The 269,400-nt window shown below is 36.6% G+C and overlaps 30 protein-coding genes, 3 long non-coding RNA genes and 6 pseudogenes across 48 annotated transcripts; 16 read left to right on the top strand and 23 right to left on the bottom strand.

The window, feature by feature from the left end:
* Nucleotides 1-9,641: 9,641 nt before the first annotated feature.
* On the bottom strand, nt 9,642-16,520 carry LOC125202257 (uncharacterized). Of its 5 annotated transcripts, XM_089066185.1 has the most exons (11): nt 16,143-16,513; nt 15,598-15,740; nt 15,336-15,518; nt 15,166-15,256; nt 14,951-15,083; nt 11,935-12,005; nt 10,629-10,997; nt 10,342-10,439; nt 10,172-10,258; nt 10,044-10,104; nt 9,642-9,932 (listed from the first exon to the last, which is right to left on the bottom strand). In XM_089066185.1, exons 1-7 carry the CDS (start codon nt 16,203-16,205, stop codon nt 10,941-10,943), a joined length of 741 nt encoding a protein of 246 aa, XP_088922311.1. In that variant the 5' UTR covers nt 16,206-16,513; the 3' UTR covers nt 9,642-9,932; nt 10,044-10,104; nt 10,172-10,258; nt 10,342-10,439; nt 10,629-10,940. The 5 variants fall into 5 exon arrangements, with proteins under 5 accessions (XP_088922311.1, XP_088922310.1, XP_088922312.1 ...); XM_089066184.1 differs by having other exon boundaries at nt 10,629-12,005; nt 16,143-16,520; XM_089066186.1 differs by lacking the exon at nt 11,935-12,005.
* Nucleotides 16,521-18,974: 2,454 nt separating this feature from the next.
* On the bottom strand, nt 18,975-24,889 carry LOC125186813 (ultraviolet-B receptor UVR8-like; annotated as a pseudogene).
* Nucleotides 24,890-33,168: 8,279 nt separating this feature from the next.
* Nucleotides 33,169-36,450, top strand: ALDH3F1 (aldehyde dehydrogenase 3F1). The gene is made up of 10 exons (XM_048109497.2): nt 33,169-33,607; nt 33,980-34,048; nt 34,467-34,563; nt 34,645-34,851; nt 34,922-35,043; nt 35,185-35,289; nt 35,370-35,542; nt 35,608-35,698; nt 35,785-35,934; nt 36,012-36,450. Exons 1-10 carry the CDS (start codon nt 33,320-33,322, stop codon nt 36,270-36,272), a joined length of 1,563 nt encoding a protein of 520 aa, XP_047965454.1. The 5' UTR covers nt 33,169-33,319; the 3' UTR covers nt 36,273-36,450.
* A 1,292-nt stretch (nt 36,451-37,742) lies between these two features.
* LOC125193897 (uncharacterized) lies at nt 37,743-43,453 on the bottom strand. The gene is made up of 13 exons (XM_048091868.2): nt 43,289-43,453; nt 43,068-43,226; nt 42,523-42,774; nt 42,283-42,402; nt 41,825-41,905; nt 41,505-41,600; nt 41,199-41,294; nt 40,740-40,793; nt 40,435-40,638; nt 39,912-40,037; nt 39,466-39,531; nt 38,689-38,988; nt 37,743-38,491 (listed from the first exon to the last, which is right to left on the bottom strand). The coding sequence occupies exons 1-13, from the start codon at nt 43,349-43,351 to the stop codon at nt 38,018-38,020; spliced, it is 2,091 nt and encodes a 696-aa protein (XP_047947825.1). The 5' UTR covers nt 43,352-43,453; the 3' UTR covers nt 37,743-38,017.
* An 853-nt stretch (nt 43,454-44,306) lies between these two features.
* LOC125205210 (thioredoxin H1) lies at nt 44,307-45,102 on the top strand. The gene is made up of 3 exons (XM_048104036.1): nt 44,307-44,406; nt 44,674-44,796; nt 44,870-45,102. The coding sequence occupies exons 1-3, from the start codon at nt 44,311-44,313 to the stop codon at nt 45,011-45,013; spliced, it is 363 nt and encodes a 120-aa protein (XP_047959993.1). The 5' UTR covers nt 44,307-44,310; the 3' UTR covers nt 45,014-45,102.
* Nucleotides 45,022-50,270, bottom strand: LOC125205182 (beta-galactosidase 3). The gene is made up of 19 exons (XM_048104011.2): nt 49,745-50,270; nt 49,524-49,619; nt 49,307-49,419; nt 49,027-49,093; nt 48,839-48,931; nt 48,587-48,730; nt 48,332-48,420; nt 48,123-48,228; nt 47,926-48,013; nt 47,649-47,767; nt 47,404-47,568; nt 47,144-47,322; nt 46,945-47,054; nt 46,743-46,852; nt 46,463-46,573; nt 46,266-46,379; nt 45,979-46,181; nt 45,572-45,908; nt 45,022-45,435 (listed from the first exon to the last, which is right to left on the bottom strand). Exons 1-19 carry the CDS (start codon nt 49,907-49,909, stop codon nt 45,316-45,318), a joined length of 2,529 nt encoding a protein of 842 aa, XP_047959968.2. The 5' UTR covers nt 49,910-50,270; the 3' UTR covers nt 45,022-45,315.
* A 2,771-nt stretch (nt 50,271-53,041) lies between these two features.
* LOC125205199 (uncharacterized) lies at nt 53,042-53,728 on the bottom strand. Its single transcript, XR_016135472.1, has 2 exons — nt 53,395-53,728; nt 53,042-53,311 (listed from the first exon to the last, which is right to left on the bottom strand). It is a non-coding gene; the product is annotated as an uncharacterized LOC125205199 (long non-coding RNA).
* Nucleotides 53,729-63,583: 9,855 nt separating this feature from the next.
* On the top strand, nt 63,584-65,769 carry LOC125201989 (uncharacterized). Its single transcript, XM_048100332.1, has 3 exons — nt 63,584-63,925; nt 64,010-64,131; nt 65,344-65,769. Exons 1-3 carry the CDS (start codon nt 63,667-63,669, stop codon nt 65,512-65,514), a joined length of 552 nt encoding a protein of 183 aa, XP_047956289.1. The 5' UTR covers nt 63,584-63,666; the 3' UTR covers nt 65,515-65,769.
* A 2,202-nt stretch (nt 65,770-67,971) lies between these two features.
* Nucleotides 67,972-72,088, bottom strand: LOC148931572 (CDK5RAP1-like protein). Of its 6 annotated transcripts, none has more exons than XM_089065762.1 (5): nt 71,739-72,088; nt 70,268-71,322; nt 69,335-69,953; nt 68,816-68,924; nt 67,972-68,293 (listed from the first exon to the last, which is right to left on the bottom strand). In XM_089065762.1, the coding sequence occupies exons 1-3, from the start codon at nt 72,071-72,073 to the stop codon at nt 69,445-69,447; spliced, it is 1,899 nt and encodes a 632-aa protein (XP_088921888.1). In that variant the 5' UTR covers nt 72,074-72,088; the 3' UTR covers nt 67,972-68,293; nt 68,816-68,924; nt 69,335-69,444. The 6 variants fall into 6 exon arrangements, with proteins under 6 accessions (XP_088921888.1, XP_088921890.1, XP_088921886.1 ...); XM_089065764.1 differs by having other exon boundaries at nt 67,972-68,261; XM_089065760.1 differs by having other exon boundaries at nt 68,816-69,953.
* Nucleotides 72,089-76,938: 4,850 nt separating this feature from the next.
* On the top strand, nt 76,939-82,943 carry D2HGDH (FAD-linked oxidases family protein). The gene is made up of 15 exons (XM_048099130.2): nt 76,939-77,110; nt 77,430-77,791; nt 78,459-78,560; nt 78,701-78,748; nt 78,920-78,990; nt 79,322-79,440; nt 79,861-79,956; nt 80,052-80,161; nt 80,437-80,517; nt 81,151-81,251; nt 81,706-81,814; nt 81,895-82,000; nt 82,078-82,163; nt 82,240-82,365; nt 82,710-82,943. The coding sequence occupies exons 1-15, from the start codon at nt 77,014-77,016 to the stop codon at nt 82,803-82,805; spliced, it is 1,710 nt and encodes a 569-aa protein (XP_047955087.1). The 5' UTR covers nt 76,939-77,013; the 3' UTR covers nt 82,806-82,943.
* On the bottom strand, nt 82,818-86,318 carry FOLT1 (folate transporter 1). Of its 2 annotated transcripts, none has more exons than XM_089065550.1 (11): nt 86,054-86,318; nt 85,887-85,963; nt 85,721-85,797; nt 85,024-85,114; nt 84,545-84,635; nt 84,287-84,360; nt 84,040-84,153; nt 83,635-83,706; nt 83,505-83,525; nt 83,314-83,381; nt 82,818-83,060 (listed from the first exon to the last, which is right to left on the bottom strand). In XM_089065550.1, exons 1-11 carry the CDS (start codon nt 86,157-86,159, stop codon nt 82,925-82,927), a joined length of 927 nt encoding a protein of 308 aa, XP_088921676.1. In that variant the 5' UTR covers nt 86,160-86,318; the 3' UTR covers nt 82,818-82,924. The 2 variants fall into 2 exon arrangements, with proteins under 2 accessions (XP_088921676.1, XP_047955091.1); XM_048099134.2 differs by having other exon boundaries at nt 84,040-84,150; nt 86,054-86,317.
* Nucleotides 86,319-87,644: 1,326 nt separating this feature from the next.
* On the bottom strand, nt 87,645-89,305 carry LOC125195093 (uncharacterized). The gene is given in 3 exon segments (XM_048093314.2): nt 87,645-87,921; nt 88,536-88,777; nt 88,779-89,305. Coding segments are annotated over 2 exon segments (552 nt in total). The 5' UTR covers nt 89,090-89,305; the 3' UTR covers nt 87,645-87,921; nt 88,536.
* Nucleotides 89,306-91,007: 1,702 nt separating this feature from the next.
* LOC125195027 (Peroxidase superfamily protein) lies at nt 91,008-92,881 on the bottom strand. The gene is made up of 4 exons (XM_048093254.2): nt 92,622-92,881; nt 92,138-92,329; nt 91,879-92,044; nt 91,008-91,544 (listed from the first exon to the last, which is right to left on the bottom strand). The coding sequence occupies exons 1-4, from the start codon at nt 92,847-92,849 to the stop codon at nt 91,129-91,131; spliced, it is 1,002 nt and encodes a 333-aa protein (XP_047949211.1). The 5' UTR covers nt 92,850-92,881; the 3' UTR covers nt 91,008-91,128.
* A 1,352-nt stretch (nt 92,882-94,233) lies between these two features.
* Nucleotides 94,234-96,862, top strand: LOC125200910 (Pentatricopeptide repeat (PPR) superfamily protein). Its single transcript, XM_048098736.2, has one exon. The coding sequence runs from the start codon at nt 94,306-94,308 to the stop codon at nt 96,265-96,267; it is 1,962 nt and encodes a 653-aa protein (XP_047954693.1). The 5' UTR covers nt 94,234-94,305; the 3' UTR covers nt 96,268-96,862.
* A 115-nt stretch (nt 96,863-96,977) lies between these two features.
* On the bottom strand, nt 96,978-98,253 carry LOC125200911 (uncharacterized). The gene is made up of 2 exons (XM_048098738.2): nt 97,654-98,253; nt 96,978-97,350 (listed from the first exon to the last, which is right to left on the bottom strand). The coding sequence occupies exons 1-2, from the start codon at nt 98,167-98,169 to the stop codon at nt 97,141-97,143; spliced, it is 726 nt and encodes a 241-aa protein (XP_047954695.1). The 5' UTR covers nt 98,170-98,253; the 3' UTR covers nt 96,978-97,140.
* Nucleotides 98,254-109,636: 11,383 nt separating this feature from the next.
* LOC125200654 (AAA-ATPase At3g50940-like) lies at nt 109,637-111,557 on the top strand. Its single transcript, XM_048098358.2, has 2 exons — nt 109,637-110,841; nt 110,932-111,557. The coding sequence occupies exons 1-2, from the start codon at nt 109,762-109,764 to the stop codon at nt 111,436-111,438; spliced, it is 1,587 nt and encodes a 528-aa protein (XP_047954315.1). The 5' UTR covers nt 109,637-109,761; the 3' UTR covers nt 111,439-111,557.
* Nucleotides 111,558-115,494: 3,937 nt separating this feature from the next.
* On the bottom strand, nt 115,495-118,336 carry LOC125218022 (protein HYPER-SENSITIVITY-RELATED 4-like). The gene is made up of 2 exons (XM_048119618.2): nt 117,255-118,336; nt 115,495-116,302 (listed from the first exon to the last, which is right to left on the bottom strand). Exons 1-2 carry the CDS (start codon nt 118,284-118,286, stop codon nt 115,904-115,906), a joined length of 1,431 nt encoding a protein of 476 aa, XP_047975575.1. The 5' UTR covers nt 118,287-118,336; the 3' UTR covers nt 115,495-115,903.
* Nucleotides 118,337-119,596: 1,260 nt separating this feature from the next.
* LOC148931571 (uncharacterized) lies at nt 119,597-121,700 on the bottom strand. The gene is made up of 3 exons (XR_016135075.1): nt 121,601-121,700; nt 121,393-121,469; nt 119,597-120,060 (listed from the first exon to the last, which is right to left on the bottom strand). It is a non-coding gene; the product is annotated as an uncharacterized LOC148931571 (long non-coding RNA).
* Nucleotides 121,701-127,414: 5,714 nt separating this feature from the next.
* Nucleotides 127,415-129,932, top strand: LOC125214051 (lipid phosphate phosphatase epsilon 2, chloroplastic-like). Of its 2 annotated transcripts, XM_048114923.2 has the most exons (5): nt 127,418-127,735; nt 127,848-128,035; nt 129,031-129,256; nt 129,383-129,456; nt 129,608-129,932. In XM_048114923.2, the coding sequence occupies exons 2-5, from the start codon at nt 127,907-127,909 to the stop codon at nt 129,827-129,829; spliced, it is 651 nt and encodes a 216-aa protein (XP_047970880.1). In that variant the 5' UTR covers nt 127,418-127,735; nt 127,848-127,906; the 3' UTR covers nt 129,830-129,932. The 2 variants fall into 2 exon arrangements, with proteins under 2 accessions (XP_047970870.1, XP_047970880.1); XM_048114913.2 differs by having other exon boundaries at nt 127,415-128,035.
* A 2,881-nt stretch (nt 129,933-132,813) lies between these two features.
* LOC125201816 (26S proteasome non-ATPase regulatory subunit 11 homolog) lies at nt 132,814-134,867 on the top strand. 2 transcript variants are annotated; one of them, XM_048100109.2, is made up of 2 exons: nt 132,814-132,940; nt 133,349-134,867. In XM_048100109.2, the coding sequence occupies exon 2, from the start codon at nt 133,375-133,377 to the stop codon at nt 134,641-134,643; it is 1,269 nt and encodes a 422-aa protein (XP_047956066.1). In that variant the 5' UTR covers nt 132,814-132,940; nt 133,349-133,374; the 3' UTR covers nt 134,644-134,867. The 2 variants fall into 2 exon arrangements, with proteins under 2 accessions (XP_047956066.1, XP_088920752.1); XM_089064626.1 differs by lacking the exon at nt 132,814-132,940 and having other exon boundaries at nt 132,963-134,867.
* Nucleotides 134,868-135,015: 148 nt separating this feature from the next.
* On the bottom strand, nt 135,016-138,688 carry LOC125201674 (uncharacterized). 2 transcript variants are annotated; one of them, XM_048100000.2, is made up of 4 exons: nt 138,374-138,688; nt 136,892-137,883; nt 136,092-136,523; nt 135,016-135,424 (listed from the first exon to the last, which is right to left on the bottom strand). In XM_048100000.2, the coding sequence occupies exons 2-4, from the start codon at nt 137,859-137,861 to the stop codon at nt 135,249-135,251; spliced, it is 1,578 nt and encodes a 525-aa protein (XP_047955957.2). In that variant the 5' UTR covers nt 137,862-137,883; nt 138,374-138,688; the 3' UTR covers nt 135,016-135,248. The 2 variants fall into 2 exon arrangements, with proteins under 2 accessions (XP_047955957.2, XP_047955881.2); XM_048099924.2 differs by having other exon boundaries at nt 135,016-135,430; nt 138,374-138,685.
* Nucleotides 138,689-140,118: 1,430 nt separating this feature from the next.
* LOC148931570 (uncharacterized) lies at nt 140,119-140,668 on the bottom strand. The gene has a single exon (XM_089063637.1). The coding sequence runs from the start codon at nt 140,574-140,576 to the stop codon at nt 140,256-140,258; it is 321 nt and encodes a 106-aa protein (XP_088919763.1). The 5' UTR covers nt 140,577-140,668; the 3' UTR covers nt 140,119-140,255.
* Nucleotides 140,669-142,252: 1,584 nt separating this feature from the next.
* Nucleotides 142,253-145,189, bottom strand: LOC125204385 (gamma carbonic anhydrase 1, mitochondrial-like). The gene is made up of 5 exons (XM_048103043.2): nt 144,951-145,189; nt 144,134-144,277; nt 143,356-143,481; nt 143,116-143,267; nt 142,253-142,838 (listed from the first exon to the last, which is right to left on the bottom strand). The coding sequence occupies exons 1-5, from the start codon at nt 145,063-145,065 to the stop codon at nt 142,623-142,625; spliced, it is 753 nt and encodes a 250-aa protein (XP_047959000.1). The 5' UTR covers nt 145,066-145,189; the 3' UTR covers nt 142,253-142,622.
* A 2,619-nt stretch (nt 145,190-147,808) lies between these two features.
* Nucleotides 147,809-149,574, bottom strand: LOC125202007 (soluble inorganic pyrophosphatase 4-like). Of its 2 annotated transcripts, none has more exons than XM_048100316.2 (9): nt 149,446-149,574; nt 149,133-149,238; nt 149,026-149,054; nt 148,882-148,947; nt 148,706-148,813; nt 148,566-148,631; nt 148,373-148,493; nt 148,208-148,289; nt 147,809-148,081 (listed from the first exon to the last, which is right to left on the bottom strand). In XM_048100316.2, the coding sequence occupies exons 1-9, from the start codon at nt 149,515-149,517 to the stop codon at nt 148,039-148,041; spliced, it is 693 nt and encodes a 230-aa protein (XP_047956273.2). In that variant the 5' UTR covers nt 149,518-149,574; the 3' UTR covers nt 147,809-148,038. The 2 variants fall into 2 exon arrangements, with proteins under 2 accessions (XP_047956273.2, XP_047956274.1); XM_048100317.2 differs by having other exon boundaries at nt 149,133-149,260; nt 149,446-149,557.
* A 771-nt stretch (nt 149,575-150,345) lies between these two features.
* Nucleotides 150,346-151,032, top strand: LOC148931569 (uncharacterized). Its single transcript, XR_016135913.1, has 2 exons — nt 150,346-150,389; nt 150,579-151,032. It is a non-coding gene; the product is annotated as an uncharacterized LOC148931569 (long non-coding RNA).
* Nucleotides 151,033-156,504: 5,472 nt separating this feature from the next.
* LOC125186781 (protein SAR DEFICIENT 4 pseudogene) lies at nt 156,505-158,123 on the top strand (annotated as a pseudogene).
* An 823-nt stretch (nt 158,124-158,946) lies between these two features.
* Nucleotides 158,947-161,070, top strand: LOC125186771 (heat shock cognate 70 kDa protein-like). Its single transcript, XM_048083220.2, has 2 exons — nt 158,947-159,160; nt 159,303-161,070. The coding sequence occupies exons 1-2, from the start codon at nt 158,947-158,949 to the stop codon at nt 160,994-160,996; spliced, it is 1,908 nt and encodes a 635-aa protein (XP_047939177.1). The 3' UTR covers nt 160,997-161,070.
* Nucleotides 161,071-162,663: 1,593 nt separating this feature from the next.
* LOC125202345 (heat shock cognate 70 kDa protein-like) lies at nt 162,664-166,813 on the top strand (annotated as a pseudogene). The gene is made up of 2 exons (XR_016135339.1): nt 162,664-164,183; nt 165,032-166,813. The product of XR_016135339.1 is annotated as a heat shock cognate 70 kDa protein-like (transcript).
* Nucleotides 166,814-170,096: 3,283 nt separating this feature from the next.
* LOC125202346 (heat shock cognate 70 kDa protein-like) lies at nt 170,097-171,559 on the top strand. Its single transcript, XM_089064831.1, has 3 exons — nt 170,097-170,310; nt 170,882-171,481; nt 171,552-171,559. The coding sequence occupies exons 1-3, from the start codon at nt 170,097-170,099 to the stop codon at nt 171,557-171,559; spliced, it is 822 nt and encodes a 273-aa protein (XP_088920957.1).
* Nucleotides 171,560-171,587: 28 nt separating this feature from the next.
* Nucleotides 171,588-172,520, top strand: LOC148931568 (heat shock 70 kDa protein 4-like). The gene has a single exon (XM_089064830.1). The coding sequence runs from the start codon at nt 171,603-171,605 to the stop codon at nt 172,518-172,520; it is 918 nt and encodes a 305-aa protein (XP_088920956.1). The 5' UTR covers nt 171,588-171,602.
* Nucleotides 172,521-175,018: 2,498 nt separating this feature from the next.
* On the bottom strand, nt 175,019-176,457 carry LOC148931567 (uncharacterized; annotated as a pseudogene).
* A 2,377-nt stretch (nt 176,458-178,834) lies between these two features.
* On the top strand, nt 178,835-180,488 carry LOC125202347 (AAA-ATPase ASD, mitochondrial pseudogene; annotated as a pseudogene).
* A 20,545-nt stretch (nt 180,489-201,033) lies between these two features.
* Nucleotides 201,034-202,449, bottom strand: LOC148931566 (protein FAR1-RELATED SEQUENCE 5-like). Its single transcript, XM_089064829.1, has one exon. It carries the CDS (start codon nt 202,447-202,449, stop codon nt 201,034-201,036), a length of 1,416 nt encoding a protein of 471 aa, XP_088920955.1.
* A 724-nt stretch (nt 202,450-203,173) lies between these two features.
* Nucleotides 203,174-203,902, bottom strand: LOC125199118 (protein FAR1-RELATED SEQUENCE 5-like). Its single transcript, XM_089064828.1, has one exon. The coding sequence runs from the start codon at nt 203,900-203,902 to the stop codon at nt 203,174-203,176; it is 729 nt and encodes a 242-aa protein (XP_088920954.1).
* A 5,211-nt stretch (nt 203,903-209,113) lies between these two features.
* On the bottom strand, nt 209,114-210,753 carry LOC125203240 (AAA-ATPase ASD, mitochondrial pseudogene; annotated as a pseudogene).
* A 1,908-nt stretch (nt 210,754-212,661) lies between these two features.
* On the bottom strand, nt 212,662-213,368 carry LOC148931565 (uncharacterized). Its single transcript, XM_089064548.1, has one exon. The coding sequence runs from the start codon at nt 213,266-213,268 to the stop codon at nt 212,807-212,809; it is 462 nt and encodes a 153-aa protein (XP_088920674.1). The 5' UTR covers nt 213,269-213,368; the 3' UTR covers nt 212,662-212,806.
* A 1,799-nt stretch (nt 213,369-215,167) lies between these two features.
* Nucleotides 215,168-216,994, bottom strand: LOC125202814 (uncharacterized). Its single transcript, XM_048101286.2, has 5 exons — nt 216,666-216,994; nt 216,337-216,576; nt 216,143-216,226; nt 215,785-215,914; nt 215,168-215,649 (listed from the first exon to the last, which is right to left on the bottom strand). The coding sequence occupies exons 1-5, from the start codon at nt 216,902-216,904 to the stop codon at nt 215,431-215,433; spliced, it is 912 nt and encodes a 303-aa protein (XP_047957243.1). The 5' UTR covers nt 216,905-216,994; the 3' UTR covers nt 215,168-215,430.
* A 3,596-nt stretch (nt 216,995-220,590) lies between these two features.
* LOC125202172 (uncharacterized) lies at nt 220,591-225,440 on the bottom strand. The gene is made up of 12 exons (XM_048100530.2): nt 225,060-225,440; nt 223,930-224,076; nt 223,714-223,828; nt 223,521-223,615; nt 223,254-223,357; nt 223,042-223,079; nt 222,398-222,633; nt 222,155-222,248; nt 221,882-222,072; nt 221,550-221,769; nt 221,171-221,338; nt 220,591-220,934 (listed from the first exon to the last, which is right to left on the bottom strand). The coding sequence occupies exons 1-12, from the start codon at nt 225,267-225,269 to the stop codon at nt 220,780-220,782; spliced, it is 1,773 nt and encodes a 590-aa protein (XP_047956487.1). The 5' UTR covers nt 225,270-225,440; the 3' UTR covers nt 220,591-220,779.
* Nucleotides 225,441-241,938: 16,498 nt separating this feature from the next.
* On the top strand, nt 241,939-243,180 carry LOC148931564 (putative F-box protein At5g15660). The gene has a single exon (XM_089063900.1). The coding sequence runs from the start codon at nt 241,939-241,941 to the stop codon at nt 243,100-243,102; it is 1,164 nt and encodes a 387-aa protein (XP_088920026.1). The 3' UTR covers nt 243,103-243,180.
* The last annotated feature ends 26,220 nt before the right edge of the window (nt 243,181-269,400 follow it).

The following is a 269,400-nucleotide window of genomic DNA, read 5'->3' as shown; positions in this document are numbered from 1 at the left end:
AATCGTAGAGCTCGTAGCACCCTCCACAAAAGGTCTCAGCAAACTAACATGGAAAACGTCATGTATGCGGGATCCTTCTGGTGGCTTTAAGCGGTACGTCACTGGTCCCACCTTCTCCGTTACCTCAAATGGACTGAAAAAATGCCTAGCTAGTTTTGCCGAAAGAGGCTTCGCCACTAAGTGTTGGCGATATTGCTGTAGCTTCAAAAGTACCTTATCGCCTACCTCAAACGATACATCCCTGCGGCGGTTTGCCACATCGGCCATCCTCTGCTGAGCCTTCTCCAAATTTCGACGCAGCTCGACCAAAAGCGCTCCACGCTGCTCAATCAAGTCAGCAACTGCTGGTGGAGTCGTTGCTGTGGGCTTAGCAGCCACCAAAGATGGCAGATGTCTGCCATACAATGCTCGAAATGGGGAGGTACCCAATGCCGAATTATGGAAATAGTTTAGAGCGAGTTTCGAACACGGCAAAAAATTCGCCCATTTAGCAAAAGGTCTTTGGCATTGTTCACCTGAGCAGTCATTTCTATCGTAGTATTAGCCACCACGGTCAGATTTGACTTTTTTAATGCCTTTGTTGAGTTGGAGCTCAACATCAGCCCTGAATATTTTGAACTTGTTTAAAGCCACGGACTTTTAATAGATTAAATGTAGGTGCCCAAATAAGAATATTCGCCTATGAATGATATAAAATATTGTTGATCATTCCAAGAAACCGAAGGGAATGAACCACAAATGTCCGTATATATCAATTCTAAAATGTATAGCTTTATTGACACCTAATTTCTTATGCTTGATCTGCTTTTCTTCGATACATTGAACACACAAATCAAGTTCTGAAAAGACAAGTGTATTCAATATAACATCTGACACAAGTCTCACAATCCTTTATTTTGAGATATAACCAAAACACTTTTGTCATAAATTAATCAAATTTTCATTATTTAATTTGCTTAGTCCCTTTTGATTCAACATGTAAAGTTTCTGAATATGAAGTAACATAATTGAGCATGCAAAGATTGTTATATGCACTTAAGGAAACAGTGCCCACAATACTAGAATTATTTGAAGGAATAAGTTTACTATTTCTGAACAAGAGAAACCAAATTTGTTCAAAGCAGAAATAAAAATCAAATTTTGTCTAAAAAACAGTACAATAAAGTATCATTCAAAACCAAAAATTATAGTCTTTAATAACAATCTACAATGCCCAATAGTCTATACTTCTACCTTGCATTGATAACCTTATGTGAGCAGTAGCACCAAAAACTACCCACCAAAATATCATTAGGGACTGAAGCCAAATTAACTTCAGAACAGACCAAAACAAGAATTGTAACTTCCTTTGCACGCCATGCGTGATATCTACAATTCTTTTTTTTATATATCCATGTTTATCACAAAAGAAACAACTATCGTTATCCTTATGTTGTTACTTTTGTGATTAACGTGTACCCATAGCAGCATTCTCAATATACTTTTTCTTAACGCCCTTTACTTTATTTCTTGAGATACTGACCAGATGTGCAACACCAAATGCACAAACAATTCTTTAGAATTCAAGCTTAAGTGAAGCTACGTGAGACATTTTCATAATGTGCTCCCTTATGTTACCCTTGCCCTTATATACTTTATTGAGATCAAGCATGCTTGTCTCAACCTTATCGTTTTTCGCAAAACGTTCCTTAATTTTAGCAAGGTATTCACTGGCCGTAATGATATACTTTGATGCAGTGCCTCGAAAGGCTTCTGGGATGTTACACCTAATGATCAGTAGACTTACACGATTAGAGTATTCGCACTTCTCATAGTTTCTCCTTTGATAAGAAATACTATAGTCCGTAGGAGAAGTAGGTTGCTCAATCCTTAGCGCGTAATCTAGATCCATGCAACCCTGAGCAATCAAAATATAATCTTTGTAATCCTTAAAATTTGACCCATTCAACACTAACATATTGTTCATGTTGGAAGAAACTGCAGAAGCAGACATCACAATTGAATAGAGAACAAAACCAAATTAATTGTCGTGCTCACATCATAAAATTCAAATAAAATGGTAGCATCTCGAGGTACCGGCACAATATTCAAATCAAGTCTGTGGACAGTAATATGAACTTGCAAGTGGTAACCTTTTGCAGTGATCAAACACTGACAATAAGATCATGTCAAGCAATGTCCACATGTGGGCATCACATTTACTCACATAAAAACTGGATAATCATCACGTATTTATCACCAAGGTATGTGTGTATCTCGTGCCAAACATTAATCTTCCCGTGGGTCGACTAATATCCGCATTAAAATACACACACACTTGCCGTCCTAACATTCGCAGTAAAGAAGTCTAGACAAGAGAGGTTACTGTTGCAACGTCTTATTTCGACTAATCTATTTGAACATTAGTAAACCATATCGAGGTACCGAGCACAATATTCACAATAAGTAATTTGACAATAATGTGAATTTGTAAGTGGTATTCTCTATATAATGATCAAACACTGACAATAAGATCATGTTAAATAGTCCACCTGTGGGCATCCCACATTACTTACACGAAAGCTGAATAATTGTCACGTAATTATCACTAAAGGTATGTGTGTATCTCGTGCCAAATATTAATCTTCTTGTGGGCCGACTAATATACGCTTTACAATACACACATCAATAAAAGGAACATGAGATGCACCAAAAAATTTGAAATTAAAATTTTTAAAACCGAATACAAACACTTGCAAGCAAGTCGTTGTTAACTTTTCGGAATATAGTGGCTAGCCAACGAGCCACTGGGTTCGCATACCTTAGACGTGGCCACGGTTCGTAAAACCGGCGGTTCCGGTTCGGAACCGGCGGTTCCGGTTCATGACATGCTTGAACCGTAACCGGCCCGGCTACGACGGTTCCGGTTCCGGTTTAACCGGCGGTTCCGGTTCCGGTTCCGGTTAATAACCGCCGGTTTTTCGCCGGTTCCGGTTCATCCGGGCCGGTTCCGGTTCAGTTCCGGTTTGTTTTTTTTTTTTTAAATCTTATAGTTATTACTTCTAAATTCTATAGTACAATCCAAAGAGAAATTGATAACGATAAAGAATTGCAATTTTATTGATTTGAAACTTTGAATGTAAATTTCTACCATACAATTACAAGTTACAACTTACAAGTTACAAAATACAACAATACAAGTATACAACTATACACTTGAATTTAAAATATAGATACAAAATTACAATTTTAAAAAAATATATTAAAAGTAAAGTTGAAACAATTAGAAAAAAAAAGAAAAAAAAGGAAAAGGACTTGAGCTCAACTTAAATTTAAATTTTGAAATTCAAATTTTGAAAACGGTCGGAACCGCCGGTTTTTGGTCAGAAACCGGCGGTTTCCGACACCTTTTCAGGCCTACGCTGCAACCCTACGCCCTACGCCTGCAACCCTACCCCCCAACCGGCGGTTTTGTGTCAGAAACCGCCGGTTTTCCGACACGAACCGCCGGTTTCTGACCGAAAACCGGCGGTTAACCGTCCTTTTCCGACCCTACCCCTGCAACCCTACGAACCTACCGGCGATGACCATTTATTTCCGGTTAACCGGCGAACCGGCGGTTAACCGCCGGTTACGGTTTCGAATTTTGTTGAACCGTAACCGAACCGTATGTCGAACCGTAACCGGATTTCGAACCGGAACCATCGTCCGGTTCCGGTTCCGGTTCCGAACCGCCGGTTTAAAACCGGCGGTTAACCGGTGGGCCGGTTTGGTTTGGCCATGTCTAGCATACCTTGTAAACTCAGCAAGTCGTTAAATCCTGACAGCCAACAAACAATTGCTGACTCTAATGGGATTCCATATAATTTTTCCAAATCTGATCTTCGCTAAAATCGACAAAATCCAAAATTTTTATGTTCCCAAGATCGTAACTAACGAACATAAACATCTCCAAAAGTAACATCAACACAACCAAGGAAACTATAATCCTTTATTTTATGAATTCACCAAAATATGCCAGATCGAAAAACATAATCGCTAAACAAGAATATGCAGTTATATTCTCAATGTATGCATAATTAACATCATACATTATCAAACACATGTAATCATGAATGTCAATTCATTAAAAGAATTATAATTGACCAAAACAAACGACACAAGCATGAATGAGAAACAATAAAAAATTAAAAATTAATCATTCTCCGAACTGAAGCCCCGTTTACATACCCCGTTTACATACAATCATTAAACTTGATTAACCCATCAACTAAAAACTATAGGTATCACTAAAAACATGAATTATATAATCATACCCAAATATATATTCATTTAGTTGCGACGGCCGTATATACATGCATTCCACCAGAATATTTATAAACCTAATTATTCATGAACTCACCGTGACCAAATCCAACATGAATTTCTCCGACATGCGATAATCAACAATATACTTCGAATTGAATTATCAATTCGTCATCCAAATAGTTATACAAACCCATAAAATACAAACCCTAGATTTTATGAATTTAGATAACAAATAAGAACAAGGAACCCGAATTCTCCTTTTCCAAATTCTCAGATAATCATCAATAGAGTGGCTCTGATACCACTTGTTGGATTGAATGAATAATTACATAAAGCTCTCTATGATGATTAACCGAGAACGATGGAGAAGGAGCATAAACTGTAGAGCGAAAGCATACCTTGATCCATAATCAAATTAAACGGTGGAATTGTTGGAGTTGCTTTGCAGCGGCTATGGATCTTCCAAACGATCAGAGACATTCTTTGCAATAGTCTGTCGAGAGAATACAGAGATATCAAATGTTCTTTTGACGTCTGGAGACCCTAGCTTATATTTATATTGTTAGCTTTGTGCGTCTCACAACATCAATTAAACAAGTGAGGTGTATGTGAGGGCGCGTTGCATCTGATTATAGCTCATGATTTTTTCTATTTTGGGGGTGGGTATAAATACCCATTCTAGAAGAGTGACGAAAAGTTAAGAGAGAAATTACACACATTCAGTGAGCGATACACCTTCGAGAGCTGGTTCAAGATTCAGTCGGAGAAGAAGGCTGTGGGGTGATCTTAGTGATCGGAAAGTGCAGCTCGGTTCTAGGTGTTCTCACATCGCATTGGTTAGTTGATTCTCTGTCGAGTTTCAATTGTGGTCAGCTTGTGTTTGTGAAAAGTTCTGTGTGAAATTTCAGTTCTTGTACATCTGTAATCCTCATTTCAATATCAATACAAAGTGCTCGAGTTCTCCCGTGGATGTAGGCTTCATTGGCCGAACCACGTATGTGCTGTGTCTTTTGATTCTTGCGCTTGATTTCCGTTTGTGTTCGTTGCAATTGGTGATCCGTGTTTCACAAATTGGCGTCGTATGTGGGAAATTGAGTGCGCAAGATTGACGATGGCTGCTACTCGATTTGATTTCGAGAAGTTTACGGGTAAGAATGATTTTGGGCTTTGGAAGGTGAAAATGAGAGCTACGTTGATACAGCAAGGGCTCTGGGAAGCCATGAAGTATGAGGAGCCGGATAAAACGGCTAATCTTGAAGATAAAGCCGTGATCAAGAAGGTGGATATGATGGACAGAGCGCATAGCGCGCTGATGCTAAGTCTTGGAGATCGAGTTTTAAGAGAGGGGTGTGTAAAGAAAAGACACCATCTGCCGTTTGGAAAAAGCTCGAGTCGATCTACATGACGAAATCACTTGCCAACAGATTATTCTTGAAATAGAGACTGTATTCTATCAAGTTTCTTGAAGGGAAAGGAATTATGGAGAAACTTGATGATTTTATGAAAGCTGTGGATGATTTAGAAAGTGTAGATGGGGAGATATAGGATGAAGATAAGGCTATCATGCTCCTTAATGCCCTTCCCAAGAGTTTTGATCAACTACTCAAGGATGCCATCCTATATGGAAGAGATAGTTCTCTCACCTATGAAGAAGTTCTAACAACCTTGAAAGCAAAGGAATTTCAGAAGGTCTCTGTTGCGAAACCGCTGGATCAAGCAGGTGAAGTTCTCAATGTAAAAGCCGGGGACAAGAAAGCTGGGAAGAAGAAGTGGCAGAAGAAAGGAAAACCTGAGAAAAAGGAAGAAAAGGAAACTAGATTATGTCACTATTGTAAAAAAACCGGGGCACCTAAAGAAGAACTGCTATGCATTCAAAAGAAAGAAAGAAGAGGAAGCTGCTGGGGTGTGCAATGCGGATGTTGTTCAAGAAATTGAGACTGCTCAAGTTCTTAATGTTGCAGATTTGGACATTACTGAGTCTTGGATTATGGACAACCGTTGTAGCTTCCACATGTGTCCAAAGCTAGAATGGTTTGATAATCTGAAGCAGTCTTTAGGATCTGTGTTCCTAGGCAATGATCATATGTGTACAATCAAAGGCATAGGAGACATTAAACTAAGAATGAAAGATGGATCTCTGAAAATTCTCACTGAGGTCAGGTTCATTCCAGAGATAAAACGCAACTTGGTCTCCTTAGGAGCTCTTGAAAGGAAAGGATGTTCTTTTATGTCTGTTGATGGAATTATGAAGGTGATGAAAGGGTCAGAGGTGGTTATGTAGGCTAAGCGCATACATAGTCTGTACTACTTAGAAGCTGCTGTAATATTGGGAGAAACTAATGCTGTTGAGAAGCTAGACTCAGACTCTTGGCACCTAAGGCTCGGTCATGTATCTACAGATGGTGTGAATCGCTTGATTAAAGATGGGATCATCAAAGCAGATTCAAGGATGGTGTCTAGAGATTGTGAAGTCTGCATACTTGGTAAAAGTAAAAAGTTGGTGTATCCTACTGGAAAGCACACATCATCATCAGTTTTAGATTATGTTCACAGCGACATCTGGGGCCAGCTTAGACTACATCAGTTGGTGGAGGCAGATACTTTCTATCTATAGTTGATGACTATTCGAGAAAGATATGGTTGTATATCATGAAAGAAAAATCTGAGGCATTCAGTAAATTCAGAGAATGGTGTACAGAGGTTGAGGTGGAGAAAGGATCAGGTTTGAAGTGTCTTAGAACGGATAACGGGTTGGAGTTCATTTCTCATGAATTTAATGATTTCTGCAAGCTTAAAGGAATCAGACGACACAGAACGGTTCCTAAAAACCCTCAACAGGATGGAGTAGCTGAAATAGCAAATAGAACTATTCTAGAAAGAGTCAGGTGCATGTAAATTTCATCTGGGATGCCTTCAAAATTATGGGGGGAAGCCGCTGCTACAGTTGTGGTGTTAATGAACAAATGTCCTGCAGCAGCAATTAATCATCAGACTCCTGATTTCAGCTGAGACCTTTTGGGTGCAGAGCCTACTCACACATAAAGCAAGGGAAGTTACAGCCGAGGGCTTTGAGGTGTGTCATGCTCGGATATCAGAGGGGTGTCAAAGGATATAGGCTCTGGTCAATGGAGCCAGGGAATCAAAAGATAGCCATACACATTAAATTAGTTATGTGGATGCATAGTTTTTTTGCAGTGAACTTTGAAGATGAGGATATGAATCATGAGGGATTTTAAAAACATGTTTCTGACATGCAATAAAAAACTATGCATCCACTATTTGATACTATTCAAACTATTCACGGCACTATGCATACTATTGACGACACTATTTGTCTGTACCTTTTTACCATGTACAAATTACCACGTATTGACGGGTCGTTTCATTTGCAGGAGCAAGTTTCGAGAATTGTAGTTTCCCGAAAATGGCGCACCTAGTCTTTGTAATAACATAGATATACTTGGAGCGTTTTCATCTATTTTGTAAATGGACATTTAATTACCATTTCAGCTATAGTTGTACACGTACAACTGTTTGCTAATTTGAATTTCATTAGACGTCAAACTCGTTGAGCATAATTTCTCACGTTGGCACTTGATTAGTAAAAACCCAAAAGGATTAAAAATAACAAAAAAGAGTAGTTTAAATTACTACTCACTTTGATATAAGCATTTACGTGATATACGTGCGGGGTACAATAGCTAACTATAAATAAATGGTGACCATTAGATATTCACATCAAGGTCCAAGATAATTCAATTTTGGTGTAGAAATTTGATTTTTCAAGGTCCAAGATCATTCTGCGCCGAGTATTATATTGTGCAAAAAAATGTCAATTAGGGTATTAATGTTATTTAACAACAAATTAGTTATAAATATTTTTTTCAAAAATTATCTCAAAACTTTATATGCATATAATTATCTCGATTTAAATTATATGTTTGCATGACATATACTCCCTTTGTATTATTCTCTTTCTTACTTTACTTTATCTCCACTTTAACTATTTATTATTATTTTTTCAAAACGAGTGCGAAAAAGAAGTGACTCGAGTAACGTGGGACGGAGGGAATATCAAATTAAAGATAATTTTATAAGGATTCCAACAAGATCTTACTTTCATATGTTTTGATGTCAAAATTTGGAAAAAAAAATACATGAATTTTCATATTCTTCAAGAATCAGATAATATCATTACAGCTTACATAATATGTGTAACAACCCGAATTTTCGTGCACATATTTTGGAGCAAAAAAAAAATTGGACTAAGAGACCTTGCACGTGTTAAGTTGGAGTTAATCTTGAGTGAAGGGCTTAAATTATGTATGTGTCCATGTGCCTTATGAATTTAAAGTGGAAGAAATTTCAAATTTTGTGAACTAAGAAAGTAGAGAATGCCAAGAATTTGGTTTCTAACTAGAAACCTCAAAGTCTATGATTTGGTTTCTAACTAGAAATAGTTATAAGACAAATATCCTATACAGCAAGGTCTTCCTCCTCTTTCCCTCTTGGTTCTTGTGCTCCACAAAAAGGCCAATTTCACCTTGCAACCTGCCAAAGAATTTAACCTAAATAGTTAGATTTCTCTGTATACAAAAATCAAAGAAAAATACAATTCCTTAAGCAAAACAAAGAGGATGACCTAACTGCCAACAAGCATCAAATAGATAACAGTAGTGACTTAGCCAAGCTATGAATGGATTTTAATTGATAACTCATTCTAGTGAGCTTCCAAGTACTAAATTCACAATACCAACAAGTCCAAAGAGTTTGAAAGAATTCTTAGAATTTGAGAAGGGGCATGCTAGTGAGAGAATAAAAGAAATAAACTTATAATAGGTAATATATACATGTGTTGGAAAATATGAGGTGGGACATTCGCACCTCCTTTGCTCAAGGTAGATCCGCCCATGGACAAAGGGAGTACATATTTTATGTTCGCTCTAAATGAGAAAAAAGCCAGGTGCGGGTATCCATTTTACCAGCCTTAGCTCCCTACCTCATGTTTCAACGACAATGCCATTGCCAACATCTCTTAATAGGTGCAGTGGCTATAGTGGCTTGAAACTCTCTATTGTTGCTAATTCTCTCTCATCTACGGTTTAAGATTGGAGGGAACTGATTAACAAGTTTCGCTATAGCCTCTTGCGATTAGAGATTTTTCTATTTTATCTTTTGTTTTTTTTCTGTCCAACACCAATTACATGTAATCTATCACTCTCTAGCGTTCTACATATATAGGGGGTTGGTTCCATAGTGAGAATTACATTTTATGTAAGAATGGGAGAACACCACCTAGAGCAAATAATATTTTAATGATATAAATCACCACATTCGTCGTGATATTAACTGCATTACAAAAAATGAAATTTTCATCCATGGGATTCAATCCCGGAGTGATGCATTTGTCATCGATCTCCATGCTCATGTTCTCAATTTAAATATGTATTCTCACTTGAATCTCTTCAACACACACACAAACACGGACCCGTATTTAACAATAAAAAGTAGTATAAATATTACAGAAATTATCAAGTCAACACAATTTGAATGTTTGGCTAGTTTCATTCTCTTCGAAGAGGTATTATCATCTACATCCAAACTTTCCTTCCCTTTCTTCCTTTCTTTCTACCAGATAATACATCCTGTTAATTTTCAGAAGCACAACATTAGATAAAAAATAATGCAGCACATCACAAAATCAGCAACTGTTATCTTTAAGCATTCTCCAGAGACCCATTCATGGCATTACCAACCTTTCCAGTCGCTTTTGCTGCCCTGTTAAGTACACCCAAGGGTTGAAGGCCCCTTCTCTTCCTGAATGACACGGATGTTAAACAGTAAAACACCAGATGATCATGGATAAATAAGTCAGAAAACTCACATGCACACACTGCAGTTGCAAATGCCCCTGCATTTCGGGCACTTCCAATTCTCCAACTTAGCTACTTCCTCCACCTTTTCACCGTACCTAGATCCAAGAACTTCAGTTCACTTGCCAGTTTGAGTACCTAAATCAAGAGCTAATCCTAGTAAAAAGAAAACGTTTAGAACCTGTTCCATAGGCATCTGCAACACATCTTTACTGAACAGGGTTTCTTCTTCGTAAGATTCTTGCATGCTGCTGCGGGAGCCCTGGTTTTTTGACGACACTGCAGCAATGAGTTTACATGTGAGAAAAAGAAACGAAAACCAGTTTAGGCACATTCATGTCCACAGCTATATGATTTTAAGATTGAAGTCAAATTTTGCAGCTCAATGATTAGATCCATCCAAGCTTAAATGAAATACTATAAATAAATAAAAATGAATGAGGAGTTTTCGGTATGAATAGGACTTACCTGATGGCAATATACTCCGTCACCAGAATTACTAACTTGGCTACCGGCAGCCGATTTTCTGGTTGATTTAACGTTCTTTGCCGATGGAGACGCCACAGAATTACTTAGGGATGCTTCAACCGCCATTTCTGTGTAGTATTCAGATATCCAGGACCGGAAATTTTCCTTCATTCTGTTTTCCTTCTTCTGAAATCTGAACTTGCCGGCGCTGTGGTTTTGATGGTTTCATAATGTGCAGCGGCGACAGTTCTCAATATTTATATTGGCAGAATTGGGAAATTTTGCCCTAGAATCTTTTGAAGTCATCTGCATTTAATTTTCTTTGCCGATTCCTTTTCCCGCCTTCAAAAGAAATGGTTGTCTTTCTATCTGTGGGTAAGAATGATTTGTAAACAGAGGCGTACAGTAATAATATATCACACTGAATTTATTCATTCAAAATTAACTATTAACAAAATAAAAATAATAATTTCTATATTGACTTCATTATTTATACGCATATTTTTAAATTTTATTAGTAGTAATATTTTAGTGAATAATGGCTCTAATGATACTAATTAAACTTAAATCTTATAATTCTCATTCACTAACCCAATTTAATTAGTACTATTTCCATAATTGAGTCTAAAAATTAAGGGTATTGGCAGTGACAATCGAAGAACAGTTTAAGCAATTTATCAGTCATAACAGCCACAACTGAGTAACTCCTATAACTTCCATCACTACAAAAAAAAAACATATCTTTTAAGGACACAAAAATTGAAACGCAGCTACTATCGTTTGAAATTTTTTAAAAATAATCATAATTTAGAACCCAAAAGGAAGCATGTCTAAGTTGAGGGCAAATTATCTTAATCTTTTGTTTTCTAGGACTTTTCTATTTGTGTCTCTTAATTTTAGTTTGGACACCCAAATTAGCGTCCTTCTTTGTATTAAAAATGTCCTTAGCCGTTCTTTTTGTTGTAGTGCATACTAATTTCTATGAGTGCATATTCTCCCCAGGCATCTTTAAGATTCACAACTGTCAGAATTCATCTTGTGTACTTATAAGTTTTCCGATAGTGTTCTGTGGTGCTGACCATAATTTTAAAAATGCAACTAGGAAAAACCCACAAAATTTGAATGAGAATATAGTTCATCTTGTAGTAATATTCTTCTCAATTTCTTTTTTTTCTTCAGCACTGAGAGCAAACCATTTTTCATGTAAGGTAAGAGTATCCTCTTTCCCAGCATCTAGCGGTAGGAGATTATAGTTAGCCATGCTCAACAGCAAATAACACAATAAAACATTTGCCGTGTTACTTACCTTGATGCCGTACATCAGATTCATCAGCACAATAGTGGGCTCTACTCTTGTAGTATCAGCTGTCTGATGAACTGATTTAAATGATAGATAGCATCAAAAGGTTTGACAAGTTTTTGTTCCCGCATAGATTTGATAAACTGTGTTATCAAAAGTTGAAGCTACAATTGTAATTTATTATGCCAGAATCATACTTTGCTGACAAGTTGGAGAGGTTATGCGATAATCAAAGCAAAGTAAATATTAGTTACAAGTTACACAACACAATACTAAAGTGGTTTTGACTCCCACTCAGCATTGAAATTTATAGAAAGGTCAAAAGATTGATTAATAGGCATGCTGAAAAATCAAGGTTGAGGATACAAGCAATAGGAGACCAAACTTTCTGGAGAGCTATTATGTAAAGACAATTCTCATGAAATTGACCTGTAATTTTCAAGACTAATCGTCCCAATAATGATAGAAGGGTTATTTCAAGAAAAATTGTGGGTGTGGTACCCACATCCATCGGGCATGGGTACCCGCTACTGGTATTCGAGGCATTAGATGAGGGAAGGGGAAATCTCAACTTTTTGGTAATTTAGGGCAAAAATATAATATGGATTTATGAAAGGGGAATATTTTTATTACTTATAAATATGGAAAAAACGCATTTGGAAAATGCGATTACTTCTAGCGAGACGCATTCTTTAAATGCGTATTCCAGATTCGCAGTACTCCAAATACGCATTCAAGGAACGCTTAATTAGTGCTCCCTCAGCTGAACGCCATATTCCAAATAAACATTCAAGGACGCATTTCCGGGTGCAGGTACCCGCGGCTTGTTTGTAATTTAGGGCGAAAATAAAATATAGATTTCTGAAAGGGGAATATTTTTGACTTGTAAATATGGAAAAAAATGCATTTGGCAAATGTGTATTTACTTCTAGTGAGACGCATTCTTGAAATGCATATTCCAAATACGCCGTATTCCGAATACGCATTCAAGGAACGTGTAAATAGTGCTCCCTTGAAATGCCTCTTGTAGCCTCATGGGTTTTAGAAATCATCATGAGTTTGAGTGTTCATGTCATCATCCTATCCATTTCTAGTCATGGAGTATTTTAGTAGGATATATAATTAAATTATTACATGGAACAAAAATTTTAAGATGGATCTAAGTTGTAACATGAATATTTAATTTAAAATTTTAATTTTTATATTTTATTTTTTACATTCTAAAAATGTTTATTATATCAAGAAAAATTTAAAAAAACATTCTTAATATTTTATTATAATATAAAGATAATTTAGTTATGTATATTATAATAAGAGATTAGTTGTATCAAATCTATTTAAATATATGAAACTTCATCTAATTTTAATATTTATTTATTCATTATTACGATACAACAAAATTTTTGCAATCAATTGTCCCCTAAAATTAGGTACTTCGGAACGGCACGGTTTTTAATACAAAATTGTTTAAGTATAAAAGAGATACAAAGAAAAAGTGATTGAAGTAATATTAGTGAAGAATGAACACCCATAAGAGTGAAAAAGTTGCCATACAGGGTAATGGGCTAATTTTGTAGGACTAACCAAAATAGAAAAAGGAGACTACTGTTTAGTGACAACGGGAATAGAGTAAAAACTTAATTTAGTGATTGAAATTTGCTTACACCCTCGTCACTATTTTCTCTCGCTTAGGTAATAAATATATAATACTATATACACTGATAAGGTCACCATGATTTATAACTCTCTCCATCACCTTTCTCCAAAAGCCTACAACTTCAATTCTAAGAAAGAATAAATGACTTACGAATTTGAAAAACTAGTTACGCTTTCCATGTATGCGTTTTTGAAAAACGTTTTATTGATTGCATCAATCAAAATTAAATTATACATGCATTAAGTTACGGTGTATTTCTCAAGTGCGACATATACACTGGGATGAAGGCAGGAATTTGTAGTAGCGAGGGGAACTTTACATATGAAAGAACTTTAAGAGTTTAAGAAGGGGCATGCAAGTGAGAGAATAAAAGATATAAACTTATAGTAGGTAATATATACATGTGTTGGAGGTGGGACATTTGCCCCTCCTTTGCTCAAGGTAGATCTGCCCATGGACAGAGGGAGTACATATTTTATGTTCGTGCGGGTATCCATTTTACCTGCGCGTATCCATTTTATCAGCCTACCTCCCTACCTCCTATTTCAACCACAATGCCATTGCAAACATCTCTTAATATGTGCAGTGGTTGTAGTGGCTTGAAACTCTCTATTGTTGCTAATTCTCTCTCAGCTACGGTTTAAGATTGGAGGGAACTGATTAACAAGTTTTTCAAGTTTATAATATGACTGTGGCAAATTTGGTTCGTTTCTAATATTTTTTCCACCTTTGTGTACATGCCTGTTTTGACATAGTGTCGCAGTTAATAGAGATGCAGTAGATTAGATAGAGATCTTATGTTTATATTCTGTAATGTTTGTCATCTGATATTTAGTTGATTAGGTTAAACTATTGTTCGGTTAATATGGTCTAGGCTTTTATTAAGGTTTGTTAGTATTTTATTTATAAGGCTATGTTTCCTACGTTGCATTGATCAAAAATATAATTTAAGAGATCAGCATCTTTGATATGGCCTATTGCGATTAGAGATTTTTCTATTCTATCTTTTGTTTTTTCTTCTGTTTTTTTTTCCGTCGCCAATCACATGTACTCTATCACTCTCTAGCTCTCTACACATATAGGGGTGGGGTCCGTAGTGAGAATTACTTATGTAAGAATGGAAGAACACACCCGGAGCATATAATGATATAGATAACCACATTCGCCTTGAAATTAACGGCATTACAAAAAATGGAATTTTCATCTATGGGATTCAATTCCCGAGTGATGCATTTGTCGTAGATCTCCATACTCATGTTCCCAATTTAAATAGGGATTCTCATTTAGATCTCTTCACACACACACACACACAAACACGGACCTGTGTTTAACAATAAAAAATAGTAAAAATATTACAGAACTTACTCTTCAAAAGCATTGCCTCTGACTCAAGCAGCTTTCCATGAGCTTGCTCTGCAGTAGATCTATTAAGAGAAACAATTGCTTCCAGCTCCCCATCCCTAGCATAAATAGCTTTGGCAGTGTCCTCTTTTATTTTCTGCTTCAAAGAGAAGAGGAAGAAATCTGATATAAGTCTAATTTCACAGCTGGTGTGTATACTGATGACAATGTTTAATTACCTCGCCTCTTGCTTCGAAAACCTTATGTATAGCTTCTTCTGCCTTCTGGTCAAATTGTGTTTTTTGGTGTTTTATCCAATGTCTTAGCTTTCTGTGAATAAAGGAAAATCAATCTAGGTGAGAAATGAAAAGTGAGTGGCATGTATAACTTAAAACAGAATGATCCTTACTTTGTGCCAAGAGCATGAATGCATAGCAGATTTAAGACCCTAAGCATTTCTGAAGCATTTAAAGCATCATAGGCGGCAGCCTTCTCTAAATAACGCATCCCCAACATTTTAAGAACACGTTCAGATTCAGCAAAGCATTTCTTTAGCACACTGAACCACGATCTCGGATGCGGCTTCACACACCTATACAGAAAAAGGAAAAGCATTTATTCCAGCAGAATAGATTCTGACTTGTCAATTGTTACTAAATTAAGGGTCATACTTCTCTCCTTCTTCCTCTTTAATTATTGATAGCAGGCGTACACGAAACAGGACAACCGGACATGATCTTCCATGCTTTGCAGTTCGCCCATGAAATATATCTTGGAGGACACATAATGCTTCCCCATCTTTCAATTTTAGGATCTGTTGCTCATTAGACGAAGCAAACCATAAAGATAAGTAAAGCCACAGCGATAAAGGTATTTGTAACTATAGAATACCAGAGATGCTAATTGGAAATAGTGATTACTAACGAGAAAACATTTCAAACAAAAGAACGGACTAATCATGAAAAACTAGATGATTTCAAAGCAATATGAAAAAGTAAATCAGAAATCACTATCTTACATGAATACAATAAGCATTGAGAATGTTTATGAATACCTAGATAAGGACAGCAACCTAAAAAGATTGCAAATGGGAGATGCAGCGCATTTTTAATAGGAAAATCCATATGCATGATAACAGCTTGCTTTCAAATAACCATCAGTAGCTTATCTTTAAGCTGCCTACATTTTCCAGAGACCAATTCATAACATTACCAACCTTTCCATTATCTGAACCCTCAGCAGTTGGCATCTCGGCAGTCGCTTTTGCTGCATTGGTCATGGGTTGAAGGCCTCTTCCCTTCCTGAGTGACACGGATGATGTTAATTATGTTTTCCTTCTTTTGAATCGCCGGCGCTGTGGGTGGAGAATTTTGATGGTTTCGGAATGAGCAGCGGCGACAGTTTTCTATACTTATATTGGCAAATTTGGGTAATTTTGCCCTAGAATCTTTCGAAGTCATCTGCATTAAATTTTCTTCGCCGATTCCTTTTTCCGCATTCATGAGAAATTGTTGTCTTTCTATCTTAGCTTTGTTGGAATGATCTGTAAACAGAGGCGTACAGTCACAATCTACTCACACAGTCACAATAAAAATACTCCTAATTTCTATATTGACTTCATTCTCATTTCACGATATTAATAACTTTATTAGTAGTATTACAGTATTATAGTGACATAATGGCTCTAATGATACTTATGAAGCTTAAAATTTAAATCCTATAATTCCCATTCCTAACCCAATTTAAATTAGTACAATTTTCATCGTTGGGTGTAAAAATGATAAAGGGCATCGGCAGTGATAATCGAAGAACAACTCAAGCAATTTTCAGCTGATAAATGTACTGACTGACTCTATATCGATTTTTAAACAAAAAAACTATCTATAATTCCACCAACGATAATGGATCACCACTGCTAAATTCATTTTTTCAATTTTTTTATTTTATCATTCATGTTTCACTTAATTTGCAGTTGTACTATGTAGTTAAATTATACTCCCTCCGTCCTCACATAAAAGTCCTAATTAGTTATGGCAAGGGTTTTAAGAAATGTAAAAAAAAATGGGTTGAATAAGTTAGCGGAATATGAGTCTCACTTGTATATAATCTTTTTATAATAAAATGTTAGTGAAATAAGTTGGTGGAATATGGAGCCTACTTACCATTTATTGTAAAAGTAAAATATGACTATTTTGGACAGACAGAAATAGCAAAAATGGACTCTTAAGTTGGGACGTAGGGAGTATAATTAAAATAAAATTACATTAAAATTCTAAGATCACGTAAAATAAAAAATATACGTAATTAAAATCTTAAAATTATAAATCACGTGAACAAAATTTTAAAATTAAATAACTAAAATTAAAATGAACCATTCTTCGTTAAGTAGTTGTTAAGGTTATTTGACAAAAAAAAATTTAAACGGCTAGAAACACACTGGATAAAGTACATGACATGTAAATCTATATTTTTACAATGTGTTGCACGATGTGTACGCGAGTTGTGCAATAACACATATGATGATTGTTGTTATAACTATGGTCGGCATTGTCATAAAAGCAACAACGAATTGTCATAACTGCAACTGGTAATGCTCTTCCTTTTCAAATAAGCAAAAAAAACTAGTATAGAATTGCGAGAGATATAAATAAGAAAAGATACACATGGCAACTATTGTTATAACTAGTGTCGCCATTGTCTATAAAAGTATTGTCATAATTGCAACCGGTAATACTCTTCATTTTTGAATAAGCGAAAAATTACTTGGATTGCGAGAGATAACTAGGAAATGATACATATGGTAATTGTCATTATAACTAGTGCCCGCATTGTTAGTAATGCAACAATGTAAATACCACCGGTAATACTCTTCCTTTTTTAATATGCAAAAAAACTATATAAATTCTTCAATTTTCCCATATTATATTAACGATTCAAAATTTTATACTACTACTATTTTGGTAATTCTTCTATGCTTCTTCAACCAAAAAAAATTCATGATGAAATTAAATTATAACTGAAATAATTATGCAAACATTCATTTTTAAAAAGGGATATTGGCACCTAATATCATGAAACTTTCAAAAAGTTGGGTTTTTTCCACGAACTTTAAAACTAGCAAATAATATCACGAACTTTACCATGAGTTTGTTATTTCCCACCAATGAAAAAATTTAGGCTACATTAATAGATTGAAGAACAATTCTGGAGGATATGCTTCAAGAAAAACTATCTTCAAAGATTGAAAAACTTGAAGCTCTTGAAGTTGTTATCGAGAAATTACGAAAAAATATTCGTAAAATAAAATTATTTGTTGGAATTTTTTCATTGGTGGGAAATAACAAACTCATGGTAAAGTTCGTGATATTATTTGTCAATTTCAAAGTTCGTGGGAAAAACCCAATTTTTTGAAAGTTCTATGATATTAAGTGCCAATATCCTTTTTAAAAAGTATAATATTTTAAAATTTTAGTAATACATAAGTCATGATACTACATATTATAAACCTATAATATAGAATTTTTTAAATAATAAATTTAAAAAGTATAATTCACGTAAAAATGTAAACAAAGCAAAAATGATAAACCTGCAATATATAATTTGGTAAATATATATTTCATCCATTCACGAAAAATAGTCTCATTTGCTATTTTTATGTGTCCATGAACATAGTCTTATTTCAAAGTGGAAATATTTTCTTATACTTTATTCATTTTTTCATTTCCTTTCTTATTACTCCCTGTGATCTATAGTAATGGAGGTATTTCTTTACTGCACATAGATTTAAGAAAAATATGTGTAGTGTAATTAATAAAAAAATGTAATAAAGTACAAGGGAGAAAAATGGAGATAGAAGAAAGTAAGTGAGAATCTAAATCGATATGGGTTATTGGGTTGAGAACACAAAATCTCCTTAGTCGGTTATAGGAAGTACCAAAAGTCCTAACGTCCTAAAATTCATGGTAAATAAAGAAGGCAGATTTCACATTTTTTTCTAATTAATGTATCATAAAATCGTTTAATTTGTAGCCAAACTATATATCCTCATATTATATAGTCATATATAGTTGGCTATGCCTTGTTTTGTTTGGATGAACAGGTAGACTCTCACGATTATTCTATCGATATTTAGAGTTCATAGATAGGTAATTAAGTTAGTTGGACTCCTGAAGTAGTACAATAAAAGTCTAGCTATATTTTTCTCATAAGCATGAAAAGCTTGCTTTAGAGGAGCTGCTGCTCATGATCACGCCATTCTACGAGAGCCAGCGTGTGGCGGCCACCACAAACGACAAGGGTCGCACACCAACTGCCTTCTTCCGCACTCAGATCCTTAGGAGGAGGGATGTTTATAGGCACTTCAGCTGGATGCCCGGTAGTTGCTTTCCGTCCATAACCTAAACGCCCATGGTCTCCTCGTCCAAACTGAAGTGATTTAGAATTCGTTGTCATTATGTGTGATAAAGATTATTTATATATGTCTAGAATGTTTGTTTTTTAAGTGTAGTCTGCAAAAACTCACCGAGTACATGCGGCCATCCCGTGTTAACGCAACAGAATGCGTACCTCCACAAGACACCTGCACTCCATAAGCATGTGGTTGAATAAAACATCTTGATTTGTTTCTCATCAAGACTTGGAACTCAAAACTAGTGATTTAGTGTAAAGGACAGGATATATGGGAAAACCTGCACTGTTTCGTCGGCTACTTGAAGTTGAACCCTTTGAGGAACCATTTTGCTGCTCTTGTCATCTCCAAAACCCAGTCTCCCATGCTCCCCTCTTCCCCACCCATGCACCTATATCAAAGACGAGATGGTCATCTACGTATTCACGGCGTATAAACAAATTAAGGGTAATCCAATGAGGATTTTCACTACAAAAAAAACGCTATTTACCGAGCACCGTTACCAAGCACAGTTAAATGTGCTCGGAAAATAGCGAGCACCATCAATTATGCTCGGAAAATAGCGAGCACAATCAACTATGCTCGGCAACATACCGAGCACAATTGAAGGTGTTCGGCAAGAAACGGGAATGTTAACTCCGAGCAATTTCGGAGCAGGTCAACGTGCTCGGCCTGGCAATCAATCAACAATGACAAGCACCATTTATGTGCTCGGAGAATGGCGAGCACAAAAGATGTGCTCGGGATATATTAAAATAAAGACTTGTAGAATTATTCATGGAATATATACATTTTTCACTTATTTAACAACAAGAAGTATTTAAAACATGTCAATATTACATATCAATATTATGAAGGTTTACAATATCTCTTAAAATTTGCATTCCTTCACCGTAAATGTGTATGAAAATATTAAAATTTATTTTAAACATATATTTTTAAGAAAATCTGAACACCACATATGTGCTCGGAATATGCCGAGCACCACATATGTGCTCGGAAAATATACAAATTAAATAATCAATATTTATTCAAGAAAAAGAAGAATTTAAAACATTATAAATGTTACATATCAATATTTTGGAGTAATACAATATCTGGGAAAATTTGCATATGGATCCTTAACCATAAATATGTATGAAAATATTAAAATTTATTTTAAACATATAATATGCTAGGATTATATTTTTAAGAAATGCCGAGCACCACATATGTGCTCGGAAAATATACAAATTAAATAATCAATATTTATTCAAGAACAAGAAGAATTTAAAACATTATAAATGTTTCATATCAATATTTTGGAGTAATATATAAAACATGTCAATATTTTTTATTAGTGCATAGAAATATTCAAAAAATTTGCATACATAATTTTTTGCAGATCATTCACAATAAATATTAAAATTTATTTTAAACATAAAATATAAATATTTTTAAACAATAATATGCCGAGCACACTAGAAGTGCTCGGAAAATGCCGAGCACATTACAAGTGCTTGGAAATATTAAAAAATATATAATAAATAATATTCAACAACAACAATAATGGTTTAAAACATGTCAATATTTTTTATTAGTGCATAGATATATCTGAAAAATTAGCATATATAAAAATTCGCAGATCATTCACAATAAATATTTAAATTTATTTTGAACATAAAATATTAACATTTTTAAGCAATAGTTCCGAGCAGCATATATTTCCTTGGAAAATGCCGAGCACACTATCATCTCTCATGGAGTATATTATTTTAATTTACTTTGTACTTTACGACAAAATTATTTATAGATAATATTTGAAGGAAAAGGAAAATACGAACAGAAAACAAATTGATCCATAATACATGCGAGTGTGTGTGTGAAAGTGTGTACCCATTGTCATTATCAATTTAATTTATCTATTTTGGGGTTACCTTCTTTCTACGAAATCACGGCTTCAAAATGATTACACCAGGATAGCAAGTTTTTTTTTTTTTCCTTTTCAGAAAAAAGGGAGTATTAATCTTGGATTATAGTATCACTTAGCCTTGTTTTTTGACAATATTAATTTTGAATAATTTTTGGGTCAATTTAGATTTATGCAATTTTAAGTCACTAAAAACCTTGTATTAGTATATTATATGATATCCCAACCCAATTTCTTAATTTCTATACAAGGTCATTTGAAAATTAAAAGTTCACATATATTAGTATTTTCATCGGCTCTTATTATAAGTGGACTCTAATTTATCGCCATGGCATATAGAGCTATTATGTGGAAAATGAAGTTACATACTTACATGTAAAGCAATAGATAAAGGTATATACATTAGCAAAGATTGCCTTTAGATTCATCCAAGACATGGTTGGACAAAAGATTAAGTTCCAAAGCTCAAATAAATGGACGTAAATATAGACAGGGCTCGGAAATCTTACTTCTCCATCATCAGTCAATGCAGTAGAATGCCATCCTCCTGCAGCAGTAAAATGAACCTGCAAAACCAGGTGATGAACAAAATCAGGATAATTATTCATCTATTAGTTTTCTTTTTTCTTTTCTTTGGGCGAGGAATGTTCTACAAATTATCAGTGAAGTGATTAAACAGAACAGAAAATAGCCAACGATTCTTAAATTCGCTGGTATATCTGACAAATTATGAATCTAAATGACTTCAACCACTGGAAATGCACCATCCTCTTGTTGGTTAAACCGTTGCAATATCAATGGTGATCTAATCATCTAGAAAAAGAAACAAAAATTAAAGGATCTTGATGATCTTTTTTTCATGTATAAAAGCAAACATCTTGAGCAGTGAAGTTAATGTGCTCGCAAGATGTAAGAAAAAGCTTCTAGGAGATATATCAAGGTCGGGACACAAACCAAATTGAGATCGGATAGTCCATTATCAAGCCACTACAGTTCCATTATCAAGAAGGGCCAACTTATGAAATGCTTCAAGCCTTCAACTGCAATAACTCTCACGCTGGCTAGGCCTTGCACTCGGACTGGGGTGAAAATTTGTTTTCTACAAACAAAGTAAACCCATGGAAAACATACGAATATCGCAATTAGATAACAAACAAGATGACGAAATTTCTGTAAACTCTAAGCACCTGCTATCAACAAAAGGATCAAACAGCACTAAAATAGAAATATTATTGTTGTAACAGCCCGCTTTCCTAGGGTACAATAAATGCGGCGACTGCTACCAAAACGGACTCAAAGAAATGAACGAAGGCTAGGGTTTCAATTAAAGAGTGTTGACCAAAAGATTAGAAAGAACTATCACAGTGTTTAAAGCAATAACTTAACCTCGAAACTCGAATAAGAAAAGGAAAGAGTATGACATAGTTTTCCAAGATAAAAACCACAAGATAGTCTAAAGCCTCTAACTCGAAAGGAGAGTGCAACATATTCGAAATAAACATAAGTGTATCAAAACTCAGCGGAAAACGACCAAGAGAAAGAATAGCTATGTATGAAGACACAACTACGCTTGAAGTTTCAAATATCCATCTTAATTAATTATCATGCTCAACACCCGCCACCGCTTGTCATCGTTCAACCTGCACATAAGGAAAACACATGCAGGGCTGAGTATTTTGAAATACTCAATGAACTCGTTGCCAAAACATTTTATAAGTTATGCCACCCTTACCAAGTGAACTCGAGTTTTAAGCAGTTTAAAGAGAATTTCATGAGTATCACAAAAATATTTAAGATAGATTGGCCAATCAAACAACTCTCCATTTTCTCATCAATTCATATATCACAATCTTTCCATAGTGCGACGAAAGTGTGGCCACACTTTTCGCCCACGAGACCGGCCGACTAGCAAGGACGGCTCTCGATCCCCTCGTGTACACAGCCTGGTAGGGTTTGCGGCCCATACTCAGACCTGAATTCGTATAAACATATCCATAGCCCTATTGCCCAATGGAGAGAACTCACAAACTAGGCATCAGGCGCACAATATCACAATAAAACAGACATAGACATGGCATAACAGTTAAACCACCCTTATAACACCAATCAATATTTTCGACAAAATAAAAGAGAGTTTTAAGAGTAAAGCCCACCTCGACTGCTTAGATTTCAAGTAGTTTTGCCTTTCCGTTATCCGGCTTCGCAACCGAGGTTTCACCTTTTTGAGAAAAATGATCGGTAGAAAGTAAGTAAAGACTTGGTTCTTCGAAAATTCTTGGATCAAACTTCAATTTCTTCTCAAAGGATGAAGGATTAATGGAGTAAAGTAGAAGAAAATTGAAGGAGAGAGTTGAGAGGGAGGGGGGACGAAAATATGGGGGCTAGGGTTTAGGAGTCCTCTTATTTATAGTGCTCAACAAGATCTTAGGATAGAATATTTGGTAAGATTTCATTCTCCACAATTAAATAAATAAATATTGTGAAGTAGGGAAGAAGAATTAACAAAAATAGACTAGGGTATCAAGACATGAAATTTTCGAAATATATGGCTCCTAATTAGCCAAGATTATGTTTTGGTATATTTTATGGAGTAGAATAAAATATCACGAAGCAAAATAAAATAAAAAAAATTCTCCCATTGGAGAAAGGGGAAATAGGCGTGTAGTAGCCTTTTTAAATAAGGCATGGATTTTTAATATCAACTAAAATAAGATATGGCAAGATCTCTTGAAGTATGGAAAATTTGGTAGAATATTTAAATTCTAGGTATGGAAGGAAATCAAATAAGGGATCAACTAAAATAAAGTAAATTCCTCCTTCCCAAAGCTAGGTGATTTTCGAAAATAACCTTAATATCAATAAGGCTCGATTTTTCCATTAAGAAATAGGGAAATAATTGGGTCTTGGATTTAATTTGGATAATTATCCCAAGAATTAAATTAAATCCGGAAAAATAGAATTCCTCCTTCAAAAAAACAAGGGGGTTCGAAAATCTCAAGAATTGGGTGGCTAATATTTATGGAAATTTTCTCTAATATTCTCACTCACCCTTAAACAATTAAATCTCCTCATAATTTAATAAATCACATGCCACATCGCATAATCAACAAGTTTGACTTTTCAAACTTCCAACGCGAACCCTAGACTCGACTCAGTCATAGCAACTCATGCGATAAATGCATTCACAAATTAATTTACGTCTCCACGTCATCAATAATAAATTCTAGGGTTCTAAAATTAGGGTTCGGAAATTCGGGATGTTACAATTGTAAACTTCAATGCATCGGAACGTACATATCACCGGGAGGCCATGGTTGACCCCATGTGCAAACATGTCTTTCCCGTGTTAGGACTACTGAATACATCCCACCAGCAGCTAGCTACCTGAGGTGTGAGAAAGTTAGACATGTTGACATTAGGTAAAATCAAGCATAAAGCCAGCATATCTATGAGGCGGGACATGCTAGCGAGAGATTAAAAGAAATAAACTTATATACTATATACATGTTTTGGAAATTATGAGGCGGGACATTTGCCCCTCCTTTGCTAAAGGATGTTCGCCCTAAATAAGAAAAAAAGCCAGGTACATGTACCTGCAGCTATCCAGCCCTACCTCCTGTTTCAACGACAATGCAACTGCCAACATCTCTTAATAGGTGCAGTGGTTGTAGTGGTTTGAAACTCTCTATTGTTGCTAATTCTCTTTCAGCTACGGTTTAAGATTGGAGGGAACTGATTAACAAGTTTTGTTATAGCCTCTTGCGATTAGAGATTTTTCTATTTTATCTTTTGTTTTTATAGTCCAGCGCCAATCACATGTAATCTATCACTCTCTAACTTTCTACATATATAGGGGTTGGTTCCATAGTGAGATTACATTTTATGTAAGAATGGGAGAACACCACCCGGAGCATATTAGAACTGCCATAAATTTGATCAATTGGAAGCCTCAGATTGGTAAGGCTTGGAAGAAATATTGTCATCAAAACAAAATAAGGTAAACAAATTTTTCAATTGATGTGTCTATTAGATGGAACTCCACATATGATTGTTTGAACTCTACTTTGGAACATATAGATTATTTGATTGATTTTTTTAGGACTTATCCCGTTGCTGATTTATATCTATCGCATGCATATTGAGAGCAAAGCATGAGTTTGTTTAAATTGTTCAAAGATTTCAAAAATGCGACTGTTGAGTTATCGGGTGTTTATTATTGCACATATGTTCGTGTTTTAGAGCATTGCATGTATATATCACTTGGTTTTAAGACGGCTATGAAAAATTCCGTTACAAATCCTGAGTTGATGTGTGTTTTATATTATATGATTGACAAATGGCTTAAGTATTTCAGTGAGATTCCAACGTTGTTTTTTATTGCAAAGGTTTTGGATTCGAAATGGAAATTAGTCGGTACCTTGAAGATTTTAGAATTTTATTACAACAATTTGAGTTTTATTGATCATCAACCACTTCGGTCTTTGCAATCGGACACTAATGACAATGAAGACAACAACATACGTTTGTCCGACACATTCCAAATAAACCTCCCCAATCTCTCCGTCATCAAACATGCATTTGAGTTTGAGTTGCGAACTCTCTTTGCCGAATACGAAGCCAAGTACAACAGTACCCACCAAGTGAGACAACGACCCACCCCTCAACAACCACAGAGTTTTGGATTCTTTCAAGTTGATGACCTCGACGCACAATCCCAATTGGCCGACCTATACGGTTACACCACCAGCAGCAGTTCGTCGGCAAGGACGGTAAGTGAGTTAGATTTATATTTTGACTCACGCTTTTCTTTGAATGAAGATGAAGGTCCCGCTACCAACCAAATCGACGCCCTCGATTGGTGGGGAACACATGAGAAAGATTTTCCCATACTTGCATCAATGGCCAAGGAGATTTTTTCAATTTCGGCTTCCACTGTCGTCGTCGAGTCTGCTTTTAATATTGGAGGCAACGTCTTGGACGATAGAAGAAGTAGACTATCCGGCCAAAATATGGAAGCCACCATGTTACTTGACGATTGGTGTTCGGCTGACATTAGAGACCAAGAGCTAGATTGGAACACCCAAGTACAAACCGACCAAGACTACTACCCCGACGAAGAACAACAACAACAACAAGAATTAGGTGGAGTGGTAGGTCTACCACCGATTGCCGAATAGGTAAGTAAGGTAAGAGAACTACGTAGACTTTGATTCCATAATGTAATTGAGCATTAAGGATACGTAGGCAACCCAACTTAAATTTTAAATTTAAGTTGGGCTCAAGTCCTTTTCCTTTATTTCATTTTTTTTCAATTGTTTTAACTTTAAAATATACGAATACAATTATATAATTATATTTGTTTATACTCTAATCGGTGAAGAAGACTTCTCTACAAGACTAAATCCGGGAGACTTTTGACAATTCTACCATAATTGTAGATGATTAAATTAAACTCAACAATTAAGGTTGAATTGCTAAAGGTATCCTCAATTTAGTTATCTAGAAACATCTCCTTCGCCTACTAAGAGTATATATATATATATATATACTATCTATTTACATTTTTTATTCTTTACTTCAAGTTTTTTTATTTAAATTGTTATACAAGCTAACAAGCATGTATTATTGATGCATTTTTTATTAGCACTAAATAAACCTGCAAGTATACAGAGTATATATAGTATAGCTAAAGGTTAGTACCGGATATCGAACACGGGGAAGGCAAATACAAAGTATCTATCCTCTACTAAGACTCAATTACTATCTGGAAAAGCAAGTAGGTTTTGGAAAACTTTTGAAAAACTAAAAACAATAAAAAGCATAAAACAACTAAGAGCAAATAAAACATGGAGATAGACGATAGAGATAAGGGAATCCTAGGGATGTGCGTTCACAGTTATGGTTATACAAATTCCAACTACAATACCCTAGCACAGTTTATACTTTGAAAGGACAAGTCACCTAGCTTATGCTCATGCGATACAAACGTTGATTACAACATTAGGGTTGTCAATCCTAACACGTAACTCCAAAAAGCTCCTAAGACCCTTGAAAAGTCCTCACTCTCAATTAACAGTGTCGTTTTAAGGGAAGCTAACTGTAGTGTCTACTAAGTGAATCTAACTCGCTAGAACTCTGTCACAATTATGAAGCAAGTTATATTAAATCATACACGATTGTGTCACTAAATCATGCAGCATAAGAACTACTTAGGGAAGAAACAAAGTAAAAACAAAACGGATATTAAATAGAAAAAGGAATTTGTATAACCAAAGTCGTTACTAACACATCCCTAGAATCCTATGAGTTTAATTACACATAATTGAATAAGCTAAAAACATAGATTGAAGGGAAGACAATTTTAACATAAAACTAAAGCAAATAAAACCCGTAGGTTGAATCCTTGTCGTTCTTGATGTTCTTGAGATCCTTCTTCAACTCCTTGCACAAGTGAAGTACTCTAGCCCTTGATCTCTATGAATTATTTTACAAGTAGAAGCTCTCTCTTTTGATGAAGCTTGAGGTCTTATTTATAGGGAAAAGCCAATCCTTGTTGTAGAAGGAAAAGTTCTCCAAAATATGGTAAATTTAGGCGCAAATCTAGGGCTTCTCGGATTCGCTGCCTTTCTCCGGCGGGCCGCCGCACCTTGGCCGGCGGTCGCCGCGTTGGACTCCAGAGAGTCTGTTCCCTCGGCGGCGGACTGCAGCACGAATTCCGGCGGTCGCCGGACGAGACTTCTCTTCCAAACGTATTTTTCCGAGGCGGACCGCTGCATTGATCTGCCCGCCGGGCGCCGGCGGTCGCCGCACACATCCGCGCCGGTCGCCGTCTGACTCCATATTTCCATACTTTGCGTTTTGGCTCCCTTTTTCGGCTCAATTATGCACATTTCTCACAAAACACGTCAAAATACCAAAATAGACAAAATATGCAAATAATGGACGTGTAGAGTGACTTTGACATAAAAATCGGACCAAATAATGGCCTTAAAATAGTGCAAAATCCGAGCGTATCAATTATGTATATTTACATTCATCATTCATTTATTAATTATTATTGTTTAAGTCTTTTGACTCTTTTGTAATTTCAATTTTCAACATTTGTATTTGTAATATCGACATATCGTTCAAACTTGTATCAATAAAATTTCAATTGTCCAATGTCATCCACTTGACCACTTCTACTCCATTTGTCAATTGTTATTCTCGTTTTATTTTATTCAATAGTACAAGACTACAAGGTGTAATTTGTAATTAGTACTATAAATGAATAAATTTTAAAAAAAATGAAAATTGAACCGGCGGTCCAACCGGAACCGGCCCGGAACAGCCCGAAACCGACTGAAAACCACCGGGTCTTGAACCGCCGGTGAACCGTGTTTGTCCGGTTCAAGAACCGGAACCGCCGGAAGGTATGGCGGGCCGGTTAAGGTTCGTCATTTTTTCGAACCTGAACCGCCGGTTCCGAACCGGGAACCGACGGTTCTTGAACCGTGGTGACCTCTACCTTTTTGTTCTCTCTATTACTTTTTCTCATATCTCTCTTACTGTACTAATTGCACATTAAAACCTGTGTTATTTACAAGTTTGCCAAATTTTGTTTGGGGACGGATGGAGTATTTCACAAGTTATAAGTTCAGTCAGAGGCGGACCTAGAGAGGGGGACATGGGGGACCCATGGAACCCCCAACTATTTTGTGAGTGAGTATATATAATACTCCCTCTGTCCCAAGATAAGAGACTTGTATTCCTTTTTAGGGTGTCCCACTATAAGTGACCTATTTCTATTTTTAGCAAAAAGTCATCTCTCTTACTTTATTCTCCACCTACTTTATTCTCTCTTCTCTCATCTACTTTTCCCTCTCTCATACTTTACTCTTTCCACTATAACTTATTTAAATATCATTCTTTAAATCCCGTGCCCAAAAGAAGTAGGTCACTTATCTTGGGACGGAAGGAGTACGTATTAATGATAATGCTAATTAGTTCAGTAGCACAGTTGGCTTCCTTCACAGCCATCACAATGATAAGTGCGAGTTCGATTCCTAGCAACACCATAGTTTGTGTTTATTTACTTTTTCTTACTGATTCTTCTTACGACTTTGTTTTTCCCTATTTTTATTATTTACAGTTAGACTTGAGTTTTATTTTATTTTTTAATTATACTTTACTATAACAGAAATTACTAAATTTTTTCTTACATTTTACATTGAATTTTATATTTTATATTTTATGTGCTCATATTTATAATATCACTTTTTTGTTCTATATGTTACATTGCTACGGTCTAAAATTCAATTAAGTCTTTCTTTCTTTTTTTAATAATTTATGTTTATTTTATTTATTTTTTAAACTCACTTTTCCGACAATGTTTTTTTTACGTTGGCGTTGCATCTATTAACAATAACCTTACACATATCTCTATCTTTTATAATTGATGCTCTAATTCGTCAGCTCTAAAAATTACCGCAGTACTAGGAACACTGATTTGGACCCCCCACCATCAAATTCCTGCGTCCGCCACTGAGTTCAGTAGTGTTTTGGACTTGCAACATCAAAATGTTAGTAACTCCGTTACTTTTCTCTTACCCGTCTGTACCGCCGTAACAGTCGGTAGTGATCACCTAAACCATCTCCTAATACATTTTCTACTGCACCAAAAAAGAAAGACATGTGGATATTCTTTATAAATATAAAAAAATTGATTTGAAATTCCAACTTTTATCTACATCTCTGCGACACTAAATATATAGGAATAAATTTGAACCTTACAATTTTTTATATGAACGGGGACATACACAAACCAAACTGAACCGGCGGTTAATCGTCGTCTCGTAACCCGGAACTGGAATCTGCGCAGCGGTTCGGACCGCCAAACGGTTCGGCGGTTCGGTTTAGGTTCAAGAATTTGAGAAACCAGAACCGCCGATTCGAACTGGAGGTTTTCCGGCTAGGTCCTAGGCTTTTTTGGGTGTAGTGTTGTACAAAAGTGGTCATAAACCGCCGGTTTTCCGTCAGAAACCAGCAGTTTTGGTCAGAAACCGTGGATTGAATTTCTGGTTCATCCCTAAACCGCCAATTCCATCGGTTTCAATTTTTTTTTAAATCTGATTTTTCCAAAATTTCTCCTATAAATACCCCCTTTCCCTATCATTTCTATTCACCTCATTCTTGTGTTAACAATGATTTCTCTTCTCAATCTCTATTCTTCTACTCTCATTCTCATACTTCAATTTCAATGTCTTCTTCTTGTGATGAGGACATGCATCCCCTCCTCCACCCGTACCACAAAGTAGTTAAAGGTCTAAGTTATCATCAACTATGTCTATATTTGTTAAACATTACAAGGTCTCAATAGTGCCTAGTAGTGTTGATCAGTTATCTCACGAGATGACATCAGAGTTTAATGCATGTTGTAACTACTGCAACAAAGCCTACAAATTTAATGATGGTGGGGGTTATCGTACTCTCATCCGTCATATGAAGACAATTCATCCGATCGAATATGGGCATGCCACTACTGGCAACTAGGTAAGTCAGGTAAAAGAACTACGTGGGCTTTGATTCACAATGCAATTGAGCATTGAGGATACGTAGACACCTCAACTTAAATTTTAAATTTAAGTTGAGATCAAATCATTTTTCCTTAATTTCTTTTTTTCCTTTATTAAAAATATGCAATACAATTAAATAATTGTATATACTGAGACTTCTCTATAAGACTAAATCCGAGAAACTTTTGGCAATTCTACCATGACTGTTGATTGTTAGACTAAACTCAACATTTAAGGTTGAATTGCTAAAGATATCCTCAATTTAGTTATGTAGAAATATCTCATTCGCCGACTAAGAGTATATACTTATAAATTTGTTGTTCAAAACTTCAAGTCTTTTTTGCAATTTGTAAATAGCTTTGTTGTAGTCTCGTTGAAATTTACAAGTATTTAAATTTATTGTTTAGGACTTTAAGCCTTTTGTACATTGTAATCGTTGTAACTTGTAGTCTCGTTTAAATTTATATCAATAAAATTGCAACTTTCATCCTTATTGTTTGAATTTTATTTACGCACATTTCATAGACAAAAAAAATGAACCGCAGCCGGAACTGGAACCGCCAAAAACTATCTAGGCTGGTTCAGGTTCAAGGAATTTCTGTCGGAACCAGCGATTTTTGAACCGTGTGCATCTCTAAAGGGGTCTAATACTTTTCTTTTAAGTTTAAAATTTTCAAATTGGAACAAATTTTTACACGAAGGGTGTAAAATTGCAAATTGATTTTTCTCTTTACTATTTCCTATATTGTTCATAATTATAAATTACTCCCTTCGTCCCAGATAATTTGACCCAGTATTCCATTTCAGGGCATCCCCACATAATTTGTCTCATTTCACTTTTACCATTTTAAGTAGTGGACCTCATATTTCACTAACTCATTCCTACTCACATTTTATTATAAAACTAATACTTTAAAAATATGACCCACATCCCACCAACTTTTTCAACTCATTTTGCATTAGATTTCTTAAAACTCATGCCGGATCAAAGTGTCCCAAATTATCTGGGACGGTGGGAGTATTTATTAGTATGATTTTATTCAATATTTTTTATTACTTCTATTTTATTTATTTTTATTTTTAAGTTAGTTCAAAAACGTCTTGCATATTTTTTTTTCTAAAAATAATTATTAGCTTTAACTTTAGATAAATTGTTAAAGTATGTTTAACTAAAAATAAATTTTTAAAAATATGTTAATTTTAAAAAATGATTAAATCACGACTGAGAGATGTAAAGAACTTTATCTTTTTGTAAAAAATGATTAAAAATGAGATGTATTAGAAATGTTAAAATTAGTTTTTTTTAATTAAATATTATTTACTCCCTCCGTCCCTATAATTTGTCACCATTTGATCCGGCACGGGTTTTAAGAAATATAGTAGAAAGTGAGTTGAAAAAGTTAGTAGCATGTGAGTCCTACTTTTATATTATTAGTTTTATAATAAAATGTGCGTGATAATGAGTTAGTGGAATATGAGGTCCACTACCAAAAATGGTAAAAGTGAAAGGTGACAAATTTTTAGGGACGGACGAAAATGAAAATAAGTGACAAATTTTCAGGGACGGAGGAGGGAGTATATTTTTTTTAAAGTGTAGTAGGAGATGTATTATGAAAGTTGAAATTTTAGTCTTTATTTTTATATATAAAGAATATCTATGTCATTTTTTTATATCCATATGTCTTTATTTGTGTAGTAAAACATGTATTAGGATATGTTTTAGACCATCTAAATCCATACTTTAAAAATGAGTTTTGGTGTCAAAATCTTCTGCAATCATACACCAAACTCAAATCTATTTTTGGTATTTTTTTGTAAAACTACACTAAATATGGTGTTATTGTAAAAATTTTGTAAAACAAAAACTCGAAAATTATGTAAATTTTGAATTTAATACAAACAGTTGGAATAAAACTATTTATTAGTGTGATACATATACTCAAAAATGAATTTGTGTTTGGTGTAAATGGTTGGAGACAAATACCGACGTATAACACCTAATTTTCCATTCAAGTTTTTGGGTGGCCTGATACGATATTCATTACGTATTGAATGTATCAAGGTACTATTACCTAAATACCTAAATGATTCATTATTGCAATTACCTAAATACCTAAATCCTAATGATGTCGATGATAATATAAAGTTCAATATTATACTCCTTCCTTCCAAATTCAAATGGAATGTTTACTAAGTACTACTCAGACATAAACTGTAATTTATTTTATGAATTAAATGAATATATAATAAAATAAAATATATAATGATGCTTCCAATTTAAAAAATATGCAAAATAGAATCGGATATGGGTAGTCTCCTAAAATGTAAGCTAAACTCCATAAACTTGCTCATAAAGTTATATTCCAATCGTTGAAGCCTAAATTTCGAAATAATACGATTAAACTAAGAAAACAGTCCCAAGAAAAGATGCAAGATCATACAGTGGATAATTTAAAAAACCTGCAGTCGCTCGGATCAGCTGAAAATTTTGGACAAGTTGGTTGGAGGTTTCCGTCAATTAAATGCGTGATCAATCAATTCCAGCAAACAAAAATAAAAATTGTGCATTTATAACCAAGTGTAGCATCACCAAATCTGGAACAATCTCGCTTTCTTTCTTCTCAGCTTCGGAAATGGAGGATTTCCTCGGGCTGCGACGGGCTTTCCGGGCCGGCAAAACTAGGGGGATCGAGTGGAGAATGGGCCAGCTTCGGGCCCTTTTGAAGCTCGTTGCAGAAAATGAGGCCCGATTTTTTGAAGCTCTTGAGCAAGATCTTGGAAAACACCCAGTTGAAGCTTATCGAGATGAGGTTTTTGTTCTTAATCTTTTATCAAGATTGAGTTTTTTTCTTATTGATATATAGGTGTGTGGTGTTAATTTGAGTTTTTTTATTTGTTTATGTGGAAATGAATTTGGTGTGAGGTTTGATTTGAATACTTTTGCCTATTTTAGTATATATCAAGATTGGATTTTGTGTATATAGCCACGTGAAGAAAATTTCAATTTCTGATTTGTTTATGTAGAAATGAATTTAATATAAAGGTTTGTTTGCTCAACTATGCTAAGATTTGGTGGTTTTTTATTCATTTGTGTGTCTTTTGAAAGATCTGATTTTTTTGCTTCAGTCATTAATACGGAGTAGTAATTTTTTCTTATTTTGTTTCTTGATTTTGTGGGACAGATTGGTGTGATTAAGAAATCAGCAGACCACGCTTTGCTTAACATCAAGAAATGGATGGCTCCAAAAAAGGTTGGAATTTTTTTACAATTATAGTGTGTTAAGGCTAAGGCGTTGCTACTGGTCTCATGTTTCGTTTCATCAGTGCATGTTAGACTTTCTAGTACCGAATCATCGTTGAGCATGAGATTGAGACGATACTCGAAGATGTGATTTGATCTCTAAGATGATTTGATTTTCTATGTTATGAACTAGGGCTAGGTAGAAAGAGATAACAATCTATGTCATTTCTTGAATAAAGATTTGTCTTTTAAGATTATGATTATGTTGACATAAATGAATTGTTGAGCCAGGGCTAGAAAGTGATGAATCTAATCATCTACTGTAACATTTCTTGATACTAGAAGGATTAGTAAAAGAGAAACTGTCTGGGATAAATAGGATGCCTATATTTACAGACATGTGATTGTGGATGGCGTATCGTGTCCAGGGAAATCTTCCATTGCTTTTGTTTCCTGCAAGAGCAGAAGTGCTGCCTGAGCCACTCGGGACTGTGCTCATATTTGGGTCGTGGAATTTTCCAATCAGTAAGTTTCCCTATCCGAATAGCAGAAAGTATGAATGAACACTCAGTGCTCAAGTTTATGCTGTCGATATTTGATATTTAGGTCTTACGCTGGATCCTTTAGTCGGAGCTATATCTGCTGGAAACACGGTGGTAGTGAAGCCCTCTGAGCTAGCTCCAGCGTGCTCATCTCTGATTTGTCAAACGATCCCTTTATACTTGGACAGGGAAGCCATCCGAGTCGTTGAAGGTGGAAGTGATGTTGCTGATAAATTGCTGCAACAACAATGGGATAAGATATTCTTCACAGGTATCTTAAAATCGCGATGTAGATTTTGTTTGGTTCGACTATTATGATTTTCTTTTGATCGCTTCTGCAGGGAGTCCACGAGTAGGCAGGATAATCATGGCTGCAGCAGCAAAGCATTTGACACCGGTGACTCTAGAGCTCGGAGGGAAATGCCCGGTCATTCTTGACTCCTTCACCGAGTCAGACTTAAAGGTTTGTCTCACCTCTCTAACCTTAAACAAATGTAAGTTGAACACAAAGCAAGAAAAACACACGAGGATTCGTTCGTTATCCAATTCGTCTAAACAGGATGTTTTACTTCTAGCTCGTGCTGTGTTTGTTTGATTGATGTAGGTGGTCATGAAGAGAATAGTCGGAGGGAAGTGGGGTCCCTGCGCTGGACAGGCCTGCATCGGGATTGATTATCTGCTCGTGCAACAGAAGCAAGCTCCGCATCTGGTAACTAGGCGAACTCTGCTCTCAGTTCTTGAATTTTCACGACGACTGATCAGTTCTAACTCGATGACAATGTGCTCCAGATCGAATCACTCAAGGCGTGCATCAAGAAATTCTACGGTGACAATGTGAAGAGCTTGCAAAGCATCTGCAGGATCGTGAACAAGAATCATTTCGATAGGTTATGCAGCCTTCTCGAGGAGCCCAGCGTGGCAGCCTCCGTCGTATATGGTGGCTCACTCGACAGAGAGAATCTGTAAGTTGGTGGCGTCTCTGTCTTTCTTGCATGTAGGGAGATATCTAACTCGTTTAACGTGTCAGGGTTATCGAGCCCACGATTCTGCTGGATCCCCCGGTCGATTCTCCAATCATGACAGATGAAATCTTCGGCCCACTGCTTCCCATCATCACAGTATAAGATCAAATCTCATACAACAAAGGCTTCTGTGTCTTTGTTGATCACTTGATTTGATAAGAAACCTTTGTTCTTAATTGCAGCTGGATAAGATCGAAGACAGCATCGATTTCATCAATGCTCGACCGAAGCCTCTTGCGCTCTATGCATTCACTCACAACAACAAGCTGAAAGATCAGATTCTGCAGGAAACTTCATCAGGAAGTGTAACATTCAATGATACCATGATTCAGGTAAATGCTAACTTCATCCCCGATCGATGCTGGAGGAGAAAAGGGATCATGTTTTGGTGTTTTTTTCGTTGTTGCAGTTCATATGTGATTCACTGCCGTTTGGAGGGGTGGGGCAGAGCGGATTCGGGAGGTACCACGGGAAGTACTCATTCGACACGTTCAGCCACGAGAAGGCGGTGTTGCACCGGAGTTTCTACTTGGAGCTCGAGCCGAGGTACCCTCCTTGGAATGACTTCAAGCTGGAGTTCATAAGATTGGCTTACAACTTTGAGTATGTTGGGCTGTTGCTTCTCCTGCTGGGGCTGAGGAGAAGATACACTTCTAGCCGAGGCCATTGATTGGTAATGGTGGAAAAAATGTGTGCCAACTTAGAAACACTATAATTAATCAGCAATCAAATAGTAGTATTGTCTAATTCTAGTAATGATTGTTCATTTTTTTTTCTTGTTGTAATAACCAGTGTCTTAAAGAATTATTAATCATATTATATGATATTATTTCTAATGGTTTTGACCTTGTGGATTTGATTTCCAAATAGGAGTATTTTATAGCCCGAGTGTGATAAATTGCTAACTCAATCTAGTTGCTAATTGCAATTAATTTAAGATCATAAGATTTTAGAGATCTAATGATCTACTCCCTCCGTTCCATTAGAAATGAAACATTTTCCTTTTTTAGTTTGTTCCATTAAAAATGAAACGTTTCCCAAAATGGAAACATCTCTATCTCTACTTTTTAATCTCTCTTACTTTACTCTCTCTTTATTAACTCACAAAACAACACTACATAAAACTTTGTGCCGAATTCCAATTGTTGCATATTTATTGGGACAGAGGAGTATTAATTATCATGTAATTTCATTTTTATTTTTTAATATTAAAAATATAAGAATAATTATCAAATTAGGATTTTGGATCACGATGTCAATATAATATGTCAAATATATCAACACAATGTCTTGAGTTTGTCATACAATTTAATATTAACATTATACACATGTTACGTTGACATATTATGACAGTTATATTGACATTAAACTGCTTGTCAAAAATCCAAAACTCACAAAAAAAAATTCAAATTTTGACATCGGAACATATGCAATTGGTATCTCGTTAGAATTCTTATGAAATTACATTTTTTTAATATGTTGTGTGAAAACATAGTTTAACTTGAGATAGTAATATGAATTTAATGTTTTGAGATAATTTTTAAAAGTTAGTCATAACTAATTTATTGTTAAATAATATTAATATCCTAATTAACATTGGGACTGAATGATATGCCCTTAGTTGATGATCTAATGCTTGATACCGTTGGTAATTTAAGGGTGAGTTAGCAATATAACATACTCATTTATCCAATATATACCGATGATGTGCCCTATCAGAATAAATAAAGTTAAAGTGGTTGTTTTTAGTCTATTAGTGAAATTAATATTAGTAATAAATTTGAAATAAAATTAGAAAATTAAGGATATTGATTTAATGTCTATTATAATTTTTAATTGTTCATTTGTGAGTGTTAGCTTTTAATTTTTTTTGAATCAATGAGATTTAAAAATAATTATGTAATGGGATTTTATACTCGCATAATTATGTGTCTTGAGTTTTTTGTTGGCTTCTAAACTCACATATTTCAAAAAAATTGCAGAATGTAATAAAAGAGCATTTTGAATTGGATCATGATAACAACGAAAAATAAGAAAGTATAATGACCTTGCTTTTAAATTTAAAATAAGAAAAAAAAATTCAAGTTCAACTATGAAATTATAAACTAATTGCCAATAAAGAAGAGCATAACAACAGAGATGATGATTAAACGTAGTTCATTAATTAGTAAGCAATCGCCTCGAAAATCTGTTTCAAAAGAACAACAGTTGCATAACCGTTGCAGACGCATTTAAACTCCAAAAAACAGATTTATACATATAGATATCGATTTTTCTATCATTCATGGGCAATTTTGTAAAAGCTCACCAGTCCAAGAATGCCGAATCTGAACTCAGGCGTCTCTGTTAGTGAGGTTAGCTACCTAGTCAGGGAGAAGTTGGAAAATCCATCTTCTGTGTTGCTAGTGAGGTTTGCTAGAGTGGCTGTGACGACATACGAGGCTTTCCCTTGCCGGAATTTAGGTATTGGGAGACAAATAGCACTCCCATCACGACGATGAGGCAGCCCACGAGCGTGCTGAAGAATAAAGCCCCTGGTTGTCTTGTCTGGACAAAACCATACACCCCGCTAGAGGTTACGAGAATGAGATCTGTCAGTCCATCGTTTGAGAAGTCATCACAAACCAAAGAGTGTGTCGGAGGTGCAGGGAGATCCACAGAAGTCAGCAAAGCTCCACCGGGCGATAGCACAACCGCTTCTTGATCCCCTGCTGCAAGAATCAAAACTTGGCTGTCTTGTTGGCGTAGTGGAAATGGCTTTAGCGTGGGAATGACGGTAGATTCTGTCATCCCAGATGGAGATGGAAGGTTCGACCATGTAGCGCCTGTCAGGAGTTGCCAATTCCAAATGGCATCATGCCCGTGCAAGCCTGGAGAGTATGATGTGACCTGAAACATATGTAATTTATTTTTAATCCGAGTAATATTTGGAAGTTTCTTGCATATTTAGTAGAAGTAGAACAGGTGAATTCGAGGTTCCAAACTTTTTACGACCGTAGACATGTTGATGACATGAACAGAAACTTCATCCGTGGGAGCATGTAAGTTGAAAGGAGAATTAAATACATAGAGACAGCTCCGCATACCTCGCCTCGATTTGTTAGGAAGATAACATCACCATGGCTTCCCTTCCGATGCTTGTGGCCATCATTTGTTGGGATCATAATGGGTGCTGCAACCTCCAAAGAACTCAAATCTGGGTGTCGACCAAAACCTCTAGAGAACTCCCCATGTTGGAATAGATTAAAAGGGCCATGATGACATATAGAGGCATTGAAAAGTTGTTCCCGAACTGAGACGCCTGATGTAGCAACTGCCCAACAGGGGCGCAGCACTTCAATGGATCCACTCACAACAGTCTGCTCAGCACCATTTGCCCCAACCGCCTTATGGGTGAGACCAAACGCAGAAAGAGTCATCAATAACATGAAAAAACCACTTTGATTAGTCTAAATTCTATATTAAATTATTAATGCACTGGTAATCATAAAATCCTATTAGTTATTTTCATAATCCTTTAGCCATCACGAAAAAGAATTAGGCACCACCCTCAACTAGGGTTGAAATGATGAAAACAGCTTATAGCTAAGAAGTAATGTGGCCGAACTGAATATAGCTGTTTCATATGTATCGGTTCCTAATTATAATTACTTAATCAACTTTAAAAAAGCTAAAACTCTTTGGAAGTTAAGATGAAAAGAAGGCAACATGAGATGTAACAACTATTTTCCTAAAAAATATCAGATGAAAAAATTATTTGCTATCATTTAAAACAGAAGTCCATCTATTCAGGGTGTCAAGCATCACATTCTTTGCTATCATGGAAAACATAAAGGCAATGGAAATTGAGGCAAAAAGATCACCTGGATATGATCTAGAACACCATCTCCATTAATATCAGCATGAAGTCCACCTTCTTGAAGATGCAGCTGATTACAAAATCAATACATGAAGTCATGAGGTACAAAGAAAACAAGGCATACAAGAAAAGCTTGAGTTAAGTAATCTCTATCTACTCTAGGAAATGAATTTTTAGAAATAGTTGTGATGCTACAGTTGAATCACAACAAAATCACTTGAACCTTCACCGATAATTATAGTTTCTCCTATAAACAGTGAACATCAAAATATACCCCAGAACATTATGTTACCCACCCATACATAAAAAAAGCTTCAATAATATACTCAGCACTAGCAGTTAGCACACAAAAGCTTTAATTTCCAAATTATCGTACTCTTCATGCATGTGCGTATTATGAGATTTTATAGAAATCTAAGAACGAATCTTTCTCCATCTCTGATTTTTCACCTTACATAGTGTGCGCCCAGATGCCAGATGAACAGCTTCAATCCCTTCCTTTTCATGAGCAACAACAACATTAGGTACCCACCATAACTGAGTATAATTTGTTATGGTAGGTATGTAAGGCATATTCTGCAGAGTCAAATCAAGTGATCAGAAAATATGAAAATGAGTACAGTCAAAAGGCCAATGTAACATGAAATGATTATCAGCAACTGCAACTGTGCACATTCAAGGGATTTCAATATTCCATATCAAACCCATTAAATCCCCAACCTCTTTGCTAGCAACTAAATGATCATAGCAAACACCTTCCTTAAAATGTACTATTATTTGGAACCCGAAACATTAACAAAACCTTTTACTTAATGATTATAGGATTATGCATCATGTGTAAAGAAAAAAGTTTCTCAACAACACAGTGTACTCTAAGGTCTACATACTACAAGCATCTTACTGTTACCTGTGGGTAAATGAGAAGAAAAAGGAAATTAAAAAATAAATACTAAAAGAAATATTGAAATCTCACTTTCTTTGTTTTTGCTGATTTAGCCATGTTAACTGTCTTGTCAATGACAGTAGAGATCTTTTTTGTCACATCCTTTCCAGGAGATTGCTTTTCTTCAGGCTTGTGCAAAGGGTAGTTAGTTGTCTTGCCAGGTAATTTCTTCAGTGTTTTCCTCTTGTGACGCCTGAAATGTGCCAGCTTTAGCATAGTGTCTTCCCGACGTTCCTGATAAGATACAATCCACAGTTGTCAGGATCATGAATGGACTTTATCATACAGTAATATATTTTGCATTGGGAATGAGAGAACAAAAAGACCCAACTTACCCAACGGTGTGGCATGACCCCCAGAATAGATTCTCTAAATTCCCTGCACTCAAACTACAGCAGATAACAATGAAATAAATTATCCATCAATTACGCCAATAGAACTGAAAGAATATCTTACAGATAATGACATTTCTCTTACACAGGCCATACATATAAAATCTCAATGTACTTGAAATGATTATTACTCCACGAGAATGTGAATTTATGCAATAAGACTTTGTCCATACTTCTGATGTGTCACAATCACAAATAGCAATACCGAGTAAATAAAGTGGTATAAGCAGAGAATAATTAACTTCTCCTCATCCCCCAAAACCTTCCCAAAAAAAATCAACTTTCATACTCTCTCCAAAATACACTTGACAACAAGTTTGAAGTCATGGGAGCAATTAATCATCTTCACCGAAAAATGTATCAATCATCAGCATCTTAGTCAAATTTTAAATAGTGTCTAACCTCTCCAGGATGGCGGGTATTTAACGCATGGACGTCGAGTTTGTAGTTGTGCTGTGGAATCAATTGTGCTGCATCAGATGCTTGAGTCTCGATGTTCTGCAAGACAGGAAATTTTATATCAGCCTGAGGACGCATTACAAATAAGAGGTGGGAGGGAAAAACGGATAGCGCATTTTGTTACACATGCTACTATTATGATCTTTGTAACTGTTAGTCAGAATGAAATTAATGAATCACAAAAAACTTGTATTAGGAAATGGAATCGATCAATCAAAAGAATGTATATTGGTTAAAATAAACGCTTACCTCTTTTTTCCTGGTCCATCGCAGTTCACCACTCCGACCAGAAAAGGCATAAAAAGCGAAATGCCGTAAATCTACTGTTCCTGCACTTTCAGACTCCTGAAAACACAAAGAATAAGTATACATAATCCATGCAAAGTAATAAATTGATCAGAAACAAAACATGCAAACTGAGAGACAACTAATTATGGGGTACCTAGAAAAAACATACAGATATTGTATCTCTTGTAGCTAGAGCCTAGATCAACTGTTTTGGGTTCTTCATCCATTCAACAAAATAAAAAACATAATTTCTTAAGTATCAACATCATGACTGTTCTTACATCCTTTTCTGTGGCACTTCTTCTGTGTTCCTCAGCCTTTTTCTCAGCCATCTCAATCTCCTCAAAAGGATCAATATGCATCTGGGATTACAAATAGAGATAGAAGCAATTAGAAATTTCGAATAAAGTACCAAGTAAAGAGATAGTAGTCACCTAAAACCAAGCATTCATAAAACATCCTAACATTAAAATTGCATGTTTAGACAATATAAAATTTCAAAGGGGAGTAATGATAGAACTTTTCAGTAAATAAAAGAAATGCTGATGATTAACAGATTAAGTAAGCTCAACTTTATCATAATAAGAACTAAAAGAACCAGGAAATTCTCAAGAGTGATTACATATGCTATAAAAACATTACACAGATTGCCTTCAAAATTCTGGTAGGGAAAAAAGAATTCCAATTAGAGCTCTATGCATAAACAATTTAAATATACTCAAAAGGATAAGAAACAAACATGAGGCTGCATCTCCATTCTCCCACCAACAATCACCAAGCCAGCATCTCCATGCCTCAATGTATAATTACTAACCGAGATAGCAATCTCTCTGTGATGAGCATTATGGGGAAAATCTTTCTGCCAGAAGAAAAGAAAATTGTAATCAGTGCACAATGGGAAGCAGAACTTCATATAATTAAAATACTAGTACATTTGATGGTTATCCATCATGAGAGCAATGCAAATCTTCTGATGCACCTGTAGATTTTCTTCCCATAGCTTCTTGAGGTTGTGGTCAAAGCACATAACAGACCACCCCGATGTCACAACAACTAACACCTGCTTCCTTGCTTCCCTTTTATCGTAGGTTTTTTCAATAACTCCAGTAGCCATTGCCACAGCACGCCTCCCTGTAGCTATGCGGGTTTTGTCAGGCAAAAGAGAGACCTCTGCCAGCACTCGTGCTTCACTAAACCCTTCATCCACACGTCTTGAATGGGGTTCCAAAACCTAATTGCATAATCAGCATACAGTTAATTCTCAAACCGGACGCCAATTAGCCTTTAACGAGTAAAACTGAAATTCATTTTTGATGTTAGCTAAAGCTGGTTTGTTTAGCAACACATCATGGTGGACATCTGTCTCTAGCAAATTCTAAACCACATTTTAGTATAGCTGCTGCTCATTCTTTTGAATAAAAAATTTCTATATAACACTATCATCTCATCGACGTTAATACGCACAGCTGCACAAGCAGGAGGACAGTTTGCAGAGAAAAATCAATACTGAGTACCAAATAATACCTGAATTTTTGCATCGTGCGTAGCTATAAGAACCTCCTTCTTCCCGTCGCCGTTCAAATCGGTGACTATCGGCGGCGGTAGGCGGTCTCCCTCGTATTTGACAGGATACTCATCGGAGAGATGGAACCACGCCTCTTTGAAGGAGAAATCACCCTCGTGCTACATTCATCAATCAACATTGAGTAACACACTAACCAGCTCCATGGAAATTGAGAGCATACCTGGAGAGAGAAGAAAATCGCGAAAGCCGATAGCATCAGGATTGCTAAATCTCGCTTCCTCATTTTTAATCAAAAATTGTTCCTGATTATTGGTAAATAATTATGAATATTTAATGGATCAATTGCAAAGCAGCAACGTTTGAATCGTCTTCCTTTCAAAGGCTCACTGCTTCTTCAGTATATAACCGGGTCGCGATATCAACTCGACTTCGGATTGCAAATTCATACCCGGTTCACGTAGTAAATGGCTTAACCCGCCCCGATTATATATATTTGCATGGAAATTAAATAGCTAGAAAATTTCTAACTATCTACTCGAAATTATAGGACAGCTATCATCGTAATCCCATATAAATTTGCTTCAACAATTCATAATAATATTAAGACATGATTCTACTACATCCAATATCAATTGTAATTGTAAGTACATAATCAAACTTTTTTTAAAATATTTTATATTAAAAATTGATCTATAAATATTAATTAATAAAATAAATTCCACACTAATGATTTTGTAATACTATAAAAAAAATTAAAATTTTAACTTAAATATTTGTAATTTAAGAAAAATAGTATTAATACTATTATTTTTACTAATACTGTATAATTAATTCGTATCAAGCTCGAATTCATGTTATAATTTTGCATAAATTTTCTATATCACTTATTTCTTATTGCTACATACTTATAATACAATAAATAAATAAAAAATTAATTAAATTCAATTAAATTTAAATTTTTTAAGATATTTAAAGTTACTGTTATTTTTGTTCTATCTCCGTTCTTGAAAAACATAAATATTTGAAATAACACGGATTTTAATGTACAATTATGAGAAAAAGTATGCGAAGTAAGTTTCACATTCAAAAATAGAAAGTTTAGATTTTAAGGATTCAAAAATAGAAAGTTTAGATTTTTAGGGAGGTAATAGGAAAGAAATTAAAAATAAAAGAAAGGAAATCCAGGTGGAATATATGCGTTTATATAATGCATTAAATCTAAGTGATCAGAACGTTGGAGAAATGTCTACGTCGGAATCTGAAGGACAAGTGATCGGTTGCCACACTGATGCTACCTGGACCGACCAGCTTCAGAAGGCAATCGACAATAAGAAGTTGGTGCGTTTATTTCTCTGTTTTTCTTCAAATTCGATTTTTTTTTTTCAATCTATTGCTTTTGCATGATTTGATTATATCTGGACTGTTCGACGATTGGAGATCTGTTAACTTATTTTTTGATTTTTAAGATCTGGTTCAGTTTCAGTTTTTCCGATTTATGTGTGAATTCTAGGTTTGATTTTGTTGCATGTCGAAGTTCTATGTTTATTTTTATGCATGTTTCCAAATTAGTTGATCTATGTTCATCTCATTTACCTCTGAATGCAGGTAGTTGTGGATTTCACTGCTTCCTGGTGCGGACCGTGCCGCTTCATAGCTCCTTTCTTCGCGGAGTTGGCTAAAAAGTTTCCTCAAGTGATGTTCCTCAAGGTGGATATTGATGAGTTGAAGGTAAATTTTGACCAACACTTACTATTCATTCCTCTTCAATGTTTATAATGTTGTGGTTTTCATGTTTCCGCAGTCGGTTGCTAGTGACTGGGCAGTGGAGGCGATGCCGACCTTCATCTTCCTCAAAGAAGGGAAGATCTTGGACACCATTGTAGGAGCAAAGAAAGAAGAGCTGCAGCAGACTATTGCTAAGCACCTCAATGCTACTACTGCCTAGAAATATGCTAGTACTAATCAGTTATTTTTATTTCTCTTGCATACTAATGTTGATATTTTATTCAATAAATGCATATGCTTTTTATTCAAGCTACATAGTTGCCTAGAATTTTATTTCTCCTACTACACTTAGATAACAAATAGCAAATTTCCTGGTTAACATTCCCATTACTACAAACTAATTTTTTTTTTTTTAAAAACCTACCTAGAGCTATGCAATCTGAATCAGGTATGCAATAACACCAGCTTCACACAGCAGAACTGGATCCCTTTTATCCACCTTTTGCTTCCGCGATAGATGCATTATTTTCGAGGGGCACATATTGCTTCGACTGAGAGGCGCTTCAAAATGTTGGGGCAGGGATCTTTCCCGAAGTTATAGATTGATATTGTCACTGAGCATCTTTGCTTCCCTATGCAATTCTGCAAGATTGGGAGAGATAAAATCGTTTAGATTTAGAACGAGACTCTGTTTAAGCTTTTTTTGATGTTTTAGCATGTTTGGTAGAGTAGATAACTCATCTAGGGATGAAATTCTATGAGCAAAATTTAAGTGCACCTTCTCTAAGATGTCATATGATGTTGGAGCATGGCATGTTCCTTGCTGAAAGCTTCCGCAGGTTCCCAAAGGAGTTCCGAAGCTGGCAAACTTTATGGAAGATATGGACTGCCCCAGACCACAGTGAAGGTGAATTTTTGGTTGGTGGAACACTTGTGTTCTGTCATTGCTTTCGATTTGCCATCTCTTACTGTTTGGATGATACTCAGCGACATCTGCACAAACTGTCGTCACTGACCTCTTGACGAGAGTGATCCCTTTCGGGTCACCTCCAAGTTCTTCAAAAAGCACGAGGAGATTCTGCGTTGGTTTTAGCCATGACCGTGGTAGATGATACCTGAACGCATTTCTGATTAGTAAAGTTCAACAGAAAACAGATCACAGTGCTCTAAAAATTGGTCAGTTACCATCTTTGAGTTGGTTTTCCACAACCAATTTGACACTTGGGAGGCTTATAGACGCCCGCGTAACTACAGCCGTTGCAGTCACCAGCTGCGTATTCTGTCCAGTATCTTCCGAGGCTCTCGCCATTGACCCACAGTTCACCTTTTCCCATGCTACTCATATCCAAAGCAAGTGGCTCGTCTCCATCAGGTGTGTCGAAGTACGTCTGCAAAGTAGTAGAGTTTGAGATTTGAAAACATAATTTTTACCTTTTGGATACTTTTTTGTGAATTCTTTGTGGGGGATTTACCTTATGCCATGCTAAAGGTTGATCTTTCTGTGCACTAAGTGAACCCTTTGTCCAGTCAACAGAAGAAATGCTATTTGGAGAGATGAGATTCATCGTTTCTCCCTTTAGTCCAACCTGTTCGAAAGGAATAGAGTTCACGAGAATGTTTTTTACGACGAAATCTCTACTTGCAAGAATCTGAGATGCTAGATGTAAACCTTGTATGTCCATTTTACCCACGACAAGTCCAATTTTCCCCGGTCGAGTCCATGCAATACAACGGGAGGCTGGACTCCGGTCATATAGTTTTCAAAGTGTCCACCAACATTCTGCAATGGAGAATAATGCAGTCATGAGGAGAAGTGATGTATCCAGAGATCAATTGAAAATTTGGACACTCAATACAATTTCTGAACTAAAAAAACTCTTAGTAATGTCACAACCACGGACCAAATTAAAATGAAATTGGTAATTATAAAGGGAGAATTCGGAACTAACTGGAAGTCCAACTGCGACACTGAGGAGACTAATTTTATTCGATCCAGCACGAAGATTGATTTCCCCTCGAAAGGTGAATCTCCTCTTCTCCCTCGTCCCAAAGGCAGAACCTTTTGTGGCAGCCAACATTAGCTATTAATAACAGAAAAAACAAGCTATCGTAATCTCTATAGAATCAGAAAGACTGCCATATATGGCCTACCGGAAAGCTCTCCATTCACAAAAACATGCAGAGTATGACCAGCTGACTGAACGATAAGAGTTGGGAGATCTCCACTGCGAAGAAAGGACTCTGACGAGTCAACGTCAACGCTGTAGAAAGAGACTTAACACGTTAACTACATCACGAGGCAGTAAATCTTAGAAAGGTGAGACTCAATCAGCCAAGATTTTCAGCTCACCTAGTTGTGTACCAAAGATAATCACTAGCATCTCTAGTAACATTTATCTGTTCCAAGAGACCGACAGCAGAAAATGCTGAGCCGTCGTCAGAAGAATATAAATCTTCATTATACGTTTCCCAGGAAGACATTTTGCTGTTGCTTGGCAGCATGTCCAATTGCGATGTTTGGGCTCCAACCTGGTTCATAATTATTTTCCAGTTTTTTTATGTAGGTTAGTATTTCCTCCAAATTTTGAGTAATTCGCTGAGATTACATACTTTGGCTGTGTTGAAGGCGACGGTCTTGCAGTCGGGAAGGATGCTGATCGACCAAGGAGGCAGGCTATAATGAACGTTATTGAACATCACTTTTGCCGCAGAATTAGTATCATAATTTGCAAGAAAGGCTGCACAATCTCCAGATTCTGAAGAGTATACGTGAGCCTGAAAAAGATGTTGAGTTTTCAGGGAAATTTATCAAAAAATGAAAACGCAACAACAAACCGTGGAATATAGGTAAAAACCTGCTGAAGGTTTCCTAGTGAAGTCACAGTGGGGTCAGCTGAAACCAAAGCTTTCTCACATAGTTTAACAGCTTTGTGCAGCTCTTTAAGATGACCATACTTAGGTTGCCTGATCAAACCTAAAACGTTGAAGAATCACGGATCGAGTTCAGCTATCATAAAACATTGAGTCTTATGGCATCCATTAGTCACCTGCTAGAAACTAGTGCTGCAAAATGGTTTGGCAGCTTATAATGTTCTTAGGATGACATAGAGTTTCAAATCAATGAATGGTTACCATATTCGTCAAGTGGAGCATCATAGTCGTAGCTTGTCGTTACAAAAGGGCCTCCAGCAGAGCGCCCAAAATTCGTGCCACCGTGATACTGTTCAGACAGCGTAATGAACTCAAATGTTGCAACGAAGACATTTTTCAAGATAATACGAACAATTTAGTTTGGTGATTATTAAAAGATGGTAACCATCAAAGCATACCATGTAGTAATTGACAAATGAACCCCCATTTTGGATGAATTTAGCTACAGAAAATGCCAAATCTTTAACTGGTCGCTGGTAAATTGGTCCACCGAATTCCGTAAACCTAATTATTGGTTCAAGACAGTGATTAAAAAGGTGAAATGCATTGATAGCTGGGTTACTTAAGTAATAGAGAAAGATAAAAAAAAAAATAGGAAACTACCCACCAGCCACTCCAAGCCTCAGTCCAGATAGACGGTTTGTAAGGCTTGTTTGGGGAGAAAGTATCGCAATAGAACCCGTTGCACGAATTGATCTACCAAAAGCATAACATAGCTTCAAAATATAAATGTGTACTTCATTTCGAACTCTTGCACACAAGTAATAATGTTATGCCTCGTCTAAGTATGCCCAGTCAAATTCTTGTAAATAGTATAACAAGAATGTCAAACAAAAAGCTGATCCTCATTTTTTGTTCTTACCACAGGATCGGGTGCGTCATCTTCCTTGCACATCACCCAAGGAACACCGGTATTGAGTCCAACAGCCATCTTTGCAGCCCAAGTCACATATTGATGACCAGGCTCGCCAAGTTGCTTCGCTTGTGAACCATACTCATTCTCAATCTGTGCAAACAGTCTAATTAGAACTTGAAAACATAACTAATTAAAAATCCATGCTATAGCAGATTAATACGTGGAAGAGTGACACTTTGAAGAGGTGAAAAGACGGACCTGGGAGAGAATAATGGGGCCACCCTGAGATTCATACAGATCTTCGGCCTTCATCATGTCGACTATCTTCTTAGTAAAACCTTCCATTGCCATCTACCACAATAGAAGCCATCAAATAAGTTTTATACACAGATTCTGACCAATAACAGAAATCACTCCCGTTTCTGTAATAGACAGGGAACTCAAACCTTGAATGGCTCATTATCTGTCCTGAAGCTAATCCCCGGCACATATTTCAGCCAAACAGGAAATCCTCTGTCAACATAAGACATTGTCAGTGAAAAATCAACAGTTCTGCAACTAAGACCTGTTAAAAACACTGCTAAAACTTTGAAATTGTGTGTATTTGCATGATTAAAGACAGTGGTAAATTGAATGTTAAAACTTTGAAACTGTGTGTGTGTGTGAGTGAATATAGTGATTGGATCTCCACTGCCTGTCTAAGCAAAGAAAAACTTCAGTTCTTACCCAAAATTCCACTCTGCACAAACATAAGGCCCAATTCTAAGATGAGCATATAATCCTGCTTTTTGAATGGCTTTCACAAACCTCACCAAATCATATCTTCCTTCAAAGTTATACTGAAACACACAAATAGCATTCACCAAACACAAATTTAAGCCCAAGTTCAGCAAAATAAAGCAGAAAACCAACATTCTTTAGAGATAGAGAGAGAGAGAGGTACATGGCCAGGACTAGGCTCATGAGCATTCCAAAACACATAAGTCTCAATCACATCAAGACCTCCATCTTTAGCCTTGTTTATCAGATCTTCCCACATCTAAAACACAAGAAAAAATTAACGCATTGCACCAAACACAAACTTCCCTGAAACTATGCACCAAGATCTTCCATTTCACATAAAAATTCAAGAATGTTGTAGAAAAGAGATCAGATATCTAGTACCTCAGGAGTGCTTCTGGGATAATGTATGGAACCAGAAATGAGAATTCTTCTCTGCCCATTGATTATCAGGGCCTTCCTATCATAAGTAACACTGCATTTCACCACCCCACAAACAAGAATCCCCAAAATGCACAACCCAAAAACCCACTTAGAAGATGAACTCATTCTCACATCTAACTCTCCAATCAACCTCAAAACTGGATCTTTTTTCCCCTCTCTCTATCTAAGTTGCATGTATACATGTACTATCAGAGAATTACAGTAGAAATCAAGAATCTTGGAAAAATAATGAGTGTGTGTGTGTGTGAGTGGTGAGCATAGGAGTGTCACAAAACCACAGAATTGAGCATATGCTGCATTTCTACTTCAGGTCAGGACACGAAGCAATAATAGAATGAATGTGTGTGGTGGTGTGAATCTTACTACTAATACATAAAATCTGTATATACAGTTCTTGTCTTGAAGCTGTGACTGAGCAAGCGAGCTGCCTCAAGTGCTCAACACTAAAAAAAGGTAAATTTTTGTGGTATGAAAAGTGCCAAAAAAATAGAGAAAGTGGGAACAGAAGAAAAGGGAGGGACACCGACAGCTCGAATGAATCTAAAAATTGGATTAAAATTTAAAATAATTAATAATGGTAATGGAAAGATTTGTCATAAACCAGATTTGCTTTTGGTTAGTGTGTAGTTCTTGAATGTATACTATAATCCCTTTGTGTGTAGGTTTCATTTTTAAAAGGGTTAATTGTAATTTTATTAACATATCAACTAGTACTACAATTTTATCGACTTAATTAACTAGCCATTCGAGAAGTGTTGCTTTAATGTCAAGAAAGCTAGATATGATAGAATTCAAACTTACATGAAACGTTTTGTAACTAAATTATGTGTTGGAAATAAAAAAAAATATGGATAATTAATCTTTGCATCTATTAACTAATAACGATATGCTTTTTGTAAGTGGCAAGTGTATTGAATCACATAGTTATATGATAGATTCGTTTGAGAAGTTTTCTTCATTTAAATGAGGTCGAATGCACTGTTTTCGGTTGCATCATTTTGTTAAGTTCAATGTTTATAGATCTGGGATTTATTTTGGGACTATTAGCAACGAATAGATCGATGCAATTAACGAAAAAAGTAGGTGTTTTATGAAGAGAAAAGTTGACAAGCAACAGGAGCTTTTTTCCAAAGCACTTTTCACTAGTGTTAAACTATCCGTTGGAAATTGACTATTAGTTGGAAAATTTCTTTGCCATGTTGATCATATTTACATCTGTTTCCAATTTATTTGAAATGAAGGCGAGAAAATTTTTAATTATAGGATAACTTCCTAGAAAATTATACGATCGGAGCTAAATTTTACGCGAGCGTACGTAGAATAAGAGGAGAAAGCAAGATATCTTATAATTTCAGAAAGATAAGAGCAGTGGCAGATCCAAGATTCAAAAACGGAAGGTCGGAATATATATTAATGGTTTAGTTTAGGGCAAACATGGGTAATTTTTTTATATTCGGGGTGGTTGGAAGCAAACAGTGGGGGTGGACAGGTTAATTAATTAAAGTCAATAGCAAAATTTAATTAATTAATGGATATTTATATCTTAAGCACCAAAATTATAAAAATAAGAGGAAAGCCTAGATTACTAGTAGTTTTGGATAAGACGGTCAGTTAATATTATTCTATTGTAGTGACTGATTATAATACTCCCTCCGTCCACGAAAAGAAGTTTCATTTTGTCATTTTAGTATTCCAAAAAAAAATAGTACTGTCATTTCTAAAATTGCTAAATTTCCCTCTCATACTTTACCCACTTTTTTACCTATCTCCCATATTCTACCTTTTTTTTATCTCCATCTCTTTTACTAAACCTATTTTTTCTCATTCTCTCTTATTTTACCAATTTCTCATTAAAACCAATATCGTCCACAAATGGAACTACTTTTTGTGGACCCTCGAGTACAAAAATTTATGTTATACTAGACTACTGATGGTCCCATAACACAGAATCGACTCACACATAGTACACGCTTTAAATATTGAAACGCAAAAGATAATTGTCACTCCACGGTCGCCACTTCTCTCCGTCGTCTCCACCACTGGGCTGCTGGGCACCATCGTCTGTTGACGCCGAGAAGCTCGTGGTGAGCTTCGTGAGTTGTTAATTTTTTGTATTCTGAAGATGTTTTGTTATCTCATTTTTGAACTAGTTTTAAAGTGGATAATATGATAGATTAGTACAAATACTAAATATCACATGAATCATTGGATGATTTAAAATGAATTATCTTATTTGATTGGAGAATCATTAATTATCTCAAGATTAATATTGCTAATTTACTGGCACAACAACTCAATTATGTGGATTTACATGTAAAATATGACGTCGAATCTCTTGGCATCGTTGCATTAGATTAGCCATATATTTTGCCGTGTTTGCTATTACACTTTCCGTGCCCAACTTCGCATCGGTGAATGAACCGAATTCTCGTCCATCCGAAGTTAAGAATATTGTAACAAATATATGTCACATGAAACATTGGATGACTTAAGCTACACTTATAGTCAACACGCACCTGGCTTTAGAAAAATTGTCTAATTAAGGAAGATTCATTAATTCCCTCAAAGGATAGATATTGGTTACTTAATGGCATGACAACTGGATTCTATGGATTTACTTGTGGAAATACGACGTTGAATCTCTTGGTATCGCTGGATTAGATTAGCCATATATTTTGTTGTTTTCGTGCCCAACTTTGCACTAGTGAATGAAGGAATTCTCATCCCTTCGAAGTTAAGAATATAGTAACAATTATATGTCACATGAACCATTGGATGACTTTAGTTGCACTTATAGTGAACACACACCTTGCTTTAGAAGAATTATCTAATTATATGAGCGGAGATTCATTAATTCCCTCAAAGGATCGATATTGCTTACTTAATGGCTCGACAACTCAATTTTATGTGGATTTACTTGTAAAAATATTACGTCGAATGTCTTGGTATCGTTGTTTTTGATTAGCGATATATTTTGTCGTTTATGTTGTTACCCTTTTTGTTGTGAATGAACCGAATACTCGCGTGTATATAATATAGTAATAAATATATGCCACATTAACCATTTGATTACTTTTTTTTAATACAAAAAATCATTATGCATACTGCTTGTAGGTACTTGAATAGCTCTACCAGTATTTTGAATGGAAAAGACAAGCTACTTGGATCAAGTATACACACAGAAAGGGCCACAACCTTTCGAAACAGCTAAATTGAACAAAAAAAACTCACAAAATATTGGTCATGACACGGGCACACAAAGATTAGAACTACCAGTATCCAAAACAGTTTTGTGAAGAATAAAACTCCACATTGTGGACTACAAAATTGGTATTCTCTAAGCCTCAACAAAACCTTCCATTATCATCTCTGAGAGCTCTCAAAAATGTGCACACAGCGGCTTAGGGATGATCCACCCGGACATCCACCTTCATGGGACCAAGGAGCCCTTCGGTCAAGGCATTCTCTGATGTCAGAGCAGACCTCAAAATGCTTATAACCTCTTCCCTGCCAATGTTCAATGTGAACTCCTCGATATCAAAAGTCAAAATGCCGTTGCGGAGTACGGAAGACATATAATAGGGTTGTACCGTCAAATCATCCAATATTAGGAACTTTTCGGGTCCCTTAAGAAAGATTTCGGGTTCCTCAGGAAAATTAGTAGAATTGCTCGTCAATTCTCTAGAAAAACCTTCTTCGACTAGGATGTGGTTTTTTGTCAGATATCCGTTAGCAAAGGTTGATTCCATCAGCTTCTTTTTCATATCATCATAGTTGAACAGCAAACTTCTCACCAAGTTTCCAGCTCCTTTTAATGGAGAGTCCATCCCCACATGCACTGCTCCCAACGGAATATCAATAAAACTAGACATGTAACACTCCTACCCGATTGGCCGCCAACCGAATAGATTTTGTTGGTTTTGAATTGTAAGTTAAGCTCCCCCATCTTGTGAGAGAACTCATTATATATAAAAGATGTCTTAACTTAATATTTTATTATATGGCTCTCTATGTGGACATTTGGCACTTTTTTGTTTAAAACACAAGTTTTCATGGTCTCTAGATTTTTCTACTACATTCCAATAATTAAAAGACCACTCTAGACAAGAGAAATCGGCACTTTATTTATTTATTTAATTATCATTCTATACAAATGCCTTTAATTTAAATTTAAGCATGTGCCATATTTGTTTCTAGATACATCTACTAATTTAAAAATCCCAATTACCACTGATAAATGTAACCATGCATCTGAGTCGTCCATTGTTATTAAGCAAGACCAATGGCTGAGCTTCAAAGGCAATGGTAAAATGAATTGGGTGTTATTTCTGTTGGAGTGAGTCACCAGCTGGGACCACGAGCTGGATGAGTGAGCTGCCACGTCGGCATATAAAGGTAGAACTCAAAGCGTCTCTCATAACAGAAACGAGAAGCATTCCATTCCAGATCGAAGAATCGTTTTTGAGTTTATCACTTGATTAGCTTTGGAGAGAAAAGTTAGATTAGAAGTGAGGAATTGTCTTCCGATTTATGAGATCTTTGTTTGTAATCTCTGTACCATTTCCATCAATAAAGTTACTCTCTTCCCCACCCGTTGACGTAGATCTTCCGATTGAACCACGTAAAATCCAGTGTTTAGTTAAAATTTTTGTTCTTGAGTTTACAATCGGTCGCCAATCATAACAAGTGGCGCCGTCTGCGGGAAACGAGATCGACGAAATTGGCGATGGCGACGATGAGGTTTGAAGCCGAAAAATTCTCGGGGAAGAATGATTTTGGTCTGTGGCAGATCAAAATGAGAGCTCTGTTGATTCAACAAGGCCTCGACGATGCAATTGTGCCGATCGATCCAAAGGGAAAGGAGAATGAAATCTTGATGAGAAAGAAGTGAAGAAAAGGGCGGATATGGCCAAGAAAGCTCACAGCGCCATTGTTCTCAATCTCACTGACAAGGTATTGCGAGAGGTTTCGAAAGAGACCACAACACATGGAGTTTGGACGAAATTAGAGAGTCTATATTTGACTAAATCGCTGGCGAATCGCTTGTACATGAAGCAGCGATTGTTCTCATACAAGATTCTTGAAGATCGATCATTTGCAGAGCAGATTGATGATTTTAGTAAAAATCTTGATGATCTGGAGAATGTTGATGGCCCTATGAAGAACGAAGATAAGGCAATCCTCCTCCTGAATGCTCTGCCGAAATCGTATCAGCATCTAAAAGATGCTATATTGTTTGGCCGGAATGCAGAATCTGGAATCACCTATGAAGAGGATCAATGTGCTCTTCGATCAAAGGAGCTTGAGAAGAACTCCTCTGCCCCCAGTGAGAATGGCAGCAGTCAGGCTTTGAATGTAAAAGGATTCAAAGGGAAAAAGAAGAAGGGGACTAATGGTTCTAAGCCTCATCAACGTCAAAAACAATCTGATGGAGGTGGGAAAGAAACCAGGAGCTGCCACTATTGTAAAAAACCCAAGCATTTGAAGAAGGATTGCTTCTCTTAGAAGAAGAAGCAAAGCGAGGGGCCTCAGAATCAGGCTGATCTGACTTTAGAAGGGGAGCCATCTCAGGTAATGAATGTGATTGGCAGAGAGATTGAAAAGGCTTGCATAATGGATTTTGGATGCAGCTTTCACATCAGTTCTTGCAGGGAATGGTTTGAGAGTTTTCTTGAAGCAACTGGATTAGTGATGCTTGGGAATGATCAAGTGTGCACAGTCAAGGGGATAGGAGATATACAGCTCAAAACCAACACTGGTGCAGTCAAGATCATCACATAAGTCAGGAACATTCCTGACATCAAAAGAAATCTCATATCTGTAGGCGTTTTGGAATCAAAGAGTTTTAAGAACACTTCTGAGAAAGGGCAGATGGTAGTATCCAAAGATGGTATTGATGTGTTGACAGCTAAGAGGAAAAATAGCCTATATTACTTAGAGGAAAAATCTATTGTTGGTTCTTTGAATATTGTGGAGAAAGTAGGTTATGAAAGGTGGCATAAGAGGCTTGGGCATATTGGTGAAACTGGGTTGAAGGAATTGGTCAGAAAAGGGATTATTCAGGTTGATGTTCCATCAAACTCGAGTGTGTGTGAACACTGCATTTTGGGGAAAAGCAAGAAACTCCCTTTTGAAGCAGGCATACACTAATCAAAGGAGATTCTGGACTATGCCCACTCAGATTTATGGGGCCCTACTCAGCCTCTTACCATGGGTGGAGGGAAATATTTCCTATCCATCGTCGATGACTATTCAAGGAAGGTATGGGTCTACATCTTGAAAGAGAAATCACAGGCCTTTGAGAAGTTTAGGGAGTGGAGTTTGGAGTTGAAGCAAAAGACTGGAAAGACTCTCAAGTGCTTGAGAATAGATAATGGCCTAGAGTTTCTATCTGCGGAATTTGAAGGTTTTTGCAAGAATAATGGGATCCAGAGGCATAGGACAGTTCCAGCCAACCCGCAACAAAATGGGGTGGCTGAATGCATGAACAAGATTCTCTTGGAGAGAGTGAGGTGTATGTTGTTATCCTCTGGGCTACCTAAAAGTTTCTGGGGAGAAGCAGTCAGCACTGCTGCCACACTAATCAACAACCTTCTTCTGCAATAGGCGATGAGATACCTAACACTAGATGGTATGGAAAAAATAGCAACTACAGAAGCTTAAGAGTATTTGGTTGCAGAGCTTATGCTCATTGTAAGCAAGGCAAACTCGATCCCAGGGCCTTAAAGTGCATAATGGTTGGTTATCAGTCTGGAGTCAAAGGTTATAGGCTTTGGTGTACTGAGAAAGGAAATCAAAAGATCATTATCAGCTGGGATGTGGTTTTTGATGAGGAGAAGATGCCATATTTGAGTAATGCTAATTCCATGGATTATGGGAAAGGAAAAACAAGTCTATATGAAGCTGAGAGCAGGTTAACTAGTGAAGATAAAGAAGCTATTATTGAGGATGGAGCTAATGATGGAGGTGGAGCTGATGCTCAGACACTTGATGCAGCTCCACCACCAACTAATAACAGTGGATGGAAACTTACCAGAGATAGAGTCAGAAGGGAAGGAAAGAGACCATCTAAATTCAGTGATTATGAGATGAGTTTTTTTGCTTTATGTGTGGCTGAGATCATTGAACATGCTGAACAATCCAGTTATTCAGAAGCCATCAAGAGCAAAGGAAAGGAAAATTGGCTTAGAGCCATGAGGGAGGAAATTGAAAGTTTGTTAAAGAACTATACTTGGATCTTAGTGAAGAATCCACTGACTAAGAAAATAATCAGTTGTAAGTGGATTTTCAAAAGGAAGATCGAGGTGGGAAAGACAGAAAACATAAGATTTAAAGCCCGGCTAGTGGCTAGGGGATTCACTCAAGAAGAGGGGGTGGACTTCAATGAATTTTTCTCACCGATTGTGAAGCACACTTCAAAAAGGATCTTGTTGGCTTTGGTGGCAAAGCATGATTGGGTTTTGCATCAGCTGGATGTCAAAACAGCTTTTCTTCATGGAGATTTGGAAGAAACGATATACATGCATCAACCAAAAGGTTTTGAAGTGCCAAACAGTGAAGGAATGGTCTGCCTTTTAAAAAAGAGCCTATATGGGTTGAAACAAAGTAGTAGACAGTGGTGGTATATGAAGTTTGATGAGCACATTACTGCCATGGGTTTCAGGAAATCAGATTTTGACAGCTGTGTATATATAAGAGAAAGAAAGGGTATTGGCGTATTGCAGTTGCTTTTCTTCTCTTGTATGTAGATGATATGTTAGTAGCAGCTTCAAATGATGATGAGGTAATGTTGGTAAAGTCAGAATTGGAAGCCAAGTTCGAAATGAAGGACCTAGGAGAGGCTAGGAGGATACTCGGGATGGATATAATCAGAAATAGATAGCAAAGGGAATTGAAGTTGGTGCAATCTGATTACATTCTGCTTTTGAAATTCCAGATGCATGATGCAAAGGCAGTGAGCACCCCATTGTCTGCTCATTTCAAGCTTAGCATGGACCAGAGGCCAAAGGATGATGGAGAAAGGAGGGATCTAAGTAAAATTCCCTATACAAACATCATAGGAAGCATTATGTACACTATGCTTTGCACTAGACCTGATTTGGCACAGGCCATTAGTGTCACAAGTCGCTTCAGGTCTGATCATGGGAGAGAGCACTGGATTGCACTCAAATGGCTGTTGAGATACCTCAAAGGGGCAGCTAAGTATGGCTTGGTTTACAGAGCAGGGATTGATCAGCAAGGTGAAGCTCTCATTGGCTTTTGTGATTCGGATTATGCCTCAAACAGGAACAACCGAAGGTCACAAACTGGTTATATTTTCAACTTGTATGGAACTGCCATAAGTTGGAAATCTGGTCTGCAGCATGTAGTGGCTTTATCTACAACGGAAGCTGAGTATATTGTCATTACAGAGGCAGTAAAGGAAGGAAAATGGCTCAAAGGGATCTTGGAAGATTTTGGTGAGAAACAGAGCACTTTGGATATTTTTTGTGATAGTAGCAGTGCCTTGGCTCTAACAAAACATCAAGTTTTTCACGAGAGAAGTAAGCAAATCGACGCGAAGCTTCATTTGGATGAAGTGCAGAAGGGAGAGGTCAGAATGCTGAAGATATCCACTGATCACAATGCTGCGGACATGTTAACTAAACCATTACCGACTGTGAAGTTTAAGTACTGTCAAGAGCTGGTTGGGCTCCGAGAGTAAGAAAGGTGTGACAAGATATGGAAGTGAGTGATCTTGATGGCATGGTTAAGGTGGAGATTGATAAATGTAACCATGCATCTGAGTCGTCCATTGTTATTAAGCAAGATCAATGGCTGAGCTTCAAAGGCAATGGTAAAATGAATTGGGTGTTATTTCTGTTGGAGTGAGTCACCAGCTGGGACCACAAGCTGGATGAGTGAGGCTGCCACGTTGGCATATAAAGGTAGAACTCAAAGCGTCTCTCATAACTGAACGAGAAGCATTCCATTCCAGATCGAAGAATCGTTTTTGAGTTCATCACTTGATTAGCTTTGGAGAGAAAAGTTAGATTAGAAGTGAGGAATTGTCTTCCGATTTGTGAGATCTTTGTTTGTAATCTCTGTACCATTTCCATCAATAAAGTTACTCTCTTCCCCGCCCGTGGACGTAGATCTTCGGATCGAACCACGTAAAATCCAGTGTGTAGTTTATAAGACACATTATCTATCACATAGAAGAAGAAAGGCTGAGACAATCGAAGCTCCTTGAATAGTGGGATGCAAATGTGAACATGAGACAGAGTATTGTGGGTCGTCTTTATCAGATGTCGACTGTGTTTTCCTTTTATTAAATGTTTAATTTATTTGTATTTAAGAATTATTTATTTTATCATATGATTCTGATATTTTCTTATGTGTTTACTTGAATTTTGATTTTTAGTTGGCTAAATGTTAGTATCATCCGTGATTTAAGGTTTCAAAATAAATTTTAAATCTAATATCTTCCTCATTACTAATTCAAATCTAATTTTTGTGTGTATGATGTATCTATTGACCTTAAAAGCACGAACTTTATAATTTTGGAATAGTTAAACAACATATTACTCATACACATTATTTTATTTACAACTTATATCATTGCATTACACTACTAATGATGTAAAGTCAACTCTCTCTCTCTTACTTTACCGATTATACATTAAAACCTTCGCCAAACCAAATTTTCACACTCCCTCCGTCCACCATTTAAAAAGCTCTTTTAACTTAACACGAGTTTTAAGAAATTATTTGACTTTGTGAAGAAAATTAAAAAGAGAAAGTGAGTGGAATATGAGATTCACTTTTAGTATTAATTTTATACTTGTGAGTATAAAAAGTTAATGTAATAATAAATGGTTCTCTATATCGTGGAACCCAAAATGACAAAATGATTCTTTAAATGCTAGACAAAGAGATTACTTTTTAGGGACAGAAAAAATTTGATATTTTTGTGAGACAAACTAAAATAAAGTATAGAGAAAATATTATATCGATGGATATATATTTTTATTGAGAGACAATGATAAAAGGACATATTTTTCATGTACTTGTATCGCTTTCAACAAAACATTCTAATTCTCATCTCGTACAAAACGAATATGTTATTCCTTCATCAAATACTACATAGTTTGGACTTGAAGTAAATTGAAGCTCAATTTAATTAGTAATAGTCCATTAGGTTTGACCCTGTTAGGTTTGGTATACTGAAAAGCATGTTTCGAGCAAGTTTCGCTCGAATAGAATCTTGCTTGTATACGTAAAACTCTATAATCCACTTTTAACTCGATTCAGTATTATTCGAGCAGTTTTGCACGAATAGAATCAGTATATTATTACATTGTGTTTGCTTGTGCATTTATAAGATGTTTTATAAACATTTAAATGCATAAGAAGTAAACAAAGTCTAAGTCTTTTGCTTAGTAGACCGGTTGTGGGCGTCATCCACTTTAAGGTAACACGGTCAGATCTATGCAATGCTTTGCAAAAGAAAAAGAAGAATTTCACAACCTAGATAGGCTTTGGCTACCTATCGTGAAAGGTTGCAATGTCAGTCCGCATATTTCTAAGCCTTATTGAAATAAGATGACATTGGTGTGCTATAGCACTGAACGGATCTAACAGCAAGACGTGTCTTTATGCTATCTACTGAAAGACTAGGTCTTGATAAAATACTATTTCTTAATCTACATATGTTAGCATTGAGCATACGGTATTGATTATGCACTACTTTGACTTATCAAATGGTGCGGGTTTTTCGCAACCCAATGATCCTGATATATTGGGTAGTGGTGATTAATATCTAGCGGTGTTAGGATTGCTATTATGTTGAATCGTGCACGAGGTGAGTCTTGTTTGATAATGTCCTCAAGAGGAGCTTGAACAAGGTTTTATTATTCGGAAAACTGGTCAGTTGGAGTTTTATTACTCTATGAATAATAAATAAATGTTTCTTGCTAAGTCCACTCTTGGAATTAATAAGATGTTAATTAATTAAGTCCATAGCAAACATTAATTAATTAATGAACATTTATATCTTAAGCGCGGGAAATAAATAATAAACAAAGTGGAAACCCGGATTACTTGTAATTTCGGATTTGGATGGGGAGAGTTTAATATTACTTTTGTAGTGACTGGTCATATTGTTCCAATATAAGCTTGTATTAAATTGTGGGTTCAATTTAATTAGTAAAAAGCTAATTGGGGGAGCCCATATCCAAAACCTTCCATAGATCCCTGTCTGGGTCCAAAAGGAACTTAATATAAATAGGAGAATAAAGAGACAGAAATCATAATTTTTATTACTCATATTTTTCGTCTCCCTCTACCTAGAAGAGTTCGAATTTCTCTCCTAATTGGAGAAGGATTTCTTCTGTCTTCTTTATTCGAGTCCTAGTATTTTGATAAGATCAGCCCACCTTGATATCGAGATACAGTTCGGGAACCAGAGAGAAGATCTGTGGTTTAGTATCAAAGATCATCACGTGGAGAAGGCGCGAGCAATCGACGATTCTTTGGATAATCAAATCGGTAACCCTAAACTGTAGAACTCATGTTTTAGGATTTACTTTCTTAGAGCATGAATTATTTGCGTTCTAGCATGCAATTATCTGTTTAACATGTGAATTGATTAATCGCATAATCGGTCAAATAGATCTGTGTCTGATTTATTTGTTTTGTACAAGTCTTTCGTTGTGCAAGGGGCTCCTAACCCCATCAGACCCAAGTGTAATCTTCATGAATTCCTCATCTGACCCATCATAAATTTGTATAAGGGAGACTAGACATAAGACAAAGTAAATCAGTGTCATTATTTTTTGGGATTTTCCAAATTCTCAAAGGTGAGAATTCGAAATCTTCATCTTTCCTTCTAATGGGAATATTGTCTTCTTTCTAACACAGTCCTTTCCTGTTCGATATGTTTTGCCCATACAAAAATCAAACTTTGTGTTTTGGAAAAAATCATAAGATCGAGTTTTGAAGATCATAAATTCGGTAATTCTAAATCGTAGAATTCATGATTTAGGATTTATATTGTTATACACAAATTATTTGTGTTCAATCATATAATTACGTGTTTAACATGAAAAATGATTAATCCCTTAAACGTTCAAATAGATTTTGTGCCTGGTTTATTTGGTTAAGCAAGTCTTCCACTGTGCTTGGTCACCATAACCCTAACACGAACTACATAGGGTCAATCTGGATAACTATAGGGTCAATCTGTATACCTTTATTATTAAAGAAATACTCATTCCGTCCCATAATACTTTCTTTTTTGGTTCGTGCCACAAAATATGTGTATTTTATTTTTGGAAAGTTATCCCAATTTATTACCCGTATACATCAATTTTAGCTACAAGATCTGCCCCTCCATTGCCATCAAGCACTCATATTTTTATGGGTCGGAAGGAGTACAATATTAAGTTGTCAATTTGTTTTCCCCTTTCAGTTTTGGTTCTATAAGCATATTTTTCTCTCAACACCCTAGCCGCCCTAATCTATACGCGTCGCCGCTACCAGTGGCGTATGCAGCTAAGGACAAGGGGGTATAACTGTACCCCCAAAATAATGTATTCTTACTGTATTATTTGTATTGAAGTTACTAAGTGTCAAGTGCTCTAGTGGCTGATGAAGCACTTTCGCATTACAGCCGAGCTGAGTTCGATTCCCCATCGTTGCACTATGGCCTTTTCTCAGCCCTTATGTTTAAGTAGTTTAGGTTTTTATGCTTTTATATAGTACTTAGTACTCCCTCCGTTCCATAGTAATGGAGGCAAAACTTTTCGGCACGGAGATTAAGAAAAATTGTGTTATGTGAGTTAAGTAAAGAGAGAATAAAGTGAAAAATGAAAAAGGTAGAGAGATGAAGATAGAAAAAAGTAAGAGAGAGTAAAGTAGGTGTGGAAAAATGTATTGACTTTTACTAAAAAAAGAAATGACTCTATTACTATGGAACGGACGGAAATGGAAAAACGCCCCTATTACTATGGAACGGAGGGAGTATAATTTAGGTGAAATTCAATTAGTTACACTTTTTATTCTTTATGGTTATATTAATTGTTTGTTATGGGATACAATCTCTAAGTTTAATTATGTTGTAAAATGACTTTAAAATGGAAGATTATTGTAAGATGTTATTTTAAATATTATTTTATTTTTACTATGTTACACTCTCTCTGTTCCATAATAGAAGTCATACTTTTCTTTTTAGTTTGTGCCACAAAAATGTTACGTTTTCTTTTTTAAAAAAATTCTCTCTAATATTAATATAAATATATTATTTTCTCTCCCTTAACACATAAAATAACGTCCCCCAAAATCCCGAACCATTACTCACGTGTGCCATCTATTATGGGACGAAAAGAGTATATTACATAAAATTCGCACCTCCAATCCAAAAAGTCTGGATCTGCCACTGGCCGCTGCCACTCCGGCGCTACTATATCTATCCCCATCGTCGCGCCATTCAATCATTCTATTGTCGTTTCCCATCACGCTACGAGCTCCTTTCGTATCACATGTGTATGAGAAGATTTGGGGAAACTGATAAATTTGAAAATTTTATCCGCAAAATGTTGCTTTAAACAACTTCACATCAAGTCCCCGTAAAAATGACGTTGTTTTACTTACACTATAATTCCTTAATTTAAGGAATAATTTAAAATTTGGATGAAAAAGTTAGATTTTGCTCAAAGTTGATTTCTAAATTTTAAAGGCCTTATTGAATATCTGAAACCAAGCCCATAATAAATTTAGCCCAAGTAGCTTCCAACGTCGTCGTCTTGATCGCTTTCATTCTCCACATTCCCAATTCGATTTCTCTCTCTAAACACAGCTCACTCTACCAATCCGCCATAGCCATGGGTTTCGGATCCCTAAGGTCCCTGATCCGACCCGCATCCAGAATCCTTTCACCCGCATCCTTTTTCTCTCCAGCTACAAGAACATTCTCCACCTCCTCTCCGCCGCAGCAGCTCCACCGCCTCTTCGCTCCCCTCCGCCGCGACAATCCTTGGATTCCTCCTCGCAGCGCCTTCCACAGTCTCACCGACACCAGGTACCCAAAGCGTAGGCCCGTCGACAAGCCGCGCCGCAAGAGAGCAAGCTTGAAACCCCCAGGTTCGGCTGAATTTAGGGTTTTGTGTTGCTTATTGATTGGAATTGATGATTGATAACGTTATCGTGGGAAATGTGCTTAATTAGGTCCGTATGCGTGGGTAAAATGCGTTCCTGGGGAGACTATTCTTCCTAACCAGCCGAATCAGGGAAGTGTGAAGAGAAGGAATGAGAAGAAGAGGATTAAACAGCATCGCGCATTCATAAAGGTGGATTTATATGTCAAATTGTCTTTATGGTTTATTCATGCCATTCATTGCCATGTTTTGGTCTTTTCATTTCAATATATTTTGAGCTAGATCGTGTTAGTTCGGATTGTTGCTGTCTTTGGGTTAATTCAGTGCCTTCTAGGGTAGAGTTTTGGTTCACATTGAGCTTGATCGTGCTAAGTGAGACTTGTTGATATGAAATGTTAATTGCCCGATAGGAGGTTTAGCACTCGAGCTCGTAGTTATAAAAATGAAAACTATGTTGCCAAATGCATTTTTATGTGGGATGTATGTCAAGTTTGATTCCCATTGAGCTTGGCTGTCGTGAACTGAACTTCTAGTCTAGTATGAGGTTTAGGAATTGAACTTGTAGTAGTAGAAATGAGAATTATGTTATCAAATGCATTTTGGTGACTGACGTGTGCTTCTAGTTGATTTATCTACTATACTTTAGTTAGGCACCTCATCATCGGATGGGTTCTATAACTTCGCATTGAGTTGGAGACACCTTCTTTCTAAATCATAATTGCATGTCACAGCAGCATAAGTTTTGGTCAGCTGAGGATTTAAACTAGAATTGAGTCCATCAGGATAGAATATAAATTATAAATTTGATTGAAATTAACTTTTGATATGGTTACTCAATGTCATTCTTCCCCACTCTATGTTTTAGCTGTTGTATGTATGGTACTAAAAAATGTTATCTTGTCACCGGCCTACTAACATTGCCTCAAGTTTTCGTAATACGTTGAGCTGATTATGAATCAAACTTTTAGTTAGAAGTTTAAGATTTTATATTGAGCTCAACTCACTAGCATGTTGTAATATATGAACTTAAGCTTATGGAGTAAAGGTTTTTAGCAAGGCAAGTGCTTTTGATTGTGCATGCGCTGCTTTCAACTTACTCTGTGTGAAGGAGGGGTATAGGAAATACATTAGTTCATATTTGTTTTTCAGCTTTGAAACAAAGACTCGTGTTGACATCCTGTAAGTGATTGAGGATCTAAGTAGTTCTGTTATTGTAGCTCACTGTCTTCATTAAAGAAGTTTAAGACAGATTTTGTGATATTTCAGATTCTCATTCGAACTGCCAATGGTCTATAATTTTTGTTTTGGTGCGTGTTCTTGTTGGCTGTTGGTAGTTTGGAAGGACATTTTATTTCATATTTGTACATTGCTACCTTTGAATGTCTGTATCATTTCCTGTATTAGTTGGAAAGAAAGATACGCAGAGGTCAGGTGCAGGAGGCCAAGAAGAAGAAGCTCACCCTACGGGTGGAGCGTAAGATGGCTGCCGTTGCGAGAGACAGAGCCTGGGCAGAAAGATTAGTTGAGCTCAAACGGATTGAAGAGGAGAAGAAGGCAAGCAGCTATGTGAGCTGATTCTCTCTCTGCATCTCTAGATTTGGCTTCTTTTCAAGTTAGATGCCAAAGCTGCTGGTTTTCCTTTGCATATGGAAGCATCACTCTCTTTTGAGAGATGAAAATTCAATGCTTTAACTGATTTTAGCTTCTTTTAGAAAATTTTCCTTAACTACAAGTATATTTTGAGGACTACCATTTGTAATTTGTATGCAAATGGAATGGAATACAAGCTACGTGCAGAATGTTTCAATAAAGAAGCTGTGAAATTCCTTACTTGTATGGTGCAAGATTTTTCATTACATTCAACGGTGATAAATATTGATATGCGCATTATATATTGATAGAAAAGTATATCGAATGTAATCAGAAAAATCAGATACCAATTTTAATACTAATATTCAAGTATTCCATCCGTCCCATTATATGTTAAACATTTCTTTTGGGCACAAGTTTTTAGATGGTGTTGTTTAGTGATTAAATGAAAAGAAAATAAAGTAAAAGTGAGAAAAAAAAAGTAGAGAGAAAATGTAGGAAATAGGATAAAGTAAGAGTGAGATAGATGATTGTTGTTTTGTCATAAAAAAAAAATATAACTTATAATAGAACTGATCCAAAAAGGAATACGTCTAACTTGACTAGTATTATCAACCCCCTAATGTAAATAATTGAAAAACACTACATTTAGGTACAATGCAACATAAAAATAATATAAAATTGAGTAGTATTATCAACCCCCCTAATGTAAATAATTGAAAAACACTACATTTAGGTACAATGCAACATAAAAATAATATATAAAATGGACTATCCTCCTGTAAGGTTGTAACGAACATAATGCAATATTGTTCATTATATGGGATAGTTCTTTATATATACATAAAATATGGGTTGTGATAAAATGTAAACTCTATATATTGTACAAACTTCGAACTCCTCAACACAATGTCAACGCATTGTAAAATTTCAAGATTTTAATGTCAACACATTTTCAACCGTTGACACTCTGTTGACATTTTTCTGTTGATATTATTTTGTTATCTGTTAATATTTTTTAACGGTCCATGTCATAGTTTAGAGCTTGTACAATATTTAGAGTTTGCATTTTATTATATTTCCATAAAATATTCATGATTGCATTAAATATCATATCTCACTGAAAGCTATTTCTAGTTAAACATGTTTAATTGTATTTCAATGTGATATGAGTAAAAGTAAGAGTAACTTTTATTCGTTGAGCGACAGTGCTTCCACTCGGCACCGTTTGATCACTAAGGCCGACTTTCGTCCCTGTTCGACGGATTGGTCTTGCAGTCAAGATCCCTTTTGCATTTGCACTCGAGGGCCAATCTTCGTCAACGTATGCTTGCATATTCGTCCATAGGTCAAATTGAATATGTAATTATTGAAATAATTGTTGGAGACTCAAATAATGGATATGCAAGCATGATAACTTATATGTTGTTCTAGTCCAGAGCCTTTGTCCTAGCGGCAAGGAGCTTAGACATCAATGTATGAGGTGCCGAATTCGAGCCCTCTCGACGTCAGTTGTAATTTATGGAATTTCAGCAGTAACATATTGTTCCATGGAGGTAAGGTCCAAAATATGGAATTTCAGCAATAACGTATTGTTCCATGGAGGTAAGGTCCAAAATATGGAAGAAAGAAGCGTTTCCACCACTCTACCACCCAGTACGGTCATGGAATAGATTAAATCAATCCAAAAATGGATTTCGTTGTTCAAGAATTTTGTTTGGGCAGTTCATACCATCCATACATATAGTGCTTTGATCTAAGATTTCAATTCTTCCGTTTTTCAGTAGTAACATATTGTTCCATGGAGATAAGGTCCAAAATATGGAAGAAAGAAGCGTTTCCACCACGCTACCACCCAGTACGGTCATGGAATAGATGAAATCAATCCAAAAATGAATTTTTGTTCAAGAATGAAATCTTATTGGAACTATCCATATCCGGTTCATCCTTTAGAACCCTATCACACCCCAGATCTAGTGAAATATGATGAATTGAGACGATATTTTGAAATACGTAATTATCTTGAATAGATTAACCAGTTCTTTATTTTCTGATCGTCTGGAAGGAATCGCAGAAGGTGAGATGTTCTTGCACTTTTAATGTTTGGTTGCTGATTTTATCTCTTAAATATGAAATCAGCCGTTTATAATTTCAATTAATCAATGATCCTAGAGTTGTTTTGCATTTCCGTTCATTTTTCTCCATTATTTCAAGGTGTCGTCATCAAAATGTATTGCTACGTCATGTGTTACCAATTACCAGTACCAAATTGCACTGTTATTTATTAAATATCGCATTTGAAAGGGCATTTGCAGTTCAATATTTAATTGCATTTCAATTTGATATTTGTCACATGCTTATGTTTTGTTTTTTATTTTAACCAGTTTCATATGCAACATTTAGCGTATCAACAAAATCGCTAATTGCTAGTGCCATAGCAACTTCAGACGAATATAGCTCTTTCAATGCTTTATTTGGCGCTTCACCATTGCTCATGTTCTCTGTTCCATCTAGGCCTAGCGATACATCTGGTATATTGCTACTTTCTTCTTGGATTACCTGCTCTACCCTTCTCAACAGTGCTATGTCTCTATCTATGCCTTCTTTTATCATACGATCAACGTAAAACCACGTCCAAACCACCCAGCTTTTTGTTCAAACTGTTGATTTGTCTTTAACAATTCCATTATCCAAGTGCTCTGATAGTTGAGAAACGACGTTCCACAACCCTCCTGCCAATGATCATCCAATCAACATAACAATCCTGATAAAAAAAAAACACACATAAACTAATGACTGTGGAGATATAAAGTAATTGACCCTACCACAAGGAAAACAATGGGTCATGTGACTACACACATAAACTAATGACTGTGGAGATATAAAGTAATTGACCCTACCACAAGGAAAACAATGGGTCATGTGACTCAACAAGAAGATATTACACAGGACCCACTGTTTTCCTTGTGACAAGGTCAAGTACTTTATATCTCCAAATTCATTACTTACTCATAGTTGATGTAAGCTTCTATGTGTGTTCTTTATCAGGGTTGTTAACTTGATCAGATGATCATGCAGGAGGTTTGTGGAACGTCATTTCCCAACTACCAGAGACTTGGACAATGGAATTATTGAAGAAAAGCCAGGAGTTTGAAAAAAAAGCTGGGGGATTTAGACGTGATTTTACGTTGATCGTATGATAAAAGAAGACGTACACAGAGACAAAGCAAAGCATTAAGAAGGGTAGAGTAGGTAATCCTATCTGATGAAGAAAAGAGTAACATACCAGATGTATCGCACGATGGAACGGAGAACATGAGCAGCGCTAAAGTGCCAAATAAAGCATTGAAAGAGCTATAGCGACTATTCATCTAGCAAAATGTCCTGTTCAAATTCTGCTGGCAAGTAAACCTTCTTGTTTTAATCATAATTTGAGTTAGTTATTAAGATTCAAATCCAAAATCAAATTTCAATAATATATTTGTAATTTATAAGAATTTATAATTACAAATATGGCATCTGATATAGTAAAGTAATAGATTGATTGAATCTGGACTCAACTTACCATTAGACTGCCTCAAACATGTTATTGTCAAGATCCTCACGGTTAGCTACTAGAAAAATAAGTTCAAACTTTGCAGTATTTATTAGTAGTAATTCAGAATGCCTAATGAGATACAATCCATCTACAAAATTATAAAACGAGTAGCGTAAGATGCAAATCTAACTGCCTAAGACAGCAAAGAAGCATTGAGAAATGTACTAGTAAATGCATATATAGGCAAAGCAGAAAATGAAAGAATACCGATGTATGTTTAGCTGCTGCCTGAATGTGGACTCTTAAGACGAAGATCGACTGGAGTTCCACTTTGCGGGAGATAATGTGGAGGCGAGGGCGGCTCACTGACAGCAAGTCTAGGCTGCATTGAGACAGGCAAGAGGTTCTTCAAGTGTATCAGCATGAAACGAACTCAATGTGGTGATGGCAAGTGCTTGTCCATGAAGTGATGCCCTTGTAGATTTTAGTATGTGAACTTCCACGAAGTCACCAACTTTTGGGTTCCTTATAACATCACTGTCAACTTTATCTGGAACTGGAATAATAGCAAATGATACCCTGTGGCCTTTATCACTCTTCCCTATGAGCTCTGTGTCGGGAGCTCTCTTGTTCGGCCCTTCGACTAACACAAGTTGGACTGACCCGACTTGGGTGTCAAAACACTGACCTGTACTCTCCCGGAAAACTGCGATAAGCTCTGTCAATCTTCTCTGCTTTACATCATCAGGAACATCGTCAACGTAGTTTCTGTGGGCGTGTGTTTTCTCCCTCATACTGTAAGCAAACATGTAAGCCATATCGTAGCCAACAGCCCTAACAAGGCGTAAAGTATCCTTGTGATCCTCCTCTGTTTCCCCACAAAACCCTACAAATGTTATCAAGAAGAGTTAGCAAAGAAGCGGTCTAATACAAGTAGACAAATTAGTATGCAATCCAACACAAGAATCTTTGGGATAAGTTCAATATTCGACAAGTTAGATGAATTAGAACTCAGAATTTTCCTAGATGATGCTTGATTTATTCCTTAGTTTGGAACCAAATATAATTGCATGTTATAACTCAAACTTTGACCCCTCCTCAGAAGTCAGAACAAAGCCACATAGTAGAGAGAAATCTCATTCGACATAAACAATACAGCTAAGAGTTGAGGAAAACAAACTAAAAGGTAAAACGACTTACCACATATGAAGTCACTGCTTATCCCAATATCAGGAATTATAGTGCGTATCTTTTTAACAAGATCCAAGTATGCTTCCGAGGTATATCCCCTGCGCATGCTTTCCAGTACGGTACTACTGCCTGATTGTGCAGGCAAATGGATGCTTTTGCAGACATTGTATCTTTCCCGCATAACATACAATAGTTCATCAGGAAAATCTTTTGGGTGAGGGGAAGTGTATCTGAATCGCATATCTGGAAATTCAGTTGCAAGAGTGTCAAGAAGATCAGCAAAGCGTAAACCCATATTCTTCACTTTGCACCTGCTAGAAAAACCTTCGCTGTACTTCCAGTTCACACCGGATTCAACCTCTTCAACACCAGATGTGTCATTGTAACTATTCACATTCTGCCCAAGAAGAGTTACTTCTTTGACTCCTTCCTTCCAAAGTTCTGCAACCTCCCTGACAATAGATTCCACAGGACGTGATCTCTCTCGGCCTCTAGTGAAAGGAACAATGCAAAATGAGCACATATTATTGCAGCCCCTCATTACAGAGACAAATGCACTTATTGAATTCTTCGAGATACGCACTGGATTGATATCAGCATAAGTTTCTTCAAGTGAGAGAAGTGTGTTGATCCCTTTCTGGCCCGAGTCCACTTCTTCTAACAGCCGTGGCAAGTCCCGATAAGCATCAGGCCCACATACAACATCAACCATCTTATCTGAATCCAATATTTTATCCTTGAGCCTTTCGGCCATACATCCCAAGACAACAACTTTTGGAGGATGCAGGGATTGTGATCTTCCTGTAGCAACATTAATTTTCCATTGCCTCTTAAGAAACCAAAAATAATTAAGTCTCTGCCACACCTTCTGTTCAGCATTGTCTCTTATCGCACACGTATTTATGAATATAACCTCTGCACTCTCAGGAACTTCCGCAACTTCACTATACCCAGCTTGCTTCATGATAGATAGGACAATCTCCATATCATTCACATTCATCTGACATCCATAAGTTTCATGGTATATACGACCTTTTGGCAGAATACCAGACTCAATGTTTGAGCTGGATAAATGAAGACAATTAAGCACATAAGCTCCTGAATTATATGATGCAATGCAAGAAAAAATAGAATCACAGCTACGATTAATGAGCAGCGAGGTTCCTTTCATCAACTGCGCTAATGTAGCCAAATCTACATGGAAACCAATGAAGTTCAGCTCATGAAATTAGGTCAATTTGAAACGATGAACATAAATAGCATGCATAAAGTGGAGAAATCTACATGGAAAATTACTGATTATCTCTTCTTTTTTTCCACATTTCTTCAATTTATATGCATGCTATTTATGTTCATCGTTTCAAATTGACCTAATTTCATGAGCTGAACTTCACTGGTAAAAATCGCAGTTTTTTTCTCAGCTCAATCGCATTTTTGCACAGAGAAAAATAAAACGAAACACGCATAGGCAAACACTTACTTGAGCTGGGGATCGGAAACGCCAGAATCGGTGACCGTCGCGGCGGCGTTGGCCATGAATTGATGAAGACTCGGAATCTCAGAAAACCTAGCGCCGCCTGAAACTGGAGAATGAGACTGCGAGAAACTTCTGGAAATGCTGCGAGATAGAGCGGAGGCGGAGCTCCGTGCAGATGCACGGCGGCGGGATAAGATTCGAGGGTCGTACATCGACGGAGAACGATATGAATGCAGAGAAAAGAACCTGAGGGTGAGAGTTGAGCATTGTTTAGGGAGGTTGATACAGTGGTGTTGATTCAGAGCGGATGAGAGAGAGTAAAAAGAGGAAGACGCCATTAGAGATGAAGTTTGATAATACAGAAAAGATAAAGAGGATTTTGGAGGTATTTGGATTGGGCTCAAGATTCAACTATTTGGTGGCCCAACTCTTTTGCTATTAATAAATCATCTGTTTCAGGAGGAATTTGGGCTCAAACTTCAACTTTTGCTATTAATAAATGGGCAAATTGCCTATAAGATTGACACACTTTTTGGTGGACAATTTTTCTTTTTTGTCCATAGCCACTTTTTATTTGTCCATAGGCAAAAAAAAAAAAAAATTCGCAGTAATAGTGGACACTTTTGTTAGCCACATTTCACTTTATTTTTATTCTTTGTATATTTTAATTCAATTAGATTTAAAATTATCGGACTAAAAATAATTAGAAAACGAGATAATAATAAAATTAAAAAGTGCGATGAGACCAAATATTCGTTGTATTAATGGATACCGGAAAATTATACAACGAACATTTTATAAAAAAAAACATATAAAAACAAATAAAAACACCGCCACCATCTACTCGGTGGCGGAGTCGGAATCCTCTGCCTCTTCTTCGTCGCCCACTCCCCCCGGCGCCGCCGCCCCTGCCCCTGGCGCACCCAGCGCTGCTGGACCAGCCCCAGATCCTCTCTGATCCTACACATGAGCTCATAGTATATCGCCTTGGTGATCGGGTCGGTGGCCGACTCGTAGAAACGGCAGTTCTCTTGCAGTTGTTTCATCAACTGCACATTCAGGTTCCTGTTCAAGACCACATGGGCACCATGGTCCACGGACTGAGCTCCAGAAGGCGCCTGCGCGCTGCGCGATCCAGACGCGGGCGCCGAGTAGCGGAAGGAACCTGCAGACATTCGGGCGCTGCGGATACTGGCCTTCTGCCCCGGAGGGCGTGAGCGCCTAGTGTGTGTATCAAAGGGCTCCTCCGTTTGGGCGTCGTTGAGGTCGATTGATTGTCCGCCGCTGCTGCTGCTGTAGTTCTCGGCTCTGTTGCGTCTATTGCGCTTCCCCCGTGACCTTCAGTCTCCTCTGCACAGATGGACTTGAATTTCGGGCAGTTCTCGAGAACGAGAAACTCCTCCCAGTGGGTGAACTTAGGCTTCCATAGCGCGTTGTATTGGGACACAGACAGAGCCTTCACGTCGGCTTCGTTGCGGCCACTCTCAGCGTTGAGAAGGTTGTTGCTGTAGATGCCCGCGAACTTCCTGGTGGGTATCAGAATCCTCCCAAACTTTTTCCGGATCTGTTCCGCGTCACGCGGTTTGGCGCCTCTCGGCTTGAACTCATTGTAGGTCAACAAAACGCGCTTCCAAAAGCCCATCTCGGTCTGATCGGTGCCAACACAGGGGTCTGATGTGACGGCATCCCATGCCCTCGCCACAGCAATCGACTCGTCTTTGGTGTAGTGCCCGCCCCGACTTGCTACCGCCGACTCGCTGCCGCTGCCATCCGCGTCGCCGTCGCCGCCGGCCCTCCCCCCACCGCCGTCGCCGGAACATCTCGTCGGCGGGGTCTCCGGTAGGCCCGGACTCATCAGCCCCATCATCTGCTCCAGTGTGAACCTATCGAAATCAGACAAAGGAGTTTGGGTGCGCTGGAAAGAGTGAGAGGGGGTATCCGGACGCGGATGGTTGGGCGAGTCCATAGTGGGTCGATAATCTCCGAATGCCGAACGACCCAAATTCCTCTGATGAGATGACTGACCCTGATATTGGGTTTGTTGCCACGACGGGGATGTCGGTGACCACGACTGGAATGGAGGAGGACTGGGACTCGATCCCCGGGGGGTGGGACTCGATACCCACAGCTGAGATGGCTGGGAAGAAGGATAGTATCCGTATCCTGATTCTTCTGTGCCGGGTGAATCTTCGTCTCTCCCGTGCATTTGGTATAAAATTCTGAAGAGTGAAATTGGAGGTGGAGTGAAAATGGGTGTGGAGTGAAAAACAAATTGGTGGGGTATTTAAATAAGCCAAAAATTAATTACAAATTCGAAATAAAAAAATAAATAAAAATACAAAGCGGCGACCGCCGCGCAGTAGATAGGCGCGGCGGCGGGCGCGCTTCTCTCTCCTCTGGCTCGTCCACGCCGCATTCGGGGCGAATGCCCGTCCGCCCCAACAAAATCGTCCGCCTCCGGGGCGGACGCGTCCTCCGCAGTAGGCAGCCGCGGCTAAGCCGCGATGGGGGCGGCCAGCGCGCCACCCCTATAGTGGATGCTCTAAAGTCACAAAATTTGGGAAAAGTTTGGTTTTTCCCACAAACTATAAAAGTTGCGCCTAAAGTCACGAACTTTATCGGATCGTGCAAATTTCTCAAACTACCCGACCTGACGACATATTTCCGTTAAAAACTTATCCCACGTGGCATGCCGGAGGCGTGACTTGACAAAATTTCTGACTGGGCACAACACGACGTCGTTTTATGCTTTTTATTTTTATTGAATCTTCTTTACACATTGCCGATTTCATCCCTAAACCGTTTGTCGACGATTTCACTTTTGTCGATTCCGTCGGTTGAATTGGGGTTGCGCTTTCGAAATCAGCCAAAAAGAGGTTATATTACCCGAGTTTAGAAATTTTGCCAAGTCACGTGGGAAAAGTTTTTAACGAAAATATGTCGTCAGGTTAGTTTGAAAAAATTGCACGATTCGATAAAGTTTGTGACTTTAAGCGCAACTTTTATAGTTTATGAAAAAAAATAAACTTTCCCCAAAATATGACTTTTTAGACAGTTTACCCTTAATAAATCATCTGTTTCGCTAATAACCTAATATCATATACTCCTCAGTCAATTTTAAAATTTTCATGATGTTTTAAATATTATACATATTTTAATTTGTTGTAAATTTAAAACTCTAATCTTGTTTGGCTAATCTTGGAAAAGATGCAGTTTGATCAATTGACAATTATAAGACTCATTTTGTGGGTAAAAAGTGTAAAATAAACATAAAGACGTGAAGTTTTCGATATCTAAGATTAAATAAGAATTACTTCTATTCAAATGTTTCTCCGCACAATTTTATATTCTTAAATTTTTATTTTTTATGTGTATTTTTTAGATATTTTCATGCAATTTCGTTTTACGGTTCAAATTTGATTTCATAATTTAAATTTAAGTTTTTTGGGTTAGGTTTTTCGGTTAATTCAGTTGGATTGGTTCAATTTAAAAAATTTTGACGGTTCCATTCTCGAAATATCTTTTTTATTTTCATTTTATTTCTCAAAACCAAGCTTGTCAAATATATTTTATTAAAATTTATAATATCTCATTCATATACTAGTTACGACTAAAAATTGTTTATTTTTTTACGGTCCGTCAAAATTAGACTCTATCTATTTATAGTAAGTAAATTTTTCTCTCTAACAAGGTGAGTCTAATTTTATAGTGATAAACACTTCAACTAATTTTTTCTATCTATCTCTTTCTTACTTACCAATTTTGCATTAAAACTCATGGCGTGCACAACCAAAACTATTTTTTGGGAGTAATACTAAGAGCATCGCAACGCCAATTAAAAAACACGTCCCGCTCGTCCCAGCGAGACAAGATGGAGGGAGATGCGTTGCAACCCCCCAACAGGACTGATGGAGAAGGGAGGGTGTGTGCGGCTGTCTAACTACAAACACACACACCCCTTCCCCCCAACTGGTTTCTGGATGGGCGGTGAAGCTTACTCTCCCCCAGCGAGTGGAATTTATTTTATGACTGTTTAAAATAACTTTTTAACTAATAATAGGAATTTATATAATATAAAATTATCACTCTTTCTCAAATATAATCGTTATATTAGCATTTCCTTTTAACTTTTTTTTATTTTTGTCATTCAATTCATTATATTAACTTCTATAAATACCTCATTCATTACATAATTTTTTTCACACAAAAAAACTTTCTCAATCAAATTTATTCTAAATTTTCATTCTCAATAATGAAAAAAAATGTCTAGCGGAAGAACTTGGGACCATATCAATCTCAACCATCCGGAATCTGGATCACTCGACTTTGGCAACCGCCGGCTCGGTGACACATGCTACACCAGCTGATGATGTGTACATCTCCCACATGTCCAACATGCCCTACACGCCCTATAGTCCGATGCCCTATATGCCCTACAACCCGATGTAGTCTTTGTCCCAAATTCCAACGTCCAATGAGCGAATTTCGACGTCCTACGAAGACGTTGAGCCCGACGTCCGTCATCCTTACTCTCCGACTGAGATGAAGAAATTGTTCGAAGTGTTGGCCACCACTTCGAAATGTGGGTAGCCAAGAGCCCCCACCTCCCCCATTGATAAGAATATTTCATGTCTATTAGAAGAGAGCTATAATCGCCAACACTATCCATTTCACGCTAGGTGGAACAATTGATTTCACATTGTCTTTTTAAATGGCCTCTCGAGATGATTTGAGCATTCTGTTGTACTCCCTCCGTCCCAAGAAAGTTGATACAAAACTTTTGGGCACGAAGATTAAGAGTTTATATTAAATAAATAGGAGAGATGGAAAAAGTAGGAAAGATAAGAGAGAGTAAAGTAAATGATGGAATAAAGTAATAGTGATTAGATGTTTTGTCTTTTGCTAAAAAAGGAAATGACTCAACTTTGTTGGGACGGACTAAAAAGGAATACGACTCAACTTTCTTGGGACGGAGGGAGTATTATGGAACAGATGAAGTAGTACTAATTTTTCAGACTTTTAATTATGTGTATTTTAGTATTTTTTGATTAATTGTATTTCTAAATTGAAGAAATAAAATAGTAATATCCATTAATTTGAAATTCGAACTAATTAAGAAAGAAAGTGGATGAATTTAAAATTGTATGGAAATTTTGAATAAGCTTATCTGAACACGTCAGTATATTGACTAACCAAACAGAGAAAGGCCACATTATGAATTTAAATCGATCATCGCTATTGCACTGATTTCATATCGCGACGGCAATTTCAAGAATCAATGAAGTATTTTACAGCAGCTACTCGTCTACTCAGACATTCATCCAATCGTCGCTCCAACCTTCAGTTGCTCTCTTCCATCCGCCCTTCGAGCTCAGGTACCTGTGCTACTATACTCAGATTCTGCTCATATTCATGTAATTGTGCCTAATTTGTGATACATAGGAGTACATATTATAGAATGAGTTTTTGGGAGATTTTAGCAAGTCTATTTTGTCATATCAAAAAGTAGTTTTACTTCACTCATTTACATCAAATTCAAATTTCACACCATTTTTGAGCATAGAACTTTTGTGCAGTATTTTAAGCAAATCAGGAGTTGGTCTCTCATTATAAGCAGTTACTAGAAGGAACAGTGAACAGTTTTTTTTTTTTTTTTGGGTATAATCTGATGATTTGCATTGTCTTTGGTGTCAGGTCATAGTTATACATCTCTCCGGAGTTATGAGAAGTTCATGCAAGATGATTGTTTTCACAGAAAAATTATGGTGAAAAATAGCTTGAGAGGTTCTGGTGTTGGTATCCTGAATTGCTTAGCTAAATTTGGGAGTGATGGCATCCGAACACATCGTAGAAATCTTGCTTCCACTACCTCAATACCAGAGAGAAACAAGTCCTTTGCTACAATAAATTCTGATGATATAAGCTATTTCAATAAAGTACTGGGTGGGAGAGGTGTGGTTCAGGATGAGGAAAAGCTGGATGATGCAAACACGGATTGGATGCGGAAGTACAAAGGCTCAAGTAAGCTTATGTTACAACCTCGGACAACCCAGGAGGTTAATGTCTTCTTTTGACTACCAAACTTACATCCTTCATTCAATGATTAGTTTTAGTCTGTAGTCACATCCACATACTTAGTAGTCTATAGAACTTAGAGATAACTATATGCCGAATCAGTGGAACTAAAGGGTTTTCCTATTGTATAAACGAGATAAGATTGAGTCTCAACTCAGAGAAGAGTCAGAAGACTATTCTGAGATAACTACCACCAAACATCTTAATTCTTAACTCTGAAGAGCATTTTCTTGTGTTTGTAATGCACGGCACTTGGCAGCAAATCTATAGTCCTCAGGCACGGAGTTGTTATTAGGCTTGACTCTAGCGATTGGGTGCATTCTTTTGTTCTTAGTTCTGCCCGCTGCTAAGTTTAATTTTATGCTGTAAAATAGAGAATAATTATATCTTAGTCAGAAGATCTTTATCCGTAATACTGCTGAGCAGACACTCATGCGTCCTTTGATGGCAAATAGAAAGGAAATTTGTCTTTTAACGCCCAAAATATTTTAGTGTAAGCTTTAGTTTCTTTCTGTAGCAAACGCAATTTTTAGATGTACAAAGGTTCCTTTTGTGCACTCTGTTTCTCCTCTTTGCTTTCTGATTGACAGGCTAAGTTAACTTTTATTTCTTTACAGCTATAACTGTTGATCTTCCTCCCCTGTATAGGTTTCTCAGATTCTTGATTACTGTAATTCCAGATGCTTAGCTGTTGTACCGCAAGGTGGAAATACAAGTCTTGTGGGAGGAAGTATTCCTGTGTATGATGAGGTATTAACATATCTCTTTCTCTTCTAATTGGGAGATGAGAAAATGTGTTCTCTCTGTGACATTTAAAATTAGATTTTTTATGGTTATTTCATCTTTTAACTATTTTGCATAAACCTCTCTTTATGTCTATCTCCTTTCAGGTGATCATCAACATTGGCTCCATGAATAATATCCTTTCCTTTGACAAGGTAACAGTTTTTCATTTCAACATCCATACGTTTTTCTCTTATCTTCCAGAAGTAAGTTGGGGACCAGGAAAAGAACAAAGGAAGAATACAACCAGAAGCATCAATGTTGTAGATTAGCTCTGATATCAATGCTAGCACTTGCATTGATGACTCGTTTTTAGTTGTAAATAGGTTAGCGGTATACTGGTATGCGAGGCTGGATGCATTCTGGAGAACTTGATGTCGTTTCTCGATAATGAAGGGTAATGCATTCTTCAACATTTCTGTTATTAAAGACTGGCACCTTGTATAACATAATGATGATATCCAATTCTTCTCAATTGAATATAACTTTGAAGTTCTAAGTCCTTTTTATTTCCAAAAATGAGAAGTATTTCTAGTGTATTGTTTGCAGGGGTGGATGCTATCACTAACATATGTTTAATTAATCTTGAATTTGGGCGTCTCCTCCTTTCTATTTTGGGGGGATTGGGCAGGATTGCTACATTAATTCCTAATTACCGTTTAAACTTTCTGAAGGCTTTTTAATGATTTTTCCCATATCCATGTTACTGTAAGTGTTTTCTTCTTCAGATATATTATGCCACTTGATTTGGGTGCTAAAGGAAGCTGCCAAATTGGGGGAAACATCTCAACCAATGCTGGGGGCTTGCGCCTTATCCGATATGGTTCGCTTCATGGAAGTGTTCTTGGTGAGTTGTCTTCTGTGTTTTCTGTCTCCTTTGTACAAACAACAAAGTAACATCTACGTTGAATCTGATCAAGCACTTTAATTGAGAGAAAATGTATTTTAAAGAATTATAATAGATTTGGAAGCCTTGCTGGTGGTGTATGCTAGAGGTTGGTTAGAGGATGTTGAGTTCAACTATATTTTGACCTTGCTCATGAGAGACATTGTGAAGGTTTTTCAACATAATAAGGAATTTAAGAAGATCTCTTTCAGAATGTTTTTATATATCTGTACATCTTACTAAGGCTATTCACAACTAGAGAAGTGCATAGTTCTTTCTAGGTCGTATGTGCCTGTGTGGATTCTACTATTTTGTTCTGTTAATGGCACTCCCTGTTTTTTTATTTTTCTTGAGAATACAATTTATGGGTTGATATTTCAGGTCTTGAAGTTGTTTTAGCTAATGGTACTGTGCTTGATATGCTTGGTACTTTACGCAAAGACAACACAGGATATGACTTGAAGCATTTGTTTATAGGTGAAGTCGTGAAGACTATATTGTTGGATTTACCGTAATATCAAGATCTACCAAATGATCGTGTTTAAACTATAGTTATTTGTTGGTATATGTAGGGAGTGAGGGATCATTAGGAATTGTCACAAAGGTTTCGATACTCACCCCTCCAAAGTTACCTTCAGTAAATCTAGCTTTTCTTGCTTGTGAGGATTATCTAAGCTGTCAGGTAAAGCTGAATACATAGCCACTACCAGTTAAAACTTCAGTTTTTCAGATAAAAATAGTTCTGGATCCTACTCTGTTTCTAAATACATGTGATAAATTATAATGAAAACTAATGTTAACCATTCTTAATCATTCATATTTGGATGCTTCTATGCTATAGTATCATTTCATTATTCTCCAAAGTATGAGTATTAGGAGTGGGCAAGTTTAATCTACTATGTTACACTGGAGAGTGATGATGAGAACATGCCTTACATAATTCTCTGATCATTACAGAAAATCTTGGTCGAAGCTAAGACGAAGCTTGGAGAAATTCTTTCTGCATTCGAGTTTTTGGATATCAATGCTATGGATCTGGTAAGGTTTCATTAGATTAAACTAATACTCTCATAGAGTTATGTAAATCCTGTGTAAAATTCTACATGTTCTGATTGTCAGACTCTGATTACCATCGCCACATTTGCTTTTCATAATATATGTGGCTAAATTTCCTTCTATATATTGCTAGTAAAACGAGCTGGTTAATTCATGGCTTAAGATTGCATTATTTGATGTAGTCCTTACTAGGGGAGAGGAACGAAGGATCACTGCATGAGAACCTCTTTACTTTTTGAATATTCATGTTATTTTTCGACGATGGTTCTATGCAAAGAAATTTTATTGGTAGTTCTCTTTGTGAAACCATATTCATGATGCAGTCCCCAGACTAAGGGAAAAAGGAATGTAATGTATTGCGAGGTAAAAAACCTGAATGGATTGAGCAAGATCATGTGCTTCTTCTGTCAAGTATGATGCGGAGACATTATCTATATATCTAACCTTACGCATGGATGAATATCTAGTTTGTTTTCTAATGTATCACCAGGCGCCTGATTACATCTATATCTTAATAATAATGCCAAAGTTAAGAAAAAATTCCAATTGCAGCGAAAATATCATTTTTATAGTTTGCATCATGTATAACTTCTATTTGCGGGTTTTGTTTGACAGGTTTTGACACAATTAGATGGTCTTCGTGATCCTTTACCTTCCTCTAAGCACAACTTCTATGTTCTGATTGAGACTACTGGCAGCATGGAATCTCATGACAAGTAAGCTTTAAAATCTTCAATCATCCGCAGGATTCAAATTGACTTAATTTTACTTTTATGAACCTTAGCGTTTATTCAACTAATTCATTGTTGTAAAACTGATTATGAATCCTGGCAACATGGAATCTCACCGTTTCTCTGTCTGATACTTGACCAAACTTAATTTTACAATTTGTTTGATATTCAGTACTAACAACTGATGACCACAAAGTTTCTCTTTGTAATGCTGTCACAATATCATCACTAAGAACTATAGTCTTGCACTCTTGCTAGAACTGAATTGGTCTCACCATTGCGACTGGATATCACCATTTTTTTTAGTCTGTCTAAATAATTCTTCTGCCATGATTACTCATTTTAAGACGCAACTGGTTATACTAGTTTATAGATATGTGCGAGTATTTAGTTTTCGTTGATGAACTGGAATACCTGCTATTTGACCCAATATCACTAGGGAGAAGCTTGAAGCCTTCCTTGCTCAGGCTATAGAAAGTGGATTGTTAACTGATGGAGTTGTAGCGCAAGACATAAATCAAGCATCATCATTTTGGCGCATACGTGAGGTAATAATTTAGACTTCTGTCAACTTTTTTATTAGCATAATTTTAAAATGCTCAGTTGGGTGACATTTTTACATTTACAGGGAGTACCTGAAGCTCTGCTGAAAGCAGGGGCTACTTACAAGTATGACTTGTCTTTGCCCCCAGAAAAGATGTACAATCTTGTAGAGGAAATGCGTCAACGTCTTGGTAAATAACAAACTATAATCTCGCTGGAGTTTTTGCTTCTCCGTGAGCTCACCTTGGTCCTTAATTTAAAATTCTAGGCACTGCAGCAAATGTCGTGGCATATGGTCACCTGGGAGATGGAAATCTACATCTGAACATTTCAACCAAACAATATGACGACAATGTAACACTGCATTCCTTTTCCATCTGTAGATTATCTATTTCTGAGCTGCATTTACAAGGATTTGCATTCATTCCAGATACTAGCTAAAATTGAGCCTTTTGTATACGAGTGGACATCTAAGCAACGAGGAAGCATCAGTGCTGAGCATGGCATTGGACTGATGAAAGCAAATAAACTTCATTACAGCAATTCAGCTGAAACTGTAAGTCTCATCTCATTTCTTCTCATGTGTTATAGTAATGAAAGGTCAATTTTGCTGCCTGTTGCTTCTTCAAAGGTTCAAAACCCTCTTTAGCTGTCAGCACTCTAGCATAGACTCCATGGCCATCTATGTTTATGCTGTCTTTTTAGAAATACCCTCCATCCTTGTTTATAATTCAAATTCTTTAATTGTTTGGGTAAAAAGAGTAAATCTACCTCCGTTTTGGGTAAGATACTTGATAGCAGATGACACTTATTCGAGGACAGGAATGGGAACAAGAATGCGCATAACAAGAACTTGTGTGTATTTCTTTGCTTTTGAATGGATTTTTTTTTGGTATGCAGGTGCAAGTAATGGCAGCCATCAAGAAAGTTCTAGATCCCAGTGGAATACTCAACCCGTATAAAGTTCTTCCAAATTCCGTATTATCACAGAGTTGATTCAAACAGAAATCCAAAAATGTGTAATAGTTTTATTAAATATCATTGAAATGCAATCCGTTGTGACTGACACTAACAATTGTTATCTCAGTTATAAAAAGAATGAATAAATGATGAAATCAGATATCTTTCCTCCTAGTCAGTTTCAACATATTCAGCACATTCTCATACACGATAAATGTAACCGAGGCAGCAGGAGCGTTTTTCAGCACGTTTGCAGTTATGCCCTTGTAGAAACCTCGATAACCCTCAAATCTGCACATCAAAGAGGATAAGAAGCTAGTAAAGGGTGCCATGGCATAATTGAACATTGAAGATATGGGCTGAGGTGACCACGAATATGGTACTAGAGTATGACTAATAGAAAGGTCCTGTGCTTGAATTACAGAGCTGTTTGTAAAAATGTTTGCACATGCAGCAGTGCTTTTAGAGAAGGTGGCCATTTTAACACAAAATATTTAAACGGAACGTTTGAGACGAAATTATTGAACAGTAGAGTTCTCATTACCTTAGAGTTTCTTTGGCGACATGCCAGCTATCTATATATCTTGGGATGCCCTTAATAGTTGGGCGTTGCTGCAGGAAAAGATCATTGGTTTGAAGAGATTAGAATTTAAGTTCTGGTCTACTTGTGTTCTCGCCCTCTTAAGAGCAGTTTGAAGAAGTAATGACGGATTACAAATGGTAAGATACTTTTACCTGTAATCGAGCTCGAATAACCTGCCAGACATAAGACAACAACATTCAGCAAACAAGAAAAAGTATCATCTGATAATGAGTAAGGAGAAGGGTTAGCAAAGATTATGAATCCCTTCAAAAGGGTGCGTACTTGAAATGGATACGTCATGCTAATGGCAGCCAGCTTTGAAGAAGCACCTAATACGGCATAATCAATTGAGTCCTGTAACCACAATGCCAGAAAATTCGAGTCTTATAAACCAATTGCAAGTCAAAACTAACCTTTCTAGTTTCATATTGTTTTATGGTAACAAAAAAAGAAAGAAGTGTAATCAATGCACATATAAAAGAGCGCAGAAATTTTGCTACTTTATAAGACTACAATATTCTACAAAGGAAATGATGACACATGTTGTTTTGATTGATAACATAATATACAAAGGCATAAGAATATGCACTTAGCTTGGAGAAAGAAGCAAAACCAATAAATGCCTGTTTGTCTGCAGTTAAATTCAATATATCTCCCCAAGTTAACGAACTGTAATCAGATACTCACCAATGAATTAACACCAGAATTAAAACTTTGTTCACTTTCTGTAGTTCTGAATCTGATAACCATTTTCCGAAGTTCCTCATATGTTGTGAACTGAATAGCACCATGTGTAATCTGCTGAACAGCACCAAAGTCATTAAGTTATTCAGGCCTAACTTGTTCATCGAGATTTTAAACGATAAGTGTCATATCAGTAGACAATTACATACAAGAAAACATATCAAAAACAGAAAGGGAAAAAAGGCCTTACCAGAAACAGACCAGGACCGAGTCCTTTGTAGAGTGCTTTCCATCCCTCTTCTCTCAATATGGTTCTCAAAGCATCTGAAATTCAGTAGATGAAGAAGTTAAATATTACCTAGAGAAAACTATCAACCAAGAAAGCTGAAGATCCCTAACAATCTCTGATTATATTAAAAATAACGATACCAGAATTTAGGACTAAATAAAGAAAGACCTTGCTTTGCCAAAAACGCGATATACATATCATTATAAGATCAAAGCTAACCATGAAAGCCAGAATATGGTCGAGCTTGCTGTGGAGTCTGAAGCTGTAACCTTGTCTTCACCAGCCATATAGGATTAGTACAACAACTGACCTGGAAGAGTCAACAAAACTTCATTAAGCAAGAGAAGAAATTGAGGAGAGTTGAGGAACCATTCAGCTAACTCACTTTACAAAATGGAGACAACTGGAAAGATGACAAGAAGAAATCAAAGTGAGTCTTACAGAATATTACTTGTCTACGAATCTCATCATGAAAATGATTTTTATACTTATTGGCCACAATAAGTCACCTTTTATAAAAAAGTCTTGAATGGAACTACTTTCTGAGCTTCAGTTTACACATAACAGTAACATAATAGCCTAACCAATATAGAAGATAGAACAACATATTCATTGAGGGACTTCCTCTGGTAAGCATTTAGTTCCATATATAGCTGTTCTAACTTTTTCAAAAAAAGAAAAAGAAAATCAATACGGACCAAGGCTCCAGCTTCAGCAGCTGATGCAAGATGAAGACCAGGGGTCAGTTCTGCTCTGCTTCTCAGATAGCGCTCTTTGGCATTGTTGTAGCTGCAAATGAATAAGACAGCAATGGTTATTGATCAAATAAAAGGTTGCGATTGTTCAAACAGCACTATGTCAGCAGACAAATTAGTGAAAAAGCTGTTTGCTAAAATTAATACTAGACGAAAAATATAAGCAGCACCTTTAGATAAGCACACAATATTTTGTTTCGTAGTCCAGCAAAAAAACCAAGAGACAGACTCAAACATATATAAACTAGAAAGATAGTATAAGATTACATCAACCCTAGAAGGAAGACATAATACCATAGATAAGAACTTAAGCATTTGATCCTCAAGTTATCTCTAGAAAAAAGATAAACAACATCCCTTGCACAATGAGAGCATGTATGCATAGACATGGAAAATGGAACACTCAGAAAAAAAGAGTCCAGGATTCAATTGGCCTTATAGAGAACATTTTGACCATTGCTTCTGCAAGTTTTCCTCATGTACATGGACACTCTTAAGCACAAAAAAGTTGATAAAACATAGGATTGCATATTTGAAGGATAAGATTGTCAAAATTAATCGTATCACTCAAAGTAAATGTCCCCAATAAGTTAACCTAACCAGCAAGATGAAATTTTTACAATATGGGCATGAGGCTTACAAGAAGAAATATAAACCCCAGGAAATGGTTGAGCCAAGGACGGCAGGATAAAATCCAGCATACAGCCCTCTGAGACCCTGAACCATAATACAATGCAATGCCTATTAACTTTATGAATGAAATGAGTAAGTGTTTGAAGTGGATTATGCAAATATGGAAAACAAACCTCGGTGCGAGCAATGGTGAATAGAGCGTGAGGAGTGTTCTTATAGGTAGGGAGGTGCAGTAAGCGACCGTCGTTCACTGAAAAATAGTAATTGAAATTGAAAAAAAAACAAGGTTTATTATTGGAGACCTAATCGATGAAATTGAAATTGATAGTAATTGCGAGACCTTGGAATCGAGTGCGGACGACGTCGAGCGGGTGAGTGAAGCTGACAGTGGCGAGGCCGGCGGCGGATCCGGCGGCCGCGTTCTCCCACTGCCAGTCCGCCGCCATGGATCTCAGCTGCTTAATAGTTTCAGCGCCAATCACTAATCAAATTAACCGTCGATTAATTAAACATGCAATTTAGGAATTGCACTAATTTTTCAGACCTCAAAGTTCAAATCTTTACGCACATATGTACTGTTTCTCTGTGTGGGACGCTAAGAATAACTACTTAACTTGCTCACCAAAAAATACTCCAATTTTAGTTGTTCAATTTTAATAAAAAAAATTGAAATAGTTGAAGTATTGAGATTGGCATTTTCATCGACATATATAAATTACAATTCCACCAAGAGGTGCCCACGATTCCGGTTTTGGAAATTGCCGAACCGGAACTGAACCGTGAGGGTGTTTCGCAGTTACGGTTCCGGTTCTAAAACTGCCGGTTTCGGTTCCCAACCGACGGTTTTCCGGTGGTTTTTTTTTTATTATGGCTTGGTTTCACGGTTTTCCGACGATTTTTCGCGGTTCCGGTATGGTTTCGATTCGAAAATTTTTGAACCTGAACCGAATCACGGTTCAAAAATCGACTGTTTCGATTTGAATAAATTCTCACAGTTTCGGTTTTAATCGCCGGTTCGATAAATCTTGGGCAGGTCTACTTCCACCCCAGCCTAAGTGATGTGTATTTCTGAAATGTCATAGCTTAAAGTGAGACATTATCTCTTTTAACAATAATTATCCCTCTTACACTTTATAATTTTATTTCCTTGCTTATTTTTTTCTTAATTTATTATCTTTCATACTTTAGTATTTATAATTTAACTTATTAAATACCACTATATAAATTCTTGTGCTAAAGTGAAAATGTCTTATCTAAGTTGGAATGACTATTTTTAAAGGACAAATATACTATAGGAGTATTTTGATTGAATTCTCATACATTATTCGTTAGATAAAATCACGATTAATTAGAATTCTTTATTAAGTTGGTGGAATCCAAATTCTTAACATTGATTTTTATTTACTTTTAATAATCTTTCAAATGCTCTTGACAATTGAAAATTTATACTCCTAGAAATTACTAGCAGTTATTGGTGTATGTGTTACCGTGAACTATAAGAAATCCTGTTCAAAAATGTTAGAATGCATACTCTCCAGTCTTCATTAACACATTGCACATTTTTGTGTATGGAGAAAATATGATTTACAAACCAAGTTCTTTTCATTTTTGTATATATGCTCATAACATATTCTTACGTAGGAATATTATGAAAGACTTTATAATCTTAATTTAAGAACTTCAAATATATGCACGCAATTCAAAAAATACGAAGACAAAGATGAGTTCAAATACACTCATTTGAGAAACTAATTAGCTCTGGACCTTAACCTTAATTTATTATTGAGCAAATAGATCGGGAGTTCGAGTCATCTCGGGAGTAGATATTGATTGATCCTCTTTGAAAAAAATTATTACCTTCAACTATTTCCAGATGCTATCCTTATTGTGAGTAAGGTAAGTTCATTAGCACAAAAAATCTTCAAAGCACCTCAAGAAAAATTCCTCAGAGATCAACTTAAACTTAACGCAATATCAATGAGGGTGGATTGCAAATATCAACATGAGGTATGAACACTAATATCTTGAAATGGCACGAGAACTTAGCACCTCCCATCCTCTATAATATATTGAACCAGTATTATTCTGGATTCACACGATTCCACAATGAGGTCGGTCCTTTATAAACATCAACGCATGGGACACGGCCTCTGTATCAACCAGTTTCCACTTTTGTAACTAGTGATATCCTCTAGTTTACAGCACAAACTACACAAATGTCAAACGAAAATTAGAGAAACATCCAAAATCACATTCAAAACATTGCACATTTGTGTTTTCTCCTAAAATTTTTACCTATCTCATGTTCATCACATGTATAATCCCACAGATACCTATCCTTGCCTCCAAGCATACAAATCAATCAAATCAACTACTCCTATAACCCAAAAAATGTATAGAAATAAAATTAAGCCACATTTTCAAGTAGAACAACAGAAAACAATGACTATGATCAACCACCTTACCTCACTCTGTTCCAATTTCCAACCAGTTTATACCATTATTTTTGTAACTAGTTAAAATGATTTGGACATGAACTAGTTTATAGCACACACTAAACAAATGCCAAACACAAATTGGAAAATATCACATTGAAAATACTGCAATTTTGTGTTTTACCCTCAAAATTTTACCTATTTCAAGTTCAATGTATGGATATTCCCACAGAAATCTATCATTGCTTCCATCACATTTCAGCATGTATCCATAGGAACCATCACATTGTGGAATCAATTAAATCTAAATTATTAAAAAAAAAAAAAAAATCAACTGCATTTTGAAGTAGAACATGAGAAAACAATGACTATGATCGACCACTTTACCTCACTCCATGATCACTTTAGCTCCGATCTCCTTCATCTTCCCGATAATCTTCTCGGCCTCATCCTTGGTCACGCCTTTCTTCAGCAAAGTCGGCGCTTTCTCCACCAAATCCTTGGCCTCCTTCAAGCCTAGATCCGTGCACGCCCTCACTTCCTTAATAATCTTAATCTTCGCACCCGCATCGAAGCCGCCCTCGAGCTTCAAATCGAAGGACGTCTTCACCTTCTTCTCCTCCTCCTTCGCCGCCTTTCCCCTTCGCCCCCGAAATTCCCGGTCCGAATCCCATCCCTGGCATCATAACCGCCATCATCGGCATATCCTCAATCTCCAATTTCTGCCTCAGGACCTCGGCTAGGTCAGATATTTCGAGTAATGTGAGAGCAGAAAGCTCGTCAACGATCTCATCTACTCGTTGTGATTGGGCAGGCTTCGACACCTGAGCTGTATCCGAGAATTTTCGAATCAGATTATGGCATTTCAGAGGGGTTTCAATTCGGGATTGGGGGATGCCGGTGAGGGATTGAGTAATGAATCGGGTAAAATAGTGTCTCATTGCGGGAGAAATGCTAGATTTTATTGGGAATTTACGGAGGTTGAGATGAAGTTGAAGGAATCGGAAATTAGGGGTTTGGCTGAAACCGAATGTTAAGCAGGGTTTAAGGATCCGGGTGGGTTGGCTTGAATATGGATCCTAATTTCAACCCGTATTTACATTCTGCCTAAGCTCAGAAGCTAATCACTCACTCACAAGTCACAGGTGCCTAAGCTTATAAAGCTAAACTAGAGTAGCATGAAGCAAAATACTAAATCATCACGTAATTTAGCTGCTTATTAGCGGAAAGAAAAATTGCCAACTACTACTTCATTTCTTAATAAGCTTAATTATCAAATGTCTTTTTCTTTAAGCTATTGTATTTGTATATGTTAATCATTAGCTACGAATTGCAGATCTTAAATATCAAATTCACGTATTGCTATTCAAACATTGTTTTGATGTTTCAGCAGTATTTACCTAATCTCTTTAGCTCTTTGTTAGAGGAAGAAAAATAGCCAACTCTACATAATAAGCTTAAGTACTCCATTTGTGAGATTTCGCTCTGAATAGACTTAAATCGTCAGATGTATTTTTCTTTGTTAGTGGAGTAGTATTATGTTTGTACGTATGTGGGATGTGACAAATATTTTGTTGAGTAGGATAAATAGAAAAATTTTACGTGGAATATTTATTGCCAAATGAAATTAAAATTAAGTGAAAAATAAATTAAATCTCAAATAATGTAAAATAAAAATACAAAATTGTATTATGTTAAAATAAATCAATATATAAACTATTTATGAAATTAGTCTTGCGAAACTATAAGTAAGCTAATAAATAGGCCTGCTTATTCGTCCGGTTCCGGTTCTAACCGGACCAGTTGGCCGATTAACCGGTTTTAAATTTTCATAAATCTTAGAATCGGAATCGGAACCGGCCAGTTAAAAACCGGTCGATTCCGGTTCGGAACCGGAACCGATGTATAATTTTAATCCGAATTTGTTTTATAATTTTAAATAATTCAATACCAATAAAATAATAATCAAACATTTGAAAATATAACAAATAATACCAAAAAATTCAAATAAAAAAAAATGCAAACCAACAATACAATAATATTCATTAATGGGTAAGAGGATGCTAAGTGTAGTAGGTTGGACTAGTTTATGTTGGCAATTCTTTTATAAAATAAAGAGTTCTAAAATTTAGCATTTTTTAAAAATTGAATTCCATTTCCCTTTTTTTTGCTAAATAAATATTCGATAGAATTTCCAATACTAATTGATCTTGTTGTGACTTTTTCATTTAATACGGAATAGTTAATAAATCATGCACAAACAAGTTAAAATCGTATATTACATAAATTTATTGTAAAGTTACATTTCTATCATATGAAATGATATTGTATTTTTATAGTTCTTTTGGAAATTAAAAACAAACTTACGATGTTCTACTCATAGAAGTTAGTTCATAAAAAATGGATAGGGGAAATAATTATAGATTTAAAGTATCACGGTTTAAATATTTTAAATACTTCAGAAAACAGTATCTCACTCAATGTTTCAAATTATTTTATTGTAATTCAATATTAATTCAATTAAGTTAGATTTATTAGTATATTAAATTATTTAAAAAATTGAATTGTAATCCGGTTCTTGGTTAGGAACCGGAATTGACCGGTTCCTAACCGGAACCGGTTTTATACAAAAAGATGGAACCGGAACCTGGGTTCGGAACCTGGGTTCGGTTCCCGGTTCCCGGTTCCTCAATTAATAATCGGTCGGTTCCGGTTAACTGAGAACCGTTTAAGCCCCTACTAAGAAATGTAAAATAATCAAATATATACCCATGAAATAAACTATTTATGAAATTAGCCAATGCATAAACATAAATTTGACTGAAAAATGTGGATTGTACACAAGCACACAACAATACATGAAAAAGATCAAAGTATTATAAATTTACTGACAAATATAGAACATATCAACGTAGGAAAAGGGCAATAATTAATGGAAAGCAAAGTTGAAAAACACAGCAACAACTTAGTTGAATCTTGATTATGAAGAAGACATCTTCCTGCAGTTGGTCCTGATCTCTCCTCTGCGGCCCGTCAATGGCGAAATGTTCCCCATTTTCACCATCGACTTTGCAAACTGGTCGAAGAAGAGTTCCTCGCTCTCCGCATATCTCTTCACCAGCTCCAGCGATTCTTCACTCTTGGTCACCAGCACTTGATCCGAGCTCAACAGCCCCTTGAAGCTCAGCAGATTCTTGAAGTAGCTGTTGTCGAAGCTTGTCGGAGATACAAAGTCGAGGAAGAAGAGGTTCTGGTCGCCCCCCGACTGCGGGCACCTCGTGCGCAGCTGGGCTGCGTACGACCGATCCAAGCTCGAATCCGGCTTCCCCTTCCCTGTCTGGTTGTACAGCCTCTGCCTGAAGCTTGTGCACCTTGCATTCCCTATGGTGTGGCTTCCTGCATATACCATCGTGTTAGAACTACCGCATGACTAATTTAATGTGTGTGACGCCAAATTATTAAATGTCATATATAGACTAACAGTGTAGATGTCATATTGTGATTTTTAGTTTGTTGAGGAACCGAATTGAAAACAAACTTTCTTATTTTCTATATAAGATATAATTCCACATGGATTCTGGTACGCTTCCGCTTTAGGTTTCTATTATGCTAGCTCTTTGTCTCGGTTTATCATCGTAGAGTTAAGGTTATGTGTTTCCGATCCAAAACATAGTAGTATTAATTTGAGAGAATAAATACTTAATAATTGCACTGAACGTATAAAGTTTACCGGATAATGCTACAAGATCAACAATGTTCAATCCTTTTAGCTTGAATTTGGTGAGGATTGTTTGGAAGGTGTTGTTTGGAGCTGGGATGTTGTTGTTCGAACCACTCAAACTTGCATCTCTCGAGTCCCTTCTCCCCAACGGAACCACCCAGCTCGGTCCACCAGCCTGCACGTGTTACATTTTCATGTTACATCTCGTATTTCGTTAGTGAGTATATAATATCAGCACATGGCCGGTCTAGACCACATTTTTACTCACTAGAACGGTGGAGTCTCTAGCTACGACAGCCAAAATATCTGCACATGAAACGGTTCGAGGGCAGGCTTTCTCGAGGGCTGATTTGATCTCATCAATCACATCGAATCCACGAACCGAATTCCTGTTTGGGATTGAGTTTTTCTCACTGGTTAAGCCTCCAGCGCTGTCCAAAAGTATCGATGCATCACATCCCTTCAAAACACATTCAATCAAGATTATTACACATATGTATGTGACCAAATGAGAGCCACATCAAAATAAGAATAGTGAACCATATAAGTTCATTGATTCATTAATATCAGTTTGGCATCACAAAACATATTAGTTGCTGACTTTCAGTATCACAAAAACCCTACTGATATTCATGAATCAGTGAACTGATATGTTTTGTGATGTCAACTGATATTAATGAATCAACGATTTGATATATAGGTTTAGGATTACGTTGGTTCATGTGTTTGTGGGCATATATAGTTGTGAGTACCTTCACGAAGCAGTCGTGGAAATGGAGCCGTAGGAGTGAGGCAGCCATGCGAGGCTCTTTAGCGACGGCTTTGGCCACGATGGATTTGACTATATGTAGAGCTTGTGGGCATGTTCGGTCGTAGAATTGTGGGTAGAGATAGCCTCCATTTGTGCTGTGGCACAAGCAGAGAGGAGCAATTGCTACAAAAGTGGTTATAATCAACAACATGTTGATGGAGTTTGCCATGTTTGTGTTGCTTGAGGAAAGGCTTGTTTGATGATATGGGAGATGGAAATGTTGAGTATTTATAGAGTTTACTTTTGTGTGTGAGAGAGAGTAGCAATTGGAGTTGGTAGGATTTTGAGTTGAATTGGTTACTGCCTCCATGATAGACATTAATCATCTTATTTAATTTTAATTTCGTATTTTTTAAGTTTGAGCAACGAAATATTAAATACGATGTTTTTGGATTTGAGTTAAGTAAAAGACCAAGTCTATGAAATATGGTGATAAATATGATAGAAAAAGTACATCACCTGCTCTGTTGACAAAAGGGGATTCACTCAAATAATCATGTAGTAGTTTATACAATATGCATCTAGCTAATATACAAGCTGCATAAGACATTAAAAAAACAATTTCTATTTGTTTACTTATTCTTTTTTTTCTTCAATCAAAGAAAAAGGAAAAGACTAACATAATATAGTAGGGCAACTGCTCCTCTGATTTTGTCAAAAGATATAGTACTACCATTCTCTATATCATACAAATTCTTATTAATAGTATTATTATATCGTAACGTGACAATTCGATTCATTTTGACTATTTTCTGTTCATCAATTGAATCGCGACCTTTTCAGCAAATTTACGTACAAATTATACAAAAGAATGTAATGCTTCGTTATAGTAGTTTTTACTGGTTAGGTAAAGATGCTTGCAGTTATTTTCTAATTCAGAAATTGACCAAACATTGAAATGATTTTGATTTAAAAGGACTAAAGAGTAGAACAACGCCATTAAAATTGTAGTATAAACATGGATCAGGCGAATAGAGATCTTAATTTTTTTGTTAGAAAATTAGCACAAACAAATCACAAACACAAAAGTGATGAATACACGAATTATTTCTCAATTCGATCCAATATGTGGGGGTAATGTCACGCTATAAATTCACTGTATAATTTTTCGTATACTACTATTTTACTAGCATAAGAGAACTACAAGTCATAAATAGAGTAGAAAACATCTTTGGTCTAAGTTACTTAGTTACACATAGAAAAGATCTTGGATTCATTTACTTTATTTTACTCAATATATAACCTTAATCTCATTCATGCATTATCATCTCCTAACCTTTTCTACAAGTTCCAAGTAGCTATTAAAGCTATTTTTTTGTTTCTTTTTTTGTTTTTCTTTTACATTTTTTTGTCATTGATCAAATTTAATTTGAATTTTAAAATTGAACAAATTTTAAGATTCAATTAATTGCACATTTAATTTTAAATTTTAATTATATGGTAATTTTAAAAAACTTTGTTTTAAGTAATTTATATAATAATAATAATACGAGTCTTATTATTTATTAGCATGATTTGAATTACTCTTTTATTAATTTTATATGAACGGAACAACTAAACGATAGCAGTTTGAATTTTGGAGCTGCTAAAGAAAGCTTCAAACTAACTTTTTTGAGTGTTGTGTAATGGTTTCACTCTCGAAGAAGCTGATTGCGCCCATACTCAAATCTTCATCCTTCATCTCCACAGTCGCCAAGCTTCACGACGACCACCACCTCCCATTCATCCCCTTCTCCCACCTTCAAAAAATCAAACACTTGGAATGCCAACTCGTCTCCACACTCGAACATTGCAGAAGCCCCGCCCAAATCAAGCAAACCCACGCTTACATAATCCGAAAATGCCTCCATCAATCCTCCTACATAATCGCCAAACTCATCCGAATGCTATCCAAATTCAATGTCTCCACAAAATCATACGCCGCCTCTGTTTTCTCCGAGGTCAGACACCCCAATGCGTTTCTCTACACTGCTTTAATCAGGGGTTATTTGGTCGATGGAATGCTAAAAGAGTCGATTCTCGTATACAATTCGATGCGCGGACGAGGCTTGATTCCCTTGTCCTTCACTCTCGCGGCGCTGCTGAAGGGATCTGCGAGCGAATCGGATGCCAATTTAGGGCGGCAGATTCACGGAGAGAGTGTGAAATTGGGCGGATTTGGTGCGGATTTGTTTGTGGTGAATGCTTTGATCGATATGTATGTGAAATGCGGGGATTTGGATTGCGGGCGGAAGGTGTTTGACGAAATGCCTGAACGAGACTTGATCTCTTGGACTACGCTTATCGATGCTTATGCGAAGGCAGGGGAGATGGACTGCGCGGATGAGATTTTTAGCGCCATGCCGGAGAAGGATATGGTGGCGTGGACCGCGATGGTGACCGGCTTCGTTCAGAATGCCAGGCCTAGGGAGGCGTTGGAGTGCTTCAAGAGAATGCAGAGCGCCGGTGTCCAGACAGACGAGGTCACGTTGGTCGGAGTTATAAACGCGTGCGCTCAATTGGGCGCGGTTAAGTACGCGTATTGGGTTAGAGACGTAGCTGTGAGATGTGGCTTCGACCCTGCACACGACGCTCATGTAGGTTCTGCGTTGATCGACATGTATTCGAAATGCGGATGTCTGGAAGAAGCATATGATGTTTTCAACTCATTGCAAAGGAAGAATGTCTACTCCTATAGCTGCATGATCATTGGTTTCGCAATGCACGGCCGCGCCACCTCAGCAATTGAGCTTTTTCACGAGATGACGACGAGGACAGATGTAAAGCCAAATTCGGTGACATTCTTGGGAGTTATGACTGCTTGTAGCCATGGAGGTATGGTGGAGCAGGGGAAGCTCTTTTTCGACGAGATGAAGGAGAAACACGGCATCTCTCCCTCTGTGGATCACTACAACGCCATGGTGGATATGCTGGGAAGAAGGGGTAGGTTGAAGGAAGCGCTTCGCCTCATCAAAGCCATGCCTATGGAGGCGAATGGCGGCGTTTGGGGGGCTCTCCTAGGAGCAAGCCGTGTACACGGAGATGCCAGCATTGCAGAGGAAGCAGCAGGGCATCTCTTCAAGCTCGAGCCAGGGAACATAGGGAACTATATACTGTTATGCGAGGCTTATGCAAAAGCGGGGAGGTGGGAGGACGTGGCGAGGGTGAGGAGGGAGATGAGGGCGAAGGGGCTGAGGAAGAAGGCGGCGGTGGCGTGTAGCTGGGTGGAAGGGGAGAGGGGGGAGGTGCAGGAGTTCTACGCGGGGGAGTGGACGCATCCGAGGAGTGGGGAGGTGAAGGGGGTGCTGGAGGAGGTGGCGGAGAGGGCGGGGTACGAGGCGAGGGTGGGGGGAGTGGTGTATGATGTGGATGAGGAGGAGAAGAGGAGGATATTGATGGGGCATAGTGAGAAGATGGCGTTGGCGTATGCGGTGTTGGTGGGGGGAGAGGGGAGTGTGAGGATTGTGAAGAATTTGAGGATATGTGAGGATTGTCATGTGTTTATGTGTGGGGTGTCAAGGGTGATTGGGAGGGATATTTTGGTTAGGGATAATTTCAGATTTCATCACTTCCGTCATGGGGTTTGTTCCTGTTCGGATTTTTGGTGATACAAAATGGATTTCACTATTTATAGTTGATGAAAATGTTTTTTCTTCTTTTTCACCCTCTTCATCTTCATTTCAATGGTCGAAATAGAAGATGAATTTTTGACAATACTATGATGAATAAAATGCTTTTTCCCCTTCTAACCTCAGGGTTTTTAATTAAAGAAATGCACATTAGCCTAATACTAATACATAGAATGGTTACCAAGAGTCTCCTATTCATTTTTTACTCAATACAGTCATTAGTTCGAGCCACATTATAATGTGCATTCCAATTTTAGTTCATATATGGTCAAACTCAATTATTTACTTGTGTACAGGTATCCCGGAAATCTAACTGAGCAAAGCACATGTTTTCGCCTCAGGATTTGGGATAAAAGAGATTACCAAAATCAATTGGACACTTGCCACAATTTCATTTGTTGGCGTTGACATGGTAAAAAAGTCAATTGTCAAAAGTTACATTTATAAGAGATTCTAAACTGGTAAATGTTTCGTATGTGAGAGTTATAATTATATGGAGGCACATACTTGGTTTAAAGATGGATCGGAAAATTCATTATTTGCATTAAATTTCGTATGTCATTCAAACTTTATTGAGTGGCTAGGCCAACTCAAAATTAGTGCCGAACTCTTGATGTTTCCTTTTGGATTAGGAATCAATTATAGTTGTAACTTGCAAGAACTTGCAATTAGATTAAAGTAGAAAGGGATTTGGAAAGTAAAAGGTGATAATACTCCAGTATATATGTCACACAAAAGAAGACTTGTCCAAATAGAAATTACACACACAGAGGCCACTCCTCGAGAAATGGCTTATTATGGCTACTACGCATACACTGCATTATTCATGTATATATATATGTATATATATGTTCAATGGTGGCCGGGAAGCTTCTCCTTGATCTTGTCCATGATTCCCTTCTTCTCATGATGCTCTTGCTCGTACCCCACTCCAGTGGTGCCTGTTCCAGTGCCGGTTGTGCCGTAGCCATGCTGCTGCTCCGTGGTCTTGCCGCCAGGAAGCTTCTCCTTGATCTTCTCCTTAATCCCCTTCTTCCTTCTCCCACCTTGCCCATCATCCTCCTGCACACGCAAACGAATCCTAATTTACTCAACTTAATTTCCTCAGTTGCAAATATTTAAAGAACTTAATAAAACTTTTGTTAGGGAAAAAGCCTCGGTTCCAATTAAATAGAAAGTGGTGAATGATGAATAAGAAGAGAAATAAAGTACTTTAGAAAATATTTTTACTAAATATAAAAATGACTTAATTATATTAAAAAAAAATTAACTTCTCAGAATAAAAAATACATATATATTGACTCAAATAATTTTTTAAAATTGGAAAAAAAAAAAGATGGGGAGTTGAAAAAGCTATGATCATACCGAGCTACTGGAGCTGTCGGAGCGGCGGTGGTGGGCGCCGCCTGTGGCCATACCAGTACCAAGGCCTGCACCACCATGAGTGGGATAAGCTCCGGTGGTCCCCGGAGCTCCTACACCGTGAGTGCCAAAAGCCCCAGTGGTGCCGGTGGCGCCGTACTGATCAGTCTTATACGCTCCGGTGGTGCCCGTGGTACCATGAGTCATCCCTCCACCTGTGCCAGTGGTCCCATGAGTCAGCCCTACGCCGGTTCCGTGAGTGCCGTACTGTCCGCCAGTGCCGGTGCCATGGGTAATCCCACCGCCGTGAGTGCCGTACTCTCCGGCAGTAGTTCCATAGCCAGTGTGAGTGCCGTACTCACCGGCGGTGGTTCCATGGCCGGTGTGAGTGCCGTACTCTCCGGCGGTGGCTCCGTAAGGGTCAGTGCCTCCGCCGGGGCGTTGGACGGGGTTGCCGTACTCGTCAGTGTGGCGGATGGGGTTGCCGTACTCGTCGGTCTGCCTTCCGTATTGCGCCATCTTTCCTCTTTGAATTGAAACTTGATTGGATTTATGTTAGTAAACACAGTAGAGCTTGTGTTTGTAGCAATGGTGAAATGAGGGAATGAAGGGCATAAATATATATAGAGAAGAAGGATATGGTCGGAGAGAGAGGTGTTGAATGAGAGAGAGAGACACGTAGGTTGGTTTAAGTGAGTTGTTCTTCGGAGAGGAGCTTTTCGACATGTGTCGCATTTCCGCGTAGCAGCGGTTGCGGATAAGCACACACATTTTTTTTATTTTTGTAAACCTAATCCTCTTCCTTGTGTTTTTAACTTCGCTTTTATGACAAAAAACATCATTCATGCAAATGATAAGCATCGCAATCAAGTAACAACGAAGAAAAAGCACCATTCTACATTTTATTTTATCCAAAATTATTATCGTACATTTACCTAACAATATTTTTAAATAATTTTAATCGAACGCATTTACATGTTTAACAAGATAAACTGAAACAGAAAACGAGATATTTTTTATAAGACAAGACAGTATCATTTAGGAGTAGAGCGAACACAATTCATACTCCGTATGAGATCAAAAAGTGTTTTTTTCTAAAAGACTAATTTAACCTTAAGTCCTTATATACATAAATAAGTCTTGTAACCTTTTTTTTCGTACAAATAAAAAATTATGACACACTCGTTATAAAATGCATACTCTCTCTCTGCTCTATTTAAAATATCCATCTTTTTCGTCCTATATAATAAATCCATTTTTATATTTAAAAATAAATTTATCTTCTTATTTTATTCATTGTCTCATTTAATAAATCCATTTTTTATATTTAAAAATAAATTCAGTCTTTTTTTTATTTATTAAAACACTGAACTAACTTTTATCACTCTATTATTAATTTTTTCTAAAATTTCGTATCATTCAAAATGGTGGACTCTTAGTGAAACGGATGTAGTATCTTTTGATTAAAGATTGAAAACTAGTGTCATTTAATGAATGTTTTGAGATAAACTAAATTTGCATTTATTATTACAAAAATCGGTGACTAAGCATAGAGTTGTTTCATTAGAAATGAGATTAGGATGAGTAGCAGGAAAGCAACAAGTGATAGTAGTAGGCAAGGATTAGGTATTCAGTTAGCAGATTTCCTTGTCGGTGATACGATAAGTGATTGAATTTTAATTATGAAACAAATAAAGGTGAATATAGAGATTTACATGTGTCACCGACTTTGACTGAGTATTATCATAGGCCCATACGTCCAGGCCCAAGTGTCATCACCTCCGGCCTTGTAGATTTGCGTGGCCCTACTACTCCTATATTTTTAATTTTTGAGACTTACATATGAAGATATCATCCTTCAGTTTTACTATATGCACTAATATTACATTCATTAAAGCTGGATCTCTGAGTCTATCATCATTTTTTCTGCAATTCAGTTTACTGATAGACTTTCATCCACCAATACAACAAATACATTATACAAACATGCAAAATAAAGTAGATAAATTACCTGCGCTTTTGATTTCATATAAAGACCAATCTTGTCACATTTTGTGCATAAAGCAACAGATGTTGAATTCAAAAATATGCATAAACATAGATGGAACACACAAGTATAGGATTTTGCATATTCCGCAACTAGCTTCTCTATTACACCTCCAAATGTCTAACAAAAATGTCCAAACCAATTGTCAGCAACTTCTATCGAGTTAGCTGAATGCATTTCCTTCTCAAACTTCTGCAACATAATTGGACCATCAATAAAGTAAGTTCTATTTTAACAAATATCGGTATCTTATAGTTTAATAGTTATAGTTATGAATTGAAAGGTCTGCAGCTCCACAACCATTAAGTACTCTCTCCGTTCACTCCTAGCTTAGTGACTTGAGTCACTTTTTCAAAAGTATTTAGAAAATTTATACTAATAAATAATTAAAATAGAGAAAAAATAAAATAAAATAAAATAAATAACGTGGCAAACGAGAAATATTATGTAGGTATACAACTTTTTGAAATGGCCCTTTGGTATGTGGACCTACACATCAAATAGCCAAAATAAAATTTCATGGCTATCAAGACATAATTTTACACAAGGTAAGAACTAAGAAGCATATAGTTGAATAATTGAATGTTTATATGGATAAACAGATGCTGAAAATGAAGCAGCACATTCCGAAATTGAGGGTAAATTTTTTTAATAAACCTAATCAACAAATAAAGAAATGAAAGAACTGCATAAGCATAGGGAAAACGAATCTACGCCGGAGATTCTTTTTCAACTTAAACGAGCAATTTTTTCACTAGAAATGCGATACAAGAGATTCTAGCTTCTTTCAATCTGAAATCCAAAGCAGAGATTTTTGCTTGAGGTGTCTGCACTTAGCTGAGGGCTTCGTGTTTGCTTTGGATAGGAAAACTGCCAGAATCTGGTTGGGGAATTTGGCGGGTATTACATTTTTTCACAATTGGGCTTAGCGGCCCATTTGATATTGGCCCATAACTATCTTAATTTTTCAAAAGAAATGAGAATTAGTATAAATTAACAATTTTGAGAGATCATATCTAAACGAATTACATGGTATTTTTGTTAACTTTATAATAAAATGAGTCTAACTTCTTTTTTCTAAAATGAACAAAAGTACTTACGCCACCTTATTAATTTGGGCATGTTATAACTCTAGAAAGGATCTAGATATTGGTATTTCCTACGTGCACAAGAAATAGACAAGTTTTACTATTTTGATCATCTATTAGAATTAGATCAATTTCTAAACATGAAAAATTTTAAACATTTAAATACTGTTCCATCTGTCCTACAATAGAAGTCATATTTTGTGTGGACACGAGTTTTAAAAAATATAAATAATAGTGGATTAATAAAGTTAGTGGAATATGTGGTCTAATTTTTTTTTAGTGAGACCTACTTACTATTAGTAACTCTTTTTTGGAACGGACCGAAATGACAAAATATTACTCTAATTGTGAGACGGAGGGAGTACTATTAATTTGGAATCCACAATCAACTAACACTACCTTTCTCTTACTTTACTTTATTCTCTCTTATTTTACCAATTTCACATTAAAACTCGTGCCATATACAACTGTCTATTTTTGGTAGACAAGAGAGTAGATTTTTATCCACTTAAATGTCTAAAAATAGATCTTTGCTCAACCTCCCAAACTGGGGCTCCTTTTAGCTTGATTTGTTTCGATATTTAAAATACTCTAAGTTCATTAATCAAATTTGCTGATAGCTCGAGACAATTAATTTATTTTCTAAGAGTATTAGAGTTCTGAAACCGTTATTTAATAAGTAAAATAATATTCCCTCCATCCATAAAAAATAGAACACAATCATTTATGGAAAGTTTTCAACAAATAATAACCCTACATATCATTCCACTAACATTATTCTCTCTTATTTTTTTCTCTTTTCTCCTATTTTACCAATTCTACATTAAAACTTATAGCATACACCAATTGCTCTATTTTTTATGGACGGATGAAGTATCCAACTAGATAGGTTTTTATACTATAAAACTTACCGAGAGCCTCTCTTTATGGACAATGTCATCTCCGGCATAACAAGGCATGAGTAGGGTTATGGAAGACCACACGGAAGATGATCACATTGGTGGGGGTACTTGTCTCTTCTCTCGCTCATTGCTTGGTGTTTGTCTCGGCTTCATAGCTGTTAGGTGATGATCCTGATGGCTAGTTGCGTGATTTGTTCAGCTAGTTCTGTTTTATGTTTCTCTGGGTTTGAGCTTTTGTTTCCTTCTTCTTCTTGGGTTCTCTTAGCTCTTGTTTTGTAGATGTTGTTACTTTGCTCTTCTTCTTGTTGTGGTTGGTCTGTTTTCATTATGTTGTTATTCTGCACTCTACCTCACCAATACTTGGTGGTTTGAGATTTTTGAATTATAAAAAAAAAACATGAGTATACAAAATAAAATTACTAGCTCTTCTCCTATTCAAGTCACTTTTACGGTTTTACCCAATATGTTGTGATGGTTGGGTTAAAAAAAGCTATGTTAGAAATTCAAAGTAGTGCGAGATCTAATAATGTATGTTGAATGTTACTTTTATAGATATAAAAATAAATAATCACTAAGATCTCGTACTTGGATTTAAATAAAACAGTAGTATTTATCTCTTCGTGATCCATTCAGCGTTAAAATGCACTTTAATATTTTTAGTCACTAAAAATAGGAAGTGACTTTAGATCGACATTACGAACTTTTTTTTCACGATAGATTAATTAAATTTAGTTGTCACGCGGCATTCATAGTCGTTTGATATTGCGATCCTAATATTGATATTTGAACTTAGTTATTCAATAAGATGCAAATTAAATTCAAAATCAAATTTTAAATTTTCATTTGATTCTACATGAATATTCAGATTTCATATATTTTGCTCACCTTTAATTTGGCGTGTTCAAATAAAGCCTAGTCGAGCACTTTGATACCTATAACTCCACCAAACCACAAACATGTCTTGATCACTTGTCCTAATCTCACAATTACACATCCTCGAAGACGATGAAGGACAAGTAATATGTACTTTAGCTTGCTATAAAGACGGCAATAGAAATGCAGCCTTGGACCCCTATCTAAAGAGACCCCTTTTGCTATCTTGGATTAAGTGAAATTCCCCATATCCATCATATGCTTTGAAAGATAAAAATGTGCATTTCCTTTTTTACAAAAGACCCCCCATTGGCTTATCAATCTTTTTTGGCAAAAGAAGTGAATCAGATAATGGGACTGTCCCTCACTACTGTTTATAGTAATAAAAGTAATAGAAAAAGTAATCCACAAAATCATTGATTGATGATTCTAATTGCACAAAACTTTACTACACTCCAAATCCCAATTTTGGACCACAATGTTTAACTAGGTGGCGTAGGACAAGTGTCTCCCTCACATTGCAGCTTACAGACCACAAAGATCCAACGGCCCAGAGTCATCCAGCACACCTATTGTCTAAAGTCAATTTTTACTCTTTTCAGAAAATTTCTTAGCTTTCCTTGAATGGATTTATGTTGCTTGAACTTGTCATCTAAAGGTTGAGGAAAAGAGGGAAATTGCTGGCTGTATTTTCCACACACAAGTTTGTTAAAATAATGGAGGACAAAAAATAAAACCTTGTGCTCAATTTTATTGTTTCTTTTGAGAATTGCCAACATTGGAATTTCGATTAGGACATACATAAGCACTCCCCATGAATCAATCTTTATCAAACATGCACTTGCGCGTGTAACTTTGGTCCATGTCCTTTTATTGATGCTATTTGTTTTTTCATGCCCTTTTTTTGAAGCAAATATTTAAGTGGCACCCTTGCTTTCCAATGTAATAGCATTCGTTATATAATCCAATTAAATACTCTCTACGTCCACGAAAAATAGTCGCATTTTACAATTTTGGGATATCCATAAAAAATAATCCATTTCTAAAAATAGAAATTTTCTCTCTCATACTTTACCCATCTTTTCTCCTCTCTTCCATACTTTACTTACTTTTTCTCCATATCTTATTTTACTATTTTTTTCTTTCACCTCTCTTACTTTATCGATTTCTGATTAAAACTTGTATCGTCCACGAATTGAACTATTTTTTGTGAAATGAGGGTGTATGTTGTTTCAATTTTTTACTTTTAGGACTTTTTTTGTGTGTATGATGTTGTTTGTGGAATAGCATTCCGTCTTCTTCTTTTTCTCTTCTATCTCTTGGTCATTTTTAGGTGATTGGGGGCTGAAAATCTGATTAGCATCGTACCCTAGCTCCCATTTATAATTAAGCTTAAAATGGAAAGTTTCCTGTAATGGTCGGCTTGTACTCGACCGAGTAGCCATTTAGGTTGAAATTGCCTTTGTCGTGTAGAGATCTCTAGATTTGGATGTTCGGCATGGACTTGGCCGAGTGGCGTCACACGCCAAATATGACACGGCCAGGTAGGATCTTCTGCATCAACTAGGGTCGACATGACTCGGTTGAGCGGCTTTAGATGCCAAATGTGACTCAATCGAGTAGGATCTTCTGGATTGATGTGCATTGGCAAGATTCGGCCAGTGAGTTTAATGGTTGAAATCAACTCAGCCGAGTAAAATGTTCTGAATTGGCGGAGATAGAAAGAAAAAGTAACTATAGGAGTATTATTAGGGGAGAATGGAGTCCACTTTATTAAAGAGAAAGAAGTTATCAAAAATAGAAGAAGATATAGTTTTATGGGACATCCCAAAATAGAAACTTATTTATGGGACGGAGGAAGTATTATAAATGAAATCACTCTTTGTCCATCTACTTTAATTATTAGTTTAATTTCCTCATTAATGCTTTCAATTTTAAATGCGCATTTGCATTTTATTTGATAACAAAAAAAATAAAAAATAAAAATCAAATGAAGTACTCCTATTAAAAAAAGAGACATGAGGACATGTGTATGTGACTATGTGGTAGGAAGAGTGGTATGACGCAGAAATTGAGAAGAATAATTATGTGGAAGTGGCTAGCGGTATGATGAGAGGTAGCCGTTGTGAATGATCTTACCACATTCGGCATCCCCCACTTTGCATAAACCTCCTCTCTCAATATTCCCAGTTTAATAAACATGATGAAATGTCATTCCAATTTCCAATTTATTTGGTTAGCGGTATGATGAGAGTCGAATTGGATTAATAGAGTCTAGTGGGGTGTTAATGAATGACTAAGACATCTTATATCTTCGTATCAAAAAAAAAAAAAAATCTTATATCCCAGTTCTTTTTTTTATTTCCTTTTTTCTTGTGTTTAGTTTGTTTTTGCTAATGTTATGTTTAAATATTTAGGTTAAGAATTGATCATTTCTTAATTATGATTTATAATATTTTTAATTGGGTTAGTTTCCCATAAAGTTAATAATTCTAGTTTGTCCCGACTTTTAAAATTTGAATGATAAATCACAAAATATCAAAAATTTCTTAATTATCCCATGATAACTTTTTTAGAGACAAATTTGATAATGAACTAGTGCATGCGCGTAAAAGTTTTGGTATTTTCAATGAATAGTGGCGTAAATATGTATTAATGTGACGACGTGGATGATTAAATGAGATAATTTTGAGCTTAAAAAATTAAAAATAATAGCAAAATGTGATCCAATAGGACAATAATTTTTTTTACACGATTTGTCATTCAAATTTTGAAATAAACTAGAATTTATTCAAACTTTATGATTTTATATGGACAATTAATCATTTTCAGTTTTTAATTTAAGTTAGTAGCATTGACTACTGACTAGTTTGGTTTATTATAATATAGTACTATACTTACTATTACTAAATTTGTGTATAGAGGATAGTAGGTCAAATATAATTGTAATGTATGTTTTCGGACACTATTCAATGAATCTAGTTTCATGGAAGAGTGCCCTTCAGCTTGAATGCAAGTTCGGGAGAAAATGCATTGAAGATTCATATATGATTTCAAATTCATATTTCATGATTTTCCCATTTTCCTTTTGCTACGTAATTTCAGTGAAATGTGAAGATATTTCATATCAAATGATAATGTTAAGCTGTGTGTACTCATTTGGCATCCAAACCTTGGAAGTTTTGTCTCAAACTTGTTGCCGAGGGAGTTTATCATCGTGTGAGCAGTCGAGGGTCGCAAAAGAGCACTCATTGATTACAACAGACAAGTTGAAAAATCACACATCCTTAGATGAACAATACAAATATTAATTTTTTGAGTATCAATCTTTTATGATGTTGAAACATTCGCTTTTATTCACATGCACAAAACTAACATATTAATTATCATTTTGAATGAACTGTCTTGATTTGAAGATGGTGTTGATCACTACTATAATGGGACAATTTTGCTCGACTCTTGAAAGTTTACACTTTTGTTGCAAGATATTGTTCTAATTCAATGATTTTATAGGATAAAATCGAGTAAACACCCACAGTAATGGAACAAAATGGAGTAAACCAATAGTTTTGAAAATTACACCTCATATATCATCATCGCGTAGATAATCGATATGTAATTAAGCTTTCACATCGATATTTCAATTGCCAAATTTTTTTTGTGATATTTTATTTCCCAAAATAAAGTAATGAATACTAAATGGTAATTATCTAGACTAGACATTTTCAAATACTGCCCCAAATGATGAAATAAAATCAGTCATTTTAATTCCATGATTGTAGATCGATTTAAAAAAAAAACACCCGCAAATAATTAATTGCAAAATATCTTCATATCGATTATTAGTACTTAATATCAATATAGTACTTAATGATTTAATCTGAATGAATATCACCTCCAACTTTTTTGTTAAATCTTTCAAATCGAGACCTAATTTGAGGGACCAAATTAACATTTAGCCTAAAAAATCTTGATCTCATAAAGCTCATCCAAATAGTGGAGCACTAACAATTAAATTGAGTTTGGCTATCATCACAATCAAATCAACATGAAGGCAAATTTAGAAAAATTTGAAGCATGAAAAAATAGGGAAAATCTTATAGATTTTGTGGTTTGAACTTTCGTCACAACATCAACTTCTTTTACTTTTTGACTTGTTATCCACTTTCCTTTTTTTATAAGTTCATGAGTGAGTTAGTGAAAAGTTTCACTAATTAAACCACATTTCCACCAATTATAGTAGTATGATATTAGGTCGTTCCACCTTATAACAGTGTGCTCAAGTTATTGTATTCATCCATTCCACTAGAATGGGATTATTCCTTTATTAAAAGAGGAAATATTTTTTTTGTCCGTCAATTTTACTAAACTATTAGTTTAAAATATTATATTAAAATATTAAAACTGGGAATGTATTATTATAGTAATTTCGCAATTGTGGTAACATTGTCAAAATTAAAACTAATGTGGCGATATCAACTATAAGGTTACAAAATAAAATGATGTATTTTGGACAAAACAACGTGGTTTTATTTGGTACATCAATTTTTTTTTGCCATATAATTTTGATTGTGACTATCTTGCGACGATTGTGAAAAATTGAGAATTATGGTTTTATGTTCTGATTTTAAAAATTATGGAGTGTAAAATTGATCGAAAGCAAAAGATGCAATAAATTTTTTAGATTTTGATTTTATAAATGACAATCATCCCTATATTTTTCGTTGAACGAATCATAACTGTCGAAACAAAGGTCTTTTCTGAAAAATATTTAGTGCACTTTAAATAAAGACTACCAAAAAAAATAAAATTGATCAAACTTATTATTATTATTATTATTATTATTATTATTATTATTATTATTATTATTATTATTATTATTATTATTATTATTATTATTATTATTTGGCGCTGCGAACTAACTTAACGTGTTACTACTGTTAAAGAAAGGAACTACGTACATTCGTGTAACATTCGTATTTATTTTAATATGTATATCCTCCGTCCTAAGAAAAATGATCCTTTTTTTAAAGGAGTAAGATTAATTTTATATGTTAAATAGAAAGAATAAAGTAAAAGATGAGGAATAAAGTAGAAATAAATGTGTTTCTATTTTTAATAATGAGTAATCTTAGTTGGAATAAATTAAATGGAAAAGTGAGGACGGATGGGGACTAAATTCAAGTCGTGAGACATGAGGATAAGGAATTGATCTCTTTCCATTTCACCAACTTAATGACTTATCAACAATCCACTTAGATTCGGGAATTTGGTTCTTTTCTCTTAATCTCCGTCAGATTAATAAATAGAGGAGTATAATGTTAGATATGAAATTTTCACTAATTGTTGGATTAACTTTGTTTTAGTGCAATGAATAATATAGTACTACTATTATTTTTGTCCCACGTTTTATGTCATTTCTCTTTATAATTAAAGAACAATACATATAATTTCTTTATATTATTTCTTTTCAATTTTATTCTCTCTTTTTTCTTCTTCATTCATTCTCCTATTTTAATTATTTGCTTTTCATTTAACCATTAAAAATCATTTTCTTAAATTTTATGTTCAAAATAAGCTACTAGTAGTATTTAATTACGTTGAATGAAGAAGTAGTAATAATTTCTACTACTACTTCAGTCCATAAAAGATAGACTAGTTTAATCATTTTGAATCATCAACTAAAATTAAACCAACTTTTAAATATGAAAGTTTTAAATATTAAATTACTATTAATAATATGAATTTCACATTCCACAATTCCACACTAACAGTACATCTTTATTATTTTTACTTTCTTTCTCTTACTTTATTAATTACATATTAAAATTCACATCATACATAATTTATTTATTTTTAATGGATGGAGTTAGTTTTACGGCTACAATAGTTCGTACACACATACTCGGTTGATTGTTTTACTTGAAATGATTTACCAACTAATCGATTATATTTGATGAGCTTAAACCATTTTAGGCCAAACATTCATAAAGTGGAAAATGACTTGAGAAGAATTTTCCGCGTGTCTCACAATGAATTTCCACATGACACAAATCTAATTGAATGACATCCAAGTCATACAAAAATGATTAAAAATTGACATTTAAAAACCATCAAACTCTCAGAAGATTCCCTCCTCCCTTCACATGAATTGATAGAGACTTTTTTTTCTCATACAAAGTGATCACTTTGAAATATACTCCCTCCATTCCTAAAAAACATGAATTTTTTGAGTTTGACACGAATTTTAATATAAAATTGATAAAATAAGATAGAGATAGAGATAAAAAGTAACTAAAGTATTGTTAGTGGAAAATGAGTTCCACCTTATTAGAAAAAAAAAACTTTTTAAAATTAGAAAGTACATAAAAAATATTTTTATGGGACGAACTTAAAAGGAAAAGGTGTGTATTCTTGTAGGACAGAGATAATATAATATTTTAATTAGATGAAATTATTAATTATTTCCTCTCTTTTCTATCAGGTGTTACACGTTGAATTGATAAGAGCTTTACAAAGAAAAAGTAGATGTAGAAAAGTACGGAATGTGAATTCTTCATACTTTTATATAATAATTTAATATTATAACAAAATATGAATGAAGTAGTTAGTGAAATATATAATCTATTAATCAAAATAGTAAAATGAGCAAATTGATAAGAGACATGTTCTGTTTAAGACACTTTCCCCATACCTGATACTACTAGTTTCATTTTTAAAGTTTTAGTATATCTCACAAATGTAGTTAACCTTTACTTTTAATAAAAAAAAATTCTTATTAGGTGGACTTCTTTCTTCATTAACAACACTTTGGACAAATTTTTCCTTCTAACTCTTTTATTTTAATAATTTTACATTAAAATTTGTGTTATTCTCAAATTCATTATACGTAGGAGACAAAGATTGCACTATTTTCTTGAATATACGTTATTTGTGTAGAATATAAGAATGCGGATATTTATGGAAATATGGAATCGGAAAAAAGAGAAAGCCGCAAGGTAAACAATAGAAATATTTAGACGATAAGCGTGATAGCCAAGCCCAGTTTATATCCCCTACATTAATCAGCTCTATCTAAGAATACTCTCATTAGTTTCTAACAAATTACACACTTCCACGTGTCAAAGCAACACGGGTTTGACACCCCAACATCTCCTTCCCCTCCAAGCTTTGCTAACAAACTCATGTTTATATAAATCTCATGGAAAGAAACCCAATATTCGCAGCAGAGAAACCTCAATTCGACAAAAAAATGAATCCTCTCTGGGAAATGAAGTCGATGGCGGGGAACGTCTTCTCCGCCTACGCCTCGGTGGCGACGTCGGTGATGCTGCTCCGATCCCTCGCAAACGACATCGTTCCGGAGCCGGTGAAGTCCTTCTTCTACGAGGCGTTCAGTCGTTTCTTCAAACACCTGGTGGACAGACTCCTCGGGAGGAAGCCGTCGCAGATGACGATGGTGGTGGACGAGCAGACCGGCATCGCGCGCAACCAAATCTACGACGCCGCCGAGGTCTACCTCCGCACGCGGATCAACCCCGACGCCGAGCGCCTCAAGGTCAACAAATCGCCTAAGCAGAAGAGCATCACGCTCAGCATGGTCAAGGACCAGGCCGTCGAGGACGAATTCCACGGCGTCGATCTCCAATGGCAGTTCGTCCTCGTCGAGGCGGACGGCCAGAAAGGCGATTTCCAGCCGGAGAAGCGCTGGTTCGAGCTCACTTTTGAGAAATCGAAGAAGAATGTCGTTGTGGATGAGTATCTCCCCTTTGTTCTCGCCAAGGCGCAGGAAATTAGGGACGACGACAGGGAGGTGAAGCTATTTACTCGCGATTGCCCCTTCGATGACGACGACGACGGCTGGAACGGCGGCGGCGGATATTGGGGATGCGTTAACCTAGATCATCCGGCGACGTTTGAGAAGCTGGCGATGGATCCAATTTTGAAGCAATCGGTGATGGATGATTTGGATAGGTTTGTGAGGAGGAAGGATTATTATAAGAAAGTCGGAAAAGCGTGGAAAAGGGGATACCTCTTGTACGGACCGCCGGGAACTGGGAAATCGAGCTTGGTCGCCGCCATGGCTAATTATTTGAAGTTCAATGTTTATGATTTGGAGCTCAGCAATCTCTACTCCAATTCCGAATTGAGGCGAATGCTGCTCTGCACCAATAGCCGCTCAATCATCGTGATCGAGGACATCGATTGCAGCGTGCAGTTCCACGATAGGGACGGGGACAAGGAAGGGGAGGCCGACAGCAACGAACAGTCCAACACGAAGGTGGATTTTGAAATACGAAACTCGAAATGACTTAAAATGTGTGAGCTTATTATGTTCTGTTTGATTGATTTAAAATATTGGGTCTTGCAGTTGACGTTGTCGGGGCTATTGAATTTTATAGATGGATTGTGGTCGACATGTGGAGACGAGAGGATAATCATCTTCACGACCAACCACAGGGAGAAACTGGACCCGGCCTTGTTGAGGCCGGGCAGAATGGATATGCATATCCACATGGGGTACTGCACGCCAGCGGGATTTGATGTGTTGGCACTCAATTATTTGGATATCAATGATCACCCGGTGTATTTCCCGGTGATCAAAGAAATGATTGAACAATTCGAGATCACTCCGGCCGAGATTGCCGAGCACTTGATGAGGAGCGAGGATGTCGAGCTTGCTCTTCAAGGAGTGGTTGATTTGCTCAAGGAGAAGAAGGCAAAACAAGAAGAGTTAAATATGGTGGAGAGTGATGCTAAGGAAATGAAATTAGGTAAAAATGTGGTTAAGAGTGGTAAGGAGAAGGGGAAAAAAGGGAATTTCTGGAAATCTGTGATCAAATTTCCGAGACAACAAGGGAAAGAAAATAACAAGTGAAAACTTGATGATGATATAAAAATTAGTATCCCATTTTCAATCATTCATTTCTACTCGAAGAAAATTATGTACATTCTGAAAGCCACGGCCAATTAATGAGTTTGAGGATATTTATGTTATATACTTTGCGTATCTCTGAGTTAATAGTGTGACAAACATATAAATAATTTTGTTCACGTGATGGACCCAAAAAATAGTAGGGTGTATTTTTGAACCAAACATATGGTCCACTTAGCAAATAAGCTATCAAATTTGTTTGTTTATTTTTGAATCATTTTTTCGAGTTAATATTGTTGTTGTAAATAGAAAGGGCAGAAAAGACAAAGGAGGTGGTGCGGTGTATTTTAGAATTTTAATCACTGTATTTTAAAATTTTAATTAAATTATTTATGTTTTATAGTTAAAATATGTAATAGATAAAAATGAAGAAAAAATTACTAAATCATAAGATTTGATTGTGTAAAATTACAAGATTATTTCAGTTCGAAGGTAATTAATTTGATGAAGGTGTGACGACCAAAATTTCATTATTATTTTATTTGCTTATGATTTCACTGATAATACGACTAGGGTATGATGTTGTATTTACGTAGGCAAGCGAATGAAAAGGTACTTTAATTGAAACAAAGATCCAAAATTTGTGATGGCGTCGCGTCAATCACACATTTTCAAGTGTTGTTATCTTTATTCTAGCAATTAAATGAAAGAAGCTTTACTTTAGATTATGGTATCCAACAAGGAAAGTAAAACTATTTGACAAAAAAAGGCAGATCATATTATTTCTTAATCAGGTTTACGTGTCTTTCTAGCGGGACAACATGAAAATGACGGCATCTAATCTAATGTCCTAATCATATTATAATGCCAATTAAATCTGGAGTGAATTGCCTCATTAATTCTTAACATTTTGGGTCGTGACTCTACATACCTCTATCAAAATAGCCCTAGAAGATTTTAACACTTCATATAATCACGAATGATGTTTTTTCGGATGAAAACATCCTCAGGTCCTATAAGGACATTTTTATCGCTTCATTATATTGCTGACATATAATTTCTGGCGCCCCATTTCTATCAGTAACTTCTTATGTCATTTCCTAATGAGTTCTAGTGCTTCATACATAATTAAAATTTTGTCATTATTTACACATTTTTTTTTATAATATGCAGATTTATCATTATCTGCATCAATTAATATGAAAATAATAAAATGAGACTATTTTTTTCTTATAAAACTCATTTCTAGTATTTTTTTCGTGTTTCTATTTTCTCTAATTTTTTCTTTGTCTTTTACCTTGATTTATGAATCAATTTTATTTATTATGAAAATATCCTAATTTTACGGTATTAATTTATAAATTTACATTCTCTTAATTTCAAATACTATTATTAAAAATAAAAAAAAGTTCTCAAAGGACAAAATAGCTAATATCGCATGCTTGAATATTTTCAAGATATTACTCATGTTTCAAATTTTAAAGATTGAATGTTCATATGATGTTAAAAATTTCAGTTGAGCTAAATTAAAATTTCCAATAAAATATCAATCATAAAAATCGTCTTAAAGTTAGACTTAGAGTAATAAATTAGTTCGATGATATATGATGAAATAATATTTTAAATGTTAGCGTTTTCAAAAAAATAATTACTGTATCTTTTAATTAAGTGTGAAATATTTTTTACCCTGCATACTCCCTCCATCCCACTCTAATTAAACCATTTTCCTTTTTGGGTGTCCTACTCTAAATAACACATTTCCAAAAAAAAAAACACCACTCTCTCTACTTTTTCCTATATCTTACATTATTCTATTCACTTAACTTACAAAACAACACTGTATAAAATTTCGTGCCGGAATAGAAATGCTCCACTTAGAGTGGGTCAGAGGGAGTATTATTGATTCAGATTTTATTGCATAAATAACTTTACTTTCCATATTTTTTGTTGTTTCTCAATGAATTTCCTATATGATATAAGTTACCATTAACTAGAAATAAAGGGATATGAGAAGTTTTTTTTGTGTGTGCAAATAATGACAAAACTTTAATTATGTAGTATGATTGTAAGTACCAGAACTTATTAGGAAATCACATAATAAGTTTGTGACAGAAATGTGACAGAATTCATATATCAGCGAATTTAGGGATTGTCAAAAGTTCCCTTCAAGTTATTTGGGTTTTTTCATGCGAAAAGTGGCTAAAAAACATTACATTCATGATTATACTAAATGTTAGGGTCCTCTTCACTATTTTTTTTATTAGGGGTATATGGTGCCATCCCAAAATATTAGTAGGAACCAACGAGGCAGTTTACTTTAGTACTGCGTTCATTTGTTTGGTTTCTTTGTTAGTACTTTAGAGTTTTGGGTTGGTTTGTTTTAGTTGGAAATTGGAATATTCTTTCGCCGAAATCCTCTGGTTTGAGCCGATGATGATACATTCACAAGATCTGGTCAGATTTCTTTCCAAGTAATTTGTGTATTTGAAATGTCTTTTCTTTAGTATCTTTGATTTACTTATCTTTCTGCAAAAAATTGGTGTGTTTCAGGCTATTATAAATTTGTTTTTGTAGGATTCCGTTGTTATTTGTCGCAAAAATTAGTGTGTTAGGGTTTCATTTTTTTTCGTTTCATTCCTCAAATTTCCCTACTATAGATAAAATGATGACATCTTTATTAAGTTTAACTAAAACAAAATTGAAACATTTTTTTATGGGACGGATGGGGATTAATTTAGGATTTAATATCATATCCATTGAAAATTAGGTAAAATCAGAAAGTAAGGCTATAATTAAATTTACTTTATGATAATATATGTTTATTGGCTGAAATATAAGAACAAAAAATAATGTGAATCTTCATAGGGAGATTCATAGTTGGGTTTCTACAACTCAAATTGATATAAAAAGGATAGGAGTTATCGCACAAAAAGTTATAGAGTACTACTAAATTTAAATCGATGGAAAAAAAGAGATAAAAAATGTGTATTAAGTAGAAATTCTGTTTAGGACCAATGGACATTTTCCTAAAAGAAATTAGATATTCCATCCATCCACGAAAATGGTCAAATTTTGCTAGGTGGATAGTCCAAAAAAAATAATTTTATTTCTTAAAACTAAAAATTTTCTCTATCATACTTTATCATTTTTTCTCTTCTTTCCCACACTTTATTTTTTCTTAATATCTCTCTTATTTTACCTATTTTTTTTCTCATTCTCTCTTACTATTTTACTCCCTCCGTCCCATAAAAGATGTCACGCTTGTGGGACGGCACGAAATTTTAAGAGGTTTTATTTTGTGTGTTAAATGAAGAGAGAAAATATTACTCCATGTTCATGTGAGAGTGAACTTTTTCTAAAAATGGAAATGTGCCCTCTTTTGTGGGAACAAATTAAAAAGGAAAGTGTGATATCTTTTATTGGATGAAGGGAGTTCTAAGTACTGAGTATTTTATATGAACACAGAGAGTACCTATATTGACTCCACAAATCTAGCTATAGTATCTTACATGCATAATTAATTCGACAATTGAATAAGCAACCTTGATAAATATGTTATTCCACAAAGAACTTTTAACATTATCAAAGGAGTTATCTTGATGCCAAAGAGTATTGGTTATGGATCAGACAAGAAAACTCGCCATTATCTTCCTAATGGATTCAAGAAGTTTCTCATGATGCACACAATGTCCCAGATAAGAAAGGAAATTGTTTAGCGTGCTGCTTAGTTGGAAGGGGTGGACTTTTTTTGATCGGACAACCCGTATACTATTGGATCAGTCATTTTTTTCGATTCCCCAAATATACTACTGGGTCAGTTAATTTTAGCCCACACTCGGTTACCCGCTCTGATACCATGATAGAAATTTATGGGTTCTATCCTAAAATTAATTGGGAAAAGGAGTAGCCATGAGATTTATATACTAGTTTTAGTTTTTCTCTTGACACGATGTATGATAGTTATATGTTATTTTCAAGTTTCAATTGCAACACTGGATGAAACATCATTTAAGCACATATTTCTTTTTTTGATTAAAATTAGTGTTCGTTTCATAAGCATAAAAAAAACATCATCAAAATTCTATATTGATCACTATTTTAAATCCTCTATAAAAAAATCAGAAGAGCAGTTAACTACAGGGTGGCCAGTTGTCATAGTAAAAAATTTAATTTATGAAGATTAAGTCAATAGCCGCGACAAAATAATGAAAGATGATTTATCACAATTTCACAACCCACCAAAAGTCAACGAAATAGTCACCTCTATCATTGAATATTACTAATTGATATTCCTTGGAACTCATCCCAAACTAATTCAAATTTTGAACATCAAGTCCATCCCAACATGCAAAACAGAGAAATAGATTTCTGAGTTGCAATTATGTTTTGGATGAGTTGCAAAGTGCTATACATGATTCCATTATATATATATATATATATATATATATATATATTAGTAAAATGTTGTCTACACCTCCTCTTGCTGCTGAGCTGATTCGGCTTCCACTTCCTCGTTTTGTCTCGTCTTCTCGTGCAGGAAATCAACCAGGCCCTGCAGAGCATCATGAGGCTCATCATCCTTGAGCAGCTGCTCGGCTACTTCAGCCGGGGTTGCTCTAGCATTTGGCAACAAATCTTCGATCTCTTCAAACATAGGGTGATCCTTAATGTCAAGATAGTTAGAGGCCAGCAGCTTGAATCCACAAGGGGTGCAGTATGACATGTTGATGTGCACGTCCATCCGGCCTGGTCGCAGCAGGGCTGGGTCGAGCCTCTCGATGTAGTTTGTTGTGAAGATTATGATTCTCTCGTCCCCACAGCTCGACCACAAGCCATCCACAAAGTTGAGCAAACCAGAAAGTGTCACCTGTTTCATATTTTGAATGCTAACATCAGATTCTTGAACATGTCTCAATCTGAATCTACCTTTTCCATCAATTTTCAAATCTTACTACCTCTGTCCCTAAAAATTTGATACATATTATCATTTTGGTCCGTCCCTGAAAATTTGATACACTTCATTTTTACCATTTTTGGTAGTGGACCCTATATTCCACTAACTCATTCCTACTCACATTTTATTATAAAACTAATACTTTAAAAGTAGGACCCACATCCCACCAACCTTTTCAACTCACTTTCCATTACATTTCTTAAAACTCGTGTCGGGTCAAAGTGTAGCAAATTTTGGGGGACGGAGGTAGTATCATTTACCTCTTCCTATTTTATCAACCACTAGAAAAGTTAATCAATAGGTGTTCACACTAATCCTTATTCAATGTTCGTTCACTCTACACATACATGCACATATACTCTAGATTAAGATAAAATTGCAAAACTAATTACAAAAAAATAGTCAAATTCTAGTTTGTCCCATATTTTTCAAAACTGAAATGATAAATCACCGAGATTTACAATTTCGCAATTAACCCATGTGGTGAAATTTTGCAATTCGATTAATTCCAGTACAGATTTCAGAATTCTTGTTCATCATTCATCCCTTCTTAGTTGGTGAAGAAAGTAAATACACAATTTCCCCCCTAATTTATTCACCTAAAATGACATCGTGACGTCATTATGTGCCACCACCGTTGTGTCCACTTAGAAAATTCTAGTTTCCACATGATCTAAATGACGTATGAGATAATTGCAAAATTCTGAAACTTAGTAATTTATCATTCTAGTTTCGAATAATTTAAGATAAACAAGAATTTGACTTTTATATGGCAATTTGCAATCAAAGGGTATCATAAATATTAAAAATCACAACCAATAAATGAAGCAATATAATGAAGTGATTGATGCAGGGGAAACCAAACCTTATTTTCTTCCCGCGCTTGGTAGTGCGGTGTGGAAACGGCGGCGGCCCTCGTAGCGAGCTTCTCTTTGAAATCAATGGTGCAATCGATGTCCTCCACCACCAAAATCGACTGATTGGCCGTCGTGAGCAGCAGCTTCTTCAAATCGGAGTTGCGCCGCAGCTCCGTCAGCTCCAAATCATACACATCGAATTTCAAGTAATTGGCGATCGCCGCAATCAAGCTCGATTTCCCCGTCCCCGGCGGCCCATACAGCAAGTACCCTCTCTTCCACGCCTTCCCCACCCTCCGATAGTACTCCCTCCGCCGCAGAAACCTCTCCAAATCCCCCAAAATCATCTCCTTCTGCCGGCTGTCCATCGCCAGCGTCTCGAACTTCGCCGGGTGGTCGAGCGTCACCGGATGCCACATATCGTTGAGGTGGTACAGGTTCTCGTAATCCACCGTGAAAATCTTGATCGTTTTCTTCTCCTGCTTCTTCAGTTTCGCCTCCTGCGTGATGAACGGGAGGTACGAATCCAGGGCTAATCCCCTGTTTTTCTTGTGGAATGTGAGCTCGAACGACCTCACCTCCGATCGGAGAGTCGAATTCATGTCTCGGGGGTTGTAGAAATTGTGGGAGGAGGTTTCGATTTTGCGGCAAATCCAGACCCATTTGAATTCGTGGCCGCGGAAGGAGTCGGTGATCTCCTCGCCGCGCTCCATGGTGATGTTGATGTGGTTCTCCCGCTCGGGCTTGCTGACCTTGAGGCGGCGGGTGTTGGGGGTGATTTTGGGGCCGAGGTAGGCGGCGGCGGCGGTGTAGAATTCGTTGGCGCCGAGGCCGTCGAACTCGTCGATGACGATGGTGAGGTGGCTGGAGAAGCGGGCGGCGAAGGAGCGGAGGCCGGAGAAGAGGTAGTCTTGGAATTCGCGGGGGATCAGGTCTTGGGCCACGCCGCGGACGACCATGATGCTGGCGGCGAGGGACCCCGCGGCGGAGAGGACGGTGGCGAGGTGGTTGGATTTGGAGTCCGAAGATGATGATGCCATTTTCGGATTTGGAAGGAGAAAGAGGAAAAATGGGTATTTTCTTGAAATTGATTTGAAGTGATTTGAGTTAAATAGAGATGACGATAGGTCAAGTGGGCCTACATTTTCAAATAGGCGGGAATCATGCGTCTAAATTCGAGACTTTTTATTCAAATACAATATCCATTTACATGTAACGTCAATAAATTTACACGCTTAGCGTATGCCAACAATTTTTCCCACAACATAATTAGAAAAATGTTACTCTCTCCGTCCCACTAAAGATGTCACACTTTCCTTTTTAGTTTGTCTAACAAAAGATGTCACATTTCTCTTTTAACACACAACATAATTAGAAAAAAGTTTCCTCTCACATAAATATAAAAGTTATATTTTCTCTCTCCATTTAACACACACAACAAAACCTCCTAAAATCCCGTACCGTCCCACAAGTGTGACATCTTTTGTGGGACGGAGGGAGTACTACAATTACTACTTTAGCCCCTTTAAAAGTTGTAGGTTTAATCAAAATTAAAACTTTTAAAAACAATTTGTCATATAAAATGACTGTTTATTTAATCAATTTGTCATATAAAATGATTGGTAGTGCATGCTAGGGCTCCAAGATTTAAATTTAAGCAAATTTAGAGAATATTTTAGCAATCTGCCATATAAAATGACTACAAGAGCATACATGGCCCCAAAATAAGGGGCAGCAGTCAGCACTATTGTAACGTAGCCAATAAAAATGTGTACCCCAAACTTAGAAACTTTCCCACCAACACCCATTCACAATTAATGGTCTAATAGTATTTCTCATTAAGATGGTGGAAGGAGTCAGAAGAACGTAGTCACCAAGGAAGATTTTTTAAGGTTAGACTGATCAAAGTTGGAATTTTCGGACTTTGCATGTCATCGGCAATTCCTTCGAAGTTTCTTGGAAATTTTATATTGGCCCACTAAATCATTTCTGCAAACAAAAGTCACAAATTGGTCGGCAATTATACCTGCCTTAATAATAATAATGGAGTAGTAATTAACCATCCCTTAGAGGCATAGGGAAATTTTTTAGAAAAAAATGAAAGTCAAACTCATTCATGCTAAAAATAAGATGTGATATTATTAACTGATGGATGAAAAAAAAATGAAACGTATAATTACATAGACGTTCATTTTAATAACTAGAATCAAACCAGTGTGATGGACATTTAAGATACATTCAAGCATTGATCTGAGGTTTATAAAAATAATTAAATGTGGAGTATAATTATTTACAAGAAAAAGGGAAATATCAAGAATCACCAAATCCTACACATATAATTGTGTGTGTATACGTATGTTGATGTGGCTTATATGAACGGGAGTACACACTGTATATGTACATGTATGAAAGTGCTAAATAGTAGTGAACTTCTTCTACGAAAAGGACTTTGCTAGAGGACTAAGGTAGAAGTTGGAGAGCACTCTTTTCACAAAGAAGGAACTCTACGTTAGAAAGAGGACAAATAAATTGATAGTCCATTCTTTACAAATGTTCACCCCACACCATGGGACTAAAAAGGATAAAGGAACAAGCTCTTGAGATTTGCTGAATTTGCTTGATATCACCCTCCACTCTTCTCGATCATTGCATTACCTCATGCCAAAGGAGATATCTTGTACTAAAATGACCTCTTTCTTGGGGGTATGAGATTTTATGTAGCTTTATTCTGTGTGTTAATGGAAAGAAAGTGGATCATTTTCAGTGGGACGGAGAGAGTAGCTAGTATGGACAGCAAGCAAGTCGTCCTTAAGCCTGCCAAGATTAACACCAAAGTGGTCAAGTTTTCTTTAGCAAATCTTAAAGCAAGTACAAGATTAAAACCAAGTTAAATACCTCTTGTGCTTTTCATAAAAATAGGAATCGAAACAAACTGACAAAGAGTTAATGAGCTCAGCATAGAGGCTTTAGTCACTCTATTTAGAATCAAACAAACAATGCCCGTTCGGTAAGCCATATCAGCGCCATCGAGATCAACAACGTTACAAGCACCAGTGCCACACAGGATGTAATCACATTCAACTACAGCCAAGCCATGCCAACAAGCCAGGATCGAAACCATTAATCTCAAATACATAAGCAAAAAGTCAGCGCCAACTACCAAATGCAAAAATATTAAGCCAATGTTCTTCGCCATGCAGAATCCCCCGTCTGCTCCGACCATTCCAATTCAGCTTATCTTAGTTAGCCAAATTTATTACCTCTTTCTGGATAATTATCATCTAGCGTTTCTTTTTTCATTCTATATTCAGTTGATTTATTTAATCTTATTGATACATTGACAGAAAGACACAATTGTTAAATAATATAGAATGACAAGTTAGGCGCTAGATATTAATTATTCACAAATAGCTAATAAATTTGGGTAGCTAAAGATAAGACGAATTGAAGGGTCGGAGCTGACGGAGATTCTGCGTGATATTTTCACATTTAGTAGTAGTGGGCACCAATCCTGACTAGCTGGCAGGGCTTGACTGCAGTTGAACGGGACGACATCCTGCATGACCCTGGTGACTGTGACATTGTTAATCTCGACATCGTTGATATGTATTAGAGACAACTTACTCAAAGAGCATTTTTTGTTATTCCAAAGAGAGGGAAACATGCTCCTCTTTAAGCCTCTATGCTGACTGAGCTCATTAGCTCTTTGTAATTTTGTTTTTATTCCTTACTTAGAACGAGCCAGTAGCTCAACGTCAGCCTTTTAGCCTCGACCATCTACTGATAGACTAATCATAAAACAAATTATGGTAAGACAAACATTTTATTAAATAAAAAAATAATAATAGTAAGACAAACATTTTATTTCCATAAAGCATAAAATACATCAACCTTAACTCGCTCGTGGAAAACCTTTTCATATAATTCCAAAATCAGTACATACACAACACGACATGCGTCATTATTATCTTTCGATTCTCGGCGAAACTCACTTCCTTTGTCCCTTCATAATTTTCAAATTAATTAAACTCGACTTGAAATAATTAATTGCATTATGCATCTATATGATTAAACTTAAGTTGATTATTCCGAAAAGAGAATAATTTTAGAACTAATTCATAGTTCGGGAAATAAATTAATAATTACCCGTCGCTTCGCCACCACCACCATCGTTGCTGAGCAGCCGCCACCGCGCTGCTGTCCGTCCGACCACGCCCAGTTCACTGCCCAGATCGGGAAGTCTCGTTAAGTTTGATAAAAATTTCATTCTTGGTTCGGTTATATTTACATGATATGCAAAATGAAGAATGCAAAACAAGATAGAAGTTTGAATTGAGTTGGGAAAGACATATACCCTTTGCAAACTTGGTAGAACAATTGGGATGGGCGGTTGGCTACTTGATTCCCGTCGAGTTTCTTGAGAAATTTGGGAATTTGAATATGAATGTGATTTGTGGGTGTGTAGAGAATGAAAGGAATTCATGCATTTATAGAAGTAGGGTTTGATTCTTGATGACCAAGTTTGTGGAATTATTTGGTGATCTTCTTGCCATATTTTGGGGAGTCTAATTTTGGTGTATAATTTAAGAAATAAAGAAGGAAATTTGGAGTGGGGAAAACCATGTAGGCGTGTAGTATGGAGAAAGGAAGAAGATCTTTTCTTAATTTGAATTTATTTGGATTTGAGCTCAAGAAAGATAAAAAGAAACTTAAATAAAAGGGTCATGTATCTTTGTGGTCAAATAAATTGGGTAAAGCCCAATTCACGTGTTTTAATAAAAAATTAACCATGGATTTTAATTATTTTGATGGACTAAAGATGTTATATTGTTAACTCAATGCTTAATTGCTAACTATAATTAAATAATAGTTATAGATATTTAAATTAATGGCCTAAATCATAACCCCGAAATGTGAATACGATCATTAAATAACACCAATAAAGTATTAAGATCAATTTACAACAAATTAGTTGTAACTAATTTTTGAAAAATATCTCATAACTTTAAAACACATATAACTTTCTCGATTTAAATTATTCTTTCGCACAACATATATCTAATTAAAGATTATTTCATGAGGATTCTAACGAGTTCTCACTTGCACATGTTCCGACTCAAAATTTGAAAAAAAAAATGAAATTTTATAATTTTTTTCGTACAGCACAAATGTCAACATATTATATAAAATATATCAATATAATACATGTAGAATGTCAATATAAGCATTGTGTTAACATTCTCAAAGCATTGTGTTGATATTTTCGAAGCACTATATGGACATTTTCATCAAAAAGACCAAAACCCTAATTTGGTACTTAGGTTTTTTTTTTTTTTTATCTTTTTCGATTTAATTAATACAAACGAAAATTACACGTGGCAAATTGTAGACTATAAGTTTTCTAAAATTCTATGGTCTTAAATTAGTTGTAGTTAGCAATTAAATGATGAGTTAACAATTGATCACTCCCCCCTAAGATAGTATTTATATTTGATTTAATTATTGTCCTTTTGAAAGTCCAAAGACTTAGAAAATACTCGAGGTCATGCTAAAATGTACTCAATTTAGTATCTAATCCACGACTAAGATCAATCCTATACCATTAGATCTTAAAATGACTGGATGAGATTAAAGCTCACGTATTTCAATAAATAGTAAATAAAATATCAACAAAAAGATAAAATAGTCAATCTATTATAACATAATAATTTTTACGGTTTTTTATATCAACATAGTGTATTACAAATATCAACACAGTGACATGAGAATCTCAACACAAGTACCAGAAAATTTTAATACTGTTTTATTAATATTGTACATGCATTATATTGAGATTGTTTGGTGCCTTTATTGATATAAAATTTGATTATCAACATATACGAAAATTGAAATAAAAATTATACCCTCCGTCCCATAGAAATATGTTATATTTCCTTTTTGGTACGTCCCATACAAACAGTCCATATCCATTTATGGTAACCTTTAGTCTCTTTCTCTTTTACTTTATCATTTGTGGGCTTCACCACCCACTACACAATTTCAACTATTTCTTCTCTTTCTTTCTTACTTTACCAATTACACATTAAAACCCGTGTCAAACCCAAATGACCTATTTCTATGGGACGAAGGGAGTATAAAATTTCATCATCCGATCATCGTCGAAACATATGCAATTGAGATCTCTTTAGAATCCTTATGAATTTACCTTTAATTTGATATATTTTTTAAGAATTTTTTTTTTTAATCGAGTGAGTTACTTAAATTCAAAATCTTAAGATGATTTTGAGGAGATATAAAGCGGTTAATATTAACTACCAATGATAAGAATTGACATTAATACTCTTTAAGTTTATTTGAGTAATTTTTTTAATTTAAAATATAATCCACTTGACATTATTTCAACCACTAGATCACATAATCTAATGCTTAAGATTTGGTCATAATTTGTGATTGGTAATTAGTTAGCAATTGATCATCACCCTACTAATATGTTGTCATTTCCTGAATAATGTCAACTCATGATATTTTTGTTATTTTTAATACATGATCATTTTTGTGATTCTCACGATATCAACACGGTATATTAATAATGTCAACTCAATGTCTTGAATATGTGAACTATATTTCTTTACATTGGACATGCATATGATTAACATTATATGTATAGTTGTTAACAAGAATCTAATTGTCAAAAATATTGAAAATTCAAATAAGATAATTAAATTTTATCATCAAAACATATGCAATTAGGATTGTTAGTTTCTTTATAAAATTATCTTTAATTTGATATTACAATACACCTTCCGTCCCACTCTAAGTGAAGTATTTATATTCCTGTACGAGATTTTGGATAGTGTTGTTATGTGAGTTAAGTTGAAATAATAAAGTAAGAGAATTGAAAAAATAGAGAAAGTAATGTTTCTATTTTTAGAAACGTGTTATTTACAGTGGACATCCAAAAAGAAAAATGATTCACTTAGAGTAGGAGGGAGGGAGTATAAGACAAGTAAACATTGAATCATGACAAAAAAAATTGTTTAGTTGAAAAGATAACTTTAATATACTTCTCTCTTCATCCGCCGTTTATAGTCTCATTTTGAATTGGCACAGATTTGAAGAAATTGTTTGATTTTATGAAGAAAAATGGAGAAATGAATTAGTGGAATGTAGACCTACTTTCATATATTAATTGAGGGAACATCTTTTTAGGTTCACGAACTTTGTCAAAGTATCATTTTAGGTCTATGAACTTTAAAAATATCATTTGAAGTCCGTTAACTACAAGTTAATATCATTTGAGGTACTTTTAAATATTTTCAAATTTTTTTGACCGAAAATGCCCTCAAGGCTTTGAGGGGCAATTATGTTAATTTAGTTTGATGGGTGGTCTGACGCTGCTGCAATGAGATCAACCTTTTAAGTGATTTGACGTATTTTTGCACTTTGTCATACCGATGAAAGAAGAGAGAGAGGTACTTCATGTATTTACTAAAATAATTTATCTATGTCTCTTTCTTTCTCACATTTCCCCTCATTCCTTCTCCTCCCCTCTTTCTCTCTAATTCGAAATTATCTTCTAAAATTTCTACATGTCGACCACTTCTACAAACGGATGTCACTTGTTACGCTTTGAATATGGTAAAATTGTTTGTGCCGTGAACGGGCAGCCCTTAAAATCGTTGCAGATTCGAGGAGGCATTCGCATGCAATATTATACTATTTTATTTGCGAGAAGAAAGAGAAGAATGGTGGGTGCTCATTTTTCCGTTGGTGCTACCCTATTACTAGCGATTATGCAAGAAAACCGTCGAACGAAGAAGGAAGAGAAGCTGCAATTTCAGGAGTCAGTGAAAATGGAAATCTTCACGAAGTTAGCAGCGGTTTGAAAGAAAAATTTGTTGTCGTTGTTGTTCTTTTGTTTTCTCAACTATGAAAATTTTGGTTAGTTTATGCAAAAAGATCACTCAAATCCTACACATGCAGAGAAGTGACGTCTCTAACGCAGAGATGCAGCAGCGAAGAATTGTCGAAATTGCCCTTTGAAGGCCTTAAGGGCAGTTTTCCCCAGAATAAAATCCAAAATACCTCACATGATATTAACTTATAGTTGACGGATCTAAAATGATATTTTCAAAGTTCACAGACCTAAAATAATGCTTTGGCAAAGTTCGTGGACTTAAAAAGATGTTTCCTCTTTTTTTTATAATAGAATGTGAGTGTAATGAGTTAGGTGAATGGTGAGGTCCATTTATTTATAATGGAAAAAAGCTAAATGAGACTATAAATCCCGAACAATCCAAAGTGGCAAAATGAGACATTATTTCACGGATGGATGGAGGGAGTATATGAACACTATCTACTAATTTACTTAAATACCCTTCATTTTTTCTCTTTTATTAGTTCGAAGCCAAGACTATTTTAGTTGGAGGGGATGAGTATAACTCATTATTATGAGATTATCAATTTAGTATTATGTTGTGTTATTTATATATTTAATTACATGGGTGAAAATAAAATAAGTTTGTTAGCTATAAATTTTTTTTATAAGTAGGTGATAAAATTAATAAAGTACTCCTCCCATCCGTCATTAAATGTCTCATATTTCCTTTTTCGTCCATCGCCAATAAATGTGTCATTTCACTTTTACTATGTTTGTTAAGTGGACCCTACATTCCACCAACTCATTTTACTCACATTTTATTATAAAACCAATATATAAAGTAGACCACATATTCCGCCAACTTACTATCCATTTATTTTATAAAGTTAAACAATTTCTTAAAACTCATGCCGGTCAAATATGAGATATTTAATGGTGGGCGGAAGGAGTAAAAAAAAGGAATAAAGTAAGAAAATACAAAAGGGATGAGATATTATAAAAATAAGAGTAATTTTGGTAAAAGTAACAAAAAGAAAAATAAACTTCTACTACTACTCCCTCCCAGGGACGAAGCCACTATGGGGCTTGGGGGGCCACTAGGCCCCCCAGCTTATGTTATTATTAGTATATATATTCTAAACAAATACATAAAATCTCACCTAGTGCAGTTGGTTTGGGCCCAAGCCTCTAATCTTAGTGTCCCAAGTTTGAATCCTGGTATGTACAAATCCCTATATTTTTCTTTTTTTATGTCCCACTTTTTATTTTCCTTGTTTTGTGTCCCAAGTTCGAGTTCCCTCTTGAACAAATCGATTTATTCTCCTTGTTTTATGTCCAATTATATTGTCTAACACTCTTTTTTCTATAATCTAAAATAAATGCATTTGTACATTATATGCCAATAATCATTTGAATTGATTAAAATTTTACAAATCTTAGTAAATTAAAACTAATTATAGAAAAATAATTTACCTAATTAGATAAACTAACATATCAAATAAAATGAATTTATCGACCGCTTTATTTGACGATTGTATGCTTGTAACCCCATTTGGTTATTTGTAATTTAATACATAATCTTTGGAATCATTTACAGCTAGCTCTAGCAATCATTGCAATTTATTAGATCCCTTCAATTTTTCTATGTGAAATTGCATTTGAGATTTGACATGAGTTATATTCATAAGAGTCTTTATTTTATTTTTTACACTTTTATGTCGAAGAGTTTTACTCGAACTGCTATTTATTTTCATATATATCCGATTTTTGTCTTATTTTCTAATTTACTTACACTTTATTTTCTAACAATGACCAACATATCTATATCTAGGTTCTACTACGTATCTCTAATTTTTTTTCCTCTAATTATTCATCTATATCGCTTGCAACTATCTATTTATTGAAACAACTTTTGGCCATACCGACACTAAAAAATACCTAAAATTCGGGTCCTTCAATAAAAAATTTCTGGCTTCGCCTCTGCTCCCTCTGTCCCGACTAAGATAACACATTTCTTGGTCGGTATGAGATTTTAGGAGTTATTGGTTATTATGTTTAATTGGAGAGATAAGAGATGAGTGTAAGTATTAAAATTGAGAGAGAAAGAAACATGAATACATTTTTTAATAAGAGTGAAAAAAAATGATTGCGTATATTAAATGAAGAAAAGATATTTCTAAAAAAACAAATGTATCAGCTTTGAATGGAAAACGTGTCATTAAGTGGAAGCGAGTAGTATTTTCAATGGACGAACCCCGTTTTAATGTATGTGTTCAATATGCATAGGTTTTATGATGACTGAATTTTTGGATACGAGGCTAGGTTTTTTGCGATTCTCAAAATTATGGCACAGATTCCAGTTTTGTTCGTTTCTAATTTATTCATAAATAAAAGGAAAAAGTCCGCCTATTACTTTTGTTTCACTGTTCTTATCTTCTTTTACATTTCTTGATTTCATTTTTGTGGAATTAAGTAAATTGTGTATAGTCCACGCGTCCATTTCTGACCTGTACTGATTTATTCATCTGTAAATTTCTTGATTTTGAATTAACTTCCAAATTCGTTGGTGGTGAAGCTCCGCAAAACGCCACCAAAATCCGAGTAAAGAAGGTCAGAATGTCTGCGATTTTCACTCCCATTTCAGCTACTTCCTTTTCTGTCTCTGAATTGAGAAATTCTCGAGAGCCCGCCAAGAGTTTCTCAGAAAGACTGAGTTTTTCAGGGGAATCCAGCTGCAGAAAGTCTGTTTCTTGGGACATTAGGAGAAGGAATCTCTGTAAAATGATGGGTTTGAAGTGGGGTCGTGCGAGCACGACCGATGATGGAGTTCAAGCCTTTGAGCAGGAAGCTTTTGTGGATGTGTCCTTGACTTTTGAAGATGGTGGAATTGAAGCTACTATGAATAATTTGGTTGGTATACCCTCAAATTCTTGTTTAACATCTAAATTTGGAGTTACTTCAACAGACTAAAATGGAGTTATGTGCTATATTTTCTGTTGACATAATAAAGCATTATATTTGTTGAAGAATTTTAAACTCGGTGCTAATTTGTAGTATAAAATTTATGTGGTATTGTTGCTTGTATACATGGTTTTTCCGGTTTGTTGCTTATCTATGTAGGCATGTGTTCATGCTAATGGATGTGAAACTGATGATTATTCAAGAACTAGGAGCTGCAATTTTTGTGTATTTAGCAGTTAATGTTTTTGCAAATTTTGTAAGGCTCTTGATCATGATCTAGTATTGGAACTTTTATTGTTAGTGATATGGTTTGAGGCATTGGTTTGAGTATAAAATGTACTTGAAGTGGAAGGTAGATGATTTATAATGGAAAGCTAATGATGCTAAATGAATCTGTTGTGTAATTGTATAGTGGTTAATCACAGAAATGTGCCTGTTCAAAGATTGTGTTTAAAGCAGACGTCAATGTTGCGAGACAGAGTTTAGCTACTAAATTGCTTTCGACAAATCATAATTTGATAGGAGTTCAGTTCTGTTGTTGAATTAGAAGTTTTGTTTTGTTGTAGGTCTTCTTGATGTTTATTGTTAATATGTTATGGCGTTTGCTCCGGTAATGGACTCAATTTGTATGTTTAGTAAACAGATCATGTTGTTATTCATGTAATTTTTTTTTGAAGTTTCATTCTAAAGCTCTTTCAGCTCAACGCTCATACATTGTCTAATTGTTTTTTCCTCTTGAATTCTTCACTTGTCTTTTGTCTACCGAAGGTCCAATGTGTAGCTTGATTACGAGATCAACATGAGTAATCTTGGAGAATTATGCATATACATACATACATAAATCGGGTTGAAAACAACAATTTTCCTGGACTTGATTGTACTTGAAGAATATTTTCTGGTCTTTAAGAATTTACTAATTGCATTGGCTTCTTACACTTGACCAGAGCAAGTGGCTTATCTCAGCGATTTTTATCGTATTTGTTCTCTGGAGGCATGACGCACTAGCTTTATGGGCTTCTCTGGGTTCTGCACTCAATGCTTTACTCTCAGTTGTACTCAAGCATTCACTAAACCAAGAAAGGCCCTTTTCTACGTCAAGATCAGACCCCGGGATGCCTTCTTCTCATGCACAGGCTATAGCTTATACCATCATATTTCTCGCTGTTACATGTAAGTTTTATGCTGCAAGTGGAAATTTTGTGAAACTAGGAAGCCAATTGTATGAGTTTCAAGCACGCATTCCTCTGCACGATATGATCATCTTCTCACAAATTTACTGTGTATCCTTCTCTGCAGTGGTGGAGATGTTCGGAGTCAATGCTTTTACAGTCGCTCTAAGCGGAGTTTTTGCTGTAATTGGTTCTTACTTTGTAAGTATATAACGCTTAAATTGGATTCTCCGAATTCGGTATTCTCCTTGCATCATAATCGCCATTGAGAGTACATTACTGTGATTTAGTAAATTATCATGAAATAGTAGAATCATTTGGTTGTTGAATTTTTCATACCATATCGTTACAGGCATGGCTTCGGGTCTCCCAACGTCTTCATACAGTTAGCCAAGTGGTCGTGGGAGCAGTCGTGGGATTCACATTCGGATTCCTCTGGTTCTGGTCGTGGAACAGTTTCGTGCTCAGCTTGTTCACATCCTTCTTGTGGGCAAGGATTGTGATCACTTTGGGTGCTGTTGTTTTTGTTGCTTTTTTTCTTCTTCACAGTTACCGGTCCCAGCTTAAAGTATAACAAAATTTACATCTCTTTCCACATCTTTTTTGTAGCTCTGAATGATCTTGATTGGATTATTGTCCAACTCAATGCTCATAGTGAATGAAAATCCGTAGCTATATCTTGTTAGTCCCTTCAATAGATATGTTCCATGATGCGAGTTACTAAGGTTCGCATCATTCCTCTATGCTTGTGAAGATTTTGTCCTCAAATCTGGAACATCACCTCAAAAGTCAAAATGGCTTGAAACAGAGACACTGAAAGTGTTGTTATTCTGATACATATGCATAATTTTTTCACTTTCTCAAGCACTTGGAAGAGACCATGTCCTATACAGCCTGTAGGATCGAGCTTAGACTAGGTTTGGTTGGAAAATTGGATCTTTCGAAAGTTTACCCAAACCAATTACTCGGTTGGAAGATCACCTCACTCTTGGTTTTGTTAGAGATTAGGCATGGTGCTTATTCTTCTTCTAGATGTTCTCTTACACATTGATATGGAGATCTTAGATAAATTTGGCATTTTAGACACTATCTACATGACACAAATGAGGCAAATCCGACGTGGAGAGACTAAAACCATAAACAACCTCAAAAGAAGAAAAAGTTTGCGGTATAGTGGATAGTGCGACTATAACCAAATTCGGTAATGAGAATGCACAACTCCCATGACTTCCTATTCTTGGCCACTAAAGCTCTAAGAAGGGCTATTAGGGTACAATTAACTACCTCGGTTTGTCCATCTATTTTGGCTGGGGCGGCGGTTGAGAATTAGAATTGGGTACCTCGATTTCCCAAAGGGTCTATCAAAAGTAGCTAAGAACCTTGACATCCCTATCACCCACTAGAGTTCATGGTATCCGGCATGGACAACCTTCCTAAAGAAAAGATTAGCTATATGTTTAGCATCATTGGTCGTTTTGCAAGTTATGAAGTGTGTCATATTTGAGAACCTATCTACCACCAAATACTATCATTCCCCTTTCGAGATGTAAGCAAATCTAGCACAAAGTTCATTGGCAAATCTACATAAGGCTGTGTTGGAGTAAGCAAAGATGTCTATTGGCTAAAATTATTTTGTTTTGATTTAGCTTGCCTACACTCAATGCATAACGGACAAAAATTTTCAATATCATTTTTCGTTTTAAGCCAATAGAAATGCTCACAGAAAATGTCAAAAGTTTTGTGAGTAGCATACTTCCTAAAGATGTCCGTTGTCCCTCCAGTTCCCAATCACATACCCAGTGTCATTCAAGACTTAGAATTTCAAATGTCTAGGATTCACACAATATCAACAAGGCATTCCAATTCTCAACGGTACCACTAGTCAATTCAAGTTCAAGTATGTCAACCAAGTAATTGAGAACTAGCAAATAGAACCAAGTGAAAGTAGGTCTAAGGCTTATGTGAGAAACCAGCATGAATAAAATAATACAGTAATAATAAGCTTCAAAATTGAAAAGCAATTTTCAAGCAATAGGAAAAAAGATTTTTTTGTTTTGCAAAAGTTACCCAACTTCAATGGAAGGTCTAGAATATGGAATAAATAATCCCAAGAAACAAGATTATAAATTGAATCCCAAATTTTGTATTTCTGCCAAATTTACTGATAACAAGGCAACGTGGACCTATCAGACAGTGGAATGCTTGGATGAAAATTTGTAGATATAATAATAATATACCCAAGAATATATGTTTAATATTTTAGCTCAATCCAATAGCTATATACAATAATGACATGAACATATGCACAAATCATACCACCTCAATTTCTTAAAAATAGGGACATTTAATACAGCACGAGTTCTAATGCAAAATTTGAAAAAAGTAAGAGAGGGGGAGAAAAAAAATGGTAAAATAAGAGAGAGGAAGAGAATAAAGTAATAGAATTAATGTTAGTGGATTATGATGTCCACTTTATTACGGATGTGTATAAAGGTGTAAAGATTTCCAAAAATGGAAGTTTGAAAGTTGTTATTTTTATTTTAAGAAACGAACTAAAAAGGAAATAGTTGCTATTTTTAAAAAACGGAAGGAGTAACAAAGAAAAGGTTTATCCAATCACTTATAAAAAGAAGAATCAATAACTCTTGATACCAAATTAATGATGTGAATCATTGCACATGAACCCAAGACCTGGATCGGCCTTTCTAACTCTGCCACTTCCTTACTTGGTTGGGTGGTTTGAGTGCTTGGCTCCCACTCGGCCGGGTTCAAAACCCTGGTTCATTTTTGTTAACACCCGTTCGGGTGGCTCAAGGCCTTCATAGCCAACGAGCAAAGTGGTCATAGCTCAAACACTGAAATTAGCGTAGTCCTTGGTGCTAGAGAAACAGGTACCATACTTGGATTTAACCGGCAGAATGCACTTATTTATTTATAATTTAATTTATTGTTATGCCATACTTTGTCATCGGTCATCTAGAAATGAGAATTTTTTTTCCTTTCATTTTACTATTTTAGGCCTTCTTCCCGTTCATAGTCAAAATTTGATACACATTCTATCGCTAGTCAACAAATTTGAAGTCGAGAGCATGCACCAATGTCGTTTCGACGAAAGGCATTCTCGGCTAGAGGTGCCCACAGTTCCAGTTCCAAAATCGCTGGTTTTGGTTCCGAACCGACGGTATTTCGCGGTTCTGAACCGCCGGTCTTTTGCGGTTCCGGCTTGGTTTCACGTTTTTCTGGCGATTTTTCGCGGTTCTGGTTTGAAACTACCCGGAATTGGCGGTTCTGGCACGGTTTCAGTTCGAAAATTTTTGAACCTGAACCGAATCACGGTTCAAAAATCAATGGTTTTGGTTCAGATAAATTCTCACGTTACGGTTCGGATAAATTCTCACGGTTTCGGTTCGAAACCGTAACCGGCGATTACAGTTTCGATTTTAACCAACCGGTTCGATAAACCTTGGGCAGGTCTATTCCCGGCATTCCACATATCATTTGGCCCATTAAAATTTTAATGGGCCTGGGCCGAAATATGCACGATCCAAAATCAGGGGTTGCCCCTCTCGACAAGAAATGGTTTGATTTATTTCGAATTATTTATCGGAATATCAGTTTTCGAGCTTCTCATTTTCTTTCTCTCCTCGCGTCGGCGCCGGAGCTGGATTTGATCTGAGAGTTACTGGTAAGTGTTGCTCGTTTACCATTTCGACTTTGTGATTATTGAATTGTGCTCTTATTTATCTCTGTGTTCTGCGTGTGTGTTACGGATTCGTGATTTTCAGTTTCTGTTTCGTTTACCTTGCCCTAATTCCCTGCTTGGAATTGTGAAATTATATAACTTGATTGATATATTTGGGGGATGTATCTGTGAAATTGAAGTTTGATTGCTTGAAGCAGTAATTTGACTAACCGTGAGAGAATGCTCCACCGCCTTTATGTTGAATTTAATTTGATTTGCTGCTAAACTAGATTGTTATTGTTTCTGATTTTTTGTTTAGCATTGGAGTCTCATTGAACAATGAGTTTCATTTAGTTGTTGGAAATTTAGTGGTGGCTTTGTTGGTAACTATGAGTTTAAATCTGGTGGCAGAAACCTCCCATCTGAAAGGAATAACTATGTCATCTCAACATGTTCCTGCAACTGAGGATTCGATTAGTGCTGCTAAAGAGAAAACTGCGGCTGAGGCTATCCCTCTCCTTTATGGGATCCTTGAAGATCCTTCATCTTCTTCGGAAGCCTTAAAGATCAAAGAATTGGCTATTACCGACCTATCAGATCGGCTGAGGGAAGTTGGGCGAGCAGAGGAACTGCAGAGCCTGCTGACTAAATTGCGGCCTTTCTTTTCCTTGATCCCAAAGGCGAAAACTGCAAAGCTCGTTCGTGGTATTATTGATTCAGTGGCTAAAATTCCTGGGACCTCTGATCTCCAAATATCTCTCTGCAAGGAGATAGTGCAATGGACAAGGGCTGAAAAGCGAACTTTTCTCCGTCAAAGAATTGAGGCTAGGCTTGCAGCTCTTCTGATGGAAAGTAAGGAATACTCGGAAGCACTGAATCTCCTTTCAGGTCTCATTAAGGAGGTTAGAAGGTTAGATGACAAGCTGCTGCTTGTGGAGATCGACTTGCTTGAGAGCAAACTCCATTTTGCTTTGAGAAACCTGCCCAAAGCCAAGGCTGCACTCACTGCAGCAAGAACAGCAGCAAATGCGGTGTATGTGCCCCCAGCGCAGCAGGGAACCATAGATTTGCAGAGTGGAATTCTCCATGCGGAAGAGAAGGACTACAAAACGGCATACAGCTACTTCTTTGAAGCATTTGAAGCTTTCAACACTCTTGGAGATCCCCAGGCAATTTACGGCCTTAAGTACATGCTTCTGTGCAAAATTATGGTGAACCAGGCTGAGGATGTGGCCGGAATTATATCATCGCCCAAGGTTGGTCTGCAATATAAAGGACCAGAACTAGATGCGATGAAGGCCATTGCTGATGCTCACTCAAAGCGCTCTCTGAAGCTCTTTGAGACTGCGCTGCAAAATTTCAAGAATGAGTTGGATGAAGACCCAATTGTCCACAGGCACCTTTCCGCCCTCTACGACACCCTGCAGGAGCAGAATCTTTGCAGATTGATCGAGCCATTCTCAAGAGTGGAGATTGCCCACATTGCTGAATTAATCGAATTGCCATCTCATCAAGTTGAGAAGAAATTATCTCAGATGATTTTGGATAAGAAGTTTGCAGGGACTCTAGACCAAGGAGCTGGATGCCTAATCATATTTGATGATCCCAAGACTGACGCTATCTACCCAGCGACTTTGGAGACTATATCAAACATGGAGAAGGTTGTTGACAGCCTCTATGCAAGGTCAGCCAAAATAATGGCATGAGGATCACTGGCAGCATAGAACTTTTCTTTTTTGCAATTTATGTAGGTTCCAAGAATTATGGCCCATATTACTATCTTGACGTTCATCTAATCTTTGTACTCTTCTTCTCTCACGCAATGTCACATTTGAGCACTTGATTGTTGCAACTTATTTGAATTTCTAGCTTTTTATGTGCTCCACATACGCATGGTTTCTTTTGTGTATATAGATCATTTCTGGCTTCATTTTGCTTGTAGATTATTCTGTGTTGAATGGAAGGGAATTTTATTTGTTAACCCCCAAGGAATTTTTCAGGACTGCCCCATGAAAATGTTCTCTTCAATTAAAATAATGATTTAAAAACTAGCCATGAAAATGATGAACATTCTCCAATGGAACACACTCAAAAAAGATGCATACTTTGGCATTTTAATTGCTTCTGTATAGCTACTAAGTAGCTATGTTTTTATTACATGTATAAAACCTGCAATAGCAGAGATTGCGCAACAAACAGGAAGAATGCAGTTGGTATTCACAAGATGGTGTTTAACCCCTTGTTTTTCTATTATTATGACTACTATAATTCCTTTAGTGTGGCCTCGACTTACACTATATCCTCTTGGAGTTCACTTGTTTGAGCCACGGTCAGTCTCCGAAGATTGTGCTGAGCTTTGGGAAGATGACCCCTTTCCACCGTGTAAGTAAGAGTACAATAAGACGCCCGATCCAAGCGTCAATGCAGCAGAAATCGAACCCCAGATCCATCTTTGTCGTCTTTTCCTTCTTTGCCTGAGGCGCCTTGCTGTTTCTACACAAGGTTACGAGAGATGAGATGAGAATCTCACTAATATCAATGCCGAAAAGAGGAAAAAATAACTTTCTTGAGAGATTGAAGTGTGCTCGACTAAGTTAATTCTATCAACAAAACCATCATATTAACAGGACTTACTATCAAGCTTATCAATTTAAGAACCAATTCAATAACATTAACATACATCACAAAACCATGAGACTTAATGAGGTGTTAGAGATTATTTGGAACAGGTATACGATGATCAGTAAGTGCAATATAAATAGCAAGCTTTTTCTTCCTTGATCTCTAAGGCCAGCAGTTACAATTATTCAAAAAGAATGGAAACCAAAAATTCGAGTCCTCAATGAAGTATAATAGGGTTAGGCTTAAATGTGGCACTTAGTTCTATGCATGGAAGGCTAGAAAGATAGACCCCCTAAAGGATATCTATAGGTAAATAAATCAAAACAGGGAATACAAATATCAAATGTAAGACATCTTTAAGGCAAAAATAAGTCCTAGAGAATTTATCTAGGGTCTCTCTATGTTCTGTTAGTTCCATTTTGCATAATAACAAAATTTAGATAACCAGGTATTGCTATGGCTGCATATGCATAAAAACTGAAATAGAATAAAACCTAAGCTCACAGCAAATAGTATGGCTTCAGAAACTAACCTACGACTTCTTGGTTTCTATAAGACATCTCTTGGTTCACAGCTTCAAAGTAATGAAGCCTGTCCAACAAGCGAGCAATTTCAGAGTTCTTTAGCTCTATCTGCGCTTCCATCTCCATCTCAACTTCAGCCTTTGCAATTCCTCTACCAATTGAATTAGACACGAATTGGGTAAGATAAACTTGTTGGCATATCTCAGCTGCTGGATCAACAGGTTCTTCACCCTCTCCCAAAGCGGTTGGATCAGCAGGAAGATTCAGTCCTACAAGAGACGATTGTTCACAGATCCTCTGCCATTGACTTTGCAGAATATTTAGGTTTTCCTCTGCTTCCTTCCTCTTTTCAATCTCCATCAGCAAAGTCAGTTTAATTTCTCGCAGTTCTGTTTCAAAATCAGGTGGTGGATGCTGGTGTCCACTTTCAGACGACAATTCTAAGGCACGACACACATCCAAGTCATAAACAGATTAGTCCAAGTTAGTGAAACAGTCATTTAAAAGTTAATAACTCCTAATAAAAAGAGAACTCTATTTTTCACTCAACCCTCCCATAATCCCATCAGAACTAACACCAGAATCGGGGGAAAATAAGCTTTCCTCTATTAAATAATAATGAATAACATGTTCTAATTCAATTCACAGATCATCTATGTGACAATGCCTTCACGTATTGTTAAATTGAAGTAAAGAAAAGATGCCACATGAACACGAACTGACATAATCAGTGAAAATGAGATATTCTCTATTTTACCTTAATAGTCAGGTAAATAAAAATGAAGAGTAAAGGGTAAAAAGAAGGCACCTTCCCAAGCATCATAGAACTCTGTGATTGGAGTCGCCTGACTCAGATATGACCGTTCAGCTCCACCGTTACCCTCACTTTCACCAACGGTCTCAAGACTCACTGATTCCTGTGGATCAACTGGACTACCAACCACTCCATCCTGCTGCAAATTGAAGTTGACAGATTTAGTCGCACCATTTTTCCCCACTGGACTATTCGCTATTTTACTGCTTCCATATTTTTCGTTTAAGACACAAGTTAGATTCTTCTGGATGGCATTTCCAGTACCAGAGCGACTAGCATAGTCATCCATGGCAGGATCGATAACCTCTGTAGGAATACTAGAGTCATCTTTACATCCACTTGGTACACCTTTTTCAGCCCTACTCTCATTCTTATCCACCTTGATCTCATCAGATTTATTCTTCCAAGTTGCAACGTCATATTCAGAGAAACTCTTCATGAGCCGTGGGCCCCGTCGCTTGTAATTAATAATGTAAGGTGATGGGGGAAATGAAGATGGGGAATCAGGAAGTGGAGTTGATTCAGGAGTGGCATAGAGGGCTGGCGAGATCTGAGTCCAATGGTGCTCTCTATCTACAACTGTTGTAGTTGGTGCATGAGAAGACATAGCAACACCCCTCTCTAGTTTCGTATTAGGAGGCACACTAACTCCCCTCTCGAGCTTCGAATTAGGATGTATACCAACGCCTCCTTTCAGCTTCGTGCGAGGAGGAACACTAACACCTCTCTCCAGCTTGGGGTTCGGAGGATCATTAACTCCCCTCTCCGACTTAGGATTTGGAGGAATGCCGTATCCCCTTTCCACCATTGAGCTAGGAGCATCCATTGCCCTAATTTCTATAGTGTTCGCAGTGCTACGCCTCCTCTCAAGCTTTGAGTCGGGAGAATTTCTTGCTTGCACCATGGACTTTGCAGCTCCCGGTTCGATCAGCCTATCCAATGCTATAGCTGTAATTGTTGGCATGGCTTTCCAGCATTCAAACAATCTGCACACACAATGAAAGAGACATCCATGACTTCAAAGAACATCAAACCACCAATGAAGTCCTTCTCATTAAAAACATAGTAACATTGAAGTCACAAATGAGGCATAGAAAAATAACAACTTTTTCATTGTTTCTAAAAGGTTCCACAACAACAATAAAGGAAATGCAAAGCACATATACCAGAAACTTCATCTAACCAATTCCAACCTAAATTTCACATTCTTAATTGACAGCGAAGCATTTCTTCAGTTAAAAAAATCATTTCTACATTGTTAATTTTGTCCCTCACCCAATCCAAGAACCATAAGAGCTGCATCTTCAAATCCCCTAAAAAAATCCCCAAAATAAAAACAGCAACAATCCACCCTTCAATACACCTAATAAACAACAACACTCCGCCAATAAAGCCATGAAAAATCGAATTGAGAGAAAAAATCCCTCGAAACGATCGATTCATGATATGGAAAGAAGAAAGGGAAATGAAACTCACCGGCGGAGAAGAAAATAGAAGGAACCCTGGAGGAAGGGAACAAGAAAGAAGCGTTCATATAAATAAAAATTGTGCAGGCTTAATGGCGTAGGGCACCAAGAATGGATCCATGAGGTGCGAGAGAAAGATGAGAGAGTCGGTTACGATATCTGAGGAAACAACACTCTTTTCTTTCTCTCTATAAATTTCTTCTTCTTCTTCCTCAAGAAAAGTTTTGATTTTGTTGAATTATGATATGTGGAATTTGAAATTAGTCTGCGGGTGGTGCCGAATTTTCTGCTCTTATTTTTCATCAAGGCATTGCCTCTTTTTCCCCACCACCGTTTGCCATTTGGAAGTAATGATATGATAGTTACATTTTCTTTTTATTTTATAATTATTGATGATTTTGTCAGAAAAAATGTGTTTATCTATTATCGAAATGGCTCAAATAAATAAATGTATTTTATTTGTTCGATAAAATTGCAGGGATCATGTTTAGCTGTGGTTCGGCTATATTTTTTCTCTGTTAATGATTTATTATGATTGAATTTGTAAAATTTAATCATGCTGTAATTGAGGAATTAAGCTATTGTTTGGCTCAACAGCGATTTAATGATTCAAGCATATTGAAGAAGTCAAGTCGACCACCCAATAACAGTTGATTTGAAAGTCAACTAATTTCTATGTTTTCAAACTATGTAACAATTGTTATAATGAAGGTCAAACACATGTATTTGGATGTATCGTTAACGTGTGAAAACTAATTAGCTCTTTGTACTCTTCCACACACTAAAATGCAAGGGCCAATTAAAATAGCCCACCAAACTATAGCAAATATGTCGGTCGTATCATTAAAGAATAAGAATTAGGTCATTCCATCTATTTTTGCCTTTTCAATTTAAATTATACACCCCTTTGACAATAGTGCAAGTGAAGCCTTCACCCATTAAACGGCCGGGTCATTCAATGTGAATTATTGTAGTAATAACTTAATATGGTTAAATAGAATTGTCTAAAGTTTATATATATATTCCCTCCGTTCATTTATAGTTCAGTCATTTTTCCATTTCAAGAAATTTTTTCATAGATCATTTCTATATATGATAATCTTTTTCTCTTTCTTACTTTATTCTCTCTACTTTATTCACTTTATACTTTATTCTCTCTATCTTTTCCTCTTTCTTACTTTTTTTTATCTATTTATTTAACACACCCAATATTCCTTTCCAAAACTCCGTGCCGAAAAATTTCGCCTCAACTATGGCGAAACGGAGGGAGTATTATGATTATTTATTGAATAACTCAATTACATAATTTACCAAATTGAAATAATTTATAGGGTTAAACAACCATCTATAAAAAATAATTGTGCAAATACTACTATTTTAGTTCATTTTTAATTTGTTGTAGGTGAAATTACAATTATAATAAAGTTAGGAACTATATTCTCTAATTACGGGTTTATGATCTCCAAATGCAATAGATAGATACTTTGACAAAATCTCATTCATATACGTTACGGAAACAACATACATATTTTATGTGAGAGCATCAACATTTATAACACCAAATTCACACTTCAAATCATAAAAAAACAACCAACTTCATGAATCTGGATCTATATATGTTTTCGCTTTATATTTATCAATCATATTCAACATGTAAACTATAATTTATATGAATCATTAATTTAATTCCAACAATATTCGATCTCTATAAAGCCAATAATCTAGGAAAACATGATGGAATAAACGATTGATAACCACTCTTCACAAGGTCTTAAAACTTGAACATGTAACCCCAAAGAAATGGCTTCATTTATGAGAGAATACATGTGTTTCGCATACACAAATTTATGAGAGACTCCAAAACTAATAAAGCATTAACAAAAAAAAAAGTTTCATTTATAATACATAACAGGCCTATCTGCAGCCATGTCCCATGCTCCTCCTTCCCTGAGATAATTCAAATACCGGGAAAATTCCGGCTTGGCCGTCGCCTTCTTCCTCCGTCTCGACTCGAAAATACTAAAAAAGGGATGAATTTTGCTTGCCTTCTTTGCTTCTTTCGGCATTTTTGGTGGGTTGACCATTTTTGTTGGCAAACTTTTTGATCGGCTCAGCTTCGGCACCAAAGCTGCCGAGGGCGACAGCTTCTCGCCTTTGTTGCCGAGCTGCTCATAGCCGCGCCACTTCCGCCGTATGCTCAGAGCTCCAAACATGGATGTGTTTTTTTATGAGAGAGCGAGAAAGAAGATAGAGAGGTTGTGTTGTTGTATAGACGATGGAATTGGCATATCATGTGTATTTTCTTATGTTTGTTTGAGTTGTGATGTTTTGACATTTTCTTTGGATTTTGAAATAAATAACGTAAGTATCGACCAATTCCTTGCTAGTATAGTTTAAAATCTTCATCCATTGTGTTTTTTTATTTGCAGAAATTAGAAATTTAAAGACGGTCGCCTCATTCTGTCTCATCCATTGTTCAATTCTAAATTAGTAAATTACTATGCCGATCAGAATGTGTTGGATATTCTAACAGAGAATTCGAGTTTCATATATTGGATTCAATACATATAATTTATCATCTTGTATGTAATATATATGCATTATATATTGTAAATTGTAATACATTGGATCATGACAGAGTGCTCAGCCATTTACCGAATTAGCAACGCGCTCTATAATTTAAAGAATAAAATAATTGTCCAATACATCGAACAATCTCTCTGCTCAGCAAATTGTGGATAATTTATCACATTATTTCTAAATCTCTACTTATATGGTTCCGAAAATCTCTTTAGTAAAAATAACAAATTTTCATTTATATAATTAATGTAACAGATAAATACTCCGGATAAAAGAAGATAAAGAATCCAGTTATTAGAAAAAATACCTTAAACTTAAAATAAACTAAGTAGTTAATTTTGAATAAATACAGAATAATGTTAATTTCTTGAGTGTATAATAATAAAAAGTAGTAGTAAAAGTTTTTATTTATAAAATTAATGTAAAAATAAAATAATTTTTTAAAAAAAGATAGTAAGTAATTATCAAAATGTTAGATTAGAATATTGCGGAACAAGGAATTGATCCACACTCGTGGAAGCCAGGATCATTCCTCGAACATTTGGACAAACATTTCAATTTAGTACTCCTCCATGCGTTCACTATTTAAAGAGCCATTTTAATTCGGCACGGGTTTAAGAAATTGTTTGACGTTGTGGAAAAAAAGTAAAAGGAGAATGTACGTAGAATGAGAGACCCTTTTTCATACTATTAGTTTTATAATAAATTGTAAGTGTAAAAAATTAGTAGGATGTGAAATCTACATATCAAAAGTGAAAAAAAAAACTGAATGGCTCTTTTAATTGTGAAAAAAATCCAAAATGACAAAATGGTTCTTTAAATAGTGGACAAAAAGAATACTACCGCCTCTAGTCCATTAAAAATAAAACGTTTTCTTTTTCTAGGTTATCACATTAAAAATATATTAGAACCCATAGGTTGTCCAAATGTATCATACAACGGTCATAATGAAATCTCCAATCATATTAATTTCACATAAACCCATTTCTCGGTAGGGGCCCCTTCACCGTTTTCGTACTCGTTATTATCATACTCCCTCCGTCCCGCTTTAACAGTTTCAGTTATTTTTCTGCACTCGTTTTGTACAAGGACACACTAATTTTTGAACCATCCATTTTAGAGTGATGTTGCATAACAAATTTAATAAACAGATCCAATCAAAATTTCCAGGTTATATTCTCATGTGGAAATCTTCTCATATATACATACACTCTCTGTCCATTACTCATTTCACTAACCTTATATCATTCGAAAATTAAATAAATTAATTAAAATACAACATAAACTAAAGCATGTTTACAGGGGAAAAAAATAAACAGATACCTTATACTTTATAGAAATATCAAATTCTTAGATATGGTAACTCAGCTTTCTGATGCCTTCCCCGGGATATCAAAACAAGGGCATCTAATAAAGTTGAAACAGATAATCATGAAAAGAGCAAGCAATATCCAAGCGTTTAATTAATTGAAGCTCCTCATAAGAAACACTTTGTACCAGGATTGATCCTTTGAAACTTTAGCCTGGCCACTGAATTTATTGGAGGCGAAACTCAGCCATCTTCTTGGAACTCATCAGAAACAAAAAACAAGGAAAAAAACAAAAACAAAAACAAAGCTGAAACGTGTTCCGTATTAGGAAACTCTTGAGTATTTTTGTTTTGGAGTTATGGTGATGCGTCACCCAACAACACCTGATTTTAAGTCATATCCTCCGTCCTGTCCAGTAAATTTCTTCTGAAGTACCTTTTCAAGCTCTGCCTTGTCAAAGTCCTTTGCATTTTCGGCAGCATGAGCTTCCGCTAGGTTTGCATAATTGGTAGCTGACTGAGATATGAATGCGATTTCATCATCTGTGAGATTCCTCAGGAATTTGGCTGGATTCCCTCCCCATATCTGATATTGAAAAATCACATATTCAGAAAAGACTCTTTAATTGGTCTGTATTGTTAAACGAATTGAATCCGAATTAGGTATTTAAGTCACTGATTTGAAGCCAGCAGGACAAGATGCTGAAGGTCCGAAAGAAGATGTTTAGGCGGCTATTGAGATATGTTAAGCTGAATTACAGAAAGATAGCGCTTCACGCATCTAAGGGCACTTCCATGCATATTTCCATAACAAAACTTCATGAGATAAGATAATAGGCAGCTCATCAGTGTGTCTTACTAACCTCTCCAGATGGTATTCTTGTATTCTGTCTGACAAGAGCTCCGGCGGCGACCATTGAATGCTTCTCAACAACCACTCCGTCAAGCAATGTTGCACCCATACCAATAAATGCTTCATCCTCTACAGTACAACTGTGCAAGACAGCACTATGCCCTATAAAGTCCAACGTGCAAATTATCACTCAGGATCAAGAAACTCTGAGATGAAAATATTATCTGAGAATGCCTTCGATGATACTAACCAACAGTGACATTGTCACCAATATTTATGGGCAGAACTTTCCCAGCAATATTAGATTTAGCTACATGAATAAGAGAGTTATCCTGTATGTTGGTTCCAGCTCCGATGCTAACGCTGTTCACATCACCTGCTTACCGACCATTTCAACTTAGAAACGATGCCATCACACAAGCACACCATGCCTAAAGACAATGAGGGAACCAGCAGTGATGACACTAACAACCAAAACACATCCAAGAAGTTCACTAAATGTTAACGCAAAAGAAACTTTCAGGTTTACTTTTTTACTTTGGACAATGTCAATCCACGAACTGAAGATTACTAAACCAAAGACGTGATACAAACCTCAAAAAGATTATAGATCACATTTGCATAGGAACCATAAGCATTTCAGACGCATAAAAATGAAAAGCTAGAGCAATGGCCCATCAGATGGATTCTATCATGACCTTCATCGAACACAGAATGGTTTTACTTGGGTTTGAAATAGCTCAAGTATACACCGGTAGCTAAGACTCCAAGAAAGATCAGTATCTAATGAGAGAAGACATGGATGACTCTGCACGAAAAACACATTACAGTAAAATACTTGAACTTTACTTAACTAAATATGGTTACTTCCTCTCATTATAAGTTACGCCAGTTAGAAGAGTTTCATATTAGATCAAAAGACATTTTCTGGAGCACAAAATTGATAAGAGTTATTTTTATAAAGAGATATCAATCAAATTAAAGTGCAACATGGCAACAAACTATATCTCAGTCAGCATAAACCATACCTCTGACAACACATCCGTACCAAATGGAGGAGCTTGGTCCAACATAAACCTCCCCAGTCAGTGATGCGTTAGGGGCCACAAAAGCATTCTTAGCAACCGAGGGGGCTTTATCAAATAAATTCATGAGTGTTCTATGTCTTGACACTGGAAAGAAATTGTAGTGTGTCAAATATTTCATCCGAATAATTTATAAAGAAGATGGAACAAACACAAATCTACCTGATTATCTATGCATGCGTAAAGAGAATGAAAGATACACTGTGGATTTTATGATAAATCACCACGACATTTTCTACATAGAGGCACAAAAGAATTTGAAAAATAAACTATAGTTATGTGGTTCAATGCAACACCTGTGCCAACAACAATTCCATCTATCTCCTCCAAGAGGCCAGCATTTTAAATGAAATTATATGGCTCATGTAGCACCAAAATGGTTGACAGGATGGGGAGCTTAAGATATGGCTGAATTCCTCCTCTAATAACCATCTTCTTACAGCTTCGTAGAAAAGCTAGCTGAGACAACACACTTCTGATTAAGGTCATTTGTTTTTCCTAATTAACCCATAAACGGAAAGGGGGGAACAGAAAAGACGCATTCCATCATTGAGGCCCAATTTACTTAGTCTTACACATTCCCTAGATCAACGCTTTCTCTAACACAGATTAATTTTGGTTCGATTCAAAAATTGAAGACCGAGTCTTCTAAGACCGGGCTCAAATTTGACAGATAAGTAGATGAATAAAATAATGACGGCAGCAGAAAGCTAAAAACGGATATAATAGGTAAAGAAAAAGAGGGAGATAGCATGATTACATTGTTCCTGGAAAAGGTAGTTTCCCTGGAGGCGGGAGCCGAGGCGATCGAGAGCTTGGCCGGTCTCCCTAATCCAGAATCCGACCGTGTAAAAAGCTCTTCCCATGGTGCCCATCCTGCCCTTGAATTCTTCACGGAATTGGATGTTTCCGGTCTAGGGTTGTGAGAATGGGGGTGATTTGCAGAAGTAGCTAGATTGATAGTGTGGGAGACTACAAGAGCAGCACAACAGGAGTACTTATTTTCTGTTAATTACGTGAAACACCAAAATTTAAATTTTTAGGCAAACGTAAAGGTGCAATACTATGGCTTGACAAAGGCCAAAAAAGACGAAAAATGATTTAAAAAAATTATACTCCTATTTTAACAAATAATTAAAAAACAAAATAAATATTAGTATAAACTTCGAACAAGAGGGACGTAATCAAATACAAACTCCAAAATATAATCTGAACCGTTAGAAAATGTCAACATATAAAAAAATAATAGCAACAAAAAATGTCAATACAAAGTCGACGGTTGATGTTATGTTACATTGTGTTGACATTAAAATCTTAAAATTTTAAACAGTGTTAAAACCGTGTTGATACTGTGTTGAGCAGTTTGAAGTTTTTACAATATACTCCCCCCGTCCCATAAAAATTGGGCAATAGATATGGCTTGGGAATTAAGACAAAATTGGTAGAGTATGAGAGAGGAGAAGAAAGGTATAGTAAAGTAAGAGAGATGAGGTAAATGGTAGTTAAAATAGTATTAGTGGATAGTGAGACCTACCTTATTAAATTGATACTCCCCCATCCACAAAAAGTAGAGCACAATTACCATTTTTGGCCGTCCATAAAAAATAGAGCACATTTATTTATGGAAAATATTCAACAAATAATAATCCTACACAACATTCCAATAACACTACTTCTCACTTACTTTTTCTCTTTCTCTCTTATTTTTTTCCATTTTCTCTTACTTTACCAATTCTTCATTAAAATTCGTGTCATACACAAATTGCTCTATTTTTTTTTGGTCGGATGAAGTATAACTTTCTAAAAATGGAATGTACATATTTTTTGGGATAGACGCAAATAGAAAGTGCACATATTTTTATAAAACAGAGAAAGTATAAAATTTGCATTTTATCACCGTCCCTCGAAACAAACTATATTCAAATAAAATTTCAGATATTAAGATTGCACTGAAATGAAAATAACTTGTGTATTAGGCAGAAAATTTCACCGATAACTACTTGATCTCACAAATGCGTTTGTTCATTACTTTTTGAAAATAGAAAATATTTCTTTTTTAGTTTGTTTCTAAAAATAATCTTTTCTTTTAGAAAAATTCTTTCTGAGGATGTGAAACTAATTTTACACTAATACATTTTTTTTCTATACCTATCTTACTTAACTAATTTTGTATTAGGACTAATGTCATTTTAAATGTTTTTATTTTATGGGGATGGATTGAGTATGTTTGGCCAAAATCAATCTATTATTAAATATAAAATCAATCTATTCAAAACAAATTAAATATTAAATCAAACATAGTAAGTCTGGCCAAAATCAAATTGGCAAATGAATTTAGAAGAGGAATGAGTAATTCTTAAGTAACATTAAACATCAAAGACATGAAGTACTAAAATACTCCGTCGGTTTGCGAATAAGAGTCATATTTTTCCATTTTAGTCTGTCCGTGAATAGGAGTGCCGGTTCATTTTTACCATAAATGGTAATAGGGTCTCACCTTCCACTAACTCATTTCACTTACATTTCATTTAAAACTAATATATTCAAGTGGGAGTATGAGACCTCTATTGTACTAACTTTTTTTCACCCACTTTTCTTAACATTCTTAAAACTCGTGCCGCCCATAAATAGGACTTCTAATGGCGTACGAAGGGAGTACATTTATAGATTTTGAATATTGTTGTAGGCTGGCTCACTAAGTATAGGTATCGAGAAAGTACATGTAAATTAGCCGATTAGCCTTATTAATGACGTTGTTACAACTTTTCTATTCGTGATCTGATTGACGATCATATTAATTTTAATTTGATAAAAGAATGAACCAATATTGTAAACCACAACGTACTACTCCCTCCCTCCATGAAATGTTGTCTATTTTTATCATTTTTGTTTGCCCGTGAAACATTGTCCACTTTACTTTTTTTTTTCCTTCCATTTTTGATAAATGGAGTCCACTTTGCACTAACTCATTAGACTCACATTATATTATACTAATATATAAATGTTGAATCCACATTCCACTAATTTTTTTCACTATTTTGTAAAACATTTCTTAAAACCTGCATGAGTCAAACGTGGACAACACTGTGAAGAGAAGGGAAGTATGAAGGTAGTGTGGTCGGTGTCATAATTTAAAAGTTGTTTTACTATAATATTTGAAAACAAACTCAAAGAGTGCTTGGGTCGGTGGTGATGTATCCCAGTCGATTGTGAAATAGCGAGTCAGTCCCCCGATCACCTATGGGCACACACTAGCACATATTGTTGTGTCGGCCAACACTTGGGCATCCGGTGGTGCGCATGCGGGCTCCCAATGCGACTAATATTAAATCACTCTTCGTTAGTATTTTGGAAAAATTATTCCTAGTCTTTTCCATTCTTGTTCTTGTTTTATACTAGTTGCAATATGGAGTAACATATGAACTTGCTTCTTTATTTATAATGTAAAAAATCAGTATCAACGCACTTATACCATAATTATAAGTACTTATTATTATTTTTAATACTATTTGCTTTGTTACATACCATAAAAGTGACAGTGTTATGATTTTGACATGAATAAACTTGAGTTTGCTGAGAAATCGAAACAAAAGTGGAGTGCAGGTGCAGCACAATCCCTAGAGAAACTCAGTCTAGCTGAGGGACTTCATCTCGTTAATTTATCAGTTAAAACATAATATTACAAAAGGGTCGAATACAAATTGTTCAAGCAAAAGTTCCTGTCATGACGGACTTATACAGAACACGATAACAACATTATACGATAAAAAAATTAGAAAAGTGTTGTGTGATGAGTTTATTTAAAGGCCATCAGCTTAAGTTATCGCTGCTTTCAATTGATTCAGCAATCACTGCCTCAAGTTCTCGACAATGTATGAGGCGTAAAGATCCCTACAAGCCACAACACAAAAAGTGTATTAAGGGGTCGTTTGCTAGGGTAGATAACTCATTTATCTTGAAAGATCCGTTTTTCATATAATAAAAAAGAATTTGGTATGGAAATGATTGAACACTCACATTGAGTATTTGATAGCATCAATAGCTGTTTCAGCAGGGAGGAACTCTTTCACTGCAACTGACTTGTTCTCATTCTTCTTATCTGTTTAAACGAAAGTGAAGTGAAGGACACAAATGGAAACTAGTATACACAGGCAGTTAACTAGTGGTTTTGGGAAAGGATACAGTCCTCAAAGAAGCGGCGAATTTCAGCTAGACGGTGAGGAGGGATCTCGTTTATGTCCTGATAGTGGCGGAACTCAGGGTCGTCAGCGCATACTGCAATGATTTTGTCGTCCCTCTCGCCCTGTGGGATGGATGGTTCTTGAAAGATGAGTTAGGTGAAGCAAGTGGACTAGCTAGGGAGACAGACGGTTACCTGATCTATCATGGGCATCAAGCCAATGGCACGAGCACGGAGGTAAGTACCCGGAAGAACAGGTTCCTGTGCAGGAATGAAACATGTATTACAAGTATTTTCAATATAGTACTAGCAATCTGAGAAGTAAAGAAAGGAACCTGCATCAGCACCAAAACGTCGATGGGGTCGTTGTCTTCGCAGAGGGTTCGTGGGAGAAAACCATAGTTGTGTGGGTATACAACAGAGGAGTAAAGAACTCTATCCACCTGTAAAAAATCATGAGCTGTTTCATAACTTTGAGCATATAAATAAGGAAAAGGAAGGAGTTTCTCACTTTGATAAGGCCACTGGTTTTGTCAAGCTCATATTTTACTTTGCTGCCTTTTCCAATTTCAATCACCTGGCAAGTTATTGATTGGATAATAAGTGTAACTAGAAAGATGGTTCAGTTTTTGGTGCAATCTGAAAAAGAACTCACACAATTGAATACTGCAGGTGCTCCCGGCCCTATATATACATAAACCACGTGAACGACGATGGTCCAAACTAAAAAGCATAGGCATAGAAGAAGAAACACGGTCTAACCAATTTCCAAGTCATGCCAAGGATGAGCAGCAACCGATCTCCTTGACATAGAAGAAAGAATCCTCTCATTCAGAGCAACGCGACGACCACCTTCTTCAGCCATTTTCTACAGAACAAAACTCACCTGGCTATCATCAACGTTGTCTTATTTTTCTCTTAAAAATGATGCTTAAACACCACATAATTCTACTAAGCATGCAGCCAACTTGTTCAAAACCATGAACAAGTGCATATTTTGCATTTCAAGAATTACTAGTTTACTTCAAACCCAAGAAAAAAAGCATAAATTTTCATCACATGAGGTGTAACTTACAGATAGAGAGGCGCTTGAGTTTGAGGTGTGGCAAGCTTCCCAACTGGTCATGAATGAGAGATTCAGAAGCATAAGTTAAGTACATGGACATGAGGAAAGGGAACGAAAGAAAAGCTGAGAGTGACGCGACGCCTTTTTATTTTATTTTTTCTTTAGTTAAATCAGGCATGGTCGAATATGAGCCGTAGATGTTAGTTCCCTTTGCATCGCACGACCAATATGTTCGGAAAATATTATCTCGAGAAAAGGAGCTTTTAGTAAATACTCCAGAATCTAATCATATGAAAGTTAGGACCAGAATATTCCTGATTTGAGGTTTTTAATCGTTTTATTTTTGTCATCTATTTCCTGATTCAAACTAACAGAATATCATTTACTTTCAATTCCTTTCTTATTGTTTGACAAAATTGGGTGAATAGATGGATACCTCACAGCTTTATGAGAAGAAAAAACATTATCTAGAATAAAGGGTGTAAAGAGAAAGTGTGAAGCATCTACTATCAGAATAATGTACACGAATCCTTCTATCCTTTCTCATGCAACTTGAGATCATATCAATCTTTAACCTTATACATGAAAATACAGTTATAGAACTAAGAAACATTTAAAGGCTTACTTAACATCTCTACAAACTCAGGAACTGAGGCGGCTACCCCGCTGCACAAAACCAAACAAAAATTACTCCCTTTTATCTATTACATTTTCATGTTACATCTAGTCACCATGCACTTGGAATGAATCGGACAATATCACCGTTGCTAACCTTCTATTAATGTTCTCTAACTCACGCCCATTGTCAGCATCAAGAATCTTAAGCAATAAAGTTGGAAATTCAAAAACGTGACACTTTAATAAATCCCATTACTTTTAAGGCTGAGGATTGAGACATACCTCCATTACTTTGAAATCTGCATTTCCAACTCCAACGAAATGGATTGAGAGGGGTAAGTCAGACGATATCACAGAATTTGGATATTTCACTCATCCACTCATTCATTCGGATATTTCACCCTCTCTCTAAGTCGGATCATTCTCGTCTCTTGAGTGTGCTTTGCCTTCTCTAAAGGCGATCCTCTCTTTTTAGTAGACTCTCGTTTGTCACGTTGATTAGCAATCTTATGAATTCGTTGCAGGACAGGCAGATAAATTATAGAGAATTTGCGGCCATGACGAGAAAAAGAAACCATGAGGAGTACTATAAACTTGGGGGAAGCACTTAGGTTAGGGGTTACAGACAAGAAAGGAGGAACCTAACAAAGCCAACTCTGACTTCCTTTCCTTTTTGTAGTTACCTAGCTTTATTCTAGTGTGAAATTTTAACATTCTAATTGAGAAAATAAGCTCATCTTGCTCCCTACTCCTCATAGTTGCCACTGCCAATATATACTCAGATGCATATGAGATTATATTGACAGTGCCTTTTCCTCCCACAACAGAACGTCGAATTCAAAAGTTCGACCACCTTACTAGTTTCTACTATTGCTGCCAAAATATACTCAAGTACAAAATCTAAGCATGATCAATGTCAAAATATGGCCTTGCACAAATCTTGATTTCTTGATAATATATACAATGCGGGCATTCAAATAGTTGACACTTGTTTTGTATGTTTGAAACAAATTATTAAAGAGCTAAGTAGCATCAATAAAATTTTCAAATTTTACTAGGGAGAACCAGATACTTTGTGTGGAGTGCCTTGCTTTCGATCTCAACTTCATCCTGAAAAGAAATAGCAGGTTCTAAATTAATGGATATTATTTGCAAAGCAACTAATATCTATAAAGAGAAAACATGCTATGTAGTAACTTGAGCATTGAAGATAGGATTGCATGAAGAATGAGAAAAGCAAAGCTCAATTAGTATGAGGCAACATGATGCAGAAAATAACACACACTAATGCAAATACTTCAAACAGCTCCATTACCGAATCTTCTATTTGACACATTCAGTCATTTACCATGTAAGCAGAAAACTATCATAACTACTACACCCTCTGTCCCCCAAAAATTGCCATTTTCTACAAAATTAGTCCATTTTCTATTTTTAGAAAGCCCAAACGATGCGGCCGCGTTCGACGTGATCGATTTTCATGCCCTACATCACCATTGGCTCTATGAATCTCTCCGGCATCGAATCCACAGTGAATTCGTACGGTCCGCCGGTTTTCTCGATGAACTTCTTGACCGTCTCATAATCCATACTTTCCGGCGACTGGAGTTGACGGCGTCCAATCTCAGGCGAAATTCAATTCAAGCAATCACTAGTTTGATTTATTGATTCTCCTATCCTATGTGTCTGTTGGCTTGGAAGAGTTCGATTAATTTAATTTTATTACTATAAGAGCATCCACACAGTGGGCTCCTATCAAAGCGCTGATTGGTGGCCTCCCCCAGCACCCAACTCACTTCCGTGGCGATTTTCGAACCGTGCTTAGATCGGCGGTCGACCGCATCCACTGCAGCCGCGGATCTCGCCCCAATTTGTATTTTTTATTTTTTTAAAAATTAATTTCACTCCTATATATACACCCTCGTATCCCATTTTTTGCCAGTCCGGATCACCTAATTCTTTTTCTACACCATCTCCTGAGATGCTCCACTCCTCACAAACATAAGTAATGGGCCCACCATCATATTTTATGTTTGTGAATAGTGGAGCAGAAGATGGTGTAGGAAAAGAATTAGGTGATCCGAACCGGATTTTTGCTTCACACCTTTCACCATTCTCTCATTCATCTAAACTATTTCTCTCTCTAGCTCTAAATAACGAATACCGATGGAAGTTCCCTAAATTCTAGCAAAAAAAACCAATATCCCGGCGATCCCCCTTACCCTGGCTTCCCTTCGTACCATGGCGGTCACCCATACCCTGGCAATACCATGGCAATGCGATGTCGGTACTGGTAGACCCTTAACCCTGCAAGCATCACAAAATTACTAGTGGAGCTACAGACGAAGGTATGACCCGAATTATGGTGATGAAGTCTATTGACCAACAATGCTTAGTACTCCCTCTGATTCAGACAGTTCCACAACTTTTCCGAAAACTGATTCGACCTTCAGCACGGACGAGCACGAGCTGACGGACATGCAACCATCTTCTCCCAATGAGAATTCCACTCCCACGCCGAAAGGAAAGGGAAAGGCAGTGGGAGAGGGGAAGGAGACTGCGTCTGCGCCTGCATCCGTGCGAAAGAGAGAGAAGAGGATGAAGAACTACACCCCACATGAGTCGACGGCTCTAGCCATGTCTTGGGTCTACATCTCCAATGACCCGATTGTGTCCACCAGCAGGCGAGAGGAGGGTTCTGGGGGCGTATTAGGGATACATCCGAACGGGTGAAGCCTTAATGGCAAAGACCCACACAATATTGTAGAAATATGAAACAATTGGGTGAAGGATATTAAGAATATTCCAATAGTCGTGCTAGTTGACATGTGACATCCCTAACCCGAAACTTACATAATTTTTGCATATTGATATAGTTTTATTGATCATTTCATATTTATAATGCTAATTGCATATAATATATATAGAAATGTGTGTAGGTTTATTAAAATTCTAAATAATTAATTTTAAGTGTGTGTATGTTTATTTATGTATGTGTGTACATGAAATTATTTTTATGTGGATACTTGTATTTAGGTTTTTGCATGGGAATAAATTGTAGGTACGTAATTAAAGAAAGTTGATATGTATATGTTGTTTTAACTACTTTTAAGTTTTATTTTATGAAGTAAATAGTACATGGAAAATAGAATTGTTACGTGTGTTTGCATGGGAGCATATTAGATTATCTAATACACTTGAGTTAATAGTTTAATATTTTTGTATATGATGAGTGTGTTGTTTTGGGCAATAGCTAAAATGCAAACATGTGGCTGAATATTGATTAACATGCAAGTGACTAAGCTCATAGGATATGTTACTAAATTATTTAAATTAGGAAGTCGGTGGAACCGACTATGGTATTCGATAAATAGGTGAGGAGGTGAGTCACAGAGGGGGAAGAGGAGATAATAAAAGAAAAAAAAGAATAAGAAGAATATAAGAAGAAATGAAGAACATATCACATGGAGATTTTCAGGAATAAGATATCAATGATGCGTGGATTGATGTGAGTTACAGTTATTATAAGTGTTGGCGGCTGGCGCGTTTTGTCAACCTTCTCTTCCTCATCATTTTTGCATCTAAATAAATGTATAGTATATATAGAGTGGTGAGAGGGTCCCACTAGATTTAGAATGTTTCGAAATATGTACTTGATAAATATTGGTTTTTGAAATGATATAATATGTGTGTTTTATTTACTTGACGTGTGAATTATTTCTTTTAAATTTTGAATTTATTTATTATAAGTTTATACGTCAGAAAGGGTTGAGGTGTGACATGACAGTATGAGATCGAAGTTCATGGAACACTATGCAAAGAGGATAGATGTAGGTGAAAGGATTGGAAGGCCACACTATGCTTCCAATTGTTGTTCACCATCTCAATGTTCTTAGTAGATAGACAATTGGGCCACTAGAAAGTCCAAGTAGGTTGTATGGGTGAGGCAGATGTGATTAGGATCACAAATAGACACAAGATAATTAGATATATGGTGGATCTTGAGCAACACGCTTCCTCATGCAAGGAGTGGCAAGTCTCAAGGAAACCATCCCCACATGCATTAGTAGTGATAACTTCACCTAGAAATTCTTAAATGGATAATTGCCTACATCCTTACTTTCCATTGAAACTATTTAGGCTAGCATATGCAAGGGTAATTAGCCCATTTTCTGACGACAAGTCTCACTGGCCTAACATGGACCTTGGCTTTAAGGTGTTAAAGAGCTCCCGACATCCTGGGGAAAAATAGGACACCAAGATGCTTGGAAGGCAAGGGAACAAATATAGGACAAAAGGAATGTGGCAGGTCCAACATAAGCAACGCAAAGTGGGCACGAGTTCTAAGAAATATAAAGAAAAATGGCTTGAAAAAGTTAGTGGAATGAGAGTCCCACTTTTATATATTTATATAATAAAATGTGAGTGCAATGAGTTAGTGGAATGTGAGACCTACTTATCAATTATGGTAAAAAGGGAATGTGGACAATAAATGGGGGATATGTGAAAATGGCAAAAGTGGAAAAAAATGGGGGACAGAGAAAGTAGAATGTGAGTATAATGAGTCAGGAGAGTATGTGGCCCACTTAGAGCATCTCTAAGAGAAAAAGGTAAATAGAGAGGTAAAGTCTTATAACTACCATATTTACCTTCTTTTCATGAAAAATCATACTCCAAGGGGAAAGATATTAGAAGGTATTATACATTTTTCCATTTTAAAGAGGTACTCCCTCCGTCCTACAATAGGGGTCACATTTTGTGTGAGCACGAGTTTTAAGAAATATAAAGAATAATGGGTTGGAAAAGTTAGTGGAATATAGGTCTATTTTTTTATATTGGTTTTATAATGGAATGTGAGTAAAGTGAGTAGGTGGAATGTGAGACCTACTTAACATTTATGGTAAAAGTGAAATGTGACTCTAATTGTGGGACAGACCGAAATGACAAAATGTGACACTTATTGTGAGACAGAGGGAGTACCTTAGAGCATCTCCAAGGAGGTAAGGTATATAGAAATAGTATATCATCTATTTACCTTCTGAAAATGAAATATACCCTTCTAAAAAGTTACAAATTCCAAGTCAACAGGTATATAGAAAGGTAAATTATTTTTTAAAATAAGAAAAGAGCACAATATACACTTCATAACATTAACGGAATAATACTTTCTCAAATACCTTCCCCCTTGGAGAACGATTTTTCATGAAAAGAATGTAAATATGGTAGTTATAGAATTTTACCTCTTCATGGATGGAGAGGTAAAGCTATCTATTTAAAATGAAAAAGAAAAAGGTATAATACATTCTCAAATACATTTCCTCTTTTCATGAAAAGAAGAGAAATATGGTGGTTATAAGACTTTACCTCTTCTATTACCTCTCCCCTCGGAGATGCTTTTATAACTATCATATTTCCCTTCTTTTCATGAAAAATCATTCTCCTAGAGAAAATGTGTTTGAGAAGACATTACATCTTTATATTTTGGAATGCATCTTGTACTATTTTTTTTTAGTTTAGAAAATAATTTACTTTTCCCTTTAGAATTTGTTACTTTTTGAAAGGGTATATTTTCTTTTTTGGGAAGGTAAATAGATTATATATCTTTTTTTATACCTTACCCTCTTGAAGATGCTCTTACTAAAAGTGAAAAAAAATGTAAATGTGTCTTTAAATGGCGAACACCCATTGGAGAGAAATAAACTAAACGGAGCAATGGCCACTAAACAGGTCTACGATAAAAAGAACACTTGTACTCTCTCTGTCCCATTAAAGATGACCCACTTTCCTTTTTAGTTTGTTCCAACCAAGATGACTCATTACTAAAATTGGAAACACCTTTCTCTCTACTTTATTCCTTCTCTCTTACTTTACTCTTTCCATTTCACACACAAAATAAAGTTTCATAAATTCCCGTGCCGCCCAAGAAATGGGTCATCTTCTTTGGGACGAAGGGAGTATTCATCAAGGTCATTCGGGGTCCAAAAATCTAAAATTAAATTTATACTCTCTTTATTTATGAGAATTAGTCCTACTTGACCTTGGGTATTTACGAAAAATAGTTTCATTTTAAAAATAAAAACTCTCTTATACTTTATCCACTTTTTTCCCTCTTTTCTCTCACTTGTTTTTCTTTCACTCTACTACTTTATCTACTTTCTCTCTTATACAATTATATATTCTTAATCAGTAAAATCAATAGAATAAGGGCCAAAAGTGTTCCTAAACATATGCCGATTTTATAGCTTTGGTCCTAAACATTACATTTTGGATTATTGCATCCTGCATATTTAAATAGGGGCAGAACCAGTCCATTTGGACGGCGCCGTTTAAAATTGACAGTCAACGACTAGATTATAGGCTTAAATTAAAATATTTAATTCTTTTCTTAATTTTTAATGACAAATTATTTTTTACTCTCTCCCTCTCAACACTATCATCTCTCCTTCTCTAATGGAAAAAACAAAGGCAGTGCACCTTAAATCCACCCTCTCGCCGTTCTCGGCCGCCATCGAGTCCCCCCTCCGCCACGCCCACCAAATCACCCCCAATTCTTCCTTCATCCTCATGCCCTCCTGGTCCACCTCGTGTCTCCTCCCTTACATCGGCACCAAGCTCGTCACTCACAACCCTAAAAACTCCACCCAAAACTTGCCCGCAGTCCACACAATTTTCACTACAAAAAAATGCCAATTAGTGATGGATATTTCCGTCAATAAACAGCGAAATTTCTTCACATAATAGATTAGTGACAGATCAAGTTTTGGCAGATCCGTCAATAATAAACTTGTCAGTGAAAAGTTTTAGTGACAGAATTTCCGTCACTAAAGTTATTGTGACAGGAATCATAAGCGTCTGTTTCGCATTACTGACGGAGTACTCTGTCACTAATTACTGACAGACATGTTTCAGTCACTAATTTTGTCACATTTGTTGAGCTATGGAATTCCGTCACTATTTTCCGTCACTATATTGCATTTTTTTTGTAGTGTTTCGTCCTCATCAACTCCCTCAGCGGCCACTGGCAGACGCACGTTGGAACAAGGGGTACCACTATACCCCAAATCTCGTTCCTCTAAGTACTATTTTCACTGATTATATTAATGCAACATTGGTGGTCCAGTGGTAAAATGCTCTGAGGTTGTCTTTTCCTGCTCGTATTCGATGCCCCATTGGGGTGCATTTAAACCGAATTTTTTTTTATCGCACCTTTCTCTCTGTATATTTTTAATTGTGTTTAGACGAAAGAATCTTTTCAATTATCTACCCTTCTTTTTAATATGTTTTAAGTATGTTTAGAGTCCTTTTTAAGTTAGGTAGATATCCAGTAATAATTATTTGCTCATCTATTTTCTGTTTATGCACTTATATTTTTCAGTTATTAGGTTGTTTAGTGGAGTAGCATGTTTTCATTATTTTAAATTTTGATATTATATTCTATTATTTATTTTTTATAATTGCTTTGATTTTATTACTTTAGACGCTATTATTTTTATAATTTTATGTAATATTATCTGTAGCACGACTTGTACTAAAAAAATATTCTTGTTTTTCAAATTATGCTATAATTTTGTTTAATTTCTTTGATTTTTATATTATACGTAATTATTTCATTATTTTATGTAATATTTTTGTAGGACAATCCGCACCTAAAAATTATTGCTATTTTTAATTCTTTTTTTTATTTTTTAATATTGTTTATATATTATTTTATGTTGTACGATTCGTCCCCCAAAACCAAAAATTCCTGGATACGCCACTGTCAGCGGCCAGCCCCTCGCCCCCATGGGCGCCACCGCTCTCATTCTCTACCTCACCATCTACGACTCCGCCCTCGCCTCGTAGTATCTATCGAGAGAGGACGCCGAGATTCTTGTCATGGTCGGTGCCGGATCCACAGCTCCTCACTTAATCAAGGCTCATTTAAGTCTGTCTCGACGTCGTGAGGTCGTTCGTAAGATAAATTTATTTTATTTTTTCATTTGTAGTTCTCACCTTTATGATTTTAGATGTTCAAGCATTTAAGGAAAAAATTTGGAAGGAAAAAATTTGGAAGAAACATTGATGATTAACTATTTGGAGTTGAATAAAAAGAAAAAGGAAAGCGATGCCATATTAAGAGAGAATTTTTAAAAAAATCAAGTATATTCTAATTTAAACCCTAATCAAGTCAAAATAGCAAAAATAACCGTTGATCGTTACTTTTAAGCGGTGCCGTCCAAAATGGACTGATTCCGGCCCAAGTTTAAACGTATATGAAGCAATAATTCCGAACTTAATATCTAGGACCAAAATTATATAATTGTCTTATGTTTAGAATCACATTTGGCCCTTACTCAAATCAATATTGAACAAATTATTAGACGTCATTGTTTGTTTCAATGAAGACTGAAGGTGCGGACAATAGATTAATGTAAAATCAATAAATTATCCTTTAAAAGCATCTTCAAGAGAGAAAATAAATAAAAAGGTAAAAAAAACTGTATTATATTTATTTTTTCGTTATAAAAACTCCTTCTTCAAAGCAACGAATATTTGAAAACATATTATAATATGTATATTCTTCAAGATATATTTACCCCTTTCTTGATATAAAAGGTAAATATAGCAGTTATTAACCCCTCTAATTTACCTTATTTCGTTTAAAAAAAAGTATATTTACCTTAAATACATTTTCTTAATTTACTTTCCTTCCCTAGTTCCATTAGATCAAAGTTACTGAGTATATATAATTGTAGTTGAGCACCCCTCGGCCGTATCATAGCACATTACCATCTTCTTTATTCCTAAACCCTAACCGTAAGAGTATCTAGGTTTTTACCTTCTTATATATTCGTGAATTCTGAGTTCCTTGTTCATATTTGAAAGAGCATCTAATTAAACTCGTTTGCATCAATGGCCATGGAGGGGGAAGGACGGGCGATCGGGATTGATCTAGGCACGACGTACTCGTGCGTGGCAGCATGGCATCACAACCGCATCGAGATCATAGCAAACGATCAGGGCAATCGCACCACGCCCTCTTACGTCGCTTTCACTGACAACGAGTGTCTCGTCGGTGAAGCTGCCAAGAATCAAGTCGCCAGTGCTCCAACTAACACAGTGTTTGGTTTGTTTTTTCTCGTCTATGCACTTATTATCTTCGTTCAAGTTATTTTTCCTGGTCTATTTTTGTTAGAAAATACAACGATACTCTAATTATTTTACTCAATTAATACTGATTGACGACTATTTCTTACTTTGATTCGCAGATGCAAAGAGGCTGATTGGCCGTAAATTCAATGATCCAATGGTTCAGAGTGACATGAAACTATGGCCATTCAAGGTCATTCCTCATCCCACCGACAACAACAAGCCTATGATCGTAGTAACATATGAAGGAGAGGAGAAACATTTTTCAGCTGAGGAGATATCTTCAATGGTGCTCTCCAAGATGAAGGATGTCGCCGAGGCCTATCTTGGATCGTCTGTGAAGAATGCTGTCGTCACCGTGCCTGCCTATTTCAACGACTCTCAGCGTCAGGCCACCATGGCGGCTGGAACCATTGCCGGCCTCAACGTTGTAAGGATCATCAACGAGCCTACTGCTGCAGCAATTGCATACGGTCTAGACATAGGGGGTAATAATGTGGCTAAGAATGTGCTGATATTTGATCTAGGTGGTGGCACGTTCGATGTGTCTGTGGCCACGATTGAGGCGGGTATCATTGAGGTGAAGGCTATTGCCGGTGATACTCATCTTGGAGGTCAAGACTTTGACAGTAGGATGGTGAACCATTTTGTGAAAGAGTTTGAAAGGAAGAATGGCAAGGACATTAGCATGAACCCGAGAGCTATTAGGAGATTGAGGAGTGCTTGTGAAAGGGCCAAGAGGATGCTTTCCTCCACTTCCCAAACTAATGTTGAGATTGAATCTTTGTTTGAGGGGATTGATCTGTTTTCGACTATCACTCGTGCTAAATTTGATGAGCTCAACTTGGATTTGTTCAACAAGTGTATGGAACTGGTTGAGAAATGCGTTAGTGATGCAAAGATGGAGAAGAGTAGCGTGGATGAAGTGGTGCTGGTGGGCGGGTCGAGCAGGATTCTGAAGGTGCAGGAGATGTTGAAGGAGATTTTCAGTGGGAAGGAGGCGTGCAAGACCATTAATCCAGATGAAGCTGTGGCTCATGGTGCTGCAGTGCTGGCTGCCAAGTTGAGTGGTGAAGGCAACGACACGGTACAAAAGCTCGTTCTTTTGGATGTTTCTCCATTATCCCTTGGCGTTGGACTTGATGGAGATCGGATGTGCGTAATTGTTCCGAGGAATACAACTATCCCAACGAGAAAGTATCATGATAATATTCACACGGCGAAAGACAATCAGATCAGTATAGGTTTTCCGGTGTATGAGGGCGAAAGAAGCAAGGGGACAGACAACAATCTGCTAGGTAAGCTCGAACTCTATGGCATTCCAGCAGCGCCAAGAGGTGTTGATAAATTCAAAGTGTGTTTCGACATTGATGAGAATGGAATCCTGAAAGTGTCGGTGGAGCACATGGGGACGGGAGTGAAGAAGGAGATCAGCCTCACCAACTACAAGGACAAGGGCAGGCTGTCTGAGAAAGAAATAGAAAAAATGGTGAAAGATGCAGAGAAGCACAAGAGGGAGGATGAGGAGTTTAGGGAGATGGCTGGTGCAAGGTATGCTTTGGAGAACTACGCCTACGACATGAGAAACAACACCAGATGTGCAGCTGGGATGGCAGCAGCCGACAAGAAGAAGATAGACAATGCTTTTGAATCTACGGTGAAATGGTTGGAGTCAAACAAACTTGCAAAGGTTGATACTTTGAAAGAGAAGTTGGAGGAGCTTAAGCTGATCTACGATCCCATCGTTGCCAAGATGCAGCATAGTCCCAGTTCAAGTAGTATCAAGAAGTGGATTAAGAGTGTAATGCCATGATCGTGTGCATTGTCTCTTTAACTTCCTTTTATTAAGACAAGTGTTGGTCTGTTTCCTTTAATTAGTCAATTAGTATAGTTTAAGGTTTGCGAAGCCTTCGGGTTGTTATGTTACACTACATTTTAGTTTAAGTCCATTGCATGCTACTGGTAGTAGGATTAATACTTATCACATTTGCTTATTATTGCTTTTATAATACTACCCAGTCCCCCAAATATTGATACACTTTGACTCGACACGAATTTTAAGAAATATAATGGAAAGTGAGTTAAAAAAGTTGATGGGATGTGGTTCCTACTTTTAAAGTATTAGTTTTATAATAAAATGTGAGTATGAATGAGTTAGTGGAATATGAGATCCACTACTAAAAATGTTAAAAAGTAAAGTGTGTCAAACTTTCAGCGACGGATCGAAATGATAAACTGTGCCAAACTTTCAGGGACGGAGGTAGTAGATCTCAATTTTTTTTTAGTAACTCACTTCACTCATACTCCCCCCGTCCCATTAAATTAACACACCCACACTTATCAAATTTGTTCTGTTCAGGTATTAATCACTCTATCATTTGGCCAACACACCCACACTTATCAAATTTGTTTTGTTCTACTAAAAGGTGGGGATTTCAGATGTTTTTTTATAATTGGTTGCAAAAGTACTATGCCATATTTGGTTGACAAGATTCTGTGCAGGAGTAATCTGATTCCTTAATTTTTAAAATCCTGTGATTGTTTTGATTTTTAATACTTGGAAAGTAATCAAAATCTTGAAAACAAGGAAAGTAATATACAACTTTGTAGGATTCTGAATCCTAGCTTTTCTTAGATATTTTTTCTCTAGTTTTAGACTGACATATTTAGATATTTTATTTAATTAATTTTTTATAAAAAATTTAAAAATTATGAATTATATTTAATTTCAATATAATAAATAACTATAACAACAATTATAATTATAATAGTAAAAACTATACTAGTATTAGTATTATGCTACCTTAGTCTAAGAAATAGATAAAGTTTCAAATAACACGAGTTCTAATGTGTAATTGGTACAATATGAGAGATGAAGAAAAAATGTGGTGGAAGTAGTGTTAGTGGATTCCAGGGTCCACATCTAGGATGACGGTTAATATTAGTTTAAAACTTTCCATATTTGTAATTAGACTAATTTTAGTTGGACAACCCCAAATAATAATTATAATTGTTAGTATCATAATTATAATTAATAATTTATTAAACCATAAATTATAATATAAATATTTAAATTATGAATCATATAATATTTAATAATAATTTATAGTATTACTTATAAATTAATAATTAATCAACAAAGTCTTAATGAATTTTTGAAATGATTTGTTACTCTCTTCGTCCCACAGAAATAGATCATTTAAGGTTGTCATGAACTTTAATGCATAATTGGTAAAATAAGAGAGGAGGAGAAAAAATAGTTAAAATTTTGAAGTGGATGTGTGGAGAAGGAAAAATGGGCCATTTAAATTCGGGCAGGAATGAGTCCATTTTGGACGGCGTCATTTAAAATTAATGTCAATGACTGGATTAGGAATTTTGACTGGATTATAGGCTTAGATTAAAATATTTAATTATTTTCTTATTTTTTAAGGATAAATTAATTTTTACTCTCTCTCAACACTATCGTCTCTCCTCTCATTGATCTATTATGGAAGAAGCAAAGGCTGTGCACCTTAAATCCACTCTCCCACCGCTCTCGCCTGCCATCGAGTGTCCCCTCTGCCACGCCCACCAAATCACCCCCCATTCTTCCTTCCTCCTCACACCCTCCTGGTCCACCTCGCCTTTCCTCCCTTACATCGGCACCAAGCTCGTCACTCACAACTCCAACAACTCCGTCCATAACTTGCCCGGAGTCCACGCAATATTCGTCATCTTCAACTCCCTCACCAGCTTGCCCCTCGCCTCCATGGATGCCATCGCCTCGTTGTATCTATCGAGTCATGGTTGGCACCGGATCCATGGCTCCTCACTTAATCAAGGCTCATTTAAGTCGTTGATGAGGGAGTGCAACGAGGAGGCGGTGAGTGTGAACTGAACGTCGTGAGGTCATTTGTAAGATAAGTCTATTTTGTTTTTTCATTAGTAGTTCTCGCCTCTCTGATTTTAGATGTTCAAGCATTTAAGGAAATTTTTTGAAAACACATTGATGATTAACTATTGCCTGTTGGAATCTGAATTTTAAAAAAAAAGAAAAAAGAAGGCCCTGCTATATTAAGAGAGAGAATTTATCTGTTAAAAAATATGAGAAAAACTAAATATTCTTATCTAAACTCCAATAAAGTCAAAATATCTTAAACAACTGTTGACCGTTAACGTTGCTTTTAAATAGCACCATCTAAAATGGACTATTACGACCCGAATTTAAATGTGTAGGATGCAATAATTCAAAATGTATTATTCAACACCAAAATCGTAAAATCGCTATACTAGGCCCAAATTTAACCCTTATTCAAATCAATATTAAACAAATTATTAGACGTCATTGTTTGTTTCAATGAAAGGCTGATGGTGCGGACAGTAGAATATGTAAAATCAATAAATTATCCTTTAAGAACATCTTTAAGTGAAAAAATAAATATAGAGGTAAGGAAAAATAATAGTAGTACTTATTTATTTTTCGTTATAAATACTCCTTCCCTAAATGAAATAATATTTGAAAAGATATTATATATTCTTAAAGATATATTTACCGATTCTTTATATAAAAGCTAAATATAGCAGTTATTAACCCCTTTAATTCTTCAGTGTGGATCAAAGTCACTGAGTATATATAATTGTCGTTAAGCACCCCTCGGCCGTATCATAGCACATTACCATCTTCTTTATTCCTAAACCCTAACCCTAAGAGTATATAGGTTTTTACCTTCTACTAATATATTAGTGAATTCTGAGTTCCTTGTACCATATTTGAAAGAGCATCTAATTAAACTCGTTTGCATCAATGGCCGTGGAGGGGAAAGGACGGGCGATCGGGATCGATTTAGGCACAACGTACTCGTGCGTGGCAGCATGGCATCACAACCGAATCGAGACCATAGCAAACGATCAGGGAAATCGCACCACGCCCTCTTACGTCGCTTTCACTGACATTGAGTGTCTCGTCGGAGAAGCTGCCAAGAATCAAGTCGCCAGTGCTCCAACTAACACCGTGTTTGGTTGGTTTTTTCTCGTCTATGCACTTATTATCTTCGTTCAAGTTATTTTTCCTGATCTATTTTTGTTAGAAAATACAACGATACTCTAATTATTTTACTCAATATATACTTACGAGTAGACATGGCCACGGTTCAAAAACCGCCGGTTCCGGTTCGTCGAATGCTTGAACCGTAACCGGCCCGGATACCGGTTATCCGGTTCCGGTTTAACCGCCGGTTACCGCCGGTTCTGGTTCCGGTTACTAACCGTTGGTTTTTCAGCGGTTCCGGCGGTTCCGGTTCGGTTCCGGTTCTTATTTTTTTTATTTAAATCTTATAGTTATAACTTTTAAATTCTATAGTAAAATCCAAAGAGACTTTGAAAACGGTCGAAAACCGCCGGTTTTCTGACCGAACCGCCGGTTTGTGTCAGAAAACCGCCAGTTTCTAACCGAAAACCGGCGGTTTCCGACACCTTTCTAGACCCTACGCTGCAACCCTACGCCTACGCCTGCAACCCTAGCCCTGAACCGTTGGGAACCGGCGGTTTTGTGTCAGAAACCGGCGGTTTTCCGACCGTTTTCAGCCCTACGCCTGCAACCCTAGGAACCTACCGGCGACGGCTACATTTTCCCGGTTAACCGGTTAACCGGCGGTTCCGAACCGGCGATTAACTGCCGGTTCCGGTTTCATATTTTTTGAACCGTAACCGGCCCGTTATAAACCCTAAACCGGATTTCGAACAGGAACCGTCGTCCGGTGACAGTTCCGGTTCCGACCCGCCGGTTGGGAACCGGCTGTTAACCGCCGGTCCGGTTGGGTTTGGCCACCTAAACTTACGAGTTACTATTTCTTACTTTGATTGGCAGATGCAAAGAGGCTGATTGGCCGTAAATTCAATGATCCAATGGTTCAGAGTGACATGAAACTATGGCCATTCAAGGTCATTCCTCATCCCACCGACAACAACAAGCCTATGATCGTAGTAACATATGAAGGAGAGGAGAAACATTTTTCAGCTGAGGAGATATCTTCAATGGTGCTCTCCAAGATGAAGGATGTCGCCGAGGCCTATCTTGGATCGTCTGTGAAGAATGCCGTCGTCACCGTGCCTGCCTATTTCAACGACTCTCAGCGTCAGGCCACCATGGCGGCTGAAACCATTGCCGGCCTCAACGTTGTAAGGATCATCAACGAGCCTACTGCTGCAGCAATTGCATACGGTCTAGACATAGGGGGTAATAATGTGGCTAAGAATGTGCTGATATTTGATCTAGGTGGTGGCACATTCGACGTGTCTGTGGCCACGATTGAGGCGGGTATCATTGAGGTGAAGGCTATTGCCGGTGAAACTCATCTTGGTGGTCAAGACTTTGACTGTAGGATGGTGAATCATTTTGTGAAAGAGTTTGAAAGGAAGAATGGCAAGGATATTAGTATGAATTCGAGAGCTATTAGGAGATTGAGGAATGCTTGTGAAAGGGCCAAGAGGATGCTTTCCTCCACTCTTCCCAAACTAATGTTGAGATTGAATCTTTGTTTGAGGGGATTGATCTGTTTTCGACTATCACTCGTGCTAAATTTGATGAGCTCAACTTGGATTTGTTCGACAAATGTATGGAACTGGTAGAGAAATGCCTGAGTGATGCAAAGATGGAGAAGAGTAGCATGGATGAAGTGGTGTTGGTGGGCGGTTCGAGCAGGATTCCGAAGGTGCAGAAGATGTTGAAGGTGATTTTCAATGGGAAGGAAGCGTGCAAGACCATTAATCCAGACGAAGCCGTAGCATATGGTGCGGCAATGCTGGCAGCCAAGTTGAGTGGTGAAGGCGATGAGAAGGTGCAACAGCTCATTCTTTACGAAGTTACTCCATTTTCCCTTGGTATGGAAGTTGATGGAGATGTGATGTCTGTATTTATTCCAAGGAATGCACCAATTCCAACCAGGAAGGAAATGATTCATGGGACGGTGAAAGACAATCAGACCAGTATAAGTTTTCCGGTGTATGAGGGCGAAAGAAGCAAGGCAAAAGACAACAATCTGCTAGGTGAATTCGAACTCTATGGCATTCCAGCAGAGCCAAGAGGTGTTGCTAAATTCAAAGTGTGCTTCGACATTGATGAGAATGGAATCCTGAAAATGTCGGCGGAGCACATGGGGACGGGAGAGAAGAACAACATCAGCATCACCAACTACAATGGCAAGTGCAGGCTCTCTGAGAAACAAATAGAAAAGATGGTCAAAGATGCGGAAAAGTACAAGAGGGATGATGAGGAGTTTAGGGAGAAGGCTAATGCAAGGTCTGCTTTGACGAACTACGCATACGACATGAGGAACAACACCAGATGTGCAGCCGGGATGGCAGCAGCCGACAAGAACAAGATAGACAAGGCTTTCGAGTCTACAGTGAAATGGTTAGAGTCAAACACACTTGCAAAGGTTGATGCTTTCAAAGAGAAGTTGGAGGAGCTTAAGAGTATTTACAAACCAATTGAAGCCAAGATGTACCACAGTCCCAGTCCCAGTATCAAGAACTGGATTAAGAGTGTAATGCCATGAAAATAACGTATTCTCAGATTCTCAAAATATTTATTCAACCCAAAATTTCAATCATTCCTAAACTTTCAATCCTTCCCAAGATTATGTATTTTCAAATTTATATTTTTTATTTGTATGTTTTTATAATTTTTAGTTTGTCATTTAATGTGTTTTTTAATAAATTTTATTATGCAATAATAAATATTTATGTGCCGAAATAGAAATGTTCCACTTAGAACATGAATAACGCAGGCGGGTCGGACCGCACCTGGGTCCCGGCCCGCGGCCTGCGTATTGAAGGAGGGAAGGGACGGGGCTGGCCCGCGCCCGGAGCCGTGTGAGCGGCCTGAGGTCGGGCCTGGTTGCAGTCTGGCCTGGTGTTACACGCTCTCGGGACGGGCTGCAGTTATTTTTTTTATTTTTTAAAAAATCATATTCAAGTTGTTGTATTTGAACCTTCATATTTGTTGTATTTTCGAGTTGAGGAGAGGAGTGCTTGACGGGAATGGAAGTAAAGAAAGAAAATGAAAAAGAGAGGTGAGGAAGAACATGACTGCGGTCTGCGTGGGGAGAAAGGAGGGAAAGAACAATTTTAGGTTTAATATATTTAATGGGCTGGGTTGCGGTATTTCAATTTTATACATTTAACTATTTGTTCAATTTTAATGGGCTAGCTTTTTTAATGTATTTTTTTTAATTTTAAATTTCTAGGTTTGAAATTATTTATTTTCAACTGAATAATGAATTTTTTGTGCTTTAATTGTTTAACGTTTTCTATTTTACCATTAAAATAGCTTATAATTTTGAATAATGCAATTTAATAGTTGAGGCCTGAATGGGGCCTGCACGGTTATGGGAGTTGTGGCCTGGCCTAGAAAATTAGGAGAATGATGAAGGGAAGTTGACTTGTGACCTGAATTCTGTCCAGAGTTAAGAGCATCCACATCGCGTCTCGATGCGGACTCGGTCTCGTTGCTCCGAGAGGAGACCGCATCAAGACAGCGATGCAGCCTCCCATCTCGTCCCGTAGCTCGTTCGGGAGAGCAAGCTGGCGAGCTCCCGTTCGTCCGTGACGCCCACTCGCCGGCCGCGAGTGGGCGTCGTTTATATCCGTTAAAAATGTTTTTTTGTTTTTTCTCAATTCTGAAAAAAATCAAAAATTAAAAAAAATATTTTTTCCCCCAAAAATACTAGCCGTTTTTTCCAATATTTTGATATTTTATTTTCTATTTTTTAAGCCCCCAATCACTTCTATAAATACTAGGATTTCAATTATTTATTTTTCGTATTTTTGGATGTTGTAATTTTTGTGGTTTTTAATAATTTTATGAATTATTAGTATTAATTTAATATTTTAATGAAATATTAATTGAATTTGCTGGAAATAAAAATAAAAAATGAAATTAAATGAATAGTTAAGGGATGAGATGGTTAAGAGATGCAGGGATGCAGGTGGTGTCTCTTACTTGAGAGATAAGGTGAAAAGTACAGTGAGACCCATGAATAGTGAAGGGATGAGACGATTAATAAACGTATAAAAGACATGGATGCAGATGGCTTAACAATGCTCTTAGGGTTTGGACGGAGGAAGCAGTAGACTACAATGTAGCATTAAACACTTCTTCGCTTGTTAAAATTAAAAATAAATAGTACGTAGTTAGTTGGAGTTGTTGTTTATAGATTTTACCTATATAGAAGGTTTTTCATTGTATTTTATAATAACCATTTCACAATACAGTGCATTAATGAAATTTTCCCTTTTATCTTCTCGACAGCTTTTCTTCATCCATAGACCATGTCAGTTTCTTCTGTCATCTTCAATACGTTCCTTTGTTTTTCGTTCTTCATTTTTCACATAACTAATGAAATACTCCATCCATTTTTTAAAAAATAGACAAACTTATAAATGATACAAGTTTTAATGTGCAATTAGTGAAGTGAAAGTGAGATGAGAAAAAGTACAAGAAAATATGAAAAAGTAGTGGAAATAGTATTAGTAGATTATGAGATCCAATTATTAGTGGTGTGTAATTTGTTAAAAAAAATGTATATTTAGACTTGGTCGAATTTTAGAAGACGACCTAATAGATAAAACTAATCTAACTTTTTTGGAATGGAGTATAACAAAATCTATAGTCCCCAATATATTTTATTAAATCACTTACGCAATGATTATTTACAAAATTGATTTTGTTATTACAATTAATTTTGAAAATATATTGGAGTATGAATTTTATAAAAGTCATAGAAACCATAGTATATGCACAATGTATCCTAATTACTAGTACTATTAATATACAATCTTGGACTGAGTACTTGTTAATATATTAGGAGTAGTATATTTTTATATACTACCTAATATATACTCCCTCTGTACCAGATAATTCGTCCTAGTTTTCCATTTCGGTCCGTCCACATAATTTGTCCCATTTCATTTTTACTAATTTTTGGTAGTGGACCCCTCATATTCCACTAACTCATTTCTACTCACATTTTATTATAAAACTAATATATAAAGGTAGGACCCACATTCCACTAACTTTTTCAACTCACTTTTCATTACAATTCTTAAAACCCGTGCCCGGTCAAAGTGACCCGAATTATCCGGGACGGTGGGAGTACATGGTATTTATTTGGAACGTAGAAATATATCAAAATGCCCTCATCCTTTAGTCAGCATTTTAGTCCAAATAAATTATACTCCATCCGTCCCATTAAATTGAATCAAAATTTTTGGACATGGAGATTAAGAAATTAAGTTGGAAAGTAGGAGAGAGAAATAAAGTATGAAAGATATAAACAAAGTAAAGTAAATGATAAGATAGAAAAAAAAAGTAAGAGTGATTGAGTATTTTATTTTTTTGTCAAAAAAGTAAATAACTTAACTTAGTTGGGATATCTCAAAAAGATACTACCACTCAACTTAGCTGGGAGAAAAGGAGTATTAAAATGATAAAGATCAAAGTTTAGCGATATTCCATGATAATTATGCAATGCGTAAAATTTAAATTTTAGGGGGCTATGTGCGTGTTTTTTATTGTTCGGATTTGTGGAGTTACAAATATTTAATTTCACGACTCATTATGTGTAATGAAGAGTAAATCGAGGACTCAGTATATAATTACCTCAACAAATTTAACTTTCTATTTTTTAATTTAAAATAACTAATCTTAATTAGAACTAAAAGGACTAAATTTGAAAGGTCCAAATAAATCCTAGTTGATAGATATCAAAATCTCTCTATCCGATAATTAATTAATACAGTAAATAAATCCATGTAGGACTAGGAATCTCTCGCCTATAAATATGAGCTAGGTTTATACTTTACATACGTATCGTGAATTCTAGTGGAGAAGTTCCTTGTTCAAAATATCGCAACTAAACTCGTTTGGGTGAATGGCCGGAAAGGAGGAAGGACGGGCGATCGGGATTGATTTGGGGACGACTTATTCGTGCGTGGCAGCATGGCAGCACAACCGTGTCGAGATCATACCCAATGATCAAGGCAACCGCATCACGCCCTCTTGCGTCGCTTTCACCGAGAACGAGCGTCTAATCGGAGACGCTGCCAAGAATCAAGTCGCCAGTGCTCCAACTAACACCGTTTACGGTTAGCTCTCTCTCTTCTAGCATTTACTATCGCAACATCGATCCATGTAATTACTTTTCTTTAACTATAAGTAAACGACAATTACGATTAATTTTTTTAAAAAAAAACACTGATAATTTTTGTTATTTGATAGAGAGATCGGAGAATAATGAGTAACATTTTCTAAAAAGTTGAATAATGTCTCCGTCCCAGATAATTCGACCCAGTATTCTATTTCGGGCCGTCCCACATAATTTGTCCCACTTCACTTTTACCATTTTAGATAGTGGACTTCATATTCCACTAACTCATTTCTACTCACATTTTATTATAAAACTAATACTTTAAAAGTAGGACTCACGTTTCACCAACTTTTTCAACCCACTTTCCATTAGATTTCTTAAAACCCGTGTTGGGTCAAAGTGTCCAAAATTATCTGGGATGGAGGTAGTAGAATTTATTATTAAAGTTTTCTTTCTTTATATTTATATTTATTTTTATTTTTATTTTTGCTGCCCTAGAAGTTGTTGCATTCTTCTCATCTCAATCTCAATTCTCAACTATATTTAATTTTTATTATTTGTCTCTTCAGATGCAAAGAGGCTGATTGGCCGTAAATTCAATGACCCAACGGTTGAAAATGACATGAAACTATGGCCATTTAAGGTCATTCGTCACCCTACTAACAACAATCCTATGATAGTAGTAAGCTACAAAGGGAAGGAGAAACAGTTTTCAGCTGAGGAGATTTCTTCGATGGTGCTATCTAAGATGAAAGATATCGCCGAGGCCTATCTTGGTTCATCTGTCAAGAATGCTGTTGTCACCGTGCCTGCATATTTTAACGACTCCCAGCGTCGTGCCACCAAAGATGCCGGAACCATTGCCGGCCTCAACGTTGTGAGGATCATCAATGAGCCTACTGCTGCAGCCATCGCATACGGCCTGGATAAAGGGGTTGATGTGGCTAAGAATGTGCTGATTTTTGACCTTGGTGGTGGCACATTCGATGTGTGTGTGGCCATGATTGAGGCGGGAATCATCGAAGTGAAGGCTATAGCTGGAGATACTCATCTTGGAGGGCAAGACTTTGACAGTAGGATGGTGAATCATTTTGTGAAAGAGTTTGAAAGGAAGAATGGCAAGGACATTAGCATGAACCCGAGAGCTATTAGGAGATTGAGGAGTGCTTGTGAAAGGGCCAAGAGGATGCTTTCCTCCACTCTTCCCAAACTAATGTTGAGATTGAATCCTTATTTGAGGGGATTGATCTGTTTTCGACTATCACTCGTGCTAAATTTGATGAGCTCAACATGGATTTGTTCGAAAAGTGTATGGAACTGGTTGAGAAATGCGTTAGTGATGCAAAGATGGCGAAGAGTAGCGTGGATGAGGTGGTGCTGGTGGGCGGGTCGAGTAGGATTCCGAAGGTGCAGGAGATGTTGAAGGAGATTTTCAATGGGAAGGAGGCGTGCAAGAGCATTAATCCAGACGAAGCTGTGGCTCATGGTGCTGCAGTGCTGGCAGCCAAGTTGAGTGGTGAAGGCGATGAGAAGGTGCAACAGCTCATTCTTTCCGAAGTTACTCCATTGTCCCTTGGTACTGAAGTTGATGGAGATGTGATGGCAGTATTTATTCCAAGGAATACACCAATTCCAACCAGGAAGGAAATGATTCATGTGACGGTGAAAGACAATCAGACCAGTATACGTATTCCAGTGTATGAGGGCGAAAGAAGCAAGGCAACAGCCAACAATCTGCTAGGTGAATTCATACTCAAAGGCATACCAGCAGCGCCCAGAGGTGATGCTAAATTCATAGTGTGCTTCGACATTGATGAGAACGGTATCCTGAATGTGTCAGCGGAGCACACAAAGACTGGAGTGAAGAACAACATCAACATCACCAACTATAAGGACAAGGGCAGGCTTTCAGAGAAACAAATAGAGAAGATGGTGAAAGATGCAGATAAGTACAAGAGGGAGGACGAGGAGTATAGGAAGAAGGCTGATGCAAGGAATGCTTTGGAGAACTACGCATACGACATGAGGAACACCACCAGAAGTGCAACCGGGATTGAAGCAGATGACAAGAAGGAGATAGAGAAGGCGTTCAAGTGTACTGTGAAATGGTTGGAGTCAAACAAACTTGCACGGGTTGATGCTTTCAAAAAAAAGATGGAGGAGCTTAAGAGGATTTACAAACCCATCGAAGCCATGATGATTAGTTAATAGCAAATGTGTAAGGGCATGGTCCTGTGCACTGTCCTCTTTTTTTTTTTTCTTTTTTCTTTTTTCTTTTTTTCTCTTTATGTCATTGTTTTACACATTCACAAAATTAATAAAATTTGATTTGATTTTTACGTTTAAATCTTGACATGCAATTGACACGTGACATAATTGCCAAGAAATTGTGGTTATCACAGGAGAGGTCCATTGAAAAAGTACTTCAAAGGTTTAGACGGTGAAGCAAAGTCCCTCCACAGACAAAGAGAAGGAAGAGATGCAGAAAGTTCCATATTCTTTAGCCATGGGTAGTTTGATGTATGCGATAGTACGCATCACAAAGGTCCATATGCCGCATCAATTAATCACCAATTCAATAAATCTAACTGCACAAAATAGACATCTATTAATCATGGAAAGTGAAATTATATTACTACAATTAATTAAAAATGAAATTATTATCATAGAATATGCATGCAATATACTTATAATATGTATTGAACTCTTAATATAATAATATTTTACACATAAAAAAGTAATCATATAACAATATTTTTCATGTCAAGAAATAAAAAATCATCTTACAACTCATTGACAATAGTACTATTTTTACATTTTCGGTGATCATCGAGCTATACTATTTGAAATAATATGATACTAATATTTTTCATTTTGATATTCTTATTTTAAATTTTTTTGATATTTTTATATGGTAATTAAGAAAATATTAAAAATTATAAATGATTATTTAGCATACTAACAAAATGTAAGTTATGTTTTTTAGTAAAATTTGTCCCACTTTGACCTGACACGACTTTTAAGAATTATAATGGAAAGTGGGTTGAAAAAGTTAGTGGATTATGGGTCCTACTTTTATATACTCCATTTGTCTCATGTTACTTGAATCGTATTCCTTTTTGGGTTGTCCCAAGTTACTTGAGACATTTCATTTTTAGGTAAAAATTAGGGAATATTAATAAACAATTAACTCTAATTAATATATCCCTTGTTGTAATTAACAAATTAATCTCTCTGACACCCACTCACCCGTAACATTCATTTTACACATTCTTCTTTCTCACTCTTCAATCATCCTCTCTAGTTTCTCTCTCTATTCGATTATTGAATCCCTAAATTCCGCCTCATCTATGCAAAAAATCTCTACATTCCAGAGGTGAACTCCTATTTTTCACCTCCATCTTCGCGACTCTCTATATCTGAGAGGTGAAACCCTAAATTTTCATTGGGTTCTCTCTTTCGTCTCTCTCTTCAGCCTACTCTGCCCTCTTGGTTCTCTCGGATCTACCATGCCCGGCTAGAGGATTTGTCAGGGTGGATGGATTAATTCATGTCTCCCACGCACGCCGATTATAAAAAATTGCATCTAGACGTTTGGTGATATTTTTGGTGAGATTCTAAAAATTTGCATCTAGACCTTTGGTGAGATCTTTAAAATCCAGAATAGATTGACATAATTGTTGGGATGGATACGAGTAGGGATGTCAATTGGGCTAACCCGCTCGGGTTCGGGCCAATCCACTCGGGTTGTCAGGCTATTTGGGTGCGGGTTGTTCGGGCTGTGAATTTTTCGGGTTGTAAATTTTCGGCCCTAACCCTAAATTTTCGGGTTTAGAGCTAACCCACGGGCTATTCGGGTCAATAGTAATCTTATATGTTACTTTCTATCCAATCCAATATTCTAAATTATTAAAAAGTAGATTGTCGCAAATAGTAAAGTATTATCAAAGTGATCAAGAGAAAGAAAATAATAGCAATTGAAAATTGAAACAAAATAGATAAACATATCGTTTAATTAATATCACACATGAATCTGACTACAATTAAATGGAAATCATGCATTTCATATAACCCTAAGTTAATTTGAGAGAGAAGACATAATTACCATATATTCTTCATATCAAATGTTGTACTATATTTAATATTGATATTACCAAATATACTTCATATAAGTATATAATCCAAAAATTTTATTATATTTTATATTAAATGCTCAACCCGCGGGCTAACCCGCAACCCACCCGGGCCAGCCCGTATAACCCGCCGACCCGAACGGGTTAGCCCGTGTAGCCCACTTTTGAATATGGGTTGCGATTTTCCGGCCCAAACCCTATGATTTTAGCAGGTAACTCGGGTCGACCCGTGGGTTTCGGACTAGATTGACATCCCTAGATACGAGTATTAGATTTTGTTTGTTATGTTCTTGTGTTGTTTGTGCTTAGATTGGATTATGTTATAAGCTTGGGTAGAATTGTGTTGTGAGCTTGGATGAGATTGTTAACAAAATGCATTCTTTACACAAAAAAAAAAAAAAAAAAACATTCTTATCAGCATATGCATTCCTTACAAAAAGACCATCAAACGTCTTTACAAAAACCAATATGCATTCATCACAAATCTGCATCTTTGCAAAATACCATATGCATGTTTACAAAAAACCATTATGTCTCATTTCTAAAACAATTCCATAAAGCTCCTCTGCTTCATTAAACTTCCATACCCAAAGCTCTGGCAATCATTTCAAGTCCATCAATGCATCCCTTGGTCTTTCAAATATGAAATGCATTCAATGGCAAGCTCCTTTGGAACTTCTAAGTTATGAGGGAGTTGTGCTACTCTTCTTAAAGTTTCCTTTCCCATATGGGGAAGTTTGTACCTGTTATGTCCTTTAGCGTTCATGATCTCAACCATGCAACCTTGCAGTGATAGGAACACATTGTCTAATGTTACAGCAGATAGGTCCTCAAATGATTTCTCAACCGCCTTAACCAAATCATCAAGTGTCTTGCATGCAGTCTGCAATTGTAGTGATTGTATTGCTCTAAACCATCCTAAATCATTCACATTAGTGTCGGGTGAGTTTGGAGGTTGCTGCACAAGTTTCATAGTGAAACCATTTTGATTTGCAGCAGCCCTAAAATCAGGATCATCGTCCAGAATGTGTGGCTTTGTATTATCTTGTTGGATATATATGCACTTACTTGCACCTTCTGGCCATTTTTCAATTATTGCCGGTATGATCTGAATGCATGCATCACATTAGTCTATCATTAAGATATTGATCAAATACATGTATGTAGTGCAAAAATTAAAGGCATAAAAGTAATGCACATAGTATTACCTTATTGATCAAGAATTCCTTCGTCACAACCTTTGTTATGTTTTCGATAGGCTTAGTCTCCATAGTTCCTACACTTCTATTTTTGCTTTTTCTCTTGGCTGGAACTTGTTTTGTGAAAGGAAAAATTCCAATCTTTCCGTCAAACAAAACCTCTCCATTTTATGAAATTAGTGGTCTAGTAACAGCACACATGAACATAATTTTTGAAATGAACCTTTTGTTTTGACATGTCCTATGTAGCTCAACCTCTCCCGGTGCCAAGTAATATCGTTGAGCTCCTTTCGTAATATAGAACCACTTTTCATCTATGTGGACAGTGTTGTGCATGTTCCTAAACTTGATAGTGTTTAAAAACCTGTCTAGTTCTAAAGCTTCTAGGGAGAACCTTAATCTTAGCAGCTTGTCAGGGGCGGTTAAATCAGGGCGTATAGCTAAGTTTGAGATCTGATCAGCCCTGCCTTCAACCATCTCCAAAACTGCTGATTTACTGCATCATAGTCCAATAGCTATACTTCTAATATTGAATCTTTTAGAAAGTTTCAGACCTTGAAATAAAGTAAGATCAAAGTAAATGATTTTTGAGTATTGTCTAAACTTCTTACCACTTACTAACTGGATTGCTTTTCCACTTTCTTGTTGCTTCTTTGTAGCATTCCAATATCTTGTGCATGTCTGCCTTGATATCGAGAACTTAAGTTGAGCTTCCTTGAGTGTACCTCGTGGTGGTTTTCCTTTGATGCAACGTTCAAGGATGAATTGAACCACTTGGTTTCGTTGTTCCGAGGAGTATTCACAAGGCCTCATTCTCTCTTTTGTTTCTGTTTTGATCTTTCCAGTTTGATAGGACGTGTGAATATCAGATTATGTATTTATAGGCAGTAAATGCTTAAATTAGGCGTCAAGTCTGTAATTGTTTTGCTCTTTTGGTTCTGCCGCCATTTACAGAATTTGGGAGGTGGATTTGTAATCTATTTTTGGTTCTACCGCTAAGTAATGATATTTATTAGACTTGATTTGGCTTTTGGTTCAAATAATTATGGATATGGAGTAAATTGAGTTGTATTTGCATATTTCAAATACGGCGCATAAATTAAATTAATATTTTAATTGGAGCATCTAATCAACTAATCTACTTAATTAGACAACCCACTTAAAGCACTAATTATTCATTTCTTAATCTCTGTGCCCAAAAGATATGCTTCAAGTAACTTGGGACGGAGGGAGTATTAGTTTTATAATAAAATGTGAGTATGAATGAGTTAGTGGAATATGGGTCACTACCAAAAATGGTAAAAGTGAAATGAGACAAATTTTGGAGGACGGACGGAAATGAAAAAATGGGACAAATTTTTGGGACGGAGGTAGTAATAAAAAGAGGGTAAGGTAAATATTACGCAACATGGTAGGAAACTTAAACATAGTTGCAGAACTTTAGAGATGGTACGATGGCTTGACGAGGACGGGCTTATGCTAATGTGCAACGTTCTTGTCCTCAAGATGCAAATCATGAACCGATCACAGAGGATATCACATGACTCCCAACTACTGCAACCGGCGAGCGCCGAATCGGCGAGAAATTAGGCGAGCGCACGCCGATTTCCAGGCCCTGGCCGATTCGCTCGCCGATGCGCTGGTCACCATTGCAGGCTGGCGATCGGCGAGCGATCGACCAGCGCAATTTTTTTTTATTATTATTTTTTAATTTTTGAAACACTATATTTTCGCGATTTTCACGTCATTTTCATTTGCACCACTTGTTTTAACGAGTTTTCTCTCTATCTAAATTTCTGTACAAGAGCAGCATCGAGAGATGGACAACAACAACCAGTCTACTCCGGCGACGAGCGGGTCTCAGACTCCCACGGTACCCGTGGGGTCTGGATGGGGGCAGATAGAAGCCCGGTTTTTGTTTATTATGTAACTTTTTTTATTTAATGTAATTTTTTTTAATCAATGTACCTTTTTTTTATTTAAATGAAATTAATGAATTTTCCCGTATGTCTCGTAAATTTATTTCCGTAATTGTTATAAATTAAATTTCGTAAATTGAATTATTTTTATTGCGGCTAGCCTTAGGCTAGCCTATTTGCTTAACATGATGATGTGACAGGTGGAATTTTAGTGCTGATGACGTGGCAGGGAGAGAGAGTGGCTAGCCTGTGGCTAGCCTATCTCCATTGGAGATGCTCTAACAGCTCTACGAGATTAGTGGGCTAGCCTATTAATAGGAAGGCATTTGTTGCATTCCACACTATGCACAATGAACCACTTTGACACAACATACATTCTGCATTCACAAAGCATTAGCTCTCTCTTTGCATTGTCTTTTTTCGTCGAAGCTCTGCCCTCGACATCCATATAGTTTGCAGGAGCTTGTTCCATCTATGTTGTTGTAATGAACAAGACGAAGCCGTTTTTATCTTTGAGGATGACATGTCAAACCGAGAGCAGTATCGGGGCATATCTCGTCTTGTGAAAAGATGACTCATCGGCACGGTTTGATCAGTTTTACTCCTTTCTGATTTTGTTTATGTTTTATGTTTAGCTTGATCAGTTTATTTCCTTGTATTTCTCCTTCATTTATTTTCTATTATTTTGGTTCTTCATCTTTATATGTTACTTAGACATCCAATAATAATGGTATGTCGAAAGTCATCTCATTGTGGATGCTCTAAGACATTACAATAGTTCTTCGGTAGCCAAAAGAGTTGAGAGAGCAATGCTTTATTTACATACTCGAGTCTCAAGAGATAACTAGAGGAAATATAAGTGAGAGAAAATTGGAGAGATATAAACTAGAAGGAGAAATGACCACTAAATACGTCCATACTAAAAAGAACACTTGTATTCATCGAGGACATTCTGGTCCAATGAATGTTGTATACATTCGAAAGATAGGCAGTAATATGGTTTGCATCCTTTGTTGCTTCCGAAGGACAAATGATAGTACTAGTACATAATATTAAAATGGATGCAGTTATAATAGTTCAGATAGCGTGTGTGGACTTGTGAAGCGAAATGGACATGTGAAATACTAAATGAATAAACGCGTAGCAAGAAATTACTCCGGAATGAGGCTAACAAAAAACAAGTACTGCACTTACTATATCTCATTCAAGAAGAAATTGCGTGGAAACAAGGTAGAAGAGGGGTATTAACCTCTATAAATATTGGCGTTTATCATCACTGCTTCCACAACACAAGCTGAAAAATATGATAAGCCTGAGCGCCCAAACAGAGAGCCTGGCCGAGAGCCTGGCCGCAATGGCCGCCCAAACAGGCAAAGCCTTAGCCGGCCTCACAGTCATGTTCGCCATGTTCCAAAACTACTTCCCCTGCGAACTTCGCAACATAATCATGGAATGCTATGAGAAGCTCGTCAATTTCGTGTATCCATACATCCAGATCACCTTCCCTGAGTTCCAAGGCGACGGCTTCCGCCGCAGCAAAGCCTACTCCGCCATCGAGAGGTACCTCAAAGCCAACTCCACCAAGCAGGCCAAGCGCCTCCAGGCCTACGTCTTCGATGACTGCGACTCTGTAGTCCTCTCCGTCGCCAACAATGAGGAGGTCACCGACGAGTTCAAAGGCATCAAGGTCTGGTGGAGCTCTCGCGAGCATAACCCCAATAAGCAGTCCATCTCCTTCTGGCCGAGGGAGGATGAGAAGAGGTATTTCCGCCTCACTTTCTACCGTAAACACCGCCATCGCATCACTGGAGAATATATCAAGCACGTGATGGAGGAGGGGAAGGCGATCACGGTGCAGGAGCGCCGCCGGAAGCTCTGCACCAACAAGGCCGGCGGCGGCGCATCCGGCCCCGGAATCGGCGGCGGCGGGATCTGGAGCGAGGTGGTGTTCGAGCATCCTGCAAAATTTGATACTCTAGCCATGGATCCAATCAGGAAAGATCAAATCGTTAAGGATTTGTTGTATTTTTCCAAGTCGGAGGAGTATTATAAGAATGTGGGGAGGGCGTGGAAGAGGGGGTACCTTCTGTACGGACCCCCCGGCACCGGAAAATCCACCATGATCGCTGCTATGGCTAATCTGTTACAATACGACGTGTACGACCTCGAGCTGACGGCCGTGGACAACAACACCGAGCTGCGGAAGCTGCTGATCAACACCACCAGCAAGTCGATCATTGTGATTGAGGACATCGACTGCTCGATTGATGTCACAGCAAAGAGGGAGGACGAGGAGGATGAGGACGAGGACGAGAACGAGGAAGATGGAGAAGAGAAGAATCCAGTGAATGAGGAGAAAAAGAAGAAAAAGAAGAAAAAGAAGCAGAGTAAGGTGACTCTTTCGGGGCTACTGAACACCATTGATGGGCTGTGGTCGGCGTGTCCGGGTGAGAGGATTATCGTTTTTACGACGAATCATGTGGAGAAGCTGGATAAGGCTCTGATCAGGAGGGGTAGAATGGATGAGCACATAGAGCTGTCTTACTGTGGATTTGAGGCATTTAAGATATTGGCCACGAATTATTTGGAGGTTGAATCGCATGAATTGTTTGCTAAGATTAGGCAGCTGCTCAGCGAGACGGAGATGTCGCCGGCCGATGTGGCTGATAAACTGATGCGGAAATCCGATGGGGAAGATGCGGATGGCAATTTGATGAGATTAATTAAGGCGTTGGAGGAGGTACAAGAGAAGAACAAGACTGCTAAACTAGAAGAGAAAGAGAAAAAGGTCGCAAAGGGAAATGGGAGTGGCGATCAAGCTTTGAAAGAAAATGGTCACATAATTAAATTGTAATATGTGTGTGCTGTGTAAGTTTAATTGATCCTAGTTTGATATGAATGCATGCATTTTCTATCAGAAGACTATTAATGAGATCTTAAGTATTATAATATAAATTATTTCTAATCATACATTAATGTTGGATGTTGAATTAATTCAGTTGGCTTCGGATAAGTTTATAGTAGTAGGTTATTTTCAGATTAGCTTTATGTATACGTAACACATTACCAACATCTTTTAAAATATTGCACCTAGGGATGTCAATGTAGCCCGCAACCCATGGGCTGGCCCGAATAGCCCGCTAAATTTGTAGGGTTAGGGTCGGAAATTTCTAGCCCGATAAAAATAAAACCCGATAAGCCCGCACCCGATTAACCCGCAACCCGTTAGGGCTAGACCCGAAAACCCGATGGGCTGGCCCGATAACCCGGTAAAATTTATATTCTTCATTTTTTTACTCCTAATTCGACACTTCGTTGACTAATTTTATGACATAGATAACTAAAAAAAGATAACTTTCAATTTTATGGTAAATATATAAATTATATATTGAATTTTTATTAATATAATAATTGTTATATAAATTAATCTCACTAAAAGAATATTAAAATTTTTAACATGCATTAAAATCTCACGAAATATCACAAATATTAGTATTTTATGATTGAGTTTAAGCATATATATCAAATTTATCATGATTAAATATTTTATATTTTATAAATATAACTAACTTTCATCATGATTTATTGGATTGTTCGAGCCTTAATCTTATCGGTAGCAACCCGATTAACCCGCCGGGCTAGCCCGAAACCCAACCTTTTAGGGTTAGGACTGAACTTTTACAACCCGAAAGAAATCACAACCCGGCAAGCCCACACCCGATTGACCCGCAACCCGAGTAGGGTTGGCCCGAAACCCGATGGGTCGGCCCGATTGACATCCCTAATTGCACCTATAAGACTTGAAATTGCAAAGTATACATATGTATGTATACTTATTAAATTGAGACTAATAATTGATGTGTTGCATGCAATCAACTTTATGGGAATGGAAAGTCAAGAGGTGAATTTAAATAGTTGTATTTGTTTTATAAAAAGTTGAGTCATCTATTTCCACTCTTCTTAACTTAAAAATTGTATTGAAAGCATAAATCAACTGACTCCATGTCCGGCATGTATTGAAAAAGGGACCAGATGTTTGTCACTTTTATTATTAAGTCAACGTAAGGTATGTATTAAAAAGCACTAATTCCACCGTCCCATTATAAGCGAGTTCCTTAATTAGTTGTCCTATTATAAGAGCATCCATAGTGGGACGTCCTAATGTCCGTCTTATGCATCGGGTGCGCCTTAGGGCGCCACTGTAGCACCCCGCTCTATGCAATTTCCTTAGTCCGCGCCCTATTCCGGACTATGCACACATTTTTCATTTCTTTTTAATTTTTTTTTTATTTTCTTCTATACATATCACCAATTATTTTACTCCCTCCGTCACACAAAAGATGTCACACTTGTGGGACGGCACGGAATTTTAGGAGGTTTAGTTTTGTGTGTTAAATGGAGAGAGAATATATAATTTTTAGGCCATCCGCGACGCTGTCTCTTATCCGTCTCTTAACCGTCTCATCTCTTCACTATCCATGGGCCCCACTGTACTTTTCAGCTCATCTCTTAACTAAGAGACAGCACCTGCATCCCTCCATCTTTTAACCATCTCTTAACTATTCATTCAATTTCATTTTTTATTTTTAATTCCAACAAATTCAATTAATAAAAACACACTTCATTAAAATAAAATAAATATTACAATTTAAAAGCCTAAAAAATAAAAAAAATACATAATTTAAAATCCTAAAAAATAAAAAAAATACATAATTAAAATACTCTAAATTAAACTATACAAACTACTCCGCCGGCGAATCATCATCCCCCGAAGTCGGCGGTGCACCTATACCAAGTTGAGCTCTCATATACTCAATTCCGGCCATAAGGGCTGAAACTTGGCCAGGAGTCATTTTTGAAAGGTCCGCCATCGTGGCGACCAGGTACATGGACATTAGGGTGTGCGAGCCCATGCCCGTGCCGGAGCCCGAGCCCTCGCCCGCCTGGCTTGATTCGCCGCGGCCCCTCCCTCTCCCTCTCCCTCTCGCCCTCGCTCTAGCCGCCTTCGCCGCCTTGTTCCCTTGCGGCCGACGTCGTGTACCGGAAGAAGACCCCCCTGCATCATCGGTTGGCATGCCCTCACGTGAGGTGTTGCCTTCGCCGCCATCACTAGACGAGTAGTGGCCACGCGCCGTGCGTTTCGAGCCCGACTCGACACCGCCAGCCCACCTTTCAAGGTGGTGGACTTGCGACCAAACATCGACAAGCTTGAAATCTTTGCCGACGTCGTCTTTGAAGACCCGCAACGCCGCTCTCAGAATGTCGGCTCCATTGGCTCCGCTCTGATAATTCGCCTCTTCTCCCCTGTATATCGCGCAAAATTTTTTGACATCTCTGTTGCATCGGTCCCAATGACTGCGGAGCATCTTCACGTTGCGGGCAACGGTATTCTTCGGCCTTCGTGCGTTGTAAACTTCGGTGACTTTTAGCCAAAAACACTTGTGGGTTTGTTGATTCCCGACGACAGGATCGTACGAGACGCTAATCCAAGCGTCGTACAGAGCCAACGTCTCGGCTTGGCTGTATGGATGACGGCTGCCGTCTCTCACAACCTCTGTCTCCGCTTCCTCCTCTTCCTCCTCGGCATTGACGCCGAGCCTGAGGCTGATCCTGCCGGAGCCTCCACCAATTGGCCAGTCGGGCAAACTGCGTTCAGGCGCCAAAAATTCTCCGGAATTTGGGATAATCCCAGCGATTGCCCGTACCTCTGGGGGGGAGGGATGATAGTATGCATCCACATCAAAATGTGGTGTTTGGTACGCCGGCGGGGTGGTCGAGCCTTGGGTGCCCGGCGACGAACCGGTAGTACCCAAACAGTTGTACATGCTCGCCCAATCGTCGAACGAATTCAAGTCGAACCCGCCGGAGTGCCGCCTGACATTTTTTCAACAATTTGAGAGTAGTGTTTGTGTGTAGAATGGAAGAAGAATGAGAGTAGTGTTTGTGTGTAAAATGGTGAATGGAGTATGGAGTATATTAATAGATGAATAAAAGAAAAAAAAAATTAAAAATTCGACCGTTTGTTCCCAACGGTCATTTGACTGTTTGATTTTTTTTTATTTATTATATTCTTTTGAATTTGTAAAAAAAAATTATTACGTCATAATTCCGATGCCCACTCGCGGGCCGGCGAGTGGGCGTCACGCAATGCTCCAGCGCGCGCCATGTGAGCGCGCACGTCGTCTCGCCAGCTCGAGGCCGGCCTCACCGGCACGCGTCGCGCGATGAGATTTCTCGTCTCGTCGAGACGAGACGAGCCTCGCAACGCTGTCTCGATGCTGGCTCGTCTCGTCGAGACGAGACCGAGCCCGCATCGAGTCATCGATGCGGATGCTCTTATATTCATGTGAGAGAGAACTTTTTCCAAAAAGGAAAATGTGACATCTTTTGTGGGACAAACTAAAAAGGAAAGTGTGACATCTTTTGTGGGACGGAGGGAGTACTTCATTTCACACATTTCACTCCACTCTCTTCCCCATCTCAATTTCTCTCTAAATTCAATAATGAATTCCGACGATTTTCATATTTGCAAGCATAAAATATAAAAAATAAAAAATAAATACTGACAATAGGATATGCCTTTAATTTGTGGTGTTTTTATATTTTTATTCTTGCTAATTGATATATTTGCAAACATAAAAAATAAAAAAACAAATAATACAAAATACTCCCTCCGTCCCACAAAAGATGTCACACTTGTGGGATGACACGAGATTTTAGGAGGTTTTATTTTGTGTGTTAAATGGAGAGAGAAAATATTATTTTTATATTCATGTGTGAGAGAATTTTTTCCAAAAATGGAAATGTGACATCTTTTGTGGGACGGAGGGAGTAGAAGTTAAAATTATAGGGCGGGCTATAGGGCGTCCCACTGCAAGTGAATGGGTTGGAAGGATAAAATGCTGATATGGCGGAGGATAGGGCTCCCTATAGGGAGGAGTATAGGGTGCCCCATTGTGGATGCCCTAAGTGAGTCATTTTCATATTAACAAAAAAAATAATAACCTCATCGGGATGTGATCAATTGATAACTTTCTTAAGTTGTTAACTTGCTAACTCATCAACGTAGTGTATTAAAAATGTCAACACGATGACACTAAAATATCAACACATAATTTTGTTGAACTTCAATATAATGTGTTGATATTATGTGTTGACATTTTGATGTCACCGTGTTAATATTTTTAATACACTGTATTGATGAATCAAAAGAATTAGTAATTTAAATAGTTAGCAATATAGGGCACCCAAACCTCATCAATATGCCTTCAATTATGTAAGTAAAGTCACACTATAAGTTTTTTCTACTTTTTATAGACTCTTGTTTAATTGAAAACTCCCTAAATATCTTATAAAGGTATTTTCGACCTTTTTCTTCCTGAATTTCCTGCTACCTGCAACATGCTGACAAATATAACATTGATTTAGTGTATGAGTTTTCAGTATATTAATGATGGCAATGTCCTCACGTGTTGGCTAACGTTCTCGACGACCATAAAGAAAATTTTCTACGTACGGAATCACATTAACATCAAGTAAAGACATTATTACTAAAATAAGTGAAAATAAAATAATGATAGTTAAATCGAGTAATTAAGAACGTACATCTCTGGCTCCACGTAATTGTTGTGGCAAGCGATTTCATCTGTTGATGGGGTATGTGTGTTGTCTCTTAAGTCTCAATCGACCCGAAAACAACACCAAAAGCAGCTTGGGAGGCAGTAATTTCGGCATAAAGTAGTTGGTGACATATCTACTCATCTCTACATCATTTAATGTAAGTCAATAGCAATATTGTATACTGCTATCTGTCTCACATAATTTGGGACACTTTGACCCAATATAGGTTTTAAGAAATCTAATAGAAAGTGAGTTGAAAAAGTTAATGGTATGTGGGTCATACTTTTAAAGTATTAGTTTTATAATAAAATGTGAGTAGGAATGAGTTAGTGGAATATGGGGTCTACTACAAAAAATGATAAAAATGAAGTGTGTCAAATTATGTGGGACGACCCAAAATAGAATACTGTGTCAAATTATGTGGGACGAAGAGAGTACTAATAAATAGCACTACTCCTCAGAGCATTCACATTGGGGAGATATGGGAAGGGACGGAGACGGGAATTCTTAGCAAGAGGGGCAAAAATTATATATGGAGAAATTTTAAAAGAGTGAATTACATAAATGGTACCTGATCTTTCACTTTCGCACATAAATGGTATCTGATCTTTATTTTATATCATTTTTGGTACCTATAAATCACATTTTTGGTACCTGATGCATTTTCACCCCAAAATACCCTCTAAACAAATTCATTTTTCTATTTGTGTTATAAGGATATTTTGGGCATTTACAAAATTAGTACCAAAAATGATATTATAATATATTCTCTCATTCTATTCACTCTTTATACTATTATTATTAATCAATATTAATATTATTATTTTAATGTTATAAATTATAATTAATTTATTTTTTAATATCATATTTTAATATACTTAATCACAATTATAGTTATAATTATATTTAATTATTATAATAATATTATTGTTATAACAGTAAAAATTACTAGTAATTACCCCCTCCGTCCCAAGGTATTAGACCAACTTTCCTTTTTGGGATGTCCCAACATATTAGACTCATTTCCTTTTTTAGCAAAAAGCATCTATCTTATTTTATTCCCCACCTACTTTTTTCTCTCTTCTCTCCCCTACTTTTTCCCTCTCTCATACTTTACTCTCTCCACTTTAACTATTTAAATATCAATTCCTTAAATCATGTGCCCAAAAGAAATGAGTCTAATACTCCGGGACGGAGGGAGTAATAAATAATAATTATTATTTTATATTAAATATAACTAATCAATATAATCTTAATCAAATTTTAAAATTATGAATCGTATTCATAATGATAAAGAGTTGAATATTTTTAGTTAGGTGTTTCAACCTTAGAGCATCCACAATAAGAATAGGTCAGCCATAGGCCAGCCACTCTCTCTCTCTCTGCCACGTCATCAGCACTAAAAATCCACTTGCCACATCAGCATTTTACTCAAATAGGCTAGCCTTAGGCCAGTCATAGTCCAGCCGCAATAAAAATAATTCAAAACAACTACATTTACGGAATTAAATTTACGATTAAATTACGGAATTAAATTTACGATTAAATTACGGAATTAAATTTACGAGACATATACGGGAAAATTCATTCGTTTCATTAAAAAAAAAGGTACATAGATAAAAAAAAATACATGATTTTTTTTATAAAAAAATGGGCTTCCACACACGAGCCCCGCCATTCTCTACTCCTCGTCGTCGCCGCCACCGTCGTTGCCGTCCTTGTCGCCGCCGTCCTCGCCGCCGCCACCCGGGGTATCTGAGCCCGCGTCTGAACCCCCCACCAGTGCCCTCGAGGCATCCAAATCCACCTGCATGTTCTCGAGCATCGAGTGGAGAAACCTCTTCTCCGAGGGTTCAGTTGCGGCCTTCCACTCTTGGAAGACCTTGTACATCCGTTCCTCCATTTTTGCACGCGAGAATAAGGTGTACGCGCGTGAGGGGTGCCGAGATGACCTCCTGGGGTGATAGGGGGGATCCTCTCCTCGCTGCCCGTTGCGCCCGCTTTTGGCCAACCGGGCGAGGGCGACGAGTAACGGATGGAGGGGACGGAAACTCCTCAGCATCCGGGGGGAAGGTCGTGGGATCCGCAGCTGCTGTCGCTGTAGTCGCCGGAATAGTTCAGCCTCTGCTTCTTCGGCCACCCAGCGTCGCACCCAGTCCGGAACTTCTCGGAGTCCTCCAGCAACACATAGCATTCCCAGAAGGTGAACTCCTTATACTTTCCCGGCAAGGGGAACTGACTCTCCGCTATCATCCGGGCGTCCTCCTCATTCTTCCCACTAGTCAGCTGGCGGAGGGCGTTGGCGTATAACCCCGAAAATCAGCCGACCGCGGCCCTGATGCGTTCCCACCCCTTCCGGCACTCCTCCCCGTTGTAGTCCTTTCCGTGTGGGCAGTGTTAGAGTTTGTATACTAGAAATCACGTTTCGAGTGATTAAATACTGTAAAACTCTTATTTTATTTTCCAATGAATAAAACAGATTATTTTTGTCATAATGTTGTTATGTTTTTCATTTAATGGATGTTAATGCATGTTTAAATGTATAAGTTAACTTAACAAAGTCTAAGTCTTTGTTTTAGTAGACCGGTTGTGGGCGGCGTCCACTTTAAGGTAACACGGTCAGTTCTAAACAAAGAAAAAGATGAATATCACAACCTAGTTGGAATTTGACTATCCATCGAGAAAGGTTGTAATGTCAGTCCGCATATTTCTAAGCCTTACTGAAATAACATGACATTGGTGTGGTGTAACGCCCCACTTTTTCAAACCCTAATTTTCGGGTTATAAAATTTTTGCATTAAATGCCTTAATGCTATGATATGTGAATTATTTGATGAGTAATTAATTACATGGTGTCTTTGTGACCTAATTGCGTATTAGAATTTGAGATTGAGTTGAATAGTCAACTTGTTGAAATTATGACGTGGTTATTGAATAGTCAAAGATGTGGAAAATATGACGTGGCCGTTGAAAGGTCAATGCGTTGAGAAAATGAAGTGAAAGTGAAGAAATGATTGATTGGGTGTGAATATTTGATGCGGAGTAATATAAGTGTGGTGAATTATTTTCCTAAGGGATGAGTGAGAATTAAATAGGAGCATTATTTAATCATGTGGAATTTTCGATCTCTCCTATTTTATTTGGAGAAGGATATTTGTTTGGGATAATTATCCGAATTAAATCCAAAGTTCGATTATTCCTTATATTTTATGAAATTTTCAAAAATCCATAAGTTGTTCCTAGAGGGATTTTTCGAAAATCCTTAATATGGGAGAAGAGAATTTTTATTATTTATATGATCTCTTATTTATTCTCTTCCATGAATAAATATAAATATGCTAGAATATCTTACCATATCTTGCCATATCTAAGAAGATATTGCCATATCCTAATTAAATTAGGATTTGAAATTTAAATCCCTTTTGAAGATTTGAACTACACGCCTATTTCCTTTTATTTGGAGAGGATTTAATTATTTATTCTGCTCCGTGATATATTATTCTACTCCGTGAAATATTTGAATTTAAATCATAGGCTAATTTAATAGCCTAGAATTCGAAATTCCCTATTATTACTCCTCAAATTTTCGGCTACTCCAACAAACAAATCTCCTCCAAATCTTTTATTATTTAATTGTTGGAGTATATCTTAACCTCTATAAATAGGAGAGAAATCCTAAACCTAAATCATCAGAAAAACCGCCGCCCCACTCCTCCTTATTTTCGAAAATCTCTCTCCCCACTCTCTCCAAAATTTTCTTCTACTTTCTTCAAGATTTCTTCAACAATTGAGAAGAATCCAAGTTGAAATTCAAGAGTTTATTGAAGAATCAAGGCTATAACTTGTTTCTACCGATCGTTCTTTTGGAAAAGGTACTTTAATTTTGATCTTCTCTTCTTCTACCGATTAATCGGTGTTCTTGAGTCCACATGCATTTAGATTGAGTGAAGGGGAATTAAATTGATAAATTTGGGATGCATGAATGTGTGTGTGTATGGCCGTGCGTGCGTGTGCGTGCACGCCTCGGGAGGCGTGCACATGTGTTGTGATCGTGTGCGTGTGTTGTGTGTGTGGAACACTCATGCGTGACACGATTTGATAGTGAATCTGGGGTTGTTATTTGAATAAAAACGATATGCTAATCGTACCTTGATTTTGGATGATGATATTAAAGATTTATCGATGGGAAAAAGGGAAATATGAGAGACATGCATGATTTGAGATCAATGATTGAAACTGATTTGTGATACGCCTAATTTAAAGGTAATACTTCACGCTCTCAGCGTGATAAATGAGGAGAAGAGAATACTTTCGAGCTAAGTCGACGAGGTGGGCTTTCTTTTAAAATAAGGACATTGTCCTAAACTGATATTGATGAGAATGAGATATGTGTTATCATGCCTTGATTTGTTTTGTCGTGCCTATCCCTCGTGGCTATGCCACTAATGATTTAATCGAATTCGGATCCTTGTAGAACTGCAAACTCTACTTGGGTTAGTGTACACCAATGTTAGACCGAGTGTCAGCGTACGGGTTGGCCGGTCTAGTGACCTGGATTGCGGCCGCATTCCTTGTCATGTAGAATGAGGATATGGTAAACGTCGATGTGAAAAATGGTTGCGCGACCGTGATATTTGATAAAGAATATATTTTGGTGCCTCGGGTCTTTCTAAAGTTAAAACCCCGATGGACACTTGAAAATGGCATGATAACTATATTTGTGATAAAACTGTTTTCGGCAATGAGTCCACTGGGTATGATTATAGTACTCAGCCCTGCATGTGTTTTCCCTATGTGCAGGTTGAGTGGTGACGAGCGGGCGGCAGTGTTGAGTAAGAAATAATATCATGATCTGTTGGAACTTTAAAATGTCGTTGTGTCTCCATACATAGCCTCACTTCTTTCTTGGTCGCTTCCGCTATATATTATGAAAACTTGTGATCTTTTGGTTAGGTTGAAACTTTTATTTCGTGGGAATTTTTGGATATGGAACAGTTGGAATTATTTTGGAAACTTTGATAAGCATTTATTGTGATAGCCTTTTGTTGGATTTCTTGGCTAAGGCATTATTCTTTTCCTATTTAATTGTTCATTAAATGCTTTGGTTAAATCCCTTTTTAAATGGAACCCTAGCCTATGATCTTTGATGCATTTAAGTCCGCCTAGTTAACGATCGCCGCATTTATTATACCCTAGATGGGCGGGTCGTTACATGTGGTATAGCACTGAACGGATCTAACGGCAAGACTTGCCCTTAGTCTATCTACTGAAAGGCGAGGTCTTGATAAATATTTGTTTCTTAATCAATGTAGGTTAGCATTGAGCATACGGTATTGATTATGCATTACTTTGACTTATCAAATGATGCGGGTTTTTCGTAACCCAATGATCCTGATATATTGGGTAGTGGTGATCAATATCTAGCGGTGCTAGGATTGCTATTATATTGAATCGTGCGCGAGCTGAGTCTCGTTTGATAATGTCCTCAAGAGGAGCGCGAAACAAGGTTTTATTATTCGAAACCTAGCTAGTTGGAGTTTGATTACTCTATGAATAATAAATAAGCGTTTCATGCTAAGCCCACTCCTGGAATTAATAAGAAGTTAATTAATTAAGTCCATAGCAGACATTAATTAATTAATGGACATTTTTATCTTAAGCGCGGGAAATGAAAGTTAAACGGAAACCCGGATTACTTATAATTTCGAATTTGGATGGGGAGAGTTCAATATTATTTCTGTAGTGGCTGCTCGTAATATTCCAATTATAACTTATATTAAATTGTGGGTTCAATTTAATTAGTAAAAAGTAAATTGGATGAGCCCATATCCAAAACTTTCCATAGATCCCTGTTTGGGCCCAAAAGGAACTTAATATAAATAGGAGAATAAAGGAGACAGAAACAACACAATTTTTGTACTTAAAATTTTCGAAAATTTCGACTCCTCTAGCTGAAGAGGAATTCGAATTCTACTCCTATTCCCAAAAGGATTTCTTCTGTCTTCTTTATTTAAGTCCTAGTATTCTGGTGAGATCAGCCCACACTGATATCGGAGTACAGTTCGGGAACCAGAGAGAAGATTTGTGGTCTAGTATTCAAAGCATCAAGTGGAGAAGCAGCTGGCCATCTTCAATTCTTTGGAGAATTAATAAGGTATTTTTCTGCTCCGTAGAAAAGCATGTTTTAGGTTTCAATATTCTTAAAGCATGATCAATTCAAGTTATGAGCATGATACATGTAAGAATTACGCGAATAGATTTTGTCTAAATAATCTGCTAAATAGATCTGATTATTATGTGATTTATTGGTGTGATTAATAATTATTAAATTATGTTAATCCATGCAACACCGCTTCCGCTGCCAGTTCCATCAGGCAGTTCCTCCTTTAGGCTGCTCTAATCTTCGCCCACATGTTGACGACCCGCTGGTTGTTCGCAACCAGCGGATCGTCGCAAACCGACAACCACGCCTTGGCCACGCCGGCGTACTCATCCTCCGTCCACTTCCTCCGCGTGGGGGTTTCGTGAATAGCGGACTGCGACGATTCGCCGACCACCTTGCCCTTCCCCTTGGCCTTCTTCTTCTTCAGCGTGGCCCGACCCGCTGTCACGGGAGTGTCCGGCTCCCGAGATGGATCTCCATCTCATGCAATGACAAAAGGTCATCGCTAGTGAACTGCGTCTCCACTGGGGTCGACGTGTGAGACGAAGCCGTCAAAAAATCAAGAGAGGGACGATAGACTGTGTCCCCCCTCGGTGACCCCTGCATCCCGGGATGCATACCAGGCTGCATCCCTCCCTGCCATACCGGCATCATCCCATCATCTGCTGCTGCATCCGGGGCATACCTCCCCACCCCGGCGTTGCCTTCCCGCCGCTGGCCTGCACCCCGCCACGCATCCCCCCTGGTTCCCCCCCTGCGCTCCAGCCATCATCCCCATCAACTGTTGCCAAGGGTAAACCCTGGGCCCATCTGCCCACCCATCTGGCCCCATCCAGATCCCACGGGTACCATGGGAGTCTGAAATCCGCTCGTCGGACTGGACTCGTTGTTGTTGCCCATCGCTCGACATTGCTCTTGTACAGAAATTTAGAGAGAGAGAAAACTCGTTAAAACAAGTGGTGCAAATGAAAATGAAACTAAAATCGCGTATATATAGGTTTTCAAAAAAAATTTTAAAAAAACGAAAATTGGCGCTGGCCGATCGTCACGCCACAATGGCGGCCAGCGCATCGGCCAGCGCCCTCAAATCGGCTAGTCCACGCCGATTTTTTCGCCGATTCGCCGCTGGCCGATTACAATAGTTCGGCTAGCCGACGGGCTAGCGACGCGAATCGGCTAGCCGGTGGGCTAGCCACTATTGTGGATGCTCTTAAAATGAATACAAATAATTTAATTAAAAATATTCAATTAATTTAATTATTTTAAATAATTAATTTAATTAGGTGTTTGTTATTGATTTATATTACGAATGCAATTAGATGTATGTATAAAACACTAAAAAGAAAGAGAAAAAAGAAGAGAAAAGATTAAAGAGGAAACATAAACTAAGGAGAAAAAAGAAAGAATGAAGGAAGATATCATACTAAAATGAAAGAAGAAAATGAAGAAAAAAGAAAGAAAAAAAAAAGAAATAAGAAAGGATGAAAAAAATAAACACATATTTGGTTCTATTCAATTGAAATTTCCAAAAATATCCTTCATAACAAAAAAAATCACATGTTTGGCACCTAGGGTTATTTTTGTCATGAGATACCAAAAACGATATAAAATAAAGATCAGGTATCATTTATGTGCGAAAGTGAAAGATCAGATATCAATTATGTTAGGGCTGACAATTTTTGACACGACACGATAACACAACACGAACCGGCACGAAATTAATGGGTTTGGGTCAAAGCTTATTGGGTTCGTGTCCTTATCGGGTCGACCCATTAAGGACACGAAAATTTCGTGTCGTGTTCGTGTCGGGTTTGTGTTATCCGTTAACAATGCGTGTTCGTGTCGTGTTCGTGTTATCCGTTAACAAATAATATTTTAATATCATTAATTCTTATTATTTTCATTTTTCAATACTTATTAAATGACTCTTACAATCTATTTTCAATACGTGTTGTTATCGTATCGTGTTGATCCGAAGTGGTTCGTGTCGTTAATGGGTTCATGTCGTGTTCGTGTCTGAGGGTAGCGTGTCGTGTTCGTATTCGTGTTTGAGGTTTTCTTAACGGGTCGTGTTCGTGTTTGTTGTTATCGTGTTCGTGTCATTATCGTGTCGACACGATAACGACCCGACACGCACGATTTATCAGCCCTAATTTATGTAGTTCACTCATTTTAAAATTTAAAGAAGGGGAGTGGATGATCAAAAATCTTTGCAATAGGTTATACATATATATAAAGGGTGAAATATGAGCAGGGGCAAATAGCTTAATGCTAGATCCGTCCCTGGATAGAGGGACAGCTTGTCAGTGACAAACGAGCGAACGTGGAATGGGATGACCAGGGAGGGGCGTTGGATGCGCAGTGGTCGGTCGGCGATGCCCATTGTGGTTGGGAAAATATGTTTTTCATTAAAATTATCCGTTTAAACAATTTATTCTTTATATGAATATATATATATATATATATATATATATTCATATATATATATATATATATATAGAGTAGTGATATGTGGCAAATGCCCCTTAAGTATATAACTAGAGAACAAATCACAGCCACAAGATTAAGAAAATCAAGGGCTAGTTTTAACACATGTGATTTTCGAATTTAAAGGAGAAATCAGTTCACTCTAACACAAATTTACTTCACTATACAAGGCGGGGGTATAATGGACATTTCTCTAATAAAATTAGGTTAACAATTTTAATTACGCAAATCAATCGATCCCGCCTTCACTGTTCTTCCCGTCGTCTCCATCCATCGTCACCGTTTTCTCGTTCCTGCAATCGCCGCCGTTTCCATCCATCGCGTCTGCAATCGTCGCCTTCATCCATAGTCGAACAATGAATCCAAATCAGAAAGATTTTTCAAAATGCAAGTTGTTCTACTAGTTTATGATTTAGATTTCTCATTTTAATTTAGATTTAGTTTTAGAATAAAAGTTAGTTTTGAGAATTCTGCAAATTCAAACATATGAACATCTGCTTACAGTTAATCACTACAGTTAACTACTTCTATTTTTTTGTGTAGGTTTTGATCGAGAGAAAAAAAGAAAAACAACAACCGTAGACTCCGATCGTGAGTATTACATTATTAGTGAAGTATTACATTAACAAATACATACTCTGTTTTTCATTTAGTGAAGTATTACATTATTAGAGTGAAGTGTTTGTGAAGTATTACACTATTCTAGTGCTATAGTGAAGTGGTTGTCATCTATTCTTGTAGTGATTTGTTTTTCCATTTCAGTGAAGTAAAACATGGTTAGAGTGAAGTAGTCCAGTGTTAGAGTGAAGTGTCTGTCATCTATGCTTGTAGTGCTCTGTTTTATCAATTCAGTGAAGTAAAACATGGTTAGAGTGAAGTATTTTAGTGTTATAGTGAAGTTTCTGTCATCTATGCTTCTAGTGCTTTGTTTTTCCATTTCAGTGAAGTAAAACATGGTTAGAGTGAAGTAAAACGTGGTTAGAGTGAAGTAGTCCATGGTTAGAGTGAAGTGTTTGTTATCTACAATGAAGTAAAATTTTTTGTATTATGCTTGATATTTCAGTGGAAAAAAGGTTGGCAGAAATTGCGGCTGAGATTGTACCAATCGACATACTTAAAGGTTTCATGAAATAATTTCAGTCTTTTGATTCTATATGCATATGAAAAGAAAGAATATTCTAATTTTATGTATTTCTATAGAACAAATGAAAGGTCATAAAGATTCAGCAAATGAAGCAATTGTTGTCGAGAAAAGAATGAAGAATCGGGAGGATGAAACACTTAATGCCGAGAAAAGGATGAAAAATCGGGAGGATAGACCTTCCAAACAAAAAACTACAGCTTCTACTACAAATGAAGCAGATGTTGCAGATGTTGCAGATGTTGCAGAGAAAAGGATGAAGAATAGGGAGGATAAACCTTCCAAACAAAATACTACTGATTATTCTGAAAAGAGGTCGAAGTATATTCATGATAGACCTCAATGTGAGTTCTTTAATTATTTACTATCTTAATGAAATATATTATGTATATGGCACAAATTAGAGTTAAGTGTCTGTCATCTATGCTTGTAGTGCTTTGTTTTTCCATTTCAGTGAAGTATTCCAGTGTTAGAGTGAAGTATTCTAGTGTTATAGTGAAGTGTCTGTCATCTATGATTGTAGTGCTCTGTTTTTCCATTCAGTAAAGTAAAACATGGTTAGAGTGAAGTAAAACAAGGCTAGAGTGAAGTATCCCAGTGTTAGAGTGAACTACAATATTTGCTTACAGTGAAGTGTATTGTGCATGCTTGTATTGCTTTGTTTTTCCAGTTCAGTGATGTAAAACATGCTTGTAGTGAAGTATTCCAGTGTTAGAGTGAAGTGTCTGTCATCTATGATTGTAGTGCTCTGTAATTACATTTCAGTGAAGTAAAACATGGTTAGAGTGAAATATTCCAGTGTTAGAGTGAAGTGTCTGTAAACTATGATTGTAGTGCTCTGTAATTCCATCTCAGTGAAGTATTCCAGTATTAGAGTGAAGTGTTTGTGATACAGTACAGTGAAGTAATTTTTTTTTGTATTATTTCTTCTATGCTCAAAGAGAAAAGGTTTAAATGATGACAATGAAGAGTCTGCTGCAAAGAAGCAGAATAAGGCTAAAGGAAAGAAAAAAATGGTGTCGGATGATTTTGAAAATATTAAAATCAGGAGACCGAAACTTGTTGTCAAGGTAGGAATTAAAAATCTAGTTGATGCCATAGAGAAGATGAACTAAAGACAACTAGCTGCGCTGGAAGAGATGAGATTCGGGCAGCTTGTCCATCTAAAGATCAGAAGTATTCCTGCGGAAATGGCATTTTCACTCCTGGAGAATTTTAATCTAGACAACTGCACAAGAATCAAGTTAATTGATGATGAGCCGTTGCATATCACTGAGGAGGATGTGCATGCGACCTTAGGATTGCCAAGAGGGGAGTGGAAGATAAATATTGAAAAGAAGTATTTACATAAACGATGATATGCAGAACATTGCAAAAGCTTTGAAGAAGGACAGAAATTCAATCTACGCAACTGATTTGCAAGACCAGCTTGATACTGATGTAGATGGTGGTGAGTTGTTTAAAAAAGTTTTTCTTGTACTGTTGGACTCTGTGCTGATCTCACCATCTGCAAATGGGATTTGTGATGGAAGAATATTGGACTATATAGACAACATTTCCAATGTGAGAAAGTACAACTGGTGCAACTATGTTTTGAATGTGCTAATCACAGCACATGATAGCTGGAAAAAAAAAAGAACAAATCCACTCCATTCACTGGACCCATCACTTTCTTATTGGTGAGTTTTCTAATTTAAGCACAACTTATAGTGAAGTAAAACATGGTTAGAGTGAAGTATTCCAGTGTTAGAGTGAAGTGTCTGTCATCTATGATTGTAGTGCTTTGTTTTTCCATTTCAGTGAAGTAAAACATGGTTAGAGTGAAGTATTCCAGTGTTAGAGTGAAGTGTTTGTCGTCCGAGCTTATAATCCATGTTTGAACCTTTTTGCAGGCATGCTATGTTGATAGGGTTGTCTACAGGACGAGGATGGTGGTTCGAAGATTTCCCACTGTCCGGAACTGGACAACCACCCTTCTTAGGGAAAGAGGTCAGTTGGAATTCAAAAATGGTGGTGTTATAGGCCGAGGAAGCATAGAAAGCATTATTGACCCGGTCTCCATTGAAGCTTTATATGTCAATAATGATTCAATCATTGTCACTGCCCCTGTCCGTTCTACCACTGAGAATACTCTCCCACCAAATGATGAAGCTCCTGTGAAAACTCTTCCAACAACCGAAGCTCCTTCAACCAATGAAGCTCCTGGGAATACTTTGCCAACAACTGAGGAAGCTTCTTCAAATGATGAAATAAAAAGTTCAATAAGGGAAGCTACAGCTTCTATTAAAAAAATGATGAACTGTATAAAGAATGCCCCGGCAACTAGCAAAGACATCAATTGCTTCAAGGTTGTAGCAGTAACTGCCCTTAGAATGGTGGGTGTCGAGGTTGCTCGAGTCGGACAAGCTGTGTCAAATCCAATTGATAATATGACACATGCTATGGAAGTCGATCAAGAGGATAATCCAGAGTGGATTGATCTCATGGAAAAGATGATGGAAATCTATGATGAAAAGAGCAAACTAGTGGCTGAAGGCACATCAATTTTTCCTGATATTAACTTGGAAAAGAAATGTAAGTTGAAGTGTTGGAATGATGCAAACAATTTGATTTTGATTTTGGTCTGTTGTGTTTTAAAACTTGACATATGATTCAGGGTGAACTAAAAAAATTTCTATGATGCTGTATTTTAATTTATAATACTTTTTTACTTCTTGTTTATATCTACCTTTTAAGTTTTTGTATTTATGATTAAATACATATCACTATATGCAGGTGACAAAAGAATTTTGTGCTGATCTAACTAAAGGAGGATTAAAAAACACACAATTGAAGGTAATACAGATATCTAGTACATTTGTATTGTGGTATTTATATTTGATATTCTTTTCTTGTTATGAAAATAGGATGACAATGTGGATGCCAAAATTGCGTCTGCATTAGAAGCGTTCATGGGGATAGGTGGTGATGATGAATGCATTCAGTCAGAATTGAAAGAAGCTGAACAAAATCGTACAGCCGAATTAGTAGTTTACGATCCGGATATTGTAAGAATTGATAAAATGCTTATTGTGAAGTAAAACATGACTAGAGTGAAGTATTCAAGGGTTAGAGTGAAGTGTTTGTCATCTATGCTTGTAGTGCTTTGATTTTCGATTGCAGTGAAGTAAAACATGGTTAAAGTGAAGTATTCTAGTTTTAGAGTGAAGTCTCTGTCATCCATGCTTAAAGTGCTTTGTTTTTCCATTTCAGTGAAGTAAAACATGGCTAGAGTGAAGTATTCTAGTGTTACAGTGAAGTGTCTGTCATCTATGATTGTAGTGCTTTGTTTTTCCATTTCAGTGATGTAAAACATGCTTGTAGTGAAGTATTCTAGTGTTAGAGTGAAGTAGTCCAGTGTTAGAGTGAAGTGTTCCAGTTATAGAGTGAAGTGTCAGTTTATCCATGCTTGTAGTGCTTTTTTTTCCATTTCAGTAAAACATGGTTATTGTGAAGTAAAACTTGCTCTATTTTTCTATTTCAGTAATGTAAAAATACACATCCAGTGAACTATATGTCTTATAAAGTGAAGTATATAAACAATATAGTGAAGTTTTCATCTCATTCTTGCCCTGACAGGCAAGTGCTAGGATTGAACAAATGGCAATACGTTCAAAAGCTGAGAAGAGAAAAGCCACTGCTCTGCGATCTCCATTCTATGAAAGAATGGTTCAGTCAAAAACAAAGTTTACCTTGCAAGAGTCACAAATATTTTTTTGGATTATGACAACACCTAAATTAAATGAGTAAGATTTATATTATAGTTCTTATTTAGAAGAAAAAATATACAAAAGAAATCTTAACACACATACATGTTTGAACAGGGACAACATATTGTATGATGATGATGTTGTAATTGTAACAAAAAGAGAATTTTGTTCACTGTTGCCGCATGAGCTAGTAGAAGTGGGTGTGATCAACGCGTGGGCATCTTATTTGAATAACATGGAAGAATACAGGGCTCTATCTTCATCGAGGCGTCTGTTTTTTACAACATACCTATGTGTAAGAATAGTATAAATTTTGAAAAATGAACTGATGGTATATGTTCATTATAAAGCATGTTTACTTCACTATATGTTCACTATAGTGAATTATTTATATCCAGATTTGACTTGTCTCATCTTTCAGCTGTATACAGTTGTACAACGGCCTGATGGGGCGGACATCAACACCACAATTGATAGATTCTGTAGCAATCTAGAAGATGAGATTAAACAAATTCCGTATTTCAAGTGGGTCGACGTAGATTTGGTAAATATTGAATATAAAAGATTCTTTGTTATATTCACTGTTGTTTTTATTCTGAAATTGTTATCATCTTTGTAGGTGTTCTTTCCAATTTGTGCTGCGGAACATTACTACACCATATGCTTTAGATTTAGCACTAAAAGCATAGTGGTGATTGACAATTCAAAGAATGGTAGTGATGAGGACATCACAATCAATTATGGTAGCATACCTGAAACTGTGGTAAGTATACATGATATATAGTGAAGTATTTTGTGATTACAGTGAACTAGAATACTCTTTACAGTGAACTACCTCTGATATTCATGATAATATATTGCAGAGAATGTATTTGACAAAAATGGGTTATCACGTGCAATGCAAATCAATAAAGGATGTTACCATAAAGAGGCTAAAAATGTCTTGGAGAACAACATCAAATGCAGAAGATTGTGGAGTTTTTTTGATGAGACATATGGAATGTTATTATGGTGAGCGGGAACAAGATTGGAAATGTGGATTATCTACAAGGAGCAAGGGAATACTCCAAAGACTAAGAGCAAAGTATTGCAGCGCATTAATGTTGTCAGAAATAAACCATGAGTCATTAAAAAACATGGTAACAACATCAAAGCATTATAAAGAATGTGAGAAAAACATGGACATAAATGTGGAAAACATGATTGTAAACTTCAAGCGTTCATGAACTATTGTAAAAAACATCATTTAAATTCAATAGTTAGTTCCTATTTACTGTCGAGCTATTTACTTCACTATATGCACAATATAGTTCACTATATGCACAATATACTTCACTATATACACAATGCACATCATTGGAGTGAAGTAAAACAAAGCTAGAGTGAAGTATTACAGTGTTAGAGTGAAGTGTCTATTTATCCATGCTTGTAGTGCTCTGTAATTCCATTTCAGTGAAGTAAAACATGGTTAGAGTGAAGTACAACATGGTTAGAGTGAAGTAAAATATGGTTAGAGTGAAGTGTCTCATCTATGCTTGCAGTGCTTTGTTTTTCCATTTCAGTGAAGTAAAACATGGTTAGAGTGAAGTATTCCAGTGTTTGAGTGAAGTGTCCGTCATCTATGATTGTAGTGCTCTGTAATTCCATTTCAGTGAAGTAAAACGTGGTTAGAGTGAAGTAAAACATGGTTAGAGTGAAGTGTCTGTCATCTATGCTTGTAGTGCTTTGTTTTTCCATTTCAGTGAAGTAAAACAAGGCTAGAGTGAAGTATTCCAGTGTTAGAGTGAAGTGTCTGTCATCTATGATTGTAGTGCTCTGTAATTCCATTTCAGTGAAGTAAAACATGGTTAGAGTGAAGTGTCTGTCATCTATGCTTGTAGTGCTTTGTTTTTCCATTTCAGTGAAGTAAACCATGGTAAGAGTGAAGTAAAACAAGGCTAGAGTGAAGTATTCCAGTGTTAGAGTGAAGTGTCTGTCATCTATGATGGTAATGCTTTGTTTTTCCATTTCAGTGATGTAAAACAAGGCTAGAGTGAAGTATTCCAATGTTAGAGTGAAGTATTTGTCATCTATTCTTGTTTATTACACGATAATCAATATTACATCACTATAAATGAACCAAAACATGTAATAAGCGAACTAAAGACTTGTAAGCAGTAAAACGAACACAAATAAAATTGAATTTATTCGCAATTGAGCTTAACATAAAAACAAAGTTTGAATTGAGATAAAAATCACTCAAAAGTGTAATAAAAATGAGTCATTGGTGCTCTAAAAAGGCTACAAAGTGAACTGTTTCTTTCCAAATACTCACTGCCTCTGTTTTGCCTTCTCATTCACCTTTTTGCAGTTCCTGGAATCATGGTGTCCAATCACATGACAATTTCCACACTTTCGGCCTGGTTTCATTGCTAACTTCATTGCCGACTCCTTCTTGGATTTTCTCCTACTACCACTTCCCTTTGTACTGACAACATTAGGAGGATGAACTTCAATAATGTTTGGAACTTGTGAGCCATAGAAATTCTCAATCAATGCTCTCTTCTCTGTCGAAGGCAGAACAACACTTCCGAGAAGCTGCTTCTTACCTTCTTCAATAATTGCAGTAAATGCATTGATTTGGTCAATGTTCCCTTCAATACTTTGTATTATTTCAAAGAATAATGCATACAAGTTTTTAAATGCAATCTTCTTCTCGTCCACAACAGAGAGTATTTCTTCATCATCACAAAAGCCTCCATGTATTGGCTTCACAAACTGTGACTTCAACCATCTCCATCCACGCAAATTCTCGGGTATCAACTTAACAAACTTATATTTCAACACACAAAGTATATGGCTACACAATAGACCAAGTCTCTCAAACTTTTTACATCCACACAAATAGGTGTCATCGCCAATGGAGTAAGTCACTGTCCATGAGTTTGAATCCTTGTCATTTATGTTATATACTTCATTCTCTCTATTGGTAGACATTCCTAGAGTTGAACAAGACAAAGAGAAACATGCATAAACTATCTCCTCTTGAATTGCATTAAAAGCACTACCACTATATATTGTTGACGCATGTTTCTCAATTTCCAATTCTGTTTGCAATATAGGCACTTTTGTTGAATCATAGTATTCAAGCTTTGCGCTATTACTTCTCTGAGCCTCCAAAGCATGGTTATAGTTCATATAAAATAGCATAAGGTTAGCCCGACACTTTGAGTACCTTTTAAAGAAGCTATTCTGTGATTCAGACAAAGATGTTGTCTTTATCAACGAGCTCATCGGAAAATCACGGAAAAAGGCTGGAACCCAAAACTTTCTAGATGCAAACATTGATGAAAACCAGTCATTATTGGCCAGCCCATATCTTTCCATTATAGCATGCCAAGATTCTTCAAATGCATCAGGCTCTATCAACTCCGACCAAACACATGCATTCAATTCCTTCTTTAGTTCTTCACTACCAAGCATGTTCTTTGGCAATTTGTCAGCAACTTTATTCATTATATGCCACATGCACCACCTGTGTCTCGTACTAAGAAGAACCTCTGCAATAGCAACTTTCATTCCTAAATCTTGGTCGGTTACGATTAGCTTTGGAGCCACACCCATACATTTCACAAATTGTTTAAATAACCATGAAAAGGAGTCGGCACTTTCCTTGGATAAAAGGCCAACAGCAAATGTCACAGGGCGACCATGATTATCCTTGCCCGTAAATGGAGCAATTATCATGCAGTACCTACATGTTAAAATCACTATAAGACATAAATAATAATCACTTCACTCTAACACTGGAATACTTCACTCTAACACTGGAATACTTCACTGAAATGGAAAAACAAAGCACTACAATCATAGATGACAGACACTTCACTCTAGCCTTGTTTTACTTCACTCTAACCATGTTTTACTTCACTGAAATGGAATTACAGAGCACTATAATCATAGATGACAGACACTTCACTCTAACACTGGAATACTTCACTCTAGCCTTGTTTTACTTCACTCTTACCATGTTTTACTTCACTGAAATGGAAAAACAAAGCACTACAATCATAGATGACAGACACTTCACTCTAACCATGTTTTACTTCACTTTAACCATGTTTTACTTCACTGAAATGTAATTACAGAGCACTACAATCATAGATGACAGACACTTCACTCTAACACTGGAATACTTCACTCTAACCTTGTTTTACTTCACTGCAATCGAAAATCAAAGCACTACAATCATAGATGACAGACACTTCACTCTAACACTGGAATACTTCACTACAAGCATGTTTTACATCACTGAACTGGAAAAACAAAGCAATACAAGCATGCACAATACACTTCACTGTAAGCAAATATTGTAGTTCACTAAATGCTCATTATACTTCACTAAAATGAATAAAAACAGTACAATATAAGCCATGCTCAATATACTTCACTGTAAGCTTATTGTAGTTCACTAAATGCTCAATAAAGAACAAGGCATGTGAATGTAATTAGTGTGCACGTACCTATTTGTTGAGTATGTCGTATCAAAAGAAACAATATCACCATACATATGATAATTTCTCTTGGCAGTTGGATCACACCAAAACAAACGTGTCAGTCTATCCTTTGAGTTGATCTCAAATTCATATGTAAATGCTCCACAAAGTTCCTTTTTCCTGCGCATCTCATTTAATAGCATTTGTGCATCAGCTCCTTCCACGTATGCTCTAAGGTCGCGTCTGTAGTTGCATACTTCTAAAACAGTACACCCTACATAATCTAATCCACCAAGTACTTCCTTGAGTAAGCTAAAACTTAAAGTTGGACCGATATTTGCATTAGCGCAATCAAGTATGAATTTCTGATGGACTAAATCCAAATTGCGGTTCAACTTCATAAAACGCTTATGGCGTTCCTCAACCATCTCGTGATTATGTTCTTCAACAAAACTTTGTATAACATAACCAACACCCATAAAAAACTTCCAAGACACTTTAGCATTACAAAAGCACTTAATAGAAGAACGCTTGCGTTTCACCTCATGTTGTTCATTTTTTCTTTGCTTTGTACCTTCTCGGCTACACACCACATAAATCCAAGTAATGACATCTTTTTCCTTTTTTGATCCCTTCTTACGGGTGTCAAACCCAACATATCGAGCATAATTGTTGTAGAAGTCCAATGCACGATCAAGGGTCATGAAACTTTGTCCAATTTTTGGTTTCAAATCATCGGGACATTTTGGTACGTAAACCACTGTAAGAAATATATACTTCACTGTGAGCAAAAATATACTTCACTCTAACCATGTTTTACATCACTGAAATGGAAAAACAAAGCACTATAAGCATAGATGACAAATACTTCACTCTAGCCTTGTTTTATATCAATGAAATGGAAAAACAAAGCACTACACAGACACTTCACTCTAACCATATTTTACTTCACTCTAACCATGTTTTACTTCACTCTAACCATGGACTACTTCACTCTAACCATGTTTTACTTCACTGAATGGAAAAACAGAGCACTACAATCATAGATGACAGAAACTTCACTATAACACTAGAATACTTCACTCTAACCATGTTTTACTTCACTGAAATGGAAAAACAAAGCACTGCAAGAATAGATGACAGACACTTCACTCTAACCATTTTTTACTTCACTCTAACCATGTTTTACTTCACTGAAATGGAATTACAGAGCACTGCAAGAATAGATGACAGACACTTCACTCTAACCATGTTTTACTTCACTCTAACCATCTTTTACTTCACTCTAACCATGTTTTACTTTACTGAATGGAAAAACAGAGCACTACAATCATAGATGACAGACACTTCACTATAACACATGAATACTTCACTCTAACCATGTTTTACTTCACTTTAACCATGAATCACAAACACTTTACGCTAACACTGGAATACTTCACTTTAATTATGTTATACTTCACTGTAATGAATAATATACTTCAATACAAACAATATTTACTTCAATATAGAGCATATTTACTTCACTGTTCGTCACATATAGTTCACTCTAACGTTTTTTCACATCATACACGATCTAATCATGCTGAGCAACAACACTTTATTGATAATAATTGATAATTACCTTTAGATTCAGTTTCTCCTTCCTCTCCCGATGAAGAGGAATCAGAATCGAAATAATCTTCCGATGAATGTATCGGAATTGAATCCATTTGAAGGAGTCCAGACGTCGCGATGAAGGAATCAAATTGCGTTGGTTAATCGGGAGCGAATTTGATCAGTTGTGATGAATTCAATCAGAATCAAATCACGCTGATCGATCCAAACTAATTCGTGCTGATCGATCCAATCAGATTTGAGAAAATCGCGCTTGAATTCAATCAGAACGAAGCTGAATTTGGTTCAGATCTGAGAAATCGCGCTTGAATTTGATTCAGATCGGGAATTTCATATTTTTGGAAGAAATCCTAAGCTAAATTTGGTTCAGATTGGAGAATGATTTGGGAAGATTTTGACGATAAACTCACGATGGATGATTATAAATTTGATTAATTCATGTTGAAATATTGAATTCCCAAAATGCCCTTAGACAAGTATTTTCTCATAAAAATTTGAAAGTTTGTTTAAACCATAGGATTAATTTGGAGTATTAAGATGTGTGCCTGAGATTTGTTCTCTAGTTATACACTTAAAATTAGTTAGACCTTGATCACTTCTCTCTCTATATATGTATATATATTTCTTTACTGTTTTTAGCTCTTTCAATTTTTTTCATAATTAATGAATGAATTTAGCGTTATATATTTCTTTACCATAGTTCAATTTTACAACTAAAAGAAAATTATTAATAATATGAGAGGTGTGAAGAAGGAACTTCCGAAAATGATAAAATGACCGATGAAGCAACGGGTGGAATACATAACAAGAAAGAAACCCTTGAAAGTTGAAACTACTAACTGAAAAAATGACAAAAAGTCTATAAACGTGCAAAAGTACCTTAAATGTAAATAAGTCATTGTCTACAAACCTTTAGTGATATATTTTTTTACCAAATACTGAAAATGTGCAAATCATATTGTGTAGAGACTTTTTTTTATAGTTAACTCTTAAATTAAATACACATAAACAATTCAAAAATATGCACATTTTTTGACATTATATGTAGTGATAAAATGCAAACTCGTATATTGTACAAACTCCAAACTTTTCAACACAATGTCAATACAACGTCAACACAATGTAAACACAGTATAAAATTTCAAGATTCTGATGTCAACACAATATCAACGCAGTGTCAACTGTTTTCAACTATGTTGAAAATTTCTGTTGATGTTATTTTGTCATCTATTGACATTTTTTAACAATCAAGATCATAGTTTGGAGTTTGTACAATATTTAAAGTCTGCATTTAATTACATTCTCACAACTATAAGAGCATCACACCGCTGCAATATACTTCATTATAGTTCACTCTTAATTTAAATATACATATACATTTCAAAATTTACAAATTTGTTTTAGTATTATACACATTAAACTTAGGGCATTATGTACATTAACTTAAGGTATAACAGAAATATAATGAAGAGCATTAATCTACAAGTCATTACAAAAATATACATGTTGGGTCTTAGTGGTGCACACCCAAACTCCACATTAGTATGATATTGTCCGCTTTGGGCAAAGCCCTCACGGTTTTGCTCTTGGGGTACTCACGAAAAGGCCTCATACTAATGGAGTTGGGGTAGTCCATTTATATGCTTGCAACTCTTCTTCATTCTCCGATGTGAGATATGGTTTGCCCTCTCAATCCTCCCCTCAAACCAAGACCAACAGACCAAAACCACATGTCTGCCTCATGTTACAGGTCACCAGGTCACCGCAGGTCTTGGTCGAGCTCAGACAGAGACATCGGAGAACTTGCAAGCGCAACCACCGAACCCCGAGCCACACAGGCCCAGCGCTAAACCAGGGCTCTAATACCATTGTTGGGTCTCGGTGGTGCACACAAACTCCACATTAGTATGATATTGTCCACTTTGGGCAAAGCCCTCACGGTTTTGCTCTTGGGGTACTCTTGAAAAGGCCTCGTACTAATGGAGTTGGGATAACCCATTTATATGCTTGCAACTTTTGTTCATTCTCCGATGTGGGATATGGTTTGCCCTCTCAATACAAACTCTATGTCGTGCAAGTTTTTGCTTGGAAGCTATCCAATTGAGATTTCATTAAAATCCTCATAAAATTATCTCTAGTTTGATATATGGTATGTGAAAATAATGATTCAAACGAGAAAGTTATATGAAATTTTACTAGTATTTAGAGTTTTTTTTTTAATTTATGGATTGACATAGGTTCCATAATTTGCTCTTACAACATAAAATAAACCATACTCTCCTCGTTTCTATGTAGTAGAGGAATTTTTTTTCAGCACAAAATTTAAGAAATTGTGTTAAAAGTGAGTTAAGTAAACAAAGAATAAAGTAGGAGAAAGTAAACAAAGAATAAAGTAGGAGAAAGTAAAGTAAGAGAGAATAAATAAATTGCTTTTTGCCCAAAAAAAATGACTCAGCTACAGTCGGACAACCCAAAAAGATATACGACTCAGCTACAAAGGGACAGAGGGAGTATAAATCTGCCACATGGCGCAATCTAAGTGATTGATCATCCTGATCTAATGGGTTTAGTTTTGCCTCAGTTTCGGTATAAGAATGACATTCTTATATCAAAACTAAGGCTGAGGCGTCGAAAGTCACTGCCGCTAGAAAAAGGTGCAGTCGTGGCAGTCTGATAAGAGTATTGCCCTTATCACGATGCTGGGAAACGATAAATTGGAAGTCCCGGGACTGTTGCCCTTCGATAACCTCACAACTAGGGTTTAAAAGCAAGAAAACGATAAAGAGAGGCTAAAATATGCTCTTCATTAATTTGAAAGATGAGAACAGTATTGTGTTTTATAACTAAATACCCTAGGGTTGGTTCGACTTACGGACTGAGAAAGAACCAACAAAGAAAACCCGATAAGGAGCTTATATTGTGCTCGACCCAATTGTTTAATAAATTGTTCAAAAGGAAAATAAACAAAATAAATATTAAAGACTAAATAACTATTCTAACTATCTGTTGTCATCAACGAGCAACGAAGTCCCCATACTTCACCAGAGGTCTCATTCTCTGCTTCGGGCGTGCTTTCCTGTCGGACGTTGTCGGAGTCCGGCCTTCACGCTCCCGAGTATCACAATCTCCTCCGGCGTCTGGACCTTTGGTCAACGCCGTTTCTACTACCTCCTCTTCGGCCCTTCCTTCCTGTGCGACTGTTATCCCCATTAAGGTGGTTGTATCCGTATCAGGGTCCCTTAGGTTTTGCGGCTGGTTTTGCAGCCTTATTGTAGACCATCGTCCGCCACAAAATGCGGCATTTCTATTTTTTAATTTATAATTAAATTTTACACATTTTTCATCTATAAATACTATTTCCTCCGTCCCAAAATAGATGTCACACTTTCCTTTCTAGTTTCCCCACGAAAGATGTCACATCTTCTATTTTGGAAAAAGCTCTCTCTCACATTAATATAAATATACTATTTTCTCTCTCCACCTAACACACAAAACAACATCTCCTAAAATTCTGTGTCATTTTCCAAATGTGTCATCTATTATGGGACGGAGGGAGTACTATTTCACCTAATATCTCTATCCTTTCATTCCACTCTTATTATACATTCCGTCTACTCTCCACAAAAATCAATCTCGGTGGTTCCCCAATGAATCCTGTCAGATCTTCAATGAATCTCTTCTGCTAGTCTGCGGGATGAGATCACCTCCACAAACATTAGGGTCGGGTTCAAGCAGAGGTGTCGAAATTTGCAGTCATCTACATCAACGTTCAAATAATGTGGAGTAACAGCTAAAGTTTGAACAACATCTACCACATGGCTTTCAAGTACTACAACGTCTACATCATCGTCAATGATCACCCGAAGTTTATGCTGAGTGACGAGTGTGGCGGCCCAAAGAAGACCAAAATCAACACCGACGACATCGCAACGGGGATGATGCTTTCGACTTAAACACGCATATGGAGAAAAGTTTTGGTACACGAATATCAACAAGAATTCGTCACATTTCCAAAAAGTCGCCAAGAGGAAGGGTGTCTCTACGAGCAGTGCGACCGAGGTCTATTGAATTTCTTTTAATCTGCAATTAATTAAAAATTATAAAGTCATCCTACTTCCCCAAATATAACAGTTATATTATCTTTTTTCACCCGTTTTCATTTCTTCTATTCTCAAATTCATTCAAAAGTCATCTATAAATACCTCATTCATCACATAAAATTTTACATACCAAATCTTTTTTCTCTAACTCAGTTTTGTCTCTAATTTTCATTCTCAATTCAAGTATGGCTAACGATGTAGAAATAGCTCGGTTAATGGTCTTAGCGGAGCAATATAATAAAGAGTGTTACAACAACCATCGTGCACATAGATTACAATTTAATTAGGTGGCCATTTTCTTTTCAATGCTTGATCGCCAATCTCATTTCCCTTTGCAAACTTCTTTTCTTTTTCCTCTAGTTTAGCAGCCTTGTTCTTCTCTCGTACCTCCTCCAACGCCTTGATTAATCTCATCAAATTACCATCCGCATCTTCCCCATCGGATTTCCGCATCAGTTTATCAGCCACATCGGCCGGCGACATCTCCGTCTCGCTGAGCAGCTGCCTAATCTTAGCAAACAATTCATGCGAATCAACCTCCAAATAATTCTTGGCCAATATCTTAAATGCCTCAAATCCACAATAAGACAGCTCTATGTGCTCATCCATTCTACCCCTCCTGATCAGAGCCTTATCCAGCTTCTCCACATGATTCGTCGTAAAAACGATAATCCTCTCACCCGGACACGCCGACCACAGCCCATCAATGGTGTTCAGTAGCCCCGAAAGAGTCACCTTACTCTGCTTCTTTTTCTTCTTTTTCTTCTTTTTCTCCTCATTCACTGGATTCTTCTCTTCTCCATCTTCCTCGTTCTCGTCCTCGTCCTCATCCTCCTCGTCCTCCCTCTTTGCTGTGACATCAATCGAGCAGTCGATGTCCTCAATCACAATGATCGACTTGCTGGTGGTGTTGATCAGCAGCTTCCGCAGCTCGGTGTTGTTGTCCACGGCCGTCAGCTCGAGGTCGTACACGTCGTATTGTAACAGATTAGCCATAGCAGCGATCATGGTGGATTTTCCGGTGCCGGGGGGTCCGTACAGAAGGTACCCCCTCTTCCACGCCCTCCCCACATTCTTATAATACTCCTCCGACTTGGAAAAATACAACAAATCCTTAACGATTTGCTCTTTCCTGATCGGATCCATGGCCAGAGTAGCAAATTTTGCTGGATGCTCGAACACCACCTCGCTCCAGATCCCGCCGCGGCTGGAGCCACATCCGGTGCCAGATGCGCCGTTTCCAGCTTTATTAGTACAGAGCTTCCGGCGGCGCTCCTGCACCGTGATCGCCTTCCCCTTTTCCATCACGTGCTTGAGATATTCGGCGGTGATGCGGTGGCGGTGTTTCCGGTAGAATGTGAGGCGGAAATACTTCTTCTCATCCCACCTCGGCCAGAAGGAGATGGACTGCTTATTCGGGTTATGCTCACGGGAAGTCCACCAGACCTTGATGCCTTTGAACTCGTCGGTGACCTCCTCATTGTTGGCGACGGAGAGGACTACAGAGTCGCAGTCGTCGAAGACGTATGCCTCGAGGCGTTTGGCCTGCTTGGTGGATTTGGCGTTGAGGTACCTCTCGATGGTGGAGTAGGCTTTGCTGCGGCGGAAGCCGTCGCCTTGGAACTCAGGGAAGGTGATCTGGATGTATGGGTACACGAAATTGACGAGCTTCTCATAGCATTCCATGATTATGTTGCGAAGTTCGCAGGGAAAGTAGTTTTGGAACATGGCAAACATTACTGTGAGGCCGGCCAAGGCTTTGCCTGTTTGGGCGGCCATTGCGGCCAGGCTCTCGGCCATTCTCCCTGTTTGGGCGGTTAGGTTCATCATTTTTTAGCTTGTATGAGGAATTAATGATGATATACAACTATATTTATAGAGATTAATACCCCTGTTCTGCCCTGTTTCGATGCAATTTCTTCTTCAATGAGATATAGTAAGTACAGGTACTTGCTTTTGTTAGCCTTATTCCGGAGTAATTTCTTGCTACGCGTTTATTCATTTAGTATTTCACATGTCCATTTCGCTTCACAAGTCCACACACGCTATCTGAACTATTATAACTGCATCCATTTTAATATTATGTACTAGTACTATCATTTGTCCTTCGGAAGTCACAAAGGATGCAAACCATATTAATGCTGCCTATCTTTTGAATGTAGTATACTCCCTCCGTCCCGGATAATTTGGGTCACTTTGACCGGGCACGGATTTTATGAATTGTAATGAAAAGTACGTTGAAAAAGTTAGTGGAATGTGAGTCCTACCTTTATATATTAGTTTTATAATAAAATGTGAGTAGGAATGAGTTAGTGGAATATGGGGTCCACTACCAAAAATGGTAAAAGTGAAGTGGGACAAATTATATAGGACGTACTGAAATGGAAAAGTGGGACAATTATCTGAGACGGAGGGAGTAGTACTTATCACTTCTACAACATTCATTTTTAAATGGGGCAATTTCAAACAAAAGTTAAGATAATTAATATAAATTCAATAAACAACAATTGATGAAGACAAGTGTTCTTTTCTTTGGATTTTTATAAAAAATTACTCATAAGCAAAACAATTTATCACTTTTAAACAAAAGTCTATGCTATTCAAGTGACAACATTTAATCGTATATCATCTAGAATCATTTATTTGCTTATGAATATTTTTTTTTAAATCCAAAAAAAAACAAGTATAGATTCACAAAATCATAATTTCACAAAAGCATAGATCATCCATGAATATGATCACTAAATTGACTTCCTTGGAGTGAGTTTCTTCTATGTACATATTTCCGTGTACGTCTTCTAGGCATAGATAGATAGACTTTCCTCTTGTAACACCCCGATTTTTTCTACCATTTTTAATTGTTTTTGAAAGGACGTCGAATTCACTTTTAAAAATTAGGGGACAGAGGAAGTATGTTTTATTTTTGGATATAATATTTTTAGCAACTCTTTGAAATAGATAAATAAAAAATTTAAACAAAGCACAACACAGCACAGTCCGGCAGGCCGGGCCTAGCAAAATGAATAAAAGCTTGGCCCAAACCAATCCGCCTTTGACATGAGTTTGGGCTGGCCTAGGCCTCATTATAGATGGGCCTGTGGTGGGCTGGTTTGGCCCGGCTCTATTGATGTTGCAAATACAAATAGTAGAATAGAACTTAGGAAAGGGAAAACGGAAATTCGAGATGTTTGAATTAAATATAATGTAATGAGATTAGCAATCCACTTTTTTTCTTAACCAAAAGCACCCGTAGTGGGCGGGGGTTTAGGCAGACCCTCAACCCTTGAATAAAGTCAAAATATAACGTTTCAAAACATAATCCTAACCCAAAAGTGACTAGAATTCAGAACAAGAACATGAAGAGGAAACGAACTGAATTTCCCACCGGAGATTGCAACCCACTTATGAAGACAGGAACAGCAGAAAAGAAAACAATATAATTTGCCCTTGATCTCAATTTTCAAATGCGAACGTCCAATGTCCACGAGCATGTGTGAAGTTAATTTTTACATAGCATCCAACGGTAGAGCTTTTTACTTATATGCCAAAAAAAAAAAAATTGGTTTTACCACATGTGTTTCGAACCCTCCTTTTGGCAGAATCCGACTAATCCTGCCAACATATTTTGATTATTAGGATTGATGAGAAAATTTGTGTGAAATATTAAATGCCTCATAAACTAAATATAGCGTTTAATACTTATTTTGAAACAAATTAAAAATTAGTAATTAATTTGATAAATATCATAATTTAGTAACCAACCCATTAATCATATTAATCCAATAAATATATTATACAAACCCAATCATAATAAGACGGATCTTATGAATCAACTCGTGTTCTACAATGCACATCTATCGAATTCGTATGCAACCGTATGTTATATGTATATCAATGATTGGTCTTTTGTTGGTTGGTGCGCGCGAAAAGCTTCTTCACTACCTTCACCAGCGATTCCATCTTCCTCGGCTTTGCACGGATCAATCTCAATTGCCGCACATTAGCGCACTCCTCCAGATCTAGATCTTCGATTTCATCCCCTCCACTTTTGTTGTTGCTGCTATTATTGCTATGATGATTTTCACTAGTTTCTTCGCTTAATTCGGAATCGGCGGAGCTCTGTAATCCCTCGTTGAAATCCTCCCACAGTAGATCCATCGATTCACTCTCCGCTTCTTCTCTTTGGGCGTCCTCCTCCGCATCGTCGATTTTGACGGCTTGGCTCGCGAACTGCCGGCGTTGTGCGGTGGCGGTGCTCGTTTGATCGGGATCGGAGATTCTCCAGAGAGGCGGCAGGAGTGCGAGATTGTTGCTGCTGATCACGGGGAAGGTAAACTCTTCTGCTGCGATCATCTTTTATATGTGAATTGTGATGTATGGATCTGGATGAGCTATATATGAATATAGTCGAATCAGAAAAAGGAAAATTGTGCATTTAATTTAATGAGGGGAAAATTCTGTATTTATTATTATGGGTATATATGTTAGGAATTAGTTGGGATTATAATAAATGAGTTTTGGCAAAAGTGTTAATGAGGAGGTGGCTATCTTCTCCGCATTCCATGGACCTACGTGTTACTCATGCTAACCTTAACCTCCTTTCTTTTCTTTTCTTTTTTAATTTTCATTTATGGAGGAAATGACTATAGTATATAGACATTCACCTACTACCATATATCCGGACGTGATTTTTTCATTGTCGCCCCCTCCGACAGCTTCTAACGTCGCTCATCTCCCTCCGTTAGCTTTCGATAAATTTTATTTCGCACATTCCGTTTTAGTGTCCTGGATCTGGCAAAAATGAAAGAAGGGAAGTAGGGAAGTGACTGGTTAAATCAAGACAATTGAGATGTAACCTACATAATAACACATTCCCTCTTTATTATGGCATAAGGCATATTAATAGGTCCTCCTCCTTCCATCTACATCTCCATTAAAACTTTTGTTCCCACAAATTGACCACTAATTCCATATTTCTTGTGTCTTACTCTCACATGGTCCCATGTTTGACGTTTGGTCAATTAAGTATCGACTTTTCTTCCCTTTTTTCTCGCTTGATTGCGTGATCAATGCAATGCTAATAACACGTGTTTTTCTTGCACTTCGAATTAGCAAGCACGACCTCTAGTGGCAGTGGTAGTGTGAGTAAATGAAATATGACACTACACAATTATATGTAAAGAATAAACCTTATATAGTACTCCTTCCGTTCCGCTAGTTGAGGCGTTATTTTCCAACACGAAGATGAAAAAGATGTTCATTGTATTGAATCGAGGGAGAGAAATAGTAGAGAGAATAAAATAGAAAAATGAATAAAGTAGAGAGAGAATATAGTTGTGAAGGAAAAATAAGTTAATTATTGCCCTAATGAATTGACTCAACTATGAAAAAACTTTTCAAAATAGAAAAAGACTCAACTATGGTTGAAGAGAGGGACTAATATTTTTTAATAAAATAATTCAAAATAAAATATTATTACTTTGTAATGGGTCACCCGAGCCCAGCTCAAAATTATTGCATTCCTAATAAAACTTTACCCAAACCTATTAATTTCATGTACATTCGTGTCAAATTTTCGTGTCAAAAAATTTACTCTAGGATCAGGTTGGCTCAGTCCAGGCACAAGCCCAATCAGGTTGAGGCCCACAACTATATTTGGATCATGCTGCATTGGCCTTTTTTTATATATGGGCTGAACTCAGACCCCATTGGCCATTGGTAAGTTGGTCGGTTGGTCAGGCTAAACCAAGTAGTAGAACGCATATTTTTTCATGATTTTTCCATACATATTTTGAGCATTTAAATGAACTTAGGTGAACATTGGCACCAATTACAATGTTTTGGAATAAGAACTTGAACAATAAGTACAATTTTAGATTAGCATGCGCAGTAAGCAGAAAACACTGAGCACGATTTGAGTAATGAGCAATAAACACAACTCTTATTGATGATCATCTTCATAAACAAGAAGAAAAAAGCAACGAACACAATGAAAAGTAATAGTAGGATGAAAATCAAAGTTTAATGGGTATCTCACTCAATCGTTACACTTTGATCTGGGCCAAGTGAGTTTTAAAAAGGCCCAATTAAAGCTCATTTCAATTGAGTGGCCCAAGCCCGCTTACTTATTCTATTCTACCAAGCCAGTCCTAGGCCAGCCTATACAGGGCTTGGGTTAGACACTTAGACTGTTGGTGTATTTGACAAGTCTAGTTAAAAGGTTGATCTGCTAGAGGAATTTCAAGAACATCACAATCATATAGTAGCATAATCTGCCATGCATACTTGTCACAAAAAGGGATGTTTATAGCTCTAACTCAGCAATGTCATTGTAGGAGAGTTAAGTAATCAAGCCTAATTAATTGCCATGCATCTAATTAGTTTGCTTATACAAAAACCACAAGTATGCTGCCATGCATACTTGTCACAAAAAGGGCTGTTTATAGCTCTAACTCAACTTACAAGAGTAGCTCAGAAGCCAGCCCATTCTATCTTCTCATTTCATTCTTACCAAATTAGTTGTCGTCTTGCTCTTCATCATGCTCGTCTCCTTCAAATTCAAGGTCACTATCCTGTTCCATGACTTCTGCTATACCATGCTCCTCAATTACTGACAGTGGAAGTGCATCAGACGATCCTTCCTTTTCATCACCATCGGTAAGTGATTCAATGGCTCCCTCACGACGTGTCTGAATGAGGTAATGCGCAACAGATTTGAAACCAAGCTTCGTTGCCTGTAAGTTCAAAATGACATATGCTTAACAGTTCCAATCTATGCATCACTATGTTATGAAATAATGTTTGATCATTGATAAAGCCAACTTCAGTTCCACATTCCAACAGATGAACTTAGGCCTCATGAGATGTACCTTCCTGTAGATTGCTCCAGTAGGGTTCCATCCTTTATCTCTTCGGCAGCGACTGCAATTGCATATTCCACGACATACAGGGCAAACCCAGTCCGGGTTCAAATTAACTTCTCTCACATTCTCCCCATACCTGAATTTTTTTTTTTTACACATACCACATGATCAAATAAGCAACAAGAACAAGTATGCTTTGTCTAAAAATCTAGCAAAGGAGCAAAACAATGAGTTCACTTGAGTGATTATATCATTCATTCATCAAACATGATAAACAAAACTCTAATGGACCATCAAGCAACCAATTCTAATTCTAGTTTAGAATCCAAAAAACAAATAAGTTTAAGATGAAGGTAAAAGAGACCTCATGTGCAAGCAATCTCCACAAAACTGGCCCGAGACGGCGCTGCACTTGCTGCACGAGGTACGCAGTCCGAGAGTCTTTTGCCTGCAACCACATTGTGGACAAGTTAACGATGGAAATGTGGTCATCAACAATCACAATGTTGTTACATCAAATGAATAAACAATGAGTGTTGAAGATGAAATTAGGGATACCTGCATTGATGACACGACTTTCCCTCATGAGAATCGTAAATACGCTGACCGTCATCGTCGAATCCATCAACGAAGAGAGTCCAAGCAGTCGCGGACTCACCTAACAGCTTCTCGTGCTCCTCCGAGTAAATCTCAGGCTTCTCACCGGCTGGAATGTGGATTTCCACCTTCTTCGAGGAGGTGTGCGCCTTTTTCGGAGATTTCTTCTCCGAGTAAACCGGCCGCGGCGCGTCTTTCAGCCTGATCGACGGCATTTGCTTCAGTTAAAACGAATCAGAGAAAAAATTGAAGAAATTTCTAGATCCTACGCAAAGAGTAAAACATGTGACCTAGAAGAGCGGCGTGGAGGATCATTTGAAGGTTTGATTTGGGGCTTAATTTTGCGGAGAGAGGGAGGAGCAGAGAGAGGCTTGAGATTTTTGGAAAGGTCAGCAATGCCGAGAGTCTTCATTCTCTCCATGTTTTCCTTGATTCGTTGCGCTCTCGATGCTTCATACTGCCCTCCTCCGCCTTCTTCTACGGCGCCTCCTTCTCCCTTCTCACTGTCCTTGCGTCTCGTACTCACCATCTTTCTCTCTCCTGTGTGCTGCGGAAGGTGGAAAGCCTATGAAATCAAATTTCTTTTTGGAATATAAAATTACTAAAATCGCTCATACCCATTTACTAGTGCTACTACTAGTATTTCTTTTCCCGCCCAATATTTTGTTGTGTGTACCTTGTGGATGCCATCTCGTAAATTAGGGGTTTTTGGTGAATATTTGGAATTCATTTTGAATACTATATGAAGTTTGGTCAAATTTTAGTCTCTCAATAAATTTTGAAATTGAAATATTGTCATTTTTAATGTTATAAAAAGATATTGATTTGTGCATGGATGGAATGGCTAAAAATAATTATTAGTATTTCATGATTAATATTCCATTTCCAAAGTTCATGAAACATACAAGAATTTCACCAAACTTCGTGACTTAAATACTTATTATCCTAAATTTTTAAAAATGAATTTGGACTGAACCAACTATATGAAAATCTGATTTGAAAATTTAAAATCCGAACTATGTGAGCATTTGTCAAATTTGAATTTGAAAATTCAAAACCCGTACCATGTAATCAATTTCACCAATTTGACATTTCTTCCAATTGAGTACTAGGTATTCACAACATTGCAATACTCCTCCCAAATTATGTAAGCATTTGTCAAATGAAGTCTCGAACACTAAGAAGCTCCAAATATCCTCATTCATGTCAGTGAAGATGTTCATCGTACACTGCTGAAATTTAATCGGTGCGTTGCATAACTTGAAGGGCATTCGACAATAAGCATAGGTGCCTATCAGACAAATGGAGCTTGTCTTATCTTGATCTTTTGAGGCAATCACGAACTAATTATACACTGAGTATCTATCAAATTAGCAGTAAGGAATATCTCGTAATCCTATCTAGCAACTGGCATAGAAATGAGAATGTGAAGTGATCATTTCTTGTTGCCTTGTCCAGTCTCCAATAATCCATGCATACTCTCCACAAGTTGATCAATCTTGTTGCCATGAAAGCACTAGCAATAGGCGCCTAGCCACCGCCTAGCGGTTACGCGTTTAGGCTGGGCGCTACTGCGGCCGGTGAGCCGAGCCTAGCGGGACGGTCGCCCGAGAGCTAGGGCATGGTCGGGCCATTCTTGGCAGTGGCCCGGCGGTCTCAAGGCGTCCGCCGAGCCGTGTTTTTTATTTTTAATTTTTTAAAAATTTCTTCTATAAAATACCCTACTCACATTTCATTTTTTCCATCCATTTTCCTCACATTTCCCTACTCCACACGATAATCCTATTAAAAAATGGCTTTTGGTGGCGATGATCCATCGGATAAGCTCCTCGACGATGCCATGTGGGAGCATATGTTTGCAGAGATAGACCGCGAATTTGAACAAAGCCATTAGGAAAAGATGCAGCAGGTGGTCCCTCGATCGATCCAGCATCAACTTACAATCAACAGGGACCACGTCACTGCCCACCATCGATTGTTTGCTGACTACTTCGTCGAGGAGCTACGGTGGGGGCAGACGGTTTTCCGTCTATGTTTTAGAATGCACCAAGAGCTTTTCCTACACATTGTGTCAGCATTGGAGGGCCGATACGAGTACTTCCAGATGCGCGCGGATGCCAGTGGCAGGCCCCGACATTCGTCGATCTATAAATGCACCTCTACAATTAGGTAGTTGGCTTATGGAGGACCGAACGACATGTTCGACGAGTACTTTCATATCGGCGAGACGACTGTCCGCGACTGTCTTAAGTATTTTTTCCGTGGCATCATCCACAAATTCAGACCCAAATATCTTCGAAAGCCGACCCATCTCGACTGCCAAGGTCTGATGCATTTGCACGGGAACGTGCACGACTTTTCCTGGAATGTTGGACAACATTGATTGCATGCAATGGGAGTGGAAGAACTGTCTAACCGCTTGGAAAGGGATGTATACGACCAGCTTCAAAGGCAAGAATCTCATTATGATCCTTGAAGTCGTTGCTGACTATCGACTGTGGATTTGGCATACGTACTTCGGGGTTGTCGGGTCGAACAACGACATCAACGTCCTACAGTCGTCGCCTCTCTTCAAGGAGCAGTGCCTTGGTGTGGATCCGGTCATTAGTTTCATCACCAACTGCAACCAGCATGATATAGGCTACTATTTGGCTGACAGGATATACCCCAGGTGGCCTGTATTTGTGAGGACGATCAGATGCCCAACGGATCCAAAAAAATTTACTTTACGCAATGGCAAGAGGGTGCGTGAAAGGATATGGAGAGAGTATTTGGTGTGCTCCAAGCGCGATATGCAGTGGTGAAAGGCCCGACACGAATGTTCTATCTCGAGTGCATAGCTGATGTCATGTATGCATGTATCATCTTGCATAACATGATAGTCGACCATGAAGGTCCGAAACTCACCAATTGGGCCAATGAAGACGCTGCTGGACCAAGCCATGGTGTGGCCACCACCCCCTTACACATGGGTGTACCCCATGGTGACGCTGAGAGAGTCCAAGCATTTGCTTTTATGCGTCAGCAACAAGCTCATATTCAACTTCAGCACGGTAAAATCGAAGAGTATGGGCACATAGGGTTGCACGTTGATATTTTTGTATTTTATTTGAAAGTATGTTTATCGTTGTATTGTTTTTCAAATTTTAATACAACGAAGATATTCGTATTACGTGTTTTCTACATTTTTTTTCTCCAATTTAATAAAAATGAATTAAAATGGTCGGGTTGTTGGCTAGGCTGAGCTATTGTAGGGTTGTCAATTTGTGACTCGGTTGTTGGTTGGGCTGATAATGTGGCAGAAGGAATTTATGGCTGGGTTGTGGCTAGGCTGTTGGTTGGGCTATCCTATTGCTAGTTGCCTAGTCCTATGAGTTCATTTTTCTTATTAATAGTCACAGTTTTACCCCTTTCCTCAGTCACATTATACCAAACTAACACACTCACGGTCAGAAATGACATATTCACATTATAGCGAACTAACACACTCACGGTCAGAAATGACATAAATCATGTCAAAATTCAATAACTCTTTCACCTCTTTCTTACTACTTCTCGCATAAATGGTTTCAACATTCTCTGTCTTCACGTATCTATTTAGCTCCATCCTCAATCAAATTTTTGTGCATACAAATAGATAGGCTAATTCCTTTGATGTCGGTGGTCCGCTTGACACAATTCTATGCTCGCATATGACAAACTCAGCAGACCGTTCATAACATTATGGCTAATTCACAGTTCCAGCGTACCTACAGAATGTTGATGGCGTTCTAGAGGAGCATTACAATTCCAACGGAAGGTTTCGTTCATAGGTGGCGAACCCGGCAGACCACTCACTATATTTTGCGATGCAATTTTGTCTCTTCACTTCCTCCAAGCTCTATTCATCCTCAATTTGTACCATATTTTCCTAGAAAAGATATCTCAATGAAACTATAAGCACGATAAAAACACAGAGAAGCTATGGAGAAAAAAGGAGAATATTTGATTCACATCAAGAAACCATTTTGCCATTTTGATCAAACGAAATACTTGCAAAACATTTGAAAATTAGTAGTATTATGATTCATACAAATCATGTTGCAAAGCCAGCCAAAATTCGTGATATTCAGAATGAACTGCTAATCAAGTCTTTATATGATGAATGCACAACTACTGAAATAAATTTTGATTTAGGATTAAAAAATAAAAAAATAATAGGAATCTTGAAAGCACTTGCCCAAAAATGGAACTCTTTACAACTGTCTAGTTCTATTGAAAAAATAAATCCATTCACATGTCAAAAAATCACCTACATATTGCGTCATAGTAAACAATAAGCATATAAATATGAGCAACAAAAATAATCCCATGACTAAACTGGTTATTGAGTTACACTATCAATATCTTCCGGCAACAACTAGGTCAGTTAGTTTTCTTGTCCTCTTCAGTTTGTTGTGTTGAATCTGTAGCTGCAGCCAAGGCTTGCTCGTCCTCCCCACCGAAACCAAATTCATTCACACGTTTCTTGTCGACCGGGTACTTCCATCTTTGATAAAGATATATCAAAAATATAACATCTGAACAACCAAAAGTTACCAAAGTATAAGAAACTAGCAACACTACATAGTTAAAGCATATATGTGCCTTCATCGTATCATCTATTGCGTTTTTTCATCATCTAAACTCATCTCTCATTTTATTACTTCTTCTGCTCGTCCTCCGTTGATGATTGATAATTATCAGTGTTTTTTTTGTAAATAATAATTGAGTTCCATCATGATTCAGATTTTCTAATCGCGTACCAACAACTTACCATCACGGAAGACTGATAGTCGATGTAGTATTGGCATCTTAATCACGAAAGCAAATAGATCATCAATAATTGTGTTCAAAAACTTGTACGTCATCTGCCGCCAGGGTAGGTGAGCAACGGACTTTAGCTTATAATTGATAAAAAGCTGAGGGCACATCATGATAAAACCTGCCGCAGAGAAAATTGAATGTGATTATATATATAAGATAACACGGTGTGTAACCCTGAACAGTAACATCAAATTCAACAAATTAGCTTTAACAGTTTTGGCATCATTGCAGAAATGAGGTATGAAGAATTTCTTAGAGAAACAATCTATTTGCTGGTATTCACACACAGGGATGAAAGAAAAATCTGAAAACACGACCAAAGTGCTTACCAAACATGTAGACGCAGCTTGTAAGGGATGAAAGGATCCACGAATACCAGCTCTTGTGGCGTTCGTACTTTAGAGAGTAAATAGAGAAACAGATAGCAAGGACGAGCAAGATATATGTCAAGTACTTCATAGCAAGATCATCATATTCCTTTGTCTTGTTTGTAGCATATGAGTCACGGTCACGGAATCTCAGCATAGGTATCTTACCAGTTCTATCCACCTGGGTGGAAGGGAAGCAATCACGAAAATTCCAGCACAGATTAGTGTTTGAAAGCATGAGTTATCTAAACTCAGAAACTGATAACAGTCAGACACACTACATAATAAATTACCTCAATATGCATAGCTTTCCCTATTTTCCAGAACTCAATGCAGCATCCAATGCCAGAACTTGCAAGTATCATCCATGAAGTTTCATTGTCAAGCAGGTAGAGGAAGACAATTAGCTGACTAAAGAAATTCACAACAACAGATTTTGCAGATAAACCTTCCATCGACTTGTTTTTATTCCAGAACTGGATATCTGTAGACATAATTAAAATGATTTAGCAGTTAATACAAATGCATGCTCATCATAAGAGCACAAAATGAGGAAATATCATTACCATTTTTGAAAGCCAAGAAGTCAAATATTGAGTGAAGAGCTGAAACAACCATGGTAACTACTAAAAGAATAGGGTTTCCTTCCAGAAAAACTCTCTGTTGAAACAGTCAAACGATTAGGAACCCAGTTTGAATGTTAATACAATTACAACGAGCAATAGAATTCATAGTATTGAAGTAATAATAGCCCTTAAATAGTACTGATCCTTATACGTGAATAAACATGATATGATTGACAATCATACCTTAAGTTCATCAGCTTCCCCTTCGAGCATGCTTCCATAACTCCTATGAACCTGGAATGATTGGTCAATCTGTAGGAAAAGTTGCCATTTTGTCATGCTAATGGGAGCAACCTCCAGATTTAGTGGCAATTCATTCACCGTCTCATTGAGTTGTATTAACTTATCCCGAAGTAACCAAAACTCATTGAAGAAGACAGTTGGGTAGTAATTTCCTGTAGTAGGCTCAATGTTCATGTCTAATGATTCGAGTCAGGGAATAGATACTGTGAAGCTTTCTTGGTGCAAACACTAACCACCCAAACATAGACAGAATAACATGTAAAGCTTTTCCTTGGAATAAGACGGTCACTAAGTAACAAAAATGATGAAAGTGCAGTTCTAAGGAAATAATGAAGATTAAAAAGGTAAACAATGTTCAAGCTAAACTTAGTTAAGCGTTCATGAATCATTATTGAATTTATTTGAGTGCAATGGAAAAAAAAGATATGTCAGCAAACTGTAGGGCACCCAATCAAATAAAAAAAGCTACTTTAAAACACAGCAAGGAGTATACTTGAAATACATCATCTCTAAAATGTACTCTATCTAGATTTGCAACAGAAGTTTTATAAAAAAAACGAAAGATGAAGATTTCTCAAGGATACAAGGAGCAATATTTGGAGGAACTGCATTCTCTGGATATCTGCCACAAAATGGTAAATAACAATTGGTTAGCCCTTCTGTCAAAATAGCAACTTATAATGGAGTACTCATGAAATAGCATCTTATAAAAAGTAATTCATATGAGCCTGAAATATTATCAATATCAGTCATGAAAAATCATATAAAATAAACAGTTAATTTTAGACAATTAAACCTTGTGAAATCATCAACCAGATTTATGGTAATATTTGGTTTCCAGTATGACTTCCATTCCGTTGGTTCATCCTCTTTCTCTTCTTCATGGATATCTTTGGCTACCTGAAGCATAAATAGTGCAATAAACTTCTTGATACAATGCCAAAGGAAAATCTGATGGTTGAACATTCAATAATTGTATCAAAGTTTGCATTGAAAATTACAAGAAACTTGCATACACAAATTAGGTATTAAAGAACCAGAAAGTGAAAAACGTAACAGATACCTCAGAGATCTTTTTATCATCCCCTGGGCCTTCTGAATTCCCTAACAAACTCTTTTTCTTGTCGGCCTTTGACTTGGGCAAATATACCACAATAGCTGTATACATGGAAACAAAATCTTATAAGAACTTAGGCACCCCCAATATTGCGACAGCCAGTGTGCAACACAAACTAAATAAATCAGCAACATCTCACGATGTGTCTGCCCAAAAGCTGCCAATGGCTGGTACTCAGGATCCTTGGGATCTGGCGGATAGCCAGACTTAGCAAAGAAAACATGGGCGTATAGACTCCCATTAGATTTTAAGGCCTGATAACAGTAGAATAGTTCGTTATAAATCCCAACTGAAAGCAAGCCAATCAGCTTAAAATCAGAAATCTTATGAAGTTCATGAGCAGAATAACCAGCACCTCAGTAGGTTGATACTTTAATGACAGAGTTCTGGTACTATCTGGAGTCCAAGCTGCATAAGGTATATTTGTCTCCTGCCAGACGAGGGCAGCCTCACTTCCAAAGTCACTAAATTTATCTTGCTCGGATACGTACAACCACATGTCCTGAAAATAAAGAAATGGTGGATGTGGATCTAGTCATCTAGTAAGTCCCAAAGGTTGATTGTTTTATCAAATTAGACTTTCCATTTAGTAGACTACTTCTGTTACAAAACAAAACGATGTTATACTGCCATGTCAACCAGCTCAGCAGCTGCCCTCAACAGGGATGGGATTAAGTGAACCAATAACAATAATGACCAAACTTCTACGGATCATGGTGCTGCTTAAATGCAATTCTTCTGCCCCACTGTGGTCAAGTAGTATTATTTATTCGGTCGACCCCTTATAGTTGAGTCATTTCCTTTTGATGGCAAAAACTATTTTATTCTTTCTCCTACTTTATTATCTATTCTTTCTCTTACTTTATTCTCTTTCCACTTGACTCATTAAACACTCCTTTAACCTTTGTGCACAAAAGAAATCCATCAACTATGGTAGGATGGAGGGAGTAGTATTTATCAAAATAAATCACACTAAGGGTGGCATAATACTGTACGCAGTAAATTCCAGAAAGGACCTGGAGCTATTGGATTTGTTTCAGACTTTCAGTGAACCTAAACATACTCTAGTGAGCAAAAAGTAGGAACCAAATTCCCATCCAATGGATGATTTATCCATTGATCCACCAAAAGATTACACTACATCTAGGCAATAAGGAAACTCAATATGAAGTCATGCTGTCGAGTGTCGACAACCAAAGCTCAACAATTAGCCATATGGAGTACAAGATTTGTGGCTTCAGTAGGGCCATAAACCACCCACTGATTTTCGTAAAATTCATAATTTTAGATAAAAGTAGAACAAAAAAGGATGAACAAAACCAGCACGCCACGCACATCAATCATGTAAGCTAATTACTCAATACACATTCGCTGCTACGAACCAGTGAATTAATTCCACACATGAATGCATACAGATGTAGAGGAGATTTGAATTAAACTAAACTCCAATTGAAACAATAGAAGCTAATATGAAATAGTACGAACCAAAAGTTCCCCTTTGTGGAAGAGATTGGAGATCTGAGTTGACGATTGAGTGGGCGATCGTTTTGGTCCGAAGAATTTAGAAGCGAAATACCAGAAAACAGCTATCCTGATTACTCCGGTTAGCATCTGACCCATTCCGGCTTGTTGCTGAGGCTGCTGCCGCCTCACTCCGCCACCGCCACCGTCGTCTTGTACTGCCGGCGGCTCCATATCGGAAATAGGTGGTGAGAAGGAGAATACAAGAGAGATTGAGAAGATACCGTGGTTAGACTACAGCGTAACGCCTAGTATGGCCGACGGAGATAAACTTCAATTCCAATGAATAAATTCGATATGTATCTCTCAACTTAGCAGATTCCTACTTTCTCTCCATCGTTTCACATGAAACGCATTAAATAATAAATAGTGTGATTACTACTTACTTAGATTTCATTATTTACATTTTGAGGCGTAAAACATGGTATAGTTAAAATCTAAAACATGATTCCATATCTCATGTACAATATTAATAAAAATTAATTGTATCAGATTGCCTGTCGATGATAATACATACTCCCTCCATCCCGATTTAACAGTCTCATTGACTTTTCTGCTCTCTTTTTGTAAAAATGATAAAAAATAATTAAAGTGGAGAAATGATAAAGTAAGATACAATAATGTAGATAAAACTTTTCTCTATATTATTCTCTCTCTTAATTTACTATTTCTCATCTTTAACTATTTTTTATCATTTTTACAAAAAAATGGCAAAAAAGTCAATGGGACTGCTAAAACGGAACGGAGGGAGTAGAGTAAGACCTAACTGCTCATTTTATAATTTTGGTTTATAGATTATCTTTTGAATTTTTGAATCTCGAATATTTCAACTAGGATTATAATTGATCCAAAATTAACTATTCCGTTAATTTCTAACCGTTAATATTTTTAATCCCAATTTTGACCTAATTAAGTTGTTAATTGTGAATTTTAAGTTATTTTGAAATTGTAATTATATATTTCTAACAAAAATTAAAAATTATTTGAAGTCTTTAATTGATGGGGTCCACCAAAATATACTCTCTTCTCCCTCTCCGTATTTATGCCTCCCTCACTCTCCTTCTTCACAAATTCTCCAAGAGAAACTCAACTCGGCAACCCAAACTCCGTCGCCTTCCTCCACACTGCCGGTATCACGTTGCTGCTGCTGTCTCCTTGGCGGAAATCGCCACGGCAACGAGTAGAGGTGTCAAGTGGGTCGGGCCTGATGAGGCCCAAGCCCATGTCCAAAACGGGCTGGGTGCCCAGCCCTTTTTGATTTGTATATATGAGCCCAGCCCAGCCTAGGCTCAGTTAGCAAGTGGGTTTGGGCCGGGCCTGGGTTGGGCCAAGATTACATATTTTCACATTGAATGAGAAACAAATGATAGTCTTCATAATTTCATATACAAAAATTATAAATTCATAAGATTTAGCTAAATGTATGGTGTAGCTAAAATATAGTAGTACTATGTTAGATCTACCAATTTAACTAATTCGTTATTGTAGCTATGTATTTATTTTTGTTAGAGATAAAAACAATTAATAATTAATCTCTATAACTATGTAAATCTCTTTAATTCTAGAATTCACTAATTTGTAAAGAGAAATTAGTTAACAAATGAATCTCTATAATTATGGAAACCATTATTAATTCAATCCAAGGAATAGGATCCACTATTTTTATAGAGAAATTTAGTTAATGATTATAATACATAAAATCAAGTATATAATAAAAACATTATATATTGAGGGAATATATTGGTTAAGTATGAACAAATTGAGTGATATAGGTCAAGTATGAACAAATTGAGGGAATATATTGGTTATTGAAAGTTCTTATTCCCTCCGTTCCATAGTAATAGAGTCATTTTGTCATTTTGGTACGTTCTATAGTAATGAGCCATTTTCTTTTTTAGTAAAAAGTCAACCCATTTTTCCACACCTACTTTACTCTCTCTTACTTTTTTCTCTCTTCATTTCTCTACTTTTTTCATTTTCTACTTTATTCTCCTTTATTTAACTCATATAACACAATTTTTCTTAATTTCCGTGCCAAAAAGAAGCGCCTCCATTACTATGGAACGGAGGGAGTATAAATTTTACTTTCTTTAGACTCTTTCAATGAATCACTAATATAATTATCACGCTCATATCTAATAACAATATTATTACTTAATTTTAGGGAGCCATATTTAATCAAATCTCGATAATTATGGAAATTAGTCTTAATTGAATTAATCAATTATTCCCAATGGTCTAAAAGTAAAGATTAATTAAATTTTTTATGTTTTTTTACTTGTATCTATCTGATGGAGTAGAATATTTTTGCATATTAATTCGTGAATTCATAAAATATACATATGGAATAGATTTAATACTATTAATTAGATAAATGAGATGTACTGGGCTGGGCTTGGGCCTAGGCTGGGCTTCAAGTGGTCCTGAGCCCGGGTCGGTCCTGGGTTTGTAAAACAACCCAATTGGAGCCCGTTTAAAGTACTAAGCCCAATCCAGGCACGCTCTATTTCAGTAACAGGCCGGGCCTGGACTGACCCACACAGGGCCTGGGCCCGGCTGGGCTAAGTCAGCCCAGCCCACTTGACATCTCTAGCAACGAGAGGGGGTGGTCGCCGTTTAGCCGCCGCTGTAGTCCCGATGCATCGCAAAATAATTTCAATCAATTTAGAGGGTTAAAAATAATTAAAAATTCACAATTAACAATTTAATTTGGTCAAAATAGAGATTAAAACCGTTGACTGTTTAAATTAATGGAACAGTTAGTTTTGGACCGATTGTGATCCGAGTTGAAATGTCCAGGATGCAGAAATTCAAAAGATAATGTCTAAGACCAAAATCGTAAAATGAGCATATGTCCAAGACCAATTTTGGCTCTCTCTTTTATTTATGCGTAGTGGCTGCGCCTATTTCACACATTAATATTTCTTATTTTTCGTTATTCCATATCAGGATATAGTATCCTTTTTTTCTCTTTATCATTCTATCGTTTTCCCTCGAATCTTTCATAAATTTCATGTGTCGATTCTTTACACTATTTCGTTGTTGCAACTTTGTTTGCTCCAAAGAAACTTTAGAAGATTGGCCTGCTGCTTTTAATAGGAAACTGTAGATGATACTTGTGTCATTATATATTTATAATGATTATTTAATTTTTTTCTAAACTCTATCATGACAATAAATAATACTTCATCCGTTCACGTAAAATAGGACACATTGTGAATGACACGAATTTTAATATGGAATTGATAAGATAAGAGAGAAGGGGAAATAGTACTCCCTCCGTCCCTTTATAGCTGAGTCGTATTCTTTTTTTAATTGTCCCACTATAGCTGAGTCGTTTCCTTTTCAGGCAAAAAACAATAACTTTTCTTCTCTCTTACTTTACCCTCTTTTCATCTCACTACATTTTTCCTTTTCTACTTTATTATTCATTTACTTACCTCACTTAACACAACTTTTCTTAAATCTCACGCTGAAAAGAAACGCCTCTACTACAGAGGGACGAATGAAGTTAGAGAAACGTAGTGTTAGTGAAATGCGGGGTCCATATTATGAGTATGAGAGAAGGAATAAAAGTAAAAGAGAAGTGAAAAAAGTAAGGCTATGTTTGATTGTCATGATTCTGTCTGGAAAAATAATCTGATTTCTTAAATTTTAAATTCTTGTGTTTGTTTCAGTTTTATAATCAAACTGAGAAAGTAATCAGATTCCCAAGAAAAGGGAGAGTTAGTAGTACAACTTTCCAAAAATCTGAACCCTAACATTTATTAGGTATTCTTTTTTTCAGTTTTTTTATTATTATTATTAAATTATTATTATTATTATTATTATTAGATTCCTTAAATTTTAAATTCCTGTGTTTGTTTCGATTTTATAATCAAACTGGGAAAATAATCAAATTCCCAAGAACATTAAGAGTTAGTAGTAAAACTTTTCAAGAATCTGAATCCTAGCATTTCTTAGGTATTCTTTTATTCAGGTTATTATTATTATTATTATTATTATTATTATTATTGTTAAATTATTATGATTATTATTATTATTATTATTATTATTATTATTATTATTATTATTAACTACAATGTTTTAAAAATATTTTAAAATTATAAATAATACTGAATTTCAATATAATAAATAACTATAATTAAAATTATCATAATTACTATAACTGTATTATTATAATATTTATATATATTGTTATTATCATAATAATAATTAATAACTAATTAAATAATTAAAATATAATTATATAATAATAAGTATTATTTATTATTTATTAAATTAATAATTAATAAATAAAATAATAGTGAAATTTTAAATTATAAACTTTATTTAATTATAATATCTATAAATATAATAATAATAATAATAATATTAATAATATTATTATTATTATTATTTATTAATATAATTATTTATTATTATAATAGTCCATGTAACTTTAATCACAATTATTGTCACACCCTAATCGTATGACGTATATACTTACAATAAATAAACACAAATTTAAGCAAAGAAATAATATACAAATTTCATCACCATCCTGATACTATAATTACAAAATCCATCATTTACTAGACTTATTTACTAATTTCTAAACCAGTACATATAAATGACGTCAAATATCATAAGCAATTTCAGATCCATATGCATATGCCTCTCTGTCCAGTTTATTATTATGTGACAAATCAAGCCTGATATCTGTTCGGAATTTCCAATATACCAATATGATTTGACCCGAAGGTCCCACTGTAATTGAGCCGAAGGTCCTAATATGATTGACCTGAAGGTCCCAATATGTCCACCGTGATTTGACCCGAAGGTCCCAATATATCCAGGGCAAGACTGTCACAAATCCTCTTTAATTCAATGATGCAAATTCTAATGCTATATGAAAATATGTCCATTGCACCACTCACATATCCATTTCGTATTCCACCAAATGATTCCAACACAATATATAAAACATATCCATTGTACCCCTCGCATATCCATTTCGTATTCTACCAAATGATTCCAACACAATATATAAAACATAACAATTGTACCACTCGCATATCCATTTCGTATTCTACCAAATGATTCCAACACAATATATAAAATATATCCATTGTACCATTCACATGTCCATTTCGTATCATCGCCATCAAACACGTATTATATCATAATCGCATCATATAGTTCCAGAGGCGGACATAAAGAGAGCCATGGGGGGCCCATGGAACCCCCAATATTTTTAAAAAATTCTAGGGGTATTTTAGTAATTTCACATTAAAATTAATTTAAATATTAATTTATATTAAATTAGAGTTAAACCTAGATAACTAATATCCCAACTTTAATCTTCTCGGCCAATATTCACTCCAGCCGCTACCCATTCTCCCCCTTTCTCCAATTATCCAATACATAATTTAATATTGCTTCTCTATCTCAAGAATTAACATCTCAAGAATTAACGGCAAGCAATTCCATATTCTAATGTTTACTTTCCATTGCTGAATAGCTTGAGTGTTGTTCCATATTGTCTATTCACTTACTGTTCGTTCGGCAATTCGAAACCAAGTAAGAGAAAAAATGTTTTGTATTCTGAAAATTGGGTGTTTGAGGCTTTGAGCTTCTGAAAATTTTTCAGTATCTGGGATCGGTGGTCTTGCTCAGAAGATGCTTTCTACAAGAAAGCATGAAAATTTACCATTGGTTTATTTGTTAGTCAAGTTGTCATTGCTCTTGCCGGTTGCTACTGCCTCAGTGGAAAGAGCATTTTAAGCAATGAAATTCATCAAGAGTTTGAAGGAACTGGCAGCGGAAGCGCTGGTGGACGCTAATTAATTTGCATGAATTAACATAATTTAGCAATCATTAATCACGCCAATAAATCACATAATAATCAGATCTATTTAGAAGATTATTTAGACAAAATCTATTCGCGTAATTCTTACATGTATCATGCTCATAACTTGAATTAATCATGCTTTAGAATATTGAAACCTAAAACATGCTTTTCTACGGAGCAGAAAAATACCTAATTAATTCTCCAAAGAATTGAAGATGGCTAGCAGCTTGTCCACGTGACGCTTTGAATACTAGACCACAAATCTTCTCTCTGGTTCCCGAACTGTACTCCGATATCAGTGTGGGCTGATCTCACTAGAATACTAGGACTTAAATAAAGAAGACAGAAGAAATCCTTTTGTGAATAGGAGTGGAAATCGAAAATCTCCTCAGCTGGGGAGGGGGGGGGGTGGGCGAAATTTTCGAAAATTTCAGTGCTGAAATTGTGATAATTCTGTCTCCTTTATTCTCCTATTTATATTAAGTTCATTTTGGGCCCAAACAGGGATCTATGGAAGGTTTTGGATATGTGGTCATCCAATTTACTTTTTACTAATTAAATTGAACCCACAATTTAATATAAGTTATAGTTGGAATATTACGAGCAGCCACTACAGAAGTAATATTGAACTCTCCCCATCCAAATCCGAAATTATAAGTAATCCGGGTTTCCGTTTAACTTTCATTTCCCGCGCTTAAGATAAAAATATCCGTTAATTAATTAATGTCTGCTATGGACTTAATTAATTAACTTCTTATTAATTCCAAGAGTGCACTTAGCATGAAACGCTTATTTATTATTCATAGAGTAATCAAACTCCAACTAGTTAGGTTCCGAATAATAAAACCTTGTTTCGCGCTCCTCTTGAGGACATTATCAAACGAGACTCACCTCGTGCACGATTCAACATAATAGCAATCCTAGAACCGCTAGATATTGATCACCACTACCCAATATATCAGGATCATTGGGTTACGAAAAACCCGCACCATTTGATAAGTCAAAGTAATGCATAATCAATACCGTATGCTCAATGCTAACCTACATTGATTAAGAAACAAATATTTATCAAGACCTCGCCTTTCAGTAGATAGCCTAAGGTCAGGTCTTGCTGTTAGATTCGTTCAGTGCTATACCACACCAATGTCATCTTATTTCAGTAAGGCTTAGAAATATGCGGACTGGCATTGCAACCTTTCTCGATGGATAGTCAAATTCCATCTAGGTTGTGAAATTCATCTTTTTCTTTGTTTAGAACTGACCGTGTTAAAAGTGGACGACGCCCACAACCGGTCTACTAAAACAAAGACTTGGACTTTGTTAAGTTAACTTATACATTTAAACATGTATTAACATCCATTAAATGTAAAACATAACAACATTATGACAAAAACAATCTGTTTTATTCATTGAAAAATAAAATAAGAGTTTTACAGTATTCAATCACTCGAAACGTGATTTCTAGTATACAAACTCTAACAGAGTTCTCTATGTAATGGTATGGGAAACCAACTATTACAGATTGCTTAGTTCCTTACATTGAAAAGGATGTCTTTGTTAATGTCACTAATGAAACTATTATGCAGCGATTCCAGAAGATGAAGAATAGAAGAGAAATGTTATGATATGTTTGTTTTTGACTTTAATACTTAAACATTATTATTTAATTTTATATTTTTCTAATTTTATTATAAATTATTTTTGGACCCTCCATCGTAAAAATCCATCCGCCACTGTATAGTTCAATTATTCACTCCAAGTCAACACATAACAATTAACCACATAAAATATGTAAAAGTAAAAGTGTAATTTATACAAACCTACCTGATTAAGATAGATAATTTAACTGAACTCCAAATACCTTTTCCTGTTCTGTAACCCATATATCCCAAGTTTATTTTCATCGAGCCTTCTTCATTTTTCTTTTCTTTCTCGGACTCTTTCATTTTCCTCCCTCCGCAATGTTTCTTTTTCTACTAGATAAGAAAGATGGGATATGAGAAGATATGTAAAACAAGATAAGAAATACGGACTTCATGTCGAGATATGCAAAGATATGATTTTTTTCCGTCGTTGTTTGATAGAAAAGAAATTATCTAAATTTGTATTGTATATTAAATAACATGGCTTAACTTGACAAATTGGTGGGATACATAAACAAGGTTAATGTTATAATTTTGATAAGATTAGATAGGGCCCTGGTCTTATATTGGGCTTTGAGTTATGCTTAACTATGATATCAAATAATTAGAAATGTCCATATACAATTCTCTATCTTGGTATTACTAACCTATGAAACATGTTTTATAATATTCTCCTCATCTTTATTATCACTTTTCTCTTTTTATATTACCATGAATAACATAACTTGATTCATCTTCACCTATATACTACACACGTCGACTATATGAAACAATTTCTCTTACACGTGTCCAAAATTCCAATCCATATATATCAACATGAAAAAGTATTCTACTACATAACTTAAGAAGTTAATATATATACTACTGCATAAAGAAAATAAACAAGTTAATATATATACTACTGCGTAAAGAAAACAAACTACACATATGTATAAACTATTATAATATTGGACAAAAGTCCGGAAACATTGCACATATGTGCATACACATTCATTACCATTTAAAATTAATATACACATTTATAGATTACATATACTTAGTTTAACTATACTAAATCATTAAAAATTATTTGTTTCCATCGCTTATGAATGTTATGTCATGTTAATGACAAAATAATTATAATATAAAATGAGATATATATTTTAGTTAAGAATGTTACATTATGCACACATTTGTATAACTAATTAATCTACTAAATAATACGCATACACCGTACATGTAGTTAAGCTAATTTAATTAGCAAACTAATTATATATTTTTGTATCATGTTATTATTATTATTTTGAGTTAGGGATGTCACAATTATATTATTATAATTATGATAGACGATCCATATTTAAACAATTCATCGTAATAATAAATATAATAATATGATTATTCTCATTTATAATTAATAATTTATTAAAAATTTTATATTATTATTCATTTTTATAAATAAAAAATATAATAATTATATTTTTAGGTTGATGTTTAAATCAAAAATAAAATTTAAAATCTTAATATTTTCCAAACACGGGAAAGTAAAGTTATTGAGAATCATATTTCCGAGATTCATTTTCTCAAGAATCATTTTCCATGTCAACTTTACTTTTCCGTCAACCAAACATGTGTTGGAACTACCGCAGCGGATGACACGAAAAACAAACAGGTCCTTACGGATCTATTTAGGTGATTATGCATTAGATTCCCATTTGATGCAAAAATTCTAATCTAAGAAAAACATATCAAAATTCCACATTAACATGTTATTTGATGTAGACCTGATTGTTACCTCTCGATCCATTGAAGGTTGGCGTTGCTTGCTGAACCTCCCGTTGATCTTTGATTTCTCGACCACAAATCTTCCATTCTATTCCAATGTCCTTGATTATTCATCCGGGTGGGCGGATTTTGAAGAATCAATGATAGTGAAATGAGATCTTTGGAAAACCACACAAAGCACGAGATTGTTTTGATCTAATCCTATGAATTAGGATAGAACAAGAACAAAACCAAGAACCCTAATCTCCCTTGTGCTAGGGCACGGAAACCAAGGCAAGAGGGAGGGAGAGAGCGCCAGTGAAGGCAGCTAGGGTTTTGAGGAGGAGTTGTGAATTGTGTATTGTGTATTAGGGTTTCCCATCTCATTCTCTATTTATAAGATAGACTTGTTGGGCTAGAATGAGGATCAATGGAGTGAATTAGATGTTGGCTCACTCTATGGATCCCATTCTAGCCCAACAAGTCTATCTTATAAATAGAGAATGAGATGGGGAACCCTAGCACATAATTCACTATTCACAACTCATCCTCAAAGCCCTAGCCGCCTTCACTGGTTCTCTCTCCCTCTTGCCTCGGTCTCAAAACCCTAGCCGCCTTCACCGGCGCTCTCTCTCCCTCTTGCCTCGGTTTTCGTGCCCTAGCCCAAGGGAGATTAGAGTTCTTGGTTTTGTTCTTGTTCTATCCTAATTCATAGGATTAGATCAACACAATCTCGTGCTTTGTGTGGTTTTCCCAAGATCTCATTTCACCATCATTGATTATTCAAGATCCGCCCACCCGGATGAATAATCAAGGACATGGGAATAGAATGGAAGATTTGTGGTCGAAAATCAAAGATCAAAGAATCAGAAGCAACGTCAATCCTTCAATGGATCGAGAGGTAACAATCAGATCTACATCAAATAACATGTTTATGTGGAATTTTGATATGTTTTTCTTAGATCTAGAATTTTTGCATGAAATGGGAATCGAATGCATAATCACCTAAATAGATCTATTAGGACCTGTTTGTTTTAAGTGTCTTCCGCTGCGGTAGTTCCAACAATATGGCCTAAGAGAGAAGTAGTGTTAGTAGAATGTGGGGTCCGTATTATTACTAAGAGATAAGGGAAAAAAGGTAAGAGAGAAGTTGTTGAAAACTTTCCTTTTTTAAATGTGCTCTATTTTTCGTGAATAATCAAAAATGATAAATGTACTCTATTTTTCGTGGATGGAGGAAGTAGTACTCCATTTAATAGGATAATATGTTAGTGTGTTTCAGTATTTTTATTTTTTTATATGATGATTGCTATATCGGGATAGGAATTTACATAATATGATTTGCCTAATACTCCCTCCATCCACGATTAGAGTCCCAATTTATCATTTTATTTACATACATTGTTTTGAATTTATTTTTTAGTTTAGGTGAAAATATGAAGAATCAATTACTCCCTCTGTCCGCGAATAGGAGTCCCGGTTGACTTTTATCATAAATTGTAATAAGGTCTCACCTTCCACTAACTCATTTCACTCACATTTCATTTAAAACTAATATATACAAGTGAGACCACTATTCCACTAACTTTTTTCCATCCATTTTTTCTAACATTTCTTAAAACTCGTGTCGTTAAGAAATGAGACTCTTAATGACGGACGAAGGAAGTATAATGCATGTGAAGCTAGATTTAATGCAAGATTAAACAATGATAAAAAAAAAGAATAAATTGGCAAAAGAAGTTGTTTGAAAACAATTTATATGTTTTAAAGCTAGTAAAATAGATGAAGCTCGTTTAAAACAACCAAACATTGAATGGTGGTCCAATTAAGATAATTAAGAGCTTCGGTGAAGTTAGAATTGATTATAAGGAAAAAATTTCAATTGTTAAGCGACAAACTAGACTAGAGTGTTAGTGCCTTCATAGAATCATAATAATGGATTTTCTACTCCTTCAAAGGTGCATTTACTTCGATCACACCATAGTGTCTCTGGTGTGAAAAGAGTGTTAACTAAACAATTTTCAAAAGCTAATATACTAGCTCGTATGCAAATGCAAATACTAGAAATAGAGTTTGGTAGGCCTAAAAAGTGTAAGTTGCATGGAAAGATAATCTGAATTTTGAGAAACAATTGAGAGATTGTAAAAGGGGAATGATGTTGGAACTTTGATAGAATTCTTTACATCTGTGAAAGAGAGGAATTCAACATTTTTACAATTAAGACAGATTCAAATAATAAGTTTAAAAAATGTTTTTGTGCAAATTCTAAATGAAAAATGGCTAATGGTGTATTTGATGATGTCGTGGTGTTTGATTCCACTTATAACAGTATGGTAATGATTTTTACCTCTTTCATAGGGGTTAATCATCATCGATAGTTTTTTTGTTGTGGATTTCCAAGTGATAAGAATTATACATTTGGTTGTTTAATAAGTGCCAGGAAACTATGCCAACATGAGCATCAAAATCAATTATCACTGATCAAGATACTTCTATGACGGAAACACTTGCATAAGTTTCACCAAAAACAATGCACTGTTATTGTTTGAGGCACATATTGAAAAAAATTCTATACAAGATTTATATATTGACTTTCCAGGAACATTATCAGAGCATAAATAATGTTTTAAAAAAAATTCTACATCTCCAGAGGAATTCGAGCATGGATAAAGTAAATATTATGATTCCATCTGGAAATGTATGATTTTTATAATATTCTTATGCTTTAATCTCGAAAAGACTGCGAAAATATTGTTTAGAAATTTGTTCAATATGTACCTCAAACAATAACGGTGCATTGTTTTTAGCAAAACTTGTCCAAGTGCTCTCATCATAGTAGGATCTTAATAGTGATGATTGATTTCGGTGCACCTGTTAGTATAGCTTCCACAAACTAATTAAGCACCCAAAATATATATGATTTCATCTTCTCGTCACTTACAAATCCACGACCAAGAGCTAACGTTTGGTGCCTATGAAAGGTATAAAACATTCCATACTTATTAATGTATAAGTAGAATCAAATACTACGACATCATCAAATATACACCCCTTTTTTATTTAGAATCTACCCAAAATTTTTTCTAAACTTTTATATGAATCTGTCTTGTAGTAAAAGAAAAATGTTGAATTGTTCTTTTTCTTAGATGTAAAAAACTTTATTAGAGTTTCAACACCTATCTATTTTTTGTTCATTCCTTAATTGTCTCTCGAAATTATTAGTATCTCTTTTTCCATGCAATCTACACTTTCAGGCCCACCACACTCTATTACCAATAGTTGCATTTGCTAACAAATTGGTATATTAGCTTCTAAAAATTGTTGATTCAATACTCTTCACAACAGAAACATTATGGTGTGATCAAAATAAATGAACCTCTCAAGGAGTAGAAAATCCATAATTATTACCTTCCATGCAGTACTAACGCCCTAGTCAATCAGTTCGTTGCTTGATAATTAAAATTTTTGCCTTACAATTAGTATTAGCTTCACATCGAGCTTTTAACTTAATCGGACCACCACTCGATGCTCGATTTTTTAACAAGCTTCATTTATTTGACCAGCTTTAAAACATACAAATTGTTTCAAAACAACTTCTTTTATCATCTTATTCTTTTTACTATTGCTTAGTTTTATACTAAATCTAATTTTAACGTGCATATGGATTGTAAATTCAAACACATAATGTCAAATAATCTATTGATGCAAATTTATTTCCAATCTCTGCCTTCCAGTCGATTGTAGGATGTATAATTGATTGTTCATATTTTCACCATAAACTAAGAAAACAAATTAAAAATAATGTATGTAAACAACGTGATACAAATAATTTGAAAGAAATTTAACACTGATGTGGTCATTAGAAAAAGGTTTTAGGCAAACCATGTTATCTAAATTTCTCAACATATATATACTGACACAACAACCATCAATTATTATTAACTATCGAGTTTAGAAAAAATTTGAATACTCATTACAATTATAAATATATTATGACACACCGATATCATCTAAATTCCTCAACAGAAAAAGGAGCATTCCAATATTTTAAATTATCAAAATAATAAACTCTGTTACTTTAAATTAATATAGGGCCATGGGATTATTGGATAAAAGGAAAAAAAAAATATTATATGATCAGCAGGGCAATAGAATCATGGGATAAAGACGAGAAAAATTTTACCTTGTCATTAGGAATAGAATGAGAGTTTCCTCAGAGCAAGCAAAGATGCAGACAAAGAAATAGTGAAAAGAGAGAGCCGACCCATGAAATTTATGAAACCTAGGAAGAGAGATTCGGGTAAATAAATATATACTCGGGTAAATAAATATATAAATATATATTCGGGTAAACCACAGACAATAGATCTATTGTCGTTCGACACGGGTTTTAATATAGAATTGGTAAAGTAAGAAAGATGAGGATAAAAAGTAGGTAAAGTAAGAGAGATAGGGAGAAAAAGTGAGTAAAGTATGAGAGAGAAGAAAAAATGAAAAAAATATGAGAGGTAAACTTTCTATTTTTAAAAAGTGGTCTACTTTTTGTGGACGTCCCAAAATGATAAAAATAATCTACTCCTCTCAGGTCCGTAATTTTTGTGGACGGAGGGAGTATAAAAAAAAGATATGTATTGTTATGGAAGAAAAAAGAGAACGGAAAATAAGGTATAATAGACTACATGGGAAGACAAAGATATCACCCCTGTCAGATCATTTTCTCATAATATACATACTCTTATAAGTAAAAGATGTATTGATCGAAATACTCAATAAATATGATTACAGAATCAGATCAAAATCGGGATCTCTAATCAAATCAAATCAAATATGGAGTAGTACTTATCATATTGCAATCAATAAATATGATTGTTCGCATTTACGTCTAATTGTATATTACTCCCTCCCTCCGTTCCCTTATAGTTGACACTCAATAAATATGATTGTTCGCATTTACGTCTAATTGTATATTACTCCCTCCCTCCGTTCCCTTATAGTTGAAATGAAACATTTTGACAAGGAGTTTAAGAAAGAAATGTTGAATGTGTTAAATAAATGAGTGAACTACATATAAATATACTTGATCTTTCACTTTCGCACGCAAATGATACATAATCTTTATTTTATATCGTTTTTGGTACCCAGTGACAAAAATAACTCTAGGCACCAGACATGTGATTTTTTTGTTGTGGAGGATATTTTTGGAAATTTCCATTAAATAGCACCAAACATGTGATTACTTTTTTCTTCCTTTCTTATTTCTTTTTTTCTTCTTTAGTTTCTTCTTCTTTCTTTTTTCTTCATTTTCTTCTTTCTTTTTAGTATTTTATCTTCCTTTCTTCTTTCTTTTTCTCCTTAGTTTATGTTTCTCTTTTTTCTTTTATGTTCTTTTTCTTCTTTCTTTTTAGTGTTTTGTACATACATCTAATTGCATTCATAATATATATCAAGAACAAAACACCTAATTAAATTATTTATTTAAAATATTTAAGTCAATTAAATATTTTTTATTAAATTATTTTATACTCATATTAGGGTTGAAACACCTAACTAAAATATTCAACTCTTTATCATTATGAATACAATACACAATTTTAAATTTTTATTAAGAATATGTTGATTAATTATTCATTTGATGTAAAATAATAATAATAATAATAATAATTATTATTATTATTATTATTATTACTATTAAATAATATTGTGTTATTCATAATTTAAATAATGTGATTATTTTTTCTTCATTTCTTATTTCTCTTTTTCTTCTTTAGTATTTTATCTTCCTTTCTTCTTTTTGTTTTCTCTTTAGTTTATGTTTCTTCTTCCTTCTTTTTGCTTTTATATTCATTTTCTTCTTTCTTTTTGGTTTTTTATACATACATCTAATTGCATTCATAATATAAATCAATAACAAAATATCTAACTAAACTAATTATTTTAAAGTAATTAAATCAATTGAATATTTTTTTATTAAATTACTTTATTCTCATTTTGAGGCTGAAACACCTAACTAAAAATATTCAACTCATATTATTATGAATACAATTCAAATTTTTTTTTTTTATTACTACATAATATTATATGATTCATAATTTATATAATTATACTATAATTATTTATTAATTACTACTAATTTTTAGTATTATAACAATAATAATATTATAAATATAATTGTTACTTGATAAGGCTAATTTCATGCATTGGTTTTGGGGTTAAATTTGGCAATTTCCTGGGTCTAACATAGCTTTTAAGTTAGGTGTGTAGAAGAAAAAACTAGATCCAGGAAGAGAGGAAGGAAGCCACCTGGTGAAGAAATCTAGCGGGAAAGTGAGCAGAAGAAGAAAAAGTTACCACACGGAGGAGATTTCTAGATAGAGGGCAAAAAGGAAAATTTAAGAGAAGATTCTAGAAGATCAACTCCACGCTTATAAATAAGAGCACGCAACACACCGGAGGAAGGGATGATCACACTTTTGCTCTTAGCTCACTTTTCACACACTAGGGGGATACCGGAAATTCGTGGGGTTGGTTCGTAGTTTGATCACCGTTGTGTACCACCGTCTCCGCGCGAGGCGAAGAAACAATTTATTGCTTTCTGTTTTAATTTCTGCTTTGGAATTCCCCGAGTCTTCGCTGGTCAAAGCTCGGCTTTGTTTTATGAATCGTTGTGGAATTCGTAATCGTTTAGCTATGGAAGTTTACATTATGTTTTCGTTTGATGTTTACGCTGATTGTTGTTTTAGGTCCAAAAGTGTACCTAATCAACATTTGTGTGCACATTGGTTGATTTTGAAACTTATTTAATTTTACGTTTGGTTACATTTGGTTACATTGGGTTTTGATCTTTGCAAAATTCAATCTTAATATAAAAGCGCAGAACCAAGCATACAAAAGTCATTTTAGGTTATTGTTAGTTTATTCTCGTGTCATTATAGTAATACAAAAGTCATTTTAGGTCATTGTTAGTTTATTCTCATGTCATTATAATAAGGATGATCTAAAATGATCTTAACATATAACTCAAATTCAAATTTTATAATATGACCTAATAATAACCCTCTATGTTTTTGGCAAATCTCTATGTTAGGATTTGATTTAGATTTTAAATTGAGATGCAATTTTTATATTAATCATTTTCCTGGTTACCTTTGTCGTTTTTAAACTCCATATAATATTATTGTTTCTCATTTCATAAAAAATTATTGCGAAGAAAATAAAATAGGCCACGATCGAACGGATGTGTAACTAGTAATTGTGTGATTGAGATGAACTGAAATTGGGCTAAATAATTTTTTCATATGAAAGCCACTCATTCTTTTCACCATAGCCTACCCATGCCGAATCAAGCAATTATTTGGATTTGACCGAATCTTAATTAGATTCATTACATAAATATGCAAATTTCTTTAGATAAAGCCGAATCAAGCAATTATTTGGATTTGACCGAATCTTAATTAGATTCATTAGATAAATATGCAAATTTCTTTAGATAAAGCTGTTCAATTTTTTAAAGATATGGATTGGTAAGAAAAAAACAAATATTCTTACATCGTTTCCCGTTCGAAATAGGACTAATTGGTTGTTATAAATAGAATTAGAAGAATAGTTTTTTTCTTATTTCTTGTTAGCGATGAAGATCACTAAGCCTCAAATGATGAATAAAAGCGCCCCTATTGTTCTCAGAAGAAGTACAAGATTGATGCAGAAGAGAGATTTCTTGACAAATCTACCGCAAGAGATGATGATAGAGATCTTGGGAAGACTCCCGATTAGTAGCATTATAACATGCACACATGTTTGTAAATCATGGCGCAATCTGATAAAAGGGGGAGACTTTGCTACATCGTATTCTCCAAACCCCGGCTTCGCTTTTGTGGATCGAGCCATGGGGTACGCGGTCTGCGACGAGGCCTGCAAGCCACTTTGCAAGTTCGGCTTGCCTTCTCCTCGCAAACAAGATTCAACTACTGCTTGTGATCGTGCAGTAGTTGGTTCGATAAATGGTTTGCTTTTGGTGTGGGATGGATGGGAAAAATTGAACGAAATTATTTTCGTATGCAATCCAATTACAAGTGAATATATCGAGCTCCCTCGTCCGCCTACACGTTGCTGCGCATTCGGATTTGGAGTTAGCAAATTAAGTGGGCAGTACAAGATTTTATGTTGCGATTACTCTGCGTCATGTCATGTATACACTCTAGGAAGAGGAGGAGGGTCGTGGAGAAGCATTGGAGCGACAATAGGCCGCCCTAGACTGCCTCGGGAAAATGCTGTATATCTGAATGGAAATCTTCACTGGTTGACATCTGATCCGGAGGGGAATCCCTTGATTTGTTGCTTTGATCTTGAAACAGAAATCTTTACCGGTTATTCTCTTCCTCCTCGTTATTATGGTAATATTCATAGATGTCTTTTATATATGAATGGCGAATATCGATTGTGTGTTTTGGAGGGTCGGCTATGTTTATGTGATATTTTAGTATGTCGTATTATTGTCATTTGGAGGATGAACATCTACGGGGATGCGAATTCTTGGGTAAAGGCATTTGTGTTCCGACCAGATTTTTGTGAAGTTGTTTTTCTGCTCAAAGTTTCTGCAAATGGTGACCTGTTGTTTACGGTGAATATAGATAATAAACTATTTACCTACTCCAAGGACACTGGGCGTATTGTGAGATATGGTCTTCTTCACCGATCTCCCTTTTATTCTTCCAATATCGTCATTTATATCCCAAGCTTTCTCTCACTCACAAATATGGGGATTCAAAATGTTCAGACATTACGTTTTTATTAGGAAAATAGATTTATGGGACGACACGGAATTTTAGAAGGTTTTGTTTTGTGTGTTGGTGGAAAGAAAAAATATAATATTTACATTATTGTGAGAGATCATAATTTTTTCTAAAAATTGAAATGTGACATCTTTAGTAAGACAAGCTAAAAATGAAAGTAAGACATCTTTTATGGGACATAAATATTTTTAGTTGTAACAGTGGCGTTATATTGTACTATTATTAATTTTTATTTCATTATCCTTATTTGTAAAATGGTTTAATTTTCTGTTAATCATCTGTTATTTAACCATTTTTTAATGAACCTCCAATAATATCATTATAGTACGATTTTGGGCGCTGTGTTTACCTATACACTTTCTTAGTTGCAAGCTTCAATTACCTACGGTAAAATGGTGGTGAATGCAAGATTTGGTTCAACAAGGCTATGAACATAGTTGTACAACTATAAAGGGTACTTGATTTCGATGAGTATCCATATCTTGAAAAAAGGACTCAGTCATTAGAAATAGTATCTAACATTTTTCACCGAGTACTATATACTAGTATCAATTATATTTTCCGAACAACATTAGAATTATCAATAATTTGGAAAACAAATTCATTAAATGAAATGGAATTAGAGTAATACTCCCTCTGTCCGCCATTAAATGTCTCATTTTTTTTTTTCGTCCGTCTATCAATAAATGTCTCATTTCACTTTTACTACATTTAATAAGTGAACCCTACATTTCACCCACATTTTATTACAAACCAATATATAAAAGTAAGACTCACATTCTACTAACTTTTTCTATCCACTTTACTTTATAACGTCAATCAACTTCTTAAAACCTATGCCGATCATATATGAGACAATTAATCATAGACGGAGGGAGTACTGTGGTAAATAAAATGAAAAGTAAGAGCAAAATTATTGTTAATTAATTTAAACTATTTAATCAAATAACCCCATCGGTATTTAGTTCAAAAGGCAAACTAATTTAATAAAGGGGTAATCGTCGGAAATATCACAAACTTAAAGTAAATTAAATAATATAATAAAATTTATTAATTAATATAACTATGTAAGAAATCTATTACTTATTAAATAAAAAATTACATAATTTAGAAAATTTAAATACATAATCTAGTATTTTCTACAATAGAAAATACTATAAAAATCGTAAATACATAATCTAGTATTTTCTACAATAGAAAATACTATAAAAATCGTACCGAACATTTTAATGAAGAGAGAGAGGGGGGAGGTTATTTTCAAAATTGGAAAATGACTATCTTGATCGGCACAAATAAAAAATGAAAGATGACCCTCTTAAATTGAACGAGTAATATTTAAGCAAAAGGAATCCTATAATATCTCAACTAGTAATACATACTAAATCACCTAAATAATACTACCACTAAATCTGCAAGATAGAAACGGAAATCCTAAATAAAAGAAACAAACTTTGACTAATTCAACTTACAGTAAATTTCACTTTTTTTTTAACGTAATCCGATTTTGAATCGAAAAAGATGTTAATCCTCTTAAGTGAAATCTTTACTTGCTTTTTTTTATTGCCAAAATTAAAAAAGAAAATCAATATTTCTTTAACAAAAAAATCATATTAGCATATCAAATTAGAATTAATAATCATTTTCGTTTTAGTGCACAAGATTTGCTGTGTGGCTGGAAATTGGAATTAGATTTTTGTGATTTTGTGATTTTTCCAAGAGCACCGATGATTTTCTAGAATTAAACTTCAATAAGAGGGAGAACGATATTCACTTGAAAAAGAAAATGAAAATAACTATTTGACCAATTATTTTACAATGAATGTTTAATTTGCTGAATTGAAAAATAGGTGCTGATCATGAATTGATGAGTTGTATATATAGGTTTTTCGCAATAAAAGATAAAAGAGACGGTGCATTTGTGTATTCGTTGCTGAATTTAACAATTGGTTAGATTAGAAGTAGTCCATTTGTTCCATAAAAATATGAGCAATTAATTTGACATAGAAATTAAGAGAAAATTGATAAAATAAAAAAATTGATGAGAAAAGTAGTTAAAGTAGTGTTAGTAAATAGTGAGACTCATATTATTAGTAGTGTTTAATGGTGGTATAAGTTGTAAATAAAATGATGTATAGAGGTAATAAATTGGGATAACTTTCCAAAAATGGAATGCACATACTTTTGTGGGACGGATAAAATTGGAAAGTGCACATATTTTTATGAGACAGGGGGAGTAATTTAGTTTTGGTTGTTAATTTTTATTATGTAATTTAGTTTTGGTTGTTAATTTTTATTATGTTTGGTGAGTTCCCTAATAAAATTGATTTGATGGCTAGTGTTAGTATGACTTATGATGTGTTGATAGTATATCTTTGTAGTGAATATGTCTTATTCATTAATTAGGCAAATTGGTAAAATTATTTTGAGAAGGCATATTGGTTCACCTATGTTCTCTGTCTTCTTCGTATATTTTAATACATGTAAATAAATAAAATAAATATAGTATTAATATAGATATCAGTTATTGAAGAAGAAAGATATGTGGACAAATCTACCACAAGATATCATAAGAGAGATCCTAGAAGCGCTTCCAATTAGATCATGGCGCACTGATAGAGGAGGGTGATTTACAATATATTCCAGAACCAGGGCTCGCTTTCGTTCACCAAGATCATTATATTAATGAAGATCCAATACATACAAAATTTAAAATATAGAAGAACCTGTTTGAAAAGAAAAACTACTACAAAAATCTATTAAAGTATAATAAATATGATTTGCCTAATAAAAACTTAATGACTGAATATTTGCTAATACCCACACTTTTGAGTGAAAGAAAGGTTGGGCTATAAATGGTGACATTGGAATCATAGCAATAAATAGCCCATTAATGAAGACCATATACCTCAACAACTTATGTGTTTTTGGCGTAGACAAATAGTCGATCATCAATATTCACGGTAAACAACAAGTCACCATTTTCCAAAACTTTAAGTGGCAAAACATATTTCGGGACATTTGGGAAACCAGTACGAATATATGGTTTTTGGTCGAAGGTATATTCTTTTAACCAAGAATTCACATCTCCATAGTTGTTCATCCTCCAAATAACAACATGCAAATCATTTGTAATATCGCCTAAACATAGAAAATCCTCCAAAATACATAGCCCATATCCACCATCTAGTATGCCGCCATAACCATGAACTCTAGGAGGAAGAGAAAAATGGTTGGCAAGCTCCGTTTCAAGATCAAAGCAACAAATCAAAGGATTGTCATCACAATCAGATGCCAACCAGTGAAGATTTCTGTAGGGAATCGGTGGTGCACACCCGAACTCCACATTAGTAAGATATTGTCCGCTTTGGGCAAAGCCCTCACGGTTTTTCCTTTTGGGGTACTCCCCAAAAGGTCTCATACTAATGGAATTGGGGTAGCTCATATATATGCTTGCAACTCTTATTCATTCTCCAATGTGGGATATGGTTTGCTCTACCACAATCCTCCCCTCAAACCAAGACCACCAGACCAAGACCACATGCCTACACCATGTTACAGGTCACCAGGTCACTACATGTCTTGGTCGAGCTCACGCAGAGACATCGAAGAACTTACAAGCGCAACCACCGAGCCCCGAGTCACACAGGCCCAGCCCCTGAACCAGGGCTCTGATACCACTGTAGGGATCAAATCAATCGGGATTCACTAATTATCAGGACCTCTTTTATTGCAAAAGTTCTGAGATGGCTAATCTCAGATTTACAAGCCAAATACTCACAAGATTACAAGTAATCTACAACACTGATTGTCTAACTATTACAAATTGTAAGCCCTAATTGGAACCCTAGTTGATTCGAGATTCTTGACCAATCTAGAATCCAAGCTCATGCCAATAGGAACCTGCACACTAAGTAGACACGTTAATAAACCAACACAAGATCCTCTTGGATCTAAGAAACAGCAATAGACTAAGCAACCAAGAAATAACAGTAGGAATATTGCTCAGGTCACAACGGTGACTGCATTAGGCCAAGGACCTCCCCACACGCTTTTACCACAAGTCACAAGATGAGAAACCGTCGAATGATAGGTCATAAACCCTAGCCACACCGACTTCCACCGAACGTCTATTCTGCTCACAATCACCAGAAACTCACAAGTCTCACAAGCACTTCACCAGTTCTCACTTCTACAACGCCAATCTTCGTCAGATTCAAACCCTAGGTCAGAATCAACCGAACACTCTGATGGAACCCGAGAGAGTCTCCAAACTCAAGATCTAAACCGATAGATCCTACTAAAACAAGGATTACTCAGTGGAAACCAAATATTTGAGGAGTTCACCGGCGAAAATCGCCTAAGATGTAGAGAGAATGAAGAGAGAAGGCAGAGAGAAAACCCTAACGTAGAGAGAGAGAGAGAGAGAAGATCTGAACGAATGAGGTAAGTGAGAAGTCAGCCTCTCACTTAACAAACACAGCTCAAGATCAACGGTCTCAATCCTGGATCCGAGTGAGAACTCCACGTGACGACAATCAGGGTGGTTAAGGTAAGTAATGGGTCAAGCCAGAACTGGGCTTCCCATATACAAGATTGGGCTGGGGCATTTAATCTATTGGGACCAACCCAAACCGAAGTAGACCACAAATATTCAATATTCTCCACCTTGGACTACTTTGGGAGCTGATACGCTCGGATTTTGCACTATTTTAGGGCCCTTATTTGGCCTGTTTTTAGTATCTGAATCACAGTCATGTCCATGCTTCACATATTTTATCTATTTTGGTATTTTGACATGTTTTGTGAGAATTGTGCATATTTGAGCCAAAAAGATAGGAAAAAGTCAAAGATGGAATTTTGGCACGTTCAAAGACGCCCAGCAGCCCGCTGCGTGTGTCGCAGCGACCGGTGGACCACAGCGACCGCTAAGCTTGAAGCGGTCCGCTCTGGAAAGTTGTGCTGAAAAGTCTGAAGACGCCCAGCGACCGCTGGGACGTGTGCAGCGACCGCTCGAGAAGATCTCATAGCCACTAGACTAATTTGCAGCGACCGCTGTAGGACATGCAGCGACCGCTACCCAAATCCGCAGAAGCTTGGACAATGCACAGCGACCGCTGGCCAAGGTACAACGGTCCACTACGAGAAGGCGGTTCACGAATTTAATTAGATTTTCTCCAGATTTTACCAAGATTAGCCAATCTTTTCCTTTCCTCCATAGGATTCGACTTACTCCTTATATATACCCCCTTAAACCTCTTCATTCAAAGACAACTTTTACACTCTTTGCCTCACAATTCTAGAGCAAAAATATTTGAGAGTTCATCACTGTGCAAGAGGTTGAAAACGAAGTCAAGTGAAGATCAAGGCTACAGGTTTCTACCTTTTGGGTTTTATCACTCTAGTTCTTATGTTTACATTGTTTTGCCTTCAAACTATGTTTTTAGATTATTCTATCATGTGTAACTAAATTCATAGGATTCTAGGGATGTGTTGGTAACATTCTTTTTGGTTTATACAATTCCGTTTTCTATTTAATATCCGTTTTGTTTATACTTCGTTTCTTCCTTAAGTTGTTCCGTAATACTGCATGTTTGAGTACACATTCGATGCTGATCTGCTATAACTTGCTACATAATTGTGAGAGGAGGTTGGCGAGTTAGATCCACTTAATAGACACTACAATTAGCTTCCTTTAAAACGACATTGTTAATTGAAAGTGAGGACTTTTCAAGGGTCTTAGGAGCTTCTAGGAGTTACGAATCTAGGATTGACACCCCTAGTGTTAGTAATCTACGCTTGTACCGCATGGGTAGAACTTATGTGACTCGTCCTATCGAAGTATAGACTGTGCTAATGTAACGACCCGCCATTCTAGGGTACAATAATAATGGCGATCGCTATCTAGGAAGACTTAAATGCAACAAAGATCATAGGCTAGGGTCTCATTTAGAGGTAATTTACCAGAGCATTTAATGAACAATTTAATGGGAGAAGAATAATGCCTTAGCAATGAAATCCAACAAAAGGCTATCACAATAAATGCTCCGAAATAGCAAATGTTCCAAAATAATCTCATCTGTTTCATATCCAAAATATTCCCACGAAATAAAGAATTCAACCCAACCAAAAGTTCACAAGTTTTCATAATATAGCGGAAGCGACCAAGAGAGAAGTGAAGCTATGTATGGAGACACAACGACACTTAAAGTTTCAACAGACCATGTTATTATTTCCTACTCAACACCGCCGCCCGCTCGTCACCGCTCAACCTACACATAGGGAAAACACATGCAGGGCTGAGTACTATAATCATACTCAGTGGACTCATTGCCGAAAACAGTTTTATCACAAAAATAGTTATCATGCCATTTTCAAGTGTCCATCGGGGTTTTATCTTTAGAAAGGCCCGAGGCACCACACTATATATTCTTTATCAAATATCACGGTCGCGCAACCATTTTTCACATCGACGTTTACCATATCCTCATTCTACATGACAAGGAATGCGGCCGCAATCCAGGTCACTAGACCGGCCGACCCGTACGCCAGCACTCGGTCTAATATTGGTGTACACTAACCCAAGTAGAGTTTGCGGCTCTACAAGGATCCGAATTCGATTAAATCAATAGTGGCATAGCCACGAGGGATAGGCACGACAAAACAAATCAAGGCATGATAACACATATCTCATTCTCATCAATATCAGTTTAGGACAATGTCCTTATTTTAAAAGAAAGCCCACCTCGTCGGCTTAGCTCGAAAGTATTCTCTTCTCCTCGTTTATCACGCTGAGAGCGCGAAGTATCACCTTTAAATTAGGCGTATTACAAATCAGTTTCGAACATTGATTCAAAATCATGCATGTTTCCACGTTTCCCTTTTTCCCATCGATAAATCTTTAATATCATCATCCAAAATCAAAGTACGATTATCATATCGTTTTTATTCACACAACAACTCCAGATTTATCCTCAAAATATGTCACGCATGAGTGTTTCACCACGCACACATGCACGCACGCCGAGGCGTGCGCACACACACACACACACGATCATGCACACACACGTTTTCACACACACACTTATATGCATCCCATTCATCCATTAATTTCCCCTTTTCGCTCGATCTATATGCATGAAATCTCAAGAACACCGATTAATCGGTAGAAGAAGAGAAGATCAAAATAAAAGTACCTTTTCCAAAAGAACGAACGGTAGAAACAAGTTATAGCCTTGATTCTTCAATAAATTCTTGAGTTTCAACTTGGATTCTTCTCAATTGATGAAGAAATCTTGAAGAAAGTAGAAGAAATTTTTTTGGAGAGAGTGGGAGAGAGAGATTTCGAAAATTTGGGGGAGTGGGGCGTTGATTTGCGTTGCTAGGGTTTAGGATCTCTTATGTATTTGTAGAGTGCCAAAATAATATATTTAATTAAATAAATTAAAGATTTGAGAAGATATGGAGAGATTTGAATATAGTAGTTGGCGTGATTTTAGAGAGAATTAAGGGGAATTCGAAAATTCTAGGCTATTTAATTAGCCTATGATTAAATTCAAATATTTCACGGAGTAGAATAATATATCACGGAGCAGAATAAAATAATAAATCCTCCCCAAATAATATAGGAAGTGGCGGTTTTTATGCCTCTCCCACAAGGAATTTAAATTCTAATCCTAATTTAATTAGGATATGGTAAGATCTTCTTAGATACGGCAAGATATGGTAAGATATTCTAGCATATTTATATTTATTCATGGAAGAGAATAAATAAGGGATCAAATAATATAATAAACAATTCCTTCTTCCCTATTATATGAGATTTCAAAAATCTCATGGAAATCAAAGGTGGAGTTTTCGAAAATTCCAAGGTGAAATTAAAGTATAATTGGACTTTGGATTTAATTCGGATAATTATCCCAAGCAAATAATTAAATCCAAGAAAAAATAGGATTCCTTCTCCAATAATAGTGATGGTCGAATATTTCAAATAATTGGGTAGGATATTTATGAAAATCCTATTTAATCTCACTCAACCATTTGGAAAATAATTCACCACAATTATATTACTCCGCATCAAATATTCACATATTCGAGTTTCACTTCCACTTCACATTTTCCACATCTTTGACTTTTCAACGCCACGTCATATTTTCCACATCTTTGACTATTCAATAGCCACGTCATATTTTCAACAAGTTGACTATTCAACTCAATCTCAACTCTCATACGCAATTAGGTCACAAAGACATCATGTAGTTAATCACTCATCAATTAATCCACATATCATAGCATTTAAGGTATTTAATGCAAAAAATTTATAACCCGAAAATTAGGGTTTGAAAAAGTGGGGCGTTACATTCCACCACCCTTAAAAGAAGTACCTCATGGAAAAAGTTCCGGGTACAGTTCCATCATCTTGTCTTCAAGCTCCCACGTGGCTTCTTCGTATTCGTGGTTCCTCCATAGTACTTTCACGCTAGCAATGGATTTATTTCTCAAATTCTGAACCTTTCGGTCCAAGATCATTTGGGGTCTCTCTTCGTAGCTCAAGTCGGAATTCAACGCGACTTCTTCGTAGTGAATCACGTGCTTCGGATCGAACACATATTTTCGCAACTGCGATACGTGAAAGACGTTGTGCACGTTTCCAAGACTTGGCGGTAGCGCCAATCGATAAGCTACGGGTCCTATTCCTTCTAGAATTTCGTAAGGCCCGATAAAACGTGGTTTCAATTTTCCTTTAACACCAAAACGTGTTATCCCTTTCGACGGGGACACTTTAAGAAAAACCTTATCACCGGCTTGAAATTGTAAGTCGGTTCGTCGGACGTCAGCGTATGACTTTTGTCTGTCCTGGGCTTCCTTTATTCTCACACGAATTTGTCGAACGACTTCAACCATCTCTTCGACCGCATCGGGTCCTAGCACCCGTCGCTCTCCAACTTCATCCCAGTAGAGCGGCGATCTACATTTTCTTCCGTATAAGGATTCATATAGCGCCATGTTGATTGTTGCTTGGAAGCTGTTATTGTAAGCAAATTCAATTAGCGGTAGTACGGTCTCCCAGCTTCCACCGCGGTCGAGTATCACAGCTCTCAACATATCCTCGAGGGTTTGGATCGTCCTCTCGGATTGCCCATCGGATTGCGGGTGAAACGCCGTGCTAAAATTTAATCGCGTTCCAAGCTCGCGCTGTAGACTAATCTAAAATTTCGATGTGAACTTCGGGTCACAATCGGACGTAATTGTCACTGGAACTCCGTGCAATCGCACGATCTCCTTTATGTAGATCCGGGCCAGCTTGCTCGATCCATGGATTACCGGAATCGGTATGAAATGCGCACTCTTGGTAAGTCGATCTATAATCACCCAAATTGCGGTGTTCCCATTTAGGGTCTTCGGCAAGGCCGTCACAAAATCCATGGCGATGTGCTCCCATTTCCACTCGGGTATCTCCAATGGTTGTAATTTTCCATGTGGTCGTTGACGTAATGCCTTCACCTGTTGGCAGGCTAAGCAACGTTCCACAAATGCCACGATCTCACTCTTCATGCCGTTCCACCAAAAGGACTTTTTCAAGTCTTGGTACATCTTCGTGCTCCTAGGGTGGGCAGTGTATGGTGTTTCATGAGCTTCGCTCATGATCTTGTTCTTAAGTTCCTCGTTGTTTGGCACGCACAACCTTCCTTCAAAGATGAGAGCATTGTCGGACTCCTCACTAAATTTTCCGGATTCACCGGTTCTCACTTCAATTCGGATTTCCTCTAGTTCCGCATCCATCCGTTGCGCTGCAACGATTCTCGTTTTCAGATCTGGTTTAACCACCAAAGTGGCAATTCGCCCTTCCACTGTTTCGGGTGCTCTTATCACTTCTAATCGCATTTTGTTAAATTCTCGTATCAAGCTCTCCTCTTCCGTCAGAAAAGTAGCCATTTGCGAATGATCTCTACGGCTCAAAGCATCTGCCACCACATTTGCTTTGCCGGGGTGGTAGTTGATGCCACAATCGTAGTCCTTCACTAGTTCGAGCCATCTTCGTTGTCGCATATTCAAGTCTCTCTGCTCGAAGAAATACTTTAAGCTCTTGTGGTCCGTAAAGATTTCACATCTAACTCCGTAGAGATGATGCCTCCAAATCTTTAGGGCATGTACCACTGCTGCTAACTCCAAATCGTGTGTTGGGTAGTTCAACTCGTGTGGTCTCAACTGTCGTGACGCGTAGGCGATCACCTTATTGTTTTGCATCAACACACATCCTAGTCCAACCTTCGAAGCGTCGGTGTAGACTACGTAGTTCACTCCAGACTCGGGCACAGCTAACACTGGCGCGGTGGTCAATTTCTCCTTCAAGAGTTGAAAACTCGCTTCACACTCTGGGGTCCAATTCACCTTGACTCCCTTCTTAAGTTGTTGCGTCATTGGTCTCGCTATCTTGGAGAATCCTTCAATGAATCTTCGGTAGTATCCTATCAATCCTAGGAAACTCCGAATTTCGTTTGGTGTTGAAGGCGACTTCCATTGTTTTACCGCCTCAACCTTGGCGGGGTCCACCCGGATTCCTTCTGCCGACACAATGTGTCCTAGAAAGTTCACTTCCTTCAGCCAGAATTCACACTTGCTGAATTTGGCGTACAACTTCTCAGTCCTCAACGTCTCCAACGTGATTCGTAGGTGCTCCTCATGCTCCTTCTCGTTCTTTGAGTAGACTAGTACGTCATCTATAAAGACTAAAACGAATTTATCCAAGTACGGATGGAATATTCGATCCATCAAGTCCATGAACACCGCTGGGGCATTCGTTAGGCCAAACGGCATCACAACGAACTCGTAGTGTCCATATCTCGTACAAAATGCGGTCTTCGATTTGTCCTCCCTTCGAACTCTTAGCTGATGATATCCGGACCTCAAGTCCATCTTTGAAAACACGCCTGCCCCTCGAAGTTGATCGAACAAGTCATCTATCCTCGGCAGTGGATACTTGATCTTTAGAGTCAATTTGTTCAACTCCCTATAGTCGATACACATTCTCATCGACCCGTCCTTCTTCTTCACGAAAAGTACTGGTGCGCCCCATGGCGAGACGCTAGGCCTAATGAAACCTAGGTCCATGAGTTCCTGGAGTTGTATCTTTAATTCCTCCAACTCTTTTGGCGCCATTCGATATGGTGCCTTTGATACGGGTGCGGCTCCCGGTTCAAGGTCAATCATGAACTCCAATTGTCAATCTGGCGGTGGTCCAGGTAACACTTCTGGAAAAACGTCTGGGAATTCTTGCACGACAGCGACATCTTCCATCTTCTTCTCGTCCTTCTCCTCTCCATGGAGGTAGACAAGATATGCAGTTCGCCCTTTTTTCATCATTGCGGTCGCCTGAAGCGCGGATATGATGGCGATTCGCCGGTTCATCGAGATTCCGTGGTATATGGTGGGTTCGCTTCCCGGAGCTTGTAGAGATATCCGCCTCTCCTTACAACGAATCGTCGCAAAGTTCGTTGTCAGCCAGTCCATTCCCAAGATTATATCGATATCCTCCATTTTTATGAGTCGCAAGTCGTGAGCAACTATCTTAAGTTCTCCCATAACAATTTCTATGTTCGGGCACATTCTAGATATTTCTATCATTCCTCCTACTGGTGAGGACACCATCATTCTACGTTCAGATTCGCTAGTAGACAAGCTCAAAGTGTGCACACATAGTTCAGATATAAATGAGTGCGATGCGCCCGTGTCAAACAACACAACAACGGGGGTATCGAGAATTTCGCCCATACCTGTCAAGTTTCCTTTCCCACGATCCTCTTGCTCTTTCTTCGCGCTTCTTCTGTTCCAGCGCGAACGCTCTAGCTTGGGGAGGAAGTCTGGGGCGGTGAGGTTGTTGTTGCCGCGACGATGGGTCGCGATTTCCTCCCGATTCATTCGGCGGTGCCCTCGCTTGTTGACGGGATCCCTGATCGTTCTGTCTCGATCCCGATCCTACCTTGTTATTTGGACACTCCCTAGAGAAGTGGCCGTTTCCTCCACAAGTGTAGCACTTGATCACGTTCTGGTACCGACATTCTCCGAAATGGTACTTAGAGCACACATTGCATTGTGGTGCCCTAGGTCGGTAGTCTCCTCTCTGGCTAAACGTATGCTGCCCTCCTCCGTGCTGGGATCGATGCTGACTCGACTGGTGCCGTTTTCCATCGTGTGAAGTTCTAAGCTCATCCCACTTTCGTTTCTCTCTGGAGTAGTGCGGTGGGGGCAAAGACGAGGTAGTGTTCTCCTTAGCTCTCTCCTTAGGCATTGCTGCCTCAATATCTAGCGCAAGTGCTAATGTTTCGGTGTAGGGGAGTCTTCCTCGGCTGGCCAACGACATTCTTATCTCGGGTTTTAGTCCCTCATGGAACTTTTCGGGCAGCTTCTCGTCGGTGTCGACTTGATCGGGGGCATACCGGGTCATGCTGTTGAGCGCTCGATCGTACTCAGTCACCGTCATGCGTCCTTGAGTCAGATTGTGAAACTCAGATACCTTTGCTTTCCGATAGCTCTTCGGCACATACTTGTTGTATATTTCCATCTTGAAACCTTCCCACGTCATCGCCTCTACTTGGTTTCGTGGCATAGTCTTCGTTCTAGTATCCCACCAAAAGTCGGTTGCCTCAGTCAGTTGACGGGTCACACAACTCATGCGTTCTCTATCGTTGCATCTCAAAATCGCGAAGATGCGCTCTGTTGCCCGGATCCAAGATTCAGCCTTGGCCGGTTCTCCCAATCCGTCAAACACAGGTGGCTTTTGCTCCAAAAATAGCTTCACGATTTCTCGATCGACCGGAGGCGGCGGAGGCGGAGGAGGTGGAGGATGCGGGATGGGTTGTGACACGCTGTCCTCTTCCTCCATTTGAGGAGTTTGTTCTCGGTGGCGTCTCGGCGGCATTCTGGTTTATCAACACACGAAATATTCCCATGATTCTAACAATAGTCATGTGGTATAGTTGAATAACAAGGTTCATGGGTCAATTGTTTTAGAGTATATGGCCAAGCACAAGATATCAAAAGTTCGTCACATAGACGGATTGCAAAGAGTAGTGTCAATCATTATTACAAAAATCGGTTGCGTCAAGGTCATCAAAAGATCAGTGTTCCATATCATCAAGGTAGTTGCACTTAAGAAGCAGTTGTACAATTTAAGTGGCGAGTACAGGGCGCCATAAGATACTCAAAGATGGTGGTGCGATAAGAGGCGTGATGTGATGGCGTGATAACATAGTGATAGATAATTTGTACCATGTACGAAAGGCAATCTATTGCATCAAAATAATATCTCCCCATGGCATATTAATAAAAAATGTTGCCTCATAGAGGTCTTAGTATCAAATGCAGAAAGATAAAAGAGTAGCCAAAAACTAATGAAAGGGGGTAGAAAATCAAGAAAATCAATCCAAAAACATGGGGGAAGCAAAACAAATATTCCACGACTATCACTCCAAGTCGATATCGTTCATATCCTCTTCGGGGTCCTCGTCCTCATCCATTTCCAAAGCAGGTCCTTCCTCGTCCGGTCCCTCATTCTCGCCATATTCACCAACATCCGGGGGCGGTGGAGTTATCGCACGCATGTCCTCCACATTCTCATGGATGATCAAAGGGTTAGCCGCATTAGCCTTAAGTCTTGGCCTAGTAGGGACACGATCAACATGCGGTTCCTTATCGCGACGATATCTCCATCGGCGGGCCTGACCTGGCGGATACTTGTGCGGTGGAGGACTAGGCGGCGGTCTATCCCTCGCAGCTGCCATGGCTGGGAGTAGCACTCCTATCAAGCCGATTATATTGCCTCGAGGCTTGTACTCTGACGGACTGAACCACGTATATGGCAATGCAGCTTGGGTAGTCCATTCGCTCCAAGGACTCGGAAGCTGTGGATCAATCTCGAGATCCCCGCGTGATAGGTAACCCCTCCATACGCGTATCTCGAGATCCCGCGAGTTAGATCCACTTAATAGACACCACAATTAGCTTCCTTTAAAACGACATTGTTAATTGAAAGTGAGGACTTTTCAAGGGTCTTAGGAGCTTCTAGGAGTTACGAATCTAGGATTGACACCCCTAGTGTTAGTAATCTACGCTTGTACCGCATGGGTAGAACTTATGTGACTCGTCCTATCGAAGTATAGACTGTGCTAATGTAACGACCCGCCATTCTAGGGTACAATAATAATGGTGATCGCTATCTAGGAAGACTTAAATGCAACAAAGATCATAGGCTAGGGTCTCATTTAGAGGTAATTTACCAGAGCATTTAATGAACAATTTAATGGGAGAAGAATAATGCCTTAGCAATGAAATCCAACAAAAGGCTATCACAATAAATGCTCCGAAATAGCAAAGGTTCCAAAATAATCTCATCTGTTTCATATCCAAAATATTCCCACGAAATAAAAGAATTCAACCCAACCAAAAGTTTACAAGTTTTCATAATATAGCGGAAGCGACCAAGAGAGAAGTGAAGCTATGTATGGAGACACAATGACACTTAAAGTTTCAACAGACCATGTTATTATTTCCTACTCAAAACCGTCGCCTGCTCGTCACCGCTCAACCTGCACATAGGGAAAACACATGCAGGGCTGAGTACTATAATCATACTCAGTGGACTCATTGCCGAAAACAGTTTTATCACAAAAATAGTTATCATGCCATTTTCAAGTGTCCATCGGGGTTTTATCTTTAGAAAGGCCCGAGGCACCACACTATATATTCTTTATCAAATATCACGGTCGCGCAACCATTTTTCACATCGACGTTTACCATATCCTCATTCTACATGACAAGGAATGCGGCCGCAATCCAGGTCACTAGACCGGCCGACCCGTACGCCAGCACTCGGTCTAATATTGGTGTACACTAACCCAAGTAGAGTTTGCGGCTCTACAAGGATCCGAATTCGATTAAATCAATAGTGGCATAGCCACGAGGGATAGGCACGACAAAACAAATCAAGGCATGATAACACATATCTCATTCTCATCAATATCAGTTTAGGACAATGTCCTTATTTTAAAAGAAAGCCCACCTCGTCGGCTTAGCTCGAAAGTATTCTCTTCTCCTCGTTTATCACGCTGAGAGCGCGAAGTATCACCTTTAAATTAGGCGTATCACAAATCAGTTTCGAACATTGATTCAAAATCATGCATGTTTCCATGTTTCCCTTTTTCCCATCGATAAATCTTTAATATCATCATCCAAAATCAAAGTACGATTATCTTATCGTTTTTATTCACACAACAACTCCAGATTTATCCTCAAAATATGTCACGCGTGAGTGTTTCACCACGCACATCACACGCACACATGAACGCACGCCGAGGCGTGCGCACACACACACACACACGATCACGCACACACACGTTTTCACACACACACTTATATGCATCCCATTCATCCATTAATTTCCCCTTTTCGCTCGATCTATATGCATGAAATCTCAAGAACACCGATTAATCGGTAGAAGAAGAGAAGATCAAAATAAAAGTACCTTTTCCAAAAGAACGAACGGTAGAAACAAGTTATAGCCTTGATTCTTCAATAAATTCTTGAGTTTCAACTTGGATTCTTCTCAATTGATGAAGAAATCTTGAAGAAAGTAGAAGAAATTTTTTTGGAGAGAGTGGGAGAGAGAGATTTTGAAAATTTGGGGGAGTGGGACGTTGATTTGTGTTGCTAGGGTTTAGGATCTCTTATGTATTTGTAGAGTGCCAAAATAATATCTTTAATTAAATAAATTAAAGATTTGAGAAGATATGGAGAGATTTGAATATAGTAGTTGGCGTGATTTTAGAGAGAATTAAGGGGAATTCGAAAATTCTAGGCTATTTAATTAGCCTATGATTTAATTCAAATATTTCACGGAGTAGAATAATATATCACGGAGCAGAATAAAATAATAAATCCCCCCCAAATAATATAGGAAGTGGCGGTTTTTATGCCTCTCCCACAAGGAATTTAAATTCTAATCCTAATTTAATTAGGATATGGTAAGATCTTCTTAGATACGGCAAGATATGGTAAGATATTCTAGCATATTTATATTTATTCATGGAAGAGAATAAATAAGGGATCAAATAATATAATAAACAATTCCTTCTTCCCTATTATATGAGATTTCAAAAATCTCATGGAAATCAAAGGTGGAGTTTTCGAAAATTCCAAGGTGAAATTAAAGTATAATTGGACTTTGGATTTAATTCGGATAATTATCCCAAGCAAATAATTAAATCCGAGAAAAATAGGATTCCTTCTCCAATAATAGTGATGGTCGAATATTTCAAATAATAGGGTAGGATATTTATGAAAATCCTATTTAATCTCACTCAACCCTTTGGAAAATAATTCACCACAATTATATTACTCCGCATCAAATATTCACATATTCGAATTTCACTTCCACTTCACATTTTCCACATCTTTGACTTTTCAACGCCACGTCATATTTTCCACATCTTTGACTATTCAATAGCCACGTCATATTTTCAACAAGTTGACTATTCAACTCAATCTCAACTCTCATACGCAATTAGGTCACAAAGACATCATGTAGTTAATCACTCATCAATTAATCCACATATCATAGCATTTAAGGTATTTAATGCAAAAATTTTATAACCCAAAAATTAGGGTTTGAAAAAGTGGGGCGTTACAGCTAAGGTATTGTAGAAGGAATTTGTATAACCATAGTTGTGAACGCACATCCATGGAATTCTCTTATCTCATTTATTCGATCTCTAGTTTGTGCTGCACTCATCCGCTTTCTGTTTTCAATTCAATTGTTTTTACAAAATTCTCTGGTTCTCCAAATAGTAAACGAAGCTTACTAGAAGATAGCCGATTGGTGATCTTACCTCAATTTTCAATTTGAACAACCATCTGCAATCAACAACAGAAGCACCAACAGGTAGAGGAACAAGTAACCAGGTACAATTTACTTTAAGAGATAACATTTCATCTTCCATGGCTTTATGCCACAGATCCCATAACTTAGATTTTAGAGCCTGCTTATAAGACTGAGGTTCTTCCCCATCAGATTCATGCACATTAAAAGTAACAGTAATCAAATTCACAAGACCTAAGTACCTAGCAGGAGGATTAGGATTACTTCTGCCTCTATCTCTAGTCAGGAGGTAATCATTCAAATCTGGAACAGGGTTAGGTTCATGTTGAGGCTCAACTACTTGGTCATCATGAAGAGTCACATCTTGGGGCTCAGGCTCAGGTTCAAGGTCAGGGGTTACGGGATTTTTATTCCAGAAGTGTTCCACCTCACCTGGAGCATCATTAGATGGTTCCACCTCAATGAGAGTGTCAGTGGACTGATGCACTTTTTATTAGCACTAAAAATACCTGCAAGTATATAGGGTAGATCTAGTATAGCTAAAGGTCAGTACCGGGATATCGAACACGGGGAATATAATTGCAACTGGCTATCATATACTAAGCGTCAAATACTATCTAGGGAAACAAGAGTTTTGGATTTGAAACTAAACAAAAATAAATAAAGTAAAAGCATAAAAGCAAAGAAGATAGAATTAGGCAAATAAAGGAATTTCAAGGATAATGATTTCACTAACTCTTTAGTTATTCTAATTAGTTCTATGTTCATCCAACTCAAGTTTTACCACGATCTCTCCCTATCATGTATCAATTACTGTTCTTTCTTGGTTGCTTAGTCTATTGTTGTTTCTTAGATCCGAGAGGATCTTGTGTTGGTTTACTAACGTGTCTACTTAGTGTGCAGGTTCCTGTTGGCATGAGCTTGGATTCCAGATTGGCCAAGAATCTCGAATCAGCTAGGGTTCCAATTAGGGCTTACAATCTGTAATAGTAAAAATATAATGGCTGGAAAATGTTTCAAAACGGAAGGTCCGATAATTAAGCGGGATTTTCATAGACCTTCCATCTGCTCACACTCTCTCTCACTCCATCCCATCACCCACGATCAAAACCTTTCTCCCTAATTTCAAACCGCCCCAAACCCTAGCCGCCGCTCAACAACGACAGAAACCACCGTGACCATCGATTCTCACCTTTAATAGCGCCTTCGATCGCCGATTCAGAATCTAAAACTTCAGGTTTTGGTGCGCGAGCGCCGTAGATCGAAGATTCAGCTTCTATATACAAAAACGGTATGCTTATAAAGTCCCGATTTTTACTTAGAAACACTCCTAAACGTCGATTTTTGTCAATTACCAGACCACGTAGTAATCGAACCACAGCTTGTATCGTCGATTTAGTTATTGGTTGAAATAATGCACAAAATATTTGTTCGATTTTTTGGGAAAAAGATGAAATTGTGAGCATTACATTTAGGGTTATCCTATCTTTGAAGTATATAGTTGGTTTCTGAGTTATATTTGGTTTGTTGTTCGAATCTTGCGGCTGAAACCATACCGTTTCCATCGATTTTGCTGCAAATAACGAGTTTCAGTTCATTTTTTTTTTCGATGCTATACGTTGTTAATGTTTTTGGTAGTTTTTGTGAGTTGAAGATTTGTTTATGGTCTATAATCTAATGTGTTTTTGGTTTTTGGTGTGTCTCGCAGATACGGGATGACGAAAAGAGGCCCACCATTCAAAACCCAACCAACGCAGAGCGAAGGTGATATTTCTGCTACATTATCCAATGCTGATTTCACTCTTTTCCTTAGTTTGATGCATTATTTTATAGGATTTGTACATTATTGTCCATTTTATTCATTTTGTACTCTGTGTCATCTCTGTTTAATTGTGGCTTGATTTATGTGTTTAGGTTCTTGCAATCTGACCCCATTATTCTGTTTAATTGTTGCATTATTTGGTTTGCTTTAAACATTATTGATGTATGAGTTAAACATTATATCTGATGCATTATTTAAGCTTGGGTATACATTATCATCCATTTAATTGCATTTGGAATCTGTTTCTTTTGAAAATTATTTTTTTATGTATGTGGACAGGTTATTGCATTCAGCACCCATTTTTTGCTTAATTGTTGCATTATTGGGTTTGTCAAGGACATTATTGATGTATGTGGTAATGCTTAATTTCTTGTTTGTATGCATATCATAGATTCACATTATTAGTTTGATCTCATGCATTAATATATGCTCTATGTACATTATTTTAAGATTAACTTTGTACATTATACAGTTATTGTTATGCATTAACGCAATACATTGCTGATTTTTGTTGTATGAGTAAAGGTTGAATGTTTCTTTTCTAAATGTACATTAATGGGGTAATGTTATGCATTATTAGGTTATTTTTCTGCATTACTAATACTTTTGTTGAATCATCCGCTTTGCTGGGATATAATATATGTACATTATTATGTTGATATTATGCATTGTTATCTACAATATTAACATTATTGTGGGGAATGGTTTACATGATTATTTTATAGTTAATGTTGTGCACTAATGCGATACACTACTGATATTGTGACAGCAACGAAACAGCCAAGGCATATGGAGACGCACTTTGGCGATAGGGAGAAAGATTGGGAGTGCGGACTCAGCGCCAAAGTGACAAAGAGCTTGGAAATGTTGTGAATAAAGTTTGCAACGGCTCTGCTTACTTCTCCACACAACTCCAAAGGTGCAACCAACCAAACGCAAGCCACCAGACATTGGATAGATAGGCCGTCAAAGTTCAGCTTCGAAAAATGGGTCGAGAATTATGGGCTAGAGTGATCGTCCGAATGGTGTTTGGAATTGCTATTTATTTTACTAAGAACTTGATGGTTTTTTTTGATAACTCATGTTGGAAGGGGAAATAGTCGATCAAGACTTGGAATGTTTTGGAACAATAGGTATTGTCCTTAACTTGTTGCAAACAGATAGATATTTTGGTACTACTGTATGATGTGAATAGCACCAAATTTAAACTGGATTTAAAGACCCGAATAATGTCACTGCACTACTTAATAATGTATATAAGTAACCAAATAATGTAAGTAATATGTTTAATAATGCACTTTAATGGAATACTAATGTGCATCCAGCTAAGTCCCTATGAACAATAATGTACTAATCTAGAATAATAATGGGTAGTAACATGTTAATAATGCATAATTACTATACATAATGTACAGAGTATTTCTAATAATGCCAGTGTTTTTTAATAAGTTTGTAAAATAAGCTAAGTGCTTAAAATGTTTAATGTAACATTGTCGTAATAATAATGCACAATTAACAATAAAAAATGAACAATTATTACCTATAAATTGTTGACAGTGTTAAGACAACGACATCAATAATAAGACTAAACCCAAATCGAAAACTAATAATGTTATTAGGTAAAAAAAAACATCAAGCTTTCCTCTTGCCCTTACGAAGCTCTTTCTCCTTCGCCATCTCTTTAAGCATTGGACAGTTTCTAGAGTTGTGATGGCCCAATTCATCGCACGCCTTACAACGTCTAAGAGGCCTAGTTGCCTCCTTTATAGTCTTTTCTCTATTTGAAATCAGACGGCTCGCGGAGCTGCTAGCATGACCCTTGGTCTTGACCACATCCGGAGGATGGACCTCGACTACTTCATGTCTTGGCATTCCATAAAACTCTTCAATCATTCGCCTCTTTTCAGAGGCCGACGTTGTAGGAGTTCCAGCTTGAAGAGAATTACCAAGTTCTTCCACACCACCTACGAATGCACGAAGCACATTACATATCAGAAATCGTCCATTATAGAGTCGATAATAACCATTATACAATGCTACATGTACATTATGGTTATAGATTTAAAAGTACTCCCTAACTCAGGCGAAATTTAAACCCTAGAGGATTCAATGAAACTCGTTCGCTTTGACGAGAAGATGTGGTACTTACTACTTACAACACCCTAGCCCCCGAGGATTGCTAAACCTTTGGGGAATATATGAAACTTGTGCCGAACATACAAACACGAATAAACAAAAAACGATCATAAAACCTTATTGCAATTAACGAACACTCCAACCAAAGCGTATGTATTACATATCAGAAATCGTTCATTATAGAGTCGATAATAACCATTACACAATGCTACATGTACATTATGGTTACAGGTTTAAAAGTACTCCCTAGCCCAGACGAAATTTAAACCATAGTGGATTCAATGAAACTCGTTCACTTTAACGAGAAGATGTGGTACTTACTACTTACAACACCCTAGCCCCCTAGGATTGCTAAACCCTTGGGGAATATATGAAACTTGCGCCGAACATACAAACACGAATAAACAAAACACGATCATAAAACCTTATTGCAATTAATGAACACTCCAACCAAAGGGTTTTCAAGTTCTCTAATCAGTTTAATCTCAACATAAATTCTACTTAGATTACATTCTTCCATTGTTGAAGAACACGAAAACGATAATATGGCGAGCACGATGCGGGTCTGCTCCAATAAAATAGAATTTGCACGAGAAATAAAAAACAATGATAATTTCGCCAAAAATTTTAGAGCAACAATTAACTTCAATGGAGAATGTTGGGAGAATAATCGGTGAGAGAGAAGAAATATTTCTGTAATCTTTGAATAAAACCGCTGCAATATTTTGGAATGGAGATAATCAAGCACTTTCCATAACCGACGTGAATGTGAATACCCTACACACCATTTTCTATTTTTTTTAATGATTAAAAAGGATTAAATCAGGCCCTATTTTCGGCCCTTAGATTTTGAAAATGGATGGTGGAGATTGAGAAGGAAAAAGAACAAAAGATAGAAAAAGGATATGAATACATCCCTATTTATATGGGTGCGTTAGGGTCCTTCGCAGCTCTTTGGTGATAAGCTTCAAACATATCACATCCCTTGGATCCTTGGATTGGATGATTGTGATAAGTTACATTATTAGACTATAATGGTCGGTGCACATTATTAGAATGAAAATCTACATTATTAAATGACATGTGGCATTAATCTAACTGTTAGATGACAAAATCGTGGGGCTGAGATTCAGTTGAATGTTTTGTAACACCCCGACCTTTTCCATCTCTTTTAAACATTCTGGAAAGGAGGTTGAATTTGTGAGCCAATTTTTTCTTAGTTTCCTACGCTCAATTTAAGGAGTATTGGATAGAACGATCGATCAAGAGGAGTTCAAATTGCGGTTACTACATGGATTATCAGCGGGGAGTTTCTTTTGTTATTTTTTTTTGTGTTGGGCCTAATCGTTTCAAAATAAAGTAGAATTCTTTTGTGAGCCCACATCACAAAATTCTTCTTTGAGCCCAAATTGTCCAAATGAGGATTTATTCTTCTTCACGTAGGTTCTCCTTCTTCACAAATCACCCCATATACTCCATCCGCTACTTTGCAGAATTTAAACCTGCAAGCAATCCAAAGATTAAATCCCAATTAAACACAATTAAGTTCCACATTGATTTTCAATAATATCCCCAACGGTTTCTCTCTCCCTCTACCTGAAATTGATGGTGGCCAATTAATCCAATTAAATTGCAATTAACACCAATTCAATCGCAATAAACGGTTTATACATATGATAGTTTCTTTGCATAATCTCCTTCACCAATTCACAGTTCCACTAATAGCATGTTGCAATTATATTTCCCGTGTTCGATATCCCGGTACCGACCTTTAGCTATACTATTCCTACTATGTATACTTGCAGGTATTTATAGTGATAAAAACTAGTGCATCACGTAGACCTCGGAATCGACTAGATGATGAGGAGGCTTCTTCTTTTTCTTCTTGGTTCGTTCATGCAAAAGAGGTTTATCATGCTTAGGCCCTTTCCTTTTAGTTTCTTGAGAGGTAAGAGCGGGATAAACTATGAAAATAGAAAGGTTAGAAGGATCTTCCCCTTTTCTCGGATCAAATGGTTTAGATTTATCACACATCATAACCATCCTACATTCATCTTCTTACTTTGATCTCCTCGCTTCTTAATCTTTGAGCATTGCACTTTCGATGTAGTAAGTTGACTTTTTTCCATGGTCACTTATTGTGATTTCTCCTCTATCTACATCAATAAGAGCTTTACATGTGGCTAGAAAGTTTCTGCCTAAGATCAGAGGAACTTGTTTATCAACTTTCATGTCTAAAACAAAGAAATCGGCAGGGAATATGAAATCATCAACCTTTACAAATACATCCTCAATTACCCCTACCGCATTTACCGCAGTGTTATCGGTCATCCTTAGGCAGACATCTTTGGATTTTTGAGCGGCCTGATGTTGAGCTTCTCGTAGTACTCCAATGGCATTATGTTGATGCTAGCTCCAAGATCACAAAGTGCCTTTTCTACCTTACCATTCCCAATAGAACAGCGAATGATGAATTGGCCAAGATCCCTCTACTTGACAGTCCTTTGCTTTTGGATGATTTCACTACAGTGAAAAGGTAGCTTTAGATCAGATTTCTGGAGCTTTTGCTTCTTCACCGCCTCTCTCAAGAGCTTGGCGTACCTAGGTATTTAATGCATTAACGAGAGGGAGGTTAATGTGACATTTACAAAACATAGTTAAGAAATGTCGAAATTGCTCTTCAAGCTTGAGTTTCTTTTTAGGCTGGAAAGGAAGCACAATCCCATTGTGTCGAACTAGCTCCTTCTTCGCGGGTGCTTCTGCCTCTTGTGCAGCGGCGTGTGCAGCGGTCCGCTTGGAGTCGTACAGTCCCCAAAACTCGTTCCGGAGGTGCTGGCTTCATACCTGTTGATACCGACAACCTTGGAAACAGCCTTACCTTCATCCTCCACTGCCTTCTTTTGGAATTGATCCATTTGTAACTTAATGATAGACACAGTGGAAGCAACAGTGTTTAACCCATTTTCGAGCTTGGTCAGTCTTTCCTCTACAACTCCAATCTTGGCCTCGTTGTTCTTTCTATCCTCAAGCATTTGCTCCAAGATCTTTTGGATCCCAGCCTCATATTTTTCTTCTTTGGTATGCGATTCCACTCCTTTCTCCTTGCTCACGTTTAACCCTATAGGATATTGGACAAAATTGTTAGAATATGAGAGGTTGGGATGTGGACGATTACCATTGAAATTATTGAAGTTACCACCACCCTGCCCGGGGTGGTAATTATTATCATGTGCCCCATTGGGACCATTCCCATTTTGGATATATTTGACATCTTTGATGACATTCCCCTCTTTTGCATGGAGCTTCTAATTTTTCAAGTCTTGCTTTGATGAATGTCAATTCCTGATATGTGTCATTCCCACATGGTCTCTTCACTGCATCTCCCCTCTCAGCTTTATGCCTTTCCTTGGACCAACCCCAACTGTTGGTGGCTAATTTCTCTATCACCTCCATGGCGACAACTCCTCCTTTACTTAAGAATCCCTTATTCGCTTCTGAATCCAACAAACTAGAAATTTTTTCATTAAACCCATTATAAAGGATTCCTACCTGGCGGTCTATTCTGAAACCATGGTTTGGGCATTTGCAGAGAAGAGCTTTGAAACGTGCGAGAGCTTCATATAGAGGCTCATTGGATCCTTGCGTGAATTGAAAGATCTCACACTTAAGCTTTAGGATGGTGCCAGAAGGGTAGTACTTGTCGAGGAAGAGTACCTCTAACTCCTTCCAATTGGTGGTTTTATCTGCAGGCAGACAATCATACCATTGTTTAGCAGCATCAGTTAAGGAAAAGGGAAAAAGTCTTACCCTCACAATATCATCATCAACACCATTGATCTTAGTTGTATTAGCTATTTCCACGAACTTGGTGAGATGTCGATTTGCGTCCTCAGTGTCTCTCCCTGCAAAGACATTTTGTTTCACCCTATTGAATAAGGGTATCCCCAACTTGAAGTTGTCAGCCTCAATCTGCGGACCTGCAGGAATGTCCACAATGTTACCATGACTAAACATATTCATAAATGAAACTACCTCCCTTGCGCGTTTTTCTTTTTCAGCCTTTGCCCGAGCTCTCTCTGCTCGCATCTCGTCCACCTCCTTTCGGAGAGCGACGATAAGATCATGGTTGGTAGGCTCCCCCATATTGTTGTCTCCACAAAATATGCAAGTATGCAAAGCCTGCAGAAACAACTGAAAAAAATAAAAATAATAAAATAAAAATAAAAATAAAAATGAAAGCAGTAAAATCCAAATTAGCAAAATCGTCCATTTGAAGATATCAATCACAAAGTGATAATACTCCTCGACAACGGGAGTATACAAAGTAGCACTAAAACTACTCGCAAGTATACAAGGTAGCAATAGTATAGCTAAAGGTCAGTACCGGGATATCGAATACGGGGAATAGAATCACAGACTGTCTACCTCCTACTAAGCTTCTTTTGCTATTTGGAAAATCAAAAGTTTTGGGAATTTTGAAAATTAAAAACAATTTGAAAGCAAGTAAACAAGTAATTGCAAATAAACTAGAGATAAAATATGAGAGATAAGAGAATTCCAGGGATGTGCTTTCACAGTTATGGTTATATAAATTCCAACTACAACACCCTAGCACAGTTTACATCGGCAATTTCATCACTGTCTACATCCTCCTCTATCTGCAAAGATCTGATCAAGGATCAGAGGTTCTCCTCTTCGAAATCAACGTCCATCTCTGTCGAAGAACTTCAATCGGATTTGGGAACAAAATCGACAATTAATCGGATTTGAAGAAGAATGGTACGTGAAAGGAGCTAATCAATAAGCGCTGCAGGGGAATAGCTAAATAAGGGTGTACGTGGATGCATGTTGATACGAGCATATTCCTAATATCCCCATATATAGGGACTTTCCATATCTTTCTTATATAATTTTCATAATATCCCCATATCTTCCTAATATTCCATAACTTTCTAATATCCCCATATCTTTCTTGATCGTTAAGTTAGGTTATTCCTAGTATAAATAGGAGCCTCGGTTATCTTTTGAATTATTCATTGAAAAAATATAATTTATCTTTTATCATCTTTTACTTTTCTCTGCAATTTACTTTATCAAAAACCTTAGTTGAACGATAGTTGGCTGCTCAAAGGGAATTTCCCCGCGAACGAACCAATATCTTATCTTCTCCACGATCTCTCGCAGTTATCCCCCGATACGATTTGCTCATATCATATCTACTTTACTCTTTTTTTATTTCCTACTTTATTCCTCTCTCTTACTTTTCAACACATTTTCTTAATCTCCGTGCCCAAAATTATGTCTCAACTTAGTTAGGACGGAGGGAGTACTATATATGAAAATGACTCCACTACGAAGGAACTTCCTGAAATGGAAAAATGACACTACGAGGGAATGGAGGGAGTAGTAAGTTTGTAACGGGAGTGTAGAGGTGTACATGATGAAAAAAAAAAAGAATCTGCTAATCAACTT

The sequence above is a fragment of the Salvia hispanica genome, chromosome 2 (genome assembly GCF_029641045.1).
Source record: "Salvia hispanica isolate PSC_SH4W2 chromosome 2, Shi_PSC_v1, whole genome shotgun sequence".
NCBI lineage: Eukaryota > Viridiplantae > Streptophyta > Magnoliopsida > Lamiales > Lamiaceae > Salvia > Salvia hispanica.
This window is presented reverse-complemented; position numbering and strand designations above follow the sequence as displayed.

Coding starts and splice junctions, on each gene's coding strand:
- LOC148931568 (XM_089064830.1), top strand. CDS start 171,603: ATGGATTTGTTCGAAAAGTGTATGGAACTGGTTGAGAAATGCGTTAGT.
- LOC125200654 (XM_048098358.2), top strand. CDS start 109,762: ATGGAAAGAAACCCAATATTCGCAGCAGAGAAACCTCAATTCGACAAA. Junction 110,842..110,931: donor ACGAACAGTCCAACACGAAG/GTGGATTTTGAA, acceptor TGGGTCTTGCAG/TTGACGTTGTCGGGGCTATT.
- LOC125205210 (XM_048104036.1), top strand. CDS start 44,311: ATGTCTACGTCGGAATCTGAAGGACAAGTGATCGGTTGCCACACTGAT. Junction 44,407..44,673: donor CAATCGACAATAAGAAGTTG/GTGCGTTTATTT, acceptor CTCTGAATGCAG/GTAGTTGTGGATTTCACTGC. Junction 44,797..44,869: donor TGGATATTGATGAGTTGAAG/GTAAATTTTGAC, acceptor ATGTTTCCGCAG/TCGGTTGCTAGTGACTGGGC.
- LOC148931572 (XM_089065760.1), bottom strand. CDS start 72,073: ATGGCGTCTTCCTCTTTTTACTCTCTCTCATCCGCTCTGAATCAACAC. Junction 71,323..71,738: donor GTTTCCGATCCCCAGCTCAA/GTAAGTGTTTGC, acceptor TCATTTATCCAG/CTCAAACATTGAGTCTGGTA. Junction 69,954..70,267: donor AAGCAGTGACTTCATATGTG/GTAAGTCGTTTT, acceptor TAACATTTGTAG/GGTTTTGTGGGGAAACAGAG.
- LOC125186771 (XM_048083220.2), top strand. CDS start 158,947: ATGGCCATGGAGGGGGAAGGACGGGCGATCGGGATTGATCTAGGCACG. Junction 159,161..159,302: donor TCCAACTAACACAGTGTTTG/GTTTGTTTTTTC, acceptor TTTGATTCGCAG/ATGCAAAGAGGCTGATTGGC.
- LOC148931566 (XM_089064829.1), bottom strand. CDS start 202,449: ATGATAATTGCTCCATTTACGGGCAAGGATAATCATGGTCGCCCTGTG.
- LOC148931570 (XM_089063637.1), bottom strand. CDS start 140,576: ATGTTTGGAGCTCTGAGCATACGGCGGAAGTGGCGCGGCTATGAGCAG.
- LOC125214051 (XM_048114913.2), top strand. CDS start 127,742: ATGTCTGCGATTTTCACTCCCATTTCAGCTACTTCCTTTTCTGTCTCT. Junction 129,257..129,382: donor CATATTTCTCGCTGTTACAT/GTAAGTTTTATG, acceptor CCTTCTCTGCAG/TGGTGGAGATGTTCGGAGTC. Junction 129,457..129,607: donor CTGTAATTGGTTCTTACTTT/GTAAGTATATAA, acceptor ATATCGTTACAG/GCATGGCTTCGGGTCTCCCA.
- LOC125195027 (XM_048093254.2), bottom strand. CDS start 92,849: ATGGCAAACTCCATCAACATGTTGTTGATTATAACCACTTTTGTAGCA. Junction 92,330..92,621: donor TCCACGACTGCTTCGTGAAG/GTACTCACAACT, acceptor TGTGTTTTGAAG/GGATGTGATGCATCGATACT. Junction 91,545..91,878: donor TGATCTTGTAGCATTATCCG/GTAAACTTTATA, acceptor TGGTATATGCAG/GAAGCCACACCATAGGGAAT.
- LOC125202346 (XM_089064831.1), top strand. CDS start 170,097: ATGGCCGGAAAGGAGGAAGGACGGGCGATCGGGATTGATTTGGGGACG. Junction 170,311..170,881: donor TCCAACTAACACCGTTTACG/GTTAGCTCTCTC, acceptor TTGTCTCTTCAG/ATGCAAAGAGGCTGATTGGC.
- LOC125201816 (XM_089064626.1), top strand. CDS start 133,327: ATGAGTTTAAATCTGGTGGCAGAAACCTCCCATCTGAAAGGAATAACT.
- D2HGDH (XM_048099130.2), top strand. CDS start 77,014: ATGAAGTATTTTACAGCAGCTACTCGTCTACTCAGACATTCATCCAAT. Junction 77,111..77,429: donor CATCCGCCCTTCGAGCTCAG/GTACCTGTGCTA, acceptor CTTTGGTGTCAG/GTCATAGTTATACATCTCTC. Junction 80,518..81,150: donor ATATCAATGCTATGGATCTG/GTAAGGTTTCAT, acceptor TTTGTTTGACAG/GTTTTGACACAATTAGATGG.
- LOC148931564 (XM_089063900.1), top strand. CDS start 241,939: ATGAAGATCACTAAGCCTCAAATGATGAATAAAAGCGCCCCTATTGTT.
- LOC125204385 (XM_048103043.2), bottom strand. CDS start 145,065: ATGGGCACCATGGGAAGAGCTTTTTACACGGTCGGATTCTGGATTAGG. Junction 144,278..144,950: donor CTACCTTTTCCAGGAACAAT/GTAATCATGCTA, acceptor ATTTCTTTCCAG/TGTCAAGACATAGAACACTC. Junction 143,268..143,355: donor TGGTGACAATGTCACTGTTG/GTTAGTATCATC, acceptor TGGACTTTATAG/GGCATAGTGCTGTCTTGCAC.
- LOC125193897 (XM_048091868.2), bottom strand. CDS start 43,351: ATGAGGAAGCGAGATTTAGCAATCCTGATGCTATCGGCTTTCGCGATT. Junction 39,532..39,911: donor CTGGGCGCACACTATGTAAG/GTGAAAAATCAG, acceptor TTTTGTAATCAG/CTGCATCTTCAAGAAGGTGG. Junction 38,989..39,465: donor GTGTTCTAGATCATATCCAG/GTGATCTTTTTG, acceptor CTCACCCATAAG/GCGGTTGGGGCAAATGGTGC.
- LOC125202172 (XM_048100530.2), bottom strand. CDS start 225,269: ATGGAGCCGCCGGCAGTACAAGACGACGGTGGCGGTGGCGGAGTGAGG. Junction 222,249..222,397: donor GGGAAGCTGATGAACTTAAG/GTATGATTGTCA, acceptor CTGTTTCAACAG/AGAGTTTTTCTGGAAGGAAA. Junction 221,339..221,549: donor AAGCTGCGTCTACATGTTTG/GTAAGCACTTTG, acceptor TCTCTGCGGCAG/GTTTTATCATGATGTGCCCT.
- LOC125218022 (XM_048119618.2), bottom strand. CDS start 118,286: ATGGCATCATCATCTTCGGACTCCAAATCCAACCACCTCGCCACCGTC. Junction 116,303..117,254: donor AAGCGCGGGAAGAAAATAAG/GTTTGGTTTCCC, acceptor AATATGAAACAG/GTGACACTTTCTGGTTTGCT.
- LOC125202007 (XM_048100316.2), bottom strand. CDS start 149,517: ATGCTTCTGAATCTCTCATTCATGACCAGTTGGGAAGCTTGCCACACC. Junction 148,948..149,025: donor CACCTGCAGTATTCAATTGT/GTGAGTTCTTTT, acceptor ATAACTTGCCAG/GTGATTGAAATTGGAAAAGG. Junction 148,290..148,372: donor TCGCCGCTTCTTTGAGGACT/GTATCCTTTCCC, acceptor TCGTTTAAACAG/ATAAGAAGAATGAGAACAAG.
- LOC125205182 (XM_048104011.2), bottom strand. CDS start 49,909: ATGAGTTCATCTTCTAAGTGGGTTTTTGGGTTGTGCATTTTGGGGATT. Junction 46,380..46,462: donor GGGTAAAATGGACATACAAG/GTTTACATCTAG, acceptor CCTTTCGAACAG/GTTGGACTAAAGGGAGAAAC. Junction 45,436..45,571: donor CATATGACATCTTAGAGAAG/GTGCACTTAAAT, acceptor CCAATCTTGCAG/AATTGCATAGGGAAGCAAAG.
- ALDH3F1 (XM_048109497.2), top strand. CDS start 33,320: ATGCGTGATCAATCAATTCCAGCAAACAAAAATAAAAATTGTGCATTT. Junction 33,608..33,979: donor TTGAAGCTTATCGAGATGAG/GTTTTTGTTCTT, acceptor TTTGTGGGACAG/ATTGGTGTGATTAAGAAATC. Junction 34,852..34,921: donor GGATAAGATATTCTTCACAG/GTATCTTAAAAT, acceptor TCGCTTCTGCAG/GGAGTCCACGAGTAGGCAGG.
- LOC148931565 (XM_089064548.1), bottom strand. CDS start 213,268: ATGATCGCAGCAGAAGAGTTTACCTTCCCCGTGATCAGCAGCAACAAT.
- LOC125200910 (XM_048098736.2), top strand. CDS start 94,306: ATGGTTTCACTCTCGAAGAAGCTGATTGCGCCCATACTCAAATCTTCA.
- LOC125202814 (XM_048101286.2), bottom strand. CDS start 216,904: ATGGTGAGTACGAGACGCAAGGACAGTGAGAAGGGAGAAGGAGGCGCC. Junction 216,227..216,336: donor AAGTCGTGTCATCAATGCAG/GTATCCCTAATT, acceptor ATGTGGTTGCAG/GCAAAAGACTCTCGGACTGC. Junction 215,915..216,142: donor GGAGATTGCTTGCACATGAG/GTCTCTTTTACC, acceptor AAAAAAATTCAG/GTATGGGGAGAATGTGAGAG.
- LOC125199118 (XM_089064828.1), bottom strand. CDS start 203,902: ATGACCCTTGATCGTGCATTGGACTTCTACAACAATTATGCTCGATAT.
- LOC125202257 (XM_089066184.1), bottom strand. CDS start 16,205: ATGACCAATGCAGCAAAAGCGACTGCCGAGATGCCAACTGCTGAGGGT. Junction 15,084..15,165: donor TTTTCGAAGCAAGAGGCGAG/GTAATTAAACAT, acceptor TCTTTGAAGCAG/AAAATAAAAGAGGACACTGC. Junction 12,006..14,950: donor AGAGGCAATGCTTTTGAAGA/GTAAGTTCTGTA, acceptor CATTTAAATCAG/TTCATCAGACAGCTGATACT.
- LOC125200911 (XM_048098738.2), bottom strand. CDS start 98,169: ATGGCGCAATACGGAAGGCAGACCGACGAGTACGGCAACCCCATCCGC. Junction 97,351..97,653: donor CCGACAGCTCCAGTAGCTCG/GTATGATCATAG, acceptor TTGCGTGTGCAG/GAGGATGATGGGCAAGGTGG.
- FOLT1 (XM_089065550.1), bottom strand. CDS start 86,159: ATGGCGGCGGACTGGCAGTGGGAGAACGCGGCCGCCGGATCCGCCGCC. Junction 84,361..84,544: donor ACCATATTCTGGCTTTCATG/GTTAGCTTTGAT, acceptor ACTGAATTTCAG/ATGCTTTGAGAACCATATTG. Junction 83,526..83,634: donor GCATGACGTATCCATTTCAA/GTACGCACCCTT, acceptor TATGTCTGGCAG/GTTATTCGAGCTCGATTACA.
- LOC125201989 (XM_048100332.1), top strand. CDS start 63,667: ATGGGTTTCGGATCCCTAAGGTCCCTGATCCGACCCGCATCCAGAATC. Junction 63,926..64,009: donor AGCAAGCTTGAAACCCCCAG/GTTCGGCTGAAT, acceptor GTGCTTAATTAG/GTCCGTATGCGTGGGTAAAA. Junction 64,132..65,343: donor AGCATCGCGCATTCATAAAG/GTGGATTTATAT, acceptor TTCCTGTATTAG/TTGGAAAGAAAGATACGCAG.
- LOC125201674 (XM_048099924.2), bottom strand. CDS start 137,861: ATGCCAACAATTACAGCTATAGCATTGGATAGGCTGATCGAACCGGGA. Junction 136,524..136,891: donor GTTCTATGATGCTTGGGAAG/GTGCCTTCTTTT, acceptor GTCGTGCCTTAG/AATTGTCGTCTGAAAGTGGA. Junction 135,431..136,091: donor TAGAAACCAAGAAGTCGTAG/GTTAGTTTCTGA, acceptor AACCTTGTGTAG/AAACAGCAAGGCGCCTCAGG.